This window comes from Ischnura elegans, chromosome X (genome assembly GCF_921293095.1).
Source record: "Ischnura elegans chromosome X, ioIscEleg1.1, whole genome shotgun sequence".
NCBI lineage: Eukaryota > Metazoa > Arthropoda > Insecta > Odonata > Coenagrionidae > Ischnura > Ischnura elegans.
The window spans coordinates 110,221,541-110,509,898 of NC_060259.1; the positions used below are offsets into that span (position 1 = coordinate 110,221,541).

The 288,358-nt window shown below is 40.8% G+C and overlaps 2 protein-coding genes across 2 annotated transcripts; both read left to right on the forward strand.

Annotated features, from left to right (window-relative positions):
- The first annotated feature begins 19,878 nt into the window (after positions 1 to 19,878).
- Positions 19,879 to 241,355, forward strand: LOC124171257 (histone-lysine N-methyltransferase PRDM16-like). Its single transcript, XM_046550399.1, has 6 exons — positions 19,879 to 19,964; positions 55,151 to 55,503; positions 70,993 to 71,105; positions 130,024 to 130,252; positions 183,896 to 184,091; positions 236,941 to 241,355. The coding sequence occupies exons 1-6, from the start codon at positions 19,879 to 19,881 to the stop codon at positions 238,961 to 238,963; spliced, it is 3,000 nt and encodes a 999-aa protein (XP_046406355.1). The 3' UTR covers positions 238,964 to 241,355.
- Positions 241,356 to 275,691: 34,336 nt separating this feature from the next.
- On the forward strand, positions 275,692 to 279,339 carry LOC124171259 (uncharacterized protein K02A2.6-like). The gene has a single exon (XM_046550401.1). The coding sequence runs from the start codon at positions 275,692 to 275,694 to the stop codon at positions 279,337 to 279,339; it is 3,648 nt and encodes a 1,215-aa protein (XP_046406357.1).
- The last annotated feature ends 9,019 nt before the right edge of the window (positions 279,340 to 288,358 follow it).

Consider the following 288,358-nt stretch of genomic DNA (forward strand, 5'->3'; position numbering starts at 1 on the left):
CGAATGATTTTTTCTCTGTGGATTTTTCGCACACGAGTTTTCATATTGAAAATTCTGTCAAAAATGAATGAGAGTAAATAAAATAACAATGATATAACTAGCAAAATATAAACCATTGGAGAGAGGAAAATATTCAATTAGTTGATGGGACGAGTTTTCGACCGTGGCCAATCTTCGGATCCAAAGTCCGACGCATTATCCATTAGGCCACACGGTCTTATAGTCGCTTAGGTCGGATGATGATACTCTCTACTGCATTGCAAAGCTATAAGCTATTGCCCTTTCTAAGGTGACGCTTATTTTCTGCTCTCATGGCTATCCTAAGATCGGCTCGCAGCAATTTTCCAGCTTGCCCTCACCAACTTTAGACTATTCGCAACTCTTTGTCATTCTTATTTGATTTTCTTCTCCTGTCCAAGGCAGCTCAGTTTTTGTTTCGGTAGCTCATCTGATGTTAACTGGGGTATTAGAGACGGTGGACTAGTTTTTTTTTGTTGTGAGACAGAATAACATGTGACGGAATACGTTTTAAAAGTAGAGTGCAACACTGATTCGGCCCAAAAAACAGTCCCACCTTAATTTCTGGTTCCCACCTTCCATTGATCCCTATATCATTTTTACCTTTACTTAGTTTTTGTGCCTTAGTGCATGGAAATCGTTATTTCCTTTCTCTTATTTACGCTTTGGAGTAGAATTTCTGTATCTGCATTCGTTCCTTTCTGTTGCAAGAATGATAACACAGATTCATCTCTGGTTACGCTGTTCGAGAAAAAATACACTTCTCTCTAAGACAAATAATATACAATTATTCATGTGTATTTTTGTCGGTTAATCCATAAAAGATCATGAAAAAACAGTACCACGCTCATTTTTTCAGTAACAGAAACTCCCTCATTGTGATAGCTATTACAAATATTGGCATATTTAAGCGTCATTTGAGGATTCAAGCACCCTAGGTATCAAGAGTCAATCAATTTTATTTTTTGATGAAATCTTTCGCTCTGTCAATCGCTTACTGAACCAAGATTTTCAGGAAAAATGTCTTTTTGCGAAAGCCAGAGTTCATGTTGACGGCGCTTAGCGGCTTTTTGTGTGAGCAATCGACAATAAGATTTTGCATCGCCATTCTTTTTGTTTCCTTAAAGCACTTTCACTACCGTCACCAAAGCAGTCGTTTTTTTAAATTTTGAGTCGTTTAAAACCTGGACGACATTACCGTTAAAAGATTTTATCGTCAAACAAAATGTGGCTTTCCCCGCCCTCTAGATGTACGTTTTTCATCTAAAGAAGAAGTGTTTAGAGTCACACGCAGCAAGCTAAAACTGCTCTCCCATGTAATAATCTCTGCTGATCGAACTGCATTGCAACGTAACGCTCTCACATTGGCTGTTGATACTGTCTAACAACACCACAATTCTCGTATATCTGATAAAATTAAAATTAAATATATCTAAGGTTTACTGATAGATATTTTGGAAAGCGAACCTCAGCAGTCCCAATAAAAATACGATAATAAAGTTCTGGATTAACTGTTTACATCCATAATGTAAATTCTCACCTAAAAAACCTCTCTGAAGTAAAGTCCAAGCTACATCAACTACAAACTATACCAAAGTTGAAAATCACGACTGAAACCAGGATGAAAGCACACAATTCTTCAGCCGTACTTGGACTAACAGATTATATTATTTATCGGAAAGATAGAATAATTGGGGATCACAGAAGGTTTCCGCAGCGATTCGCAAGGATAACCAAACTCAATGCTTTGACGACAAACATGAATCTCTCTTTATCTGTCATACTGTTTCTAAAAGTTGGTGCTTGATGGCCGTACTCCACTCTCTCAATAACCAATTTTTAATGAATTTGCTGACCTTCTTTTTAAACATGCTGAAAAGTATTATCGCAATAATATTATCCTCTGTGGTGACTTCGATCTTCCAAATATTACTTGAGATAATGAAGTGTGTTACATGCATACCAATGATTATTTATCACCGCTGCATCGGATAAATGCTGCTATACTGCTCAATTGTGCCTTATTCCTTGGTTTTAAACAGTTCTGTCCAAATCATAGCAAAAAATCTTTCTCTTTGGACTTATTGTTTCCATCGCCCACACTATTTGATTATATGGACCTCCGTGAACAATTGATGTGTTGACCTACAAGTGCGCTCAGCGCCACCTAGCACCCATTCCCCACCCTCTGCTTGCTCTCTCACCTTCCTATGACATCCTCGTTCACTCAACCACGTTTGTATATCTTTGTGCGTGCTCTGTACGTGGTAAAGTTCGATTTGGCGACTTATAGTAACGATACTGCCTTTTCTCGCAATTTCACCGTTCACAGGTTGACGAATAATCTTGACGTCCTTTTAACCGTACATTCCAACAAATTGTGTTTCTTCTTGCATCCTTTCACATTTTACCATTGACCGAACAGTATGACCATTGTTTCCAGGTTTTACGCTTCCCGTTCTCTGGGTACAATCCTTCCCGAGCAACGTCGGGAGGCCGGCTAGCATATACACACCGGCTCTCTTCAGCTTTCAAACTCTATGCCATCCAACATGTTCATGAGACTGCTGACAATGGATAATCTGTTGTGAATCTATCTTCTAAGTACTTAACGTCTATCTTCAGTCCATCAGATTCATACTCATCTCATACATCAGAAATTACTTTTTGCTACGCCTTTTATAATATCTCTAGAAATAGTGCGCTTGGCTTTTGATGAAAATATAAAACCAGGCTCTGACTCCAGCCTGCACTGGAGCAACCTGAGCTATTCTCAATAATTCTTTAAGCTCCGGTGTTTTTCCTGAACTACGAAAATCTGCGAACGCATTACTCATGTAAAAAGATGAGGATAAGCAGGACGTAAAAAATTATGGTCCAATATTTATAATTAGCTCGATTTCGAAAATGATAGATGCAATTGTTGCTAAACATTTGACTGATAGATATATAATGCTAATTGTTAAGGCCGCTATTCACAGTGAATGATCATACGAATGAACATGCTGAATGATCATGCAAATGAAATAATTCGCCGTGTATAGCTGAAAAATTAGCGAATGAACCGTCATGCGCATGATCATTCAGTGAAAATTACATCATGTTCTATTTTGCTCACACGATCCTGTGATGATCACGTGATCATTCAGCATGATCATTCACATGATCCTTCACCGTGAGCCTTCATAGCGCAACACGGATTTTTGTCTGGTCGTTCTACTGTCACAAACCTACTCCTTTATAATAACTTTCTATCAAATGCATTAAAAAAAGCAAAAATAAATAGATGCAATTCATAATGATTTTCAGAGGCTTTTGATAAGGCCCACAATGAAATTCTCTTGAATAATCCCTGTTTGTTAGGAGTGGATGAATCCTTTTTAAAATGGCTATCGTCGTATTTATGTAATCGAAAGCAAGCAGTGAGATTTGGTGGGTTTAAATCTGATTTCGTTAATGTTACCTCTCATGTTCCATAGGGCTCCCACCCAACGGACCCCTTCTCGTCTTATTATTTATAAATAGCCTCACTGCCTGATTCAAGTTGTCAAGTGTCTTATATATGCCGATGATGTAAATTGTTTGAAACCGTATCTAGGCTGAAGGAGGCGATTAATTTAAAATCTGACCTCGATTTGATTTCAGCAAGGTCTCTAAGTAATGACGTTGTCATTTATCTACAAAAAAGCCACGTTATACCATTCAAACTGTATTCAAACAGTGTCTGTACTGAATTCACATATTCAGTCCTTAATAACAGACCATGTAGAGTAAATCAGGTTAAAGACGTTGGAATGAAGTACAGCTGAGGTCTGTCGTTTACTGCCCATATTAATTATAACTTCAATAAAACAATTCGGATGCTTGGTTTTATGTATAGAACCACCTCTGATTTTCGGGACCCTTTGTCTATAAAGCTCTTATATGTATCTCTTGTAACACATATTTGAAATTATGGTTCAGTGATTTGGTAACCGTACACTGTCCTTTACTTACTTGAAAAGGTACACCGTAGATTTATAAGGCTGCTATATTATAGAATTGGTAATGCTCTATCTTACCTTGACTATGACTATAAGCATGATTTAAATAAATTCCATTTGTTAACTTTAGAGAATTTAAGGGTGTACCATGAATTACTCTTTGTATGTAAAGTGATAAAAGGTCCAGTCAATTCCAAAGAAATAATAAACGAATTTCAAATATCAGATGTAATCTGTGGGAGCGGAGGGAATTGGTCGCGTTCCCTGCCACTTCCGCCACTCCTAAAGCAGCGTGTTGTGTGCGACTGTCTGTTTTTCTCACTCTTCCACGCCTTTTGAGAGCCTGGTACTCACTTCCCTTTGAGATGAGGAACTTTGAATCTATAGGACAATTTAAACAGAAAGTGAAGAAATACTTGCATTAAGATAAATTATAAAACTACTATTGTATTTGTACTCATTGAAAATTGTTTGAATTTTAAATGATCATATATGCATGAATATTCGTTCATTTAAAATTTAAACGCATATTTATATACACCTATTCATTACGCCAACTCCATATTGTACAAAAGCTATTGTGTTGAGCTAATAGCTCGTTGAAGTTTCAAAATAAAAATTAAAAAATAAAATAATTTCGCGTTCTAAAGAATAATTAAAAATTTTGAGGATATAAATTTTAATTTTAGTTTTAATTATAGAACGATGCTGTACTTATGAAAATATTATTCCCTAAATAAACTCTGAAGATAAAATTACCCCTTTTTCGATACACAAGGATTCATTTCTTAATAACAGTTTGCTCAAAATATTTCATTTGAATAAAATAGAGTAACCATACCTATTAATTACTGTGGTAGTACTTGGAAAATTAAAGAAAAAGAAATCGCTTCATATAGGGATATTGCGTACTCACAGGCATACGGCGGAATTATGTAACGAATTTGGACATTAATGTGGCGTGGTGGCAACAAATTGATTTGAAATTCGCATCTAGAACGCTAAGTGCAATGTAAAAATGATATGTTTATGCATTCTAAAGGAAACGATGTTGGCCAATGCCACGCCATATTTCAACCGCTGCTTGTCGCAGAATTGATGAGGGCATGTGGTAGGCGTTCTATTGTGAAAATCAATGCTATACGGAAAGATGGTAGAACGTTTAGTGACGTTTCACATATTGAGAACAGCCGATTCAGCTTCAAGGTTTAATAATAGCCCAATGAATAGAATAATAATGAACAGTTGAAACGTGGATCATTTTGTGAAAATCTATGATACTTACGTCACTAAGTTTTTTCCATTCGGTTACCTTTACTCTAAATCTTCCGCAGTGTCTTCGCCTTACGCATCATTGATAGGTCCTCATAAATTGTGACCTCTATTCTTGATTTATGATATCGGAGGTGATGAAGATATTATCCTCATTAAAGGCAAACTTGATCTAGTGAGTGGGGCTCTTCATTTTTTACTCGTTTCGTTAAATGCCATTCTGTCTCACAAACAAAAAAATACGTGTCCGCAGTCTCTAATGTCCCTGCTATGGCCAGATGAACTTACGAAGCATACTTGCTGATAACCATAACTTTAATTAACTCCTCATTAATTTTTCCATAATCTACCATTCAGTGATTTTTACCTGAAGGTTGGTTTGGTTAGGTGCGGGTAGGGCTCCCGCCGCACTGGTCCACAGGCGCACAGAACTTTCATGGTGGGGGGGACCAGCTCCTTTTTTTGGGCCCCCTCGCACTTCAAGAATTTTTGTTTGGGGTGTCCGAAGGCTTCGAATTGAACCTGGGACCCCTCGATCGTGTTCCACCCACAAGGATACCACGCTCCCTTTTCTAGAATAGGTTTCATCTATTGGTTCCATCATCTCTATGAGGGCTGACTTTGTTGGGACGATGGGACTGGCCTCTCGGCGGCGGCAAATCTTCCATTGCAGCACGGTGCCTTCCCCAGCCGCTCGCGTCCTTCCCTTCCATTCCTCGCTGATCGTGTGCGGACAAAGAGCGCTCTTATCGCACTCCTGGTCGTGTACTTCCCGCTGATGTTCCTTGCATCTTACTTCCTTCTTCGCAAAGATCCGACGCAAGCCTTTCTATCTCCGCGCCCGCTCCTCCACGGCTCCCCTCTGCACTTTTCCTCGGCAATTCGATCTCCTCCTTCAGAAATCATTGTGTCCCTCCCATCGAACCTGCATTTCAAATGCCAACGAGATTTCCCGGCCACCCCTTTGTCCGATAGCCCTCCGAGTCACATCCGGCCTTCGCGAGCCGCCCCTCGACGCAATGCCTCGATTCCCAGCGGATGGACTTGGAGTGGTGTCAATGATGACACGATCCGGCCAATCCCCAGCGAGACGGAAGGATAAAAGGGTTCGTGGAAGTGAATGGGCTCCGTCCATCGGCGGGGAAATCCCAGGGGGGGCAGCCAGGGGTGGCCGGCCGCCCCCCGTCGGAATGCCAACCGTGGAATGCTGGAAACCGTTCGGGGGGTTGATTTAAAACAAGCCGCGGGCACAAAGGCCGCGCTTCACAATGGGGGCTTATCTCCCCTCCGGCCGATCCATCCATCTTGCCTTCGGACCAAACGGGTGCCCCCCCCCCACACCACACCACACCACACGCTCCACAATAGTTTTTTTGAGTTTCGGGTGCGGGAGGAGGCGCGGCCGGGAGCGCCATCCGAAAGCAGGTGCCTCAACAACGCACCAACTTAGCCACGGGCCGATAGCAGCACTTCCGCCCGGAATGCAACTGGACTTATATTCTGGGTCCACTGGAGTGACCTGACGTGAGAAAGGCAACGAGAACGTTGGCGAAATATCGTCCAGAAAAAAAGGGTAAACGTGGAAAGAAACCGGGAAGAATCACTGCTCACTGACACAATCTCCGCTGAAGCCTACGCGTGTATCAATATGTGGCACTGCACCTCGCCACTGAATTTTTTTATTTATTTATTTCATCACCAAAAACGGCACAAAGGCCTTTACATTGGCTGTTCCTAAATAAATAATATATAAAAGATAACAAACAATAGCACAGTAAATGAAAAGTAACAGTAAACAAAATTTTTAAACGTGAGAAGGGGCACTATTGATTAGACAATGGTGAATTATTGAGATGGCATTTTAAGGTGGCTTTGTAACTAGTAGCAGAGGAAAATAGGTCCAGGGAAGGGATTTTCGAAGCGATGGAGTTAAACAAGGAGGGGATTCGGAAGAACAGAGAGCGTTGAGAGATGGAGAGACGGAATCGCGGAATGTGAAGCAGAGAGTTGTTTCGTAAGGGGCGAGGAGGAATATGAAATCGGAAAAGAGGGAGAATTTCGTTTGTCCGTAGAGAACCACTAAAGACTTTATGTAGAAACATGAGATCTGATAAGAAACGGCGGCTTGTTATGTTAGGTATCCTGAGGGAGGAAAGGATAGCGTCACGGGCGTAATATCTGAGTGTGGGGATTCGATGGCGGACTACTGCAAGAAATAAGTTTAAAGGACGGTTGAGCAAGCTTAGAGTAGTGGGGCAGGCGGTAGACCAGACTGGTGAGCAGTATTCAAGTATGGGGAGAATACAACCGAAAAAAACTGTTCTTAATGCGGTAGGGTCGTGAAGGTCTGTTAGTCTATAAAGCATACCAACAATGGCCATTGCTCTCCTCACGATCAGCGAAATATGATCATGAAATTTTAATTTATCGTCAAAAATCACACCTAGGTCGCAGTGGGAGGTTACAAGGGGGATAGGCTTATTTAAAAGGCAGTAGGAGTGCTTCAGGGGATTGTTTTTCAACGTGAATGTCATCATCACCGATTTCGAGGGGTTGACCCGCATCAGCCAAGTCGAGCACCAATCGGTGATAAAATTGAGTGCCGATTGAAGGGAATGTGAGTCGGTGGGGCGATCCACTCTTTTAAAAATCTTGCAATCGTCCGCGTACAACAGAACATTGCAGCCAAAAGGGCTGATACCATCCGTAATATCGAACCAACCTCCTCCGAACCAACGGAAATATCATACTCTCGTGCCATGAACGTGCCGTTTACAACTGGTGCTATCACTTCGGAATTTTCTGGTTAAACAGAAAAAAATCGGCCTTTGCCTGTATCACAAATATAAAAAATTAACATTTGAGAAATTGCCGAGATGATGCTTTCAAATTTTAGACGATGGAATATCTTACGTCAAATCTTTATGCTTCGAAGATTTCAAGATGGCAGCCGATGTGGTGAGCCAGTCATGCATGACGAAAAAGGACCGGTCGAGTGGAAGTGATTTGTCCTCTAATTTGAATGGCGACCAAGGCGGCAAAGGAGAAGAGGACATTGTACTTCAGAGAAGGCATGCATATACCGCTCGATAAGTTTTTCTGTATTTAGTGACGGCTAACTCGATTACACCATCTTGTTGAAATTTTCAAAGGGCTTAAAAATAAAAACTGGCCACTATTTACCTTTATCTTGACTCTAAAACTTCAATATTTTCTTTAAATTTCCATAAAACTGTACTCAGAAAATTTTAAGACGAAAGCCTTAGGTTTTGAATGAGTATAACGTCAGCAAAGGAAGATTAAGTGCGACCGTTGGAGATGGAGGTGTTAAGAACCCAATTGAGAGCAGTGAGTCCGAATGGGGAGGGGAGCCAACACGCATTTGGAGGCGGAGGGTAGCGAGTTGGGGGGCGTGGGGGCGGCAGGCTGCGGTGCTTACATTTGGAGCTGAATGGGGGGAAGGGGGTGAATTGAAAGGGGGGGAGCGCATGGGAGGGGGGTTTCTCCTTTGCAAGTCTTTGGATTCATCGCGGCGAGGAGTTTTGATTTTTTCTCGTATTCTAACACAGTTTGGTCTCTCTTTGGTCTCTCCCCGGCACGCTTGGCGGCCATGTTGGAGGAGGGGTAGGGTATCGGAGAGCGAGCTTAAGTGACCCACTTGGCCTTCCTTGTGTTAGAGCCCTACACTAGAGCACTAGTGGCGCCGCGGGACCGGAGAGCCACTAGTGAAGGGGCACCTCTTAACCCTCGAGCGAGCGCGCTGGCGTCTAAAGTACGCCAATCCTCGAAAACCAAGGATTTCTACATTGTACGTACAATCTTGTCTAGAATGGCCTCGTGTATTCATAAAATGTACTTTGACTGTCTATAGTGCGAGTTTTCAAAGATCGAAGAACTGTAGTTAATTCATTTTTAGATCGGCAAGTGGACCCAACACCCTTGGCGTACGAAGTGCGCCGCGCGACTGGCCGTGTAGCTCGTGCCTTGCTTTTCTTGAGTGGCCTCGTGTATTCTTACAATGTCATTTTGACTGTCCATAGCGTGAGTTTTCAAAGCACAAATTATTGTAGCAACTTTTTTTTAGATCAGAACCTGACACCAGTGGTGTGTAAATTACACCGCGCGACCGGTCGTGTACCAACTCTACCACCAGTGAATCTTTATATCTGTATCACCTATAAATGTACAAGTTTGAAATGATTTCTACAAATAAAGATAAATTTTCACAAAAATCGAGTGTTATCATAAAAATGCATGTATCGTGGACAAAGTACGCGACGCGCCTGGTCGTGTAAAAATATCATGCCGCCCGCTAGGGGGTTGAAGGTGAACTCCCACCCACTGCCCGCGCGGGTCTTTTTGAGTGACTTATTGCCCGTTTGAAACTTAGGATATCATCTTCAAACTTTCAAGATAAGCACAGTGAACTGAATAATGTTTTCTCGGGTTTGTATCCGAGTGAGAGTGTCCTTTCCTCAATCGTTTCGAGCTACGGCACGTCGTAGACAGTAGGTACTCTCACCTGGCCAGAAGCCTCATTCAGTCTATTTGCTGAGAAAGCACCAGGTCTTCCTTAAGCAGAGTAAACCTTTGCCAATATTTCCCCGAATCTCAAATAGGCAAAAATTAAATATCTGAGAAAATAATGAGTGAATATGTTCAAAATTGAGCGACAGGAAAATGTTATCCGGGGTCTCTTTTCTATGGCCTGGTAATTTCCAAAAGATAGCGCGAGTTTTGAGGGGAGTGGAAAAGAAGTGTCCCCTTAATTCCCTCCACAGTCACTTACAGTGGCGTAACTTGAATTAGTATTATCTAGTTGACGAATTGGGAGCTTGGTAGTTCTTAGCAGCTGATGGAGTGGTGTCGGGTGTAGCCGTCGGACATCTCCTACCAAATAACTCCAAGTGTGAGGTGATCCAGAGAACGGAACTACTCTGAATGTGTGAAATTCACACGCCCGCGGTTAGGTTCGAGGTGAGCTTTACCTTCATACATGCAAACCAACCTTTTGAGTAGGACCACTAATGGAGTGAGTCAACAAATAAAAAAATCCTCCTATCACTGTTAAGGCCGTGCATTAGTTATGAAATCGGTGGAAGAAGGCTTTGGTGATATTTAAATGAGTTTTGATAGACGAGAATATCTTTCTTGTTGCTGTCCACTTTTAAGAGAAAAACGTTCTTTACTCAACCAATGATTTTTTCCAAGGCGAATTTCGCCAGTTTCAGTCATTTTGAACCTTCAGTCTCTCTTCTTAGCTGATCAAGTTAAGTCGGGTGAAGTAGCTGTGAATGGAACTTTAGCGGCTGCAATTATCAAAATTAAAGTATCTCAGAGTTGCGATGCATGCGAAAAGTTGTGTAAATTGTAAACTTATAGCTTATTCACTTTTATTTTGCAAGAAAAAGTTTATTCTTATGGAATGAAAATAATGTGGTGCATGTGTTTTGAAATTACCTCGTACTTTACTTCTTACCCAATCATAGTATTGGACGTTGGGAGCACTTTATCTGAAATAAAGCAAAGCTGCAATGTATAATAAGTTAATTCTGTATTTTTTATTTAACTTTCCTTGGGTCTGTTATTCCCACAAGATATTGAATGTTGGGATCAGTTAGGCCAGTTAAGAGGAACATGTGTCAACCGCTGGCAATTATCTTTTCTTTGCCATACGTATAGCGATATCATGGGACGACAAGCAATACTTTCTCGAACTGCTAAGCCAAATTAAGTGTAGCTGTGGATGTCGTTAGATAAAATTGGTCGTTCTAATGTAATGAATATTTACCAACTTGACTATGAGGAACTTTCCCAAGACGATAAAAATGATAGTCTTAATTTAGTCCACTGGAATTTCCAGACGCACTCTGTAGAATGCGTGTCCAATGTGTGGAAGTATCGAGGTTAGTATTTCCTCTTTTAGATTATACTTTGCAGTCGTATTTTACAATTATTTTGTCATCCAGAGTATTTTTATGAAAAAAAGCTGATTTAATTCGCGGTTATTATTTACTCAATCAATTGTATAATTGATATGGAATTAAAATGAGTCAATATTTGATGCTAAAAATGTACTCACTTCCCCATCTCAGGCAGCAAGTGCCTTATCCCTGGACGAATGAGTTCCGCGGAGCGCGCGTTTTTCGACGCTGCATTTTTCCTTTTTCGTGAAAAAGGCTGATAACTCGAGTATTGCGCTGCCAATAATTTAGGAAAGGAACTTCGAAGGGGCGGATAGGGCGGGAAACGAGGCATTCCTCTGGAGAAAAGGAAAAGAAAGAGAAGTGTGGAAAACCATACGCCAGCGATGGTCCCGCTGTATTGATGAACGCATTATAGGATGGCATATACATGTTATACAGCAAATGCGCGAGAAGTAGATTTTGGAGTGAGAAATACGTCAGCAGAATAGAAGTGTCGAGGTGGAAGGATTCGTCCTCTTTATTCCCCTTCACAATGACTTAACTTGGCGTGACTTCAACTCATATAGCCTAGTCAACAAATGAAAAAATCCACCAATCACTGCATATGCTGTTCTTTAATTGCTATTTGAAGGTTTTGACGTACCTCGCCGCTATCCTTTGAAAATTTTTGAGCTCAGTTTGGTTTCTCTCCGAGGATTTGTCCGTCTTTAACGTTAGCACACGAAAGCACTGTTTGCATGCAGATTTAATGCTATCACCAAATTGATAGCTGTAACCGGCAACCTGACGTTAAACCTATTAAAATGCATTAAAGTTGGCACAATTTATTTATTTGTTTAAATACTGGTATGCACGCCCTGGCCTTTAAAATCTGTGTTAGGATAATCGAAGGAGGAGCCACCCGAGGAACACCAGGAGATAAGTACTTGGGGTGATGTGGAAATACATGAGGACGAAGCACATCAGAGAACTGGGGAAAAAAGCTTGTGAAGGGGAAACATTGGAGCCAATCTCTTGATTTTAGTTCTATTAATTCATTTGCGAAAGATAGCATGGGACAATTAAGGTCTTTGTACTCAGAGAAGGCGTAGTATTGGCATTGGGGGTTGAATGCAGGTCGGTGAACCCAGCTTCATAGTTTGGAGAAGCCTTTAATGAATCCCATGCAAAGCTCCTCGCAACACTAGGTGGTCCATGGCAAGAAATTGGCCCCAATACCCTGTACAGCTCATACGCATGTGTTGATAGATGGATGAGATCTATTCTTGCCAACTCAATCCAGCACTCGCGTTGCGTCGAGACGAGGCCTTCATGTGTGTTGGTATCTGCATATCAATATCATTTGGGTATCTTTATTTAGTACATAAGTACGGAGTATTAGGTTGTATACATTTTTTCGCTATATAATTTCGAAGAATGTATAATATACGTTGTATATCTTTACAGGTCAGAATCTTAAGATTCTAGTCAAGTGGCAAGCTGAAAAATCTCTATTTAGGCCAAGAAATAAATGTGCCAACTTTAATGTCCTTCTAAAAGGTTTGACATGAGATTTTCAGCTACAGCTATCAATGTTGTGTTAGAATTTTACATTCATGCAAGTCGTGCTTTAATCTGCTAACTTTAAAGAGTAACGCGATGTGAGCTCAATAAAATACAAAGGAAAAACGGTGAGCGAGATACGTCATAACCTGCAGCTAGCAAACAAAGGACGTTACTCATTTTTGGGCGAATTAGAGCAACATAAACGATAAATCAGAAGAGATCAGTCGCCGAACCGATAGATGTAGGGAGTAATTTAAAAAAATAATAATCGAAAAACCTGCTTCTCGTCTATAAAAAAATTAGCCTAATAAAATAGAATATTTTTTCGTAATTTTCCATTTTATAATTTTCAGCCTCGCTCATTTATACGGATTTGTGATATCTTCATATGCTTGGCGACGTGCGTCATACTGACGCACTTTCAGCGCAGCTAAGGACTGCGGTAAAAATATGCTACTGTCAGAAAAATTGAAGATCTTGACCTACAAGTCTACTAATCCTCTTTTCTTCGTGATCAACTAGAGTCATATCCATACGCCTATTTAGACGGCTGGGGGTTGGTACTTAAGTGGACGTTAACGCCAAAGTACCTAGAACTTATACTCTGCGTACTGGCGCGGTGTGCCCATTGCGAAAGGCCATGTTTGTACCAGGGGTAGGCGGATTATATTCCTATATGGTACCACTAGACTTAAGTATTCAAATTTTTCCAAGCAAAAAAATCACACTTGGAAGTCTTTGGGTCTCTGTTTTGTGCACTTCACTCTATTTAACTAGGATTTCGTTGCAGTGAGTAAGGGTCCGCGGACTTGCCTACATTGACTCATTAATTGTAGCTCCTGAAGGCATTGCAGTCCACGTATATATAATTGATGCCAAGATGGCGTCACGAAATGAGCACGCCTCGTGAGCGTGTTGGGCTGAGCACACAAATAGAGGGAGGCGAGACTCGTTTGGGCTGCGTTCTCACGCCTCGCCAAATCAAAGTCGCCAAAGCGAGGAGGATTCGCGCTCGGCGAGGACAAATGAGGGCGGGTGGGCGAGCGGCGTCCCTCCCCCTCCCCTTGCTCATCCTCTGGGCTCATCCGAGGGCTGGACAGTGGTCGTGGGAAGACGCGTCCTCGTTTGTGCCCACCTGGCCACGACCCCCTCCCTTCGCATTCCACTCGGCGGGATCACGGCGGGCGGTCACCACTCCAAAACACCACCACGCATCCACCTCAGATGACGCCGACGCGGAAAACAAAGCTCATGCCATTCCCATGAAAACTATTCCAATAATCTTATTGCTGTAATTCATCAGCTGACGGTCACTGCAAAATCCATTATCACTATTATTTCTGCTGATAGTATTTGAAAATCCGTTTTTTATACAGGCTCTTGCGGCAGAGCATGAGGAAGAATGGTGGTTAATTTTAGAATATAGACGTCATTTTGACAATAAAATTGATATCAAGCTCGTTGAAACATGTGTATCACGATAAAATTAAATTTTGTCATCTGTCCATACTACTTGATGAGTAATGAACAAATGAATGCTGTTATAGAAGTCAAATCCTGTCAGTTACATGAATATGGCACTAAAGTCGCCTCAAATAGCTTGAAAAAGTACTGTCTTAATATGTAAGGACGCATTTTGCGTCGTCTTATTCATTCCTTGTAACCTGAATGGATGATTCCTACTATAGCGATATATTTTCTAATACTATACCCAATTATTTGGTGTTTTGGGTCGCGCTGCCCTGCCTGAGAATCTACGCTTTGAAATACGCTCTATTAATTGGTGTAAAATATTTTGTGACCATGATTCAATTTAGGTCTCAGAATATATTTAAATTATGCAATTAAAAGAATGTAATCATAAGTCGAATATATTTAAAAAAAATTCATGAAATAATATTTTACAGGCACCTGATGATGCAATGAATATTAATTGGACTACTCTTTTACAACAAAAAATTTACTTTGTAAAATTGCTAACGTTTTACTAATTATGATGATATTCCACTCCAACAGGCCTAGAAGCACTGTCTTCGATCATTTTGAAATGATAACCTGAATCCAATGCATCATTGAGAGCTAAGTACAGGCATTGAATTTATAGGACAACTAGTTATAACTTTTGCTTTATACCGTTATAAATTATTCTTTCCCTGTATAGCGTAATGATTGTCAGCATGGCATTTTATACTGGCGCTCAGTGTTGGAATCAATGTTCTCAATAATATTTCTTACGCATGAGTGCTCGCGGCGTGAGTGGTGGGCGAGGAAACGAAGGTGGTGTCGTCGTCAATCTCACGTGATGTTAACGTGTTATGCTTGGTGATTAGGGAATGAGGGGCACGTTTTGGTAAATCATATAAAATTAAGCAATTGTTCATGCTATGCAAAATAAGAAGCTTGAATGTATCATAAACTTTATTAATTTGTTTAACTTTAGTAAAATAATGCATAAATTATCTTTCTCAATTAAAAGACTTTAACGTGAGTCATTGCAGATAGTTTTATCATCCCTAATCGTGGAAATAATGCGTCTAATGTGAGCAGCTGGACGCCGCTGCGGAGGGAGGCTAGGGATAGCTTTCCACTCAATTTTTTTATTCCTTAAAAGAAATAATCCCCCAACCAAACTCATTTAGCTTGAGAATGAGGGATGTCTACAACATACAAAAAATAAGGACAATCGAAAGATGCATCATCGAAATCGAATTGAATATTTGAATTCGTTATAAGCAATATAAATTATAATAAATAAAAGCTCTTATGAAATAATACTTTTAAAATGAAATACTAGATGCTTTTTTATTTTTCTTATTTAGGAACTGTAACCTCTAATTGGAGGACGCTTTCGTGAAATTGCAGTTTTATAAAATTGTAATATCTTGTAAAACGTTGCATCCATTATAAAAAGACTTTGGGGCTTTCGTTTTGTAATCAAATGAAGACGATTCGCTAAATGTGGGTCAAAATGGTGACTCCAAGGGTACGGTAACTTTATCAAGGCTTTGGAAGAATGTTGATCACTGCTTGGATTCACATGCCAGGTTAGGTAGTCAAATCTATCAAAGAGCGTACATAAAGTTTTGCATTTTGGCAAACGCGAACACTTGGTGTCCTGACAACGTCCGCCACACGCCTTTCGAGGCAGCTTTCGGAGTAGTGTGTAGATGAAATGTGTCCTCTATTTCCACTTTTCGGTAATAATAGACCAACTAGCGTAATATGGCCGACATATTCGGACCTGGAAACGTCGTTAGCCGTGGGCTCACTTTAACTATTTCCCGAGAGAAATGTATTTAAATGTCTGTCTCGTTTGTATTTTTATAATTCCCTTTATTAAAGAATTGTGTTCGGGCCCACGATTAAAATGCGAGAAAAAGACGTTCCGGTAATCGTACTTAAAGTACTTAAAGTTTCCTGTGGACTGGACTTTTAACGTGATTTTTTTATTTATGTGACCATAGTTGAAATGATATCTTATTGCAAAGGCAATATTTTCGACACGAAGAAGTGGTGATTTTATGTTCTAAGTAGTAATTTTTAGTAGTCATAGCTCATGGCCTTAGCTCATGGCTTTAGTAGCCTTAGCGTATGGACTTCATGCAAATCAGTGCTTTCTTAACTTTTCTTAGGTAATCATAGTCCAATTCTCATATCATCGATATTCGCCTCAATGACGAGGTAAAATGTGGACCTCGAAACGTCGCTAACCTAGGTATAACCCACCCATTTGGAATCCCGAGAAATATGCCTGCGTCCATAGTTGAAGCCATGCAGCTGATCAGGGTGTAGCAGTGAGATTTGAGAATGAGCAGTCCATCCACCTAACTTTTCGCAGCTCTCACACCCGAAAATAATTTTACTAGTGGATCGGTCGAACTCAGGCATATCTCTCAAATCGCGCACCTACTTTTTTTCGGACTGTCTCAAAGATCATAGTTTGTTTATGTTTGTATTTTTTTGAAGGAAATGATTTTGAGACCAGTGATTAACCCATTAATGCCCAGAATTATTTTTTGTTCTGATTTCAATGAAACTTACCAGTTACAGTCGTAATGACTTCAAATACATACCTGCCAAAAATTACTGTCATCGGAAATGTGTAACACTGTTTTTTACACTGGCAGGATTTCCTGCCACTGGGATATAAAGTTATCAAATATTTGATACGGGGGATTCTCATATTGCTTTATTGAACACTATGGCTTTCACACAATGATGTTTATTATCAAGCAGTATCACTCGAACTAGGAATATGGTACAGTTTGTGGCACTCTGGATGTAAAGCAACATTACATTTTTCACATATAAATGTTGTTCGACGACCACAATATTTACATCGTGCATTTGGCTGATTACCCTTTACAATCCAATGCTCTACTTTATCATGGCGTATGCCTTCGTGGGCAGCTCCTCTTATTTGAAGTTTAGGTCCTGACACTTACCTTCCTTCTCCATACTGCCCTAGCAGCTGCAAACAACACTGCTGTTGAAAGTTGATCAGAGGGATATCATGTCCCAAGTCTTGGTAAAGGCGCCAGGCATTTACAATTGAAGCGTTCAAACCCCAGGCGAATAATGGCCACCATCATTTTTTGGAGCGAACCCTAACTCTATAAGTTGCAACAAACTGGTCATGGGAATCTACGCCGCCCATGTGTTTGTTGTAAATAGTTATCAGCTGAGGCTGAGGAACTTGAATCGTCTTTTTTTCTTTTCGACTCCATCGCTTCGCTTTCGCAATAGGGTGTACTTTTACAGCATTGCATGCAACTGAAACGACTTGGTTGTCATTCCATCGAACAACAACTATGTTGACTGCAACTGCTTTCTCCATGGCACCTCTTTCTCTTTTCTCCATGTCTGACTTTGGTGTCAGAGGAGATTTGTGCAAACGGTTGTCTCGAATTGTGCCAGTTCCTGCTATACCTCTCTTGGCTAACTCAGAGAGCAGATTAATTGACGTAAAAAGTTATCAAACACAACGTGACTGCCCTTTCTGACATCAGCCTTCTGAAGGAGACCAGTAATAACATTAAAACCTTGCCCGTTTCCTGAAACGGGAAGTTTCGTACTGCTTCCACAGTATGGCTCGGCATGCAGCAAGTATCCATCTGATCGGCAAAGGGACCACAGTTTGAAGCCAAACCTTATTGGTTTCCCACGAATGAATTGCTTCGTTCCATGCCTACCATAATAGGGCACAATAGTCTCATCTGTGCTTAAATACTTAGCACTATCTACAACATTGAATGCCTTATTCAAAATGTCAAAAAATGGTCATACTTTATAATACCGATCGTCATTCATGCCGATGTTGTCTGCAAAGTGAAGACGCCTCATTATCTCATCAAATGTGTTCCGCCGCATAGACTTGGACACCTGATCATTGTGCACATCCGGTGATATATCCAATATAATCTCCGATGAGGAAGTTTATTATATCCGGAAATCATTAATATTCCTAAAAAACTAGAATGTTTTCCTTACTTAACATTTCAGTCGAAAGACCTTTTTGCACAGCATATAGTTGGCTTTGGCGAACAATCAAATCCACTAATTCCACTGGCAACATCACTTCCAGTGCATCTAGAGGCCTTTTAATATTTTCCTTCATTAAGTCCATTTGATTGGGATGGTAAAGCTCTTTATAGTCCGGAATACCAGTTCCAACCCTACAAAGTATTATTCGTAAATTTTAACCTTATTAAACAGTGCAAAATAAATATAAAACCTTAAATTTAATTTTTTACACTTGACACACTTATTTCGAAACGTTTTTTTTAATAGTAAAACAACTTATTTTTTAATTTTAATAGTAAATAACTTATGGTTATAATCTTACCTGTTTTCACTACGTGTCCATTTTATGTCATGTCGTCTGCGCTTACTGGCTGGTGGAACTGCACTTCTTGAGGTAGAAGGCGTATCTTCAGGTATGGTGGATTCATCTTCTCTCTCTGGATCGCTATTCTTTGAATAAATCTGAGCTTCGCTTTGCAGCACACGACGAGGTAAATGTACCGGATTAAATTCGACTTCTTCATCACTCCTATCAGAATCTACGTCTGTATCAGCATCCGGATTTTCAATAGGAGGCATAAGGGTTATACTTTGAGGAGGCTCATTTCCTCCAAAATCGGACTCCAATAATAGGTCGCAAATTTCATTTACGCTCAAGCTGAAAAAATGACTGAAATGTAATTTTAGAAAATTTGACCTCGCTATATCCCAGTGGCAGGACCTCCTGCCACTGGGATATAATGAGTTAAAGATAAACCGTTCGGAATCGCCGTTCCGAACTCGCTTCATGATAAACTTGACTTATACAAAATTTGAATACTCATTTTCATATCTAAATGAAATTAGATTAAACTCTAATAAAATGCTGTCTAATTGCAATGGCAATGTAGAGGGTATGGAGAAGAGTAAAGTTCATGTACTAAAGTGACTATTAATAGATAATTGTTCAATTATTTACCTTTCGGAAAGGCTCAAAGAAAAGAGACATTGTGGGATAAAGACATTTTTAAATTATGACATGAATATTTGGACTCCTTCAAATCCCTAAAAACCGGCGTGGTATTATGTAAATGACGATTATCTCAGTGCTTTATGACTTACGTTTCATTAATTTTAGACCAACTCCCAACCGATCATCACAGTCGTGTTTAGCCCACGGTCGAGGAATGATTCGGACCTCGACCCGTCGGCAACCATGGACCAACTCAACTGGTCGAAGTCCTGAGAGAGGAATACATTCATGCGGACGCAATGAGATTCGGGAATAATGAGTGGCCAATCCGGCAGTGTCTTCGCAGGCCCACTTCCAGCCGGGCGGCGGAATGCGAGGCCGGCCGGGGTCATCAGCGCCCTTTCAGCCTCCGCCAATGGCCGCGCTAAAACAATGCGGTCACAATGCAGCCGCGCTGACAGCCCCCTTTCATGTCTCAGGCCGGTCATTCATATGCGAGCGACAATGGCGACGCCGGATGCGCGCGCCGAGCTCATCGGCCGGACCCGATGACAAAGGGGCGGCCAGGTGGCGGGACCGCATTCCAGGGCACAAAGCGACGGGATGAGCCGCGATCGAATGCTCCGACCCATTTGCGCGCACTCACCATCGAGAAGAAATGAGCGATGCTGGTGCTCCTGCTGCTGGCACGGACACGCTATCACAATCTGCTCAGTTCCTGGGGCCTAGGGGTGGTCAGGTCGGGTGAGGACACGATCAGAGTCCGTGTGCCTATGAGGAATTCGCATTTCCGATGCGTTTGCTGTGGGCTCGTCCCACAATTTCCCTCTTCTGCCGGATGTGATGGCGTTGGGAAGATAAGGAGTCCCGTATATTCCAGTTTGGCGGTCCGTCACGTATTTCTCGAGCCATTCGCGGTCCACTGCCTTAACCCTTTCGTAGACATGATTACGTCACGCAATCCTGCTGAGCGGGTCTTCGTTTTTTTTCGGCTCCTCCTCGCTCTCCTCGTGGTTGCTCACACTGCCCTGGGCGATTCCCTCCGTTCACAAGCGATCAATGAGTGAATGGGCTGCAATTTTAATCAACTGGACGGCCACTTGAACGTTTTCTCATTTTAAGTATTCGAGAGCATGGCCCAATGAGAAAGGTTTCTGTTCGATGTAACACTATTTCCTCTCCATGCAACGCTCTCTATTCAAGGATTAAGTTTTCGAGTGTGAGAGAACGTCCACAATTGTATTTTTATCAGAAAAAGATTTCTGGAAGTATTCTGTATTTTTTAACTTAAATGCAACAAAAATTATCAATCATTTTCAAAATTCATGGTTTGGATTTGATTAGATTACACCACCGTTGAATGTTTGATAGTAAGATTTCAGTTCATCGACACCTTGATGATAGCTACAAAACTTATCTTCGCCGTCGTCCCAGCGGAACGAATTATTTGCTTTGCGGATTTTTTTTACAAAATCCAAAAGAAGTAATTTGATTGATTCAATGTTTGTAACGTCAGTGCTTTTTAGGAAAATGCAGAATTCTTTATAGCGCTGTATGGATTTCTTTTCTCTAGTGTTTTCTGAAATTTTATAATTTGTCCATGGAGTTAAACAGCATTAAAAAAACAAATTTCAATCCAACTATCTAATTTTAATTAAATTATTCACCATAAATGCAGGAAAACATGAGCAGTAAAATATTTGAGTCTGCCAATTTAAAGGATTACAATATTTATTGAGTTTTATTTGCAGTATTTTTAATCCAATGTCACTCTGCAAGGGTATTTTTTTATTCTAAATAAGTGTGTTGAATTTACAAGTGTAATAATCAGAAAACAAAATTTTCTGTAGTGATTTGATATTTTAAAAAAGTACAATTCGAACGTAGTTTTCCCATCCCCGGAGACAGCACGGCCCAAACTTAGTCACGGGCGTTTGAGTATGTGATATTCAGGGTAAGCCGATCAGTTGCCTTTCCTGAGCACCAATCTAGACATTTTTAAGCCAAGCTTCGTCTGAATTTTAACTGTGTAGCTAGTGCTTTGTAGTGAGTGACTGCGTTATTGGACAACTTGAAACTCATTTTTATTTGTTTCATAATTTTAATATTAGATCATAGAATTTAGATTTACTTGTTATTTCTTGGAATCGGATTATCTTTCTTTAAATACGTTTTTTTCATTCGAAAATCGTACAAAACGTAGCTGCGTAGCTTGTAGGTTTTCCAGGAACCTGTCCGCGGGCAGTTTGGCTTGAATATTGGAGGGCTTGGATGCCGCGCTGAGGGATTGATGAAAACAGTGTGCGTGTGGTGGAAGGATGATAGCGCAGCGGGGGTGTTGGAAGAGAAGACGATTCACGGGTCAACTCGTACATAAAATACATCCTACATATTACGTGCGTTGTTAAATTTAAATCTTTGTTTACTTGTTATTTCATTATTATTTGTGTACCATACTGCTTTGTCGTTATTACTTGATTTTTTCATGTACCTACTTTGAGCTTTTTGATGAGCCAATTATTGTAAATATCATTGTGATTTGCTCCAAGGGTATGCCCAGTGCATAAATAAATATATATTCTATTCTATGCTCTGATATTTTAATTTTATAGTGGAAGTAAAGGAGTCACGGGCAGAGACGAAATACATTCGGGATCGGGCGCATTCATTGAGTGCGTCCTCTTCAATCTTCGGTCATGCGTATTTTTGTTTTATTCCAATAGGCCGCTGCTTTGTGTGGTTAAGATGGTGTATTATTCTAGCAGAATATGTCTTCTTACCTTCCTTCTTAGCGAAAAAATCGAATGTTAACAAATGGTGTGAAGCTCGCTGAGCCAGGAGAAATCTGCCCGGGGCGGAATCAGTCGCACGTCCCACCTCCGATGAAGCTCAAGCACGTGCAATCTCATTCCGATTTCGGGAACTGCGGAATATGTGTGAATTACACAGCAATAGAATGCTTTTTTGTTTTTGTAACTTCGCGGTTTTAAATGTATATTCTCATCCTTTAAAAAGGTTGTAATCGACGAAGGAAGTTTTTACCCTGTTTTGCAAATATATTTCTTCTTCACCTCTGTCTCTCGACTTCTCAGTTATAAATTTAGCGTCGTGTGTAATTTTAAGTAAAATACGAAATGGAATTAAGGCATCTGTATCAAAGCTTCCAGATATTTTGTTTTTTAAAACCTTTTGATCCATAATAGTCTCATTTTTCGATTCTTATTTCCGAAAAGGTAGAGCAAAAATATATATTATAATCTTGCCTTAGAGTAATAACACCAAATAAAAAAATGAAAGTAATCAATAAAAAAAACGTGTATAAATTTGGTTCTTATTTTGCTACTCTTATTGGTTACGCGTTCACGTACGGGTCCATTTTAGTCCATGCAAGGTCAACTCCGTGGTCAGCAGCAGACTCACTTCAAAGGCTACGCGCGTTTCAGCCTTCATCCATGCGGCTTCGCTCGATCCGTTGGTGCTTGCGCTTCGGACGGAGCAATGCTCGCAAATCGCCATCACCGACCAAACACTGCAATGATGAGTTTTCCATCAATTCCGGTGGCGCTGAAACATTTCTTCTCGGGAGGGTGGGGGAGGGAGCAATGGGTCTGGAGAGGGGAGGGGTGTGGGGGGGGGGGAATGGATTCGGCAATTCGGGAAACGCTCCCAAAGGCATCGCTCGGAGTCAATTAGCGCAATTGAAATGGGAAATCCTACAGTGAAAGTAATGATGAGGAAGCCGCTTGAAAGACGACGGGAGAGACCCCTGGTTGACACACACGCTCATCATCCAACGCGACCAACAAGTATACATTCATATTTAACTGTGAAGCGAAAGAAAACGAACGATCTCAAAAATTTTATTGATTTGAAGGATATCGGGGACGGCGGCAGATCGAAATATTCCCCCGTGACAAATGCAAATTTGTGCTCATTTTAGAATATAATTAGTGGTCTTCTGCAATATTTTAATAATTTATCCAGCGCGTTTCACCGCCTCATGGGATCTGAGCATTCAGTTCACATGAAAAGCAGGTAAATACCGGTGATCTGCAGGTACTGTAGCACAAAATATTGATAAGTAAAAGATTTATAGGAAAAAGGAAACAAAATTGCATTGAAATGAGAATGAATTTTATAATTCGAGGAAAAATATTATCTTGCACACTTTTAAAATCCATACAAAACATGAAAGAAGATGATAACTAATGTTATTTGGAGGGGAGGTTGCACATGAAGTTTCAACATCTGTCACCATTGACGTATTTGGCAAAAGTGTACACATGATAATGTATATCTGATCAAAACAAAGGAATTTTGAGTGACACCTGGAGAAAATAGATATATTAGTCATAAATTTTCATTTTAAAACAAATAATTTTATCTTATTCTTGGAACAGTAAAGAGGAATAGTATGGAATATAAAGGATCAAACCAACAGATAAGCTTCATAGTTAGCACGTGATAAGGAGTATCAGAGTTGTTACAAAATGCTGGATCGTCTGAATCATGAGAAAACCTGTGTGATATTTGCAATTCGTATAATTTTTCACTCCATTTCATTTCCAAGAAGTCGAAATATATAGGATCCGAAGAGGAGAACATCAAAAAGAGATAATAAAAAAATCGATATCCGGTCAATGCAAATTGGGTATATCGATGTTTATTTCCGCATTGACCTTCCTGTGAGAGGCTAAAACAACGCTTTAGTGATGAAATATTTTTTTTCATTTCTATTTCCCTCCCTCCAACTTTTTTCGCACCATATATGTCGCCTCCAGAATATTTTAAACATTATGTGTGCCGATGCTTATCGTGTCAAATAGAATGGTCTATGTCTTTGGAAACATGGGCACAAGAAATTATGTCCAGAGATATTGATACATTCGAAGGATGACCCAGAAAGCGGAAGCCTCGAATGCGACGCAAAATAATAGGTCTCGGTGGCGGCTGGCTATAGTCCTCGCCGGCCAAACAAGAGGTCTCGGGTTCGAGTCCCGCCTGAGTAGGTTTTCCCTACCCAGGACATGGTTGTCGGTGCACGTTTAATTGTTAAAGTTGTTGAAAACCCCGATAGAAATGGCCGGTATGAGCTGTATTCGGTGGTTTGGGAATAATAAAATCCCTCGTTTCAATGGAGGGGGACAGTTGTGCTACAGCAAAAAAAGCATCATCTTCAGGAGATCATGGGCCCTTCATCCACCTCTATATCCGTGAGAAATTTTTTGCGCCGATAATCCGATTGGGAGTGAAAAAGTTCCTCTGAAGACACCAGTGACCTTTACTCTTTACGGAAGAAGATCTGAAGTGGCCAATTAAAATTTATGCAGAATTAAACGACGCGAAACGGGTGGAGGCGGAGGAATAACCGAAAATACAGCCACGTCCACCCTTATGCTTTCATAACCGGTACCCACAAGTCTATCAATTTATCTATGGAGTATTTCCCCGACATTCCAAGTAGCATGCTCTCTGAATGAACGGGTGAACATCGGTGGCTATTGAAGAAGACTGGCCCCGGAGAAGCCAATCGGGTCGGTGGCGAATTAATGTCCGGGGATATGCATGGACTCGGGATGAAACATCAGTCTATAAGAATCCCTGAACACTCGCAAGCGTCATGCAAACGAGAAGGTCGTTTACTATTGATTATTCATCAAGTGAGACTCGCATGCTGGTGAGCCTTCATTTACGAGGGGACAATTGCCACTCCGCGTGTAGCCTGCGGATGTTGCTTTTGGGGGAATTTGAAATATTCCTCGGCAGGAGAGACGCGTAAATTAAATATGGAGCAGTCAAAGTGTCGGGGCGGGGGATTGTAGCACTTGTGTCGCCGAGAGACGCCGTTTGCAGCGGGCGAGATCATCCGACGGCCATTAATAAGCTGCCAAGGCGCGCGTGCGGCAGACAGTCGAGTAATTGGAAAGCGTGATATCGGGGTGGGAGCGGGAGTGGGGGAGGAGTTGATAGACTAGGCAAGACGCGGGGAGCGTGCCGTCGCGAGATGGGAGTGGGGGGAGCCGTGTCGGAGGGGCGCGTCGGGGGTCCGGAACGCATCACTCAGCCCGGGGAGAGCGGTCGGGTGCGAAGTGCGGCGAGGGAGCAGTTGGGTGCTGTGGGGTAGGGGGCGGGGCACATCTTCAGCCTCACCCCAGGGGTGCCGGAGAAAGTGTCAACCACGCCTCTTCGAAGCAGAGCGACACGAGACGACGGCCCCTGCACTCAGTCACGCGCACGAATCCAAAGGTGTTCACACCGAGGGTGACTGGCATTCGCCTTGAAGAAATCATATGGCTTTGCCGGGAATCGAACCCAATTCTCGTAAGCACAGTCCAAAATTCACCATTATGGAATATAGCCTAGTGCAGAGGTGGGCAAGTTGTGGCAGAATTAAATTAAGTGAGGGTATACTTGTCTCATTAAAGCGATTATATAATAAAATGTGCTAACAGCTAGAAATATAACTAATATAAAATTAATCAAATAAATAAGTAGAATAGAACTACCACTATTGTTTAATTTTTATTATACAATTAACATTTATTTCTGAAATTAAATATAAGACTAACTAATGAATACAATCATTGTAAACGGTGCGGCACTGCGATAGCCTCCGCTCATTCAAAGTGGCCCTCGAGCGCAAACAATTGCCCGCCCCTGGCCTCTGGTAATATGGCCAGCAGCGTACCTGCAGGGAATTTCTAGATCCGGCCACGGCTAAGCCAAATGAACTTTAATACCGACTTGTACCCTTAGAGTTAATTACTAGGCCTATGCACATCTACGATACTTCCACTGACACTGACAGTGGTAATGGGGCGATTACAGAGGAATTAAACTCCAAACAGGAATTGAGGAATTGAGCATGAAAGTTTTCGAAATGTGTGGCTGCCCAAGAATGATTCAGGCTATAAGGACAGGAATTGTGAGGAGTTTGGAAGAGTACGAGGGAAGTCTTTTGAAAAACTTATGAAGAAGAGGGTTCGCCAAATGAAGAAGAAAAATGGTTGAAGAGCAAGGGGAAGTGAAGAAGGAAGACATGCAATGAGGTAAATGGAGTAGGTGATGAGGCATGGGAAATAGAATAATTACGTAATCATTAAAAGATTAGATTACATGACAACGGAGCGGAGAGCGGTGTCCAGCTTATCTTCGGATTGCTGATTGTTATTGATGATAATGACTATGAATTTGTTCCACACAAATATAGCCAAGGTTTCGGCACCTAAACACACACTATCATGAGAGCTTATCCAAATTTAATTCCACTCTTAGTGCTCCTGGAGGAGGGGTGCTGCCAAAGATATGCGTGGGTGGATGAAATGGGCATGAGGGATTTTCCCTTGATTTCAGCATTCTGCTTCTCCAACCCCTCCCTCAACACCCATCCTAAATCTGCATGTGCATGAAGTGGACACACCAAGATTGTCCCCTTAAACTCCACTGCGTTTCTGTGTCGGACAGGAGAGAGAAAATGATAGAGATGTTTTGTCCAATGGATAGACTTGAGAATTGGCATATCCGCCGAGCAACGCGGCTCTTTAATAAACGCCAGGCGGGACTAAGTAGTCGAGCATCTCCAACAGCCACCTTCTTTGACTTTTGTCAACGGCTGGTGTCCTAAAACCTCCCGCTACGCTCCTATGGAGGTGGCTTGCGGGTTTGTGTGTCGCTGACGTTAAGCCTGATACGCTTTCATATGTTTGCCCAGCATGGTTTTTTCGCTGTGTACTACATTGAAGAACTGGCGAATTTCGGGCTTGTGAGTAAGGGGTATAAAATAATTTAAATGGAAAATGTTATTAAGGTTTTAATCAAATTTTTAGCTCAAGTTTTAATAATGCTAAAGACATTACTTAGTTTTCGGTTAGTTTCATTTAAAGTCTCAACTTAAATTAACACATTTATGTGCTTACTTTGATCAATGTACTCGCGAGATACTACAGAAAACAATGCATATGAATATTCTTTGTCAGAGCCAACTCAGAAGAAAATTCCACCGCGCGGTGATTTTGTTACTGCTGCAGTAAAAAGAGAATTTAAACAAAATTTCTAAAACAAACAAAGCGCAAATCCCTTTGAAACACAATAAAAAAACGAAAATATAACTAAAATTATTCACAGCATTGACTGTTGATGTACTCCTGTTATAAAAATATGAATACACATGTTATGCGTAGTGCGCGTCACATTATCGTCTGGGTGTATATGTAAATGCTTTGTAGGTTGTAACTCCGGGGTAAGCATGAAAGGAAAGATTGATTTTAGGTTCCTGTACACTGTCAGAGATCGTAACCTCTAAATCGCATGATCGAGTCCATGATTGCGTTTGTTTTCCTATTGATTAATTCGATTTGGAGTTTAATTTCCATTAAAGTTAGTGCCAATAAATAGAAGAGTTAGAATTTTAATTTACCAAATCTTATAATTTGTGTATATCATTCACTAACTTTTTTCCAGTCCCCATTTTAACGCTGAAATTGGGAGCAATCAAAGTAAATCGCTTACGCGGAAAATTTATACCTTGGTTATCGCTTCGCCACCAGAATGCTGGCTATAGCACTGAAACGTCGAGTATTTTTATTTTCTCAGGGAACAGAAATGAAGTTATGGACCGCTGGTGTTGGCCTCGGCATTTGGTTATTGGTCTCTTTAAGACCTCTTGTGTACAATAAGTCTGAGTCTAACTCTGCGTAGAAATCTTCATCTACACACTACCCTATAAGCCACCTCAAGAGGCGTGTCGCAGTGTGTGTTAGGATGACCGCTGTTTTGAAAATGAGAAAAGGCAAGCGTTGGAGATATTGGATGAATGAACCCCAGGAAGTATTTATTGTTCGGGAGATATATGAATGTTTTTACCTATCCGTTCGGCAAAATATCTTCGTTATTTTACCGTTTCTGTCGGACATACAAGCATAGTGAGTTTCTAGGATGATGATTTTCGTGTCGCTCTGTAAGATGTTAGGCAAGGGGAGAAGGGTCCGATAGGATCGCTGGGGATGTTATGGCATCCCGCAACTTCCTGGAATACCTTTCTCGGCCTTGGCCTCGAGTGCAGGAGACACCAATCTCACCCGCCTGGCATCCGTGCCTACAGCCACGCGCCCCAGCGCCACCGACTGCCCACGGGCTGCACCGCGGAAGCTTTGAGCAAGCGTCGATCGATCGATTCGCGATCGAATCGATTTGCGATCGAATCGATTCGCTTCGGCCCATCATCGACCACCGTCCACGGCGACCTTCTCTTTGGCGTGCCCTTCCTCGATCACACAAACAGTGGATGCATTGCTTTGGCACAATATTGGTCTGCATCAATACTTTTTGCTCTGGACCACTAGCGTCATTCGCCTCATGAGGTACTCTGCTAATGCACCATGGAAACATCTAGCTGAAAGCCACATTGGCTTGGTTGGTTTCCTCCGACGAAAATATTAACAGTGATGATGGGTTGATGTTAAGACTAACTGCCTCAATGGTAAATTGTGTAAAGCGGCATATTTGTTTGCGTATATGATGGAAGGTGCTTTTCGCAGCCTCCCTACAATGCATCGGGCAAGGCCTACAGATACTATAGTTACACACCTAAAAACCCCACTACACCTCCGTCTTGATGACTAAACACTACACTGCCCGGCTACGCGAATACCTTTTTTTCAGGTTATCGATTAAAATGCTTATAAATATATTAATTTTAGGTATTTCATTTACTAAAGGAAATTATCGCGCTATTGATCCTTTTTCCAGAGAATATTAATTCATTCAGTGTCGCAACCGGATGGTTGGTTTGGATATGTGAGGGTAGAGCTCACCGCAGAGGAAGGCTCAGGCGTGCGATATTTCACATACAGGTTATAGGCGTCAGTTTGGGGAGAGAGACTCTTGGCCATTGCCCTCACCTTGTCCTCCTCCTCCGATGGCCTGGGACAATCGAAACACCGGTGTCGGAGTCTTTTCATTGGCATTCGTATTTCCTGTCTCCGGAATTAATCGCTTCGCCCAATTAATCTCTCAACTTAATTATTCCCAGAGAACTAGACTTTCCAATCGAAATGAACGCCACGTCGTAAACAAACGCTAGTGTTCGAATCAAACAATCACACCCTCCAAGGATCACGGAATCTGAGATTTCTCCAATCTCTTTGGTGCGAGCAGAAGCCGATAATCTTGTTTGCGTTCACCCCGAGTTCACCCTCACAATCAATCAACCCAGTTTCCAATCACCCTCTCACGCATCGAGCCGTCCTCGCGACACTTGGGCGACAGCGCCTCCGGGCTGAAACCTTGGAGAGGTCATCTGGACCCCTCTCAGCAGTGCAGCGTCTTCAAACTGCTCGTCTCAGCCACTCGGAGCACCTCCAAGTGGCCAGATAGCAGCGCTCGCCTCTCTTTCCCGTGGGACCGCTGCCCTCGCCTTTGAAGTCGCCCGGGTAATTGAAAGGGGGGAGGCGTCAAACCCCAAAAGTGCTTCCCCGCCAGCTGATTGATCGACGGCGTAAACAGGCGTCCATTGTCGCTCGGGCGCTCGGCGACGCCGCTCCGCCGTGAATCACTCAGCCCGTGTCATTAGAGCTTCCTCCTCCCAGGATGTCCTCGCCCCCGGAGTCGTTCCGCAAAAGTTACTGCCGAGTGATGTTTCAATCGCAGATATCGTGATGGGAGTGAATGACGTGCTCCTGAGAATGGACCACATAGTAAGGGCCGTTTTACGGGAGCCACTTAAGGGCCAGCCGAGACGATGCTGAGAATTCAGGAACGGTATGCGATAATTTTTTAATATCGATGTTTGGAAATAACGATATTTAGGAATGGATCGATCAAAATATTACGATGTATATTTTATCGGATCATGCGTCACGATATGTTTTCGTGATATTTATCGATTGCGATATTGTGACTTCTCCTATCGGGTTTTTCATCACGACTACTATTGGACAACCATGCATCGTCAGCGATCAAAACTCAGTATCGCATTGCTGATATATTTTACTATCATAATGTTTTCTGAGATTTCCGTGTATCGCGCGGGCCTACGTAAGGAGACTCACCACCTTGACAGAAAGCGTCAAGCTCGAAAAGTTGTAGCAGTGATTAGTTCTGCAGCATAAAGAGTGTATGAAATTCTCTTGGAGATTGTATTTCATGGATGTGATACGAGTTATTTCGCAAGTGCTTACGGATGGACGCCTAGACTAACATCCTCAACGTGACCATTCACGTTAATGCCTTTTTATTATTCAATGGAATTTATTATTATTACGGTAAGTCTTTCGAATTTCATATGGAGTTTCTTATACAATCAGTTCACCTTCTAAAACGTGATATGTGAAACGGTGAAGTCAGAAGAGGCAGTTTGTTCTGGCGACACTTTTGAGCCCCAACTGCAGCAATACATGCCCTGAGGAAACATGGGCAAGCTAGTGGAAAGACTCAAGGTATTCGGTCGACATACTGTGGCTTTATACCTGCAATGGTAGATGTGCATAACTTTTACCCGCCAACATGAAGGACCAATCTTCACTGTTTTTTCGAGATATCTTTTCATGGGGCCCAAAGATACATAATGGTCAAGTAGGTTGACACATTATTTAAATTTAGCATTAATCAAATATTAACGCGTCCTAATAGCCAAATTTGCAGTCATCAATGATCCGCAGATGATGAATTGATTACATAACTCTTGTGAGGGAAAAAACTCCATTGAGAGGGTTGAGCGGCGAGACGATAGGTGGATAGACTCGAGGCGATAGGTGGATAGACTCGAGGCGATAGGTGGATAGACTCGAGGCGATAGGTGGATAGACTCGAAACAATAGGTGGATAGACTCGAGGCGATAGGTGGGCGAATAATCAACAGAGAAAACGCCTGGTCAGTGACGGAGCCTTTGAGAGGGTCAGTCACATTTAACCTATGATAGTACTTGAGACACAGGACTTTTGGCATAAGTCCACACGTGATACATAAAATTCCCATTTAAATGAAGCATTTCCTTCGCTTAATAACACACTACGCCAGCAAATTTGCGATAAAAAGTGGACCGAAGGTGGTCAGACCACAATTGGATTCAGGATGAGCACCTAATAAATATCCTACCTGATGACGAGTCGAGCTTCGAAGCGTCGACCGTGGATAATTTGACGCTTTGCAGAACTTGGGAAGATTACTTTCCGCTGTTTCGCCGGGAGATCCTAAACGCAATTGGCTAAAATAGAGTCCCAAAAGCCATAATTTTTGTTCTAGTAGGCAGGGTACTGCCTCGGGGAATTAAGTTTATTAGGCTACTGGATGGCATAACATGATTAAAATCATAATATATAATATGATTAAAAATTTTTCATCAAAGTAAGTGTAGCAGGCCGGGAGGATCCACAATGACATATTCAAGAGGTAAGAAATTTGAAAATCAGCCACCCTCTTTGGACGAAAATTCTGTAGGTAGGTATGATAAACATTCGTTTTCAAAGCACTGAATAAACAAGAAGCTTTATGCAAAGTCACCCAACAGGGCCCAAAAACATTAAACAATGAAGAGAGAAGAAGCTGGTGGCTTCCTTGACCATGTGGCAGGATATCCGAGTTTGAACCTACGATCGAGTAAGCCGTTGATGCGTTGCTATGGAAACATATTGATTCAAGCATCATAATATTAATCTGAGGAGTTAAGCCCTGGACCACTGGCATCATGCGCCTCATGAACTTCGTTGTGCACGCGCAGCCCGAAACAACAAGCTGAAAACCATGCTGTGGGTGGGCTCCTCAGGTAAAAGTATGAATCAATATGACATTAGTGGTCCGGGCTGATGCTGGGTCCAACTGCCTCAATTGTAATGTGTATGAAGGGGCGTATCTACTGACCTATATGATCGAAGTGGCTGGCATTTGTCTGCTTTAAGAGGGCTCACTAGCTCGACGGAAAGCTTCGCTGCTGACCATCGCGATTCCCCATTTTGTTAATTAACCTTGGTCAACGCGCCCTTAAAAATGTCTGCATATTCTAAGGCAAGGTATGGTAAATGTTTCTCGGCACTGCGAGATGTGCTCATTGAAGAATCGAAATCGAGGAAAAGTGGCTGAAAAGAAACTTTTTATCGTCATTTTCAACATATTTTTATACGGACGGCATTGTCCCCAACTTTAAAGATACCACGATATAGCGGAAAATATTGGACCTTTACCATCGAATGCAAACAGCATACGTGGCTTCAAATCTGAGTCAAATGCGACACTGTTGAAAGTACTAACGGAAATGAGTTTCAAGATTTTTTCTCTTATTTTTCATCTTTAGCAAAAAAAAATAAAAAATTACGTTCGAGCGGATATTTTTCTTCGATTAATGCATTCTTATTATGAAAAAGTGAACGATGGAAACCGATAATTTAATGAATTCCATCATAAAAATAGGAAAATAATATTTTGAACTTAATTCCATGATATAAAATTTATTTTCTAGTCAAATATTTCCAGTGCACCGCTGCATCATCTCGATTATCTTACCAGAATATATAATCACATATTTTAAATATTAGTTAACTTGTAAGAAAACTGTGCCTGTGAAAATTAGTGTTATATTTTTATAATTGTTTGCATTCTCGTTCCAAATCGGTTGTCTTCGACTGCTGTCCCTGATTCTGAATGCTGAATCCACGGTAGCAGGCCAGCAAGCCTTCTCCGGTGTTTCCATCACTGTCGACGTCCGCTGTCCGCGCGTCCGACCGGAGGATCCAACGCCGGAAGTGGCATAGGATGGGGAAGGCACTTCGCTCCCCCCTTCCTCGACCCACTCCCCGGGAGCTTCATAAAAGTTAACATCCGTAAAAATCGTCCCGGGTCACAATGGGGCCCATTAAGGATTTGGCGCGAGGGAGGTTATCTTAACAGCAATCTGCTGTCGCCGGGGAGAAGGGTTGCGGCGGGGGGCCGTCATCTGCCGGCGGCCCAAATGATGCCGAAAACTCACCCCCCACCCTCCGTACCATCTCAGCCACCCCTCCTCGGCCCCCCCTCTCCCGCTTCATTCATGGAGATGCATTCGTGACACGCCTTCCGCAAATCCAACGCTTCATTCCCACTTCCAATCCAACGAGCGCACTAAATGCAAACGAATCCTGTTTAACACGTAATTTCCACGGCTGTGATTGCGCGATGGATATTGAGGCTGCCCTTACAGCGATGCTAATCGTCAAAGAAGTAAACAAACACTGGGTTTTCTTAGCCCCTAATGTTTTTTACGAATATCAGTTACCACTTCAGGCGTGCCTCATTTGAAAGTTTTGCACGCTTCTGGTGGAAAGGGATTTAAATGCTCACTTTAATTTCAAGCCGACTCGGGTTTTACCACGGTGATGCCATCATATGGGTGATTCCTGGCGATGCAGATACTGGGATCGATTTAAAATAAAACGTGTAGCTTTAAAGATAGTTCCATTATGAAAATTCTTCAAATGATTCGTGGCCATGGCTGCGCTGCCAACGTGATTATGATTCGGCGCATCTCGTGTATTTATGTTTCCTTATAAAGCAATAATTAATTTCAGAACCGATAAGATTATTTAATTTTATTCATATCTGGTTTATATTTTCCTTTCCTCATACTAAACGAAGCCCATGATAGCAAATGATATGCCATTACATAAGGTCTGGGGTAGGTAGTATGAATGCGAAAATAAATACAAGATTTGGTAAGGTAGGAAACATATGAATATAGAGTATTTATAATTTTCCATTTTTTTGGGTTGCAAAGTCCTGTCGTTGACAACAGTTTCGCTAGCAATCATCATGGAATGTTCAGGTGGAAGTTGCAGCTCTGCGTTTCTCTTGGTCTCATATAGTCCTTCGACGCGTTACTCGCCTCGTAGATCGCTGCCTGGCTCCCCCTCTGAGCGCCCTCTTCCATGATTGGATGAGAGGACTCTCGTTTTATGTTTATTTGTGTTTTGGCGATCTCCTTAACTTCTTTTATCAGCCTGGAGTAAAAGAGTTTCTCTCTATATAAGATTTCCTCTACCTAAGACAATTTTGTCACCGGGTCCACTCCAAGCATACTCCGCGATCGCGGAGAGATTGAACTGCTTTTTCTCAGCGGTGCTTATGTGCCGGAGCGTTGTCAATGTTTTCTCTCCAACTTACTTGACCCCACACGAAAATGGCGCTCAGTACGTGAAGGTCAAAAGGTATTTCATTTTTCGGTCCAGGAAGAAAATCTGCTGTCTTCGTTTCGCTAATGAATCGAGTGACGACGTCATGTATCCTAAGAATTCGGGAGATTTTTTTTCCGAAGTTCCGGCGACGAAAGGTATCACGGCGTGTGCTTCATCCTTGTGGTCGCAGTGATTAGCGGTCGTTTCCCGTGCCGTGCGCCGCCTTTCCACAGTCGCCCGTTTTTGCAACAGTCTGTCACCATAGCCCTCGCGGTGTAGGGTTTAGGTGAAATGGCCCTTTTCTGCTGTTGAGGACTCCAGTTTCTGAGATTTCGTGGGCGCGGCGAACAAGAGTGCGATGTGGTAGGATACTTGGAGCATTTGGAACGGGTCGCGAGAGCGGACTTGCGGGGATACACCTCAAAAGTCCGAGACTTTTACGTCCATGTGCCTGGAGAGGGGGTGACGAGGGGAAGGGGAGAGGAGGCGCCGCCGCCTCAATGGGAGCCCGGTGACCCCTCCAGGGGTGAGGGTGGGGCAGGAAGGGTGAATGGGATGGAAGAATCTCAACGCCGTCATGAAAGAGGCGTGAGCTACCAACAGCCTGCCCTTAGGACAGGCGCGCACTAGCGCGACCACGGCCACGACCACGATAGATCTCTGTCGCACACCAGAGAACGACCACGACCATGATATCAAAACACATTAACCACTTGCTCAGTCGGTATGGTCGGGTGGGAGTGAAGTCGGAGTCAGTGCGCGGCGCGCCATAAGAATGTGTGTAATTTCTGGCCGCAACGACCGCTGAGTCGGGGACGACCAAATTCAAAAATTTTGGTCGGACGACTCGGGTCCGACCAACGAGTCGCACTTGGACTAGTGCGCGTCGCTCCATTTGTTGCAATGCTAAAACTGGTCGTGTGCCACAGGTCGTGGTCGTGGTCGCACTAGTGCGCGCCTCCCCTAAATGTTTCTTCTTTACTGTCGAGGATACTGCATCCGGAATGTCGAGGACACGACCAACCAGAGGAATAGTGAAGCATTCTGAGCAGGCTAGTGACGCGAGGCGGCATTCAGGAACATAAAGAGTTGACAAGTAAGGATAAGAGGCCCTTCAGTTTACCAACTTAAACCATGAAATGGGAATGAATTTGAGTTTTTTTTGGCAGTCAACCGTTTAAGATGGCTCCTTCTCTTCCCTCCCATATCTGCCGCTAAAAAGAGCTCTCTGAGATAAGCCCGAATGCGCCGAGAGTAAATGTAAACATGAGCGCTTATGGAGGCTGCGCAACAGCCAAGACCCGTGGAAATTTTTAAAAATTGCACCTGAGAAAAAACTGAAGAAATTTTTCCATCTTTTAGATGCAGGGAAATATAATCGAGGCTCTAATCAATCTCCTCTGAACATGTAAAGTTGTTTCAGGCTTAATTTTGTGGAATAATGCTATATCCATGATTAAGGCATAAATGGTAATATCCACACCATTTTATTTATCACTAAACCGACCATGGTTTCGACACTTGGTGTCATTTTCAAGGTAATCCAACAAAAAACTCTCTCGGTATTTATACCCAGGCCAAGGTAGGAGGTGGGGGGCGTATGGAATTGGAGTGAGGGGAGTGGGAGGGGGAAACAGTGTAGGTGAACAAATGAGTGAAGGCCGAAACCAGAAGACACACAGCTAGAGGATCGTGAAGGTCAGGGTTTTGACGTCATCGGGAAGCTTAACTTTAACAAAGGTGAGTCAGTACAAAATTAAACATCATTACATAGTCCATCCGGCCTGTTGGCAATTTCAAAATTTTCCATAAAATCTTATTTAAGCCCTTTGTCAATACAATGTAAACTATCTATGTCTAAATTGCTAAAATGGTTGTTCAGGCATAAATGATTTGCAACATAAGATTTTCCGTCATTATATATAAAACTTCTTCTGTGTTCATTCACTCTGTCTTTAAACCGTCTACCGGTCTGGCCAACACAACACAAACCACAGTCCTCACGCTTTAATTTGTACATTCCTTTTTTGTCCACACAGTCATGATTGTCCTTAGAATTGAATAAATTCTTGTCAAGCGTCAATGGGTTATAAAATGAAATATTGTGATTATTTTTATTTTTAAAGAAGACATTCTGGAGTTTATACGAAATGTTTCTAATGAAAGGTAGTTTGACCCAGCGGGTAATTTCAGTCGGGACCATACACAGAGATGTCAGTAACTTCGTGGTTCTTTTGGATCGATAGCGTTTAAGCATCTTGTCTAAGCACAGGGGATTGAAGCCATTTCTTACAGCTGTGGTTTTTATAATTTTGAGTTCTTTATCGAAGTTGTGGACAGTCATAGGAATATTCATTAACCGGTGCATCATATACCTCAATGCAGCTAGCTTATGCGTGTGGTGATGAGATGAATCTAACGGAATAATAACATCAGTGAACGTTTCTTTTCTGTATATTGATAGATCATGTTTACCACCTTTAATTGAAACATTTAAGTCTAAGATATTGATATTGTCCCCACCATATTCAATCGTAAATTTAATATTGTCGTGTATTGAATTTAAAACATTGTTAAAATTACGGAACAGGCTGATATGCTGTTCTTCAGGTTATTTTGCAGCAGAATACAATAGATAACATATGAAATTACCTCATTTTTTGGTGATAATTACATTAATATCTACATTTTAATGCTGAAACTGTCCAGGTGATAGAATTGGTATTAAAAAGAGTTTTTTCTCTTTACTACTAAATCATTCTGATTTCATGGATTCAGGGTGAAAATAAAACGAGGTAAGATGAATTCACAGAGTCCTCGCCTTAAGTGTTGTGAGGCTTGCAAAGTTGGGGGGTTTATGTTAAGGAATCAAATGTTGCCGTAAGAACCTTAGTAGAAGATTTCCGAAGTTGTACTGAAACGAGTTTGGTAGTATTTCACACTTTGGCAATTTTTGACCATATCAAACGGTCGATTACTGCGCAAATTTACCTCTATAGTCGATGGTGATATAGATAATTTTTACGTCTTTACGATGGCACGGAAGAAACCATAAAATTACAGCGAACAAATAGGCATTAATTTTCCAATACACTGCTTCGCTAGAATATCTTAGGTTGAGAACGGTCTTTTGTGGAAACTCTTTTAATTCCTATGGGAAGGATAAATTTTTAAGTAAGTTATTCGACGCTTAGAATGACAAAGATGACCGGTCGTGGGGGTTCGAAGCGTCCCCTTACTGTTTACACGGTAGAAAGGGAGCAGACGATATATGTATAAGTGGGGGTTTGGTGGATTCTACGGAGACGACTACTTCGGTTGAGGCAATGAGCGTGCTGAAAAATGAAAGGATTGACAGATTTCAGTCGGGCAGTTGCTTACATGTCAAAGGGCGAAGGCGACTTCAAAATCAATATTATTCAAAAGTTGCATCTCCTTCTTTCCTTTGATAATGCATCATCCATCATTATACACCAGTTCTCCAAAGCGTCAAATTATCCGCGGTCGACGCTTCGAAGCTCGACTCGTCATCAGGTAGGATATTTATTAGGTGCTCATCCTGAATCCAATTGTGGTCTGACCACCTTCGGTCCACTTTTTATCGCAAATTTGCTGGCGTAGTGTGTTATTAAGCAAAGGAAATGCTTCATTTAAATGGGAATTGTATGTATCACATATGGACTTATGCCAAAAGTCCTGTGTCTAAAGTATTATCAAAGGTTAAATGTGACTGACTAACTATATAATAGGTCTTTTGTAAGTGAACCGACCTGTTTGTCCTGATCGTGAGGTTAATGCGTTGAAATGCGACGCATTATAAAAAACTGCCGATAGTGAAACACTTTCATTCTTTACATCAGAGCTCGATTATCTAGAGGTCCCTCACGAACTGATTACAGACGGTAATATCTTTTCTTACAGAGAGATCTTTTGATATTAATATTTGGATTGACTTGTGTCCAAGAGGAGGTAACTCAAATGGCGGGAATTAATTTAAAAGATTGCACAAAGATTCTTTGGAGTAGTCAACTCTCCTTCTCGCATAGCAAAGTTTCAGCGGTGTGTCAGTTCCTTTAAGTGATTGTGAAATCCCTCCAAATCAGCCTTTGTTTGTGAGAAAAGACCTTAAATGTATCCCAATACACTCCCTGAAACCCCCTAATTACTGTAATGGGCTTTCCTCAAGTCACCTTATAGCTACGATACATTTTAAGGTCCAAAATTTACTGCTGTTAATAATGTGTAAAATAACTTCGCGGGCCTTTATTCAGTTCTGGCCTCATGCGAGGAGGATCCAGTACGTCATATTGTTGGCGCCACAACAAGGCGGCTCGGGTGCCCACGAGGAGGAGACGAATGCGATGAACGCGCGTGTGGACCAATGGGTGCGCCGTCATCAGCCTCGTCATGCTCGGACGCTCCAAGTTGGCCGCCTATTCGGGTGCCGTCGAAGACAGGTCTCGGAAGGGGTTTCCCGCCACAAAAGCGGCTGCAAGCGTGTTTGACGCGCTCCCCGCGGGGGGTAGAGGGCGGGGAGTGCCATTCTGAAAAATAGAATTTCGACCCGTCAAAAGTCAATGCGGTCAGGCGTCCTCTGCTCCTGACACGAGCCGGGATTTTTTCACTGGGGACGTTTCTCTAAATGTGGCTTTGTCCTGGCCGCGTCACAAAGGCAGGCCCAATCTCACGCCCACCTTTGAGGCGGGGGTGGGCGGACCCGCGGACCCAGGCCACCACCACGACAAATTCCGGTGCAAATCCATGTGAAGAGGACCGCTTCTCCGCCCGTCATCTTTCCTCTTCTCTCGCGACTCGCTGATCTTGCACTATCACATTTGTATTCTGTCGCCGTTTTCCTGCACCCAGCTTCCATTTCTCTCTATCATGACACTTCTCTCATTCCTCTTGTTCTCCTGCTGCCCTCTGCATTCGATTACCTCTTGCTCTTCCTCTTTTCAGTTTCTCTGAAGATCACCAATCAAATATTTGCTTGATCCATCTGGTGTCAGCCACCCTATTAACACGGTCATTAGGGTGGGCCGAAAAAAGTTTTTTTTTCCTGATCAAATTTGCTCTGTGCGGGAAAGTTGCGAAATGATATAAGAATCTCGCACACAAAATTTTTTTCAAATCAGATAATATTAACCACTGCCGCCCGAGCTCTAAAGTTTAAAATTGTGCGAAAAATCAGGCTGATTTCAGAATCAAACGGCTAAGAAGACGAATTTTATGAAAATATGGGATAATGGATAATATCAAAGAGTGGATACATATTTATTGTTTATAAAATTGAAATTTAAAGTTTATTTGACGAAATCTTTTGTTCAAACTATGTCTATGAATTAACAACAAAAGTTTAGTATAGACCACCCGCACAACACAACTCATTTTTGTCTACGTTTGTAAAATTCCATTTTCAGGGCTAAATTGCAGGTCAAATAATATTTATTTCGATCGAATTTAATTTTTTTAGCAAATAAGTCATCATATGGTAGTAAATAATCCCACAAAAGTAATAATAAGGTAAATTATTTTAAATTAACATCAATCATCATGAAGAATAACGTACTTGTGGAGCTATTTTCACCAAGAAATTCAGTCAAGGCTGAGAAAGAACAGAACCTGAACACCAAGCATTTCACTAAGTAGATCACTGCTAGTTTCGTGAAGTAACTACCCAGAACTCACCACGAGGAAGAGGCTGCCATCGAGTTTTCCTCACGTGTCCCCCAGCCAACCTTTCAAAGGACACGATTGTGTAACCAAATCAATTACTCTGACAACATTATATTGTTATCTTTTTTCGAATTTCGGCTGAATTTCTCTGTCTCTTATGCACGATAATGCCCATCCATTCCTGCGTTATGCACTGCACACGGATTTCTTGCCAACGTCATCATTTGTACCTACTATCCTTTCACCTACTTGTGTGTGGCAGGGAAAAGGTACTTCTGATACAGATCTTTCCGTAACTAGGTCTTCCAAGTCTTTGTTTGTCATCCCAGCTACTATTGGTGATTGATTTACCTCAATTGCTTCCCAGTCAATCAAGTCGATATAATTTGAGCATCGAAGTTTAGCTTTGGAAAATTCGAATTTCCTCAATTCCTCCCGCTGAGTTTCTCTCGATTTCAATGTATTTGTGATGGCCTTTGCACAAATTTTTCTGCGTTCATCGGCTAACATTGCAACCAGAATATTCTCTGGGTAAGAAAAATTAAATTTCCCTGAATTATAGAGTAGAGGCGTAATTTTGATGTCTCTATCTATATATTTCAAATTGAAGAATCATGTTCATAATATGCTTCGGGCCTTCCGTGCAATGTTGTCTCAATTTTATTGAAAACCGCATTGGAGCGTAAACTTCAATAACAAATTTTGCCAGGGTCATCAGTTCTTTTGACGGTGCTGAACGGAAGTTCATTGCAATGAAGCAGGCAAACAAACCAATTCAAAGGTCTTCTTAAGGCCATTTCCATTCTCCTGATTACTCCGACATGGTTTCCGGTGTTAACCGTAGTTCCATCGCACACAATTGCTTGTTGTCCATCGATGATGACCATTTCCTCCGCTATAAAATTCATGATGGAATCCTAGAGGCCAATAGATTTGCTGAGACATGCCCTAAGTATCGTGAACCGGGCCCTTGAACGAGAGTTACATGCTCCTCCACTATTGTTTTTCGCTTTTATTGACTATAAACGAAAGCAGAGTCTTTCCTCTCGTCGAAGTAAAGCGCTTGCAGTTTAACAGTTCCCACATTCCTCCGAAGAGACGTGCGCAATTTTTCCCTTTCCCTTCTAACTTAGTTCTTGTCAACAACAAGTACATCGACTCCTTGAGTTACCAACCCGATATCTATTAGGTGCGCAGATGCAAGTGCTGCAGAGGCACGGGTTGATATGCAGAATCATTCACAGGCTGAGGCAAATCTCGGCTCAAATTACTTACACTAACCTTTTTCCATGAAATCCTCTCCTTCACTTGCATCACATAACTCTTCGTTCAATGTCATTTCATCACCTGAGTCTTCCAAACAGAAGTGTTATGACAAAATAGGGTGGAGCATTCGGGTGTTCCTTTTTTCCTTCTAACCTGCAAAGCCTCCTCTTCCTATTTTTGGTCTCCGGCACATCGATGGCGCCTATAATCATTTTCCTGCCTCTTCTCTGTCCTTAGGGAATTCCCATTCTACACTAGGCACTTCCTAAGTAAAATCACAAACACAATCAGTCCCACTAAAGCAATTTACATGCCGCAACATCAAAAAGCTGACGTGCGTGACGAAGAAAGTTTCACTTCAATGAAAGCATACTTGTCGACAGATCGAAGAATATTTCTACAGTTTTCATGATATTGAATGATTCGTCTAACAATTTGCCTATATCCAACAACTGGGATAGATGTCTTCAATGGCATAAGCCACTGTCTCCGCGGTTCCCGGCACAGAAATAATGGTATTTTAACTTTCTTCTTCAATGTTCCGAGAGTACAAAAATATTGTCATCATTTCTTCATAAGTGGGCAAATCATTACCCCTGAATTTTTTGGGTGCAGCAAATATCACACATTCCACTCCACACCTGGTACGCTTATCCTCTATTTTAACCATTGCTTCAATCCTCCCGCAATCCTTTGGAAGGTTGGTTGGGGGACACGGGTGGAACTCGATGGTAGCCTCTTCCTCGTGGTGAGTTCTGGGTAGTTCCTTCACGAAACTAGCAGAGAGCTACTTAGTGAAATGCTTGGTGTTCAGATTCTGTTCTTTCTCAGCCTTGGCTGAATTTATTGTTGAAAATAGCTCCACAAGTACGTCATTCGTCATTATGATTGATGTTTATTTAAAATAATTTACCTTATTAAAACCATAGCCGTTTGATTCTGAAATCAGCCTGATTTTTCGTACAATTTTAAACTTTAGAGCTCGGGCGGCAGTGGTTAATATTATCCGATTTGAAAAAAAATTTGTATGTGAGATCCTTATATCATTTCGCAACTTTCCCGCACAGGGCAAATTTGATCAGGAAAAAAACCTTTTTTTGGCCCACCCTAACGGTCATCCCCTGATAATGGTTGCTTCCCTTCAACCTAGTCGACTATATCTTTTTCCTAACCCATCATATTCATTGTTGTATAATTTATAAGTTTATCAATTCATCTCTTTCTCCAATTCCTTCTTGTGTAATCTCGGTCTATTTAATCTTCTAAGGGCCAGTTTCACCAACGAGGATAATTGAATTAACTCGGATAATATTCTCCAAAAACGGAGATATTACAACAATCGCGTTTCACCAGATGCATTAACTCGGTTTTGGGCTATTATCTCGGTTTATGCTTTTACTGGCGATATTCCTCCGTTAAAAGCTTATTATCCGAGTTAATCTAAGGGCAGTAACGTGGCATGGCGCGCATGCAGCTTCATCAGCTCTCGGAGAATACGAATGACAGCGATGAAGAATATCGACATTATATTCGGAGACCACATTCATTATGGATAAATGAGCGTGCAGATTATTTTAATATGCATGGTTACATACATTTATTTACTCATCCCAAAATGGCGAAGGATTTCTCGCTCACATTGAAGAAGACGAATTGTACTCACAAGGGGAGGTGGAGGTTTCCAATGCCGTATATTTTATGGCATTCGGAATGGCGAACACATCTCTAAACTGGTAGTAGTTCCATGAATGGACCTTAGTTTGGCTGTAATTAATTAATTTTCATGCGGTACTTTTAACAAGCCTAATATAATTTCAAAATAGCGTGGAATCCCATACATGGGGCAGTTGGTATAGTGGTTCCATCGTCGACTGTCACCCAAGCCTTCGAGCCTTTCTCATAGAAGTACATTTTGTCGTCTTTATTTTGATCATACGGCCACAAGTGTATGAATAATTTTAATTGAAGCAAGCATAGGCATGAGGGAAATCATTTATCATATTTTCATCATCATGGGGTACGTGATCTCCCCTTGTCTAAGCAATTCACGTTTCTCTCGCTTTAACTTGGGCTTTTCCATGCCTATGCTCCTCTTGAGCCAATGATTCCGATAAATCTTACCAATATGTACGTATTCATAAATGTTACTTGCCCTCTTTTGAACTTTCTTACATATATATGCAAAACCTTTAATCTCTGTCCTTTTCCTGGATTAATGCCTATTTAACAGCATCGTTATCTTCGAAATCGCAATTTTACCAGTGTGAGACGTAATTAAGTATTGTATCAGAAAATAACCAAGAACTGTGTTTATTTAAATCTGGGAGTCTCGTTAAATTAAAAATTTTCATTTTTAAATAACGTGCATAAAACAAAGGTGCTTACAAGTTTTTTACCGCAATATTCTCGCATTCCCTGCTCTTGCCAAACGCGGTTCCCCTATTTGTTTTTCATTTATATTTTGAATTGGATGGATGAGGCAGATACTTTGTGGAGATCCATTATGAAATATGAAGTGAAACACTTTGCACTTTCCACATAAAATATTTTTATTACACACGAGTCAACATGTTTCACTTGAAAATGCTGAAAATGCTGAAAATACTTGAAAATGCTGCAGTGCAGTGAAACATGTTGACTCGTGTGTAATAAAAATATTTTATGTGGAAAGTGCAAAGTGTTTCACTTCATATTTCATTTATATTTTATTACCCGTGCGTGGTATTCGGCTAGGTAAATTAATAAACCATTCCACGAATACGTCTTATTTGAACTTTTCTCACTCTCATTGTCATTATGAACACTGATGCAGTTCAATTTCTCACTCTGTACTTGATTGTACACTTACCGGATGATTAAAGCTGATTGCATGTCATGCGATTGCTTTCCGTTATTTATTTTTCCCACGTCATAAATATGAAAAATATACGTGCCAAATCATTTATTCTAATTATCTCGGTTTTTGAAAACTAAGATAAAACGTCGATGGTGAAACACGATCCTCACATTTCTGAGATAATAATTTTAACCGAATTTTTTAAAACTGGTATTATAGAGAATATTATCCGTGTTGGTGAAACTGGCCCTAATTCTCTATCAGTAATCAATAACCTGATTTTGTTTTTTTACATTATGTCTCATTCCTCTGCTCCATGTGTTAGCACACTAACTATCATATTCATTATGTTTCGGCCATATGGAGTAGCAACTTGTCAACATTTCCCTGCATCCCAAACAAAAAGAGAACCTGAGAAAATAAAGTGCACTGCACACTCGTCTTCAACTTCTCCATGACTTGCAATCCAATAGTTCGCCTGATCCCCTTCGCTTGTTGCTCTCCTGGCTGCTTCCAGCGCAATCATCTTCTAATCGTGCAGCGACTTCAACTTTGGACCGCAACGCCAATGCAGCGATAATGCGGTGTTCGGTACGCAGAAATTTAAGGAATATTTTGTGCCGGTCTATTTAATCTTACCTGAAATTATTAGGATAATAGATTAGGTAAAACACAAGTAATCTTTAACAAGTACCCGCCATAAATGTAGGAATATATTCTCATAGACAGCAGACATCTTTCAGCGTGACACAGACGGCATAATGTTATATCTGACCAAGTTTCCAGGGACGAAAGAAACTTTAAAATAAGGGAGATACTTAGGTAATTCGAAAGATCGAATCCTATTAGGAATTCGATTTTACCCGCGGACATTAAAGGACTAAACCGTGGCCTAAATGAAAATAATTCTCAATGATCCCTACACGCTAAACGCCGTCCTACACGCTAAAACGTGGCATTTTAATGCGGCCCTATGCCTGTCGCGCCCCTTTTGAACCGATGTATGTGTATTTTCTTCATCCGGTTGATTCTACGATGAGGAAAACATTTCTCTGCTTGCTGCAAAGTCTTCTTTCCCTTTGCCAAAAATACCCCACAATTTTTAACTACTGGTGTACAAAATTTTCACCCAAAACCTTGAGATATTTCTTCCCAAAATTTAATCAGCCAGCTCTCAATGTCATTCTTTAAAAATGCCCTTCTATATTTTTACGTACTTCTTTTGTGTACATTCATATAAAATGACGCTGTGTACCTTACGCAATATTTCACTATTCCATAAAGTCAATGAGGAGAATTCACCTCCTTGGCTCTATTAGCGTGGCCCTATTAACCATTATTATTATGTCTGTCATCCTCCCGATAGATGTTTGCCAACTCAACCTTATTAAGAAATTTTTATATTTTATAACTTTAATTGAACATAGGATTTTTTGCTTTCAAACGCTTTCTATTAAACCAATTATTAGGTCAATTCAATTTTTCCAATGAGGTGATAGTTTCCTGATGTTTCACAGAAATTTAATCGATTGCGTAATGAAAGGTTGCATCAGAGCTCCACCTTGGTAAAAACTTGCAACTTTGCAAATGTGATAGGCTAAGAGCTCTTTTTCAGGCTAAATAGAAAGTGATATGATCTATGCACGTTAAAATTTAATAAATGTTATCTTTTCGCCCAAGTATTTTCATAAAAAAGTGACCATAGTCTCTGAACCATTCACCATTACAATTTCAAACGAAGTAGGCTAAGCCTGCTCCGTAATAGCGGGAAGGGCGGTGGTCAGTGAGGGAGAGGACGGGGGAGAAGCGAGGCAGGAGCAGATGGGGTGGGGATGATCAAGAAGATCATTGACTTTTGACACGGGCATGAAGAAGTTTTATGATGCTGAGCCTAGTATGCTTAACTTTTTAGTATCAACCCATTTCAATGCACAAATGCGTCGGAAACTACGGTTTAGCTACTACAGTGACATCATTATATGGATATCCGGGAAAATCTCTCCAGCTGAACAAAATATATTCATAGGAGATCCTGACTGATGAGCTGTGATAGCACGTATAAACTTTATAAAACCCCTTGCAATCTTGTCTTTAGCCTAAGCTTAAGCTATGCACGAGAATTTTCTGTTTACGACAGCTTAAAAACCGGTCAAGACTCACATATTCTTCAACGAACGTACCTTCAGGATCCCCATTTACTGGAGAGAACGTATTTTTCCTCGTCGCAACTTCGCAATACCACCTACATAGTCGTATTTTTTTCCTGGACCACCGGTCGCTGAAGATCGCTCGTCTATAAAAACAGTGTCTGAAACGGAAGATGATTTCCCCCTACCCGGAACCACTTTCATCGAGTCACATCCCTTCTCTATTCGCTGTTCATCCTCACACATTTCCCTCCTCTCGACTGAGAGCAGCTCCTCCCCCTCTCCATTGCTACAACTCCTCAAGGACACCTATCCTTTACTACGGTCAGGGCCCGAGTGGCAGGAGGTTTGACATCTTGCAAGGAATGGCTTCGGGAGAGGAACTGGGGCTCGATTTTGACGAGCAACATGTCCCTAAAGAGCACAGCAACTGCATTTGCCTCCTCAAAAGAAGCGAAACACCACCAATAGGAAGCCAACCCTGCCAGTAAGGACCAGGAAATAAAATTATTCACGGAAATATTCGCGAAATAGCCGCAAGCATACGGAAGTACGGATTGGCCCGAGATTTAACTAGAGGTGGGAAAATTCCATCGCGAAAAAACAGATGACGTTGACCGGCAATCGGGATCCCGATGAGATCAAATGGTTTTTCCGCCGCAGAATTGTGCGCATGTCATGGGGTTTTCGCAAGTTTCCCACTGGGTGGAGGTGTACTGGCATTTCTGAATAAGAGGATGACTTCGCCATTGAATCGTCGTCCATCGCCAATCGTCACCCTCCACTTGGTTGGGAACCTCTAAAAACTTTGTCCGTATCATTCCGGAAAAACGTGCGAATTTTCATGCCTGTATCCATGTATTCGCCTAAGAGGAATTAATCAACTGCGTTTTTGCTGTCACCATAACGAACTGTCACCGCTCGCATTATTGTCGAGAATTCATGCTCAAACATGGCAATACAGTCAAGCTATTCGATTTTCATATTGATATTTATCATTTCAGAAAGTAATCAAAGTATTTGGACAACTTCTCCTTGGTTGGAATTTAAACTTGAAGCTGTTGTATCCACCAAACTGTGGCCTCAAGGAGGAAACATCGCCCTCAAACTTTAAATTGTGGCTTAGGAAATGGTGGGCTTTACCCTCACCTATCCAAACTAACCTATAGCTTCAACCACTGGTGTGAGTGAGTTGGTTATGTAAGATTTCAAGAGTAAATTTTACAAGTGAACATTTTTCCTCGACAATGAAAATAAAATTAAGTTAAAAATGCACGCTCTTTCCAAGAACGTTATAAAATATGTAATGTAAATAGTAAAAATGAGAATTTCACCACTCGAATAAAAAAGCGTGGGTTTTGAATAGGTTTATTATAAATGAGAGTGGAGCAGCATGGGTGGGTCAAGATTTAGCGTGGCCACTAGGGTTATGACTTTTTTGTAACCCCATGTTCCTGTGCTATAAATTGATGAACTTTTGTTCAAAAGTAAAGAAAAAGGCATTATTTATATTTTCTTTTTAAAAAAGGTCACCCCCAAACCAAAAAATTACTTTTACCATATATCAGTATTCGGTGAAAAAATCATTTTGTACCAGTTTTTTAAATTTAGATTATAAATTAAATTATAATGATACAATTTTATAACACTTATGCATTAACACACATCTGTTCAATGGCGTAGCGAGGGGGGATGGTCCGGGGGGTCCAGACCAACCCCCACCATCGAAATATGTAACACAATTACTTATCTTCGTAAAAGATTGAAACTGAGGCAGTTGGCAAACAAAATATTGAAAATTCATGAATTTACAAAATATTTCTTTCACAAATGAAGTTATTTCGATTATAAAAAGTGTTAAAAGTAGTTTAAAATAGAACTTAGAACCCCGTTTTTCAAATATTCCACCCCCCTGAACGTAATTCATGGCTACCCCACTGGATCTGCCCAACTGTCGGGGATTAACCTAAAAGTTTTGAGTAGGTCTTTTTTCTGGTAAAAGAATAAATGACAAAAGAGCTAGTATTGCTCGGGAATTCCACCTGACATTACTTAGATTAGGTATTTTCTGAAACTGTACTTTAGAAAATCTTCCAGTTTCTTAAAAAAAAAAAAACGGAAAACCCGAGTTAAATGAAATAGAAATTTCATATCATCATGTCATCCTGCTGATTCAGTAATCTACCCTTTACGATTGTTGAATTTCATTTTTAGTTATATTCATAATTATTTACAAGTTCCGGAATAAATGTATATTCAATGTTGGGAGATGTCTCTTTTCCTTCAATTTCACTATCCATTTCTAAGTGAAGAACTCAATCAAGAACATGGTGCTGACAGGCAATGGTGGCTTTCCTAGTCTATTTTCAGCAAACTCTGAATAACTGATGACAACGCCATTCTTTCTTCCAGTATTCACATTTGTAATGTTAGCAACAATCATCTTTACACATTTCCATAAATTTTTCCATTTGTCTCGATTCTAATTTCCATTATGTATTTTTTTAATAACATTTTTTTCTAATTGTAGCATTTTCTTGATTTCTTCTTTTATTGTGACGCCTTCGTTAATAGTGGATCTGTAAGTACCCAATTGTGAAGGCATATCCACATTAATCCCATCTTGAAATAGCTTTTTACAAACTGCTGATGCTTTGCTGCTTGATAAATTTAAAATTGTGGTTTTGCTGTACTCGTTACATGTGCTTGTGGTCTCCTCTTCTTCGGACTCTTGATATTCACTCTCAGTCTCTGATACACAAGCTGACATTATTGTTTCAGTTGCTATTGAGGGAGTATATGCTAAAGGCATTTTTCTTCTTTTGGATGGATGGATAGATTCATTACTGGCTGAATTGTCAGCAGAATAACCTACTTTTCCTTTACTCTCAATTTGTGGATGATATAACTTTCTAACCTCAATGCACAGCCATTCACCATTATCTTTTGTTATGTCAAATACTTCAATCAAAGAATATTATTTTCCTCGCTTTACACATTTATCATAGGTCTTAGCAAATGTTCTAGTTTTGATTGTACTACTTGATTTGATAAAGTTAGGAACTTTAATTTCTAACTTATAACTTCTTTCATAATCTTTTTCACTCGTTCCTTCCTTCCTTTGATAGATGTTCCAAGGGTTAGATAGCAGCCAAAAACTTGGATTGTCAGTGGTATCCGGCTGTTCTTTTCCAGTGACTGTTATTCTAGTGGAGCAGTTCTTCTTTTTTTCTATTTGAGTCTTGATATTGGGTAGGATTATTCTCCCAGTTCTTCTTGTTCTCTTCGATGGTAGTTGCACTTACCTTATGAGACATTACGATTTCAAATTGCAGTTGGACACTTGGAACAAAATAATAAGAAATTAAGAACAAGAATTAATAAGAAAATCACAAACGTATACAGTTATATACTAAAAAATTGGAGAATGTTCTAGAACTTTCTGGACACTTCTATTGAGTAATATAAAATTCAATACTGCCATAGAAGACTTCAGAGAGTTACAAACATCCAGACTACTCTATAGAGCTCCATCATACAGATTGAGATATTTGAAGAACGTTTGACAAGACTCTAGAAAGAACTTGTATAGGGCTGAAATTCTAATTAGTAATTTCTAGTTGGGGGTGACCTTTTTAAAAAATAGAACAAAACTAAGACTTCGTACTTTATTTTTGGGCAAAAGTTCATCCTTTTGTGGCACAGGAAATCAAATTTTGTACTAAAAGTCAAAAAGTCATAACCCTAATGGCCACGCTTTCTCATCTGAGTGATGGTTTTCTTCTTTTTAGTGCATTTTATACTGTTTTTGGAAAAAGCGTGCTCTTTCATCATTCTTTGTCTTATTTTTACCCTCCACTTTTCAGTGGTGATTCATGTAATCGGCTAAACCACAGGTGTTCAAAATATTTATGGCAAAATAACTCTACCTACCACCATCCTTTAAACAATTGAGAAAATTAAAAACTGTTTTTTCATATGGAAATGTAATTATTTACTTACATAATGGAACAAAATTTCAAATGTATGATTGTTGAATATTGTATTGTAATCAGGAGCAAGCGAGTGTGCACAGTTTTAAGCCTATCCGGCAATGGGAAGTGGATTAGAAATCAATTACAGTATTCCATCGATCGAACAAACAGACGAATTATGTTAAGAAAAAGCGTGTCAAAAGAAGGCGTCAAGGGTGAGCTGGGTAGGCCCTCGACTGAAGAGGAAGATCATGTCTGGCAATGTGCACTTGGAATGCATGGCGAGTATATGGGATCCGGCGGAGAACGACTTCATCTGTGCGCTTATTCAAATATTTAGGTAATCTTCGCGTCTCACTAAGGATTGCTGCAAGCGGACAATGAGCGTTACGGAAATTTTACATAAATTAGATTGGTGCCGATGTAGACGCAGAAGCTACGCAATCAACTTGGATTTCTTGAGAAAAAATTAGAATAGAAAGGAAGAACAAGTCATCTCGAAACTGCGCTTTGTTTCCATGCACGATGGAAACGTTAGAATATGTTCCACGTGAGGCCAATCTCCGCAATCGTTTCATCCACACTTGAGGCCGCATGTAGGTAAGCTTCGCGGCCATCATCTCCAATCAGGACCGTCATCTCTCATCATTGAAATTTAACAGTCCCCTTAGCTATTGGTATTAGATTGTGTAATGATTCGCCTGCTTCCCTCAATTCATTAAATGAACATGATGCAATTAAACGCTATCTCAAGGACTATTTGAAGAATATGGGTTTTTTCCCGGTGAATGACTTGAATTAATTCTTCTCGGATTTCCAGCCGGGTTAGAATTTGTAAGATAAAGGCCGTTGTTTCCTTGGGAGACTTTCCCAACATCTTCAGAGCTGATGATGCCGATGTCAGTACTGCTCCGGTATATACACCATCCTCCTTCACTTAGGTTATCCCTCATTGGTTCGTGTTGTCGTTGGCTCTCCCGCCTTTTTTATGGTCGGGTTCTAAGCGCTGATTAGATACAGTCCTTGATCTTTATCCATATTATTTGGATGAAGCCGGATCTCTATTGTTTCTTTGGTTATTCTGTCCCGACCCAGTTACTCGTGATGGAAAGACAAGAGAGAAGTGTTTTGCGTTGTAGTTGCACGCATTTGAAGTCGCCTGCGACCACCCACGAGTGATTTCCTTAAGACGGCTCATTTAAGGTTGCGATTACGTTCTCCAGCAAAATTGGCCTTATTATTATTTGAGCATGGTACTTTTGCACAGACTGAATGGCAGCCATGAGGGCATGTAAAAAACAACAGCGTAGCAGGTGCATTTCGAAACAAAGGTAAATTTTGCAAATCTGGAGTATCATTCAGATATCCAGAATAGAGAAAATCCTGAGGGGAGGAAACTCAAGAGCAATAAAATACGTAACCGTGAAATCAAAAACAGAAGAAGAGCATTAAGAAAAGATTTGAGAAAAACCTCTCTAAATCTTCAAAGCTGAAAAAGCCATCTCGTCAAATTTCCCCCTGTAAATAGATATGAGCGTATCATATTCCTACGAAGTAGACTTGTCGTTTTACAGTTTATGACTTAATCTGTTGCCGCTGTTGCTCCTCGACCTGTATTCTAAAATATAGTCTAAGAAACGCTGAGAATTAGGTGCACTGAAATGAATAACCCAATGACTAATTTACTTTGAGTTCGCTGAATTTTCCCTACGTTTTACCGTTTCCTATGTTTAAACAGATTTACATTAATTTTCGTCCTTATTCTTACAATTTCTCAATGCAGCTGTCAATTTCTCATTTACCGATCTGGGTGGATCATATTTCGCTGATATTTCGTTTCTCACTAAATTTTAACTCACATTAACGTTCATTGCGTGTAAAGTTTTATAATCCTAGCATGTCTGTTTTGTTAATGGTCTTATTCATTTTTCATGTCTTTTCTGGGATACATATATTAGAAATAAAAATCATGTATATTTACGATTTCATACCAAGTGAAATTTTTTCTCGTAAAAAAATCGTAAAATTTCATTAAATTAACCATAAAAAACAGCACCATGGACAAGATAAATGCTGCAAATTTGGGTGTAAATCGGTCATTGTCATAGCTAGTCTTTTTCAAAACTGACCCTAACTGATTCGAATCCAGTCTGCATTACTCCATTTATGAATAAAAAGCTATGTTTTTGAAAATGCTTACGGAGATTTCGTGATATTTGCTAATGTGTCCAAGGTATTGTCGACTTAACACAAGATATGAGTTAATTTTATATTGTACACTTATACTATAATTGCAGTGTTGCATTGATTTTTCATGTAAAAAAAAGGGCCAACAGCGGTTTTTAATTTTCAAGCGGTTACACTTTCAGCCGAGGTAGTGAGCTCCCTTAAATTACGGTGCGAAGAGCAATTTTATATAATTTATATCAGGAAGAGAATTTCTGTATCAAATGAGGCGTCCAGGGAACGAAAAGAGCTGATGAGGCGATTGTCATATACGAATTTAAAGAAAAGGTTAGTGAAGAGCTTGATCTGGAGTGTAGCTCTCTACGGCGCGGAAACGTGGACATTGAGGAAAGGAGACGAGAGAAGATTGGAGGTATTGGAAATGTGGGTATGGAGAAAAATGGAAAGAATGAAGCGGATAGAGAAGGAACGATGAAGTGCTCGATATGATGGGTGAGGAGAGGCAGCTTCTAGATGAGATACGGAGGAGACAGAAGGTTTGGATGGGGAGGGGATGTTGAAAACGGTGTTTGAGGGTGGAATGTTAGGTAAAGCGAGGGAGGGAAAGAAATTGATTGGGATTTAAGAATAGAATTACAGAGATAGGAATAATCAAAGTACTCTTTACGCAATAAAATAGCGTAATTGGAAATGGAGCGAGTTCCACTGCTGGCATGTGGGTAGCTAACTGTTTACGAGAAGCGCAAATATACGAATTCATAGGTGGGCGTGTACGAGATGTGGAATGTCTTTTGTGTGACGTTTGAGTGGAGTGTCCTTTTCCACGATCAGGAGAGTCCGATGACGTTCACCAAAAATGGTCAAATTTTAAAGTTTCTGTTTTCTTTTCGCCCCGCGATGCGTCTGCACGTGGCTTTTGAGGTTCCATGGAAGAAGTAAGGTTAATTAGAAAAGCTATTTTACAAATTACACTTATCGAAGGAAATCATCGATACACCTACCCTCTTTAACCCTCTTATCAGGTGAGTGTTCAACCTTCAAACGAACCCTGTTTATTCCTATTTTTTCTTTAAGTCAAAAAAGTAAAAAAGGAAGAAACAGGAACGAAATGTATTTACGCACATATAAAGAGCAATGTCTCCAGTACGTTTTCATAAAATTAAATCTTGCCCTCGCTCCACAGTGGATGACATTTGTCCAACGAAGCGGAGCAACTGCCCAGATATCAAACTAGCGTTTCGTACAAGTCTCTTGTTTCCGCGTGCAGATGCTGAAATTCTATTAATCCGTTCTATATGCTTTAAGTTGAACGGTATAATTGACGTTTACGTACAAAACTTGGCCCACTTAATCGCTATAATTGGTATTCTATTATACCTGACCAATCCTCCGCCACTTTCACGGCTTGAATAAATAGAGTAGCCTCTATCCTCACCCAGCACCTAATGCATACATTTTCTGAGGTTTGCGATCGAGCCGCAATAAAAGCTAAATAATAGTAGCTATTCCTCCGAAGCGTTCAATAAAAACTGTGCTCTATCCTTCATTTTGACGCGTTTTCAAATGGATAATTCGCTTTCGTTGCCACGGATGAACATTTCTCCCCACGCACACTTCCTGAGGTGCTTTTGCGTAGGGCTGCAATTGATATATTGCCGTAATATTCCCGATTGGGCAAGCATCTCAAGAAGCCCTGCAGTCATTAACGGCACAAAGGAATTCGGAAGTACAGCGGAATTACTCAAAATGCATTTCAAGGGAAGCTCGAATAGAGGATAGACATCTGTCGCAGGTTGCTGCTTACATCCGATTCACGGACTTCTGCGAGAGAATTACGGGATGGCAGAGCAATATTACTGCGAGATGTTAGGAATCTGGAAGTAATTAAAGCGTTATTATGAGGAAAATGACTTCATTGGCACGGATATAGATAGTGATAATATGTCGTATCCTAGTGTTTCTGCATAGAAAAGCAGTTGAAACAATTTTTACGTGAAGTTTAAAATGTTATTTCCTCTGAACTCATGGATTTCTTTGAAATCCTTTCCTTCGTTTTAAGTATTTAATAATTATAATTTATATGTACTCTTAAATCGATATTATCCAAGTGAATCGATACAAATGGGAAAATATTACATTCAACTGTTAATTCGGCTTAAGGTCTTCTAAATATTTTTACTGTGATATTATAAATTTTAGCAACACGCTTTTGTGACGATTTACGACGGTCATTGTCGCAATATTGTTCTAAAGTTGTCTGTGATTGGTCCACGAGTTTGCGATTTTGAATTTAAATTTTAGATATCGGGAGTATAACAATGCGAAATTTTCGTTGCTCCGGACCGAGAAACAGAACATATGAATTTTGTGGAGCTTTTTTTCGATTTCAGACCACTTCGCGTTGCTACGAAATGCTCCGTTTTCTGGAGGTGGATTGAGAGGCAGAATGTCATTGGTAGGCCTGCGAAAGCCTAAGTATGAACGGTACGCATTCACACTGCACGGGCGAAGGGTAACTCGGATCCTCTAGACTGAGTAAGCAGCCTAAAAGGAGTAGTGCTTTTCGTAAATTGAAAAGGAAAGTTGAAGTCAGAAGGAGGGGCAGGTCGGAGTAATCTACGAAATGCTCCTTCTTAACCGATGGAATGATAAACGAAAGGATTTCGGTGGCTCTTGATTTTGATGCTGGCCGTCGTCCTCCTGCAGACAGGCACACACCCCCGTGCTCGTTTGCTCCTCCGGGAAGGCCCTCCCTCCCTCCCCCCCTCACGTTGCTTGGCCCCTCCCCTCCGCCGCCCCTCCGACGACCCTCACACGTGCTCGCGACTCCCCGGCGGGCGGACCAAAGCCCTCGCGGCCGACCCTGAGTGAGACCCCCGATCAGCCGGGTGACGCGGTGGACCCTGCTGTCCTTCCCGCCGTCCCTCGGGACCGGCCGTGTGCAGTGATTGAGTGCATCGCCAAAATGCGGAGTCGGAGCGGACGGTCCACGCGGAGACATTCCGAGCAGCCCACGAGCTTACCCAATGGCCGTAATGCCAAGATCAGAGCGGTGTGCGGTGAGTTGGATCATTGTTTACGGAGCGAATGCACGCGGATGAGTCTTCGGCGGAAGAGCGACCCACAGTGTTGTGATTGAAGTGGGATAACTCCGAGTGAGGAAGCAATCTCTAGGAGCACTATCACGCGTCGTTCAAAGAGCTTTCATATTTCCAACGCCACAGCCGATCGAGTTTTTCTTGCTCACCATTACCTCGAACGGTTCTTCCAAGGGATGGCTACGGTTGACAGTGAATTTCAATTGGTTGTCATTACTAGTGGTTTATTGCGATGGGTGTCAATGCAATCGGTATTTGTTGTATTCGAAATTCTCATTCCGACGACCACTTGAACCCTTTTAGGAATGAAATATTGCAAACGAGACTTTCGGATCGCGTTGCCAACCACTCGGAATCAGCTCCTTGTCATGACAACCGATTGGATTCATTCTGATCGGCGTTAAACACCCCTTGGGCCCCAATGTGTTTCTTCAATACACCAAAACTATGTCCTTCAAGGAGATCCCCTCGGACAAGCACATGGTTTACTTGTACGGGCCAAGTGCACGTAAAATGCGAATATTCCACGGAGGGAAAAATCCTTTGACATCCGGGATACAAACCAAGGTCTCCCGAATTAGTAACAGGTGATTTACCGCTTCGAATCATGTTTCTGTAACTTACGCTTTGATCTTGAAAGTTTAAGGGCATAGGATAGACCTGGATTACATTTTTCTGTTCCTCAAACATGATAACTTTACACTTCGAAATTTTTTCCGTGACTGACCTGTATCAGATATTGGCTGAACTTCCGAAATTTCCGGTGATATAAAGTATTTAAATATTTCCATTTCCTGGCGTCGAATTTGCGTAAGTTTTGTTGCTGAAAATGTTCGAGTGAGTATGAGCAGCCGATTGCCAACTCTCTCTCTCGTTGATGTCTCCGAGACTTATCGCGTTCCTTCCGTCCACTGCCTGCTTCACTGCATTTCGAAAAGAAAACAATATGTATTTGGTTGCTGGAAAGAGAAAAAAAAAGGGTCGTCGATTTAATTTGAAGTGACTTGCTCCTGGAGTTAATGAGTATAAGGAAGCACAAAAACCTGCGAGAAAAATCATCAGCACCGCATTGACCCCAGTAGTACAGGAGGAACAATGTAAAATATTTTCCACTTTTATTAAGAGTGGGAAAGATGCAAACTTGCAAATGATCGAGTATATCGAAACCGGTCGCCTCCTTGCATACTTTAAATAATGGAGAAAATTGTATTATACTCACCAGTAGGTGATCGAGTAATTTTACCATGTCTGCCCTAGAACTTTAGCATTGATGATTAATTTACTGATTACAATTTTTTATAGAAGTAGCACGCGCTTCTACACTAGCCTGTAATTATCAGCAATAGTTTCAGTGCCTATAATATTTTACTTCCTTGTTTAATATTATCAATATTACTTGTTTAAGATGCTAACTCCCTCCTTGCATGCGTTGAATTTCTTACTGGCGTCAATTTTGAGCTCATTCTTCAGCTAATCAGCCGTCCCTCGAATGCTCTACTGTCATTTGTTCCTAGAAACATTTTTCACTGTTTTGCCATGGCATAGCAGTTATGCTCATTCATTGGAGGGGATGTGCTCGGGGACGTTTCGGGTGTTCGTGCTTTGGGTTGAGGAGAGGTTCGTACTTCCGCCAATCAGTGAAAGATATTCTTGTCGTTTATTTAAAGTAATTTTGAGAAGGTATTTAGCTATAATCTGGAAATTTCATGCTATAGTTTTAATGTAAGACTCCTCCTGGTGATATCATCATTCTTTTTGAAGATATCATGTGGTCTAGCCTTAAATTGAATTTTCCATAACAATATGTCAATGAGATAGGAATTTTTGGTATGATTTATCGGCCAGGGCCATTGGACATGGCGTCTTCATTCGCGCTCCTCAATGCCGAAGGTCACTCCGCCGCTCGCCCGAGAGCCAATCGCGAGTGGAGAGCTCAACGGCCCGCGGCACACGGCGCCCGCCAACGCGTGCTAATCGACGCAAAGCTTAAATTGGGAACAACATGGTTTGAATGAACTGCAACGAGGGCCATTCCTCACGAGTTTTTTTATGGTTACAGTTTTTACTGTTTCTTTATAGTGTAGCATTATCAAGGTGGTATAGAAAATAACAGGCCATTTTCAAGACCAGACATGGGTAATTCGCGGAAGCTAAATGCCGAAGCGAAACGAAATACATTGGAACGTAAGGATTTGATTGACACTGAACTAAGGCCCCGTAATTTATATTAACACGATTTACAAATGTCACTGTTGAGACCTGTGCTTTATCTGCCAAAGGTATTGTTTTAGCCTACACGCTCAGGGACGATGTTTGACTGTTGATTCCGGTATTCTCATCTCCATGCAATAATCTTGCTTTTCATTGACTTATTGTTGGTTCAATAGCATATGAGGGTATCAATAGTCATTTTTTAATATCCAACATGACCATTGTTTATTTCTATAACATCACTGATTAATTAAATAATTGATCTTTATTTATTATGAGCTAAAAAAAGTTCTTCATGGCATATTAGGGTAAGTTTGTCGTAAATTATTCTGCAATGGTTGGATTAAGACTCGTAAGTTGCTCAATATATTGCATAATCTTCTTTACTAAATTCAGCAATAATGTGTCAACTTATTGCCCACATCTCTTTTAACCCTTCTCTTTCGTGATGGCCCCCCAATCTTGAATCTGATAATTTCTCGCGCTACTGGTTTAATCATGGTCGAAACATGGCCTCTCCTTACTAAACCCAATATTCGGGCTGAAGCACACAATTAAGTAAGATCTTATGCTCAAAATTTCTCTTGTCTCATGTGCGAGTGTAATTTATCTGTAACCACGCAAATTGGGTCACAATGACTCGTGAAGATATAAATTCTTTTTAATAACGTTATCTTCATGCTCAGGGAACTATCACTTTTTTCGGCATACATGAAAATGCTCTAACGCAACTAATAACGCCGGGTAAAATTTACTGCTTCAGTCATAACAAGAATGAAACAGTTGTTGACATATGATTGAAAGAATTAAAATTCTAAATGAGGATTTTAAATGAGGTTTGATTGTGATTGTCTCGGTAAAATAGTAAATATTACGCCTTCTAGAAACTACACGGGTCATGAGGACTTGGTTGACATTGCAATTGTTAAAGCGCCCCGCTTCCAAGTGTGCTGGGGCAGGGGTCAACATTGGTGAATCACCAAGCGCCCGGTAACCATGATCTCCTCTGGCGGTGACCGGCGATGGTGCTCCTGTGTCCCTGAAGCTGCCTTTCGATGCAATCCAACGATCGTGTAAGTGAGCCCACACGTCTCTTAAGGAAAGATGAGCTAACAACTGACACTGAGTCACGAGAATCCTGGATTACTCTATTCTATGGATTCGCAGATTCTATGGTGTTACGACGAAATAGGATATGTTATGAAAGAAATAGTCTTCGGGCGGGCATGGTGGAAATTTTCTCATAGAAATGAAACACTAGTATTATTTCACCGTTACGACCAATGATTTCGAATGTGGGAGGAGAATAGAACATTTATATCAAAATCAGTCTCTATATGTTTTCATTATCTTCAAGCAATTCTTTTTTTGCTCGGGCATTATGCAAAGATATCCGGACCAGTCATGGAAATAAAAGGGTATCGTTAGTGAAAATAGAGTGGTATATTGTCTGTGTTTTCTATTGGTATGGAAAAAACTCAGCCATATCCACCTTGAGACTACGCTTGTAATGACAAATTATGTTTATCATGCCATAGAATTTATCAGGGTAATTCAGTGGATTATCTGAACCTAGTGCAAATGTTTTCTCATTTTTCTATTGTTGAATTTTGATATGAGAAGCCATGATTTTCTGATTTTTAAGGATACACTTTAGCAGGCGTGTCGCCACAGGAGTTTTGCTGACCCTACAATCCCTAAATATTGCACATTTTAAATTACTTTAGAACTTACAGAGAGGAATCGAATATCGTAAAAAACTCTGATCAAAAAAAGAGACACGTGTTTAAAAATATTTGCCCAGGTTACATTAATTAAGTGTGTCTAAAATAGAATCCCTCGAAAATGCTGCCACACGATGACATGTGCGTGCGAATGCGATTGCTCGGCGAGGTTCTTCTTTTCAGCGTCATTTCCATTCAACGAGCAGGATGTGAAGACGCATCTGCGGCCCATTCTTCAGGATAGGAGATGATGCATCTCCACGTTCTATCAGAGAAAAAAACTCGATCAGATAGAATTCGGCGGAACACGATAGGATTTTTCGTGCTTTTTTTAGGTGCTTAGGGGGATTTCCGATCGACCAATTGTATTTTGCCTTGTTTTTTCTAACGCAGTACTTGTTAAACACTTACTCTAATAGCTGAAAATTACCAGAATTAATAGTTATGAAGGAAAATTCTTATATTTTAGTGATGGAAAATTTTTGATGCGGGACTAACAGGCTTACTATGTAACAATCAACATAATAGTTTTTAACAAGTACTATGCCAGGAAATCAATCCGGTCGACAGGCCTAATTTTGTTTTTACGCAGCGAATTACTCGTTTTTAGTTACTTTATAATATTTTAGTTTTCAGGGTTTATAAAGTGGACCATTGTCTATACTTGCCTGTATCTCAAATGTGAACATTTCACCTTAGTAATTTCTCATACGTAAAATGTTTATATTTTAGAGACAGCCAAATATCGACAAAGGTCCACTCGATATACCCTCGCTATTTCAAATTGATGGGAAACGATGAAAACGAGAAATTCGTGTTCGAAAATGATCGACCGAGCGGGAACGGTACGTCCTCTTAAGGTCTGAAACCTGCATCGTGACCATTTCATATGCTTCTGTGGTTTGTGAACATTTCCCCCTGACATTAAGCTTGATGGTATACAACAGAGTTATTGACGAACGTTTTTCATTATGATGAATTCTTCCCGATTTCAAATGAATACATTTTGGTTTTTACTTTTTCTGGGCCTTGAAATTACTTAAGAAGGACTTAGAGATGATGTCTCATCTTACTTTAGAATTCATTTGGTTGAAATTCCCCTCGTTTGTCAATATGTGACCGTTATCGTCAATGCAATGAAAGAGTGCGCGAGCAGCGAATGTCGTGGGAGGGGAGAGAGGCCAAGCCGCGCCGCCGGGTGCGGCTGGATGACACACACCCCTCCGGCGGCAGCGCCTCGACGCCAAGAACCGCAAACAGCCCGGAGAAATGATCCATGTGAACAAATGAACAGCGCATTTGTTCAATCCGACTCAAATTTGCACATTTCGTGATGCTGAAATTCGGATGATGAGCGGGAATAGAGCTCGGCACTGAATAGCCCAGTGCGTGTGCATTCAGCCATTCAATCACATTTCATAGATAAATGCAACGCAAGTTGCCCCCCCCCCCCCCTTGGTAAGTTGTTGACATCATCAATCTCTGGCACGGTACCCGAAACCCTTGCTGGACAGAGAGGGTATGGGAATGCCGTGTAGCGCCCGAAAGCAGTGGACTGAGTGGCCATTGACGTAAACAACTTCCCAAGACACTTTTCGTGGGAATAGAAGAAATAAAGCAAGGTTATTTCTTCTATTCCTACGATACGAAGGATTTCCACAAAGTTACGCCCGCTACTATTAATTACCAGAGACTTTAATTGAAAGGATTGAGAACCTCGATGTTTCGTCGCGAATTACTAAGATAAAGTAGCAACAAGAATGGAAAACAGTAAGGATCGAACTCCATCAGATGAAACAGTAAAATGTTTACAAAGAGATCCTTTGCTTTCGTTTGAAAGAGCTACGATAAATCCCACCGAAATAGGTGACAATCAGTTTATTAACCCGTCGGAACATTTTTGTAAGTATACCACTAGATTTTTGTGGCAATTATTTGAAATAATTAAAAATTTTCCCACCGAGAGGGGTTAAAAAAAAGAGTAGAGGTCTGGCGCGTTTGGGTACTAGCTGAAGGGCTGTTGGGTGTACCTTTCCCGTATGAAGCCTTTGGACATGCCGAACAAAAATCCTCGTGGTGCGAGGTGGCTCAGGCCAATGGAATCGGACCCCATAAATGGGTAGAATTCGCGCGCCGGTGACTTAATCCAGAGTAAGCTGTACCACCACTTATTGAAACCAACCTTGGAGCGCGTAAGAAGTGAGTAAACAGCAATTAAACAACCTAAAACGTGTAGTTTTATGTTCGCAATCACCGAATTTACAAGGATGGTTGTGGATAATCGGGAGAATTTTATCATTTACTTTCGAATGCAATTGTAATTGGTATGGGACTCGCAGTAATCAAGTGTGGAGTGAACAAGGATGATTACATTTACGTATGAGTCCCCATAGTATACCTTCTACTTTCCGTGTCACGCCTTTCCATTCCTGGGTTCAACTGAAACAAAATATTATCCGTGAAGTGCTCTCGTCTCCCAATGTTCATTCCAATTCTTTCTTACCACAGTTTTCGCCGGATTCATTTTTATCTTCGGCTCTTTCATTGCATCTCCCGTTTCCTCCTTTGCTTTAATTTTTTTTTAACCAGTGATTTAAGAGGGCGCATCATCCCTGGTAGACGGATTTTTTCGCGTGACGTATTAATCATTGAAAATGTAGGCTATCAGCTTGAAATTTTCACATTAAATAGCGCAAGTCCGTATCAAAATGTGTCTGTATCACAAATTTGAAAAATTTTCCTTAGTTCTAACTCTGATGTTAAATTAATTGCAATGTGTCATAAAATCTGACATGAAATGAATATTGAAAGTTGTTTAGTCTGTATACCTCCTAAATTTCAATAGACCTATATAGCTTAATTTATAACCAAAAGATGCTACGCGAGAAATACAAAATACGATCGTCAAGTAGTGCTCAAGGCTGCTCTAGGTGTCAATGAGATTCCTAGAGTTCATCGAGGGCTTTCCACGTTTATTTCCATCACTCTCGGACATAATAATGATCCTAATGTGCGTTTACTAATTACTACAATGAAGCGGCCGTCAACATATTATTTGACGATCCAAAAAGAATGGGAATGCGTTGGGAAATAGCGATTACATAGAAAATTGTGATCAATTAACGGGAGAATGTGCATGAATGTTTACTTACTGTTTTACTATCATCTATGAAGAAAAAATTTTACTGCCTTTAATTAGTCAATTCAATTAGCGTTCATGTATATTATTCTCTCAAAAATTTTCCGTTCACGACGATGCTAAGTTATTGAGTAACGTTAATAAATACGCTGAGTACCTAAGCTTTTTATCAGAAGTATTTTGCTAACTTCGGCTCAAATTTTATAAAATCAGTTTTCATTGTTAAAAATGTCTATCTTTAAGGTATTCCTTATCGAAAATTTTCATTTTTTGAATTGGGAGAATTGAAAATGATAATGTATCACTAAACGTTTGGTTATTTTCGGTCGCGCCTGAGTTACATTTTTATTTTTAGAAAACTGAGGAACATTTCTTGGGGCCTAGCTAGTTGAACCTGAGAGAATCAATGTGATCGTGGCTTTGGGAACAGACAGCCGATGATTTTCTAGCTAGGTAAACACATTTTGAGATGGCTCCCGCAGTCACCAGAAAAAATATTTTCGAGGACTTCATTTGATAATGAAAATGTTACATGAATGTCCCTTTTATCAGGGCATATTATCTGTTCGAACCAACCAATCAGTCAAGTCTTTGATGCCGTTCGGTCGTGGTGGGTTGTGGTACCGTGCGATGCCAATATGGCAGATTTTGTTTACATCAGGTGATAGTGTCAACGTTGAAGTTTTTCTCCCTTATTTATAAATATGTTAAAAAATGTAGCACTTTATATTCATAAATGGCTTGACTAGCAACATTACATTCTTATGTCGCTTTTGTATGGATGCTAACACGTAGTTATGTAACTTTGTAACACTAAAAAAAACAATTACATTAATTTTCTCTTGCAACGATAACGCGTAGGTCATGCAGACGACTGCATTTCTGCTTGTAGCTGTAAATATGAGCCTCCCTTATTTGCCGCTGATAGCACGTCAATTGATAATTATAATTTATGCTGGAAATTGCATGAATTTCCTTTACGCCCGTCCTTTTCCTTTTCGCAGAAATAACTGCTAAGAGAACATGCAAATTCTTATGATTAAACTTATATAAATATATTGTTACATAGTATGTTCATAACTACCAAAGACACTTTGATGAACCGACACTTATAAGTTGATTTCGTCTTATTCGAGGGGTTTGTATTCGAAATGTTCCTTTTGCAGGAAATTACCTCTCATAAAAGTATCTTGTATGATGCGAGGCACGATGTGGTGGAAGTTCTTAATATTAGTAAAATTGGACGTAGCAATATTTTCACTGACTTTTATTTTGACAGTACGCGTTTCGTTGTTACAAACAACTTTATTATTACACTTGATAATGTTGTTTGTAGCAACGAAACGTTTAGTGTCAAAATAAAACTCAGTGGAAATATTGCAATGTCCAAGTTTACTAATACTCTCACAAAATTTTAATTAAGTTTCAACGGCAACTTATTTTCCGCTTTTTGAAGACGGTAAAATCGCATGTCTCTTCCAATCTTCATACATCGTTGTGTAATTTCAATGTCTTTCTAGATTATTATACCGGGTGTTGCTATGCTGCCCGTCGTATTGTATCCGTCAAAATATTGCTGAGTTGGACCGCGAATGACATTCATTTGAGATTTTGACGAGGAATATTATACGTCTAATTCTTTAAATATTTCATAAATTATTCATTAAACTATAATTGAACGATAAACTTCCTTAGGAAACTCCCGGCTTTAATTTGTGGTAAGGTCTTTGCAATCCAATCCGGTTGAAGATGATCGTGAAGAACCATCAAACTTTGTTTTAGACGCGTTTGAATCCCAGGGATGATTCGCGAAACGTGCACTATTTCGCGTAAATAGAATTTGGAATCGAATTGTATAGATGGTGGAATAACATTTAGATTATCTTGCAAATTATTTGTCCGTTTCAAACGGCACCAACCTTGTTATGCATCGTATTCCGTGCGTCATTTTCTTACGCTTTGAATGCAGCAGAAGATGAGCTTTTTAGGTTGAGCTTCAAACCTATATTCGCTTGACTCGAATACGTATACGTAGAAGTGTCTCCTTCGCACCCCTCCGGTTCTCGAATTAAGAGGACGCATCACTCCCACTCTACTGGTCGCTCTCTGTCTTTTTAATAATAAAGTATTTATGAATATTTTGTAACAGAACCACCAAAGGAAAACACTTTAATTTACAGCAATTTTAACTGCCTTTACAGAAACAGAGAATTTTACAAACATGTATCAAAAACCGAAGCATGAAGACCTCAGAAACCAAGACGAGAAAATATTTCAAAAACACCCCAAAAATGAAGAGGTGGCGCTTTTGACGAATACAAATTATAATACTCTAGATCAATATACTGTTATGCATATTACCCGCATGTCACATTGCAGTCCGTTTATGGAAACTTTTTTCTGAGAAATAAAATTTGTAATGCGATCAGGTGGTTGGGTGATGGCCACACGCATGCATCCACACGCCACTCAACAAACCTCCTCAATGGACGCGAGACGTTAGGATTCCGGCTGTTAACCTGCTCAATAATGTTCACAAATATTAAGTGCGTGTTTAGAGAGATTTGGCGGGCTGAGTTCGAATCCCGAGAGATGTCCGTGAGTCATCTCTTCTACCCGGTGTCTATCTTCCTTTTCTCATGGTACGGTAAATCTGAGGTTGAACAAGTGGTAGTCCCTATGTTGGCGCCAGATAATCGTGTTTATCACAGAGAGAACCCTTTCCTCCAAGCCTTGTGAAAAAAGTCCTTTGAATTGTAGACCCAGCCACTGACGAGTAACCCTGCGAGGTCGTACGATCTTGATCCATTGCCTGAGTTCGATTTAGATTTGATTTAAATGGGGAAACATTGTTTACTCGCATTAAGTAAAAGTGAAGAAAATGATTGGGAGCATGAGAATTTTTGCGGGTCATGATCATGCGTACGGGTATTCTTGCGTCAATTATAAAACTAGCCACCGTTTCTGATGTGCGAATGTGCACTGACGAGGTGTCTGCCGAGGGAGAAGAAGCGATGGGCAGCGTGATGATTGACTCGGGGAACCCCGGTAATAACTCTTTTACGTATTGATTTAAGTACTTTGTTCAACAAAAAGCCCATCTCATCCATCCTCACCCTCCATCCCCTGTAGCTGCCAGGTGAAGTTATGAAACACCTTTATGAGGCATTTCCCTAGACAAAGCATCGGTCGGAAAACGGTGGGATCAACTTAACATCAACGCGGCGACGAAGCCCAAAAGTTTTTTCATTGCCATAAAGTCCCTAATGCTTGGGGGGGAAAGTATTTCTACACGTATCCTTTCGGTAAAATATCTCTCGGTTATTTCGTTTCTGTCGCTCCGAGAAATACAATGCGGTTCCATGATGATGTTCTCCTTGTCACTCTGAATGGGATCTGTTCTCAAACGGCGCCCTCCGTGGCACCCTCTTCCGGCGAATATGCAGCATCGGGAGGAGCGTGTGGGTGCGGCACGCGTCCTCCGTAAGCCCCGCGACAGCGCACACAGAGAGGCGTGCGCGGTGGCCACTCCGCGCACTCATAAAGCCCGCACGCCGGAAGGGAGGCCTTTGGCTCCGTTTGCCGAGGCAATCCACAGCGTCGTAAATTATGCTTCCCGACGCGACGACCGGGAAGCAACTCACCTGCGCACCATCTACAGGCCGTCGCGTGGCAGGGGTTTTAGGCCCCCAGAATATAACAAAAAAACTTAAGGACCATATGTATATATTCCCTGGTTTGCGACTTTCTGGAATATTAGTTTACTAAACAGATTAAAACTTTTTACACTCCAAATAACTTTTTAGCTGGTAAACCCCGATTGGTTTCAGCACCCTCACGTTAAAAAATTTCCCTTTCAGAATGACATAAAATTCAATAATAGTTAAGAATTCCAAGGGAAAAAAAACAAACTTAACACGAACTGAGGGCCCACTTCACCGCTTATAAATCTCAAAAACTCCCAAAATCAAGCAATCGAACCAAAAAAGGAAAGAAGAAAATCAAGTGATCCCCTGGCGTCGCGTGAAAGAAGTTGCGTCGAAAGTATCGCACGCAATTCGACCGAAAATTCCCAACCGCCACTTTACCCGAGCAAGCTATTTGGAATAACATAAATACCAACTCGGAATAAATTTCGACGCCAGTAAACCCCGATGCAATGTAGATAAGTAATATTAAAATTTTAGGCTAAGATCTTCAATAGACATGACTGTTAATGTGTACCTTTATTACGCCTCATTTCAATTTATTTAGTTCCACACACGCATTGGTGGTTCTAGTTTTACGATAAATAATAAAATGGACGAATATGAGATAATCTCCCATTATTTTTCTATTATGATTCTTGACAGACCCTAGGAGCGTAGGTCTATGTCTGTCTTTCGATTATTTCTTAGGTAACCAATTTCAATAAATATTTTGTTTCCGCCAGTATCAGCCTTTTGCATCGCTTATACTAGTCATGGGCTCAGTACGGTACGAAGGGATATGATACCCTCAGTGTCACATGGGAACATGTGCTTTCGATTGCTCAAGCAATGTAAGCGTAGCGCGCTGGGAGCGTATTGTGGTGGTTCGGGCCGTTGAAACAATGAGGAACGCGTTGGGATTCATTTGACTACCTCAGTTCGACATTACATTTCTTTAAATCGTTTCTTATTAGGGGAAATACGAATTCTCGTTCCTGTATCTTTTGGTAACATACCTATCCTGCACTGTTTGTATTTTGCACATAAATAAATAGAAATTCTACACGCTGTAAAAATGCCGCTTTGAAAGATATTTTCCCATGATTTCTCACGCAATCTAAGCCTAGCACACGGCCTCCAAGTCTCAAGCGGCTCCAAGCCAAATGAAGGGGGATGAGGAAGTGAAATTTTAAGTGCCAAAATGATGTAAAATATATTTCCAGGCATGTAATTTTTCAAAAATGTTCCCGGACCCCCTCCCTGTTGCTCCCCCTGCTGGCTGGCTGTTGCTGGGCGTCACCCCCGTACATCCCCCCAGAGCATATTCCCAGTTACGCCACTGCTTCTGTTCATTTGTGGCAGTTCTAATAAATCACACCACTTTAATTTGAATTTTATGTGTTTCACTGATTAAATCTTTCCACGCCGGCTTCTTGTTTTCTGTGCTCGCCGCGTATTCGAGGTGCTGCCGGACGAGTGCGAAGTGTATTTCACTTTTTCATGCGAAAATCTTCCCAACACACGTTTACACGCTTGAAGAATCCCTTCAAGCTTCTTCAGGGCTATTCCATAAATGTGTTATTCATGAGTTACCCACGAAATGTTTGAAGCTATCGTAACTCCAAGCTATTTCTTCATCTAACACCTTCACTCCATCCACTGCATATGCATTGGAATTGACGTCCTGCGCAAGAAATGTACCTCTGTGAATTTTCTGATATTTAGTTCTAGTCGCCACTCTTGGTTCCATGCATGAAAGATGTTTAGGTCCAATGAGAGAATTTCATTATGCCTCCGTTCAGCCATACGGTAGCGACGCCGTCGGCGGTGCAGGCGCGGGAAAGCATGATGGGTGAGGCAAGGCTCCTTTTTATATTCTGCCCTTACAGGTTTCACGCATACGCTATATGGGTACTAATTTTTCTGTGCTGATTCTCTAAAATATCCAAGTAAATAGAGGAATTGTGTACTTCACTCTAGATGAAAAGGAGTAAATGTTATCCGTACCCACTAAGGACGAGTGGAATCCGTTGTGGCAATGTGTGGAATGGGGCGGGAACTGGTGGCTGAAAGAGCAGCGAAGACCTTTAATGTCGGGGGAGTTACCCACGGCGAGTTCTATCCTCACCTATGCAAACTAACCTTCAGGGTGAAGCAAAGAGTACGTATTTTTTGTCCACCTACAATGTGACTTGTGACATGAAAATATGCCATTCAAAGTGACGATTATATCGTTCTCATTATTTATACACTGACACTTTAATTAATGATATAGTTCGTTCATATTTAGCACTATCACCATTATTACCTCTCTCATTTCCGAATGAGGATGAAGCTGTTAATTGAACCGAAAATATGGACGGCTGCTTCGGCGGACGGCTTCATTTCCTAAGTGTCTCGGGCGAAGAGCTCCACTCCGCGCCCACTTGGCAGAGACTATGAGGGTTCTAGGTGAACCCTCTTAGGGATACAACACACCGGGGCCGGGACCCAGGCCCGTGGCTTATACGCCCGATCACCCGGGGAGGGGCTGGAGAGGAAGGGAAAAGGAAAGAGGCGCCGCCGCGATGGGAGCCCGCCGACGCCTCTGGGAAAGGATAGGAGCGGAAGGGACGGGACGAGGGGAAAACACCCCAACGCTATAGAAGCGAAGGAGGCCCTACTAATTAGCGAAACCAAGCGTGAGCTATTAATGTTCTACCGATCCTAGTGGATTTTCCTGAGGAAGAAAAATCCATCGATCGAATCGGTAGATGAAAGCCCTCGCCCACTTGGCAATGCATGAGGGCTTAGGGGAGCCCTTCGAGGATACAACACACCGGGGCCGGGACCCAAGCCCGTGGCTTATACGCCCGATCACCCGGGGAGGGGCTGGGGAGGAAGGGAAAAGGAAAGAGGCGCCGCCGCGATGGGAGCCCGCCGACGCCTCTGGGAGGGGATAGGAGCGGAAGGGAGGGGACGGGGAAAAACACCTCAACGCTATAGAAGCGAAAAGGGCCCACTAAATAGCGATACCAAGCATACGCAATTAATTTTCTACCAATTCTAGTGGATTTTCCTATGAGGAAGAAAAATCCATCGATCGAATAGGTAGATTAAGCCCACTTGGCACTAGTGTTGGGGGCAAAGCCCCCATAGACCCACCTCCACCCCCCCGGGTTTCAAGTCAGTGACTTATTTCCCGGGGGCTGCTTTTCTTAGCCGTTTTAATTGGCTTGCCGATTTTTAGTGCGTGTATAGTTTGCCCCGGCTTTCGCCGGGCTAGTGTCCCCCTCACCTCCCGCAAACTGCGGCAGGATCATTGGGAATCGGCTTTCGTGAATTGTCAGCTTTGGTTAATAGATTCATATTCATATTTCATTTTTAGGATTTTGCTCATCAAATGTCTCGTGGTGCTTATGATAGATTCATGTACAACGTTCCTTCTATTAACCATTAGATTATTCTCTCCCAGTATTTTTATTAATTCACTTCTTTCACTAGCCAAGGATTCACACTCAGCTAGGAGGTGCCAAGAGGATTCATCATTTTTGTCACAGAAAGTACAATTTCTTGTTTCACTTAGTTTAAAATCATTTAATTTAGCTATAAAATTTCCGTGTCCTGTGAGACATTGGACAGAGTCATGGTCAAGATCTTTGGCCTTTTTGCGAATTCGCTCATGCACGTCTGGGTAAAACTGGTGAGTTTCTCTGCCTTTTTCAGAATCGTCCCATTCTCTCTGCCATTTAGCGATCGTCATTTTTCGGAGAGCTCTTCTACGTAGTTCACTATCGGTGTTTGTCAATTTGTAGTTAAAAATTTCCATTCTTTCCTCTATCATCAAGTGAACTGGGATGCATCCCGCTAAGACGCACAGTGCCTCGCTGGACACTGTGCGATAGGCCTTTGTCACTTTGAGTAGTGCCATTCTTTGAGCTCTTAGTACTTTTTGCCGGCTTTTACCTCGGGTTTGGATCTCTTTGCCCCACGCTTCACACCCATAAAGTATTATTGGTTCAGCTATTACAACTGCGTATGACTACTCGAGGAATCACATGGATACAGGAGCACCTGAGTGAATACTTGAGTACCCAGAAAATAACGTGTGTGCTCATATGACTAAATGCGATGCCATAGTAACCAGATCCCAGACTCGTACATTTATCGAGGTAACCGGGCAACGGTGAGAGTATTAATTTTAAATTTTCCTGTGCAGTGGTATTCACTCAAGGCCGTTTTACACGGGGCACGGAATTGCGCAGGTTAGAACTACATTAATTTCTAAAATGGCTTGGATTTGCGCGAATGCATGAAGGAAATTAGAACAGGGGCTATTTTGCCATCTCACGTCCACGCATTCTCGCATGTGTTCTAGCAATTCGCCGCTTTACACGACGCAATTTTGACTCCGCCTTCGTTTCTTGCGCAAGATTGCGCAACTAAGTTCCCCGTGTAAAACGGCCTTTAGAAACCGTCAACTTGGTTACTGTGGTATTTCCTATTGTATTTATCCGAGTCCCGTAGTTATGATGCGGATACTCTCGTTTTCCGGTGGTTCGTCCAGTCACCATTTGAGTATCAGCGCAATCTCTCCGACACTCGAGCGTCAATGGGTGATTACTTTTGAGCCGCCCTAGCCCATCGGAGGCGCGGCGCGGCGGCGGGCGCCACCCACGCACACACGGCCCGTGTCTCTGCTTTGCAGGAGGCTCGCGGGAGCGCGTGGCGGCGCAGCGGTCGGAGAGGCGGAGCCACGTGGACGCGACCCCCGCGCCGCATAGCGGCCAGCCGCGGCGGCTGCAGTCCCAGGCCCTGGAAGTGAGTAAGCCACTGGTCGCCTCGCGCCGCCCGATCCGCTCCACTCGATCTAACATCACCCTAGATAGTGAAGGGAAGTGGTGTGCTATGCCTTTGTCAATTCCAGCACCCAATGACTGTTTTCTTATAGTGATAAGAGCTGCACTCATGACATTGCCTTTCGCATTTGGACTATCGAGGGTGGCTTCAGGAATGAAATGTGCCAAAGCCAATTACAATTGGGGCTGGGTGAGGGTTGAGTGTAGTGCTAATAATCGAGGGGCCCCGAGTTCACAGCCGGGATGAATCCTTCGAACGAATCCAAAAAAAATCATAGTGCCTGGTGGCCCAGGGAATGGAACTGGTTCCCTGACCCTGATTGTGTAATAATACATCCTTGTGGCTTAGAGTAGGTTGAGTCCTAATCTCACCTGTCCAAACTAACCTTCAGATTGAAATACTGGGTGAATTAGTAAATTACTTTAGGGAATAAAATGTCTGAATCAGGTTTACGTTGACTTCAGCAACCAACAACAAGAAGGAGAGTTTCTGTGAGCCTTAGTCAACCGATAAACCGATTTCGGAGATTATATTTCCTGATTTAATTGGCATTCGGCCATTCACTAATTACTTCGCTTGGAGCCAGCTAGCAGCTCCTATTAATTCCACGAAGGGTGGGCAGAAACGCCTCTCTACTTTGATAATGTCTTTGGAACAAGAAACCCTCTTCAGTCGGTGAAGCATGGAGAATCTCCAATGCCCGATTAATTGGCCAACAATCAATGGCCGATCTCATTCATTCTCAACCGTCCTCCGTCTCCGGCACTCAGCATTGCTCTTCCACACCCTCTCTCGCACAGCGTCTTCCCATCCCCACCTCCCCTCTTCTACGTATCTGTGTCCACACTTCTTTTTCAATCTGCTTGTCCATGTCTCCCACTGTTCAAGCGCCATTTTCTGTGTTCCGAAGGATAAGGATAGGGGTTTAAGATAGACTGAAAGAGAGTAGTCATCATTGTGAATTGAAGAAGTAAGTCCTTGAAGGGAATAACAGCTTTCGGGTATCCCTGGTGTTAGTTTTTAACACTTACTTCCGGATGATTGCCATTTTAAAGTTTTTTCATCCACATTCCAGGCGTAGTGACATTTGGTACTTCAATATCGTCACTGTGAGCTGCGGCTCGCGGTATTGATTTGGCTATGTTGCCGCTACAAATAGAGTAGTTCACTCACTGCCCTAATCACAATTCATTGAAAGAAGTCGCTCGATTTTTCGTCGTTACTGGCTTGAAAAGCAGATGACGGAAACAGAGAAAACGGAACTCTTTATTGTCCAAACTTTTTCTATGTTGACAGTTTCCAAAAATGGTGAACGAACCCATGGTAACAATCCACGCGTATTGTGTGATATAATATCCATTCTCCAGCATAAGAATGTATCTTGTCTAGCATATCAGTGTGTTCCGCGGCGTTGTGAGAAATATAGAGTGCTTTGTGCCTCTATTATTCTCCACTTGCAGCTATAGATGGCACTCAAGCTGGGAAAAGTACTTTCATCTTTAATTGACGCTAAGAGTTGGGTTTTCTGCTTTAGCGTTTCCCATTCTTGTTATATCTCTCAGCAAATTTGTTTTCCATACTCCTAATGCGCGTTTTATAATTTTTATTACGGTTTTTCTCCACATATTACGTTTCTATACGTCGATTTTAAGATTTTTTCCTCGTTCATTTTTATTATATTGAATTTTTTATCTGAATTATCCGATTTTCTATCTGTATCCCCCACAAAAAATTAACACACTTTTATTCATTCAACATAAAATTTGAGAAACGTAGGTTACCAAAAGCTCGAACATGAGGAAAATTTTTATGAAATTGGGAGCAAACGATTGGAAAACGAAATCGCTAGTTGAAATATATCTGAGGAAGTAGCCTCAGGATAGTCGTCCTTTATGGGAATCGGGAGGAGAATCTTGGGGTTGAGACAATGCTAGCGTAGGGCCTTACTATGGAGCGTCGTGGTGGAGCCTTCGTGGACGTCGAAAAGCAGGATTGGAATAGGCTAGCGGCGTTTGAGATGTCGCTATGGAGGAGAGTGGAGAATGCGCTGAGGACGGAGAGGAAAAGGAACGAGGAAGTTGTGGACACAGTGGTGAGGGGGGGGGGGGGGGGAAGTGCTAGCGGAGATAACGAGGAGAAGAGAGGGAGCTCCAGTGTGTGTCTATTATAGGCAGGGGGGATTGTGATGAGGTCGGCATTTAGAGCGGAGAAAATATTTCATTTCATGATTTATAGTTTCAATTGTAAAAACTGGATATATACTCTGAGGCTGCACAGCCTCATATGAGCATTGGATGAGCCAACATAAGCATAATCTTTCGCACAATGTACACTTTTACAATCTGAAGCGGGCATTTACTCTCTAGTGAAAATAATATTTTTAATATAATACAAATATAAAAAATATGCACTGGCAACTCATCATGAAAACAAGACGACACTTACACCAATAAAATAAAGGCGAAGATGTGAACTTTGGCGGCCGAGCGAGAGGTAGGGAATGAGTTCAGTGATAACATCAAATATATATATATATCATAAAATGAAATTTCCATATTTGCTTGGACGTATTGCAGGCCCAAAATGGTGGTATACCTTAATAAAACTAGGCGTTAGTTATTCAGCCAATTTTGAGTCTCTCTTTCGTAGCTGCCATGGAGAATGTAGGAGTCGGAGAAGGCTGCTGCGCCAACGCATCACCCACAAATAAAAGCTCTGGATCAAGGATCCTACAGCTTAAGTGCCATGGTAACAGATTTTTAAGCTTGGTTTTGCTTGGTCTGTAAATTTTGCCTTTGTGATACTGTTTTGTTTCGTTCAACGACACACGACTCCTCGATGTGTGAGTGCTTCGCATGATACAATGTATTGATATTGATCGTATCATTGATACAGCTTGTTGAGTGATTTAGCCGCTACCAGGCCGTGAGCGGCAGTTCAATTCACCTTAACTCTGACTAAAATGGAGCACGGCCGTTTTCCGCCTTGACATCTCGTAACGATTAACTTGTGTAAGAAATGTATGCATAATTACATGTACATTTTCATTAATCTGATAATATTGCCTAAAATTCCTATTTTTACTAGGAAATTCAATTTATAATCGTCATAGAGCAGTAACCTTCATTTATGGTGAAATTAAGGCCATTTGTTGCTGCCTAAAAATGCCTATTTTACCTGCTTATGCCTATTTATGCGGATAACGCCTGTGAAAGGGCCTAAATCCCATTTATTTTCTCGGTTATATCACTAAAATTCTCTTTTTTGAGGTGCTGGTATGTTTTTCAATTCCTTTTTCAATGTGTCACGTTGAAATAATGTCAATATAATATAGAGACTATACTACACGTTATATTCAAAAGGAAAATCAGTGCAGTGATACAGAGTGAGGGTGGTATTGTGGTGTAGTCATCCATGAAAAATTGGCGGACAGTTTACCTGAAATAGTAAAAATTCCTCTCTGTGTTACGATAGATTTCCTTTAGAAGTGCGTCTTAAGTTAGAAATCGGTCTGTTTATTTATTTATATCTTATCAACGCAGCCATTTTAAATTTCCATCACTTCCTTCACTTTGATTCATGATCGGTCCTCTTCAAGTCTGATATTATTTTTCTCAACCACGCCAGCAATTGCATTATTTTGGGCTTGATGTTTTTATGCAAAATAATCAAGCAAGGGAAGAGAACTTCATTTTATTCTATGTTCTATTTTATATTCCTCCTGCAATTACTTTTCTCATACTAGGTTTCTTTTCCACGACGAAGTTTTTCACCTGAATCCTTTCATGATTTGTCTCTCGATGTACTAACTCCGCTTGCATTACTGAATTACGCAGAGCAGAAAGTCTTCAAGGTAGAAAGTTATTTACCAATAGTAAGTATAACAAAAATCATTAAAACGTTTTTTTCTATCTCTTTGACTTGGAGAACATAGTGGAGGAAAAAGTTGTAGGGGAAGGGCCCGTGGATTACAAGTACAAGGGGAAGGCAATGAAGAGTACGTAGAATGAAACACGAAATAAAAGATTTGACCTAGGTTAGCGAGAAGTGGAGGGCTGCAGTGTACCCAAACCCTCGATATCTTTATACGCACGTTCTATGCACTGTAAAAAGCTATGATTTCCGAGTCATCATTTTGTTTAGGGGGTTTCGCTCGAAAAGATAACGGTGAAGAACATTCCGCCGAGGAAAAAAGTGTACGAAGAAAATGGGCTGCTAATGACGTAACAAATTGTACGGATAGCCTGGTGGTGCGCCATTTTTTTACAGATTAATGTTAATGAGTACGTTTTCCACCAACAATATACTTTCTAATCCATCGGTCGGGTTAAAGAATTAAATTTTGATTTCCGGTAATCGAGCCCTAAATAAAAGCTTTTATTCATTGCTAGGCTTGATAATATTTCAAGAACCATCCAAAATTCTAAATGTCTGAAAGGGAGTGTCATGATTTCCCATCGAGATGAAAAACAGTCTAAGTTATATAATTTCGATATTTTTAAAAATAAATTTGGCAAAAAATCATATCTTTAATACGTTCTTAGCAACAAATCCAGTAGATAAATTGCGACTTGAGGGTGAAGTAAGAATACTAGATCGTGAAGCACTAAGTAATTCATTACTGATTACCTGGAAACATAATTTTATAATTTCATTACGGCGATTTTTTAATAATCAATGACCTTTAAGTCATTCAATATAGTCTTAAAGGATCCAACTACTGCCCGATGGCTCAGAGGGACAATTTGCCGTCTTGACTCTTTGGTATTTTAGCCACAAGTCGATTGTTTTGCGTATTTGTGAGGGAGAGAAGGTTCTAAACTGCATGTGTGTTTGTGCCTGCTATCTCGATGAAACAGATGATTATAATTGTAACAGTAATGTACCTCTTCTGCAAGATGTCACTCTTCTTTGCCGGGTACTGTGCAATTCATCAGTCATTTTGCAAGTTAGACACATTAACTTTACTTCTAAAGAAAGGCTGTACTTTCTCTTAAAAATGTATTCAAATGTGGCCACATCTGCAACCCCTTCAACAGGGATCACGAGTACAATCATCGGGACATACACAAGCTTCCTGGACGTACTCCCTATTAGTATACAATTTCCATCATGGCCAGGTGCACTGTGAGCCATGTGCCATTCATGCCATGGGAGGAGCACCTCAGATGCATGAATGCATAGCACCCGGTTGTTGTGTTCTTGAGAAATATGCCGAACATCAAATGATTCAAATTCATTCACGTGCTTAGTATTTTTACAGAGACGGGAAACAGTTGAAGATAAAAAAGTGGTTGAAGGACTGTAATGGCTGCAACCAGTGAGGTCCAAAGTTTCCATTTTATTGAGATTCATACAGTTCCGCTGATGAGATTCCAAATATAATGGTAAAATTTTCCGTTGTCATTCAATACGTTCTCTGCAACGTTTATAGAATCACTTATGTCTGCTACGTCGCAGCAGCATCTTTGATCTGTGCCGATGGGATACCGCCTCACTCCCCGATGCTTCACTTGGCTCAAGTTATTCACACCAAGGCTTAATTTCTCCTAGAAATAATCATTTTTCTTTCCCGAGATTCGAACCCGGATCTGTATGCTGCCACTCGGCTGTTATACTACTTACGCGACCAAGCCATCCTCCTCCAGTGATGCAGCTGGGAGTATACCTGAGTGGCAATCGGGAGATCCTGGTTCGAATCCCGACACGGCTAATGATTTTTGAGGTTAATTACTTGCTTGGTGTAAACACCTTTGCATCCGTGGGTATGATTGCGTACAAAGTTACCTGTTACATGACTTCGTACTTTCGCACTTCAGGAGCGTTCGCTTGCAGTTCAATGGCTCGATAATCGTCCTCTCCCTCTGGTTGTGATCATCCCCAAAGCACAATAGGTTTACCGCCTTCACCCCCCTTCCCCCTTATACGCTCCCCTTTTACCCCAAAGCCACCATTAACAAGTGAGCAAACGCCAGGGTGCCTTCCGACCCCTAAACCCCCTGTGATCCTTCCGAAGATTGCGCGCGCCACGCCATGTTTTTTTTAAAGAGATCGTAGCTCGTCATACCATAGGAAAGGCTTGCGGAATAGCTTTTTCGGCGTTCCTTTGTCCCGCGTACGTTGAAATGCTCCGAAAATAATTTTTCGCCTGGAAATGATTTTAAACTCAAGTCCCCCTCATTGGAATACTCAGCGTGTTATCATGAGAATTATATCCATGAGGGATAATTGGCTTCTTTGCTTGGTACCAAGACTGACATGGCCCAATCCGAGATCACGTGATGATCACGCTCGAAATGAAATGAAGCTGTTCTTAGTGTCCACTCCTTTCAAATTTACTTACAAGGCGTTACGAAATATAGTTCCATCATCAGGTGAAATTCATTCGTTAATTTAAAAGGGGAGGAAAAAGTCTGTGGTTTGTCTATATTTTGCTATAAAAATAATATTATGCTCGTTATAGATTAAGAATATTCACAAAAATAAAATGTTGGATTGTCTCCGGATTAAAATTGATTGAAGTCAAATCACATTAGTCAAATGAAAATGGCTCGATGGTTGTCTCGTACACCAAGAAAATGTGTTCAATAAAAATATCAGAATTGGTTAATCCACATTTTGTGCACTAATTTTTTGTTTTTTCTCAATGTATGTATTCTATGACGAAAAAACATTTTCATTTCGAATACAAAAATTACTTGTTTTGAATCTCGCCGTCATGAACCTACCTCCTTGAAGTGCTCAATTTTTCGCTGGGCAACGAATTTTTCTCGTTGATTTGTGGAGAGGAATACCTATGTTCATTATTATCTCTGCGTTGAGTCGAATTTGTCTTCCAAAAGATGGTCATTGAGCGTCCAGTAAGCACTTATTAAAGTATCAAAGATCGGTCAAGAAGGTCGCATAAATAACGTTCAAAATATACTCTCTGATAGGGTAAAGTATCTTCAGAGGAATATTTCATAAAATTTTCAATAAGCGTTCAACAAAGAAGAATCACTTTTGGCTGCACTTGAATGATTATCATATGAACCATTAGGAAATGTGATATTTCTACTTTTAAGTGTCAAAAGCCTTTAAAAAAAAGTCACAATATTTTGCCCGAAGAACACACTCTCGCTGCATAGATACTCTAGATGGCTATGCTCTAATTGTGGACTACTTTGAATTACTTGGTTCACGGATATCTTCCGCGTGGTCTCTCCCCCTGGGTGTTTACTCCCACCTCTCCCCCACCACCACCCCCCCCCCCCTACCCCCCTCCCCGAAGCGACCATTCGCGATCAAACGACTCCAGCGCCACTTCTCACTCTTCCGGAGATGGCACGCGCCATCCAATGCTCTTCCTTTCTGCCTCCTGTCGCTGCTAATCCTGCATCCATTGTTTCAATTGGCTTTGGGCCATCCAACCGCCACGCCCCGCCACTTGGCCACGCATGCAAATGAGACTGTTGCGCTTCCTTGGTCGACCGCGATCGCTGAGGGGGGAGGGATGGCGTGATTTTGAGCAGCGAGTATGGCCGCCCGTGAGCGATAAATTACGTCCCTTGGTGAGCAGTTGCTATTATCCGGGAGGGGGATTGTGGAGTGGGCCATGTAAGAAGTGGCGATGCCACGAGTGTTGCAACAGGAGATAATGCAGTCGGACACTTAATGTGCTCCCCCTCCCCCAGCGCATTTCAATGGATTTAAAAAAATCAATGCGTCGCTGGCGGCAAGGCGATCCGAATTTCACGAGGTTTTTTTTTCACTGCTAAACGAAATTAAAATTCCTGATGATTTAATCTGCCAATTACTCGAGAAAGAACCGAGTGGCTCACCTTCACGGAGTCAACTGCAGTCAACTTAAAAGTGCGGAAATTTAATGGAGGAAAAACCATTTGCATCGACCGGGATTCGAATCAGGATCTTCCTAATCGTATATTCAGGCATTCAGGCAAAAAAATCCGCGAAGGAAAAAAATGTTTTTAAAGCTCAAATGGCCGAACATATGACGCATGGAGATCCGAATGCGAATGCGAATGGTGACGGGAAATGATATTTCCTCCGCGTAATTTTCGTTTTCGTACAATTTAGTGCTGTTCCTCGCGAGTGAAAATGCTCTGTTGCATTGTTGGGAATAAATGGATCACTCTATACTCTTCGCGGCGTTACGTTTCCTTTTGTGAACAGATGGAAAGTCGCGGCAAGTGGCAACGTGAATCCACGGGACGGCCTCGTTCACGTTGGGCGATGCCACAAGCATTATTGCGTCTGTGGAGGGAGATAAACATTAGAGGACCTCTTGCATTCGGTGAGGCACGATGTGGTGGAAATTCTTACCATTAGGAAATTGGACATTGCAATATTTCCACTGAGTTTTACCTTGACACTACGCGTTTCGTTGTTGCAAACAACATTATCAAGTGTAACATAAGTTGTAAGAGTTCTTCCTTATGTAGGTATTGGTGCTTGAAGGGAGACAGTTAAGTCGTGTGTCGTACCCTCAGCCACCCTAGAACCCCCCCCCCCATCCTGCTCCTCTTCCGAAACCTTTCTCCCACACCCTTTCTCCCACAACCTTTCTCCCACAACCCTCAATATCCCCACTTCTCGTCACCCAAACCCCATCCCTCACCTTACCCCCTCCCTTCAAGCACCAATACAACGGGAGGGAGGTTTTTTCCTCCCTTTCCTCCTTATTAGACAACGAAACGTATAGTGTCAAAATGAAACTGAGTGGAAGTACTGCAATGCTCAATTATACTAAAACTAGAGGACCTGGAGTTGGCACTGCCACCGGGAACGAGGCGTGGTTCCAAGTACCCGTGAGCCATTTTTGCATTATGTTTTGAATAATGGCATATATTTTACTTCTCTTAGGTGTGCTCATATTAAATTGGAGAAAGATACATTGGCATTTCCATTTGAAAATTGATATGCATTCCCTATGCCCTTCAACCTCCCGAGCCCTCAATGACGAAATAGAGAACGCATATGGACATCTACAAAACTTAATAATTGTTGTAATAGTTCCCAGAATGTGATATAAAATGCATATAATTTCAATTCGTAACAAAAAAAACCGGTGGAGCGAGAACATATGGTTTCTGTTGAGGTGTGTAAGCAGACTTTGGGGGAGCGCGGTAGCCTAGTGGGTAGAGCACGTGGCTGTTGGGCTCTGGGTTTAAAGGGCGAGGTGGCTAATGGAAAGGAACTGACCTGCCCAACCATGAATGTGTGAAGTTCACTCACCCGTGGTCTATTCCGGGGTGAGCTCTACCTTCACTTATAAAACCAAACTTTGGGTTGAATCTGACAGTGAGTGAAGCTGAGTTTACGAAATTAACACAAGAAACGATTTGAAAAAATCTTTTTATTGTTTTGCTTCATGTGAAATTTAAGTCATCCCCGAGGTATTCCTTACCGTTCGGATGACTTAAGGGCGGGTGTCAACAGTTCAGTGCGTGTGTGTGCAATGCGTGTCTCGATTGCGTGCCTTTGACGAGCAGCACTTCCGGCGATCGGGCGCTTAGACACGAGTCGAGGAAATGGTCGGTGGGGCACGCGCCCCTGAGGTGGACCGATTGGCACCCTTAGTCGGCGACCACGGGGTCGTTAGCTACGGGGGGGGGGGGGGGGGGGGGTAGGGCAGGCCCATGTCAGAACGCGCAACTGGACGTCTGGATGCACTTAAGATGACGCATCACTCACTCTCCAACCGTCGCATTTTCTCTCCACTCTTTTCAAACGTGCGTTGGGGTATACGGGGTATATATTTGTCAAAACTTGACTACCTTATGGTTTCGGTTTAATATCAATTTTTATCGCAAGTTTTACATTTTTCCTTTTATATGTACCCATTATGTATGTGTACAATGTATTTAACTGCATATATTTCATGTTTGACAAGGGGTAAGATGGAAGATGGGACTTTATAGTCCAAATCTCGCCCAATAAAGGCGTTTATTATTATTATTATTATGCGGGGTTGTATGCAGATGCGGATATTTCTGACGAAAGTAACAAGTTACAATAATGATGATTATTTTCGATAGTGTGAAACATGCATTGACAACCACCTCTAATCAGCGAAAACTTCCTGGAGTTGCCACTTTTCTCCGTCACCGAGCATACTTCCCGTCGCTTGCTCCTCTTCTCAGCGGCCAGCGATCCTCCTTCTCACGGCCAATCCCTGAACGACCGTCGTTCGCGGTCACAAAATACATTGGAATAGTGTTCGGGAATTGATATGCTTTATAGTAGAAACTCTCCATTTTAAAAAATCTTTAGAGTGAACTAAAGATCTTGATATTAATAAAAGTAGGCACTGCTACATTTCCACTGAGTTTTATTTATGGCACTACGCGTTTCGTCGTTACGAACAACATTATCAAGTGCAACGACGAAACGCGTAGTGTCATAAAAAAAAACTCAGTGGAAATATTGCAATGTCTAATTTTAGCAATATTAAGAACTTCCACCATATCGTGCCTCACATCATACAAGATAATGACCTAGAATTAATAAAATACTCAATCGCCTGTCTGTTGCTTGCAAAGGGTATGCTTTAATTCGTAACTCTGGATATGGCATTTATGCGTGAAATTTACTAATGTGTCACTTAATTAGTGCTCATTGACTAAAACAGTAGATGAGCCCTCACCTCTGCTCTACGGTGACTTCCTCGAGCGGTCATTTCTTTTCCCCTTTCGTTCGGTGGCCGCCGTGGAGAGTTCATTCCCCCTGCTCCACCGCGACGATGACGTCTCTTGCCGCGCCTCATCATCCATTTAAAATTTGCTCCAACAGCATTGAATTTCCAGCTTATGTTGAATAGGCCTTTCTACATTTTCCCGTACCTCAAACATCAAAAATACATGTCAGAGTAAATATTGCAGTAAAATTGCCAAATTTGAGATGTAGGCGTGAAAATTTAAACATGATTGCGTAATGAAGGATTTCTTCTGGGGTTGTCACGGCAGATGCGGGGGTCGAAACGTCGAGCATTCAAACGTCGGACGTGGGTCGGTCGGTCAGAGAATCTCAACCGATGGACAAGCCGAGAAGAATTCTTTCAACTTGTTCGCCGGGAAAGTTCGCGATTTTTTTAATGGAAGCATAAGGTTTAAGTGAGGAATACGTAATAGGGAAAGACCGGTGAAGTAGGATGAAGCGGAAATTCGGGAAAACAGTGAAACTTAAGACAGGTTTCACTGTTTTCCCGAGTTTTCGCGCGAAATTTCTAAAAGAATATATAAACCGATTTGGAAAAAAATCTGTCCTCTCTCGGATGTCGATATAAGAATCGATGCGGCTTCTCCGAGCACTATAATGCGCCCCGAGGAAAGGAAGTGTCAGATAGAGGCAGGGCTGTGGGCACGACGCGGTTAGGCACGCGCGTGCCGCATGGACGCCTTGGACTGGGGAGCGGGGGGGAGGGCAGACTTCAGAGAAGAAGACGGGGGGAGGGAAAGGGGGAGGAAGTTGGGGGACGGTGGCCGTGATACCCTCGGAGTAAATATTGGCAAGGTGGGTGCGGAGTAACCAAAATCAGAGACCAACATTGAATCCCTGAAGCCCCATATCAGCTATTACTATCACTCAGCGATTCAAACCAGAGTTTGGTTTGATCTGATGTGGGTAGAGGTCACCCCGGACTAAGGCAGAGGCGAGTGAAATTTGCACATTGAGGGTGAAGGGGCACTTCCCCGGATAGCCTTGCACTGCGAGTCGCGATTGTCACGAGGCGTCCGTGAGCATTCTCCGCTGTCAAGTCAACGCTCCAACCGCCAGGATCAGCGCTTCCCAGCATTATGATGGAAAATGAAAAAAATTGGAAAGTTAGTGTATGCATAGTGAAAATGAGATATCCAATCGAAATGAACAGCACCAGAAGTAGTAGTGCTGCCGTAGTGAGCCAATCAAGTTGATAGCGTGATCTCGGATTTTGCTCTCGCAATCTCGGTGCTGTGCGCAGAAGCTTTGCTTCAATTTGGACCGAAAACAAGCGCTCAATCGCAGGCTGCTCCTGAGAATTAGCTCGTTTGGTATTTTTCATTTTTATCTGAATCTAATTATTTCGTTATTATGATTTTGGAACTGGATAGTCTTTGAAAAAAAACACTTATGCCACGACCACTGCATAATTATCATAGGTAAAAAGGAGACTTTTGAATTGAAAGATACAGAATGGCAAACACAGAATCGCTAAATGGTAATGCTGGAGTAGAGATAATGGTTAGAAAGTGCACCGGAATGCGTGTTAAAAACTACCTGCAGTTTAGTGAAAGGATAGTAATGTTGAAGATAGAAACTAAACCCGTAGCCACTGTAGTGGTGTAGGTACATGCCTACATCAGATTATGAAGATGAAGAAGTAAAAGATGTCTACCATGATATACCGAAAGTTATCAAGCAGGTAAGAAGGGAGGAAAATCTTATTAATTTAGATGACTGGAACGCCGTCGTCGATGAAGGTGAAGACGGAATGATAACTGGGAAATATAGATTAGGAAACCGAAATAAAAGAGGAGAAAAGCTATTTGAATTATCCACTGAACAAAGGATAGGTTGCCAACACTCTATTCAAGAATCCACTGCGAAGAAGATACACGTGGATGATGCTAGGAGACATTAGAAGATACTAAATTGACTACTTTCTGGTGAAACAAAGATTCAGAACCTAGGTGAAAGACATCAAAAGCTACCCAGGCAGAGATATCGACAGTGACCATAACTTAGTTATGATGACATACCACCCAAAATAAAGAAAAATGAAGAAATCCGTGAAAAACATATGGCAAGTTGAGAAATTGAAGGAGGTTCAGCATCAACTGGCTTTTAAAGAAGCTGTAGAATAGAGAATAGGGAAGGATACGACAAGTAAATCAGTGGAAGATAGTTCGAAAACCATTACAAGTGCTCTAAAGGCAGCAGCAGAGGAAGTTCTCGGTAAAAGAAAAGTCGTTATTAAAACACATGGATCACGCAGGAAGTATTTGATTTCATTGAAGAAAGAAGAAAATACAATTTCTTGATTGAAGCTGTCGCGGCTCATGACGATTACAAATAAGTGACATACGGGTGTATGCCGCGTGCCGTACTGGAGATTGCCCCGACGTTTCGCGACCGACTGCTGGTCACTTCTTCAAGGGAATAATGTTGGGATTGGTTTTTGCTGCCTTTTTATATATTTCAGGTGGGAGGGGTGGGCGGAGGGTGTGAGGAGTTAGGACTGGAGGGGGAAGATAACGATAACCCGTCCAAAAGGAGGCGGGTGGAGGGTAAAGACCTCATCTATTAACACGTGAAGCTTCAATTGCAGGTCAGACCGCCCCTAGGAAAGCAATAAACTTAAGTTGGGTGGTGCACCAAGTTAAGATAACAAAAGGTCCCGACTAAGGACCACTTCCCACGTCCCTAAGGTCCGGCATGTGTTCGGGAAACGGGTCTCTTGCCACTTCGGATTGAAAGAAAGGGAAGCCGGTAGTGGATTTTCCCATTAGCAGAGCATGCAGCCTATCGTATTTACTTCAATAGATTACCAAAACGCGATTGAAGTCGTTCTGAGAAGCGATCGAATACAATACAATTAACGCCAAAGACCTGAAAAGAAGGAAACCGGTTGGGTTTTTAATGCACACTGTGTGGAATACAACAAAGTTTATTTTTGTGTCCATAATATATATTTTATTAATTAAAATGCTCATTTGCAAGCTTTGTTGTATTCCACACAGTATGCATTAAAAGCCAACCGGTTTTCTTCTTTTCAGGTCATTAGCGTTATCGTAAACCTCTAGATAAATACCTGAAAATATCGAAACCGGTTGAGTTTTTTCATTAGTACTGTATTGAATACTAAATGGTTTAGTTTTGAATTTATAATGTCACCATACCGCGAAGTGAATTCACAAAACATATTCCGAATATATATATACGTTCGTGATCGTCTATTTCATCGCCTGGTGTGGTCCTAAAAGTAAAAATGAGCAAAAATTGGTCTTTAGCAACTGCTAGATTAGGAGAGGAAAAATTTGATTTAAATGCACGTTTACAGCACTATTCATAACATCTTCTCAACCACGATATCCATCTAATTATTAATAATATTTTCACCGCGGGAATAAACTGCCTCACGTTTGTATCCTGCCGTTTTATTCTGCCCTCAGCCTTGCAAGGGACATGCAAATATCCTCACTTATCGTCAATTATTATCGATAATATACGGGAACATCGGCGACCAACTCCTTCTCCATCATGTTTAGCATGCTTATTCCAACGCTTTCATACCCCCTTTCCAGCCAAGGCCAAGTTCAGCATTCCTTCTGTTTTCTTTTTTTCGCCTCTTTAATGTTCAAGAGGCCTGTTCAGACAATTTCGCCTGCTAAAAAAGACAGAATCCTTCACTTCCATAAGCTTCCAAATTTGTTTACATAAATATTGTCTTTTTCCTTTTCCTTTTCGTCCAAATGATATGCATCGTGGGACACCCCCGTCCAGTTGCATCAAACTATTTGCAATTTGCATCAAAATTTTTGGACAAATATTTTGATGCAAATTTGACCGTGGGACACCGGCTTCGCCTATGTGGCCTCTGTGTCAGCGCTTGGCGATGATTTTTTGTCAAGGGCCCAGTGAATGGTTGGTTTCATCCTATTGGATGAAAATTTAGAACCTGCCCTATCCATTTGGACAAAACGGTGTTTTGTACAAATGATAGTACCAAAAGCCAGTTGGATGAAATTTTGACCGTGGGATAGGGTGCGCGTTAGTTGCATCAAATTTTTATGCAAATATTTTGATTCAAATTTGACCGTTGGATATCGCACAGTGGGCGGAAATCGGAAAAAGCCGGACAAAATTACAAAATGACTTTTTTTGAGTTATAAACTTGAAACTTCGCAGGTATACTCAAAACTAATTGAAATTTAAGGATATGCACTTAATTTTACAAAGATCCTACCCGATTCTGAGATACACAGGCTTAAACGTGAGCAACGTTCCATAAAAACGCCCGTCTTCAATTTTCTCTGAAAATCTTCCAAAGTAAGTAGAAGGTGAAGTTGTAGGTGGATTCATGCAGAATAAAAAACCACATAATCTGTTGGCATGGTTTTCTTTCTTTAAATTTCCGTAATCTTTAAGAATATCATCGATCAATTCTTACCGTGCAGTTACAAAATGGCGGATACTGTTTTGCGACAAAGTTCTACATTGAGGTAGAGTTTCAAATGATTTTTCGGCAAAGTCACGCAAAGTAACTTATATGAGAGCATTCTTTGAAGATTTTTTGAGGTGTTTATGCAGTTATCTTGGAAATAAGTTTGCGACGCCGAAAATTACATTGATTTATCAATCGTGCGGCAGGGTTCGTCTGCGCGCGTCGGGAGTTGTATTAGCCGCGACGCGGTAATGTTATTGAAACTGTATGGGTTTTAACGCTCAGCATTCACCGTTTTTATGTTTTTATTCAAGACACCGATTCTCAAATGGTCTGTGGTGAAGACAGTGGAAGTATTTTAGCCGAGGTGAGTGCACGTTTCATTGAAGTTCATTTCGTTTTCTTTGGATACGATCGAAGACCATGCTTCTATTAAAAGCGTTCACACTTCGAAAAAGTGACTTGTTTTCCCGGGAATCATACAAAAGACCTACCAGAAAGATACCATCTGAGACTAATACCTTCTTTACTCTCCGATCCCTCACCCTAAGGATTTTACTGCGAAAACGGACGTTTTATGACACCGCGTAGCGGAGCCTTAGACCGTCTTAACGGGGTATGTCCACGGGAACATCTAATATATAATAAGAATATTTGTATAAATTTGTACTATTTGAAGGGGTGGAGAAAATTCTGGTTGAAAATGACAAGAATGAAAAGTCTGTACCAAATGTTTGGCGATAAGTGACGTTTCATCCCAGTTTCCTGCACCTTCTATGTTCTTTCATTTTCATAATAAAACTTCTTCCTGTTCGACCAATGAAACTCAAGTGGCATGATTCACAATTAACTTTGTAAATGCCGGATTGATGGATGGGTTCTATTTTGTCTTTGTTACGACACAGAACTTCACCGAGAGTGCAAGGGTTGTAAAAAGAAACATTGAATTTATTTTTGGGGAATTTGTTTGCAAGCCTATTGGAAAGGTCTCTCACAAAAAATGACCGGCACCAATTTTTAGAATTCTCTGTGATGGGGGAAGGGAGCAAAGCTGTGAAATAGCTCGCGTTTTCAACTTTCTCTGAAGGATTTTAGTTTAAGTATTAAAGCTGTAGCCATTTGAAATTGCAATTGATTTCATTTTGGAAAGTTCACAATTGAAGTTGACTGCATTTAAAGGTATATTGACCAATCTATGTAACATAGAATGGAAGGAGGATAACTTTTGGGAGGTCGGATGGCATCAGTAACTCGGAATGATTGAGTCACCACAACAAGGGTTTCTGTATAAACCAAATTCATGTTTGCCATCAACTATGGATATGGAGAGATCGAGAAAGTTTAGGTGCTTTTTGGATTCTATTTCTGCTACGAAGGTAATATTAGGATGTCGAGGATTTAAAAGATTCAGAAAATTATCTAATTGTCTGACAATTCCGGTCCAGCGGCAAATGATGTAGTCAACATACTTAGCGGTACCAGAAGATGCTAGATGAGATAGAATGCCCGAATCAAATAATTGGCGTTTTGAATTGTCCGTAAATATTTCGGCTATTACAGGTGAAAGGGAATACCACATCGCAAGGCCGTCTGTTTGGTGATAAATATTCTTATTGTACAAAAAATAATTTTGGCTGGCACTCTGTTCCATTAGACAATGAAGTTCACAAGACACATTGATTTTAATATTGTGGTCTCTCAATAAGTAACAAAGTTTTTTGTACAGGTACAGAAGTAAATAGATTTTTTAGGTCAAATGAAACTAGCTTGGAGTTGGATGGTGACGTATGAGGTGTTGAAGATTCTGTGGCAAAATGATGGGGCTATTAATATTATATTTTGGTGAAAAACCAGGCAATTGCCTAAAGATAATATTTAATTTAGGGGCTAATTTATAAAATTACAGCAGGAAGATAAAGCTTTTTTAACACTTTTTTGGAATCTATCCGTTGGATCACGGGGGAGAATCACGAATGAGGTATCCTCCAACACATCATCACATTTGGCGATGCATGAGACCTTATTACGGATTAGCACACTGTTCCTTTTTTCTGCTTTGGAAATAATAAAATCTTCTTCGTTTACCTTCTAATTGATCGATCAAAATCAACTTGGTTGTGATTAACTTTCATACGGTGAGATGTACTTGGATTAGCAAAGGTAATATAATTATATATATTGCACAATTTTATTTTCCTACATTCTCGCGCCGGAGGGCTACTTGTACGTCCACTCCGTCGAAATGTTTTTCCATCAGATGGAAGTTTTTTAACCTTCTATAAACACATCACTAGTTTTTACTCGTCGGGACATAAGTCCCCAACAATGGAGGAAAATGAGGGTTACACCTCGGGAAAATCATTGATAGATGACATTTCAGCCACTCAGAGGAAGTACCTCCGGAAAGGCTCGTCAACAGGTCGGTTGCAGTTCGAAGTTTGGACTTAAAACTTTATGTTGCATGATCTCTGCCTTCTCTTCGGGTTTCCACCGCGTCCGTTGCCTTTTGGCGAGAACAGTTTCGACGTTGAAAATCTGTATTTAAATGAATAACTTGTTATCAAAGACAAAAAATAGGTTTTGGACTGTTAAAATGTGTACGAAAAGCAATCAATATCTAATATACATAGAATCAAATGTTTTATAACAATTAATGAATGGATAACTCAAGATTCTAACGCGATAACATATTTTAGCCTACGAATTAGGATTCCCCATGAGGCCTACGAAGCAAATTTTACTTGCAGTTTCGATACGCAAAACTGCATAATAGGAGGTTTAATTCCGAAGAAGGGGAGGGCGGATAGTTTTGAATCGCCATATTTTTCTAGTGCCGCAGCAACTTACAATTAGAATATGCCAAAAATACTCCATTCGATATTGCTATATAAATGCTCACCGCGTAAAATGTATCTTTGGATATTTAGTTTTTTGGCCCCTGGGAGAAGGGATTCATTCATATAATGAGGCAAGAATTTAAGCAATGAGTGAACCCGGGCCCAATTCCAGCCGCTATTTGTTTTACTTTTAAGAACCTCAACTAAATACTAACGCTTAAAACAAAACTTTCCTCAAACGACAATGCGTCTTGTTCTTGACGAGACGACGATTATCACAACTATGATCAGAATAAGGTCTCAAGGAAAGACAAGAACATGCATTAGATGATCCCCGGCCCCATACGTAAGACCTGAAGTAGAAAACTGGTACAGCCGAAAGAAACCTTTCCATTTTCGACGTGGTAACAGAATGGGCCATTACTCATCCCGCTATCGAGCAAACAAATCAAGGTCAACGACCACCCCTATTCCCAAAAATGCTACTGCTGATCCATACCTCTTTGTGTTCGTTTGAAGCTGCGCGCTTAAGAATTCATTACCAAATACTTTTAAGCTTTAGTTACCAACTGTGGTGAAGAGGCTATGACCGTTAGCGAAAGGCAAACAGTGCATTGTTGTTCAGTGTAGAGATCCAATCTCGCATTCCCTTTTTATTGTAATATTCCGGCACTTGGTGTTGTAAATAGCATTTACACTTCACCAAAGTGAGGTATTTCCTATCTGAAGTTCTGAAGCACACTACGCGAAATGTATTTCATTCGATATGTTGATCGTTCAACGATGCGATGACCATCAATAAGATTTATATTGTCTCTTGAAGCGAAAAGATCTTCCCTCACGGAAAATCTCTTCCTCGTCAAAACAAAACCCTCGCCTCGCCAACCTATCTGATGGCAAAACGAACTCCTTAGGAGGCGGGAGCTTTCTGCGTAGACCCAGGCCAGTAAGGAAAGCCTGACGAGGTGCGGCCATTAAAAAGGCATAACTCCCTTTGTAATTGAGATAAAGTTACAAATCTTTCACCAAAAATAAATTTATAGTTTTGTCCAAATTTCATACGCAGCATATATGGACCTGTATCGTAAGATACGAAAGTTAGCACGCAATTGATTTTTACCCTGCAAAATTCCCAATCTTTCGTCCAAAAGATTTATAAACACACATAACAACGTTGAAACTGAGTTATGAACAAATTAAAGTTTACTAGTATGGAAAAAAATGTGCTATGAACATTTCCTGCAAGTTTCAACTTTATACTAAGAACAGTCTGCCGGAAAATGGATTAGGAATATAAACTCGGAAAAGTCAAGTAACTAGCCGAAATTCGAGAAAATATTTTTTATAACAATTGTTATAAACAAAATCGAATAATTAACGTCTCCACTTAATGTAGCAACTCTTTCTGCTTCAGAATATATTTTTAGACTTGTGGAACGAGCAAATTAAAAAAATTGCCAAAATTCTTCTAGTGACATCTGGTTAATCGCTCTAGAACTACACCAAAAACGTATACGATTTTTGTACGTGTGGTGAGCTCTCTATATATACTTACTCTATGATTTTATACAAAAACCAAGTAGCGATGATGGAATAAGGGTCGAGATATGGAAAAGCAAGAATTAGGAAAGGAGTGATACAGGGCTGTGCCTGGTCAACCGTATTTTTCAACGTTTACATCGAGAAAGCGATTAATGAAATCAAAGAAAAGGCTTCGGGAGTGAGAATATCCATGGAGAAAATAATAGCATGCTAATATTTGCCGATGAAATAGCCGTCATATGAGAAACAGAGAAGGATTTAAAAAATATACTAGTTAATATGGGTAGGGTAATGGTTAAATATCAACTGAAAATAAACACTAATAAAACCAAGATATTAGTATGCAGCATAAGAGAAGAAGCCAAGACAAACATTAAAACAGGGAAGCAAACACTGGTGGATGTGGATGAATTCTTTTATTTGGGAAGCAGGATCACTAGCAAAGGGATAAGCAAGAAATAAATTAGCGGCAAAATAGCTCTAGCGAAGAGATCATTCGACCAAAAAAGACATCTGCTAACAGCGGGAAATTTAAACATGGAAGTAAGGAAACAATTATAAGGACCTACATTTGGAGTATGCTCCTATACGGAAGTGAGGCATGGACAATGACAGCAGAGGAGAAAGCAAGGATAGAGGCCTTCGAAATGTGGTGCTAAAGGAGATCAAATGGATCGACCGAGTTAGTAACGAGGAAGTCCTAAGAAGAGTAGGAGAGAAGAGAAGCCTCATGAAAACCTTAATTAGAAGACGGAACAACCTCATAGGCCACATCTTGAGACATGATTGGTGGTCTGATGAAGACGATCGTCGAGGGAAAAGTGGGTGGCAAGAACGGAAAAGGAAGACCTCGAATGAAATATATGGAACAAGTAAAGAGAGATGTGAAAGAGAAGAAATGCATTGGTGTGAAAAGATTGGATGATAGGAGAATTGAATGGAGAGCAGCGTCAAACCAATAATAGGATTGTTGACATGTGATGATGAAAAATTTAATGTATGTAAATGAAACGAAAAAGTTTTGTGTGGAAATACCCAAACATTCTTAATAGATTTTATAAAAACAAATTAAGGAGGAGAAATTTTAGTGGTCGAAAGGATGGCCGTGTTGCATGGGAAGGTAGGACAAATGAAGACGAGAGTCCTGAGGCTGCACTTGAAGGGAGTTGGACGCTGTAGATGGAGACGAATAGGAAATGCAGATTTGCGGTGTTTCCGAACTATTTTCTAGTTCCAAATCGAAGCACTTTACGGAAACTGCATGCTCTATTTCTTCCGCTAAATAATGCCTCTGCTACGATATACACCGAAAGAAAACTCCTTATGTCAAGTAACTCCTGAGAGTTTCTACTGAGAAACTTACGTCAAGTAACTTCTCAAACATTTAAAATATTTATTTGATTCAATTTATTTCGCTGTAGCCATAATGCAGCCAAATATTTGAGGGAGAGAGAAATGCTTGAAAATTTCAAATTCACATAAGTGTAATCAAGTCTTCAATTTGCGTGGAAAATTATGAGTGTATTTAGAATAATTCTTTGTTAACTTGGTGAAAAGTAGTCGAGGTGAATGGGATTCCGAGGTTAAACGGCTGCTCTTGATTGATGGGAAGTCCGGATAGATGGAGGAGGGGCTGAACTGGAAGGGAAACGGGCGCTACAAATCGCTTCTTTATCTTTGGATGAGTTTTACACCATTGATAGGGAATGAAATCCTGTTCGCATATTCCAGAATATTTCTTTATTGTCGGCTATATCTTTGACAAAACTCGGTCGTTATGAAAATATTTTCGAAACAAGAGTGTTGTGGAAATCGTTGCCGGGAAATAAGTATTCGTGTGGAGAGTGTAAAGTGAATTTCCATCTTTCACTTGGTGATTCCTCAAAGCAAAACCGCAAAAGGTTAAACAGCACTCCTAGGATATCATGAGTAAGTTGACGGCTAGAGAAGGATGAGTGCCTAGCCTAGAGTCAAAACGCGTTGAAAGGCTTCGTTTCACAGCGACTCAATGTCATGTTCCGCAGGAGAATGGCTGGACGGCCGGCCCTGAGGGTTGGGGTGCGTCCCTTGCACGCGCCCCCCATGATCAATGGCCCGACGCCCCTGGCAGGACATCCGAAGCGATGGTAGAGGGAGAGACCGCATGTCAATGGCCACGCCTTCGGCACCCAGCCGACACCGAAAGCCGAAAGCTTTCCTACATATTTATTGCTCCTCCAATGAACACATCGGCGAACAAGGCAGTGAGGTCGGCGAATGGGGGAGGAAGGGGATTTGTTTAATGCGGTACTTCCCGAGATAACAAGGAAAAAAGCGTCATCTCTTTTTTTTTGCTGCGATCCTTTTCAATGGGCGCGCACTTAAATTTTTGAGAAAGCGTGTCTTTTTGCCTTCAGAGTGTTCACCGAGTTGGTTGCATTCGAACGATGGTAGTGTCGTAGGCAATCACGCCAGCATCTTCAGGTATGAAGCAGCTAGACCGATTCAGTGGTTGCCGGAAAAACCGTCGTCTCTGAACAAAAACTTACGCGGTGAAAACCCGGAACAAATGAGGACATCATTCATATACCACGGAGGTTTTTGTCATTAGGAGTTGTTATATTCTAAAAATATCAATTTGCTGAAAACCACTCTTTCATCTTCATGTGTGGAGCAAGGTGATATTAATATTCCCTGGAGGTTCGCTGTTTCAAACTTTCAGCCTACGCGGTGAAAACCGGGAAAACATGAAGATATCTTTCATATAGCTCAGAATTCTCCACCGTAAGATAGCGTAATTTTGATGCAATAAATGTAGGAGCTTTGATGAGTTGATATATTGTCTGTAGTTGAAGATTTACTGCAAAAATGCTTTATAACACATGCATGAGCACACGTAATGTGACCTGCCATAAGTAAACTGTTGGGAACTGTGATTGGCTGCTTGTTTCTGGCCTCGAAGCTCAATCTCATTCCTCTCCAATGTCGGCTTCCAGAAGCTTCCACGCTCGGCGAGGGCAGCGCTGCGGTTGGCGCTGGAAAAGAGCTTGGTGAGCGGTTGTTGATGAAGAGCAAGCAAGCACATTGACGCGCCATCAGGTCTCTGCTAGTGTTCTTCCTGCCTCGATTGAGCCGCTCTGGGGTCGAGGTCTATTTGAAGAAGAAGCAGAGTTTTCATATCAACTTTCATATGTAGCTGATCCAAAACATTGTACGCTACTAACTTACCATTGCACAAATGGTAAACTACGTTGTGGCTATTCATAGCGAGAAAATACCAAAACAAGGCTTCGGACTGTTGTTTTATTTCAGACGACGGGTTTTCATTCGAGAGTGGAAATTGCATAGTGCTGCTTAGCTTCATCTTACTTCATCTATTGAGAGTTCAGAAGTCATTGTACCGTTATTAATCGTTATTCTGGCATTTGAAATTGTCATTAAACATTTAACAAATCATTCCCAGTTTTCCCTTTTCTACATGGATTTCCATCTTAATTTTAGTGCTTAACGTCCTTCAAACTTCTATCATCTTCCCCTCCACGCTGTCTCCTCCCCACCCTTCATTCATACCCCCCCCCATTTCTTACCTTATCTTTAAGCCACCACTCCTCACCCACCATGTCTAACACTTCGTTTTTTACTTTTCATCTCCGTCCTTCTCCAATATCCTATGAAAACACACCTAAAACGCCTCCAGACTTGCCAACGACTCCATGAAACCACCTACAGAATGTGTTGGCCGGGGGTGACCAATCACCAGAATGTATAAATGCATGCAGCTTGAAATGCACACTACATGGTCACGAAAAAAATTAAAATAATGCATACACATTCACGCAAGCGTTTTGAGCCCCCACCAAGCGTACATCACTCCGTGATACAACACACTCCATACTCATATAAATATAAATACATATAAATACACAAAGGACCCTAAAATTTGCTCACGGTGACTGATTAATGTAAGTAGTATATCCATTTACCAAAGCAATGCATCAAGCAAGTAACTTCGTCCGCAGTCTCGCGCACGGGTGCAACACCGTGGATGAAATTCACCTCGAAAACTGGGCTAAAGCGTGGGCTTACGTTAAAGGACTGGGTTAACCGAGGCAGGAGTGATCCCGGCTGAGCCAAATGATTTTCAAAGGGGAATTTCATCCTTGCTGTATCGATGCATTCATGGGTAAAACTATGCTACGGGTTTACAATAAAAAAATGAAGGTAACTCAATAATGATAATATACATGAGTTCCTATGCATGGGTGTTCATTTTTATAAGTTCTTGGAGACTTGTAGAATTTTATGACCTGCCGGGACTTAGTCTGAAAAGAAAAGTTTTATAGAAAAAAGCCTAGGAAAATTATACTGAATTTCAAATGAAGAAATTTAGGGTGTGATAAATACCGATAATAAAGTAAATTTATCAACTTGTAGGTACATTCTTCTAGTCTGCTCAAAATTCTTGGAGCATTTGAAGGTGATAGTGTGATCAGTGTCAAAGGACAAAAGACGGTTCGAACGAAAGGGAAGCGTCCTCTTCATTCGAAACGACAAATCCATCCAAACTACCCGAAAGTAAACCGAGGCATAAAGAAATAAAGTACAATATAAGTTTCTCAAGCAAAGGGACGTCCCCCCTTAAAAGAACCTTTGATGGAAGTATTGAAATGTTTTATTTACCTCAGAACGTTTATGTTTTGACTCGCACGATGAGGGTTGATTTTTGCTTCGATGCCGACGATATTCACTTAGATGTGTCCAGATATTGATTGCTTCAGGGAAAATTCTCTCGCCTCCGTTTACCCATTCATTCTAATTGAGGGTTGAACTTTTCTATCCCCAGAGGATTTTAAAATAATTAATTAAACTGTGGAAGGCAAGCTGTGATAGAATATGTTTCCAATAATCACAGAATATTTTGTAGTTACCCTTTTTGTTAGATACCCACTTTGTTTTTGTCGTTTAAAAATGGTTTCGACGCTTTTGCGTCATATGTCGGTACATAGCCTTTAAACTTGATTGAATCATTTCTCTATTAGAACACAATTAGCGACGCTGCTTTAATGACATGCGTGGACAATGTAGAAGATACTACCGCTACCGTTTGGAGCATTACAAATAATGTAACTTGCTATTCATAAATGAAGTAATTCCTGCTGTTTATATTATACCGTGAAGCATTCGTGTTACAGATACTGTGTGGTTTGTTTAGTTTTTGGGTAAAAACGGCATAAATCTATTTTTTTAAACTAGGGGAAAACGGTAGCATCATGTCTATTCTTCCTTAAACGCAACACTGAAATGAGAAATATCTCGTAGAGGTAGTACCAATTACCATGGAGTATACTGAAAAGCGTGAGTGCTCGTGGTATATGAAAATACATATATGTTGTGAACTGGCGAATAAAATTGGTTTTCAGTTTATTTTTCCTCAACTTTAACGTATTTCATAATGACTGCAAAATTTCATCCTTTCCTTCCAACGGATTATCGGGACATTTAAGTGCACCATGGCTGAGGTAAAGCAAAGAAACGGGAAACGGTGATGTCGTGCAGGGATGTTTTTTGCCGTGGTGGTGAGTGCTCTTGAGAATGCTGCGTCTCTTCGCTTCGGCCTCGCACGGCTGTAGCTCCATCAAACGCAACTGCCTTGGAGGTCGGATGCGGACGGCGTTCACATGCTCGTCCCACGGCGCATGACAACATAGTGCGATCCTTCATCTTCCCATCAAGAGCATATAGGATGGAGAGCGGAACGGATTGGCCGGGGACCCCCTAGCAACCGTGGGCCATCCATCACCACGCCGGGCCGCACCCGGGATGCGGCGGAAAAAGCAGCAAGTCATAATTGTGCTTGGCGTGCGCATGGGCGGCCGAGATATACGCTGACAGGCCAATTGAGTCGTTAAGAGGGGTTGTCCGACATGTTGAGCTGAGTGCAGCCGTCCCCCTCCAATGTTTCACCTCGATTAATGCTCTTCCGATGGCTTCCGCCGAAGAGGCCGTCCATTTTTTTTATTAGAAGAGATAAATCCATACGTTCTGCCAATCCTCGGGAGATTATCGCATCAGTGACCAATTTACACCCCTCAGGACTCCACCGTCAATGTTGTTGGCTTCAAAACTGTCAACTGACCACGCCTCTGCAATTCAAAGGGGACCAAAATTTTATGAAATTACTTGTTTTCAGACGAAACTTTGTGAAAGGAATGGATTATTATGGCAGTTAATAGCGACTTTTTGGCATCCTCAGCATTTTTAATTGTTAGCTCTCTACCGGTGTCGTCATTTTTGACATCATCAGGCTCACTCCCAGACGTAGAGCTGATACTGTGGAAGTCACAATATTACCATTATTGTTTTTATACACCAAAGCTTTTTGATAAAAACGTTTTTCTGCGACGTCTTGATATTCTATTTAATTCAATCACTGTGTAACTTAAAATATCACAAAAAACGTAAAAGCGTTCACAAAACACTGGTTTCAATGCATGGATATCATCTTTTAAACGCGAAAAAGGTGTTTTGAAAGGTGCTGTGAAAGAGTCTTTAGTGGTTTAGTGGTCAAAGGAGCAAACAAATTTTCATCAACTTCGTTGAAATAGGCGTATTTGAGACTTTGTTATAGACTTTCTGAGACATTTTTTATCATGCCGGGAATCATTCCAAAAATAGACTTTCCTGGGACTTTATATCGAATTCACAAAAACTGACATTTATTTGCGACCGCTCATTAATTATGTCTAGTAGAGGCTTTTTCGACTGTGTTATCATAGAACAGAGGATATTCTGTAAGATTTTACGATCGCATGAACCTGACGATTGGTGGCCAAAAACACAGTCCTCATTTACTAATAATTCTGTTGAAATCAATAAATTTCTTCCGATGATCCTCTATTCGTTCATCTAATACATTAAGATCAACAATTAATGTGGTATATTTCTATTCTTTACCGTGGACGGAGGTGAAATTTATATTGATTGCCCACGGGAAAGATTGAATTGGTCCGGGACAGAATTCACGGGCCACGAGGCTTTCTGGTCCACTGTGCTTTTCTCAACTCCCTGGACAATTTGGCCAACGCACGTGGTGCCATCATAGTGCCAAGTGTTCATCCGAGCAAGAATAATTAAACTTCCCTGAGAAGACTCGAAAAGTGTGGATATTCCTTTCGCTTCCGTGACAGAGGGAAATCACTGATTCATAGCGGTGAGTTTATTTCGAGTGAAAATTTTGTTGCCATTAAACGCGGATCTCAAGACGGGGAAGGAGCATCGGAATTGTGTTGAAAACTTCCTTAGCTTAGTTTTAATAACTTTTCCTTTTTTCTAATATGATCTCGGCATTTCTCCCGTTCACGTTATTCCAATTCTTGTCTCATCCTCCTGCTGCCTCGTTGATTATCCTCTTTGTTTCATTGAGTGAACGCTAGTATTGGCATTAAGACTCAACAAGCGAGCCAAAATTTAATTTATTTGACTTTTTGTTACATTTATCATCTGGAAGGCTCTGGTTAGTGACACAGAGCATCAACATAAATCACTGCGTGCATAACATTATTTTAGTTTTCATTTCGAAGGCTTAATTAATATCCCTCTATTATAATAAGCCAGAGAATTTTCATAATTCTAAATGTATTGTAGGCATGGTAGGATAAAAATAAATATTGAGACGTTGCCAATGATTATTGATTTGTCTTTTGCCCACCAACCTCAATCCAAACGTTAATCCGTAATGGAATTATCAGTGTCCGAGAACTACTCAGAAGCTCTGTTTTTACTTACTCCCGAGTCTTCCGGTCTATGCTCGAGTCGTTGCTGCCTTTCACCGCGAGAGGCGCCACGTGAGGGCTATCCCCTAGCGGTTAGGAGACACGCCGCTTTAACCTTTGCCCGTCGACACAATCATAGCGGGGCGAGGGCCAAGGATCGAATGACCCCCAGGGCCATGTGTCAAGCGAGCCATCAGGGCCAGCTGCCGCCTGAAATACAGCCTAATAACCGCTGTCTGACAGGGCCAATAAAGAGGGGGAGGGCCAATGGCTGCAATGCGCTCTTTCGCCCGCGACTGACATCGCGTTGCGATTTATACCGAAAACGTCACCGTGCGTGGAGATCCACGGCTGGGTGGAAGTCACACCCGGATGCAATGCACGGGGATGCGAGGATGGGCGCTCTCAAGGCAGCGGACTATCGAGAGGGAAATCAATGGTCTCGTCGTACATGAGAGGCAGGCTGGCGGAAAGGTGTTGTCCTGCCGGTGCAAATTGCTATTCCACCGTAAATTTGCAAATGGACGAGTATACAGAGGAATAGTTATTCTTATAAGCGACCAGCAATCATAAAAATTTGAATTTAACTGATGTTACATTTCAAATTCACTCTCCAATTAGTACCTCAGCCACTATGTATCATTATACTGGTTTTCATTGGAATCATCAATAGTGGAGAAAAATGTAAGATTTTTCATCGTTAACACGATTTTCAGATCAATACAAAGCGTTGGAGAACATTAATTGAAAGGATTAAAACTTCATTTATTCATCTATATGATAAAAAAAGCCTGACTTCTACTTCTAGAGAAATTACATTAAGAATAAAAAAATGAAACCATTGCACTGAACTCAAAACCTAAACAAGTGCAACAACAGAGGAGTGCTTAGGTAGAACGGAGGATTTATTAAAACCAAGTGCTGGTATAAAAACGTTTTAGAATCGATAGATTCGGCTTCCACTTGGTGAATATTCCTACTGAATGAAGAAAAAACAACCTTTGTAACTTTTCACAGAATTCTTTATTCGAGTAGTTAATCAAGAATGACGCCTTAGCGTCAAAATTCGTCGCACCAATGACAAATTCTGTGAACATTTACACCACCTGAACACCTACTTTTACAACAACTCGAATTTCAATGTAATTTTTCCGCTTGCCTTTTTTTGGCTTATATCAAGTCCAAGTGCCGTTGACTCTGGTCATTTCACAATGACATCGAGAGTTTACCCTTCAGTCAGTTTCATGTGTTTTTCAATCTCCGATGAACTGTCTAGAGCATTCTTTAAATTCCGATACCGGAGCTACCATTGAACCAATCCATTGTTGAAATAAAAAAGTATGATTGTAGACTTCTAAACAAAATATTCGCGAGATGTAAAACAGATGTAATTCAAAAATATTTTTCTCTTAATCTTTTTATTTAATTCTTTGCGAAATTAATGGCCCTTCAATTAATTTTTGCACTTACATGGGTTTAATCAAATAACTACAGCTAAGTCACAAACCCAAATTTTTAATGTACACAATTATCAACGCATTCAAGGTTGAAAAATCTGGGTTCTAACATCTTTATGTGACGAAAGTTGAGGTTATCCTCAAAGGTCTTGGACGCGAACTGTTTTTTTCCTTGCTATTTTTATCGAATTTGAAGCCCACACATATCTACCGCTAGAATTCTATGAAATTGGATTCATTATTTCTTTTTTATCGAGGCAACGTATAATTTTAGGGACTTACCATAAATTCTGACCATTGATAGGTTTGACATTAATGTTATGTTTTCGATCTTTCTACTCCCAACCTTACTGGAAATTTATATAACAAAAGAATAATGGAAATTAATTGTATTGTATTCGCTCCGTTACTTTCACATTTTTTTCTCTTTATATTTCATCAAATGTTCGTATGATTTTGTTATTCTCATGGTAGGTAATCTGCTTTCTGATCGGTCCTAAGTAACCTTTCCTCTGAATAACTCTCTCTTATGTTTTTACCATCATCTCCGCGCAGTCTGTCCCCTCAAAAAAATCATTCGCCATAATTTTTCGTCGTTCATCCCAATTTCCCTTACTTCCACCATTACTTCCCTTCTCACCTCTAAGCTAGCAGATTCCTACCATTTTCTTTCGTCATATGCTCTTTGATCAGACGATTTTAAATTCATGCCCAGATATGCAGACGGTAATCACTCTTTTCTTGTAAATGCCAGCACACAGTGAAATATATTTAAGAAATTGTGAAACATTCGACTGAACCTATCCTGTATCGACGAGATCTATACCTTACCAGCTTCTTGATATCACTTATATATTTCGTGGAAGACAATCATGCACGTAGACACTGATGAAATTGGCTGAGAACAGTAACAATCAGTAGGTTCATTGCGGTGTGTCTTTTTTCACAGCTTAATGTTTGCCTCTCAGCACTATCGATATTTTTATCTTTTGCCGAACCAACAATTTCACATTGCCATTTTCTAAGGCAATCGACGAGCCTGTACCGTTTTGACGAATGCGTATTCACTCTGTTACATCGACCTCACGTTTCCAATTCGGGCTGAATACTGTGCCTGGGCTGGTGATAATTTTTCTATATTTCCTACGACTCTACGACGTAGTGGCTGCTGCTAAGAGGTGATATGATATGATGCGTCAAATAGTGTATTTTGCGTTTTTTCTGTAATCAAAATTAATATAATTTTACTACAGTAAAATCAATTTCAAATAGTACCAAATTTCCAACTACGGAAATCTAACACAGCCTTCTTCCTCGTATGGCATTGAATCAAGAATCCACGGTGGAGTCAGTACGACTGAAGAAAGCGCATAGCTGTAAAGACCTCGGACTATTACATGTTACTCCTGAGGTATTGTAATGCCATTACTGTGTAGCGTCGTAGTGCAATAGCGAGGTGAATCGCGACTCATTGTCATTGAAAGACGATTGAACCGTTTCCTAATGTTATGGACATGCACGATCACATCACAAGGCTCCTCAAGTGCATAGATTTTTTTAAATTTTAGAATATAGTCCGATGAAAGAACATCACGGATTTTGTGCTGTTCACAATTTATAAATGTTTTCACTACATGCGTTTCGAAACTTTCGCTTCGTTATCAGGACTTGTGTTTACAATTTTAAATTGAAATAAGGTCAAAAAGTTTTACTTCATTATATTTGGCATGCTGTTCCACCGGGTATAGTTAAAGTCGACCATTATGATGTTTAGCATCTTCTCTTCATTCTTTTAATTCATGTTTACACGCGCAATGCCCCTTATCTGCCCCCAAAATCTCTGTTTTCCTCATGTGCTTGTTGTACAAAAGGTGACAGTAGGCCTTACGTTAAAGACCCGATTTTTTGGCAGCTTATCATCATCTTCCCGGATGAGCTGATATCTTCACTGTGGTCAGTTTGCATTCCGCCCCTCATTCATTGAACGAAAGAAGCGATATTGCGAACCGGAGATGAAGATCTCTTTCTCTCATCCCGTCATCGCCCAAAGCGCTTTCACCACGAATCTGCCTAAGTGTTTCCCAATGGACATTACTTTCTTTCGACTGTCTCGTGGGGAGGCTCAAGCCTTACACGCGTCCACAGAGGACTTCCCTCACGTATATGCCTCGATTGTATGCAGAATTTTTATGGGATACGACTTCGATTCGATGCATCATGAGGTTGATTTGGCGCTGTATCAAACAAAACTTAAATCATAAGATCGCTTCCAATGGCTGAAACGTTAAGGAAAAATATCATTTGTTTTGCAATTTTTTAAAAAGCGGAAGGCTTCGCCGATTAAGGAGGTTTTACTATTAAGGTGAGTGAATTTGTTTTGCTTAAACGACTGGAAATCCATAAAGATAGAACATATAAGGTGAGCTCTATGGCTTAAGCCCTCTGCGCTTACCTTACCAATTTTTCTTCATTCACATATATTAGAATATAATACTTACGTCCAGCCTCCTTGGTGGCCATTCAGTCTCAATGCGTGTCAGGCCGAATCAAGCCGTCCATGGTTTCAAGAAACACTGCCAAATTTAAGTGCGAGAAGTGCGGACACTTAGTTGGGAGACCCTTACTTGGCTACTCATCGAAGAGTCTCTGTTTCAATACCGGGTAAAGTCTTCGGACATAATCAGTGGGGTGAGATTCAGGGAAAGGAGATGACGCCTGTTAAGTCAAATTCGCACGTCGTTGGTTTAGTCTGGGGTGGTCTACGTTAACACCTCCAACGAGAAAGCAGGCAAGCAAAAGCAAATTAGGTGGAGCTGGTAATTGGTTGAAATGAAATTTTGAAGTGTGTCTCTTAAAGCCAATTAAAATAGGAAGTAATTTACTCTCTTACCTCTAACCGCACTCTTACCATGACCTAGAACAGGCCAAGACACATTCTCCTCCCCGGTGATGGTTGCTTAGCCAACCGAAAAACCGGCAAGACAGCTCGATTTATCTGGGCAAAGTTATTTACATCGGTCGTAACTGTACGTAAGAAGTCACTGGCGGTATAATTACTTAATTTCCCTGATGGAAGTATTTTGGTGGATGTCGAGTGTTTTTGTGTTCTGTAATCGGTGAACAAATCAGAATTAGGTGAAGACAAATCGTGTGCGCTAAAATTGGCGGTACCAGAAAATGTCTTTGGTTTGAAGTTGGTGAAAGAAAGTGTTGCTGGGTGCCGTGGGGAGATATGATTCCATGAATATTTTAAGTAATGCCCATGGAATACTGCGTGCCCCTATGCAAATATATCTACCATTCGAAACCCATAGCATCGGCTATTTCTTTTCCTATCGATGACGAATAAAGAAGAAATATGTAGCGCAAATTCTTTGGAAGTTCTTATGATAACTAGTTGCATCATTTCCAGTAAGTACCGCGAGGATTCATATTGCCTTTACATTTTTCCTTACAATATCAAAAGTATATGAAGAATGATAAACATAAAATGGATCGACTGCGTAAGTGATGAGGAAGTACTGCGAAGACCGGAAGAAAAGAGGAAATCTTTTAAAAAGGTTGAGCAGAGGATGGGACAACTTAGTTGGTCACATTATAAGACATGATGGCCTGATGAAAACAATCGCAGTATGATAAGTGGATGGGAAGAAGGGTGAGGGACGGCACCGAATGAGTTACATCGGACAAAGGGTTATAAAGGATGTGAAAGAGAAGGAATACGTCGCTATGAAAAGACTAGCGGATGGGAGAGAGGAATGGAGAGCTGCGTCGAACCAATCTTAGGAATGTCGACTAACTATGGTCGAAGAATTAAAATTACATTTTTTCAAGAAATGCCTCTCTCTCCATAAGAAAGTAAAGAACTGTGGTTTAAAATTCGCCCGGGAGGTTTTCTCGCATTCGTCATTAAAGATCATTTAACAGTTGGCGTGACAGAGCAGTAAAATTTATCAACCAATGATATAGTAATTATATTTAATTTAGCACCATTTGTAGCCACAACCACGAAAGCTGTATTTATAATTTATACTAGAATTAAATTAAGATAATGTTATTACACATGAGTAAAATCGTATTTATATTCAAATATGTTTACACTGTATTGACTCTTTGTATTTTATAAAGATCTGAATTTTATAATTCTGAGATCAGATTTACCCGTAAAATTTTGATTCCATTGCGTCACTTACTTGCTCGGGGTATTTTTAATCACCCAAAAAATCCGGCTTGAAACCAAGATATCGGTCTATTTTCTAAAAATTTCAAAGGCTTATGATAAGGCCGTATTAGTGGGTCAAAACTTGCAGAGTTCGCTTTATGCCTTTATTTGATGAAGAAGATTATCCCTTCGAGAGTGCCCCTGCATGAGATTCAATCAATTTCATGGTATAGCATCCTGGATGATAAGGCTTTTCATTGATTTAACTGCTGTATAATATCAGTGGAAAAATATTTTTGTGACTTTGGTAGATTCTTGTTGGCAGATATTCGTATGGAATAATTGTTTATGTATGTGTAATATCAAAGGGTAAACCTTAGAATTTTGTTGTTGTGCATCAGAAAACTACATTGATAGACAATCGCAATGGCATTTCTGTTATACCTACAGAGCCAAATTATGTCGCATTTCCCATGCTTAGCCGGGGCTGACTCCATTTTATGACTAAGATGATTCTATTGTTTTTCTTTCAGGCTTTCTTGCAGTCTATCATATAAATGGTGTTCACCGCACCCTCAACGATTCAAAATTCTAATTGAAATACAGACGGAGAGTCCGAGCCGAATTTGAAACCACAGTGGAGTGAGCATGACCTTAGTAACTTCGCCGTAACCCCTTCCCTACAATTCTGTCGCCATAATCGACACATATGACTGCTATAGTCATCAAGTGTCCTCGTCCTTCAAAAATGCGTTTTTCAATGGATTGGCTAAAAAATCGATTTCATAGTCAAAGTATCACCCAAGCCGGCTGGACACACAAAGGCTAGCAGGGCAGGTTGGTTTGAGAGCGGAAGCATTGCCGCGCCGTTATTTATTGCGGTGCGCGTGGCGGGAGGCAATCCATTGGCGACGCGAAAGGTGCATGACAAACGGCCCTTTGGCGCGAAAGAGTCACGGTGGCCCGTCAAATGCGCCTTGCGATCAAACGCTCGTCCTCGGAATGCCTGCCCCATTCACCGCTCGTCTACCGCACGTGTTCCCAGCGAGAGTAATCGCCATCCTCGGTCGCGCTCGACTCATAACAATATTTCGACTGAGCGCCGTCGCACACTCTCACCGCCCATTCCGTGAAATGATGAGATGTCTGCATTGAAATTCACTCTGTGACAATTTTTACCCATTTCGTGAATACAATGCGCTCTCCGATTCGTGGCTACCAATAAATTGCCCAGTTGGTATTGTGATCCTTTGTGATACGACGCAGATCATAACTCTACACTATCAGGAAAGATAGTATATTCTTCTGTGGGATACGTGTATCAAAATGAATGTCAATTCAGATAATTGATGACAAATATTTGGTAAAGGAACGCAAATTTTTTTCAACTTTATTTCATCCTTTTTAATTCCTCACGTGAGGTGTGGGTTAAATTATAATTATTTGGGTAAATATCTTAAGGCGTAGGAGTTTCATCTGATTTCTGACGCCCACTGGAGTCATATTGTTAGAGGAGAACTGCTTATTACCAAAAGGCAGGGCAATGCAATTATACATCTACATGCCTACTGCTCCGCAAGCCGCCTCCGTTGGCGTGTGGCACCAACCGTCAACAAACGAAAAGGAAATTCGCCTACATAGTTCCGCGTAGCATATATTTAAGTCGTTAATTATTCGGGGGAAAATCAATTCCTATTCCTAACCGTTCGGCAAAATATCTCTCGTAATTTAGATATAAAATTATTGTAGAAAGACAGGCGGATCTAGGGGGGGGGGCACGGGGGCACGTCTCCCCCCCCCCAGACCCTTAAAAATTATACAAGATTGTTAATGAGGTCCCATTATTATTGTGTTTGTTTTGTATTACGAGGTATCCTTGAGCGCCCCCAGAACAAAATTCCGGATACGGCCTTGCTTGTGCCCCCCCAGAAAGAAATCCTGGATCCGCCCCTGTCGAAAGACAAAATGTCATAGGCATGAATCATTGCTCAATGAGTTTTCTACTGTATGTTGAATTTTTCTGTCGCTCACTCTTATCTTTTTTCGAGCCACCATTTCGATGGACGAAGAGGAGAGTGAATCAACATCCATGAAATGATTCTATACTTAGCCACCAGTTTCTCCTCCATGGATGATTATTTCGCCAATACCTTTTGATGTAATTCATTTTCATTTTATTGAAAACGTTTTAAACATCTAAAGTTATTAAAATTTTACTTCAAATATAATTCAACTCCTGAACAAGACAGAAATTAAATGACGACTATTACATACTATTTTACATTCCTATTATATTGGAAAATGGTCACCAGGGCGGGCCTACGACAATACACTCTCAGGGAAAGGAACTATTTCTGAGACTTAAACAACTGTGATGTATTTGCTTTACAAATAGGCCCCGGGGTTTAGTTGCCACTTGCAAGGAATTCACCCGTTGAGAGGCGATTAATCTGCGACTTACATTTAGTTGATGTTTCAGGTGCTATAATGGCCGTTAAGGGCTGCTGATCGAGGGGTCCCGGGTTCAAAACGCGGGCAAAGCTTTCGGACAGCCCAAATGAAGATTCTCGGAGTGCGAGACGGCCCAGGGGAAGGCACCGGCCTCGCTACCGCGCATGTGGAAAGTTCACACGCCCGTGGTCTTGTTCGACGGGAGCTCTACCGTCACCTATTCAAACCAACCTTCGGGTCGAAGAGGCAATTTCGCAAGTGGCTTGTCTCTTGACTTCTCTGCTGCTTTCAACGCCCTAGCCTCGCTCCCATAGAGAAACATGCTCCATATGTAGTACCATCTGATGAATTATTTACTCACTTCTCTACTTATCTTTTCACCTAAAGTATACATCGACAAGCACCTAAAATCACGTAAAATCGTTCAATAGTGAAATATTGACCAAATTTTCCAATTGATTATCGGTGTAGCAGTAAGAAATCACATTCTGTTTGAAGAAAAAGTGATACAATCTAAGTCACCCCCTCTCTGCGGGAATAAATTGCAAATGATTGCTGTGATGGTAGTTTACCGCCCAAATGCAATTCCCGCCTCCATTCCTCACCTGCGGCGCGCCCCGCTCTGATTGGCGGCCAACGAGATTAAACGTGCATAATTAAGCAGCTGATCAAACAGGGCCCGGAGGCAAAGCGATTGGCGCGCACAAGACGAGGGCCCTGCGGCCGAGGCGTCAATTATGGAGGAGAGCCACCCGAGGCACTCCCAAGGAGCAACGCTCCCGCACCTCCAGAAATCATGGCAATTCAACCAGAGCCAAACCTCGGCGATGACTCAAATATTGAGCGAAGAGTCATGCATGTAGCCGTAGGCGGAGACATGGGGGACGAGGGGGGTTTCATGACCCCCCTCTCATCGAAACAAGAAGCCCTCCATCAAAAGGGTTTGCAGAAAATAGTTTTTCTCGCGCATTGGAAAGGGGATAGGGAGCTTTAAACCCAATTGCGCTGGAGTAAAGCAAATGATACTATATAATGAGTAGCATATGCTCAAAAGGTGTCATAAAATATGCATTGACGCGGTATTCTCTCTTGTGGAGGGATGGAATTTACGATGCATAGCTCTCCAGAGACTGGTGCCTGCTTAAGTGCTTGTAACAGCTTTTCAGTAACAGCTTATTAGTAACAGCTTTTCATGAAATTCGTTTATTTTTTCTTCACATTGATTTCACAAGGCAAGCTGTAAAATCAATGTATATAAACATTTCACTTGTTTTAAACGTTAGTGCAATCATGGTTTTACAACGTGGGTGAATAAAAAGCACCGCCACTATCTAGCAACTTGCGAAACGCCTCAATTCGAATTTTGGGGATTCAGAGGGCCAGGCGACCTAATATTAAGCAACTCTTATTAAATTCCTTTATTGTTCGTGGTAAAAACGAGCTCTTTTACCAACGTATCCGTTTCGACAAAATATCTCTCTTAATTTATCGTTTCTGTCGTGCTTGGAAATATGGTGGGCTTCTAATATGATGTTCTCCGTGTCTCTCTGAAGGATATCTATTGTCAGTTACGCAAGCAATCTAAGATTATCGCGCAGCTTCCAAGTCTCTAGCACCTACTTGCCAAATTCGCTTCACATCTGTGCAACGCTTTCTGTCCGCCCGTAGCACTTTTTGACCAATCGCGCGACTTTCCTTCGCCGTTGCTCACACTCGTTTGCGATTCGCTCCCTCCTTGAATAGTCCTCCCGAAATGAATCAATGATCAACAAATCGGAGTAACTCTTGTGCGTTCTTATTTTAAACAAACGAGAGAATGGCTGTATAGTTATCGTCGTCTTTTCGTTGAAACTTGAGGTTCTCTCCCCTAAGTCGAATGTTTTTAAGGAGAAGCAATATCGGGTGCGAGTCTATGGCACACGAAAGAGCAACGCGGACCAAAATCTGCCGCACCCTCTGCTCTTGATAATGCGATGCGTCCCCGCGATTGAAGAGATGCCACCGCGCCCGGTGGTGCGGTCACTCTTGCTGCGGCTGTTTGCGCTTGGCCCTGGGCGGTGGTGGGTGCCGTGTGCCACGCGCCCCTACCATTGTGCGCATTCATAAGCGGCCGCGCCACGGCCTGTTTGGCTTGGGCCGCGTTCCGGAGCCATTCCGAGGACGGGAGGGAAGGGGGGGCTGTCCCACTGTGTTGAGGGGGGGCCCGTGCCCCCGGGGAGGCGAGCCGAGCGCCACGAATTATTAACGGCCTTGTTTGAGCGCCGCGAGGAAGAACCTGCCCCCCACGCGCCCCCAAAGCCCAACGGGCCACCGCGAATATCAGTGCTCCCGTGGAAGAGGGCGATTCCAACGATTCCCCATCTTCCCTCCCCCCTCATGCATAGATGCCCCAAAGCGGGGGTGTGCTCTGCAGTAGAGGCATGCGAGTACCCAAAAGGTACTCTAACATCCATATATCAATCTGCATATCACACCCGACAGTTGCCTCAATAGTCTTGTAGCGGGGACACCAGATGTTAACCAAAGACAGAAAAAAGAAGGTGCGCATTTCGGTGATTTGGCTGGTGACTCTCACCTAGCACTTACTATAATCCTTTATTGCTCGAGGGAAATAAGAATTCCTATACCAACCCGTTGGTAAAACATTTTTCTTATTTTGTCGCTTCTGTCGGAGCTAGGTATATAACTAGATACTAAGACATTCTCTACCTCGCACAGTGGGCTGAAATCGAAAAAAGCTGGACAAAACCTCAAAAACGCCTGTATTCATGGGCGTACCCAGCGAGGGGCAGGAGGGGGCAGCTGCCCCCCTCCATAGAAGCAAAAATCACAAATGTCTTTAAGGAAAATAATATTTTTTCAAGCAAATAATTATAAAAATTAATAAAGAGCTGTAACAGTTTCCTTAAAATGTTGGTTTCATTCAGCTTTTCCATGCATAAATGTCACCTATAACTTGAACAACCATGGGTTGCCCCCCTAGTTTTGATCCTGGGTACGCCCTTGCTTGTATTTAGTCTGGAAGTTGAAACTTGGCATATTTGTTGCCAAGACATTAGTGCATGCTTTGACGTATAGCGTTTTTCATAGGTAACTTCTTTTAACGAAATACATGGCTGTTGAACAAATTTCGCAAATATTGCTCGTATTGAACTTTTTTCAAAATTGAGTTTACAGAAACCAATGGTACACCTTGTGTAGCTATGCAATGAAACCAAATCTTCTCACTGTTATGAACAGGTTGTAATGGTATTCTCAAATAGCGGAAGTAATATTTTGACCACTTAGATATTAATCCTAGAAAAACTTCTTTGACCGAAAATCGATCTTGGAAGTCCATTTTTTCTTCCATTGTCATCTAGTGGGAGGCCCTCGACCTAGAACCCGGAACCTTGTGAAAATAGCCATGGCATTGAAAGAAACCGGAGAGCGTTATGGTCTGCGCAGTGGTCCAGAGAGAAAAATGCTCGCAAGTTGTTTCCCGGCTCAGGGAAATCCATGCCCATTGCAATGGATGCGAATTTCACCACCGTCTAGGGGGTAGGTTTGAAATATAGATATCACTATGACGCGTAGGAAAAGCTGAGGCATTAATGGAAAATCTATGACCATTTGTCACGCCGTGGGCGGCTACATTCAGCTTAGCAACTCGCCAAAAATGTATTAGTTCGTAATCCTTCAAATATCTCTCGGAGTAGGCTTGATTAGTGTTTTGAAGCAACAAAGACTCATCAGGGAACTTTTTCGTCCTCTGCCTGGAGAACCGCAGCAAAAGGTGTCAGGCTCATCAAATCCGTGGATCAGTCACTCCGTCCGAAACAATTCAATGCAATGACGTAATGGATCGATACGAGAGGAAGATATTTCGAGACAACAGTTTTGTGTCAGCTCAATAGCTTATCCTATCAAATTCAATGTTTAAAAGTAACGAATGGCGGGCATGTTTATCCCATTCATTTCTATAGATTTCGAAGTCGCAAACGGCTTTTTACGATGCGGGATTTTCAAAATTAAGAAGCCGTATCACTCTCTCTCTACCGGTATTTTTTCCACATAATGCTTGATTACAGCTTAGGATATCATTTTGAAATGTTCAGGGTACACAGAAATAGACCCTTGCTAGAATTGCTAGCATTTGCCTGTATCTTAACAATCTTAATTCCGTATTTTCTCTTAAGTAAAAATATTCGCATTTGATATGCAATTACATGTTGAAAAAGGTCAAAATTGTGAACCTTCAATATTTCATGATGAACTCCAATAAATTATTTACGATTAATACGTACTTATAAAGGAAATCATACCGCGGGTTAAACTGGAGTTATGTATCCTTTTAGCAATAGAAAGTCGTAAACGTCCAGTCTGGGTATGGGAAACATTCACAGGCGGGACTCGACCCCTATATTTCAGGTTGATTAGCGAAGACCATACCGTGCCGCCACCCAAGCCATGTATATCTTTTTTTGATGGAAATATTTTAAAATTAATAAAAATCTTTCTCAAGCATTGACGCATTTCATTTCCGTGAAACCACGTTTCCAGTTAATTACAATCATAGAAATTCTCATTCATAACCGTGGGATAAGAGAAAGTAAAATCTTTGAGAATCAATGATTGGATATTTATGACGACATTTTGCCATATTCGTAAAATGCGTATAGAGAAAGAGAATAATATCTGAAAAACACTCCTTGAAAAAGGGATGCGAACCATAAGCTCTACTTATATCAACTCCATTATTTTCCTTTTCCTATGAAAACAATTTGGTACAATAATTTATGTAACCTTTTACGAGCTGGAGTGTGAAAAAATTAAATTAATTACGTGCTATATATAACTATTGCCTGGCAGTTATTACTTTTGGGGAAAAGTAATAAACCTATCTGTTCGTCAATATATATGTCGCTTATGTCATCATTTCTATAGAACCTGAGTCCGCTTAGCGGAAAATCACCCGGAAACAGTGCGGACGCAACTACCTTGCCCTCACTTTGAACTTGTGCATTTTCCATCCCCCTGGTTGAAGTGGGAAGGCTGGACGTCTCACGTGAAATTCTCCCATCTAGTGAATCGATTAATTAGGGCGTGAGTATCATCTTAAGCAGAGCATGTGACATAAATGGCGGTGAACATCCTCTGCCGTTCACATTTAAATCACCTTGATTGAAATCATAACTTGAATCGCGATGAAATCAATCTATTTTGATAAATAGAAATCAGATTATTCAAATCAGTATTGGAGCTACTTGGTTAATTTATATTTGGATGACCAAATTAAAGAGAAAATGAAAACATATTTTTAATGGATGAATTCCTTCTCTAAATATTTTGTTTTTCACGCATGAATGAGAACATTTTAATCATATGCTATTAAGTCCATTGAGCTATCATCATCAGTATTTTTATCCTTTTCTCATAGCCTTCAAATCACACCGTTATTTTTTAAACGGAGCCTATAATTTATAAACCAACTTAATCACGTGATGAATCCCTTAGGACAAGTAATTCAGACTGGCCAACTTCTTTTGATATAATCAGAATAACAATCGAAACACGAGAGACTTTAGACCAATAATTCATACTGAGCTTAAAACTTGGTTCATATCAGATTCTATGCATTTCTTTTCCCGTCATTAAAAATGTGCATCAAAATAACGATTATTTAGCTGGCAATTATGATATGGGCTCATAACTAGGTCATGGTTTACCAAAAAGTCTTCACGAATGGTGATATTTCTCTTGTTTGAGAGATATGCAGCCACGTGAGCCTTTTCCTCATGGGGCCTAATCAACTTGAAATGATACTCATTAAAGTTACGCAACAAAGTCAGTGAAAGAATGCCGGAAAGAAATAGTAGCTTTCTAGAATTTTAGACATAATGCTCACAAGAATGACATGGTTCAATCACACACATTTGTGGCTTAATACCATCCCTGTTTCCCTCTGTCGTGGGTCGTTCGGGCGGCTTATTTCTTTATAATTGGCAATATATTCCTTTTATATTTGCTGATGAGTCGCATGGAATTCTACCGTAAACTGATATACCCTCAGACCTCTTAAAATTTTGACAGGGCAGTACGATAGAATAATGAAAAAGGATTTTTATCTGTTTAACAAAGGATTAGCAGATACAGCTGCTTTCATCGGCGACATTGCAACTGCGTGCACGAAAACGCTTTAGCGGTTAGATACCTTCTGATAAATGGACGGTAGAGCGTCGACTAACTGTTCGTTGGATTATTGGCCTATGATCTCCTTACCCAATCCCTGCAAACACTTCCCCCCTCTTCTTTTACAAATTACCTTTATTCTCCTATTCCAGCCTCTCTCCACCTAAAAACTACTTTTTCAATGGAAAGGGCAGAAAAGTTTTAAAGATAGCAATGCATCAAATTGAAAATTTCTAAGGAAAGTACTTGAATGACATTTTCTTCTCTCTAGATTGGTTGTGTGAGCTTTACCGTTCATTGGGTAGTTGCAAATCTACTGTGCAATATATCCCTTGCTTACTTTAAATTTTAACTGGATAGTGATTTCATCCGAGGATTACCTCTGCATCAATCTTTGAAGTTTATATACCTCAGCCTCCGCCGTATTACCTGGGAAGAGATATTGTTTTTTATATTTTTTTTTCAATGACTTTGGTATTGGCCATGATAAGTAGTTTATTCGAGAAAATTTATGTTTGCTAGCATCTTAGCCGCAACATTGCATGATAAAAGGTATCCGAAAATTTACATGAATTTTAATTATGTTCAGCTAAATTAATATGAAGTAAACGCGAAAAAAATCCCTGTCGTGATAAATAATCACTATAAAAAAAGAGTGAAAGAAATTATTTTACGAGGCAATAGTATCCATTTGAGGAGTACATTTGAAAATCCGAAATTTTAATAAAATCACGATTACGGACAATGTAAATTTTCAAGAATACGGCTTCACTATGGAAACATATATCTCATATTCCTTATATTGACTCAGTACTAAGAGCAATTTTTTATTGAATTGAATTTTTATTTATTTAAAGGTGAGGCTCCCTCCGTGTAAGTATATAGATACCACAACGCTTAGATTTGCTATGATTTTGGTTGGGGTTTATACAAAATAAAGCCCCTTTGGCACACCATAATGACCAATAGATGGCAATGGGCAGCTCACCACTCACTAATATATGAGAAGAACAAGACGAGGACGCAGAAACGGAAGCAAAGTATTATACACTCACAATACCTACCGTTTTGAAAAAACTGATACCTATGGAATGTAGGTAAAAAAACACTTAGACTTATCATCATACTGTTTATATATTTGTTGGCAAGTGGACGCTGCATCGAAGTCAATCGGTGTTCATTATTTGAGAATAGCACTGCTGCTAGGTTAAACAGCTAGAAATGGGTGTTAACTTGTGGATTCAGTCATTTATTATTTAAATCAATTTCTTTTTCATGACCTATATAATATAATAATTAATAACGTCTTGGAGTATAGGCCTGGGAATGAAATGTAAAATTGAATGCCGACATTTCGATATATTTCCTATATCTTTATTCTCACATCATTAACACACATTAATTGACTTCAATACAGCGTTCACTTGCCAGCAACACAATAAACAGTCTGATGATGAGTCTAAGTTTTATTTTTATCCTTATTTCTTCGGCATCTGTACCTCCAGGGCTATGAATCATGGTAAATAAATATTAAATTCAAATTGATGGTAACTATGATATTTTATAAGCTCAGTTAAAATCAGTAGACAAAGCGCAAATAAGTTAGGTCAAAAATTTTGTCTCTTCTATTTCATTAATGAACAATTTAATTCTTTATAAATTTTTATTTTATTGCTATGCAAAAGTATACTAAAAATCTTTCATGCCTTTATGCATTAATTTATTGTAACCATTATGATTCGTATCCCTGATGAAAATCTAAGAATTATATCAAAACGTCGGAAAACAATTTTCATTTCATTCCCAGACCTTTGCTCGAAGACGTTATTAACTATTGTACTATTTAATTTTGTGTTATTTAATTATGTATTCATTGATTTATCCAAATTGCCTCTACTCTATAACGGCTTTTTCATCATGAATGACGTCGGGGGGCTGGAAGAGTTGGCCTCCGTCCGCTGAACACTTGCTCATTACTCGCTGATTTGAGCGAAGGTTTGTTCAGAGGGGCGGGGGGGGGGGGGGGAGGGCGTTGGCAGGGGGTGTGTCGCAAATGGACTGTTGCACTATTCTGCGCGTGTCTCTCTCTCTCGGGGGTCGGTGCGCAATTTCAAAACAATGCTAATCGCGAATATTGTTCGATAGAAGTTGTGCCACCATACACAACGTCCTTCGGTGATAAAAATAAATTAGGGCTCACAGAATGTGGGTAAGTCCATCCCTGATTTCTAAGCTCCAGATATTTTAGCCGACATTTTAGCCATTTTCATGTTACCGTGTTCGACCAAGATTTTAGGTCATCTGAGCTTTTATGCTTTCGATCAATGGGAAGCTCTTTTTCATGAACTCCTTCGGCCGAGGAAGAACAGGGCGGGTGAGGCCAAAGAGATTTTCACTTTAAAAATAATCTATCATTTTTCATATTTTCATGAAAAAATGTATTAAAATGAAACAATGACACGTGTCAATATTTTTTATTTCAGCGGTATAGTGATAATTTCGTTTTTGGGCCGTACTGAAAAGAAATGACGTACTATGGACGATTATGGACATCGTTTAGGGTAATTTTTACATATACCCGCATTTTTTACCACGATATTTAATTTTCTTAGATGATTCACTTTAAGGGCCAGTATGATGCCGTGGATTTTCAAACGTAATTTCCAGAATTTTCATTTTTCATTTTCAAATTTCAATTTCATGGATATCCCAATTTTTTGCCATCTGTCGATGAAGTATAAATGTAATAGCATATTTGAAACTTGTGAAAATGATATGCTCGTTGACTCGTAGTTTTCAGCGGCTTAGAATTGAAAATTGTTGCCGCGAGTCAAGACGAGACTTGCGCCAGTCTCGTCTCAGTCTCGTTTTCTGACCTCGGATATCGTCTCGAGTCTCGCCTCGTGAACCCCAGTCTCGTCTCGTTACCCCCAAAATAAATTTAGCACCATAAAAGCCGTTTTCTTTGCGTACTTATTCGCTGAATCGCTACCTCGAGATAAGAAAGCCATTAATATAAATTTTAAATATATATTGATCTGGACACCAATTATATCAATGCTTGTAAAATTATTGATTTTATTGATATTCAATGAATAAACTCGTAGCTTAAAACCAGGGGCGGTCTGGGGTGATTGGGGGCCCTCGGCTGGAGCTCATGATGGGACCCCCCTAACCGGAGGATTCGATCGCCTCCACTCTCCCCTCCCACTCTCCCTCGGGAAATTTAAGATTTCGCATGCCCGCATAAATGTGATTTTGATGCTATTCTGGCTATGAAATTCAAGATAACATTTTAAAAAAAATAAAATATTTCGAGAAAAAATAATATGACAAGTAGGAACTTTACAGCCAATAAAAATTAATTATGTATTGTGGTTCTATTTTCTACATATTTAGTAAATTTGTTCCTTGAAAATTCCCTGAAATTAAATAACCTCTAAAATAACCTTATCGAATAATCTTTTCAAACAGCAGAAGTAAAAATGTAAAATATTACAAAGGAAATTTTGGGGCCAGATAAAGACTTTTGGTTGTTATGTATTAATTATGTTTAATAAATTTTTGCATAGCATATAGATGTAGTCACAAGTACGTAGCTTTTATCCGTACTCGATGGCTATAATTGTTTTAAAGTGTAGATGAAAACTTGTGCAAAAATTGAGGCACTGATTTCGTAGAAACATTTAAGCCTGAATTAACAAACGTATCTCAAACTATTTTCTTTAAGGATAATGTGTAATAATTTCTTTCGTCCATATAAATCAGCTAGCCAATTAAAACTGTTGGGTGGAGAAGAAAATAACAGGAAAAATATTATGATGCATTTTTAACATTTTCATTTATTTTGATCTTTATATTAGAGAAGCTGTATTTAAAAAATATATTTTGTCAGTAACTGTCAAATATTAATGGACCCAATCAATAATTCGATTATTTTTTGTCCTCTCCTTTCTAAGTGATTATGTGTTCAGAGACTCACAAAAAATACTCACAATATAAATAATCATAACTGTAGTAATACAACCAACTTCTACACACTTAAGGTAAGAAATAAAACAATAGCAATTAAGGTCAATTCTACACCATTGACATTCTTTAAATATTGCTGATATTTGACTCGATGCCGAACTTAAATTCAGAAGTCTATCCGAGAACTCCCTTCAAGTGGCAGATGAGTTAGGGTTTGGAATATCAACACGTAGAACATGCATACGTCAAAAAAAAAAAACGGAAAGCAACGCGCCCGCAGAAAATCCAGATGAATAGTTCAGGAGATCAATTTCGTAACTTTTTCGGATCATTTTATTTCAAAGATAGATTTAAAATAGACGGCAGAGGTTTCCGTGGAGTCCGTCCTCTTGGAGGCCTCATTCCCTCCAAACTATCAAGATTCGGGACGCGTCAAAAACTGCTGCTGGCGTACAGAAAGCGTTACACGGATGTTAAACGAATTGAGTGGGGAGCCGCTAGAGACTCGGAGGCCACGCGCTAGGCTTAAATTGCTTGAGAAATTGAGAATGGATATCTTTAATTGTAAGAGGGACACGAAGATCATCATATTAGAACCCCACTACATTTCCAGGAACGACCAAAACGATTAAATAAGAGAGATATTTAGGCGAGCGGATGGTTGCGGGAATTCCTTTTCTCCCCCGCACGACAAAGGACTTAAATACATGCTAGGTGCAATTTCGTTACAACATTTCCTTTATAAATGGTTACGGCGGGTGTCCTGACTTCCCCCGCCACACGCCTATTGAGGCAGCTTGCGGGGTAGTATGCAGATGTAGACGACCACCATAAAACTTTTACTAATGTATCGGCTAACTACGTGTGCATAGTAGTCTTTATTTATCAAAGAATTAGCCACAACCCGCCGTTTTTGAGTCTTGTAATTCCCAAATATCCTATATCTTCAAACCCCTTCGGCAGACCCCCGGATTCCCCCCTTTGGTCCAAACTTAGATCCGCCTGCAGTATCAGGTGTATAACGGCAGATTTTGCTGTAGTAGATCGCTTCTTTCCTTTGTTTGCGTTACGTATACTTATTGAAAATAGAAACTAAGCGCGAAAATAATTAAAATACATACATGTACAAAACGAACTAAAACATAAATGCAATTGTTAACACGTTCCCTGCCACGCGCCGCCATAGGGCGTCTCACATAACTTCAAATTCGAGTTAGTGAGACGCCATATGGCGTCTCGCATAGCTGCTGGACGCTACTAGTGAGACGCCAATGGGCGTCAAATTAGCGTTTTCCTTGAATCATCAAGCGATGTATAGAACTTGAAATTTAAGCTACATATCCTTATGCACTGACGAGACAATGTTATCTTCTGTGAAGGGAGGGTATTGGTAACACATTTCAGCTCGAATTTCATTTTTTTTTCGTCTTCGGTTTCTCATGTTTTTTTCGAGAGTGCCATTTTTCAATGGCTATGCTTCAATTTCTATGCTTAAAGTGGAAGCTCGAGGTATTATATCTCCACACAATGTTTCAAATTACATTTGCAGAGCTTTTTTCGTTTTTTTTCCTTCCCTCACTTGTCCCTCGTACCTAACCGAGTTTGGAGCGTATCAGTATACCAAATGTATTCTCTGTGTCTGTGCCTTCGATACGGAAGTGATAACCAGTTTAGTGAATATATCATGTGTACTCCGTCACGCATTATTGGGGGAAAAAGACGTTTTAACGAAGAAGAAATCGAGCATATGTTTCATTCTGACAATTCGGCTTCCACCAACGACCTTGAAGGATTTTCTGAAGGAGACACCGCTAATTCAGGGTGTCTGAGGAGTCGTATGAATCCTCAGAGTCAGGTAATCTTTCTTCTTCTAATACAGGTATGATTCCTTATTCCATTTTTTATTCACAATCTAATAACTCCTGCTCAGTGGCGCCGACTCCATGGGGCCTGAGGGGGACCGAGCCCCCCCAAAAATTCGTTACAGATGTGAGGAAAAAATGTTCATGCTTGTCAATTTTCCCCGGAGTGTCCAGATATAGCGATTCGAGTGATCAGGGTTCTAATGTCGATCATATGACTATTCTAAAATGCTTAAAAAACATAAAATTCACTACTTATAAAATTTACAGAGACAGGGTCCCCGGTTTGGGCCCCCCCAATATTTTTTGTAAGTCGGCACCCCTACTCCTGCTGTAATGTTTAGATACTTCTAGTGATTTGATTCATCCCACGCTTATGGAAAGAAATGTTGTGAGATAAGTCTCATTTTGTGGGTACCATTAGGAAAAATAGGAAAGGGCTGTTAAGAGAAATAACGACTGCTAACTTAAAGAAAGGCATTTCAGTGCTATGAAAAACTTGTGGAGCAACGGTAAAGAAATGAAAAGATCAGCGTGACGTATTCATAATCTCCACCACCATCAGATAGGAAATAATCCCAACGGGGAAAGAAATCGAAGAGGGCCATGGTTACTAAGCCAAAGATGATGTTTGAGTACAATAAAATAAAGGGAGGAATTGACATTGCTGAGACCCTTTCGTTGTATCACTGCACCCATCGAAAAAAAGTAAGGTGGTATCACAAGGTGGCCGATGATGCTCTTTTTGGGACTTGCATTGTTAATGCTTTTATACTGTGGAATGAAACACGGAATCCAGGTGCCCACATGATCTCTCTCCAGTAGTTAAGACGATAAATTATAGAAGAATGGCTGCATATTCTTCGGGATTCCGTTGATAGGGTCTAAAAAAATTGACGCACTACCTGGTAAATACAAATAACACTGAAGGAAGCCTTCGAAGTCTGGTAATTTAGAGGATAAAATTATCATAATATAAAATCAAGAATTAGTATTTTTCGCACTATTAGATATTAGCGCTGTTTCTTCATTTTAGAAAAGCCCGTGTTGGCTGTCGTGGATGTTACAAATAATTCTTGCAGACGATGAGTCGCAAAGTTGCCCTCAGTAAAGCCAAACGTGTTTCTACAAAATTTATGATCTCTCCGGATCAGCCGTACCCAAGCCTCCCAAGTATAAATCATTGCACTAATCATCTCCGGATACGATAGCAAATATTATTAAAAGCATAATCAACAATTAAAATTTGTTTTAACAGTATTTTCAACCATAGCTTTTGAGTGTACACTAAAACGTTGGAACGAAGATCCAATGACCTGAGCCGCCAAATGGCGTCTCATCAAATTTTAGGCATTGTCAAAAGTGGGGAGACGCCCTATGGCGTCGCACGTGACTAAAGTTACAATCGATAGCGCATCACATAATGAGTCCAAATATACCGAGAAATATTAGTAACACCCGGAGATAGGCTCAATATCGTTATTGCCGTTTGGCAATAGGTTCGAAAATATTCGCCTGGCACACGCGGAATGACAGTAGAATTCGGGCCCGGCAGCGAACGTGTTAAGAGAAAAAAAGAACCGCACGGGAAGTTGATTCGAAGCGCGTCGCAAGACGGTATTTTTCAAACTATTAAAATGAAAATACGAATATTCCAACGTACCTGAATCTGTATCTAAACTCTCATTGTGTAGTAAACTGATACAGTAACCTCTGTTCTTGTTCAGCCAAGCACTGACGTTTTTGAGATATTATTAACATAAAAGAGTTTTTTCTTCCTCTCATTTCTTTTCTGCGCACCGCTTTTGTGAACACGTTTCATATTAACACTTTAATTGAGCATGAAACCCTCTCACTAGTCAAACCAGCATTCACCATTGGCATTCACTGAACTACTAAGGATTCATAAGGATTTCGCGATCTATGTGAGGGAAAAAAGAGAACATTTGTGCTGTGCGCGCGCAACTTTCCCCTTCCAATAACGCTTCCATCCCCACTTCCAGTCCTGGGAGAACTACTTGGCGCTGATTCCCACGGTAATAGATACCCCTTAGACAAGTAAGATGTGTAACTATACCCAGACAAATATCTGATATTTTTCTGGATGAATGAATTACGGTATCCACTACCTGCGGGGATATCGGGTTTCGCTACGGAACTGAGATTTTGGGAAGAGCGGACGAGGGGAAAAATGGCATGTTAAATGATCCGTAGTTGTCCCCAATATATACTGAAATATACAATGTCACACTTGCGGTTACCACCGCGGTATCATCTCACAAGGGATATTTACACGAACTCGTCGTCGAATTTGACCTAAGGACAGGAAAGAGAGAAAGAAGAGCCGGGAGAGAGAGAGAAGAGCTGGGACGCCATCAGCGCCCCAGAGCATTCCAGCCGCTTCATGATATTCGTGAGCGTTGTGGGGGCCCCTTAAGTCCTCTGAATGGCAGTTCTCTACACAACTCCCTCATAGCGTTATGAATTTTATGCGCTATGTAGTGTATTATCGGCAATCCAGAGGACTCTGGGGGCCCTCGGCGATCGCCGACCAGCCGACCTAGCCAGACCCTGCTTAGAAGGAAATATTCTAAAAAAGGAACGTAGACACAAATTTAGTACAGAGAAATCCACAGAAGGCTTCAGAAAATAAACGTAAAAAAATGTTAACCCCTCAAGCGCAGCGGGCATTTAATTAAATCCTATCCCAGCGGCCGGATGAGATTTAGATGACTTTGCCTTTTTGGCATGCTATCATTCAATTGTTTATAATTTTCGTGGCACATGATCAGTATCGTTGAAATTTTTGTAAACTTGCTTAATGCGCTTATTAAAATAGTACTCTACCAATTAGGGTAGGTTTCCATGGAGTACTCGAGAAGAATTCTGGGATCCTCCCTCCCCATCAACCACTTCCCTCTTCAATTCACAATAAGGCCTACTCCCTTTCATTGTATTTAAAAATCCTATTTTTTTCCTTCCTATCCCTCGTTTACCTACTCCGACTCCATAGGGCCGACTCCATGGGGCCTGAGGGGGCCCGAGCCCCCTCAAAAATTCGTTATGGGCGTGAGGAAAAATGTGTCAGGCTTGTCGATTTTCCTCGGAGTGTCCAGGTATCGAGATTCGAGTTATCAGGGTTCTAATGTTGATCATATGACTCTTCTAAAGTGCTTTAAAAAAATTTAAACTCACTACTTATAAAATTTCCCGGGGCAAGATCCCTGGCTTGGGCCCCCCCAATATTTTTTGTAAGTCGCCATCCCTGATTCTACCCTCTAACATTGTTTTCAACATCCCCTCCCCGCTCAGCACTCGCCCCATCCATACCTTTTGCCTCCTCCGTATCTCATCTACAATCTGCCTCTCCGCACCCTCCATGTCCAGCACCTCTTCGTTCTTCCTCCTCTCCGTCCATTTTACCTTCTCCATTATTCGCCACATCCACATCTCCAATGCCTCCAGTCTTTTTTCGTCCTCCTTCCTAAGTTTCCATAATATTTATAATGCGCTACTCTATGATAATTTTTCAAGCAATTTTAATAAATATTTATTGTTTTGTGTATCTCGTTCCCTAAAGCTTAAGTAGCTGACCCATCTTGACGTCGCAAAAGCAGAATGGGCACCAGTTTTTAAGATAGTACAGTTGAAGAAATAAGTTTATTTTTAGGACTAAATTCATCAACTCGCTGGCTTGAAACGGAATATCATGGAAACATTTTTAAAAAATCTGAAGGTATAAAATCACTATGAATATTTTATTGGAAAGAAATAAATATTTCTTCAAAAAGCAGAGTAATTAGTAATTTGGCCGCAAATCAAGGGATCTGGGTTCAAATCCCGGTTAGGGCAAATTATTTTTCCTCTCAGAAATTTCGCACAAATCTACAAATAGATTTTTTCTATAGGTTTCTGGCCCCTTTTAGAGTGGACTGCATGAATAAATGCCGATCAGATGATCCGATATGGACTTTTTGATTAAATGGACTTTTGGCTAGCAAAATACGTCAAAGGAAAGCCAATTGTAGTTATCTTTTTAATGGTAACATCCTCAACACAATTTAGTGACATTATGCTAAATATTTTCACAAATCTCGGAAGATATATCATACAGGAAGAGGTACGTAGTTATTTCAATTATCATCCGTCTTTCTGCCGAGGTAAAGTGCTCTGCGCAATTCGAAATGGGCCATCATTTTCTCCTAGCAAGCAAACTATAAGGATTGCAAGTGATTCTGAGCGATACTTTACACACATGCAAGTAGTATCCAAGATATTTCTGTGGTAGGAGTAAGCACTAAAATTTCCTTTTTAGAAAATAATTCAGTTTTTGCAGGATAAATTTTCCAAGGTTATTATGGCAGGAAACAAGGAAAAGTAGTCAGCCATTAACACTTCCTAAGATGGCTCAGAAGTCACGCTCTTTTATTCAGATATTGACTTTTCGGCAAAAATTCTTTTTTTATAGTTAGATAACTTATCTAGAAGTTATTATTGAATCAAAATTGAAATGAAATAAATAAGAAAGAAGTAATATTTACTTCATCTCAACAGAAGGACATAGTTTTAGGGATAAAGCTTTATAAAATACTAATGCAAAACATACATCTGTATTTCGAGACTTTCGAGAGTCTCGTGGAAGTTGTATCGTCTTGTCTCGTCATGAAGTGGTCTCGTCTCGAGTCTCGCGGCAACACTAGATTTGTATATGTCTCCATGGGTTCAGGGTTTCATGGAGGGCACAGAAAGTATGAAGACTCCGAACAGCATGAATAAAGAGGATGAGCGTGATGCGCCCGCTTCCAGCGGGCTTCCCCCGCTTTTTTCAATGCATCTCCACAGAGGGATTGGCGCGTTTCTAATTTTAAAATGTAGAAAAAAAGGCAAGGTCTTATGTACAAATTTAATTGGAATGTTCATGTACAAATTGAGGCCAGAGTACCTTTCAACATTGGAAGTAATTATACTATCCTCTGTTAATACTTGTTTAGCGTTTTCCTGAATATTTACAAAAATATTTTGAAAAGATCTTACCCTAGAGAATGCTACATAAAGTTGGCCATGATAGAATACAGGGTCAGGCAGGAATAAGCCAGCTCTTTACAAAGTCTGACCCTAAGCCTTGTTTATAGTCATCGCATAGGAAACCTTAGTGGGAAATTGTCTGCGAGTCAAATTAAAGGCATGGTGGGATCCGACGGCGTTAACTGTATTCTTGGGATGAGGACAATCTTACCGGAATCGATAATTTTTTTATGGTTTTTTTTTAATTTTTAAAAACCAATTTTAGGAAACAATAGCAACGTTTAGGAAGTAAGATATGCCGTCGCATGTTCTCTGATAAATTCTGTGCATTTTGGTACCTCATTTGTAGAGTTTGGTAGCGTATAAGTTGAGAAAAAGGTATCTATACAGTAGAAATAATATAGAGGATGGTTACTAGGGTGCCTCGTTTTGCCACTTTTTTTTTGGGGCGAATCGTAATACCCGGCAAAAGTTGCGTATCCGGGTGGGTATTACAGATATGATTTTTTTTCAAAATCGGTTAATATCTTCTGTTCACCATTTTGTCTTGAAATTTAGAAATTTTTAACGAAAAAAGTTAAAAATAATTTAAATTAAGTTTGAGCAAGCACTCATTTTTCCCAATACAGTACAGCATTGGTCTTTCCTTGATATTTTAGACCAAAAATGTCAGCTCTATTGCTTTTAATTATCGAGAAAATGACCTTTTATCTTGTCCCCGAAAGCAGTTTTGTGGGGTAGGCAACCCGCAACACGTAGCCTCATTCTACGCTATGCATGCGATAAATGACGCGAAATAGAGATTTTTTCAGTCCAAAACGTGGAAATCATGTCTGAAGTGTTCAAGGGTATTCACTAGGATGAGATTATACTCTTTTATGCCATCACCGGCTGTAATGACCATTTTTTCGAGCAAAAAGATATCACTGAAGTTACCAACTAATTCCACTCGGGGACAAGCAGAAGCCATGGAGACATCATTATGCGTGTACTTAGCTTCTCAGACTAACCTCATTGAACTCTTGGATACGATACGTGCTTCGGCATGCCGAGGGAGCGCTCTCTCTCTCTCTCCTTCCAATGATTATCTCTTTTGGCTTGACGGGAACAATGAACGAAATTCCTTGATGGCTTGTTTCATGCCCTCCCTTTTAACAGAGGCACTGGATCCCCACGCGGGGCCTACCCCCCCGAGTCCGAGCAGAAGTCTGATGCTTTTTTCGCCCGTGACTCTCTCCAGGGGATGACGTGTGGGGAGCAGGAGAGGGGGAAGGGGAAGAGTTAGCCGCCCGACGACACCGTTTCTTTGAATGCACAGATGCCATTGCAAATCCCAATGTGGACACATAAATTGTTGTTATCAAGTGGTGGCTAAATGGGGGCGGGGCTTATCAGCAACGCCACACCAGGACTTCACAAGAGTCAGCACTGGAACAGACGTAGAAATGTTGTTCTGATCTAAAAATAAGTGAGTACGGGAACGAACTGGTATACTTTATACAGCAACGTACCGTTAGCAAAAATGGTGTCTAAATTTTTTCTACCTTCACCCACACAAAAATATTCCAGTTTCTCATGCAAGTAGTTCTTCCAATGCCATTTTAAAGTGTCATACTGCTTCTTACTTAAACGCTGCTAAATGAATTTGATATGACATGCCAGTTCCGTTTACCACTTATCAGCTATTCAAAAATCGTCGTCGTGAATTCGCACTACGCGGCACCATTCCCTCCATGACGGACGATCTCTTTTTGTCGGACCTTCAGTCCAAAGGCTTCCCTGCTCTCTCCGTAAAAAGAGTTTTGTCCACTCGGCCCTCCGCCGCTCAACGAGATAGTGGCATTCAGTCAGTGTCCCAATATCCAACCAATGTATGCCACGTCACTACAGATATTCCTTCAATTGATATTCCTTCATTTATAAAACATTAAATCTGTCCGTGGGTTAAAAGTAACGATTTCAAATTTCAAAAAACCTGCGGTCCCTGTCCAGTGTCATATTGAGATACGATAGTACGATGAGAGAAAATTTTGATTCCAAGGATTCAGTAATGAAATGACCCTTGATTAAGTTTTTAGTTCTGCTCATATTGAGTCAGTTATGAATAAAAATTCAATAAACGTTAATTATATATAGTCTAGAAATATATCTGTAACTAATTATAAAACGCGTGTGGTTGCCTCATGGATTATCACGATGGTAAACACACGCATTTGCTGCTATTTTGGAAACAGACCCAGCATTTTTGACAAATTTTCGTGAAATTTGTTAACGATAAATCACAATATTGTTCCAGCATTTTTTATGGAATACACGGCAATTTTGGTTTGAAGTTCCTTCAATGGCTGCCACCGCTGATTTGGCCTTCAAGCGTTGGGTCTATTGCTGAATTTCATTCATGATATCCTCACAAACAGTTTTTCCTACCATCTTCCTGCTATTGACGTTAATGCACGGATGTCTGAGCTCTTGCGTCCCTTAAATTCAGTCACGGGTGAGGCAGACCTGACGATATGAAAGTATTTGCTTTCTTGCTTTCATCTTCATACTTTACTGAACTCATTCTCATTTTATACTCACAATTTTTGAGAAACAATTTTTTCTACTATCGTGAGGAATATGAGTTTGTCACGCAATATTGATGGCTATTTTCCGAAATTTTATTCATGAGATTTTGATGTGATGATTATTGATCGGTGAAGCGATGGCCCATATTTAAATTTAAGTGTAAATCACACTCATAACCTCAAGTACTGTACAATTAAATCTTTCAGATTTCGCCATAGCGTTACAGAATGGGGAGAGTTGCCTAAATTGCACCGCTTCCCAAATCGCACCACTATCCTTTAAAACTATATATATTAGATATATATGCATTTTAATGGTTACATTTGGAACTTCCTGCATCACTAAGCAAAACACACTTCAATTGTGGCTACCAGTGTAGTGACAAGTCAGGTGCGGAGGAACTAAGACATTTAGTCTCTCTTCTGCCATTTCTTTCGTACTTTTACACGAGCATTGAAAACAAATAAGTTGTATTTACATAGTTTTAGCCACTTGGAGAAATTGTTGTTTACACGGGTAATTACTAATTAGATTACCTACGTTCGTGATATGGAGCGGGCAGAGAGGATGTTTGGCAAGGTTAGAAGGCAGGAAAAGATAAAGTGTTAATGGGCAAAACATGTGCTTTGCAGGCAATAAGTGAGAACCATTTCATGAACCATTCATGGCGTCGCGAAATTTTACGACTGCGCGTCGTCTAAGTCATCTTGCGCCCCTTGTGGGACGATATTGAATCTCTTGGGCTGCTGCGCTGTTGCCAACTGAGGGTTTGATTGTTGGCAGGTTATTGCCATCACACTGAGGAGGGAATGGTTCAGGTATGCTACAAGGTATGCACATCTATATAGAGTATTCTTTTTTTCATTTCATTTTGCAATTATCCTTCCTTAGTCATCTTTCAGTTCTTCACATATAGAAGCAAAAGAAAAGCATCGATAAATGCCATACTTGCTCACAGCACTGCTCACACTAGCTTGATCCTAATAAAGCGGCAAAAGTTGTGCTTACTCTAGATTATATGTATCGAAAGATAAAGAACAAATATAAAGAAGAAATGTTAGGCATATAGTTAAATACATCGTATTTAAGGTACATCTAAGGAAAAGGAACTGAAAATTCAAATATTACCGTGAAAATACTCCTATAACCTCAATTTAAATGGTCTCTTTTTAATGATAGTAACTCGAAGATTAATCTTGTTGTTTTTTCCAAGCATTTTTTATTGCTAACTTTATTGATTCTCAACATCAACGCCAGCAACCTGTATATTTTAACGTGTTTTTTTTACAATGTTTCACCTATAATTTACTTTTAAATTGTTCCATGAAATTGAATTAGAAAAGAAAGCAAAAAAGCACGGGAAAAATATTTTTGTAAACCATACGAAAACCATGTGCTAGTTCAGACTTTGCTGAAGGAACAAAGCAATTACTAAACATAGCAAATAATTTGCTATCCCGGCTGAATCTCATTGGTAACCGGTGGAAACGTTTTCCGTACTCTTGAATCTGTGACCCTAGCAAATGTGTTTGTAAACTGAGCTATCGAAGCTTATTTTTGCTATTTATAGTTGTTAGCAGCAATCGTCATTATTTATATTCATATGCAGTACACCGCTTGGACAGGATAAGTAAGTTTATTTAATTTATTATCGATTTTAATTACCCGGAGAGAGGCATTATGAAACATTTTTTCATACAAAATATGGGCATCGTGTTATGCGTTAATAATTAATATACACAGTACTATTGATTACTTGTTTATTTCAAGTAGGTATCTGGAGTGTATAAAGACTTGCGAAAGTCTCGCGGAGAATATGAGATGGGGACTTAGTGCATTGAGTGTGAGAGAACAATTTACAAACTAGGTGTGGTTGTTTTAACTGGTGTTGAAGAATTATGCCCGACGTTAACTGACTGATGAAACCTTCTCGGGCTTTCCATCGGGTTAGTTGCTTGTAGATCGACGTTTCGATAGCTGCCTCTGCCATCGTGCTCAGGGCATATGTTCACCGTGATGAGGGCATCACGCCCTGAGGACGATGGCAGAGGCAGCTATCGAAACGTCGACCCACAAGCAACTCACCCGGCGGAAAACCCGAGAAGATTTGACCAGTATCATACGCTGGGAAAGAACAAAATCATATGTTGACTTTTACTGAGCTTAGATTTACTTTGTTAGATAGCGATTTGCCATGTTTCATTTGTGTTGAGCTGAGAAACTTGTGAGTGAATGAGCATGTAGTTAGTAGCTTATGAGGTTATCAACTCAAATGGGTTGGTTTACTGGAGTATTGACCAATTATTGAATCCTCTACTACTGTGTCATACACCAGGGCAATTGGAGAAAAATATGCATTGCTAGTGTAAACCGTTTAAATGTAAATGTTTTTAGTTGAAATGCAATAAATAAATAAATATTGAATGGTAGTGATACTTTATATTTTTTCTCTTGATAATTTCCGCATTTTGCAACCACTTTTGGTTAAGGTCTATTTGTTTACATCATATTTGCAATGGCACTTGTGCATGCATTGACCTTACCCAGAGAGGAACGGCACTGTTATTCATGTGTTGCGAAGTATTTCAAGTTTCTGTCATAAAATACTAGGTATTCCGTGATTTTTGTTCCAAATAAATGCTAGACTACCAGAAATACCAGAAAGTGTATTATTTAAAGCGGAAATACCATAACGCATTCACTAGAAACTTCGTCATTTGCTTCAATAATTAATACCAGCGCAACAACATCGCTTGTTACGATTGCAAGCCACTTATCTTAACTAGCAAATGAACGCCCAAATAACGAACGAATTTGCTGGCTCAGCAAGTCTGATAGCTGACGGAGCAAATTGGAATTGTTGCAGAGGCCAATGTGGTTGCGCTGCGAGCAAATTTCTTTTGCTCGCGTAGTGGATTCAAGGTAGCAGACGCCATTTGTTAACGCTTCAATGAGTTCTGCTGACACTATGCTGGCAAACAAATTTTGCTGCGACAGCTTAGGGAAGATATCTACAACAAAATGTTTTCTCCGTTTGGATGACAGTGGAAGGGTTTCTATAAACCGATACCGTTAGTTGCAGTCAAAATAATGCACTTTGTGTATCAATAGTTTTCACGAGACAGAAATAAATATGAAACATTCTGACGCCCAGTAGCGACTACCTCTTTCGTAGAGATTCCTTTAATGCACAACGAAAAACAATGGAAAAAGATGGCGATTACCAAGAAATTCGGCGCTGGTGACATCAGGCTTTACCAGTTATCAACATCGTCTGCTTCGGCATCGACTTTAGGATATCTATTCTCGATATCTACGTTATAACATTGTAGAAATAGATATAAATTAATGCTCTTAATATTGAGAATCAATAAATTTAGTCATAGAAAAGTGTATAGTTTTAAATTGAGATAATACTCGGAAAAATTAGCCATACTAATCTATAAGTTACTTTCATTAAAAATTGGTTTACACGTCGAAGTTGACTGCTATAGTTCTTGGCCGTTATACTCGGATTTCACGTGACTGTGGTATACTGCGAAGAAAGGAGAGACCCGACAGTGCGTCATAGTCACTGACCACACGTGCAATCCGAGGATAACAGCCAACAACTATGGCAGTCAACATCGACGAGTCAAACAGGTTTCATAAGTAGACACGATGATACCGAGAGTTTCAAAGCACTTCATGTAACAAGTGACTTTGCGTGCAGTCACGCACGAGGGTGCAAATTTGCAAACAACTGGGATAAAGTTCGCAATGAAAAAATACTTGGCTCAGCCAGAATTCCGGCTTTTATTCGTGGTGAACTTCATGCTAGGTGTTTCCGTATCGAGAATTGCAATCGCTTTTGAGGACATCTCTCTATGGGAGTGTTTTGGACGGACTGTGACTTCCCATTTACGTTCAGTCACTGATTGTCTCTCTGTCTGCTCGCAGGTTCTGACACAGCGTCGCGTTGACGCAGCCCCAGGGGTGGACTCGACGCCGCCCGATTCGCCGCCGCACCCCGGCGCCGCACCCGCTGCGCCCACCTGCGGCGCGGCTGCAGCCCCGGAGCAGCAGCCGGCCGCCGAGGAGGCCACCCCGCGCCCAGTGGCCGTGGTGCAAGGCCGGGTCAAGGGGTATCGCATGCCGATCCCGTCAACCTGCCGCCCCGACGAATCAAGTGAGTGTTCATGCAGAGCAGGGTGAAAACTGTGTTTGTGTGCGCATTATAATGCATCAGCCCTTTTTTATGGGCAAAAATGTTTGTAGATGATATGAAAACGCTACTATGGTAAGTTATCATGGAGGAGATGAAGTGAGTGATGTTGAAGTTATCCAAAAAAGTGAAATTTTCATCATTTTTAAGTGTTTGGAACCGAAAAGGTTTTTAATGCAATTATAATTAACTAAGGGTAATCGAAATCGGACTATAATTAGATATGATTTAATTTTTCTATTCGTCGGTCGTCGTATTTTTCACCATTTTTATTCCTTTTCTGAAATGCTGCCTTTTGACATTAACTATGACCTCGAGAATTGGTACATACCAACCAAGATATGCAGCGCCTTAGCTAATTTGGCCATTTATGCAACGCACTACCAAGGCAGGAGGGTGCAAACCACCCGACCATCCGATGTTCGAGTAAACAGAAAGCAGAGCGCCATAATCTAAATCCTGGATGCCATCGTGGTCAAACTACCGACATGTGAGTAGAGGGATGAGCGACATCCATAATGGAATAATCATTAACATTGTGGGCATACATGCGATCCCACGGAAACTCAGGGGAGAATGTCAAACGACCTACGACCATTTAATCATAAGATTGGTATTACACGACTCTCCACTCCGCTCTCCTATCTGCTAACCTTTTCAAATATGCGTTTATTTTATCTTTTACATCTTTAACAACCCGCCCTTTGTAACTCATTTGGAGTCGCCCTTTTTCCCTTCCTCTTTTTCTTCTTCGATACTATTAATCACGCCATCATGTCTCACAATGTAGCCAACTAAGTTGCCTCGTCTTCCGCTTAGGGTTTTTTCTCTTTTCTGCCGCTCTTCTGAGCACCCCCTCATTATTTACTTGGTCTATCCATTTTATCTTCGTCATTATTCGGCATCACCACATTCCGAATGCCCCCGCCCTTGCTTTCTCTGTCGCGCCTAGCCTAACCACGCCCATCACATCCACATCGGATTTGGTCATTCCAATCTTGGTGGCGTGCGCAGAAGCTACTGATGTAAATTATTATATAGGTATTTATTGATATGTATCGTTTGTTCCCATATTGTTTGAGCAGCTTGTAAATTATATGTCTGTTAAATGCATTTCTCGCTAAAAAAGATAAGTATGAAGATTTTGATATTGTTTATTTACAACTATTTCATTTGCTAACATTTTTCATTACCCACAATGGTGATGAAGTTTCAAATTCAACTTTGGCCTCGGCTTTTGGTAAATGCGCAGCCTCCGTGAGCATTTCGATTTTATTATTAACTCGGAGGATCGAATCCCTCGACTATGGAACCGTGAATTTGAGCCCACGAGTCCTTTGAGTTTTGGCGGAGGAAGCTGGAGCTACCCGGGCAGGCAGGCCCATCATCATCTTGGCTGACACGTTGCATCAAATTTAAATCTTACCCTTTACCCTTCCACAGAAAGAAACTACCGATCGAAATTCATCGGCGCGCATAACGAAGTGGCATCGAGATCTTTTGTGAACGATAGGGTTGTTTCCTATTACTTTTTATTGCCTAAATCGAAAGATCATTACTTCTGGAGTACATATTTCACGCTCTTAGATTTTTAAATGACGATATCTATTTTTCGCGTTTAAATGAAAAGTGAAAATTTTCAAGCGCGCGAAAACGCGACGGCTAAGTATGAATGCTGGGAAAAGCCCGTGTGACGTCTGGCAGCTGCTGCGTGAAGCCACGTGGGTGCGAGGCTATGAACGACGCTACGATGCAGGCTGCTTGCTGCCGAGCATGGCGGTAGCGAAGAGTACCCTGCTAGCAGGTAGCGCTTGGCTCAAATAAGGATTATTTATACCCTGACAAACGAAGGAAACTTTCCGACCCTAGACAATTTTAATAGGTGATTATTAAGACATGTTTCCCTGAGCTCTCTGTGCCTCATGCATGCATTGATAATCTCAGACGATGTAAAACTCCTATCTCGGGAATCTAGGTCCCTGTGACGTCACGTGGAGTGGCATCGCATGGGCGCCAATCTAGCCCTTTTCAAATGAGGTTAAAATTGACTATTAATATTCGTATAACACTGTGCTTTCTAAAACCAAATAAATTGTATACTATGAATACATTAATGTTGGGTTACGATTTGCAATCAATGCCTTTCGTTTTCTTTGATGAAGGAAACGACCCTAATAAGGAATGTGGCGTCTGATTTCCTTCCAATGCGTGCGATGCACAGCAATGGTTAAATAAGAAGCCGGGACAGTTTTCTTGTCATTGAATTTTTGGAGAACCACATGAATATAGAGTGATCTCTAGCATGTTTGGTCTTATGCTGTGTCAATGATCGTACGGAATAGTTTGGAGCTCTTGAAAGGCGTCAAGTATCATTGCGACCATATCGGAGCGGCACCCGTCCAAATCTGCTTTTTCCACTCCAACGGTGGACTGGTGCATCCAATATCACTCACCGGGCCCGTTATACGGAGAGCAGCGTCGGCTCGTCTGTCACAATACACTGATAAGAGCTTTTGTGAGAACGATTAAGGAATTTAGAGTCTGATTTCCTCTCCAATTCGCAGAATATATAGAAGTCTTAATTAAGAATCCACGCCCATTTTCTCGCCATTTACCTCTCCTGATAAAGAAATGATTTGTCATGGCTGAATATCAAGCAAAATAGCTTTAATACTTGCGTAATTGATGTGGTAAAATTTTGCTACTGCCTCCCATAGTGAACCATTAGTAAACGTCGACCAGTCATGTTAAATATAAAAAAAATTATGGATATTTTTTCAATTCTTCTTGCAGCTCAATTCAAGGAAAGTGCTTATGATTCTGCTATTTACTCACCAGTGAAAATTAATGACTGCGAAAAGCCTTCCATAACAAATACCGGTCGTGCTGGATATCGTCCTAAATATAGTTGATAGCATGCTGGAAATTATGCTGTATTAAGTTTCTATCGCGGAACTATCCTGAGCTACATAGCATTTTGAAAAGGCGCCCGGTATCATTGGGTGCATTTAGGAACCACATCTTTCAAAACCTACTCTTTCCGTTCCAACAGGGAAATGGTCCTACTTTGATTGTACTCATTAACACAGAGAGCAGCTACTAATAGACAGCCTAGGGCCGACTTCACACTGCACAATAAGAAGCGATATCTTGAGCTTTTGTCGGAGCAATTAAGGAATGTCGCGTCTGATTGCCTCTCCAATTCGCGCGACGCATAGAAGTCTTAATTATGAAGCCAAGACGATTTTCTCGTCATTTAACTTCCCGGAGATCCACATGAATTGTCATAGCTCCGTTCCCTCGCATAAAATACTTCCCATCGGCCCTACACGTTTATTAGTTTTTTTCCCCCGCTCGGCTGTGGGGGGCACTGGCAGCGTCGGTAGCGTGGGCGCCACGAGCGATTACCGGGCGCGCAGAAGGCGCGTCTTCACGCGAGCGCCGTCTAACGGCGGCCATTAGCACACATCGGCCCGGAGTGGAATTCATAAAGCGAGGGGGCGCATCTAAATTGGGCACTTCCCTCCCCGCATCAGGAAGCCCCCTTTTAATTGTTCCTCGGCAAAGGGCTTGATTAAAATCTCGGCCCCGTTTGCCGTCGGGGAGGTCGTTAATTGCTGGGGTGGCGAGCCCCCCGGGCGGCCTCGCTTGAAGGCGGGCTTTGCTGTCGTCATGACGACTCCGTGCACGGTGCACGCGTGAAGACGGAACGCCCTCAAAGGTCTAATGGAACCAAACAAGAGAGAGAGAGAACCATGTCGTGCGTTTATGAGCAAGGTTGAAATGGCAAAAAGCGAGGTAGGGCGATTGGCAGGTTGCGTCGATTGCGGTCGTCTTGCGTTTGTTTCCATTGGAAATTGCATTACCATCGAAATCAATGGTTGTATATTCGGAAATCTCTCGAGTGATTCAGAAATTTTATTCATTAACATTAATAGCTAACTGCTTCAGTCTACGTTTTGTTTTTTTTTGGAACCATCATCAGTGCTTCGAAAATGCTCATCTCATACAGTCGATGAATTATAGCCACTTTCATCAGTTCACGTTATCTATTTATTATAATACTCATCAATATTAAGTGTAAGTATTTCTATAAAATCTATTCAAGGTATGTCATAATATTATTTCCTATCTATTATTAATTTTAATACATTTCCTTTGCAAATTATTGGTATTCCCTATTATAATAGGTTGGCTGTCAGCATTGCTCTCAGTTAGTGGTTACTGCGTCGCCACCTTGAGCGCTCGGGCATACATTTCCTCTTTTTTTCTTGAGCATGATCTAAGAGTAAAACATCGACAACTGAGAATAAATCATTTGAACGTGTCCTGGTGAAAATATTTTGCTTTCCTAAACGAAATCCAGTTACGTCTAAATTAAAAGTAAAGGCGCACAGATTTTGGAGAAATCAATATTATTTACCTCGACCAGCATACCTGTCCTTCACAAGAAGCACAAGAAATGCAAGAGTGGAAATTTACTTGGTTTTTGCCATTTAATTCAAAACTCATTCTGTGTAGATTTTTCGCCCAATTTGTGCATTGCGGGTGACTCCGCAAAGTTATCACCGTGGCTTGTCCCGGTATTCTTAAATCAATACTAATGGTATGCTTAATGCATTTGGTAACAACTCAAAAGTGTAATGGTAAACAATGCTTTTTCAAGGTCAATGAGTAGCAGTAGCGAGGTTTTCATGGAAATAGAGTAATTTAACTTCGATTTCAGAACTCATTTGTTAACAACTCAAAAGTGTAATGATGAAGTTTCTGCGTTATATTTTTATCTTGATTGTAATTCATTAGTTATGTTATATCGGATCTTTTTCAAAACAAAATCATATTCTAGTTTACACTTTAAAGTATTGCATTAATCTAATGCATCGTAATGTTGATCTAATAACATTCCGATGCGGATACTTAGGCTTATTTTAAATGCGTTTCCTCCAATATAATATCCATTTTTCGTCTGCAATCGATGAATTTCAAATAGGAAAGGAACTTCAGATATTTTAATAAAACTGATATTTTTCGTATCTCCGTGGAACTTCCTTAGCAAAAGCGGTACCATTCTTAAAACATGTGATAGACTATGAAATTTTACCCACTAGCTCGTAACTAGTTGCGTGGCATGATTTACAATCGAATGCATTGCAAATAAACATTTGCCAGGTTCTGTTTGCTCTTGAATTGGAATTTCGTGGATATAATAATAATAATAATAATAATAATAATAATAAACTTCTTTATTGGGCGAGATTGGAACTAGAGAGTCCCATCTTCCATCTAACCCCTCGTCAAACATGAAATATATGCAGTTAAATGCATTGTCAAGTTGCTCATGAAATTACATGCAGATAAATTACATAACAATAAATAGAAGTTCCATTATCAATAAACAAATAAAATTATAAGTTAACAAAGTTACTATTGACCAAGTGTAAAAAGATGTTAGTGAACGTGTGAGAAATCTAAGGATATTGACTGTCATCCTTATTGGAAAAAAACTCACTGCAGGAAAACGCCCACACAAGAAGGGGGCGTAAAAAACCTGCGAAAACCTACTGAGAGAGCTAATGTAAACCTAAGTATCTACAAATACAATGAATTACATGGAAAATATCACCCAGTACCTGCAAAGAAAAATAAAATTAGATGAAGCCGGAGGAGATAAGTGATGAATATTTCCTACTGTTCCCATGATGTTTCATATCTCGTTGTTGTTCTTGAAGAAGTTTTACGTGTAGTGCCTTTTTGAAGGAGGTGAGTGATGGTGATTTACGTAGTGGTAGGTTAATGTTGTTCCATTCGCGGCATGCAGTAACAATGAATGATTTATTGAATCTGACTGTCCGGTGGTGAGGTATAACGAGCTTTTCATTTCCCCTCGTTTTTGGGTCGTGTACCCTACTAAGTGTTTGAAATTCGTTTCTGAGGTACGCTGGTGTAGTTGTCTGTAAGATTTGATAGAGAATTCAAAGGATATGCAGCCGGCGCACAGTGGGCTGAAATCGAAAAAAGCTGGACAAAACCTCGAAAATGGTTTTTTTAAGTATGGAAGTTGAAAATTTGCACAGTTGTTGCCAACACATTATTGCATTTTTTGACGCAAAATGTTTTTCATAGGTTGATTTTTTGTATAAAATACATAGCCTCAAAGTTGAACAAATTTGGCGCAAATTGCCCGCTTTGAATTTATTTCGAAATTCAGCATGTTTAAACTAATGTCACACCTTTAGTAGTAATTCAATAGCAACAAAAATTTATAAAATTGTTAAACGGTTTGTTAGCATTGATTACCATCAACTTTCACGACTTAGTTGTTGTATTTGTGACCAATACGATACAAAATGGCGGACCCTGTTTTTCGTCGAATTTTTGCGTTTATGTAGGATTTTAAAAAAAGGATCACCGAGTTACCTCGAGATATATGAACCTAATGCAGGCGTTGAAGGAGCGGTGAAGTTTATTCGACAGCACTTGAGATATGTCTTGCAATGCAACATCGGCATAGTCAAAATGGGGAAGTATTAAAGTCGAAATTAATTGCTTCTTTAAGGAGAGAGGGATAATTTTTCTGAAACGAATTAATGGAAATAATGACTTATTCACTGCTTTACATATCTTAGTTATGTGAGAGGACCAAGACAAACTTTCATCAATGATCAATCCTAGATTAATAACTTCGTCGCAGTACTTTATAGGAGAATCAGCGATGCGCACTTGCGGTAATTGATCCCTGTCAATTGAATTGAAATAGGAGAATTTAGGAGGCAATATCATTTATTCCACGGCATTTATCTACGCGGAAAATGTGAGAAAAAGTGAAAAATATGTTAGGAGATAGGAGCGCGACGCATTTTCCATGTCTGTGGTCTTCGTGTCGCGAGCATTTTTCAAAGGTGAAAAAGGGAGAGAGCCCTCCCAAATAATCCACGGATGTTTCTGCATGTTTCCATTCCGACCAGCCGAACACTGCATGCATTGAAGACAGATTGAAAACTGTCAGGAGGACATGAAGTGACGCTCAACCTTGGCCTCCAAATGGCTCGAGAGGCTTAACTTGCATATGAGACCAAACACTTCGAAATTGGTCCACCAATGGATCGCCATTCGTCGCCGGAATTGCATTTCTTTGAAAAACCCTCCAGCCTAATACATACAACTCCACAATTCTAAGCACTCACTCTCTGCCTCTCGCAGGCAAAGGAATGAAATAGACATTGAAATTGAAATAATTTGCTTTTCCTTGTATTAAACAAGTTGTCTCGTTTCCTTGCATCCCTCAAATCAAATTGCCATTATTGAGGTCGATTTCAGATTTTTTTAAAATCAAACTTTAATCAAATTTGTGAATTAATTACAGCCAGTGTCTAATCTGAAGCGAACCAGCACTCCACCTTTCCACCACTCCTAACACTGATGAAACATTTATTCTAAGGCAAGATACGCATAAAAGAAAATCACTCGTTCAAATATGGTTTCCACAATTGTGCTCCAATGACTCAAGGGAATCTGGAATTAATTTTCAAAATTTCTATCGATAGTTTGGCCTGTTGCAAAATTCTTCCAATTGAAAAAACTTCCGAGAAAATCATTATTTTACCCTCGGAAAAGTGTGTTACCTCACTATTCAAATTTAAAGGTGCCTCGATTTTAAAATGGTGTACCTTTGGCTACAATAACCGAAGGCTCTATATGGTTATCGCTTGTCTTCCATTTTTACAAATATTCAAAATACTCAGCTCATTGAGTTTTTTTAATTTAATTTTTAAATTTAATAGTATTACCGGTTTCGCTTTACAGCATCATCAGGTACTTGATATTTTTGTACCTGATGATGCTGTAAAGCGAAAACTGTAGTCGCTTTACAGCATTATCAGGTACAAAAATATCAAGTACCTGATAATGCTGTAAAGCGAAACCGGTAGTACTATTAAATTTAAAAATTGTGGAAATTGCTCCTGCTTTTTCATTTTTCAATAGTAGTAGTCATCAACTTCTTTACCTTTGATAGCGTTGCAGGGTCCCATTATGGAGTTTTTCCAGTGGATGATCGGACCATTTAACTTATTCTTTATGTCTATACATGGGTGCTACTTTATAATATTTACTACCTATTATTTTGCTCAACGATGCTTACAATTGTTATTAACAATCGTATGGCAGCTCCACTAATGCTATCGCAGCAGAAGAGCTTGTGGAGTGAACGCTCGCGTCTCGAGCACGTATAAGAAATGCCTGGCTTTATTTTCAGATGCTAATATTACTTTACTAAAATTCTAATGACTTTATTCGAAGTTGAATGGATAGTTGGCTTGATCGTTTTTAGTTTATGAAAAAAAATCCCAAACTATTTTTCCATTACCAGTTTGACTTTCTTGTACTAAATACGAACCCTTGTAGTGGAGGAAGTATTACTGCGGTGCATATGGATTTTATGATAGAAAAAGGTAAGTTGTCTTGAGTTAAGGTGCATAGGTAACATAAAGATTAGATTAAAAGGTGTATTTACTACTGTAAAATGAGGCTCACTCTATTTCAATGAAATTAAGGAACTAAGTAAGGAAGGCCTAACATGAACTATACGGGAAACGATAACTTGCTCGTTGATGAAATAGAGACAATAGGCCTATGCGCATGAATTAAAATGCGTAGAAATTGTACGCATTAATCTTGATAGCCTCGAACAGCTATGAAAAGTAATCGAAACCGCAAGGAAATAATTAAATAGCTATGTTGATGACTTTTTTATTCCTTACGCTCTATTAATTACGGCCTCGAACAGGTTCAACACTCCCGTATCATTTTCACGGGCTAATATAACCTTTTATCTCATAGCGAGTCATTAATATACCGATTTTTAAAAGGTGGGGAAGAAAAAGAGAGGACGGAGAGTTGTAGAGGAGTATGACAATAGTCAGAGCCATCATCATATTTATTTTACCACTAGTAAATTATACAATGATAGCTTGCACACTATGGAACAGTCACGGAAGAATTGCCGAAATGTCTTGCAATAGTTGTATTCGATCATTTTGGACAAGTCCTCTGGAGCGAAAATTATAAATATCCTATTACTACCGCATTTAAATCTGCCCAATGAATTGGATGAAATTCAAATTTTCGGGAAAAAGGAGCAAAATATTTGAAAATAGACGTAGCATATGCATTTCAGCTATGTTGGTCGAAGAGCAAGCCTCGGAGGCGGGGACATGAAATCATGCCAGTAAATCGCTCCTCTGTTTTTCAAGAATATGTATAGGAGTATGAGTGCAGTCATAATAGTGCTAGCCCAACTATGCAATATAGAAATGCAATATTTTCTCCGTAATGGATATAATCAGCGTTGGCACTTATTACATTTGACGGCATAAAGAGCTCAATCTCATCGACGGAAGGTGCGACATTCATGGCGAAGGTTTAGAGATCGTTAGCACAAAAAGCAATAAAATCGAAGGGTACTCATGAAATGTGAAGCTGAAGTCTTTATAAAAACACTGTAATGACTGTAAAGCATTTTGAATGAGGTACTAATGAAGCAGCTCGTATCCACGATATGCCTAAAAAAGCTAAGGATGAGCAGTTCGAATACATCGGTTCCGCTAGAACTCTGCAGGCCACTCAATGCGTTTGCGATTCGATTGTGTGTAAGACCTTCTCTGCTGTCTTCTTTCCTTGTGGTTGACGAATTACGAGTATGATTTAACCAATAAAATAATATTTAACTATAAAATAATTATTTATAATTATGAGCCGTACCACGGTAAGGCTTGAAATATTCTAAGCCGAACAAAGAAAATCTGTTAAAGGAACTGAATTTCCTTTGCTAATAACGCAACCGGTAGCACAGTTCCACAAAATAGCGCCATTCACTCTTGAGTTGCTTCATATACATCTATATAGCTCATGGCGTGTATGGCAATGGGTGGTTAATATCATTTACGCTTGATTAATTATTTTAGACAAAAAAAGAGAATTGAAATAGTACCAAGTATCAGGCCTGTGTCTCTTTCAAATTTCTCATCTAATTCATCAGGCTTTTTTTATTTCATTTTGCCTATTTATAATATTTTTTATCTTGTCTGAACAATAAATTTTACTGCAAAGTATAATGAAGAGGTGGGAATTCCTGCAAATCTTACCTCGTAGCGTCATATTGTGTGTGCGTATTTATGTAGTAAAAAGAAATATTTAACATATTTCCATGATATGCATACAATATTTCTATGAATAATGATATTTATTTAGTATTTAAATGATCTTACATCCTGAGTGAGAAACAAAATAAATAACCATCCCTTGTAACTATCATCATCACTGGTCAGCAATCCTAGGATTGGTTTGACGCAGCTCTCCACTCAGTTCTCCTATCAGCTAATCTTTTCACACCTACGTATTTCTTCTCTTTCACATCCTTCTTTACTTGTTCCATATATTTCGTTCGAGGTCTTCCTTCTCCGTTCTTGCCTTCCACTTTTCCCTCGACGATTGTCTTCATCAGGCCAGTTGTAACTATATGTTACATAATTTATGACGCATGCATCTACAATATATGCATCACGTTACCTAACGTGCATTAAATTGAATTAATTATATTTCGTTCATCGAATTACAATGCGATTCTTCGTGCCAGTCTTCATCATCTACCACTCCATGGGTGCACCACTCCTCTCTTTTTTGCACGCGGCGATTGGATCAAAATGTTCATTCCTCCCATGTGTCAAGAAAACTCGTTCACGAGATAAATCACCGCACGTAGAAGGGAGATAAGTGCGTTTGATGGCTTCGTCTCACACTCGCCTATTACGGGATCACTCGTTCGGTGGATCAGGTGGATGTGGACGGCAATAGTTCTCATCAGCCTCCGCGTCCCAGCGAGATTTCTGCCGTTGACGCTGCCGCCCCCCCACCCGCCCTCCCCGCCTTTCCCCCCCGTTCGCACAAAAGACCGTTGAGGCTCATCCCGGAAGCGGCAGATGGCCCACGCCTTCGCTCGCCCCAGATAAGGCTCTGTCGAGTGCGGCGGCGGTTGGGTCGATCCATGCATTGCCTCCGCAGCTGCCCTATGGCAGCGAGAGCCGCCTCACACGCCAACAGAATCGGATCGCTTCCATTGGCGTCTGCGATGGAATTCAGTTGGACAGATTGAAGCACGCACCGCCAAGGCGAGCCTGTGCACTCAACATGAAGCATTTCCCGGACGATTTTGGGGTAGTCTACATCCCTTTCTTGATTTTTTGGCGCTGATTCTGAGTGTGAGGTTTTCCAACAAAATGGCACAATTTTCGTGACGCAGCTTCGCAAAAAACGGCAAAAAATTTACATTTTTTTAATTTGTTCATAATTTGATAATTAATTAGCCTTTAGAATTTTAATTCTTGGTTCGCAATTCAAATATAAATTGCATACATTTCCCTACCATTTATATCCCATAGGTTTGAAAGTGGCCTTATCAAAAATCTTTCAATTGGAAAATTAATAGAAGTGTATCGAAACGATCGGACGCCATGGCTTTCATTTCATTGCTCGTTTTAAAATTTAGGATTTGAAGAAAGTTTTCTAAAATACACTCCGTATCCTCAGAATTATTTTCATCGAGCATTGAACTCTCCGCACTGAAATGACGGAACTTTGTAATGTTACTGATAAATAACAAAAGGCACGGTTTTAATAAGGAAACTGACGTTGGTTTAAGCCATCTGTGCCAAAATTGCAAATATAGTATTTGAAAATATTTTTTTCATAATCATAATAATAATAATAACGTAACTTCCTCCATGGCTGACAGCACGGATCCCGAAAAGGTAGATCATGCGAAACACCGCTCGCGCTCTTTCTTCACGACGTTATAAAATCTGGTGAATCGAAAAGACAAGTTGACGCACTATTTCTAGATTTTAAGAAAGCTTTCGACACTGTACCTCACAACAAAATTTTATACAAATTACAGGCATGCGGATTAAACGAAACAGTTGTAAACTGGACACGCGACTTTCTCAGAGATCGTAAACAAAAAGTAGTTCTTGGCGGAATTAGCTCTGATGTTCTAAAAGTCACATTAGGTGTTCCACAAGGAAGCGTAATCGGCCCCCTGTTGTTCATTATATACATTAATGATCTCTGCTCCTGCATTAGCAGTAAAATACGTTTATTTGCTGACGACGCTATCATCTATCGCGAAATTAGTGATCACTCTGACTATGAAATTCTATCTTCTGACTTGAACAACGTTCATTTTTGGAGCCAAGAGTGGGGACTCGATCTCAATCTGAGAAAATGCATGGCGGTACATTTCTTGCGGAATTCGTCCAACTCTAACCATGTTTATGCAGTGGATGATATTAACATAAAGGCAACAGACGAAGTGAAGTACCTGGGAGTTACGATAACCTCGAACCTCACGTGGGGAACACATGTAAAGAATATTTGCGGCATAGCCCGGAAGAAATTAGGATTCGTCTATTGTGGGAAGATTTTCGGATGAGAAAATAAGAGAAAGGTGCTATTTCGCTCTCGTCCGACCGCACCTTGAATATGCAGCGAGCGTATGGGATCCGGTGCAGAAAGGCTTAATCCGCGAACTGAATAAAATTCAAAGGAAGGCTGCGCGTTTCGTCAAAAACTGCTGCGGGCGTACAGACAGTGTTACCCAGATGTTAAGCGAATTAGGCTGGGAGCCGCTGGAGACTCGGAGGCTTAGATTGCTTGAACAATTGAGGACGGATATCTTTAAGAGCGACTCAGATAACCTAATATTAGAGCCACACTATATTTCCAGGTCCGATAGAAGCGATTAATTAAGAGAGATGTTTTGCCGAACGGATAGATATGGGAATTCGTTTTTCCCCCGAACCATAAAGGACTTTAATAAACGGTAGTCCCAACTTCGTTAGAGCACTTCATTTTTTTTAGCTGTAAACGGCTGGTGTCCTAACACCCCCTGCCACACGCCTTTTAGGCGGCTTGCAGGGTATTATATAGATGTAGATGTAAGAAAATTTATTTTCTTTCATTAATTATTTCCCTGAATGCATTATGAACTCGCGACTTCATTTTCTGTGTATTTACCTTATTGCTTAAAAATATATGAGTGAGAGGTTTTGCAGTACATTGAAATGAGTACTTTTAGCAGCTGAATTTTCCCTCCTGACCTTCAAGGCCATTGTTAAAAAATCGTTAGGGTCATTTCCCCTAGGGTTGCAGTTCACGCAAGGGATGCCCCTCCCAACTGCGCTACCGGTTGAGCTGCCGTGTCCGCAAAACGCTCAAGGATAGGGCAGAAGCTTAGTCTGCTTACTCCATTGCTAATGCCTTACTCTTTTGTAGACTCATATCCAGAGAAAATGGGATCCAACCTGCAATCTGGAATTTCATCTTCGAAAATGATCCGCTCAGGTGGCAATATTATTTCTATCCCATGAACATTTCCCTTCTTTATTATGTACTACTTTATGAGAAAAAATTACGCTTCAAGGTTCCCATAGCCATTTTCTGATGGGAATAATCATCTGCATTCGCTTCGCCAGCCGTCTGAATTATCGGTCTCATGAGTTTGGACACCAGTCAGTTAATCTGTAAGAGATAAGAGAACAAGTTGGTATATCTTGTGAGAGCTTTAACTGCCTAAGTTCGTAAGAGCATTAATTTTTCCTTTCTTTCTCGTCGGAAAACAAACTGCAATGTACATCCGCTCGTAATATAGTCAATAGTTTGAGGTGTCACTTTGTGAATTTTTTTATTTTAAATAAAAAGATTTGTTAATTCAAATGTATGTTTAATTTTAGACCACCGGTTTCGTCTCGGTGCGACATCATGTGATGAAATTAACGAAATTTGTTACTTAAAAAAATCTTTCCGTTCGGCATCCCATCTCTCTTAATTGATCGTTTCTGGTGAATCGGGATTTGTAGTGAGGTACTGATATAATCTTCCCCGAGTCGTTCCAAAAAAATCTCTTATTTAGGGCTCAAGCAATCTTAGTTTTAAGTGTTACCTCTGAGGCCCAATTCCTGTCAAAGTTGGGTAGCGCTTTGTGTACCCTCGTGGTAGTTTTTGAAGAATCGCGACGTTTTCCTTTGTATTTCATGTAGTTCGTAGATAAGATCTTTCTACACAGAATCCCACAAGTATGCCGCGCATCCGAAGTGCGGCCTGACCAGTGCAAAGTAGCACTTTTCTGTCGCTTTTTCGTCCTAGGACCTTCCTTGACTAATCCTAAATTATTTATGGCTATGCAATAAGTATTTTACGAGTTTGTTCCCTTTGGTTTGAAATGTGATTTGGCACTAGTGAGCTTAAAGTTTCAAATTTTAAGGCCTGGTTACACGATTCAGTAACCCGTACGAGTTTATGTCTAAATGTATGAACGCAAAAATGCACCGCGAAACCACCCAATGTGTGGGAATGCAAGGACAGAAAATAGAACCTGTGCGAATTTGGTTCATGTATTCGCTTATGTTCCGTTCCGGTCCACCAAAATCGTTGATGCTTTCACACATAAACTTGTACGTGTTAATGCACCGTGTAACAAGCCTTGGGTGCTCCTGAACTCCAGGGAATGGATGTACTCTCAAAATTTCACGTTTGTTTCGTCAGTAATACAATGGGCTATACAATGAGGAACCAGTTTAAACACAGCATCGCGGTTTTTCCTGCGAACTCCCTCCACTCACCTCATACATTATGGTCGTGTGGTTTTCACTTCGAAAACTTGCTAGTAAATGGAAATCTGGAGCAACGCTGTAGATTTGAGTCGTTTAACAAATCTCTGTGTGTTTTAAAATACGGATCTCTCATTCACCTTTGCATTTGTGCCTAGCAAGGTTGAGGGTCTTAGGAAGTTTAATGACTGATGTATTATGTCAAGGGGTGAGGTTGGACTAATCATTTATACGAGGCCGTTAAGAAATTATCGGGGAAAATGGTAGCCTATACGGTAAAGCGATTGGCTGTTGGTCGAAGTGACCCTAGTTAAAGTCCTGAGTGAAGGTGCCTAAACACGAGCATCCCCAGACGAAATCATCGAAGCGCAAGGTGGGTCCAGGAAAGGGAACGGCCCTCTATGCGGTGGATTTGTCAACTCCCATCGAAAGAGACAATTCTTTCTCATATCCCTTATGTCCACTCATCCCTTCTCCCGCTCTACCTCTCCTCTCTCTCTCTCTCTCTCTTTTGCTCTCCACCGGTCAATCAGGCTCCGGGAAATGCCGCATTCCCCCTTGACTTTCAATTTGAACCATGTTCACACGCCTTGGGGTTAGGCTGGGGTGAGCTCTGCCGTCGCCTGTTAGAGAGAGTCAGAATATATTAATTGAGCCGTTACCGCTTTGGTGATCGCCGCACTCGTCCCTTGCGTCACGTGACCTCAATGTTTGTGATCGATGCAGGCCCATGCGCATCACCTTTCGTCGCCCCACGCTACACTTTGTCACAAATGTAGTCGGCAATGCGGAGAGAACTACAATGGATGAGACATTTTAAGAGATGAAGAAGTCAACTTGCGGCGACGCGAGCTCAAAAAGAAGGCCTGAATCCGTGGGCCCGAGCGATCAATGCGAGCGGAGCCCATTTGGGGGGCGTGAGTGATGTGGAGGCGTGGCCGCGGGCCATAAATTTGGTGCCTCACGGCTAGGGCTGCCAACGGTGCGGCCCCAAAAGGCCCCACGGTGTGAATGGGAGCATCGTGGGACACACATCACACGGCCTCACGTCTTCCTCCCATACAAATCCTTTTGTCGAGCTCGACAATATTCCCCCGCCCCCAGCGGACGGCATGCAACCATTGAAACTCTGCGATAGCCGAGTGGGTGACGCTAGGCTCGGCGGCAAGCTGTAAACATGGGATTGCATTGTTACGGCATCGTTCCCCGTGATTAATAGTGTCTCCATTGCACCGTTATGAGGTGCTGAAGGGAAAACTGCGCAGTGGATGGGGCAAGCAGATACTGATCCGCAGCGAGCTCGAAAAAGCATCAGGTTTACAGAAGGCCCCACACTTTCACGGGCTCAGCGTCATGACCTCAGCAAAGAATGGGTTTAAAAAGAGCCGAAAAAATTATACTGTAGGAGAACGCAGTATCGCCGCTCGACCGGTCTTTTTCCGCCATGAATTTCACTATGTTGCTGTTTCTAGCCCGCAACTTACATTTCCTGTACATACAAAAAGGGTTTCACAACATCTACCAATTTCTTACCTCCTTATTAAATTTACCTTCAACCTCATTAAATACAGATTTAACTGCCTGGCACCCATTTCTAGTGTTGTTCGACACTTTATCAAAGTCATTGGTGGTCAAGGCGTACTTTGATTGGCTTGTCGCAAAACACAAGCCGCAAGAATGGCACATGAGCATTGGCCATCCATCTTCCGCCTTTCCTTCCAACTTTCGTCCTTTGAATGCCAGGCATAGTAATTATTTAACAAAGGAACTGATTATGAAAGTGAATCCGACGCGCAAGAGTGGCATAATAGACGACACCAGCGATACCGCCAATCGGTGCCGACGTCACGGTAGCTGTAGCGTTCAATGCAGTCGTCTGTGCTTCAATCAATAGTGCCACTATCAAATTACGTTAAGAGGACGCATTTCTTTCTCTCGGATAGTACTTTCCCATGAAATCTTACCCGTTTCATACTTAAGAAATTTAAAAACTGTATCGGAAACCAAGGAAATGTAGAATATGGTGTACCTAAAGGTTCTATTTTAGGACCAATCTTGTTTACTGTGTATATTAATAGTATATTTAAATGTATTTTAAACTGTAATATTTTACTTTATGCTGATGATGTTGTATTGATATCTGCTCATAGAGATTTAAATACTGCCATTGCCTACATGCAAAATGATGTCAATAATTTAACAAAATGGTTAACATGACCATGACCTCTCAATCAACATGAAGAAGTCCAAAGCTATGTCCATAGCCAATAATGCAGCTAACGTTCAACAGATTCACATAACAATACATGATTATAAATGCCTGCATACTGAAATAACCAAGTCTGTGTGTAAATGCAACTATATAGAACAAGTAACACAATATACGTATCTCGGTATCATAATAGATCAGACATTCAAATTTAGGGAACACTGTGAGAAGATATGTAGTAAATTACGAAAGGTTAGTTATCAAATGTATCATATTAGAGATTTATTGCATATTAAAGTTAAAAATATGTTGTATTTCGCAACAGCTGAATCAATATTAAGATATGGTGTTACTATTTGGGGTAAAACCAGTAGGGTACATAAAATAAAACTATACAGTACACAAAACCGGATCATCAAAGCGATTGCTTACAACAAAAAAATGATAATAACTTGTCAGCGAACTCAGACTCTCACGATACAAATAATTTCTGTAAAACACTAAGAATACTACCACTCGAAAAACTTCTAACCTATATTTTAGTAATAGATAATTATTTTTCCAATAAATATAAAACACTGAAAGACAATTTTCATAAAATGGAAAAGAGGAATCTATACCAATATAAAATCCCCAAATGCTTCAATCAATACAGTGAAAAAAATGGTGGTTACCGTTCCTAAATTGTTTAACAAATTACCTAAAGAAATGCATGGTTTAACCACATATTCGGAATTTAAAAGTAAACTTTTAAATTATCTACTTGAGGACTTTAATTTTTAATTTTAAGGCAATATAAGTTTTTTTATCGTTTCTTTTATTGTTTTTAGATGTTTTTAACTTCTTGCAAATGAATTATGGAGAACCTGCTGATGAGCCTGTTTTGGCTCAGAAGGTCTCCTAATTGTAAAAATATTTTTTATTCTTAAATATTGTAATATCAGGGTTTTTCTCTTTTATCTTTTCTTGCCCAATAAGTCAAAATATGTGTTGGTTATATAGTGAAAAGCGTGTTAAGAATTTTTAAAGGGAATGTTTTTAATGTATTATATGTATTTTAATATTTGAGATATGTATTTTTAATGTATTGTAATGTGTTTATAAACAATAATAAAAATTATTAATAAATCAATACGTTATCATTTTGAAATTTGATGGGTATGTTAAGTAAATGGGGATCGTGTTGGTATGGTGACTTGAGGGTTGGCTTTCCACCCAGTCGGTCCGGGTTAAAATCCCATCAGCGAGATATTTTTGACTGTCCGATCCCTGCATGAGTTCTTTTTAAAAGACACTTATTTTTAAAGAGTGCAACACTCGGTTATAGCGTGGAGTCTGTCATTTGTATGCCTATCCTTACGCGCTAGAATCGCGCATCGTGAACCTGACATATTACAATGATAAGTCCTTTTGTCGAAGTGCAGCGAGTGAGACATTAAACTTCGTGCGAGGATAAGTATGGGTCATGCCACGTGAGTTCAAAGCATCACTCAACCTAGCCATCTTCGATTCCTCTTTAATTTGTCGTAGTTATTGATACTTACTAACAGTTGAAAATGTAGAGTTTTAGGACAATCAGCATTAAAGCTACAGATCACTAAAGTTGGGAAACTTTACGAAATTTGATTGTATCTACCACTATATAAACCATTACGACTATTTTCAAAATAGCCTTAGCATTTACACGTTCGTCGTAGAAAATAAATTACATTGTATTCAGCCTGTAATTCAACGTGACTTTTTGTATGAATTATGAACCCAATTGTTAATGACTATATAAACTTTGAATATACAATCATCTCAATGCAACCATCATCAAGTTTTTGAAAGGAAAATTAATGTATTTTATTGCCCTTGTATATCACTATATCCACCAAAAATATCGTAAGGACAAAGTAACGGTAAGATTATCAAAAAAATATGTCTCTTTACCATCAAAAACATATAGGCTGCGTCACGGTTTGCTGACGTGCAGAGTATGAATTACTTTTTGATTACTTCAAGTGTCTTTTTAATTGGATCTCTTGAGCAAAATACTTTTAATATTGAAAGACAATTATGACTGCAGCCAGAACCCTAAGGTTTTAAAACGAGCCTTTAAGGCTGAAATGAGCCGAAAACGCCCGAGGAAAGCGAGGAGATATTAACAATATCCGTGGTTGATATTACTTGCACGCTGACTCACTTACCTTTCCATCAAACTTTTCTAACTTCAAATTTATTTTTCAATATTCAAAGAGTGCACACCTTTTCCCTCCATGAAAGATGCGTTCAAGTTGACCACCAACCGTTTACCACCATTGTTTTCTGTGCACACCACATAAAGGGGGCGCAGCTCAGAGATTATTTTTGGTGTCATGACATGGTTGTCAGTTTTTTTTGGGATATTACCACCAATTTTCATTTTGATCTTTTTTCAGGATATAGCAATACTAAGGGGCAATCAAATATATTTTTTCAAAAAAAATTGAAAAGGACAGTTTTTGAATATTGAAGATAAAATTTAAAGTTATTAACCTTATTCCATTTTCACTGATTTCTACGTATTTGCGACGGGAATATCGCAAATAGAGTTATATTCGTTCACTTATTGGTAGACACGCTCAGGTTTTGCAAAATTTCTGTTTTTTAGCCCTATTACTTTGTAGCTGATTGATTTAAAATTCTATGCTGTTGATTTTTCATTGATCGTAAAGGACCGTATATTTCTCTCATTTGAAAGGAATCGAAGAGGGCCGAGTTCAAAATTTTTTCATTAAGTCGACAGGGAATAACCCAAATGGAGAAGTGAAGGAACTAAGTTATTCCCATTGATGGAGAAACCAGAAAATGGAAAATTAATATCGCTTATTACATTACTCCACCGATTAGGGGAGGTTTGCATGGAGCATTTTCAAATTATTCTGGCGTCTCCCCTCCCATCATATACTTCCCTCTCCAACTGACAATAAGGCCTCCTTCCTTTAATTCTGTCTGTAAATCCCATTCTCTTCCTCCCCCTTCCCCGCCTACCAAACATTCTTCCCTCCAACGCTGCCTTTAACATTCCCTCCCCGCTAAGTACCCCCTCCATCCATCCATACCTTCTGTCTCCTCCGTATCTCATCTGGAAGCTTTCTCTCCTCGCCCACCGCGTGCACTCCGTCCTTCCACTTCGTCCAATTCACTCCATTCTCCACTCATCGGCCACTTCTCCTCTCCTCACGCCACGCCCTCCCCTCCGCACCGCACTCCAGCTCCTGCTCAGACTCACACCAGCCTTTACTTTCAACTCATCTCATCACAACGAACCTATCATCAATGAAATAAATTAGATTAATTTCGATTCAATCCCTAGCGTTAAACTGGGAAATTTTAATGTTCCTTTTTCAAGCACGATAAAAAATCTAGTAGTGACAATGTCTAATAATCCCTCATGGCTAAATAATGTCCATTATGTTTCTAACAAAGTCAGTAAAATTTTGTATCAATTAAAACTAAGCAAAGAACTGTTACCTGTTGAAATCAGGAAACTGTGAATATCCTCCATTGTTTTTTCCGCATTTCGATTACTGCTGTTTAGTTTATAATGATTTTTACTACTTTGTGGAATTTGAAATCTTATTTCATGGAGCAGATTTCCAATTATTTTCAAGAACTTTGAGGGGGACAAAAAGATATGGCGTCGATTTGAAAATTTCTAGTGCATGTTTTTATAAAATATGTTTGAGAGGGACAAAAAGAAAAAACGTTTTCTGGAGGTATTTTTTAATACCTTTCGGCTGGCGTATTGAAAATATAACTTTTAGGTGGTGAAACATCGCGAAAAATGCGATTTAAAATATGCGATTTTGGCCATTTGGCTCTATGCTCTGGCCCTCCATAACACCCCTTTTTATTTATTATAGTATTCTACCGATTAAGGCGCCCACCACAGGAACAGAATTGTATGGATACTGGTGCCGAAAATGGCTTCTCGGCCCTTGAAAACGCCCGAGTAAGCTGAAAAGAATTTCCCCGCCACCAACCCCCTCCGTCATTCCTTTCAAACGCTAGAATAGGTTTGATTTTACCGTAATAAACGCACCATGAGGATTTATTGAACTTCCTCAATGCCCTTATCAGACATAAATTCTTTGAAATTACCTCACCTATGCTAAACCATTGGGATTTCATCATAAGTTAATGATAGCTGAAACGAAAAAAAAAGGGTTTCAATTTTTTCCCAATTTGCATACAAATGAAAAAATCTGGTTTACAGTAACTAGCCGAACAGATTAATTTTCGGTGAATTTTCTCCATACAATTTTATATTGACTCCAGGATTTCAATGAAAATCGATCTTGAAAGGTTATTCGTCATCCTCTGAATATTCCTTGATGCATATTATTATGTTGTCCGTCAAAACAATTCTAGTTAAAATCACGGCCGGTCTTGCGATTTTATCTTGGTACTGCCCATTGGATAAATAATAAATTGTTACTGCTATATGAGCGCAACACTATACTTCTATTTCCATTACCACAGTCAAAGCAATATCTCAATATGCTGCCTCATACGATGCCATTCGCTGTAAGTATATTCTAAATAAAAATTATAGTTCGTTATATTTTAATGATATTTTTCCTTAATATTACCATTACCTACCCGTCTTAATTTAGCCACGAATCACAATTCATTCAATTCTTCAGTCGCTAATTGAGCTCGCTTGCCTTTCAACGTCGGCATCAGCACACTGAACTCTAAATCATCTTCTAAATATGACAAAACATCCCGAAATCCTCTAACCAGAATCAAAATGTCACCCTTTTTCATGAAATGTTTCATTGGATATGTCGATTGCAAGATTGATTATAGAGAATCGGCATCATTTAGATTGGCCGAAAAAGGTCCGGGCATATCAACCACAACCCATCAAGGGTAAAACTAGGGAATGGTTTACAAAGGGGAACTAGTACTGTTCATGTTTCCGATTTGGAGCTTGAAAAGAAAACTATCAGCCCTTGAGTGACTGACCTAATATCCGAGTTTCTCGTAGATATTAAAACACAACGTTACTCTGTTACTTGGTCCCATGAAAAACCAGTAAAAGTTCGCGGACAATCAGTTCTCTAGAAAATGGAATTCACTAAGTTTCGCCGCCAAACTGCGGTTAGATAAATATGCGACTTTGTAAACAAATAGACGAATTTTAGAAACATGCAAGGAAATTCTTATGCATTAGATACGGAAAGTGGGAATTTCATGTGTAAAAACCGCTTATCATGTAGATAACCTTTACAGACCACATTTTTGAAAGGAATGAATAACCTCCTCTCACCTGCAATCTAGCTTCTACGGGAACAGGATGGAGATAATTTGTAGCGGTATATCCACAAATGAAACAACACTTGTGCGTAGATACAACGCGGGGAAAACTCAAATCGAGCTCATTTTCTTAATCTATATTCTTACATTCCGGCAGTTTTCGGAGGCCCTGAAGCCATTTTCGGCACCAGTATCCATACAATTCTGTCACTGTGGTGGGCACCTTAATCGGTAGAATACTATAATAAATAAAAAGGGGTGTTATGGAGGGCCAGAGCATAGAGCCAAATGGCCAAAATCGCATATTTTAAATCGCATTTTTCGCGATGTTTCACCACCTAAAAGTTATATTTTCAATACGCCAGCCGAAAGGTATTAAAAAATACCTCCAGAAAACGTTTTTTCTTTTTGTCCCTCTCAAACATATTTTATAAAAACATGCACTAGAAATTTTTTAAATCGACGCCATATCTTCTTGTCCCGCAAAGTTCTTGAAAATAATTGGAAATCTGCTCCATGAAATAAGATTTCAAATTCCACAAAGAGCATTAAAAAATATGCATTCTTGACCGAGATATTTAAAAAAGAGTGAAAATCGTATTTTCGATCTAGCCGGCCCTGGTGGGCATCTAGCGGGCTGGAAATGTGGGTAGGTTTGTCCTATTTCATCCCAAATCGCATACCCTAAGTACGGGAAAAATCCCGGAGGGGGGATTTTCACCTTCTTATCCGGCTATGCCCTTTATTCCTTCTAATCATGCCGAACACTTCGCCATGTCTTCTAACCCCCTTCAACGGCATCTCCAACACGCTCACACTTGGTATAACCTAAGTGCAACTGCTATTTTATATAGAGTCTCTGCTAAATCTGGTGAATAATTATATATTTATATAAAAACTGGCAATTTTCCGAAAAAATAGGCTCCCCTCTTCTATTTAGGTCGTCATTTATTCGATGTCGGACGATCGATGGTGTGAACTGTGTCGTTTGTAGTTAGTAAAACTCAATTTGTGGTAAATTGCCAGTTTTTCGTATTATTACTGATTTTATCTTTCTTATTCGCATGGATACATGCCATCAGCTTACACCATCGTTGTTCTAACAACATAGCATTGTTGCTCCGAATTCCCTCAAGCTCACTGCGGTGATTACCTCACAGTTGCATTTACTCATCCAGGAGAACCTATTCAGAAATCTCGACTCACATAAATAGTGCTCACAGCAGGTTATCATGTCCACCACTAAGTCCATCGTTCACGTAATCACTCAAATTTCGATAGCATGAATGCTTCATTTCGACGGCATTATTGCCCGAATTTTCCCAAGGCCTGATGGGAACCATCCCTTCTGATGGGTTTTTAAGAATTTCCCGCTAATCTCGAGACGGAATTGCCGGATTTAGATCTAGTACCTAGGTTTAGATATAGTGGGGCCCTCTTCGCTTCTATAGCGTTGAGGTGTTTTCCCCTCGTCCCGTCCCTTCCGCTCCTATCCTTTCCCAGAGGCGTCGTCGGGCTCCCATCGCGGCGGTGCCTCTTTCCTTTTCCCTTCCTCTCCAGCCCCTCCCCGGGTGATCGGGCGTATAAGCCACGGGCTTGGGTCCCGGCCCTGGTGTGTTGTATCCCTAAGAGGGTTCACCCTGAATCCTCATACTCTCTGTCCGCTTCAGATCGTTCTTAGACGAAGCGAAGCGCGTATTCTTACCGTCGGCGAACCCACAAATTTTGAATTTAAGTTCCAGAAACTTACCGCAGTCACGGAAGCGGAATTGCTTCATAGAATTATAGGTAAAAATATTCAATTTTCCATATAAATGGTATATTTATGGAAAACCAAATCATTACATGTCACTTGCAAGCCTGTGAGAAAGTTTGCATATCGTGCCGAAAATGAACCTATCGCTTTCACGGACTTGAAAATAGCTCAGAACTGTCGGACTTCGCTATTAATAACAGAACACATCTAAATAATTATAATTATCCTTCAATTTCTCCTTCACTTGGGTTTTAATTTTCTCTGGGTATTTGAAAGTGCAGGAAATCAATTCCTTGAGTAAATTCCTCACTTAAGCCTTCTCCGCAACCAACAAAAGGTCTCTTAGAGACACCATCCCGACATCCATCCATTGAAAGATGATTTCAGTACGGAAGACGCTTTTTTGGCAGTAAAACATTTCGTTGGAGAGCATAACTGTAGTTTTCTTTCCAAAAATATCATTCACTCCAATTTTATTCCAATGTTTTATGCCTCTTCTTTTCTAATACGGCTAGACGTTCTTCTTTCGAATTTTCTATGGATTTCCATGGTGTTTTGATAAATTCCCTCTGCTAGCCTCATTAGTGTCTGGATATATCAGAGTTTTTACGTCTTCAGCTTTGTGTCCTGTGGCAGCGAAATTGATTTGAAAAGAGGCTCATTTGCAGAATATATTTGGCTTTTTACCTCCAAATATATTTTTTCAAACATTGCCATGATTTCATATGGATCCCAGGTAAGTAAACACATAGATCTCATTCATCTCCTGAACTTACCATTCTTATGTTTTGTAGGTCTTGGGTGACCTGTTAAGATGACATTTTAGTATTTTCCAATTTCAGGCTAAATAATTAAAGAAAATTTAAGGAAATCTGAAAAAAACGGCGTGTAATAAGGAGGGATCAGAGGACTGTCGAGGGGATGCCAGGAATGATGAGAATGCAAGTGCACCAAATGACTCATGTGCGTGTAACCAATTCGGAGAGCAAATTTAAGTATACCGGGACTAGCCACGGTGATAACTTTTACGGGAGTCACCCGCAATGCACAATTGTGCGAAAAATCCACAGAGAAAAAATCATTCGCCTTGACCGGGATTCGAACCCGGATCCCTCGATTTCCGGCCGAGTGCTTTAGCCAGTTAAGCTACCGAGGCGTCATTCTTCCCTGTGGAAATTTGTGGACTATACCGGACAAGGTGGTATGGATTGCCGAGCATACTATGCGACGAGCAGTCCAAATCGTGCGCATGGCGCCACAGCCGGAGAGTAAAGCCCGAACTTTGAACACAAGGGGTGTTCTCTCTTGACGAATTTAAGTATACCGGGACTAGCCACGGTGATAACTTTTACGGGAGTCACCCGCAATGCACAATTGTGCGAAAAAACCATAACCATAACCATAAAACCATTTGTGGACCATACCACCTTGTCCGGTATAGTCCACAAATTTCCACAGGGAAGAATGACGCCTCGGTAGCTTAACTGGCTAAAGCACTCGGCCGGAAATCGAGGGATCCGGGTTCGAATCCCGGTCAAGGCGAATGATTTTTTCTCTGTGGATTTTTCGCACAATTGTGCATTGCGGGTGACTCCCGTAAAAGTTATCACCGTGGCTAGTCCCGGTATACTTAAATTCGTCAAGAGAGAACACCCCTTGTGTTCAAAGTTCGGGCTTTACTCTCCGGCTGTGGCGCCATGCGCACGATTTGGACTGCTCGTCGCATAGTATGCTCGGCAATCCATACCACCTTGTCCGGTACAGTCCACAAATTTCCACAGGGAAGAATGACGCCTCGGTAGCTTAACTGGCTAAAGCACTCGGCCGGAAATCGAGGGATCCGGGTTCGAATCCCGGTCAAGGCGAATGATTTTTTCTCTGTGGATTTTTCGCACAATTCGGAGAGCCTCCATGGACTTGGAGCAAAAATTCGATACGTTCGAGTGGAAGAAAATTTTCAATGTATGTGACCATTCTCTGTAGATGCTCAGCTGAGATTCCCATGGAGGAAGTATCTGGCAGCCCTGAAGGTGGCCTTGCGCGCGAAGAGGAACAAATGCAGACGGAATTGTTCATTACTAGGTCCGAAGAGGATGTAACGTGACAACAAATCTCCTCAAATATGTTACAACTAATGCAGGTTAACTATTTATGAGCATGAGGACTTTTTGGCGCGCCTCTGGTGGCTGGGGTCGTTCTCAACGGCAAAGCAAAGTTACATTCCGGTGGCAACATGGATTGAAGACTAAAAAGTATGGAGAAGCGCAGAATACTGTTTAATCACTACGAAGGGGCTCGACCTGGTGGCACAAAAACTGAGGACAGTGGATAGAAATGGCTTAGGGAGGGAGTAACTAGCATCTTCCATTTGAAATATTGTTTTGAAGTTTTAGCTTGAAATCAGTCTTTGTTAAATGATATGTTTTCTATTTCTTACAAATTCTATTTATACGAATTTGACTTAATTTCATTCTCATAAAAAGTTTTAATTCACGAGATCATCTGATGGATTAAAATTAGATGAGGTTTTTCAGTTTCTTTGCTCCCTGTTATGTCCTCAAAGCCTACGGTACCAAAAACTTCCGTGTGTCCCCCCAAGGATTCTCGATGCCTGCTCGACAAGCCTCGCGCCGATTTTAAGACAAACGGCGAGCTCAGGGAAGACGCAAAAATATGTAATTTAACAATTTAACGTGGTTTTCTATTCTTTCAAAGATTAAAATAAGCCCTCGTATGAATTTATGACTAAATAAGATCGTGGGATATTGCCCAAAAACTTAGGTAAATTACAAAAAGAATGAAAGTTGAGGCATTACTTTGAAAGTCATCATTTTTTCATTAACGATTTTGCATAAGTACCTACAAATTTTCTAACGAAAAAGTGCCATGCGTACCAGTTTTTGCAATAATTGGAGAGGGTCGTGGCAAAAAAGAGCATTTTCCCTATGATAGCGCGAAATGGCCCGTCTCGATATCACGGCATGTTACATCTCCGCAATTATATAGATTGATGTCGAAGAACGGTGGTGGCCGGGTCACGTCCTCACCTGCTGCGGTTGAGAGCTTCAGTTCCGCCTTCGAAGGCTTTCACTGTCTCCCTCGCCAGTGATCACGCAACATCTTCTTTCTCTGCGTCTTAAATCCCATTGGGGGACGCTGTTCTTATCTAATCGCCTCCAAGTCATTCAACCCTGGGCATCCATCGCTTTCAGTCCAACCCTTCTATCAGTAGCGTGGCCAGGAATTTTGTTCGGGGTGGGTCCAAAACCAGGGGGAAATGAAAGACAGGGTACTAAGTAGAGAGTTTGAACTAATTTTAGCACAATTCATAATCGAAAAGACAGATATGGGCGGTATCGAAAATACTTGTATTTGAAATACGTATTTTCGATGCATTTGTAGTTTGTAATTTGTACCGGAAATACATTTTCTGAGAGTATTTCGTATTTTTTAACGAAAGTACATCTAAAGAGTGGTTTGTATTTTTAACATACATTCAAAATCATAATTCTTATAATGTTTTTGTGTGTAATTAGAAAGAGCGGCAATTAGATGGTAGGGATACCGAATCGGTATTAGCCTGCGATCTATGGGACAATAAATTGCCCTTTAATTTACTTCTGTAAAACCCGTAGGCGCTTGTATACTTGCAAAACGTGGTCACGTGTGGAGTAGTTTGCGAAACGTAGTTGTGCATTGAGTAATTTGTTGAGTGGGCTTGTTGAAACTGACGCTGTTCCAAAAGGTGCCGGAGACTGATGTCTGTCGACGTGGAATCAAAATGTGCAATATCAATGTTTGATGGGAAATACTTCAGTGTTATTAATGAATCGGAATCAAAAAGTTAAAGCACAGTGTGAGCTGTGTAAACCAGGAACAGTAACGGTCATAAGTGGATCATACGCAGCCACCACGAATTTCAAGACCCATTTAAAAGTAAGTAAAGGACCTTAGAAATTTTTAGTGCATATATTTAAGAATTTTATCCAAGTATCGGCAATGTGTGTTGTTTACTGCTCGTCCTTTCACTGATTTTAGAAGAAGCTAACGTGGTATTATGGGCACCTTTAATATCTGAATAAGAAGCATAGGTATTCCAGTGGAAATAGCCGGAACTTGTAATAATCTATATAATAAAGCAGAATGTAAGTTATCAACAACATGATATATCCGCAGCTTTTTTCAGAGAAAACACCTAGGAGATGTCGATGCCTTCGAGTTGTATAAAGTGGAATGGACAAGGAATGTGACGCGTAAAAGAAGCCTCAAGAGGAAAGCTCCGGATGGGAATCCTAGTGATGGCACTACAGCTACAAGGCAACTCCAATTGCAATTTCTGAAGCCAAAGAAAGGATGTTCGCAGGCCAAATTCGACGAATTAATTACAAAATTTGTAGTTAGTGGAATGAGGCCCCTTTCAATTGTGGATGATCCCTCTTTTACAAATATATTTGAAGGTAATGCACTTTCAGTTTGTTATGTACTTTAAAATGAATGAAAAATAGCAGAAAAACGTGCAAGGTGACTGGTTTTGAGAATCCACCTGAGTGACAGAGTAGTGCATTATTTGCATTTACAGTCCTTTCGTTTCTCCTTTGGAATGGACTTTGGAATGGACGTTGGGGTGAAGGTAATAGACAGAAGAAGTTTGGGTCGGAGAGTTAAGGATCAGAAGGCAAGGGTGATTGCCCAAATAAATGAAAGGCTAAAGGCAGCTTCATACGTTTCGACCACGGCAGACATATGGTCCACAAAGACCAGGAGTTTTTTGGGGGTCACAGCTCATTGGGTAAGTGGTCAAACCTTAGGATATTTGAGTGAAATGAGCTGGTCAATGTATCTTTCTGAACTTTCATCAGTGCTTAACCCCTCAACTGTTTCAATTCAATTTGCTTTTCTACCGCCCTCTGCTTTCATTCTGGTAGAATTTAAATGGCTGAAAGTCAAGTTTCAAGAAAAGTTCTATAACTCTTCTGATGATGTGGAGGAGTCCATGATTCGTTTACCTCATCATGTTAGATGTGCTTCTCACACATTAAATTTGTTAGCTAATACCGATACAGCCAAAATAATTGAAAAATCACCATCATTATCACGGGTGCATCATATGTCCATGGGTAAATGTACATTTTTATGGAATGCTTCTGGGCGACCACCCTCCGCTGAGAAAATATTCTCTGTTCTAGGACAAAAACTGAGTTACCTTGGTGTTACCAGGTGGAATTCTTTGTACGATGCTCTATGCCAGATATTGAAACACAGAGAGAAGTTGCAGGCTCTTTTTAGTGCCCTTGGAAACAAAACCCAAATTAAGAAAATAGAACTGGATTATATAAAAGAATACTGTGAGGTTATGAGGCCAATTGCCTTGGGTATTGATCGGCTTCAAGGAGATGGGTGTTTCTTTGGATTGTTGTTACCAACACTATTTTCTATAAAAGGAAAGCTAGAGGAGATGCAGTCAATGGTCTTCCATTATTGGGCCCCTCTCATTACAGGTCTGAAGATGAGCTTGCAGAATAGGTTCAAAACCTACATCTGTCTTTCAACGGAAGTCAATAATGCTATTTTGGCGTCTGGTACCCACCCCTTCTTCAGGATGAGGTGGCTTCCAAGCGACCGAGAGGAATTAAGAGCGCATCTACAGCAAATGCTAATAAATGCAGCCAAAAAATTCAATCCTGAAGTTCTCTGCTCCAGAAATGATGGAAATTCTTCAGATGAGAACTTCTTTGCCTTTTCAGATGACCCGAGACATTCCTCATTCCATGTTGTAAATACGAATGAAATTGAAGTATTGCAATTTCTTGGTTATTTGTACGTTATAACACTAGCCTCACATCCAGTGCTCCTCTGGAAAAGTTATTTTCTTTTGCAGGATTTATTCAAAATTGCAAAGGAAGTAATTTAGCAGACTCTATATTTGAAACATTATTGATTTTGAAGGGAAATTAGCATTTTTTGTAAGTGAGATTTGTGAAATAAACAAATGATTACCATATATTCTTTTTATTTATTAATTTATTTCTCACTTCCCCGCAAACGGCAAAAAATGGCCTTTACAGCGGGGGTTGCAAAATTAACAATAGAGCATCACAAGTATCCATGCCCTGGATGGGGATAACTCACCCCGGCGAGAACCCGCGACCTACGGATTGGCAGGCGAGGGCTTTACCCCACCGCCACCGAGGCCGACAATTTTCTATATTATTTAAGACATTTTGCCCTGGATAATGGTCTGATTGCCAGTTACCTGCAAATACGTTGTAAGAATGTTTGAGCCTCTCATTCTAAAAATAGTTCATATTTGAATTGATTTTAATTTTTTATTAGATAAGAACTTCGGTGAAGTATGTATTTTGTATTTTAAGAATTTATTTTGATACTAAATACATTTGTATTTAGTATCGAAAATACAATTTTTGGAAGTAATTTGTATTTTGTATTTGAAATACAGATTTAAAAAGTAATTTGTATTTTGTATCTAAAATACAAATTACTTTGACATGTGTTTTGCCCATTTCTGCGAAAAGACTTCATTTTTCAAAGACATCTCTTGTAAATTCATGATTTTTCAATATTTAGTTTTCTTTTGTGATGCAAAGTAAGTGTGCTTATATATTTGGGGGGGGGGGGGCGGTCCGGATCCCTCCGACCCACCTCTTGCTACTCCACTGCCTTCTCCCTCAAATCATTCTCGACACAGCCTTCCATTTTATCTTTGGCTCTTTCTCTTCCCTTCCACCGGCCAATTTCGAATTCAATTCCCCACATTCTCCTCATCCCTTCTTAAAATATGACCGAACCATCCTTCCTTCTTGCAGCTTCCTTCATATCTCAACCATTCCTGTCATCTCATTGTCAGCGATCACAGAACGACGCGATATTTAATTAGCCGCCTAAATAAAAGCCATTGATAAAAATTAACATTTAGGGATGAGAATAACAATGGAAGCCGAAAATTCCCCGACATACCCTACGTGCCGCGAGTGTTCGGCTGGGCATTGGGATTGCTCTCCCGCCTGGCCACGCCTTCGAGGTGGACTCGGCGCGGGAAGAGCGGCGTGGATGCCCTGATTCAAACGGCCGCGCTCGCGCCCAGCTGCGCTGCGGAAGTATCGGCGCAGGTGGCGTCGGCCCCACCTGGCCGCGGTCACACTTGACGGACCCCCTCTACGCTGCCCCCCCTTCACCCAGGAAACCCCGCCTGAGCTCGCTTACCGGTCAGATTTCAATGACCAGACACGAGACGAGAGCATTTCTCTGTTTGTTTACCTATATTCCATTCCAGAGATCGCGAGTTTGCCCCGCTTTTAATGTTTGTAAAATCTCCTCGGGTTCGGCATAGGCTGTTGAAGACTAATTCTCTCTCTCAGCCCTCATGGCGATGAGGAAGTTATTCGTCGAAACGTTGGTCCTCAACAATCTTTCTCGGTGCCAAAAATCGGGAGGATGTTGTTTCTTTGCTTTGTTCCATTTAATCCTCGTTAAACTCACTACAGTGCGATAATTAGGTATCTATAACTTCTCTTGTTTCATATATTTGTTTACTCTTTTGCTATTTATGCCATTTAAAGGTTCATTTGTTTATTTATGCGATGGTGTCAGAGTTATTGTGTCCTCTGTGTATAACGCATTGATTCGTTGTGCATCTATTAGAGATGATTAAGTCAGAATTGATAGTGAATAAAAACTGCTTGCAACCCTTAAATCATCTAAAGCCTTGAAGTATCATACAATCTCTTTCGATCACTAAATCCAACAATCCTCCCTCTTTGTGACCGAAAACCTCTTCACAACCGAAATCATTCCTACCAACAACTTTCAAACATTCAAACTAAGTTCAATCATAAATACCGTAATTTAAAACAAAATCACAACCAGAAAGTTAATATAAAAAATAATCAGGCGCTACGAGTGTTTCTTCAAACTCGAGAAATTTGTGACTATTTAGGTTGCTATTTCATCCAACGAGGGATAAATAGTGGCATGCCAGAAAAGTGGGAGGAGTGCTTGTCTTCCGTTCCAAGGATTCCGATTTCAAATCCGGGTGAAGCCTTCGAGCACCCCGAAAACTAAAATGCTGGAAATACAAGGCGGCACAGGGAAAGAAACGAGATCTTTGCCCTGGATGTGTGGTCTCTCACGCCAGTGGATTAGTATGTTGTGAGCTCCACCCTTACCTCTACATAGGAGCCTTCGAGTAGAAGCACTGAGTGATGAAGATGAGGTACTGAGTACATGAGATACTGAGTTAGTATTTTAACTGTTGTTTTTCAGCCTCGGGGGGCGAAAAACTCACTCAAGCGGAGTTCGATCCCGAAACCTTCGCTAGGGAGGATAAATCCGTTCACATCGAGACCCTTCGTTGACGAGTCTCATTATCAGTCGGCAGTCCAAAGATTGGTTTGCGTCGCTCTCTGCTCCCTCTCTCTTTCTCTCTCTCTCTCTCTCTCTTTGCGCACCTCTCTCTTCCTTCGCTCGATCTCTTCGCTAGTTTTGTCATACCTGTCATTATTCTCTACTTTCCATGAAATCGCAATCCCATCCGAGGACCTCCTATACCGCTATTCCCTCCCGCCTCCATCGATGATTTTCATTGGGTCATCGCGTCTCTTGATGAGGCCAATTAAATTGTCCAATCGTCTACGCAAAAGACTTCTCATCGCGTCTCGAAAGCTTCCAACCTTCCCAATTCTCCAAACGCCTCACAGCCCTGAGCAAACATGCTCCAAATTTAAGTCCGAACGAATTGCTTCATCACTTCAACGCTTGCGCTCCCAGCTGTTAGCACGTTCCTTACGGATGGCGAAAATTCTCGTCTTTTTTCCCGAGCGTTCCGGACGGATGTCGTCGATTCTCTTCATTTAGGCGCGTCTACTTATACAATTTTAGAGCGTAATATAGATTTTTGGGTGTACGTTTTCAGTTGTTGTGCGTTACTCATAATGAATGGAAATATCGTTATGTTTGATAAGGTAAAGTTATATTTTAAACATTAGCTTTTCAACCATGTTTAAACCAAAGCAGTTCGCCCAAAAGGGCACATATTTTCAATCTCAACTCCTCTACCCAGGTACGTCGTCCCTCTATATTTAAGTACCCCGCTACGCAACGTGTGAGATACCCCTTTCGCTATTCATTTCTTCCTCCTTGGTTCTTCCATCCATGGTCACTAAAGTAGTACAACTCATTCGCCTCCTCAAGTTTATGCTTTCCTGTTTTCAGATTAATCTTTGCCTCTTCTACTGCATACCAATATATTTGGTGCAAATTAAGGTTGGGAAACAGTGATTTTTGGCCTTGGCACAATCGGCAAAAATGGCAAATGAAATTAACGCAAATGAGCGTAATCCATTCCCCCATGCAACTTGGAAGACAGCCGTCTCTGCCCATGCAGTAAATTTTTAAGATAAGCTGTGGATTCAATTATGCGTGGCAAAAATAATTTTACCATCAAATTTAATTTATCATACAGGAATTTCTGGAAACCGATTTCTACCTCATTTATATCGCTACTCACACATCAATGTCCTTGCAATTTTTTCAGCTTTTACTTGATTCCTTCGTAAACTAGTTTCCCATGTGGCTTCTATTTAACGTGGAACTTCTCCAACTAGTTTATATATTGAAACTTAATATTCAATAATTATTAATATTATTCGATAATTTATCCATGCTTAAATGTCGGATGGAAAGAAACGTACAATGTAAAAGCATAATTGATTAATATTAAATTGATGTACCGCATGTTTTTGAACAATTAAAATGATTGAAAACGCTTTCACGGATTCGAAAAAAAAACAAAGCGCAACTATGCAATAAGCGCTTATTGCCCATTACATATCTCCCAATCTTGGCGATAGAGCGTCCGTTCCATATATTAATTTTTTTCCAATGAAGAATGGAAAATGGTAATTAAAAATACGGTGGGAGAAGAAACTGCAAACTGCGTGTGCTAATGTGTATGCGCAATATTTTTTTGAAGCTTTTAAGACGGCTGGAGCATTTTTGCATGGAATGTACAGATTCATGTGAGACTTAGAATGCCTTCCTTATTTTTGCAATAATCCACAACAGAAGTCCGAAAATACAAGACGATAAAATACTCTTTCCGATGGAAATTTAAATTGCATGAAACATAAGCCCTGAAATATCGTGAAAACATGTTCAATGATAATTTTATGACGTTGAATAGGGAGAGGGGAGTGAGTCGCATTGAATTCCAATCGTGTGGGTCTCAAGATCACACGCAAGTGAATGATTCGAGCACCACGAGACGAAATTTCGGTCTGGTCGCCCAAAGAAAGGCACTGGCCCCTAAAGTATGATGTTCACACACCTGTGGCTTAGTCCGGGTCGAATTTCACTTTCGCCCTTATCCAACGAACGTTAGGAATGAAGAAATGAGGGATTGAGGGCTAATATGCTAGTGAACATACAAGCAGTGCGCCATATATCAGCTTAAATAAAGAGTTCACTTTTGAACTGATTTGATACGCAATGGAAAATATAGTTTTTGCAGTGAATTTTGGTATATTTTCTGGTTTTGGGCATAATTCCGAATTTTCTGAATAAAAGGTGAGAAAATGGTATCAACATTCACCGCAGTTGTGTTTTAAGTATCAAAATTCATTCTACGTCGAGTTCCAGTGTAATAATTTTTATCGTAGATTGTCACTCTGCGGTTGTCATTTTATTGGACTATATAGCGTGAATCCTTCAGGTTCCAAGTTCTGGAATTTTATTTGAAATTAAAATAAGATTTATATTTCAGCGTATCTCCTGTTCTCTAGATAAAATATTGTTTATTAAGGCTGTGCACACTGTTGGTTAATTTTATAGTTACGGAATTCTGCTACATTATTGTGACTATGATTAATTCAGAATCACGTGTTTTCGAGAATTTTTGCTCTGTCGTTTATTTTGTAGCCGTCTGGTGTGTTAGGGCCAGGCTTTCAATGAAACAATTTAATGTTTCAACGAAAGATATGAGAGCTGTGCTAGGGATTTGAAGAGTTATGAGAAATTCGACTTTCGACGTACACTTCGGACGCTTCGATTTTAAAGTCCAACTAGTCTGAGTTAGATTAAGGTCAACTTTTGCGGCGAATTTTCCTACTTTAAACCAAAAGATGAAAATTTAATCAAAACGCTTTTATTGGGCAAAAGGAAAAGCTGCTACGTTTCTATTTTCATATTAAATAAAAGCAAAAAAACTGTAAGATTATATTTTACTTTAACGGTGAGCTTAAACGGCTCAAATCGTTTCCATAAAAAGGAACTATTCCAATCTACATGAAACGATATACTGGCTATACTCAAGTACATGCAACGTAAGCACAGAGTTGTTTCAAATAGAAAATTGAGATCAATCAATATCACAGCAGTAGGGGTAGAGAGAGCCCTTCTCAATACCCTGGTAAGAAGACCAGAGAGGCTCGACAGGTTGATGGAAGACAGTCGTCAGGGACAAGTGTAGGGAAAGGCTTGCAAGAGAAGGCCTTTGGTGAGATACGTGGAACTGGTGACGGCGGGTGTCAAAAGAAAGCAAGAGTGCGGGTGGAGAGGCGGGAATGAGTGGAAACTCTGCGAAAAATCATTGCGAGCATCGCTGCCTCTTGACGACCAATAATATTGAATACTTCAGAAATTATATTTCTCGAGGGTACTAATATCTCCCTCTCCTATTTTTTATTTTTAGGGCGATTACTTGCTCAAAACGTACATTTTTCTCCGGAAATTTTCAGGATGTATAGAGTAGACCTTTGATCAAATTTTCTTGCGTGCACTATAAAAATTTAAATATCATGTTGATATGATCCTGATACGTGTACTCTTAAAACTTTAAATGATGGCGTAAGTTTTGAAGGGGTGATAGTTAACCAGAGAGAGAACCTCAGAGCCGTAGTGATGCTTCCTCTTAAACATAGACACGACCTCTCCTTCCGCCATTGTACAGGGGGTGAAATTCAAGTGGAAAGCATCGGGCGATGCTGTGTGGCATTTAATATGAGTGAACATATTCTGATCGTTTCCGCACCACTTGTTCCTTTGGACGTCTACGACACCATTTCCAACATATATATGTGATGTTCCTGACCATATTATGTACGCCATATAATTAGTGTTTGGAAAGTGGGGAGGGGGGTTGGGTCTGCGGATGTTTTCGATGGATGCCATTGCCGTGATTGCGGTCGTGGGGAAAGGGGAACATTTGAACTCCGTCATGTCGTCTCACAAAGTAAAATCAGGGAAGCGTATTTGATGATTTCAAGCTTTTAAATACGTTTGGTTCAAAAACTTTGGCATTGAAATGTAATTTTTTAATTATAAGTAGTCCTTTGCCGCGTTTCATTGAGATTCTTGGTAAATGACGACCTGAATTCTCGATATTTAGGTCTTCCACAACATTCTTCCACTCAAATTTGGCATTGTCTGCAAGGCAATTTTAAATTGCCCAAAAGCCTTTACATAGTGAAAATACTTAGCAGAGATTTCTTTTGCCATGGTCAAAGGTATCGGCCCCAAGTTTCTAATTTCTGCATTCGGGTATTAATGGTTGTTTCTGACTCAGGGTATTAATGATTATCCGCTCTCCTATTGTTATCATATCAATGTGTGGAGCATTTCTTGAAAAAGTTATCCTTCAAAGGGAACCTACCGTTTTTTGAGCGTGGAAATCTGAGATTGTTTCTTACAAAGCCGCATAAAACAATTATCAATGGCATGTTAGTTCTTAGCCATGATTTCCAAACTGGCGCGGTGCAATTGCATTTGGCAGAAATTCGGAATTTAAAATTTTTTCCCATCTTTGGTGTACTTTATTTATTTATTTCTATCACACCAAAAACAGCACTAAGGCCTTTACATTGGGTTCATAAACAAAATAATACTTATGCTGTTACTTCTTTTTTTATTTCTATGAATGGATATTTAATAGCGTAACTTATCCCTTCAACGTGGAAACTTTAATTAGTGGAATTCGTGCCTTCGTATGTGGAGAAATGGTTTGTTTCACAGATTTTCTGAAAATACTGTTGCGTTTTGAAATGCACAACTTCAATGGCTGATGATATAATGAAAACTTATAAAAATCCTTTCACTTCCAGCCTAGCGAGCCATTCATTAGTTACCGAGGTTAAACATTTAAAAATAGGTGAGGTTATAATCCTCTATGATTTGAGAGCTAACTTTGTGGAACATTGAATCCATGGCTAAATAAACAGATTGAAACTTTCCAAATTCCAAATCATTTTTTACGGCGACCAGAATCAACACTGAAGGGTAGCTCTCGAGGGGAATACAAGCCATTTATCGGTCGGTGTTTGCCAAATAAAAAGTTGTATGGAATTTACAAAAATTTTAGTGAATTTATTTACCCATTGCTTTATGGACTCTTTGCTCGGGCAGTGGGCGCGTTAAGTCAGGCGGCTCGGAGCAGAACTCGTCCGCTAGAGCATCCCATGGATGAGAGAAGATGCATCGGAAGATCCGTGGCAGTCGTATATCGGGTTCGTGGGGTAGCCTGAGTGTTGGCTTAAGCCTAGGGTCTCCTCTTCAAATCCCGTTGGTGGCAGAGACATTTGCCCGAGTAACTTCATATCCTACAGTTACCTCCACAAAACAACCATTGACGCATTGTGTGCATCAATGCTATCACGAGGTCAAAAGCCGGCATATAAATTTGCAGTGCATCTAACGGAATTGGTATCAACTAAATGTTTGGGATTTTATTATAATTGTAACTGCTTAACCGATAATCCTCACAATGTATTTCTCTATAGTATAAATATATAATATAAAAAATTAATTTATGACGTAATCTTTTGAAATATCGGCTATTATTGACTTTATCACAATTCCCAGTATAAATACTAGCAGGGAACGGATTGTCTTGCAAATGTTTTGCATTTTAATCCCTCGAAAAAAATTATTGAAAACAGATTTCGTAACCTTCTCGGTAAGTTATATTGAAACATCCGTAGAAGGAATTGGAATTTTATTACAGGACGACAAAGCGTTGATATAAGTTTTGCAGGCAACAACAAAATCCTTGCTGTAAAAGTGAAAATTTTCAACTGGCGAATTTAAATGCATGATATATATAGAAATTTTACGTAGCATGAATTTTGAATAATTTTTAAATTACCTAGCCTAACAAAAATCACGAGGACCAATTAACAATTTAACATAATCCATGAGTCGAAAAGAAGTATCCTATGAATCTCCAACTATATAGTTATAAAAATTATTCTGATCATAATCATGATCAACATGCTTCATGCAGGTAGGTAATTTTTTCTTCGGTGAAATTCTTTGATATGTAAGTCTAGTCAAACTCTGCCTCTTCATCCGACGAAATGTAACAAACGACGTTGATGACTCTTTTTCCTGAGAAGACACTTCCTCCTTCGGAATAAGATAGGTCTCCGCTTGGTTGTTGTGCTTCAGAGGGCCAAGGTTCGAAGCCTGACTGTGGCGTATGCTGATCCCTGAACATGAATGCTTCATGCAGGGAACTTGAAGTATAGCAAATTTTTCCTTCGGATGGGACGTTAAGCCATGGCCCCCTTGGCGCTTTTCGTTAAGATGCCGACCCCAGGTTTCTCTCCACCCCCTCTTCCATGACGGCAGTCTCCGCCAAAGACGTACATGATCTTCCTTCAGAGGAAAGCGTGGTAGCCTAATGTGTGGAGCGTTCGGCTTAATCGGTTAGGGTCCTGGGTTCACATCCCGGCTTTACCGTTCGGGCACTCCCACAGAAACTCTACAAGGTCGCCAAGGGAAATGAGTAGGTCTCCTTACACTGATTGCGTGAATTTATGAGGCTTAGTCTCGGGTGAGCTCTACCCTCAACTATTCATCTAACTTTCGGATGTAAACACTGAGTGATTGAAAATGCCTGTAATTTTTTTTAAAGACCATATTTACGATTGAATTTTAATCCAGAGGACACGTGCTCAACTCGCGGTGGTGGAGGATGTCTGTTGGTGGAAGAACCAGCAATGCATGTATCGGAAGAGGCGTTATAAGGCGCTGCGTCGCTTACATAGACGTCATTCGTCGAAATCACGTTGATGTCTTCACCAGGGTGCTTGGCCCTGATCGGAATCATTCCGATAGGATTTCGTTACGAATGGTTGATTACGAGCTGTTTGCCGCGCGATTAGAATTTTTTACGCTTGAAAATTTTTATTCTGACAACGAGAAGAGCCTTCGGAGCGAGTCACCGAAATGAAAACAATGTATTCTTTTTCTTCCTCCTCTTCTCTAATAATGGATGGTTCCCGTTTCCTCCATTACATTTCCTTCTGTCCACACTGAACTTATCCTTCTACCTTTTCCTCGGTCTATCTACCCTTCTTTTCCCCATTGTAACATATTCCCTCACCACTTTCATCTTTGCTGTTCATCCATCATGCCGACGGGGTCATCCATTCCACTTTCTTCCCCACTGATTCCTATTTTCTACACTCTCTTCATAGCGCCCCACTCCTTTCTCTGTCCAATTGCGTTCTGTCAGCAAAGCTCCGCAAAAACATTTATGCACGGGTTCTCGAGCAATCTTTCGGTCTTGTCTCCCCAACGAATGATAGGACTGGTCTCGCAACAGCCTCGAATATCATTCCCATTGTTTCTTTTCTAATGTGTTTGTTTCGCCGGACTTGGGCGTTCAGACAGTCGAATATTTTGTTGACTTTTTTCACTTGCTTCCTTCTCGATATCAGTAGAGTTTGACAGCTAAACTCTAGATATTTCAGTGGCATTTCTTGTTCGATTACTTTGCCAAAATCTCTATAGTCTCCGGCTCAACTTTGTGGAAGTTAATTTGTTAGACTTTATCAAACATCTCAAGATTACAGGGGAGGGGTTCTTTTTATGTAAGTACAGTCATGCATTTTTTCGTAGGAGAATACTATATTGTTTAATTTGCCAAGGTATTAAAATATGTGCAGAAATCTCTGCATAGAGTACTCGAAATACGCCAATAGAACTGCATCTTTTGCTAATATTTCAAATGCTTTAATGTGCTCGTTCACCGTTTTTTTATTGCTGTCGATTTCTATAGTTTGAAGAAGGAGGAGACCCTTATTTTCCCGTTTTCCGATCTGTCACCTACTTCTCGAGCTATGCGCCACGACAAATCGACGGCCTTAACATTTTCGCTGTTAATTTGATGACGTCACGAGCTCATACGAAGCGTGCCACCCTATTAGTGACTCCTAGGTCTTGCTACAGCTGCTCCCAGGTCTTTCTATTGCTACTCCTAGATTTTGCTTACTGTTGCTTACACTTTTGCTGGCGGTTCCTTCCCCTAGTGACAGGTTCTCCTTTAGCGAGTAAACGAGCCACACTCCAGCGGCGTCACCAACTCATCAAACGTGGGGGGCAACTTGCTCGTTTTCTTATTTTTAACTTACGAGAAAATAGATGTGGGAGGATGATATTTTACTTTCTTGCTAACTTATCCTTCCTTATCCGAATTCTCTCAATGAATTGCGATCACGGAGCCGAGAGCACCATCGCATTTCACTAGCGTGGCCAAGCACGGCAAATGAACCGTTTATAATGGCAACCGTTCGGTAAAGTTGCGCTCAGTGTCCAGCACCGCCCACCGGGTTTCTCTCCTTCCGTGCACTTGGCTCGTGGCGCAAACGTCCTCAACTGGCCGTCCAAATGCCATACGACACCAAGGGTGGCCACTCACGGGAGGGTGCATCCAGGGCCGGGTGTCGATGCAATCTCCGCGACAGGTGGTGCTCATCGAATCAAACCGTCAGGGGCAGCTGCGATTCACGCCCGCCACTACTCGACCGGCCCCTGGCGGAGCGCCACGCTGCGTGCGGGTGGCGGTGCTACTGGAAGCGACGGATCGCCAAAGGGTCGCAACCCCGCCGGTCAGTTGCCGCGCTGAAGTCTTAGCGGCGAGGACGACCCCACATTGCGAGGTTTTACTAAGCGGCGAGTATCGGCGTCCCTCCGCAGTTGCCACGCTAAGGTAAAGTGTATCTTTCAATCCTTCCCCCAGCTCGTCAATCTGAGCACTGGTGAAAATATATTCATTACCATTCGTCGAATTGATTCTGGACAGGGTTACTTGGTAGGGAATTACCATGTAATAAGGAAATAGAAATTCATGTAGTTATTAATATTAACTTAGCATTTCACATTGACTTATAGTATTGCTAATTAATTAGTCTTTATTCCGTGAAATCTTTCTTTTATAGAAAACATTATTACGCTTCCTAAATTTCACCATTCAAATGTAATGGGCACGATCAGGGTATCATAATATATAAGCAATCGTCACCGGCAATGATTTGTGGAAGTTGCTGATGTTCATGATAAAGTGTACTCGTCATCTCCACGCTTATTTTAAAGTTAACCGATTCGGATTTCGGCAGTTCAGTGTCATTTTCTACTGCTATTTTTATTTCTGCGCACTTTATGTATTCTGTTTAATCATGAATTTCGTGGCATAGTTATATATTCAGGAGACTGATCATGATTGCATCCGTATTGAGAGAAAAATCGAGGGGTGGGAGGGCAAGAGTGGGAAGAAGGTGGAAGGGGGGGGGGCAGTCAGATGAGTGCACAAGGAGAAACGCCCACCCCGATGCTTTTATTTCTCTCCACGTTTGCTCGAATGGAAACGTCAGCAACTTTCATCGTCTCCAGTGTGTCGCTCTTCGAGCAAAGAAGCAACCCATTATCCATGCATCAAACCACAACCGGGACTATTCGGCGCTTTTCCACTTAAGAGGGCGCAACACCCCCGCTCCATTAGTCTTTATTCGTGTCGCGCCTTTAAAATTAATGCTTTTCCCTTGAAATTTTCAGTGTTTTACGTAGGCTCTTATCAAAATTTTTCCCGTGTCTAAAATTTGAAAATTTTGTTTTGGTACCATCTCAGGTGTTAACTTCTGATGTGAATACATCAGATTCTAGTGCATGCATAGTGATTCTAGTGAATTTCAAAGTGTTAACGAAATTTAAACGAGTCATTCGTCACGAAGAATGAAAAATATCCGTTCCATTCTTCGTTCGTTGCTATTCACACGCAATAGCTGTCCAATGGAATAGACTACGAGTGTAGTTCTCCTTTGGATTACATTTGGTGTGCCACATTTCATTTCTTCACTTTTGCTCTTCTCTTCCCCTTTTTTTAACCCTCCGTTAGTCGCGTCACATTTTGGAACGCCATTCGTCGCCCGGCGTCTCACAGACGTTTCTCATTTTGGAATGGTTAAACAAATTGCATGAGAGTATTAATAACTTTTTTAACTACAATAAATCATTCATTGAATACGCAATTTCATGAATGGACAACAAATGTATGCATAATAATGATGGAGATATCTGTGTTAATCAAAGACTGAATACTACTTATTTTGACTTTTCTTACAGTTTTTCTCTCATTGAAATTATATCAAATTGATAAAATTAATTTATATCAAACTGAAAACCAAAGTAAATTATTCGCAATAATATTTCTATTCAGTGTTCAATTGATTATAATGAAAAAATCTTAGCAATAAAACGCATATACAAAATTTAATGGTTTAATTACTTGTTAGTTTAAATTATAAGTGTATTTCAGTACTTATCGATGAATATCACGAAGCTATTACCATGTAACGTATTGTAAGTCATTTTTCGCGTGGCGTCTACCAGACTCCAAAAACAACAAAATATCAAAATTTATTCCATAAGTTTGATAAAACAAATCATATTGGTGACTATTTCAGAATCATAAAATAATAAGATACAAGGAATATGAGTTTTCTAAGCATTGAAAGCCGATGTGGGCAAAGAAAATAAAATGCCCTGGCGTCTGGTAGACGCTGACCAATCCACGCTACAAGGTTAATCGCAACCTATCCGTCCCTTTGACCTTCCGTATCTTCCAACAGAATCGGGTTCGCCTTTGAAATTATCAAAGTTTGGGCTTCTTATCATTAATGCTCGTCGGTTGAAGAGTGAATAAATGTTTTGCCACTGTTGACCGACTAAGGGAAATCCACAAATGAACCCTTCGCTCATGTGAGCCTTCTCTGGATTACCTCCAACTTATGTTCACCCTCTCTGATACGCTCGCCCCCTCCTCCCCGCGATATATCATTCGCGAGATAGATTCCCTGCCCTCGATTCCTGGTGCGCAAGTGACGGAAGCCGCAAAACTAATGCAATCGGGCGAAATACGTGATCAATTCCTCACGACGAGCTATCTCCAATGGGAGACCCAAGCCGGAAGACAAATCAAGGAGCCGGCCGGAATCAGTTGAATCCCGATATCATTCCAATGCCTCGTAAATTGGCCTATATCGTGGTTTCTCACTCCACAGTAAACTCTACCTTATTATGGCTATAACATTCCTTTTCTGAATTCTCAACAACTTTTTGTGACATCGCCCATATCTCTACAATAATTTGTTCAATGTTTTTAGCCAAATCGAGAAAATTAAGTCATACCTTTGCTTTCCTTTCAAGATTATGATCATGTATCATTTGTGAAATTTTCTCCATTCTGATTGCACCCTATACATACTAACCGAGCGATAAGGCAAACGAGAATTGCTTTTGTTAACTAATTGTACATTTATATAATATCTTTACCATTTATTTCTACTAATTTCAAGTTTTTACATTCGATATAATTTCATGTGATATTTCATTTATATAGCCGTCTCTAAATTTTCACTTGCCTACTTATTTATTTTTCCTGTGCTATTGGCTCATTTAAATTCTTTATGCACAGACTGGTTTACTTTGCCCACTAATTATGGACCGCCTAATTAAACTTACGTTAAACCTAATTAAATCCAGATTCTTAAAACTTTCTCTTACCCATTTCAAGTGTTGAGGGATACATCAGTCGTGGCCAAGATGTGCTTTGATTGCCTTGGCGTACTACACAAGTCGCAAGGAAGGGCTATGACCATCTTACAACTGACATCCATTGCAGACCAGGCATAGCAACTATTGAACGAAGAAACTGATTTTGAGAGCGACTTTAGCGTGCAAGGGCGGTATACTAGGCGAGACCAGCCATCCCGCTAAGCGGTACAGGCATCAGGGCGTGAGTGTTATTCATGGCAGTCAGTGTCCGAGGGGATTGAGCTGTGCTTCAAACAATAGTGCCACTATAAAATTCCGTTTAGAGAACGCATCCTCAATGGGCCTTTTTCACACCCAATTGCTCCTTTTCATCTTACGCTGTCTTGAAATTTTCAGTGCAAAGAGAAGACGCATGTCAACTTTTGCCTGTGTCTCAAATGTAAAAAAATGTTCGCCATTTTTTTAAATATAAATTGTGTACAACAGTAATACAAGCATACGCTCACAGTGGTCTACTTCCTGTCCCCTGGAAATATCAACTTGATAACGTAAGTTTGAGACGAGAATTATTTCGCGAAAAAAGACCAAATCCGTGGTGGAGTGGGACTGGTGTAGAGGAATGAAAGACAGAATTTTGTCTCGATGTGCTCATTTCACAGCCTTGAGTGACCATGGTCCGGAAAATTTGTAGCACTGGAAAATGATCTTATCGACGCGGCATATCTCCGATGTCTCATTCTTACGACCAGAATTCTGTAGAGTTGGTAATTTGCAACCAGCCCAACGCTAGCAGTTGTAACTCTCCAAAAGACCAATCATGGTGGTATTGCCATCGATGGTAGACCTCCGCTTCTGACGAACGCTCTTTGGGTAAAAATGCCTGAGCTCTCAATCGTGCCTTGACATCATTCAGTGGGCCATTAAAAGCCGACTCGAGCGATGGAAAACGCGTCGCGCTCGAGTTTTAAAATGTATTGTCCAACTAATTAAAAGAGTAATTCCGGTTTAGTGGAAATATATCCTGTAGTAATCAGCCCGCAATTTATTCGAATGAATTTTTCATGCGTCCTATGAGCTAAAAACAGTTTCTGTTGCTCAAGAACAAGGCATATCTTCGGCGATGAACGGTCAAAACTGAGATACATCTGCATGTATGTATGTACATACTACCCTGCAAGCCGTCTCAATAGGTGTGTAGCGGGGGGAAAATTTTCCCATTCCGGGAGTCGAATCCGGGCCTTCCGGGTGAATGCCAGATATCCTAGCCCCCAGACCATATGGGATATGACGAAGTTAAAACAATTAGTTTTTAAAGGATTTTACCCCATTTGAGCTTTTGCAAAAAATTGGTAATGTGAGTGAATTCTCGTATATAATGAAAGATGCCCCTAAAATGCTTCAAGGAAAGATGTTGAATCATATGATACCTGCTAAAGGTATTTTAGGTCATTTATTTTCCGTCAAAATCACAATCACAGCTTCAGGTGAGCGCTTTGATGAAGTCGGACTTTTATTTACCGCTTAAGTGAAAAGCTTCTTCATAGGAGGAGTGCGTTTGGGTATGGTGAGTGACACGGGAAGTGTAGCCTCCGATGGACTCATGCGGCCCACAAATCTCCGAAAAATGGCTCGCGTTCCCTTGCAATGACGGAGGACATTTTGATGGATGGAAAGTGTAATTGGCGGCGTTGCGTGAGCGGGGAGACTGAGCGTTGAAGAAGTGGTGCGACTCCGGGAGCGGATGACGGCGTCAATGAGATAGCTTCGCGTTTACAAGGAGTAGGCTTCTTGCATTTCCATATCCGACACTTCTGCATTTCCCACACAATGCTATAGAAACGTTAAAATATACTTATATTAAGATATAAACTGGGTTGACATTTTGATTTGTAACAGTCACTTCAGTTACGGTTGCAATGGGTAATGTAGGTATGCCATGCATTTCACTGCATTCAAAATAGACTGACTCGAATAGGTATCATTCTTTTGCTATTTGTGACACTAAATAAATTTAAGACATAATTTTAAGATTACAGAGTATATTATAACAATAGGAATGACACTAAAAGTTTGAAACTTTTGGAATATTTAGTGGGAGTAAAACCTTCCTCGGAATAGCTCTCGTTCAATTCCATCTCCTCTTTTCTGTCACAGGGAAGCTAAGCAAGTGAAGTATTAGTCAATTTTTATTATTTTCGCGGCTATGAAGCACGCAAAGTTTGTACACCATGTTGAAACCAGTAGAAAACTCCTCACTTTTCACGATAGATTTAGTTGGGTGAGGTTAACCCTTAATTATAGATCCAATGGATTGTCGTTGAACCTTGAATATATTAAAATAGAGGATCAAGTAATGATACGTTCCTTCAGATACACTTAAACTAATGCACATACGTAGCTGCTATATTCATCCAGCAGCGCACAATGTGGTAGACTCGGGATGTGGAGGAACATTTTTCATTGATTACTTTAGACTTTTTTATTAATTGAATGTTCAGAAGTAGAATTGACTTTTTCGAGCCTTCCTCTCAAATTAATCTATCAGTTGAGGGGGTTTTATCCTTCTTTGCGGCTGAATTCTTTCTTGCAGCATTTTTAATTATTGCGATTGCGACGAAAATGAAAACAGCCTGAGCTACTCTTTATAACGGTCACGCTTAACACGCTCAACCACCCTTCCAAAATACCACGGAAATATCTTGAAGAATCTCATAGCCAATGCGTCTATCGTACGTGGTGAACACCAGGACGGCTGCGACGCCGAGTGAGAAACTATGTTTGCCTTACATAGCCGAAATTGCTGACGCGAAGTTCATTTCTTAATTAAAAGAGAAATTTTGTCGACAGAAATTGAAAAATTCCATGAGAGAATAGTGAGGAGTCGTGACAAGTATTTGACACATCCTTTGTTTATAATTTGCTTTTTCTGGCCATTTATAAAGGGCGAAATATGGTATAATTTATTTTACTTCATTTTCTATCTGTTATCATGCACGGATTTAGAATATGAACCTGGAGACTACGATAGAATTAGATTGATACCACCTTGATGTAAAATGGAGATCATTTTATGATCTGCGAAAAAATAGCTCATTCAGAATTTTTTAAACGGCTCCACTTTCCATCGTATTTACGCTGAAATCGAGGCTTTCAGAATGAGTGGTCGTTTTTATTTTGTTCTTCAATTTTTTAGTCAAATGTCTCTTGCAAAATTTGGAAAGCAAAAACATTCGCTAAATCGAGTTCCGTCCTCCTAGTATCGCAGATAACCTAAAATATAATACATCATCTGCGTCTAGATATCTTACGTTAGGACGGTCACCCAGAGTTTTTCATATGCGTTCAGATTCTCATCGAATCTAAGGAACCGGGCTTTTACCACGTAAAAGAGTTAAATTTACATGCTCTATACTTATTTTTTAAATACTCTATGGTCTAGTTCTGTAGCAGTTTTGATAAATATTTTTATTTTTATGTAAGCCACAGTTGCAGACTCTACATTTGTTATAAAATTCTGGCCTATATGTGGCAAAAGAAACACTTCGCATTGAAAACAATTGAATGGAAACGGGAATTCAAACTAAGATCACCGCGAACTAACCTTATTTCATACGTAATCACTTCCAGTTCGTTGAATGTGAAGCAGTCAGTTTTTATCAACATCCGTGAAACAGAGGGATTCTGTACAGAGTCAATAATGGCATTACTAGAATTCCGGAGTGTCATTGCAACATCCGTCACCGAAATTATTTTACATGGCTGCCCTGGATGAAAAATTCTTCATTACTCTTTCTCATTTCAATGGCTTAGCAATATCATTGTGTAGATAGATACTCTCTCTGCATTTTCCATCTTAAAAATTCATATTTACCTAAAATACCGAAGGGTGGCTTTTTTACATCCGGTAATTACTTCATTCGCCTTTGGTGTTTATTATCAGTTATTTGAAAATTAATTATCTAACAACTGTTGTACAGTCATATTTCACGTTTACATTTGTTAAATTATCTACATTCCTAATGAAAATAGACTTTATTTCTCGTGCATGAAGTAGCGCGCGATTTGATTCAATTTTCCATGACATTTTGGTATATGATCTGACTTAAAAACCGCCGTAGTATGGCACATCACCCGAAAGGAAGCCCGGAGACAAATATCTATTGTTAAACGCCAGGAATGTATTCAAACCTTCTTGAAAAATAATCACGCAAATAATGAGGTGAAGGATGGAAGCAAATTTAGTGCCTCGGGAAACCAATTTGGATTTCGGAAGAAGAGAGGAAGTAGTGTATTCTTTTCATTCTCAATGGTCTCACCTAGCCTTGTCTAGCATTCCTCACCATTCCAGCAACATCTACTTTAACGCCGGCCTCAGTAGCGGCGGGGTCAAGTCCTCGCCTTCCAAAGAAGAAGTCGCGCGTTCGGGTCCCCACTGGGTAGGTGGTCCCTATCAATGGCATGGTTGGTCCCTATCAAGGCACATGTAATTGTTGAAATTTTTAATAAGCCCCGGTGTAAACGACCAATATGTGCAGTTTTTTGTGGTAGGGTAATAAAGAAATAAACTTTCGCCTCTTAAGTAAAATATATTTTTCCATAACGAGAAAAAATTTACATGGATAATATGCAAACATCTGTGAAATGATTATTAGGTAAGTTGAAACTTGAATACAAGTGAATAAGAGGCAGTGTTACCAATCACCATCGTTGCTCCCCTTGTGGAAACTATTAACCAAGCTGGGCAATATGAAAATTTCTGTGTTGAAAAAGACATCAAGAGATATTTTCATCAACCACAAGATACCTTCTGGTGAATTTTCATCGTACACAGAGATTCATTGAAGAGGAATATCATAGACACCAGCGAGATAGCCTATGCCTAGAAATAACGAAAATCGTCGTAGGTTTATATTGAGTAGTACCTGACGCTTAAATTTTGCTCTGTGCAGCCAATTTGTGGGCCTTGATCTTTAAAATATCACTATAGTCAACGTCAGCTTTGATTCCAAATGGTTTTTCTCTGACTGAGCGTATTTGTTGTCGTAACACTATGGAAATTTATCCATATAATTCGTCCAATATCCGTTGACCATAGGGAATTTCCAATCAAAAAGTACTAAGACCAAATGAATAGTCTTAGGTTTTCTGGGAGAAAAAAGTATTTTTATTGACCGTTTGAAGAAATAACTTATTGCTAGCTTAGACTCATGTCCCAGGAAATAGAAATTTTACGCGTATACTCAGCAATTCAATCCGAAGTTGCAGTTTCTTTCCATGTTGCATTTTCTTTTATTTTGGCGAGTCCGAAGGCTTCAGCTGGGATTTGAACTCGCCAATCTTCCGTGAGCAGCTGAGCGCTCTTCCTAGCAGGCTACCAAGCTCCGCATAGTTTAATAATTTATCATGTACAAATCGTCTCTTTTGTATAATTTTAGTATGTAATTAAATACAAATATCTTTTTCATGCTAAAAAGCCTTTGACTATTCTAGTTATGTTAATTATTTTCCTCACTATAATTGAAATCTATATGAGTAGTGTATTGCTTAAACTTTTTAAAATCATTTCGGATTTTTTCCCACTACGCGGGAGTAAAGTTGGAATTCCATCAAAAGACGATGCTCGTCTCCGAAATACGCAGCAATGCTAGCATTTTTTTTTCTTTAATTTGGAGGAAATTTTTGTTTTTGGGATTTCCTTTCAGCACTCCGTGGAGAGAAGAGAATGAGTGGAGGAATGTGCGGAAAGGCAAAGCGGAATGAAAATCGGTTACATTCCGCTGAAATCAAAGCATCGGAATGACGATAAAAATGCGCATTCGGCCATATTCGCAAAGACTTATGACTTCGATCACGTACGAAGCTTCATTGGATAAACATTGCGAAAATTAATTGAAAACGTAAAAAAAATTATCTCCACAGCTATAGGGCTTATGTAAAATATTAACGCGTGTTAGACGTAATGTACTACTCGTCTTGGTACAGACCACAAATTTACCCATTATTCGCACTGCTCACCCACTATTTGCGCTAATTCTTTTTATGAACGCCACCATTGACTTGTGTGAACTATTACCTTATGCTCAGCGCTCTCTTCGCTTTCTATCACTTTTTCGATATAACTGGCCTTCAAGCTCTTCATCATCGAGGCAAGTGATCCCAACATCTAGTTGGACCAGTGATATCACACTGACCGTTTACTTCCTCGCTTGAGGAGCCCATTCTCGGCATCGTTTTACTTCGGATTGCATATGCAGAGCACTCCTCATGAGACATGTGACGTTTGTGGTCCAAGCCAAGTTCCTCATCAAAATGTTTTGATGTTGGGACCAATATTTTTCCCTACCGGAGAATATACTGTTTATATAATCGGATATTTATTAGCATATAATTTAAATGTGTGCAAAATATATGCAACTTTGAATATATTTTTGCGATTATATAACTTGGATTGCATTCCGATTTGCATGATAAATCCCTCTAATCATCGGAGAATGTTTAAGGCATGCAAGAACACTCCATTTATTTTTAAAAAATTTCAATGTTATACTGCTTACCTACTTACTTGGACCGAAGGCCTTCCGAGTATGACCGATCTGGCGATCTTCAAGACAGTTTGTGAAACATACGAAGAGAAGCTGAAATAAGAATTTGTGCGATAATGACGCAGGAAATGGTTTTCTTTGTAATATTTGCCCGGGGACAGAGAGTTGTAGGCTGATTGGGGAAATATATGTAATTTTTTGGATTTGGACGGGAGAACCATTTCAGAACATTTTCTTTTCCGTCCATCTCCTGGCCTTAGAGCTGACTTCAGAGCCTTGAATTGTCTCATGATGGCCGAATTGTAGCGATAATGTCTCGGGTTTCGAATTTCAGTATGTCCGCTGCTTTGGTATTCAGCGGATTCATAAAATGCATTGGATGTGCATTCATGGGTATAGTATAATTTAAAACCTGTATAAAGTAACACCACATTTATATGACACTAGCATCCATATCCTGCTGTTCCTTCTGTCACGCAGATGTTAACAGTTGATGACTGTAGGAAGATTGAATTAAGAGGAGGAAAGTGAGCGGAAGAGGGGAATATTGGGGTGGGGATCTTTGACGCGGAAATCGAGAGAAACCTTCGAGACATGGAGGTTAGGGAAGAGATGGGTGTGGACAATAGTCCGCGTGAGCTTCGGAAGAATCTACGGAGGGATAGTAAGGGAGGGATTTTCGAACTAGTACGCAGGATCTATTAGGACGGATGCTGGCCGGAGGATTTCGTGATCATGGTTCTAATTCCACTACCGAAGAAGAAGAAAGCTTTGGAATGCGGAAACTATAGGACCGTTAGCTTCATATCGCACGCGGCGTAAGGGATACGGATTTTAGGGAAAACGAGTATTTGGGCGATGATCGGTTTGGCTTTAGAAAGAAAAGTCAACTGAACACCCAAGTGAAGAGCAACCTAAAATAGGACCACGACATGTATATGCTTGCTTCGTGGAATTTGAAAAAGCATTGAATAAAGTGGACTGGGTAAAGTTGAGGACGTTCTCAAGAAAACAAGCGTAGATTGGTGGGATAGGCGATTAATTTGCTGTCTGTATATTACCCAGACTGCGCCGGTGAGGGTAGCGGACGCAAAATCTGGGTTGGCGAGCATTGGTCGAGGGGTGAAACGAGGTGGTCGAGTATCGCCGTTTCCTCTTAACCTTTACTCTGAAGAGATGGTGAGGTAAGCTTGGGATGAGTTGGATGATGAAGTAAATGTGGGAGGAATGATGTTTAAATCAGTGAGTAATGCGGATGATCAGGCGTTGATTAGCAGTCAGCGAGGGGGCTGCAGGCTCTAGTGGATGCGTTATAAAATTGTTGTGAGGAATATGTCATAAGGATTTATCATGAGATGACCAAAGTTACGCGATTTTGTAAAGAATCGCGAGCGAGGAATGTGAGACTCAAGATAAAGGTGGATGGGAAAAACTTGAGCAGTTTGAGTAACTCAACTATTTAGGCAGCGCATTAGAGGAAATTAGATAGAAAGTTAAGGGAATGAGGAGGAGAATTGTGTTAGCAGAGGAGGTGCTCATGAAGAGGAATGAGCTTTTGAGAGGATCGTGATGTAAGAGTTTTAAGAAGAGATTAGTGAAGAGCCTGATCTGGAGTGTAGCGCTTTACGGGGCGGAAACATGGACACTTAGGAAGGAGGACGAGAGAAGACTAGAGGCGTTTGAGATGTGGGTGTGGAGAAGAATGGAGAAGGTGAAGTGGACAAAGAGGAGGGGAAACGACGAAGTGCTGGACATGGTGGGCGAGGAGAGGCAGCTTCTTGATGAGATACGGAGGAGACAGAGGGCTTGGATGGAGGGAGTACTTAGCGGGGAGGGGATATTGGAAACAGTGTTAGAGGGAAGAATGGAGGGTGAGCGAAGAAGAGGAAGGAAGAGAACAGGATTTTTTTGGTGGAATGAAATGGAGTAAGCCTTATTGTGAATTGAAGAGGAAAGTCCATGGGGAGACTGCCAGAATACTTCGCAAATTCTCTTTGCAAACCTACCTGAATCGGTAGAGTACCTTACTAATATGTAGTTTCCATATCTTTATACGCGTGGTAACATTCACTGGCCATTTTTATCCCTGGAGAATAGCACTAGCTATTAAAAGAGAGCATGGAAAATATTAAATTTTATGAGTGTTACCTATTGGCTTTTGTAGAATAGGCTTCTTTGTGTGTTGACGCCATGTTGTATTTTACTTGGAGAATTACTTACACGCTATTATAGCGTAGTCTTCATAACCGGAGAAAATTTTCGAGTGGAACGTTTTTTGAACAGAATTGTATTTTGGGCATTATGTGTATTGGGTTATTGGTATTGGGTATGCAGTGATACTACGTCATTTATGTGTTATCGCTTCTAAAAATTTAAGTACTAAATATCAGTTGATTTCCATATTTTAAATGCGCTAGCCTAACCACTTGCAATGATCTTGGCCCACCCTTTTGTTATCGATCCACCATCATTAGTTATTGTTAAGCATAAGCATTAGTTCGATCACTCACGAGAGATTTAGTGAGGCAAACCCAAATGGCCCATATCTCCTGATTGAATTTGACGAATATTCCTGAAGTCAGGCGCTTTCGGATCTGCCTACGCTCTGCATTCATATGTTAGTCCATATTTTAAGTTGCCGCTGGTAGTCCTCTCAGGGGCGAAATTAAAAGGGGGGAGCTTGCCCCCCCCCCCTGAAATGAGCATCTACGTGCGCCACTCGCTCCTCTACTTCTTTCAATTTTTTCTTGCTTCCACATTTTGTCCCCGGAAACGAAATTACTGACACTCTCCTGGTTTTGACAATGAGCTTACTCAGCGTTTTTTAATTATCGGTAGTCATGGAATGTGGAATGGAATACAGAAACCCGCATTTTTTCCGTTTTTCGATTCTTGTCCCACCTCACGAGATATTCGCGGCGAACATCGTCGGCTTGAACCCTTTCTCAGGTAAGCTGATGGCGTCACGAACTGATGCCGAGCGGGTCGCTGCTTTCCCGCCAATCCTCGGCTATCGATCTCACGTGATTCGTTGTTGCTCACAGTGAACGATTCCTCCCCTCAATGAGTGGTTCTCCCAGCACAACTCAATGACTCACGACTCGAATGACCTCACCAACTCATGATTATTGGGCTAATACACTCTGGATTGTTTCTTTCCAATTGATGATGGAATGACTGAGTGAGTGAGAGTTTTTATTTCGTCTTAACTTATTTCGTCGTAATTTTGCGGACTCTTTTCATGGATTTCGGGTCCGAATGAGTCGCCCCCTTAAGATACCTTACTTAATCCCCTCTTGGCTTGGTCCACAGGGCGCACGTGGGATTCGAGCGACGGCCCCTGGCCCCAAGGGCCGCTCCCCGAGGACGCGGCGCGCAGCCCCAGCGCCATCAGCACCACCAGCACCACCAGCACCAAGAGCACCGCATCCGGCGCGGCAGCCCCGCACTGCTCCTCACCCACCGAGTCGTGCTTCATCTGCGCGCTGCCCTTCGACAACGCCGACTTGTAAGTGTAGCCGATCGCCATTGGCATTGCCATTGTCACTCCCATTGTCACTCCTCCCTCACACCAATCGGTTGCCTTGACGATGCACGCGCTCCAGACCATCCTTGGCAATGGAAGTTTGAAGCCGGTCAGAGACTTATCCAAACCCCAAGTTATTATTTCATTTGCGAAATTCTACTCCCGCATACACACCAGTGTAAAAAACGAGCAACGTGACATACAAGCATTGCTTTTGTTAGCTCACTGGATATTTTTCTAATATCTATATTATTTAATTCTTCTCGTATCAAGATTTTACATTCAATATGATTGCATGTGATATTTCACTTATCGAAGTCTTCTCAAAATTTTCACTCGCGTACTTATTTATTCTCACTGTATGTTATTGATTAAGGTGAAGAATGTTGCTGACTGCTGCCCATATCGCATACGAATCTGTATAACCAATTTCATTCAGCTAAAAATCGCATTCTCACGCCAGCGGACGGTGGAGCAATGGCAGGGCTAAATGAGCGGGTCCCGCTTCGACCCCGATTAGAGTAATTCTCCACTGTCATGTTTTTAGATCAGTCACATGGATAGCAGTTACTTATGGATAAAAGCGATTCTAATTGATAATCGTTGACTTTTTATTTTTTCAATTATGTGGGAATAAGTTTTTGGGGGCAATAAATAGTTTAAGGCAGTCACAACAGCCATGGAAATGAAAACGTGAATACCTATGAGAGTCTGACGGTACTATGACTATATCTTTGTCTGGGTACATCTCTGACAAATTTTCCGTAATTGTATGATTTGGAAGTTGGCATTTTTCCATCTTCATTGAAATGATTTGGTCTGACAGTGCACTTCTACCTTCTGCGAACGAAATAAATATGTACCAATGTACCATAAGACCCGAGAGAGAATTTTTCTTCCCTCTTAATGTTCTACACCGTTAATGGAAAATTTACAATTACTCATAGAATCGCGTTGTCACCGCACACTTATATATTTACCGTATAAACCTAAGAAAGATCGAGCGGATTGAGCGGGTTTCAACACCGGCCGCCCAGGCAAGCGAGGACTCGGGACGGGGTTCCAGAGGTTGTGATTCGCCCGTCCCCAGCTGAGCGCATTAATATTGCCGAGTGAGCGGCGAGGCTGAAATGTATGCTAAAAAAATATGCACTTTACTCTGTGATGTAAATTTCCTGAGTTAAATATTTCGTAAACGAAAGATAATGTTTGATTGATGCCAAATTTCACGTGAAAAACGAATACGCTATTTTTCCTCGAAAAAGCTGACAGATGTGAGCCAAAATCTTGAAAACGTCATGGATAATATAGGAAAAGGACCAAGTCAAAGAAATATTGTGTTTTTTGATTCCACAACATTAATCATACCACGGGTCGCATTCATCTGCGTCTACAAACTACACCGCAAGACGCCCAAAAAATCGTTTATAGAAGGGGATGTTAGGACACTAGCCGTTTACTATTAAAATTCAAACGCTCAAACAAAATTACGACTACCATTTAATAAAGTCCGTAGTGGTTTGGGGGTAAAAATGAATTCGCGTATCTATCTTTTCGGGAAAATATGTGCCTAAATTTATCGCTTTTGTTGGACCTAGATATGCACTGGGGCTCTAAAATGATATTCTTCGTGTCGCTCCTAAAGGTAAATTCTCAATTTTTCAAGTAATTCAAGCCAAGCGCGCAGCTTCCGAATCTCCAGTGGCCCCTAGCCCAATTCGCTTCACATCTGGGCAGCGCTGTGTGTACGCCCGTAGCAGTTTTTGACGAATCGCGCGGCTTTCCTTTCTATTTTATTCAGTTCACGGATTAAGTCTTTCTGCACCGGATCCCTAATGCACGCTGCACATTCAAGGTGTGGTCGAATGAGTGCGAAATAGTACCTTTCTTTTACTTTCTCATCCGCAAAATCTGCTCACAATACGCTTGACGAATTCTAACTTCTTCAGGTCTCTGCCACAAATATTCTTCATATGCGATCCCCTCGATAGGTTCGAAGTTATCGTAACTCCCTGGTACTTCACTTCGCCTGTTTCCTTAATGTTAATACCATCCGATGATAGAATTTCATAGTCATGGTTATCACTAATTTCGCGATAGATGACAGCGTCGTCAGCAAATAAAGTTATTTTATTGCTAATTCGGGAGAATAGCTCATTAATGTCTGTAACGAACCAAAGTGAGCTAATTGCGGTCTCTTGTGGGACACCTGATGTCACGTTAACTACATCAGAGCTAATTACGTCAAAAATTACTTTTTCCTTACGATAACTAAGATACTCGCGTATCCAGTTTATCACTGTTTTGTTTAATCCAGTTTATCACTGTTTTGTTTAATCCAAGTTTGTTGTGAGGTACAGTGTCGAAAGATTTCTTATAATCTAGAAATAATGCGTCAACTGGTCTTTTCGACTCACCAGATTTGAGACCGTCGTGAAGAAAGAGAGCGAGCTGTGTTTCGCATGATCTACCTTTTCGGAAGCCGTGCTGACAGCCATGGAGGAAGTTACGACTGTACAAGAAATTTATGACATTTCTATCAACGATATGTTCGAGTATCTTGCCTCCAATCGATGCCGATAATATTGGACGAAATTTGCCTGGGTCATGTATCTTTACCTTTCCGAATATAGGTGTAACGCTTGCAATTTTCTAGCCTAGTGGTAACTTTTCTTCAGATAATGGCTTCTTGAATATTATCTCTAAGAACGGTGCTATCTGTGCCGCTAACTCCTTGAGGGCACGCGCGGGTATTCCCTCTGGACTTGGAGATTTACTTTTCTTTATCAATTTTAATCGTTTAGTTATTCCATCACGGTGTATAGAGATTTCTTCCATCGGATCCTCAGTACATGGGATTTCTACATTAAATTCAGTATCGTCTGTAGTGTATACAATTCCGAAGTAAGAATTGAATGTGTTAGCTTTGCCAATGTTTTCGGTGACAAGTTTGTGACATTACGTCGATAAATCTAGTTGATTTTTCACGTAGGCCCAGACAAGGGAAATACTCCAACCGTCGGTCACAAGCTGGATCAGGGAAAGACTCCACAAACAAGAAAAACAGCTCACAAGAAAAAGGTAGCAAAAAATAATTTACGAGTTATTACCGTTCGATATCTATTCAAAATAGAGTAATCAAAAATCAGAAGTATTACAGAAAGCAATGATAGTAATTCATGATCCCAAAGGAAACATTACCAGCTAAATACCAGCAGAATAATTGCTCTAAATTTGCCATGTCTCACTAGACATGTGTCGCCGACCAGGCCACGAGCAGAAGAGGGCTTGCCTGTTCAGGACAAGACAGGATTTGAGGGGAGGGATTCTTCCAGGGAGTGGAGGGGTAGCCAGGCGAATTCAACTACTGCGCTACTGCGCCTGTAGAACGGCCGCTCCGCAAAACATCATTCCCTGGTTTTGAGACAACAGCATACCAGCCAGAATTTTCCCCTCAACTTCTGGGTTTGAGACATCAGTCGAATCAGCGGGATAATTCATTGGAACACATGGAGGGGAAGGAGATACTGGGGTGAGGTGTTGTAGGGAGAGAGAGTTGTGATAGGACAATGGTAAAACTTCTCACTCCAATTGCAATACTAAGGCCTTAGCACCGATTTCCCCTTGCTTGCCAAGGAGAAGTATTTCTCCGCAGTAGTCCTATATAAGTCTTGCATTGCAGGTAGGTTGGTTCGGGGTTGGTTCGGGGTAGTTTCGGGGCTGTTTCAGAGGCTGATTCCAGAGGCAGGGTTTCCAGAGACAGGATTTTCCAGAGACAGGATTTTCCAGAGACAGGATTTTGCAGAGACAGGATTTTGCGAGACAGGCCATTTTGCTACAGGCCTTTTGCGCGAAAAATCCTTTGCGCGAAAAAACCTTAGCGCGAAAAGTTCTTGGCGGGAGAAGTTCTGCGGATAAGTTCGGAGGAAATTCGAGGAAGTTCGAGGAATTTCTGGGGGGGAGGGGTACCAGAAATTTTTTGGGGGGGGGGAACACTAAAAAATGCCACAAGTTAACCACCTTTATCAAATAATGAATCTACGGTTGAAGGTTTTCCCTTTAGCTCTCTCGCTTATGACTAAGATGATTTCGGATTTTCTTTGCGTAATTCGCCGATTATTTTTTTCTAGAAAATTTTCTGTGCGGTTCGCATTGATTTCTTGGTCATTCAACGTTGTGCAGCGTAACTTTCTTTCGCTTAAAGTTCCTTCGATTTTTTACCTAAGGTAACGGACTTCTTCTATAAGTTATACAGTTGCTAGTATAAGTCTAGGAAACAGACTTATAGTTACTACTTACTACTATAAGTCTGTTTCCTAACCTACCTCCTAACATCGCTGTTGTACCAACGAGATTCTTTATTATCACATTTCAATTTTTGCGTATTATATTCGTTTTTCCTTGGCGCATGATTTCCAAGAAGTTTTTCCATGATCCTCTGTATTAGATATGAATTTTGTGTAGGAATCATTGAGCATCTAGCCCAATTTAATGAAATTGCATTTATCAAAGAAGTAAATATTGCGTTTTCGTTTTACATTTGATTCTATATCAATTTTTAGCGTTGCAAAAATTACTTTGACATCACTTATACCGTCAATGATATCGATTTGATGTATCAACTTAGGATGGTTTACTGCTAAAGGTGTAATATCTTATTTCCTATCGGACGCTTGTCAACTACTTGAGCAAGAGAGTGATTTGCATGTGCGTCGTGTAAGATCTCGCTGATTTCTCTATTACTTGAATTCGGTTTTACAGTGTAAGTACCTCGATTTATAGATGGAAGATTAAAATCTCCCCCAATAATTATTACACTCTATATCTCCCAGTAAATGCAGATATTTAATTTTATAGTTGGTAAATAATATCAACTTCGGAGTCCGGAGATCTATAAAAAGAGCAAACATGAATACTCCTTTTGTTTCGTCGTTTAATTGTACACCACTCGCTTTCTTTTTAACTGTCAATTATTTTATGGGCGGTGCTTTGTAAATGTGATTTAACTGCTCCGCCCGCTGTTCTACCGCGTCGATAGCATCTGTTGATTTTATATCCTGGTGGAAAAACTTCGCAGTTGCTTGTATATTTTGTAAGCCAACTCTCTGTCCCCATGATCACGTCTGCATTCTGAAACATATATTCGATATTGGGGCGCTAGTTTTTAACGCTACGGCAATTAACAGCAACAGCAAAGGTAATGTCGTATTTCGCGGTTTGAGTGTCGGTTGGTTATTTTCTAAGCTTTTGTGTACTGGTTGGGTGAATTTTACCTGAAGTCAAAATATAATTATGCAATGCATGAATATAAATTAACACATTAATCCATTATTTGTAACCATTTATGAGTATTTAAGCCAATTTTCAGGTTTCTATCTTAAATGAAGCCATTTGGACCATTTTTCCAGCTTTTCCCGATTTTGTACCGGGTCTATGAGGCCTTGTGCTCATCGTGAAAACGTCATCATCGTGTAAACGCAATATTTGGGGAATATTGCTCATCTGTTTTATACGCTTGAATCCTATACCTAAGGGTTGGTTGACTACTAGATTTGATGGCGGCAGGCGTAGCGGACTAGAACTCGAACCGGTAATATATATTTAATCTAGTTAAGTTTCAGGTTTTCACAGTGTAATGATTTCACGAAGGTACAACTAAAAAAGGCATATATGCAACGCAACGCATTTAGTATCACTTGTATTGCTGCGTGGTAGCCTAGTGGGCTGTACCACTTGGGAGCCAAGCCAGGAGTCCCAGGTTCAAATCCCGGGTGAAGCCTTCGCGCATTCCTCAAAAAAATCCCCGAGCCATGAAATAGACCTGGCCTCCCTACCCTTAATGTGCGAAACTCACATACTTGTGGTTTACTAAGGTCGAGGTGAGTTCTACCCTCACCGACGCAAGCCAACCTTCTGGTTGAATTCCTGAGTGTGAGTGTTTTTTTGCATCACTGCTAATTTGCCAGCATGGTGTCATACATCCACTCCCGTTAATTTGGAAGATTAAAAATAAAGTGGAGTTCTTGCTTCGCTTATCCGTAGTTGATGCATTAAAGCATTGTTAAGAAAAGCGGTTACTGCAAAGTACCTTGCGCCAATCGAAATGTAGTTAAAGCGGGAAAGCAAGAACTATATAGAAAAATGTGAATAATGAGATAGGTTTTGAAATAGGTACCGCTGCCCCTTCTAATCCACCACGTGTAATGTGACTGAACAAAATTCATAGAAATCAGTAAAATAGAAATTGAACCGATGCAATGCCTTTTATTGGAAGAACGCTGTTGAGTATAGAGTTCCACCGAAAATATCATAAATTGCTTTAGCCGCGGGGCAAACTGTACTTTCGGATAGGCAAATTTTTTAAGGAAGCAATCTGAGCTGGTTTCGAAAGAAACTGAAAGAAATGAAGGATTGTGATTTTAGTCCAGAAATTAAAACCATAAATAAGTAAATCGATCTGTGGATGAGAATTTATTGCCATTCGCCGAAATACAAACGCGTTAATAAAATCCCTCTTGATTATGAGCTATCATCATAAGTCAACAACCATCAGATTGGTTTGACGCAGCTCTCTACTCCACTCTCCCATCGGCTAGACTTTTCTTAGTGACGTTTTTATTCTCTTTTACATCCTTTATAACCCTTTGTCCTTTGTAACTTATTCGGGGCCGTCCCTTGCCCTTCTTCCCTGCCACCTGTCCTTCTACGATTGTTTTCGTCAGGCCATCATGCCTCATAATATGGCCGACTAAGTTACTCCATCTTCTCCTTAGGGTTTTCAAAATACTTCTATTTTCTCCCACTCTTCTTAGCACCCTCTCATTACTTACTCGGACGATCCATTTTATATTCACTGTCACTCGGTAATTGCACATTTCCAATGCTTCCTGTCTTTAAAAATGTCAATGAAGTAAAATTTACAGTAAGTGGGACAACATCCTAGCATCAAATATTCTCGCGGAGTATCTAAAACGAAGCATTACCCTTACCATGATAATCGATTCACAAATTTCTGGCTAATTATGTAATATTAAAAACTGCCCCCCCCCCTCAACCGTCCCGTGGAATATAATTGAACAGAATGCGTAGAAAATCGCAAAAACAATTGGGCTGATCTTATGGCTTTTATGGGGAGAACGTTGCTGAATGTTGAGTTTCAACGAAAATATCATGTTGTGATCTAGTCGTGAAGCAAACTGAACTTTTGGTCTGTATTTCTTGGGAGAGGAAATGATTGCAAATACGTAACGATGCCACTTAAAAATTTGCCGCCGGGATGTGCTCGACATCGTTTCGGGAGGACGCTTGGAAATTTTACGATAAGATACGGTCATCTTGCGCAAAAACGGCCGAAGAACGCTCGGACAAAGTGAGCGGGGTGATGATACTCTTCTTCTTTTCCAATCGTATTCTCGAATTTAGTGCAGAATACAAAATTGTGGTCACAAATCGTTCCCAATCGACGCTAAGAAATAGGCATTTCTGCGACGGTGTTAGATAATTGACTAAAATGCATGGAACCAAGTCTTTGACTCGCGTATGGTGGTGTAGTTTCATTATTTGCTCCGTGCCCAAAGGAAATAATTACGAGATAAATATTCTAAAACTGTGTTGCCGAACACTGAGATATTTTCAGATGCAATAACGAAAATTCATCACGCTAATTCCCTTGCAAAAAGACTAATATAATTCTAATCTAGGCAAGTTCGTTTGTCTAGTGCTAATCTAGTTCTAGGTCTTATATGCAGGTAACTATGCCACGATGAGAAAATTCATTTGTACCGATTATGAAGAAGCGTTAACGTCGTTTAAGAGGACGCATCACTCCCGTTCAACGGAGTGTGTTTTGTTTTATTCCGTGACTCATTAAAACTTTTCGACTCCTTACTTATCCAGCGTAGAGTACCATTGGCAACATTTACCTGCACCTGAAATATAAGAAAATTACCATAAAAATTACTGATGCTTTAACATGGTGGCAAATTTTAAAAGTTTCTCCTTAAATGCCCTAAAATTTGAAGAAGGAAGCTAATTTTTAAAAGGAGCCCGTGGGGTGGGAGCGACCTCGAAAGGCGATCCATAATAAATATTTTTTAACTGCACAGAAGAAATTAAAAAGGGCTTTTTGACATCATAGACGTCATTCATCAAGATTAATGCAAAATATAATGGTGCCGAGTATATCAAAAATTCAATCCTTATATTTTTACGTTAACAGTTCTTCCAGATATTTTAAATTACGGTTGCGCCATAACTGACTTCATTTTACTACAATTATGCATGCAAATCGTCATGATCCTAAAATTAGTCGGGTGACTATGTATTGTGCCGCTCTGAAATTCTATTTTGTTGCCTTCAGTCGATGAAGTACACTTAGAGGAGAATATTTTGAAATTTTCGCGAAATGGACACATTTCGTTTCCCGCCTACTCCAGCCTCCTCCCGACGCATTATCATCGAAGCTTCCAATGGTAGGGCAAACAATGCGACGAGGAAGTTTTTCAAAGCTGGACTTTTCACTTCGGCCTCCCTAAAAGTACGGAACCCAAAAAATGAAAGCGGATCGGAGGCAAAATCTCAGGAGGGAGAAGCATATGACAGCGAATGGATCGAAGGGGGGTCGGGAGTCGCATTTAGCCCCTACATTGTGCTCTCTCTCGAAGTGACATTTCCCCTAACGCCCCCTCGTCTTCATCCGTCTCTGGACTGCTCTCGATAAACGAGTCCTAAATATTATTGCTCTTAACTTGAGGATTTACTCTGTCAAACATTTCCGTTGTGATAAATGAAAGTATAACCTTCGTGGTACACTGTGAATTCGTGGGCCTTACGAAGTGTAATACTTTTATTTTCTATCCTAAAAATTATTTTAGTTCCCGATAATCGTTATTCTTAACAATCATACCGTAGCAACTGTCTATTCAAGGGCGAGAAGGATGGGCACGAGAAGCAGTTCCAATCATATTTTTTGCCCTAGCGTGACCCGCGAAGACTTTGCCTCGTTAATTCGACAGGAAAGAATCCTCCAGCGCACGTATTAGCGGACCGGAGAATCCTCTCTCGTGATGTATTCGTGCTCTTGATGATCCTCGGTGGGAGTCGTGTCACCCGACCCTCCGACACCTTTTCAAAGGGAACATGACTCGCGACCAATTCTTATCTGTTGTGGGAAATGCCATCCCCGTGTGACTTCTCCCCAGGGGGGCGTCTCATATTCACACAGTATTGTGGCCATTCGTTCTCGTTTGACGCCAGCGGGGATCGCCATTCCTTATTCATGCCCTCCTCGGAAGAGCCGGCCATTAAATATTCGGATGACACGTGTCCCCCCTGGCACCGCTGGCACCGGCCTCATGCCAACGGCGCCGCGGCACGCGAGGCCCATTGCAGCCACCCCTGGGGGAGGCGATGGTGACTCCCGAGGGCGGACGCTGGAGAGCCGCCATTGGTCCTTTCACCTCCATATGCACACGGTTTTGAATGATGCGCTCACTTTGATACACCTGCAGCGTGAAAGATGCGAGCCTCCCCCTCAACTCAAATTCCAAATGATTTTGAGGGCGCCTTCGTGCTCACTCGCTCAGCAATTGTTGTCTCGAATTTTTCTTTCTTGAGTCTCATCAAGTTAGACAAAAATGGTCCGCTAATACGTGTGCTGGAGGATTCTTCCTGGCGAATGAAAAAAAATATGATTGGAATATATTTCAATGTTATATCTCAGCAGTGCTCGTAAATGTTACCGTATCGAAACCGGAACAATACTTAATAGGTGGAAAGAGACCAGCGGGTTTCTACAACAAGGCTCCGTACTTCTCGTTTTTTGTCAAAATTTGCTTGCATGTCCAATGGTTTACCTCAGTATTTTATTCGATGCAAATATGTAATATTTTAGTTGCAGGAAGATTATGATACAGGTCTACTCCATACACTGAATATTCGCGATCACATTTAAGTTTTAAATGGCGTCAACAAAAATTCAAAATGCCGATAAAATATTTTCAGGCGCATCCTTCGGGAGATCGCTGTCTAATGATGATCAAAGCAACTATGTTTTAATCAGCCGAGTGTAATTTGGTGCAACAACTAGCGTCAATACTGAGCACTGCAACACTATATAATGAAGCAGTGGCGTCGATACAATTAGGACCGAATTAAAATCATCCGTCGCATCACTGTGGATCAAAAATCCTTGCTTTCGTCATAATTTCAAAATACCACCGTTCGAGTGAGAGACCGAGAAGGGTGCGATGCATATATCGATTAGCTATATTCACTCATTCGCACAGTGATTCAATCCAATGGCAGGTTCGTGTAGGTGAAATTAGAGGTCACCCCGGACTAAGCCTTAGGAGTGTGAATTTCGTACTTACAGATTTGGAGGGCGGCAACTCCTTTTCCTCGGCCCCCACGCAAGTTGAGGGTTATTTTCTGTTTTGAGATGTCCGTAGACTTCACCCGAAAATTGCGCCAGTTGCTCCACCCCTTCAATAATATACCATGTTCTCCTTAATCAGTAATAATTTACTATTTAATTAAAAATCACGAGTACAAGTTGAAGGAAACGAATTACACACTTCTTACTCACATCTGCAACTACTATCTCAGTTCGAACAACTCGCACAATGCCTAGTGAAATCGCTCTTTTAGGAGTCTTTCCTATGCTTACGTCCCTCCATCTACTGTAAGATTTTCAGCATCCAAACAAATAATTGGTTGAAGTAGTAAAATGACAATTACAGTATTATAAATTATTCAAATTTTAAAACAATTTAAAACTTGCGTGGCCGGGTATGTTAAACGATATTGCAAAACACATTTTAAAAGAGTGGTTTCCGCTTCAGAAAAAATTGTCCACCGTTCTGAACTGAAATTGCATCCAAATGACATTAATTCTTATTTTCTCTCTGCCAATGTAAATATTTTTAACTTTTCATTTTGCTGTTCATCGTAAATATTTTATTCAATGCTTATGGTTTAACTTTTTCACGGCAATTTTTATGGCACTAGACAACTTGAAACTTAAGTCGTACTTGCCGATTTTCAACACAAATTTTCCGTTGATATCTCACATGGGTTTCACTAACAGTTTGAATATTTAAATAAATAACAATAATAGTGGCGTTTGCAGTTTATCATTGAAGATGTAAGTCATGGTCAGTAGTAATTATTAAATTAGTGGGGCATCATAAGTGAATATGATCATGTATTTGTTTCTAATGAAAATCCGAATCACTGATTGAGAGAAAAATGCAAATGTTGACATATATTTGAAAGCGTTTTCTTACTTTACTTCGAGTTTACTCATGGAATAGTGAGATTGATGATTTTTATCACACAATGGAAGCTTCGGCCGATTCTAAAATGGAGTATTTTGAGAAAAGCTGTAGAAATTTATTGAAATATTAAAAATTAACAATGATACCAAATGGAATTAACACATTTTATACTAAATAAATCTCTCAAGCATGGCAATAGCTTCAAGATGAGTAAAAATACATGGCTATACGACGGTTGAGTCAAGACATATTAGGAACTATCGAGAGGTGTCCATTGAAATTCATAGGGTGGTGGAGACAAACTCTTGTAAAATCATTAAGGCAGTGATTTCGTGTTTTCAGCGGTTTAGGTAAGCTCAGAATTATTTCATCGCGCCCTATTTCATCAAGTAAAATTTTCTCCCTTTCTTGCTTCAATGTATCAATCGTCTTTTCCTCAGCCTCTCTCATGTAACCAGTAGGTTTTCGCAGGTTATTCACGCCCCCCTTCTTGTGTGGGCGTTTTCCTGCAGTGGGTTTTTTCGCTGAAGGATTTTGCACCCTTATCCTCAAGTTTTTTCCCACAAACAGAAATCTTTTTTACACAAAATTTTCGCACATACTTGTTTATCTTTTTTGACATTTCACTAATAGTGTATATTGTATAACTTTTGTATTGTAAAGGTTTATAAACCATTTTTTAATATGTTTGCATTGACGCTATCGAGGGGTTAGGTGGAAGAGGGGACTTCTTAGTCTCAACCTCGCCCGAATAAAGGCATATTATTATTATTATTGTTATTTAAAATATATTTTCACAGCATTTTTGCTGGTTTTAGGCGAGGTACGGGTATCACCAAGTACTCTCGTCTTTTTACTCTGTGTTGAAAAATTTTATGACAATCCGGCAAGTATTTAAAATTGCTGCTTTTTGTATTGTAATAAACAAGTTTATCGGCGGTCCAATAGTTTGAAGACCTTGATGGATTGAATGAGGCACTACTCCTGTGGCAGAGATAATGATTGGTATTATGTGTACTTTATCTGATTTCCACAATCTCTTAGTTTCATTTTTAAGTTCTTCATACTTTTCCATTTTGTTGGTGTAGGCTGTAGTGATATTGTGCGAATTAGGTACGGCAATGTCTATCAAGTACGTTTCATTGTGAGTTCATCTTGCACTACTAGATCCGGTCTATTGCTGTGGACTGTTTTATCGGTAATAATAGAACGGTCATAATAAATCTTACAGTGGTCGTTTTCAAGGATGGTTTTAGGTGTGTACTTATAATAAGGAACTCCATTTTCTATGAGACTATACTTTAGAGCTAATTTCTGGTGGTTGATGTTGCACATTTGATTGTGACGGTGCAGATAGTCTTTTTGGGATAAGTTAGTGCATCCACTTGAGATGTGCTGTATCGTCTCAGAGGCATTATCACATTTTCTGCATCTGTCATCAAATAAATTTGGGTTTTTAATTATGTATTTTTCATAATTTTTTTGTTTTCACCTCCTGGTCTTGTATTGCGATCATAAATCCTTCTGTTTCTGGGAAGAGTTGCCCATGCCTAAGCCATGCGTGCGATGCATTTTTATCGATTTCAGGGGCCTCCAGGGCATGAGGGTGTCGTCCGTGAAGGGATTTAGCTTTCCTTATTGACATTTTACTGTCTACAGTAACAGTCGTTTCACTAATTTGCATACTTTCGTCAGATAGGTTTGACGGTGTGTATTTATTGTCTACGTCACAGATAGTTCTCAGGAGATTCGAGGTAGATTTCTTGCTGAAAAAATATTTACGTAACTGAGAAAGTTGTGAGTTAATCTGATTCTTGACGTCTACGATACCTCTTCCACCAAATTTTCTGGGCAACGTGCTCCTCTCTATATTCGAGTTTTTATGGAGTATATTTTTCTCTGTCATTTGGGACCGAATTTTTCTTTGTTGGTCGTCTAGCCCTTTCGAGACGGCGGAGTTTTCGTCTTAGCATGACTGCTGTACTGAGCACCAAGAGACTCTTCTTTCTCGTGGTACGGAGCATTTTTGGAGGGCATTCGTTAAGAAGGGTCTCGCTGAACCTTTTTCTACCCCTCCACGCAGGGACTTCGCATTATCTCGGACTCCGAGAGTAGTTGTGCTCCCTCCTTTCCGGGTGTACGGCCATACCTGCGGCATTGGTTCGCGGTCAACTTATGTATTGCTTATATGTATTTAGCGAATGGATAATTGTTGCTGTCACGTAAATTGCAGACGTTGAATTGAATTCCTCATTTTTATTTGAGCATTGTCAAATTTTAAACGAAGTTCTAAGGCCAATATTAACGCATTTAATGTTGCAACAATTTCCATGTTGATATTTATACATAACTCGAGATATAAGTTAATATTTATCGTAGAATTTCGTTTAAAAATTGTTAACGCTGCTCATAAAACAAATAATTCAATTCTTAGTTTATTTTTCTTGAGAAATGAACAAATATTTATTTAAAAACCTGACTGGATAAACAATAGGGTGGTTTCCTATTATTTTTTTATTGCCTAAATCGAAAGATTATTACTCCTGGAGTACGTATTTCACGCTTTTAGATTTTTAAATGACGATGTCTATTTTTCGCGATTAAATGAAAAGTGAAAATTTTCAAGCGCGCGAAAACGCGACGCGTAAGTATGAATGCCGGGAAATCTCTCCGCGTGACGTATTTCTGGTTCCCGTTGCCGCCCTCCGAGGTGACCTTGAGGCGAGGCTTAGCGCTGATACGACGCAGGCTGCTAGCGGGTAGCCTAGTACTCTGCTGGCTGGTAGCGCTTGGCTTAAATAAGGATTATTAATAACTTATCAAACGAGGAAAACTTTCCGACCTTAGCCCGTTTTAATAAGTGATTGTTAAGACATGTTTCCCTGAGCTCTGCGCCTCATGCATGCATTGGTAACCTCAGACGATGCATAACTCTTATCTTCTCCTATAGAAACTAGGTCCCTGTGACGTCACGTGTAGTGGTATCGCATGGGCGCCAATCTGGCCCTTTTCAAATGAGGATAAAATGGACCATTGCCATTCGTCTAACTCGGTATTTCTAAAACAAAATAATTTGTAAATTATGAATATATTAATGGTGGGTAACGATTCGCAATCAATGCCTTTCGTTTTCTTTGATGAAGGAAGGTCACCCAATTGAATGACCGCTGTCCCTTAACGCTAAGAGGGGTTATAAAGGACGAGGGGTCCGGGTACCTGCTCCCGGATTCCGAGGGTAAATCCTAAACCGCCAAGGGTTGGGTTCCGAAACAAAGACGTCGTGAACCCGCGACCATCCTAAAAGGGGGAGAGCTAGAAAACGTATATATACGGCTTTCGTTCTCCTGGCTAGCAAACTCTCACACGTAAATACACGGCCGTCGTCTCCCGGGTCAGGAAACGTCCACAGGTGTATATATATATATATATATATACGTGTATATACACGTGATATATATATATATATATATATATCACGTGTATAGTAGGGAAAAGGCTAGATCTGTTAATGACAATTTGATTATACCAAAGGAGTATGTCAGGAGAGGGATGGCAAAGGTATTAATTGAATTAGTGAGGTTTTTGCTGTTTAATTCCGTGCGAACAAGTTTCTTGATTCTATTTTGGAATTCAGTCGAAAATTTTTGCTTTATCGTAGAGTGGTCTAGTCGTCTTGCTTGTTGGAATCCTAGGTATTTATAGGTATCTCCCTCATCCATGGCCTTTATTATTTGCCCATCCTGTGGTGGAATACCATTTCTTTGTACTTTACCTCGGATTATTGTGATAGTTTTACATTTATCTAAGTATTCCAAATTCCATGTTTATATCCTTAGAAAATATTTCAGTCAAACGGACTAATTGATTTAGATTATTATTAGATCCTGCATACAGCTTGAGATCGTCCATATAGAAAAGATGTGATATAGTATGGCATCTTGGTTCTTTTCCTTTTATTTTGACTCCATATTGAGGATTATTCAGGAGGTTTGATAAAGGGTTTAGCGCAAGGCAGAACCATAACGCACTCAAAGAGTCACCTTGAAATATTCCTCGTTTGATTTTGCTATTATTTGTCTGCAAAAGACCCTCGTCAGTTTTTATGTGCAAGATAGTGCTCCATTTTTTCATCACGGTATGGAGACATTTGATAACTTTTGGGCGAATTTTATAGATGTTTAGTACTTCAATAAGCCAGGAATGGGGAACAGAGTCAAAAGCTTTTTTGTAATCTAAGTAGCAACTGTGTAGGTTCCGGTTCTTTTCTTGTATTTGTTTAAGAATGATTGAATCAATTATCAACTACTCCTTGCAACCTTTGCTTCCTCTGCGACACCCCTTTTGTTCTTCCGTTAAAATGTGGTTCTCATCTATATGGTTGTTGATTACTTCCGTTATGCAAGAGGTGAAAATTTTATAAAATATTTGTAGACAAGTTATCGGCTATATGTTGATGGACCGTTAGATGCGACTTCTTTTGGCAGTAAATGTGTTTTACCTTCCATTAAAAAAGCTGGAATATTTTCTGGAAACTTCAAAAATTCGTTTATATATTTTAGTAGATGCTTATGGCAGCTGGTAAATATTTGTACCAAAAGTTGTGTACATTATCACTTCCTGGGCTTTTCCAGTCATTGGTTCGGCTAAGAATTTTTTCCAGAATTTCAATTGTAATAATGGGAGGAAGCATAGTTTCCATGTTTTCCGCTGCTGCTCTTTCATTTCTCATCCAGGTCGCATTTCCACTATGGGATGTATCATTCGACCATATATTTGACCAAAATTTCTCCACTTCCCGAGAGTTAGAACTACTCAGGTTTTTATTTTCACAAGAAATGGATTTCTTCTGTTTGTCCAATGTTCTGTAAAAAGTTCGTTGATTATTTTCAAATTGGGAATTCTTTTGTTTTCTTCTTGTGCATTTATTATATCTGTTGAGTCTCATTTTTGTGGCTGCAAGTTTTTGCTTGAGGGTGTCAATAATTTCTTTTATACTTTCATTTGGTTTGTCGTATTGAGTGTGGGAACGGTATTTTATGAATGCCTTCTCAACTTTTTTTTAATGATGTACTGGGATACCCAGTCGAAAACTGGATTAAACGTTCAAGGTCTTGTCTTAATGCATCCACTTTCCGTTCTAACCGGACTTTCCATTTTGGTTTGCGCCAAATGCGTTCTCCCGCGACCATCGGTGGTCGTGGTTCTTCCCTATTGTTGTTATTATTGTTATTCGGGATAATCTTGCCACCATTGTATAGAACAGCTGTGGCTGCTCCGCAGTATATATTATCGTGTACATCTTGAAATGTTTTTTCATCATTTAAATATACTATACTATAATAAAGAAACTAGCATATAATATATTATAAATAGTATTATTAGTATTTTATCATTATTATTATCCTTTAAGTTTCTTCAGTTTTCACTGAGTTGTTTAGTCTAAAGAGCATGGGTTCTCACCAAGGTAACTCTTCACTGTTGAATTGCGTTGAGAAATTTTCTCGTGATATGACAGGTTTAAATTATTATAGCCTTTTGCAATTTGATGTATGTATTTGGATGAAGGTTGAGTATTTTGAAACTGTTATCTATATGTTTCGGTATGATACCGGTCGCTGAGATGACAATTGGAGCTATATAAACCTTTTCTATATTCCGTATTCTTTTTATTTCTATTGCCAATTCTTGGTACTTATTTATTTTTCCGGCTATTATCTTTTCGATGTTATGCGAAAGAAGCACAGCAGTGTCGACTATGTAACAAGCTCTATATTTCTTGTCAATCAACATTATATCTGGTCTATTATTAACTATATTTTTATCTGTTTGGATAGGCAAATCGAAGTAAATTTTAAATGCGCTGTTTTCAATCACTGTTTCGCGGTGGTATTTATAGTATGGGGTCTTGGTATCTATTAGCTTGTGTTGGTAGACCAGTTTTTGGTGGATAATTTTTACAACTTGATTATGTCTACTTATATATTCTGTATTAGCTAACATCTTACAGCCGGATATAATGTGTTGGATTGTTTCAGGCACTTGAAAACACCTTCTACATTTGTCATCTGTTATGCTTTTATCACCCAGGATGTACTTTGCATAATTTTTAGTGCGGATAACCTGGTCTTGTATTGCAAGCATGTACCCTTCGCTTTCTCCATAAAGTTCACCCAATGACAACCATTTGTTTGATGAGATTTTGTCAACATATGGTTGATTGAGGTCATTGATGTGTCGTCCATGTAATTCCTTCTGGGCCCATTTTCTTTTTAATAACTTAAATAACCTTTCTATTTAATAGAACGGCTCTTGTGTTGGTTGTTCCATCGGTCGTGCCATTTTTAGATTTAATGGTGTTAATTTATTGTCGGCATATACTATTGATTTGTGCAGCATCGAACTGTTTGATTTTTCGTAAAAGAAATGTTTTGGTCCATGCATTTGATTTTTGAGGAGCTGCTGTATATCAATTAACCCCCTACCTCCCATATAGCGGGGTAGCGTTAGTACCCTATTGCAGCCTTTTGGTGATGTAAATTAAATTTTTTTAATGGTGTACGTATTGATCTTTCTATGCCTGCTATTTCGGTTTTGGTCCAGTTAATCACTCCAAATGTATTCGTCAACACAGGTACCGCGAAAGTATTGATGGCTTTGATTGTATTTCGTGCATTTAATGCTGTTTTAAGAATGGATGTTAATTTTTTATTGAATTCAGTCGTTAATTCCTTCTTGATCTGTTTATGTTATATTGATTTTGCTTGCAGGAATCCAAGGTATTTGTAGTTCTCATTTGCTTCCGTAGATATTATTGACTCATCGTCCGTAATATTGAAGTTACCATGATTGATTTTCCCTTTTTCTGTGTGAAGCAATCTGCATTTATCCAATCCGAATCGCATGTTTATATCAGTGGAGAACCTACTTGTGACATCCAAAAGGTACTTGAGCTGTATTTCATTTGAGGCATAGACTTTAATATCGTCCATATATATAAGGTGAGACAAATTAAAACTGTTGTTAGTACTATTTTTTATTTTGTATCCATATTTAGCGAATTCCTGGATGAGGACCAACTGGTCTTTAGTAAAAGCAAGGGTACAAGAGAGGCAATATTGGCCCTAATTATTAATATTATTATCATCATCATCATCTCTCCATTTACATGGATTTTTTATTCCTTCGCCCTTTTGTGCTGCATCAATAATTATCTCTAATACGTAGTTTCTTGTATCTCTTTTAAGCATTCTTTCCTTGCAAGCTATTATGTGTACTTCATCGTTCGCTTTCTTCTCGTGCATTACAAATTCCTTCCTTGTCCTTGGTCGCCTGTAGCCTTTCTCGGGGTTCACGTTGCTCTACTACAATTTACACAGCCAGCCATTTTTGGGCGATATTTTGCCAAATTCCGCCGTCCTGTCAATGAGGATGCCATTGTTGCCCTTGTCAGTTGCATTTTACCCTCCAATAAACTATGCTTACGTTTTTCTCTAAGTGATCATCATTCGTCATCCCTTTTCAGGTTATCATCCTTTACTTTATCATCATATTTTTGAAGGATCTAAGGTTTTCCCGGCAAATAGACTGGAGAAAGAGTTCTCGGGTTTCCAGCCGGGTCCAAGGGTTTTTCTGCACCGACGTTTCGAAGGCTAAGTGTGCCATCGTCTTCATTCACCCTGAAGACGATGGCACACTTAGCCTTCGACGCGTCAGTGCAGAAAAACCCTTTGACCCGGCTGGAAACCCGAGAACTCTTCCTCCATCATATTTTTGGTCTTTACGAAAGTTCCTAAGTCGGCGAAGAATCATATTGCCGGTTGATTCTCCTCTAACCAGTCCTAATGACGGTTTTATATCATTCGGACATATATTTCTAGAGGGCTGATGAGTGAGCGGATCCATTAGCCAATCAGTCAGTTAGGACACCTTTATACGAGAGATATTACATACTTCAAGTCAATTTTTAACAAAAACTTGAAAAATAATTGAGTATAACTCGCACTATTTTTTTTCAAAAAGATTATAGAGTAATTATTTTGAGGTGTAGATAAGGGTTTATCTTTCTCACCCACACCCAAAGCCGATCCTGTGATGCTCGTAAGCGACACTATCAAGTTTTGCCGACGTTTGAAATGGAAATTCTTCTGGGACGCTCAGTCCTCTCCAACGGCTCCGGCCACCGTTCAGACCCCTAGTGCTCATCCCTCTCTAGATAAATTCAAACCTCCTTCGCCTCACGAACCGAAACCTCTTCCCGCCAATCACCCTGTTGAAATATTCACCAATCTTCTTCTTCCTAAAGTATCGGACCCCGCTTTTCTTAACTCTCTCCATCCTTCAACAAACCTTTCCACTGCCGAAAAGAGAGCACTGAGCAATCTGAGAAAAAATTCTGATATTTTCGTTACTCCCTCAGACAAAGGATCTACTATCGTTGTGCTCGACTCCACCGACTATCTAACCGAAGCTCAAAGACAACTCTCTGACACCTCTTCCTACACACCTACCTCGTATGATCTCAACCCTGCTTTTCACCGAAACATCCAATCCTTTTTAAAAAGGAAAGCACCAAAAGAGGGCCTTTCCAGTGGTGACATTTCCTTATTGTCTCCACCCTATCCACGAACCCCTCACTTCTACATTCTTCCGAAAATTCACAAGACCAACAATCCTGGCCGCCTAATCGTCTCCTCTTTCAATTCCCCCACTGAACGCATCTCATCCTTTGTTGACCATTACCTTCAGCCTCTTGTACACTCCCTTCCATACTACATTACAGATACTTACGAATTCCTCAATCGCCTCCATTCTAAAACTCTCCCTATTGATAAAGACATCATTATGGCCACCATCGACGTGACTTCATTGTATACTTCTATACCTCATGTAGAAGGCCTAGCCTCCCTTCGACACTTTCTTGACAATCGACCTGCACCTCAGATACCCAGTACTGTCTTTTTAGTCGATCTCTCTCGCCTAATCTTCACTAAAAACGCCTTCTCCTTCAACGATAAATATTATCTGCAGATCAAAGGTTGCGTCATGGGAAGCAGGTTTAGCCCTTCATACGCAAATTTATTTCTTGGTGCCCTTGAAGAATCCTTCTTATCTTCCCACCCACTTCAACCCTTACTATGGCTTCGCTATATACATGATATTTTCCTTCTCTGGCCTCATGGAAAAGACTCACTGAGCTCTTTCATTTCGGCACTCAATGAATTCTCCGAACTATCCTTTACTTCTCACCACTCCCCCTCCCGAATAACATTTCTCGACGTTACCATTTCCCTAGAAAATAAAAATTTCATCACTTCAGTCCACATTAAACATACTAACAAACAACAATACCTTCACTTCAACAGCTGTCACCCCTTTCATACTAAACAATCCCTCCCCTACTCTCTCTCAGTAAGAGGCCACAGAATTTGCAATAACCCCGAATCCTTGGACATTTTTCTTAATAATCTTCACCACTCCCTTCTTCGTAGAGGATATCCTGATAACCTTCTACGTAAGAAAATCCTGCACAATACTTACAAACCAAAAATTCATACTAAGAAACAAGCCGCATATCTCTCCCTTTCCACCACATACTTCCCTGGCGTGGCTTTGAACAGAATCATCAAAAGCCTTTTTCCGATTCTTTCTAACAATGTCACTAAAGGAAAAATCTTCTCTAGCTGTCCATCCTTATTCTTCCGTCGGCCGCCAAATCTATCTTCTATTCTCAAAACGACTAAACCACTCTCAAGGTTCACCACCCAAACTAGCTCTTTACCTATCCCTTGCCAACGACCCTGGTGCAAAACGTGTGCGATCCTCATTACCCAGTCACTTCCTAACAAATTTCTTACTTTTCCGCTTCCTTCCACTCCGTCCCCTACATGTACAACTAGTAATGTAATTTACATCCTTTTATGCAATTCCTGCCCCGCCTTCTACATTGGTTTAACCACCACCTCACTCAACCTCCGGATTAACAACCATCGAGCATCTTGTAAACCCACTTCCCAATCTGCTTCGCTTCCTGTCCCTACCCACGCCTTTTCCCACAATTTAGAATTTGATGATTGCTTTCACATGGGAATACTTGCCTCTCTCCCACCCTCCGCCTCACCGCTAGAATTGAAAACTCTTGAGTAGTCTTCCATATGGCTATACCAAGCTTTCAACCCGCCTGGTCTTAACAGGGCCCACTAATCTTTATAGCCCGCTCCTCTTTCCCTTCCCCCATTCCCCACCCTCTCCCTACCACCTTCTTATCCTAATCTCCTCAGCTTCTTATATATACAATCATAATAACATATAATAGAAATTGAAACAAAGAGACAGAAACATTAATGCAGGACGATGACACACAGTGGCGTGGAGATGGAATGAAGGCCGAAAACACATGGAAAAAATTTCACCTGAATATATATATATATATATCCTTTCCCTTGGTCTACAACCTTGTCGCGGTGGAAAGGCTTGCGCGTTTCTATTACCCCTAGAGCTGCACTGGCGGGATTAATTCTAAATTATTCGCGGTAGGGCCACCCATGCCAGATAGGTCGAAGGGTAGGAGCCAGACGAAATGTAGTCCACGTGCTGGTGTCACGTGAAAATCACTGTTGGAATGGAAGTGGGAAACCCTACCAACTATCTCGCCCCTGAACACATGGAGTACAACCAAATGAGCCTCGGAATCTCATCGCCCGGGACCCGTCCGCAAAGGGCGGGTGTCGGGCACGGCAGCGAGGTCGGCAAGGTTCTCGGGGTCGTCAACATGCGAAATCCTTGCAGAGACTTATCATCATCATCATTATCATCAGCAGCAGCAATGAGAAAGAAGAAATGAAGACCAAGAGGATGGAGAAGAAGAAGTCGGCTGTAAATGTATGGACGTGGAATGTGAGGACAATGATGAGGGCGGGGAAATTAGAAAATATCAAAAGGGAAATGGATAAAGGGAGGATAGATATCTTAGGATTATGCGAGGTGAGGTGGAGGGATGGGGGGACTATTGGAGTGATGGGTTATAGGGTTATAGGGTGGGATGGGTTATAGGGTTATATATAGTGGAGGGGAAGAAAGCCAGCGAGGGGTAGCATTAGTATTAAACGGGAAGATGGGTAAGCGTGTGGTAGGTATAGACCAGGTAAGCGATAGGATTCTGGTGGTAGAAATTGAGGCGCGGCCCGCCAACCTTGTGGTGGTCCAAGTTTACATGCCAAGTAGCAATCATAGGGAGGAAGAAGTAGATGAGGTGTATGAACAGCTCGAGGAAATAATTAGAGACACACCGGGTAAGAAAAATCTGGTAGTGATGGGGGACTGGAACGCTTCAGTCGGGGAAGGTAGGGATGGAAACGAAATATGAGAATTTGGATTAGGAATTCGAAACGACAGGGGCGAGAAAGTAGAAGAATTTTGCAAGAGAAACAAGTTATTCATCACAAACACGTGGTTCAAACATCATAAAGGGCGAAGGTACACATGGAAAAGTCCAGGGGATGTGGGGAGATATCAAATAGACTACATTATGGTAAGACGGAGGTTTAGGAATAGTGTGAAAAACTCGCGCAGCTTCCCCGCAGCGGATGCGGATTCGGACCACAATCTAGTGCTCATGAAATGCAAAGTAAGATTCAAAAGACTTATGAGAGTTAGGAAGGCGAAGAAATGGAACGTAGAAGCCCTGAAGGGGAGTATGAGGAGAGAATATCAGGAACTAGTGGACATTAGTATACGGGAGATTGAAAGTACCAAGACGGTAGAGGAAAGATGGGATAATATAAAAACGGGAATAGTCAAAGCGGCGGAGAAGTCAATTGGTTACGTTGACAGTAGAAGGATAAATAAGCCGTGGATAACGGAGGCAATGGTAAATGAAATGGAGGAGAGGAGGAAGTGGAAGAACGTGGACACAGAACAGGGCAAAAGAATGTATAGGGAATTGAATAATCGATTACGACGTGAAACTAAGAGGGCAAGGGAGGCTTGGTGGAAAAGACAGTGCGAGGAAATGGAAAAGTTCCAGAAGGATAGAGAAGTAGGCGCGTTGTACGCCAAAGTTAAGTCGCTATCGGGCGGCAAAAGAGGACAAGCCATGTCTACAATTAAGGCTAAAGATGGGAGGATGCTAACCGAGCGAGAAGAGGTACAGGGTAGGTGGAAGGAATACGTGGAGGACCTGTATGACGGAACGAACAGACCAGAGAGATTGACTCTAGAGGAGGAGAGTGCAGTGGAGGAGGATAATCTTGGGCCGGAGATATTAGATTCATAAATAGAGAGATCACTCCGTGATATGAAGGCTAGGAAAGCAGTAGGCGTGGACAACATCCCGTGTGAGCTTCTGAAGAATCTAGGGAAGGAAGGTAAGAAAAGGTTTTTCGAACTAGTGCGCAAGATCTATGAGGAGGGATGTTGGCCGGAGGATTTCGTGAAGACGGTTTTAATTCCGCTTCCGAAAAAGAAGACAGCTGTGGAATGCGGAGATTATAGGACTATCAGCCTAATATCGCATGCGGCGAAAGTGGTGCTGAGGATATTGAACAGACGAATGGAGGCGAGGGCAAACGAGTATTTGGGCGAAGATCAGTTTGGTTTCAGAAAAGGGAAGTCAACTCGTGATGCAATAGCAATAATGAGGTCCCTCGTCGAGAGGAACCTAGAATATGACCAGGACGTATATGCGTGTTTCGTGGATTTTGAGAAAGCGTTTGATAGGGTGAACTGGGTAAAGTTAATGGATATTCTGAAGAGAATAGGTGTAGATTGGAGGGATAGACGACTGATTCGTAATCTGTACATGGCCCAGACTGCGCAAGTGAGGGTAGCGGACGGAGAATCTGGGTGGGCAAGCATTGGCCGAGGTGTGAGGCAAGGCTGTCCTCTATCGCCGCTGCTCTTTAACGTGTACGCTGAAGAGATGGTAAGGGAAGCGTGGGATGAGTTAGAAGCTGGAATAAAAGTGGGAGGAATGATGTTCAAATCAGTGAGATTCGCGGATGATCTGGCGCTGATTAGCCAGTCAGCGAGGGGGCTTCAGGCTCTAGTGGATAAGTTATACGAGCGTTGCGAGGAGTATGGGATGAGGATTAATCACAAGAAAACTAAGGTTATGCGGTTTTGTAAAGCATCACGAGCGAGGAAGTGAGACTCAAGATAAAGGTGGGTGGTGAAAAACTTAAGGCTGAGCAATTCCACTATTTAGGCAGTACGTAAGAGGAAAACGGATACAGTAGTAAGGACATCAGGAAGAGAATTGCATTAGCGAAGGAGGCGTTCATGAACAGGAAAGAGCTTCTAAGAGGATCGTTATGCAAGAGTTTAAAGAAAAGGTTAGTGAAGAGTTTGATCTGGAGTGTAGCTCTCTACGGAGCGGAAACGTGGAAACTGAGGAAAGAAGACGAGAGAAGATTGGAGGCATTCGAGATGTGGGTATGGAGAAGAATGGAGAGGGTGAAATGGACGGAGAGGAAAAGGAATGACGAAGTGCTGGATATGGTTGGCGAGGAGAGACAGCTTTTAGATGAGATACGGAGGAGACATAAGGTATGGATGGAGTTAGTGCTTAGCGGTGAGGGGATGTTGAAAATGGTGTTAGAGGGTAGAATGTTAGGGAAACGAGGGAGGGGAAGGAAAAGAATAGGATTTTTAGATAGATTGAAAGAGAGTAGGCCTTATTGTGAGTTAAAGAAGGCAGTGCTGGAAGGAAAGGGAAGCTCCCAGATCACTTCTTGCGTACTCCATGGAAACATACCTTAATCGGTAGAATACTATAATAATTATATATATATATATATACACATATATACAATATATATATATACACAATGTTTTGGAAAATATGATATGCACGTGGCACGTAATATAAATAGTTCAAGTTAATATCGATAAACACAGAGACACAAAAAAGAAACACTCACATTGAATAAATAAACTCGAAGCTATCGAAGCACTTCAGGCTCCTTCGTCAGCTGAAGTATGAATGGTGAGGAAAGGAGAGGGTTGGAAGAGGGAGAAGAGGGGTAAGGGGAGAGGTGTATGGGGAGGGGGAGTTAGGAATAGGGGTTAAGATGCGACGTTCAGTCCTGGAAAGCTATTGGCTTGAAAGTGCCAAATGCAAGCCAATTCGAGGGTGTGGAGGTTGAGGGCGGAGTCGGTGGGAGGGAGGGAGGCAATAATGGATACTTTGTAGCATTGATTGAAAATGGAATCATGTGAAAGACAATGTGTAGAAACTGGTAGAGAGGAGTGGGGGGAAGATGGACAACAGGAGGCGCGATGATTGTTAATTCTGAGATTGAGAGGGGTAGTACATTGGCCAATATAGAAAGCAGGGCAGAAATTACAGTGAAGAAGGTAAATGATGTTGGTGGAAGTACAAGTGGTGGAGGGGAAAATCGGTAGGAATTTAAGCTTGGGGAGAAAAGAGGCAGGGGGTGGAGAGAATATCTTGCAGGTTTTACACCTGGGACGATTGCAAGGTGAGGGTGTGGAAATAGTGACTGACTGCGACTTTTGGAGAGGGCGGGTGGCTTTAAATATGGTGTTTAAATTCGGCGGTCTCTTAAATGTTATCCGAGGAGTGGAAGGGAAAATCTGAGAGGTGGACTTGTGTTTGGAAAGGATGGGGTACAGGTCCTTCAATATATTTTGTACAAAATACCCCTGCTTGCAATCTTCGCTCCCTCGCATTTCCAATATCACTCATGTCCAATGTCCAACCAATGTCCGCCATTAAGAAGCGCCGCTCCTCGACGAAGCAGCGGCAGATTCTCGAGCCCTTCACCTCTGAACGCGATCACATTCCATTTTCTGTTTTGTCTGCAATCCCCGCCCTTAGAATAAGGTACAGTAGAGTGGTTGCACGCTCAGTCCTAAGGGAGACATAAAGGCACAGCAATGAGTCCGGATTCAAGGTATAATGAGGAATGGACGCAATAGTCCACAACCATGGTGAATGGAAAGGTGAGGCGGTTTGGGGAAAGGGGACAGAAACGAATGAAAAAAGAGGCATAAATAAGGTAATAAATTAACAAAAAGGTAAAATAAATAAATAAGTTAGCAAGGATAGGTGAAGACAGTTGAGAAAGACTGATTCAGTGTGTGCGTGTGTGTTTTCATTAAAATATTAGATAAAAACTAAATTACCGTCTTCACTATCACAGATTACTCATTTGTAGCACCAGAACTTCCTAAATTTATCGACTGAATTGTGAATGGTGTGATATTTTCTCGAACTCGTTATAATCGATTTCAGTCTTTTTTTGAATTTGTCGGCATATTGGACATCTGCAATTTTATTTAAAAAAAACAGCGTTAATTCATCATAAATTGTGCTCTTAGCTGTTGTAAGTAAGAAGTTGGACAGACGAAGACCAACATTGTCATGACGCTTGAGAGGAAGGGCACTGTATATCTCGTACAGATACAGTTTGTCTCTGTCCAACAGTTTTTTAATTGCTGATGTTACGGTTCTCCAAACACCTTTCTCTCTCCTACATGTAATGCAGAGATGCCATGCGTCTCCTTCATCATCGGTGCACCAGGGACACATCTTATTTGGGCGCAAGCCGGCATTACACAAGAAACGACAATCTGCCCACCTATCGTGGGCAAGGCGCCAGGCGTTGTCAACGTCTTTTCCCCGACTTGGGGAGAGCCGAATAGCAGGCCAGTTCACCTCATCGTGGTAGGGACCCTTAAGCGGCCAGCCTTTGCCATGTAAGAGGTACATTGCTTCATGATGCATCTCTCTCTTAGCTATGGGGAGGCATATCTGGCGAGTCTTCCTTGTGCTGTAAAAACAAAGAGCGGTCGGTAAACATGAGACGGATGGTGATAAACTTGCGGGCGAAGCGGGAAGCAGCTTGAGGATTGACGCAGATTTTATCAGGGTTTTGTAGAAGTTGTCGAGCGAGGTGCAGTTCTTAAAACCTTCAGGATTCGTTAGTATGTCGACGAGGTTGCGTCCATTTTTTGCAGGTTTTGAGTCTTTCTTGGGCAACTATTCTCCATGGGGTGTCGAGTGGTGCTTGTAACAGCCTCTGCAAAAACAGCATCCTGAACGATAATATTCTCGCCCATACATCAATCAGTCCCAGGCCGCCCTCGACAATGGGAGCTTTTAGGGCATCTGATTTTACCCAGTGCCTTCCTTCACCCCAAACAAAATCCACGAAGAGAACCTGTATGCGCTTTGCAAGAGAAAGATGTGGCGAGTGGCACTGTAGGACATGCCACAGTTTGGGGGCGATGAATTTGTTCACTGCCAGAACGCGGCTCCTTAGGCATAGTGGGGCGACTTTCGGCTTCCAGTTACGAATGGCATCTTCTGCTCTTTTCATAAGCTGCTGTGAGGTATGCCGGGACTCTGAGTCCTCGTCAATACCCAGCCAGATGCCCAGAAATTTTCCTCCCTCACTGGTCCACTGGAAGTTCAGAGGTTGGTCAGTTCTACCCTTCCACCTGCCAACCCATAAACCATTGCTCTTCTCGGTATTTAATAAGGCCCCTGATGCTCTCGAATAGTCTTGAAAGCAGTTATCTAATTTTTGGAAATCAGAGTCGTCCGTGATGAAGACGTTCACGTCGTCTGCATAAGCACTAACTACCAGCCTTTTGCCAACAGTTCCAGGCAGAGATATTCCTTTAAGAGAAACCATCAGTAGGGAGAGGAACGGTTCCAGTGATATAGAGTAAAGCTGCCCAGAAAGAGGGCAGCCTTGCCTGATTCCCTTCTGAAATGGAAATGGGGCAGTAAGTGTTTCTTCTACTCTCACCATGCATTTGGCCTTGCTATATAGTGTTTTTATGCAGTTTATAAAGGTATCACTGAATCCCATATCCGTCATCACACTGAAGAGGAAAGAGTGATTCACGCGATCAAAGGCTTTGCTCTGGTCGAGTGCGAGGATAGCTAGATTTCCTTTCTCGTTATTCTTCCACCGTATCACATCTCGCAAAAGGGAGAAAGAGTCAAAAATGGACCGCCCTAGTACGCAGTAGGTCTGTTCAGGGGATATTATGGTAGTTAACACCGTAGATAACTTCATGGATATGGCTTTGGAGATGATTTTGTAGTCGACATTTAATAGGGAGATAGGTCTTCAGTTTTTAATGTCAAGGTTGTCTCCTTCTTTACTAAGCAAAGAAATAACTGAAGTGGCGGTTGTCCTGGGTAAATTTCCATCGACGAAAGCTTTAGTTGTCATATTGAAGAAGGCTTGCTTCAGTTCGGGCCAGAATTTAAGGTAGAACTCGGTTGTTAAACCATCCAGGCCGGGAGCTTTCCTTCTGCTAAGGCTTGCGAGTGCAGTGGTAAAATCATTTACGTGGAAGGGGGTGTCCAGATATTCGATTTCATCTTCTTTTAGGGTCTTTAGATTTCGGAATCGCATTCCAGATGAAAGGTTTTGGTCGAATTGATGAATTTCGGAGAAATATGTTTTAAGGAAATTTCTTAGAGTATCCGTGTCAGCGATTTCCTTACCGTTGACCTTAAGCCTCTTCAAAGTTTTGTGCCGAGACTTTAACGCCCATCTGCCAAGATGGTTGGTGGCACTGCCATCGGAGTCAGTCAAAACGTCCCATCCTAGTTTTTCCATTAATTTTTCCGCCAGGAAATCTCTATTTTCAGTGATGGAAGGCGTTTTATTTACTTCCCTCTGCCATTTCTTGTATCCAATGGAGAATTCTTTGGCTTCCCGTTTTAAAGCCTCCCACTTGGCGGACGCGCCGTTATTTTCCGCAGTTACGGTTTCCATTAGAGCTTTCATTGATTCCACGAATTGCTCATCTTCCAGCATAGAGTTGTCAAAACGCCAATATGGACACGCTGGGACTTTTCCTTGCACTTCGATCTGCATCATAAGCCCCTTGTGATCAGAGAAGCTGTCACAAATAGCCATGCAATTTATGGTAGAGGTATGGTCAGCAGATACGTAGAAACGATCGAGGCGAGCTGACGATCTAGGTGTAAAGAAGGTGTGTCCTCGTTCGTTGGGGTTCAGTAGGCGCCACGCATCCACGAGGGCGCTGCTGTCCACTACACTACTGAGCGCCCGCGCATACTGTGGATGCCTCTCAACATGACCGAATCTGTCTTCTTCGGGGTGCAGGGTGGTGTTGTTGTCTCCGCCCAACACAATTATAGGAGAAATAGCGGACGGAAGGCTCTCCAAATAGTCCTGTAACGAGTCTACTACTTGGAGGGCTACATTGGCATTTCTAGGCCCGTAAAAGCAGATCATTTTTAAAACAGCAGCGGTGTTGTTGTTGAGAGAGATGTCAATTGCATTTGCATGTCCTGGGAAAATTATGTCATGTCTTGAAACGTAATCCGCCAGGATGTCTCTGACTGCGATGGCCGTTCCTGTTTGCGGTGTGGCGGGTGGGCAAAGGTATATTTGGTAGCCAGGGAGACCAGGTATAGGAATTGAATCAGTATTCATCTCTTGAAGCAGTAATATGTCTGGCTTTGCCTTAGTGACATAGGCCATTAGTCGTGCCCACTTGGGAAGGCTCCGTACTGATTTAACATTAAGAGTGATAATTGTAATTTTTTTCATCTTGAGAATAAGAGAGAGAGAGATAGTTTCTAGGAGCTGCAATCAGGTCAATAAGGCGATGAAGGAACGAAGAGAATAACTAAAGTATCAATACAAGAAAAGTAAGAAGAAAGAAGTCAGAGATAGGTGACCGACTATTTTTCCAGGTGCAAAATTAGACGTTGTATTCGAGCTCGTAGTTCCTCGGTCACATGCGGTTTTATGCCTCCGAGCGTTTCACACAGAGCATCTAAGTCTTTTGTATATCTCTTTGCTATCGTCACTTGCTTCGCCACGTTTCGGTTATGTGTCTCTTCAAGAAGAGAAATAAGCGTGTTTGCCTCAAATGCAGGATTTTCGCGTGCGATAATTTCAATTGTGGCTTTGTCTAGATCATCAAGATGGTAATTGCTTAATTTTCTCTCGCCTCCTCCTTCCTTGGAAGTTTTCTTCTTCTGGGCTGGAGTCGATGGAGACGTTTCATCAGACTGCGGCCTTTTTGGTGGCCGGAAGGGTATTGATTGATCGTCTGATGTGTCGTCGAAAAAGAGAGAGTCCGTATCGAGTTGATGAAAGGAACTCGATGTTGATGCTATGTCGTCATTCCGTTTAAACGGTGAGGCGCTTGCGTAGAGAGTCATGGGGTGTGGGGAAGTAGGAGGTGGAGGCGGGTCCGAAGCGGAATTTGACGGACCGGGATCGACTGCGGTCAGTTGAGGATCAGCACGACTTAAAGTCGAGTCATCGGTATCGATGGATTGAGAAGGAAGAGGTAGGGTGGGGGCAGGTTGAGCGGTCGATTCACCTTCTGCTGAAGGGGCTGTGGAGTAGGGGCCAAATCATTCAAATCCTTACTTGGCTCAGAGGCAATATTATTTTCAGTGACGTTGGAGCAATCAACAAGGCCTTCATCAGAGGCATTTTTTAGTTGAGCCTCTTTACAATGCTCTTGCGGGCAAAATCTTGCAACATGTCCTTCCTCCTTGCATTTGTAGCATTTTGGTTCTTCAAAGGAAAGATAAATTCTCTGAAATGAGCCATTTATGTCCAAAAGAACTGAGTCTGGTAGTATTGCATTTTGTCTTCTCATTACTGGTACCGCTCTAAGTACTGGTACCCTAGAAAGAAGACGAGACAACTTCATGGAAGAACAGGTGGATGGAAAGTAGGGCAAGGGACGGTCCCGAATGTGTTATATAGAAGGATGGGTGTTAAGTTAGATGGAAGGATTTAAAGATCTAAAAGAGAAGGGATACGACACTATAAAAAATAGCATGTAGGAGAGCGGAATTGGAAGCTGCGTCAAACCAATCTTAGGCCTGTATCCAGAAACCTCACTACTGCTAGATACGTCATCAGATGATGACGTAGCCCCTGTAGCGGCCGAGCACCGCTACGATCACCCGCTGCAGAAGTCTAGTGAGGTCCATGGCATGCTACTCGCTACAAGTAATATGGCCGCCGGGTTTCGTCTGCTTATCGACTCGCAATTATTTTTAATGGTATGGTATGGTATTTGGAGGAGGCGACCGACAGCTGAGGTCATTTGCGCCATGAGGGAAGGGTAGGTTAGGAAGGGTGGAGAGAAACCCGGCGTCGGCATTAGCCTGCTCTTAACGAAAGGCGCCAAGAGGACCACGACTTAACGTCCCATCCGACGGACGGAGTGTTGCACTTGAAGTATCCTCCACACAACATTCAAGCAGGGATCGGGCAGTCTCTGAAAATTCTCTGCCGCTGCCGGGATTTGATCCCGGGCCCACCGGGTGGGAAGCCAACACTCTAGCCACCACACCAACCCGATCCCCATTATTATTAATAATTATTAATATTATTAATAATTATTAATATTATTAATAATTATTGATGTTTAAAGGGCTATAAGCTCATGATAACCATTTATTATTACTTAAAAATATAGTAGGAATGCTTCAATAACCAGCTTTTATCCTAATGAGTAAATATTTTACCTAATTTAACTACCGATAAATACTGTCAACAATACCGTGATGAAACCTCTTAGGCTTCACCGTTTTAATTGCAATTAACTTCTAAACGGGCCCTGTCATGCCTTGAAAACCATTTATAATTAAAGAAAAACAAATTAGGGACATAGTAATGCCTCGCCTTGATGCTTGTAAAATACTTTTTTACGAAAAATAACTGCTGTCAACGCAACTATGCTGAAACTTCTTCGGCTTTGCCATTCTAATAGCTATTAACTTTGGTATAGACCGTGGCTTTCCTTGAAAACCATTAAAATTATATATGTAAGTGTCCAAATAAAGTTGCAATCACCAGCTTTGTGCCTCTGACATCCAAAATTTGCGTAAAATACTCAAAGCAACAAAGCCGTCTTCTAGTCAGCTACATCCATACTCAGTCACAGCTAGTTTAAGTATTGTCAGTTCCGAGCCATTGAAAACCATGTTCAATTACGTGAAAACTTACGTATAATGATTTATGCCGTCGCAAAAATGATGAGTTAAAGTTTAAGGGAAGGGTCGATGGAAATGGCATATTGCTTCTCAGTCCGTTTACAATAGCACATGATATTCATCTCATAATGAATGCCTCATATATCTTTTGACGCTAAAATACAATACATATATCTATTATATTACCGCAATGTCTAATATATCCAACTACATCAATACGATCGACAGTTGTACGAGTATATTTGTCAACCACAATGACGAATTGCGCTAGTGACGCCAAGGATTATTCAGCAATAAATACCATCACAAGAAATACTGAGTACACAAACTTTTCTTTATTAACGTCGTAAAACTCACTTTCAATTCAACAAATAAAATGATCACACTTTACATGAACACTTGTCCAAGAAAAGTACTCACGAAGAAAATCGAGATCAACACGACACGTATACTGTTACTTCACAAGTCTAATTAACACTAATTGCAAATAAAATTGCCCAGGAAATGTTCACACGAAGAAAATCGGGAGCGAATACACTAACTGTAACTTCACAAATCAAATTACACACACATTTCGAATAAAAGAAGTAAGTAATTAGAGCGAAACATCGGCAGCGACGACCCGTACAACTTAATAACGGCACTATTTTTTTTAAAGGCTCCCTTTCCGTTCATTTCGTGTAGTCAACAATAATTGTAACAGATGAAAACATTTTATTTAAAAAATCATCAATCAAGTCAGCACCGAAACTTGGGTGTCCTGAACAAAACTTGATGAGTTTACTCTTTTCCGCCCAGCTTGGTGCATTTTCGGCTTGCGGGGCCTGTGGCATCGGCCGGCTTTCCCCGGCGGCAGAGCCGGGGCCAGCCGGCAATCGACACTAGTCGAGACACTTGGCACACGTCGCGGGATTTCTGGGCACGCAGATTCATCAGCATGTACCGGCAGGTTCTCAATGATAACTTTGCCGATTTAGAGGAACACTTTTCACACAATGAACGGAACCAGATTCACAGAAGAAACTTGAAAGACCAAATCCCATGGAACGGTGAATAAATTCCGTGTGAGATACCGCATCACCAAAGACACCATATTTCCATGAACACCACTAAAAAAGAGAAATTTTTATAAATAATTTCCGTTCAGATTTTAAGAACAAGACAAAAGATTTTCTGCAGAAATTTTACAAATCATGGCCTACTAATGTGCTTACCTTCGTTACGCCATCGTGCCGATTAAATTCAACCTCCACCTTCTTCCATGACATAACCTTTAAAGAAAGACCCACAGCATCGGTTTTCTTGCACTCCATTACAACTTTCCTATCAATAATTACTTTTAAAATCAAATTCTTCTCCTACGCCGAAATTCTACTTCCATCCCGTTTCCATTTTGCTTACAAACAAAGTCACGTTGAGACATTCGTTATTGAATTATTGCCCTTAGTTCCTCTCGATGTCCGCATCTAGGGGCATATAATGTCGCTACATTCGTCGACGTCATGAATCCAGCCCAAAATAAATGTGGCAACACTGCCCCCCACCAATTTGGAGCGATTTGGAGTGGTGAGGTTTCTGGATATAGCATTCAGCGGAGCGCGCCGCTACAAGTTGAAGTATGGTTTCTGGATACGGCCCCTAGGATTGTTAATTTGTAATGATGACTTTTGATAATGCATAGTAATTATAACTTTGAATCTTAATGTTATTTTTTTTAATTTCAATGTTTCTCTCGATAAGCTCCCAATTAAATCAGATCTATAACAAAAGCTATTTGGAGGTGGGGACTCTAGAACCCCCATCCTCCGGCTACGACACTGGTTTTGCTATAACGTCAGGGCTCAGGCCATAATCACGAAAGAGCCCGCTAACTCTTCAACTCTTCTCAGATATAGTCTTCTTCTAAACGGGGAAAGTGCAAAATATCTTTGTGCTCTAAGATTTTTTTGATCAATAAGCTTCCTTTATCATCCTCGTAGTCATGCAAGCAATCCATCCTGGACGGACGCAACCCTCCTGGCTCTTTGAATTATCCTGATGAGTTTGCAACCATTTATTATTGTGATATTCAAACTACAAGTATTCGAAGAAACCTCCGAGGTCCAAATTGCAACACCCCTAGCTCTGTCTTCACTACATCCAGCTATAGGCGTATCTAGCAGAGGGGATGTATGGGAGTATGGAATATGAAACGGGGGAAGGGGTTGAAGAACTTCCCATAAAATGCATCTTAAAATGACATTTTGAGGTGTTCTGGGTCGGAATTCTATTGGTTAATGAATGTTTTGAGTCAGTATTTTTTTACGTTTTATATCAATATTTTTGGTCTATTTACACCAAAATTCAACGTTGAAGTTGGTAGAGATAGGTGTGGCTAAAACTTGACCCAGACTAAGCCTCGGGCGAGTGAATTTACACATACTCAGAGTAGAGGAGCAAGTGCCTTTTCTGGACCTCGACGCATTTTGAGGCTTTCGTTTGGGGGTGCTCGATGACTTCACCAGGGATTCGAACACGAGACCCATAGGAAAACCTTTTGGTAGTCGTTTAAATCGGAGCGAGCAAGGAATTCTTGCTTTTCGTGAGGGTTTAGGGATCCTTCCAAGATCTCTGAATTCACGCACTTATTTCACATTCATTTCGCTGAAGTGTTTTAGACCTTATCACCAGGAGTAATAAGGTGATTACTTTGATTAGTAATTTTACTTCTAATTAATCTTATAACCTCATAAATCCATTCCATTCAGAATTATTTGTGAGATGTCACATTATATCGATGCCTAATGCAGCTCTTTCCCTTATTATTGCCGGAGGGATATCTTCATATCCTTCGGAAAAGACACCAAAAGTGAAATTTTCTGCTTACTCCGCTCGCATAACGCACTATGGTTTGTATAGCGTAGGTTGGCGCACGAGCAACCTGAGTGGGTCCGCGAGCGCCAGGGAGAGGAGAGGACTCAGGTAGCTGGCGATCCCGTGCGCCAACCTACGCTATACAGACCATAGTGCTTTGTCACGCATAAGACTTTGCCTCTACCACACCCGCTGATCACTTAGGGATTTGTCCAGGATATCTTCTACATTATTTCTACTGTATAGATACCTTTTTCTCAACTTATACTCAACCAAACTCTATAAATGAGGTATCAAAATGCACAGAATTTTTCAGAGAACATGCGACGGCATATCTTACTTCCTAATATTGCTATTGTTTCTTAAAATTGGTTTTTAAATAATAATAAAAAACGGTGAATATACCTGACGTTAACGGCGAACAAACTGATACATTTGTTAATTTGCAACAATATCTCGCATTCTTTAAATAACATTTATCAAAATGCGACTGATTCCACATTCAAGTCTCCTGTTGATACGTGATTATGAGTCGTCATGTGCGTTTAACAGAGGATAGTGTAATTACGTCCAATTTTGTGTTTAAAGAGGTCCTCTGACCTCAATTTTCACATGAGCATTCCAATTAAATTTGAAGATAGTACCCTGCCTTTTTTCTACATTTTAAAATTAGAAACGCGCCTATCCCTCTGTGGACCTGCATTGAAAAGAGCTGGGGAAGCCCGCTGCGAGCGGGCGCATCACGCTCGTGAACATGAAATGAGACGCATACATGAACTAATTCCCCGTCAATTGAAATCATCTTTTGAATACCTATTGCATGGTCTCCGCTACGGAGAGGTAACAAAGGAACCGTTGCGTACTTGACTACTCATCATCATACGTCAAGAGTCATAAGATTGGTTTGACATAGCTCTGTATCCCGGTCTTCTATCTGCTAGCCTTTTCATCTTTTCATATTCACGTTTTCTTCTCTCTTACATCCTTTATAACCCTTTGTCCTATGTAACTTATTCGGGGCCGTCCCTTGCCCTTCTTCCCTTCCGCCTGTCCTTCGACGATTGTTTTCATCAGGCCACCATGCCTCATGATGTGTGGCCATCTAAGTTTCCCTTTGTCTTCTCCTTAATTTTTTTAGAAGATGTATTCAACGGTGTTTGGCGAGATGTTGTGGAACATATTGCAGTTATAAATGAAAGTGAAAAAACTTTGTGAATGTCCACAGTATTTATTCAAGTACGACGTGTTTCAGCGATTCATCGCTATCATCAGGTACAAATGCATTGTTTACGTCAACAAGTCTTATATATGTACATGCGGAAAGGAGGGGGTATGGTTATGAGTTCCAATGACTCACTTGTAAAAAACGTATTTTACTGGTTTCGATATGTTGACGATATTTTATGTCGTTGGACCGGAAGCTATCGGCAAGCCAATAATTTTTTAAAGCTTTTAAACTCAAGTCATAAAAATATTAATTTTACTATGGAGAAAGCTACGGCCGGAAGATTAAGTTTTTTAGATTGACAACTATCTTTATGTAGAGAAAAACACATATTTGATATCTTCAGAAAACCGACATCTACGGGTACGGTCATTCCGTCTGATTCGTGCCATGCCTTCAGTCACAAAATGGCAGCATTCCACTCGATGATTAATAGACTTGTGAACATTCCTCTTTCACGAGAGTCCTTTGTTAAAGAGCTGAACCTCATCCACCACATTGCCTCGGTTAACGGTTACGATGGGTATCTGGTTGAGAGGATATTACGGAATTCACGTATGAAGAAGGCCATCAAAGAAATCACAGACCTTAAGCCGACCGTGAATATCAAGAAGTGGGTGAAAATACCATATGTTGGCAAAGAGTCTTACAAAGTCTCTAAGTGCTTCCCGAGTGACCGATTCAAATTGTTTTTATTCCCCAGTGACACTAAAAACATTGTTCGACAAATCGTTAGATAAATTGGACCCTCTTTCAAGATCCGGCATTTATGAAATCAGCTGTGACTCGTGTGACGCAAAATATATAGGTCAAACAGGCCGCATTTTCAAAGTACGGGCAGCAGAACATAGAAGATGTTATGAAAAGAAAGACACTAAGGGTGCGATTCATAGACGGCACTTTAGGCTAAAGTATACTTTAGCCGGGCTAAAGTCTGCTTTTTCCGTTTCATAAACGCCACTTTAGAAGAAAAATGGCTGAATCGTCACTTTACCGTAAAGTGCCCAACCGGAGCTCACTTTAGGGCTAAAGTGTCCTTACGGACGAATAAATATGGCTGCACTGGCTGTTATTGAAGTTGAAATATGAAGATATTTGGGTTACGGAAATGAATAGGAACTAATTTTTTGGTGAGAACACAGCAGCAAACTGGCGCGTTTCAAGAAATAACCAGACACGTAATATATGTCTTTTCCCTGAATATATATCGAGTCGGTATTGATGGAGATGACCCATTACTTATATTTTGAAGTTTAACTCTATCGGTCGTGTGATAATTACAACACAGTAAGTGGTTGAACAGCCTGGCATAATTTATGTTGATTATATATACAAGTTAATTGTTAACTTCTTAGGTTATTAATGCGTTTATTTTCTAGAATTTTCCTTAAAGATACTTGAATATGATAGCAAAATTCTGTTTACATTGGCGTCAATAGCCTTCGTATGCAAAGACTTGATTTTCATGTCGTTTGGCCAGCTAAAGGCTAGTTTCCGTACCTTGCATTGCATTTTAATGGTTTTCATTCAATATTCGCTTTATGTACTCTTTCCGTATGCCTCCATATCACGTTTAACATGTTTCTGTGAGTTTGAAACTAGAGTCGAGTTTCTGTTTCATTTTTCGACTATGCATTGGAATGTTTACAATGATGATATAAGATCTCGTCATGAAAGGCAGCAATAAAAAGTAAAACTTACTTTCCTTCATGGTCATATTATCAGCAGAAAACAATGTTTTCTCGAGGGTGTATGATTGGTATGAAATTTTATTTACACAGCATCACAGACTTCACTGACATTTTTTACTGCAAAATTCGTGAATGGAAACTCGGGTTAGGTATTCACATATGTCGAGGCATCTTTTAAAGTAGACAAAGAGATATTTATTGATATAAGTCCATTCTCACATTCAACATGTTTCATTGCGTGGCCATTCATTCATTGCTTTTGATGGTATAGATATTCTTGAATGTACATTCTCGTCCATTTCTCTAGAATATATATAACCCCTTACGTCAACATTCCAAGAATTAAAATATTGGTAAGCACAAAAGAATTCAACAAACACCCATCTCATTCAAAATAAGCGTCCAACTGAGACAACCACTGATCGGTAAATCTTCAATTTAATTGGTACAGTTTCAAGTTAACGCGAGAGAATTTCACTATTTCACCCACCTTCAATGAACGCACACCATCAAACTTCGACTAACATGTAGTCCAAACAACCGTTTGCAGTTAATCACACAAAATGATCATAAAATGACGTGAAAATATCAGCATTTGAATGTTTACTTCGCTGGAAACATCGAAGGGCATTCCCAATTCACGAAGCTAATTAAAAGTGAGCTTTTATTCAGCCAACTCAGTCATTAACGTACAAAAAAGATGGTGAGGAAAAGCTTTCAATGACGCAGTATTCATTTAAATTTGCACATAATATGAGAAAACGAGAAAATTCAGCTTAATAAATCATAGCTAAATACAACACGAAAACCCAGTCGCCAGAAATATGTAAACAAGTACGCATTTAATATCGTGTGTCATCTTTTTCGTCACTTTTTCGCAGCGTTCATTGCCAACACTCGAAAATTTCAATGCATGATCGAGACTTTAGGAGCTAAAGTGCCACTTTATAAAGTGAGATCCTTGGGACGACTCTGAAACGAACTTTAGCTAAAGTCTCACTTTACCGTAAAGAGAGACTTTGTAAAGTGAGCAATTTCAGTGTCGTCTATGAATCGCACCCTAAATCCCAGGTAGCCGCTCATCTCATCAACGAGGGCCATTCGTGCTATTTCACCCCAAAAATATTGGTCTTCGAGAATAAAGGACGTCAGCTCGACGCACTTGAGCAGTGGGAGATCACCAGAAGGAGGAAACGCAAAGTAAATCTCATGAACGACATTGAGTTCCTTAGTCATTCCCCGCTGTTAGCCCTGCCCCCGCTAAAACCTTCAACCGAACCCCAATTCCTTACGTATCCCAACCGCCTCCCCACTCCATTCCCCCATCCTTTACCCCCCAACCCCTCTCCCACTTCCACCAACTCATAAATATATATATATATATATATATATTTATGAGTTGGTGGTGGTGGTGAGAATATATATATAACGTGTGTATATATATATATATATATATATATATATACACACGTTTGAAATAAACTCACACGAGCATTATAAATAATGTAAAGGAACTTCTTCTTGCCCTAGGGTGGGCACACAAAAAAAAAACTTAGAAATTGACAGAAAAACGAAAAATAAAATAAAAGTGAGGAACTTACGGGGAAAGGTTGTTTTTACAAATTTTCGATGGGACGCAGCCCATCTTTCTCAAGTGAGAAGAGGAGGGAAAGTGAGGAAAGGGCATAAGGAAGGGTGCAAGGGAGAGGGCTAAGATGGAGGGAGGAAAAACGGTGGACGGGGATTGGTTGTTCTTTCTAATGGGCGCGGTTGATTCCTGGACCAGAAAACGCACGGAAAGCCCATATGCATGCCTGTTCCAAGTCCTTCAGCTCTAGGGGGGTGGTAGATGGGGGGAGGGAGGCTAATATTCCCACTTTATAGCATTGGTCAAACATAGCTTTGTGGGAGGAAGCATGAACGGCGACTGGAAGGGAAGCAGAAACAGAAGAAACGCTATTGCATGAAGAGCGATGCCCGTTCATTCGGATGCAAAGGGGAGTGGTGGATAAGCCGATATAAAAAGCGGGGCATTTCTGGCACAACAGTATATAGGAATTGATCGGGAAGGGGTTCCTTCCCGATCAATTCCTTGCCTTCCCTCTCCCCTCTGTGTCGGACATTTCTTGCACAACAAAAAACATTGTGTATATACTGTTGTGCCAGAAATGCCCCGCTTTTTATATCAGGTGGGGGAAGAGGGGAGGATATCGATAAACACAGAGACACAAAAAAGAAACACTCACATTGAATAAATAAACTCGAAGCTATCGAAGCACTTCAGGCTTCTTCGTCAGCTGAAGTATGAATGGTGAGGAAAGGAGAGGGTTGGAAGAGGGAGAAGAGGGGTAAGGGGAGAGGTGTATGGGGAGGGGGAGTTAGGAATAGGGGTTAGAATGCGACGTTCAGACCTGGAAAGCTATTGGCTTGAAAGTGCCAAATGCAAGCCAATTCGAGGGTGTGGAGGTTGAGGGCGGAGTCGGTTGGAGGGAGGGAGGCAATAATGGATACTTTGTAGCATTGATTGAAAATGGAATCATGTGAAAGACAATGTGTAGGAACTGGTAGAGAGGAGTGGGGGGAAGATGGACAACATCAAAGATTCTCATGACTTCCTTTCTAAACTCAACTCCATTTCCCTCCCCCCCAATCAGCCCATTATCATGGCCACTATTGATGTAACCTCACTTTACACTTCAATCCCTCATTCTGAGGGACTCGCTGCTCTCCGCCACTATCTTTCATTACGACCCACTCCTCAAAACCCTAGCACTGACTTCTTTCTTGATCTTCCCCATTTCATTCTCACCCACAATGCCTTCTCTTTTAACAATAACTACTATCTGCAAATATCTGGCTGCGCCATGGGAAGTAGGTTTAGCCCTTCTTATGCAAATCTTTTCCTTGGCCTGTTTGAAGAAAATTTCCTCACTGATTACCCTCTAAAACCTCTTCTTTGGCTCAGATACATAGATGACATTTTCATTCTCTGGCCTCATGACATCGTCTCTCTCAATACCTTTGTTTCTTCACTTAACGCTTCTGCCTCAGTCTCTTTCACCTATTCCATCTCCAAAACCAATATCACCTTCTTAGATGTGGACATACACCTTTCAGATAATAACAAATTCAAAACATCGGTTCACATCAAAGCTACCAACAAACAACAATACCTTCACTACAGCAGTTGCCATCCACCACACACCAAACGTTCCATCCCTTACTCCCTCTCTGTCCGGGGACACAGAATCTGTAATAACCCCGAAGACCTTCAAAAATTCCTCTCCAAACTCCACACCTCTCTTCTTCACCGCGGCTACCCCGAAAATCTCTTGTTGAACAAAATAAGAAAAAAAACCGGCTATTCACAATAAACCCCGCGCAGACAAACATTGCTCTCCTTCTCTGCTCACAACCTACTTTCCTGGTGCTCATTTGCTACAAAATATATTGAAGGACCTGTACCCCATCCTTTCCAAACACAAGTCCACCTCTCAGATTTTCCCTTCCACTCCTCGGATAACATTTAAGAGACCGCCGAATTTAAACACCATATTTAAAGCCACCCGCCCTCTCCAAAAGTCGCAGTCAGTCACTATCTCCACACCCTCACCTTGCAATCGTCCCAGGTGTAAAACCTGCAAGATATTCTCTCCACCCCCTGCCTCTTTTCTCCCCAAGCTTAAATTCCTACCGATTTTCCCCTCCACCACTTGTACTTCCACCAACATCATTTACCTTCTTCACTGTAATTTCTGCCCTGCTTTCTATATTGGCCAATGCACTACCCCTCTCAATCTCAGAATTAACAATCATCGCGCCTCCTGTTGTCCATCTTCCCCCCACTCCTCTCTACCAGTTCCTACACATTGTCTTTCACGTGATTCCATTTTCAATCAATGCGACAAAGTATCCATTATTGCCTCCCTCCCTCCAACCGACTCCGCCCTCAACCTCCACACCCTCGAATTGGCTTGCATTTGGCACTTTCAAGCCAATAGCTTTCCAGGTCTGAACGTCGCATTCTAACCCCTATTCCTAACTCCCCCTCAGCTTCGACGAGTTTATTTATTCAATGTGAGTGTTTCTTTTTTGTTTCTCTGTGTTTATCGATATTAACTTGAACTATTTATATTACGTGCCACGTGCATATCATATTTTCCAAAACATTGTATATATATATATATATATATATATATATATATATATATATATATATATATATATATATATAAATAATGTAAAACTTCTTCTTGCCCTGGGGTGGGCACACAAAAAAAACTTAGAAATTGACAGAAAAACGAAAAATAAAATAAAAGAGAGGAACTTACGGGGAAAGGTTGTTTTTACAAATTTTCGATGGGACGCAGCCCATCTTTCTCAAGTGAGAAGAGGAGGGAAAGTGAGGAAAGGGCATAAGGAAGGGTGCAAGGGAGAGGGCTAAGATGGAGGGAGGAAAAACGGTGGACGGGGATTGGTTGTTCTTTCTAATGGGCGCGGTTGATTCCTGGACCAGAAAACGCACGGAAAGCCCATATGCATGCCTTTTCCGGGCGTGGACGTACTGCGTAGGACCCTAAAAGACCTTTTCCCCATCCTCTCAGATAACACGACCACTTCCAGATTTTTCCCGCGATGCCCTTCACTCGTTTTTAAAAGACCACCAAATCTGGCCAGCATCTTAAAAACAACCAAACCACTGCCCAAACAAAGTATCTATATTAAACCACAGCCCTCGCCCTGCAACCGTGCAAGATGCAAAACTTGTCACATCCTCATCACCGAACCCCTTCCCGATCAATTCCTTGCCTTCCCTCTCCCCTCTGTGTCGGACATTTCTTGCACAACAAAAAACATTGTGTATATACTGTTGTGCCAGAAATGCCCCGCTTTTTATATCGGCTTATCCACCACTCCCCTTTGCATCCGAATGAACGGGCATCGCTCTTCATGCAATAGCGTTTCTTCTGTTTCTGCTTCCCTTCCAGTCGCCGTTCATGCTTCCTCCCACAAAGCTCTGTTTGACCAATGCTACAAAGTGGGAATATTAGCCTCCCTCCCCCCGTCTACCACCCCCCTAGAGCTGAAGGACTTGGAACAGGCATGCATATGGGCTTTCCGTGCGTTTTCTGGTCCAGGAATCAACCGCGCCCATTAGAAAGAACAACCAATCCCCGTCCACCGTTTTTCCTCCCTCCATCTTAGCCCTCTCCCTTGCACCCTTCCTTATGCCCTTTCCTCACTTTCCCTCCTCTTCTCACTTGAGAAAGATGGGCTGCGTCCCATCGAAAATTTGTAAAAACAACCTTTCCCCGTAAGTTCCTCTCTTTTATTTTATTTTTCGTTTTTCTGTCAATTTCTAAGTTTTTTTTGTGTGCCCACCCCAGGGCAAGAAGAAGTTTTACATTATTTAAATTGCTCGTGTGAGTTTTTTTCAAACGTGTGTATATATATATATATATATATATATATATATATATATAAATAGTTCAAGTTAATATCGATAAACACAAAGACACAAAAAAGAAACACTCACATTGAATAAATAAACTCGTCGAAGCTATCGAAGCACTTCAGGCTTCTTCGTCAGCTGAAGTATGAATGGTGAGGAAAGGAGAGGGTTGTGACTACGTAGATTTCCGCGGTGTTCAGGTTCCAATTTCTCCATATTTCCGGTGCAACCGCGTCGGTTTGTTGGTGATGACAACAGTTTCGCTGGCACGAAAAGAATGGCTACCCGGATTCGGCCCTGAAAAGGACCATTAAAAGAAAACCACTTTCAAGTGAAAAAACGGAAGACGAAAGAGCTTGGGCCGTCATTCCCTACGTCGCAGGGACCACCGAAAGGATTGCCAGGGCCCTGAAAAAGCACGGCATCACCACCAGGTTTAACTGTACGACAAAAATTGGTGACTTGCTGCCCACAGCCAAAGACAGACTACAGCACGACCTTCATGAAGGTGTTTACAAGGTCCCTTGCTCGTGTGGAAAAGCATACATCGGTGAGACTTGCCGTTCACTCAAGATACGGATGCAAGAGCACCGAAGGGCAACGAAAAACAGGCAATTCCAGCTGTCTGCCATATCGGAGCACGCCTGGACCCCGGGACATGACATTAAGTTTGACGACGCCAAGATAATAGTGAAAGAAGGCAGATATTTTCCCAGACTCATCCGCGAATCCATTGAGATAGCCCGGACGGACAATTTTAACAGAGACGACGGCTACCATCTGGATGCCCATTGGAGGAGGCTCATTAGGCGGACCAATAGGAGAGCGGCAGCCACAACTGGCGGGACTGACCCCCTATATAAGGAGGACGAAAATCGTGGACCGGCATCATCTTCGACCTGAAGACGCTGGCAGCAGTGCCAGCGAAACTGTTGTCATCACCAACAAACCGACGCGGTTGCACCGGAAATATGGAGAAATTGGAAGGAGAGGGTTGGAAGAGGGAGAAGAGGGGTGAGGGGAGAGGTGTATGGGGAGGGGGAGTTAGGAATAGGGGTTAGGATGTGACGTTCAGACCTGGAAAGCTATTGGCTTGAAAGTGCCAAATGCAAGCCAATTCGAGGGTGTGGAGGTTGAGGGCGGAGTCGGTGGGAGGGAGGGAGGCAATAATGGATACTTTGTAGCATTGATTGAAAATGGAATCATGTGAAAGACAATGTGTAGGAACTGGTAGATTGAACTATTTATATTACGTGCCACGTGCATATCATATTTTCCAAAACATTGTGTATATATATATATATATATATATATATATATATATATATATATATAAGACTTCTTGACGTAAACCATGCATCTGTACCTGATGATAGCGATGAATCGCTGAAACGCGTCGTACTTGAATAAATACTGTGGACATTCACAAAGTTTTTTCACTTTCATTTATAACTTTTTAGAAGACTTTTCTCTCCAACCTGTCCACTACATCATGAAATTTAATACTCTGCCCTTAATTGACAAACGCCATAATGCCACTGAGCCGTCTACTAGGGCTCCGACCCATGGGAAGCTTCTATTACATCGAGAACAGCCCATTGTAAGCAGTGGAAGTTCGACCTCACTGCGGCAAGGGGGCGACATACCCATAAGGATAACGCGTATAGGTTTTGATACATCAGTGCCATCTATGCCAGTGGTCCAAGGCTGCCGCGAAGTTTGAATGCACATCTCGGCGCGTGTTTAGCACTTTATTACGCGTCACGATAGGGCGTGCTATTCAGGCTTAACAATGCTACTGCAATTGCGAGAAACTTAAAAGCAATTAATTTAGGAAAATCTTCCTGATGAACTTCCCCAGGTTTCTAAACTAGTAACCATAATACAAGATTAATGTACGAAGTCAACTGGCGATCTGGTGGTTGGTAAGAATAATGACCTCGAAAACTTACTTCAGTGGACATTGGTATTTATTGATACAATAACTGGTAAAAGAAATACAACAATAACAATTTAAATATGACATACTATAGATGAAATCTGTGGATGTTAACAATTCTACAAGCACATGAGATGCACAAGCAACAAATATCAATGACAATAACAACATGAGAGATATCAATGACAACATGAGAGATGAGCAGCCTTTGGGTAATAAAAGAATATAAAGAATAAAGATATTTATTCCACTGCCCCAAAATATTACTACATGTACATACATAACCAGTGAAATAGACACCCCTTAAGACATGTCTTGAATAGGGGTTGCCATTACATAAAATATGGCAATGCTCGGCAGTACATTCTTGTAACCTTTAAACAAAACAAAAGAGGCTCTTCTATGAGTCTTTCATAGACACATTTGTCCATGTGTGCATAAACAATCTTTAGAGCATACAAAATACAATTAGAATAAAGTAATAAGAAAATTAACATGAAATAAATTTATAATAAATTTGGTAACAAAATAGGTTGAAGCAACTAAACGAACAGATTATTTAATTGTCTGAAATAAAAATTCAATATTTTTATTACTAAACAACCAGTCTCTCAGTTTTTTTACAAATTCATATTTGCTATTACAACCTTGTAATCTTTGCCAAAGATTCACATACAATTTTGGTGCTAAATAATTAAAGAAATTTTTATAAGTTTCAAGTTTTGGTGTAGGAATATAAGTAATTTCGTGGAATCTTAAAGTTTTTGTGCAGGGACAAGGTTTATTTTTATGTCCACCACGATTGTAAAAAATTCTTAATGTTTTATATACAAACAAATGTCGAACTGGGAGGATTTTTAACCTTACATACAGTGGGAAGGATGATTCATTCCTGGAGGTTCTTAAGATCACCCTTAGGATTTTATTTTGAATAATTTTAATTGGTTTAACATTAGAGTGATAAGTGCCTCCCCAACAAGATATTCCATATTGAATTCTTGAATTTACCAGAGCAAAATACACCGTCCTCAAAATGGAAACTGGGCATTTATATGTGAGAAGATAAAATTTTCTCAAGGAAATAATCAGCTCAGATTTCAATTTGTTAATGTGCATTTTCCAGTTACAATGGTTATCTAATATTAAACCGAGGTACTTTATATGATTTACATGATCAATTTTTATGCAATTGTTACAAGCTCTACCAGCTCTACCTTTTGAAGTCAAGCAATGAGAACATCTATAGAAAACGTCATCCGATGGCACCAGTGTACTTTTCAAGCCAAACAACATAAACTTTGACTTTACACTCAGAACAAAATTATTACACAAGAACCAATAATTAATTCTATTCAAATCATTTTGCATTTGTAATATAACATCGGAAACATTAAATGACGAATAACATAATGCCGTATCATCGGCAAAAGAAGTAAGTTTTCCATGAAATGCCCCGTTGCAAAAATTATTGACATATATTAAAAACAAAATTGGTCCCAAGACGGAACCTTGAGGGACACCACATGTGAGGGACACCTCCTCACTAGTACAATCGTTAATTATTACCCTTTGTGACCTTCCCAACAGGTAACTCCTGAACCAATCGTTTGCAACGCCTCTAATTCCAGCCTCCGACAGTCTTGATAGCAATATCTCGTGATTAACAGAGTCAAAGGCTTTTGTTATATCAATGAATAAACCACCAGTCTTATTATTTCTGTTTAAGCTCTCATATAGATCAGAGCAGAATTCCAATAGGGCGTCCTCAGTAGATTTGCTTTTCAGAAAACCGAATTGCGCTTCACTGAAATAATTATTTTTTTGTAAAAAACTTAATAATCTAGATTTAATTATTTTTTCCAGAATTTTAGAAAAAACCGGAAGAAGAGAAATAGGACGATACTGCTTAATATCCTTTCGATCTCCATTTTTAAAAATTGGTACAATAAGTGCGCATTTTAGTTTCTCAGGAAACACGCCCTGCTGCAGGCTTAAATTAACAATATAAGTTAAGATGGGTGCCACGTTTTCGTTAATAGCCTTAACAGTATTGGTGGAAATGTTATCTAACCCCTTAGACTTATTGGAATTTAAATTTTTGATTATATTCTGCACCTCTTCAATAGAAGTCGGAGCAAAGAAGATAGAGTGCTGAGAGCAGTTTTTAGGAAACCAACTATTATAATCAGGAGGAAGAGTATAATTTACTGCATTGATACGGGCCGTATTTTGCTCTATGATCTGATTGAAAAATTTGCTAAACTCATTAGCAATACCTTGCGAATCCGTTATTAGTTCACCTTTTTCCAAGGATTTGATATTTTCAACATTATTTCTCAACGATTTTGCACCTATAATATCATCCACGACTCTCCATTGCTTGGCTATATTGTTACGATTGGCTTCAAAAGATCGCAAGAAATAATTTTCTTTCCTTTTGCGAATATCAGCATCTAATCTCTTTTTATAGGATTTGTAGTAATGGACCAATTTATCATTATACTGTTGTTTCTTCATTTTTTTATATAAGAAATTTCTTTTCGAAATACGTGCACAAAGATCATTAGTTATCCACGGTTTGATTTCTTTATGATTCTTTTTTAGTTTAAATTTTACAGTGGAAGTATTAATATGAAAAGTGAGTTGATGAAGAAATATCTCGTAAGCTAATGAAGCATCGTTTTGACGGTATACGGCCGACCAATCTGTGTCTTGCAGTAGACTATTGAGAGTGTTAAAGTCGATTTTAGATGAGATTGTTTCGTGTTTACTCGAAAAAAGTTTAAGGTTTATTTCCATGGAACAAATTGTTAAGTGATGGTCAGTAAGTCCCAGATCAAACGCGTCGCAGTGCATAGGGAAATTATCTCTTGATCGAGCAAAAATATGATCAATACAAGATTCACTAGCAGAAGTTATTCTAGTTGGAGTATTTATCATTTGTTCCATCCCATGACTAGCCATTAAAATTAAATAATCATATGCCAATCCTGCCTGCTGTAAAATACATAAGTTCATGTCACCGATGATTAATAAATTCTTTTCCGTCGACCTGTCTAATAAGATCTTCAGCTCTTCTAAAAATATTGTGACACGCTGGGCAAGCAGTCTATAAACGGCAACTAAGGTCAATTTCATTTTTGGATCAATATCAATAGTAAGAGAAGCAACATCAGCACTCGTGAAATGAGTCCATTTATTAGAACAATGAGAAATATTTTCCATGATATAGATTATCACTCCACCAGCTCTGTAGGAATTATTGCAAGAAGCAACAGATATATATCCCGGGAGGTGGAAGGCATTTACTTCACTGTCACCTACCCAAATTTCGGAGAGTATTATCACGTGTGGTTTGACATCCAAATTTTGAAGTTCGATTGTAAAACTATCGAAATTAGCCCGAAGACTTCTTATATTTTGATGCACTACAATGAATTCATTATCATGTTTTACTAAAAAATCATTGAATGCATAGCCAACGCTGGAATCAAGCATATTTAACATAAAAAGAGGATTTACTACTGAATGTAACATGTGTGCCCTTGAACATCCTGTGCTTTAAGATTAAATCAAAGAATAACAGACGGCGGGCAAGAAGCGGGCATACAAAATTATAACCCATCAAAGTATAAATCAAACCTTGACAATAGTAAGACAATGAGCATAAAAAACAGAAATCTGAGTTCTGGCTAACGAAAATTGATTTCGCAACAATATAATTACAATAAATCATCAGAAGAATTAATACGTAACACAGGATCATTATCATTTTTGCGCAGTAAAATTTTTCCATTGCGTATCCATAGGTATTTATAGCCATTTGTCTTTTTGTACTCACGCGCTGTCGCAAAGAGCTTCTTCCTTCCTGGAGATAAGCTGTCATTAATGTAAACAGGTGCGTCGAGCTTCAAACCCATATGGCGGGTTGAAAAATTCCTCTTCAACCTTCTCTTCCTCATTAGTTCTTCTTTGTCAAATTTGCGAACAAATTTGACCACAATGCCCGGCACTCTATTTGGGTCACCTCTATTCCCCATCCGATGACATGAGTCAATAAACTCACTTGATATAGGGAAGTCAAGGGCAACCCCAACTTTTTGTACTACGTCAAGGACATTTTCATTTGTCTCTTGAGGTATTCCAAAAATTTCAATGACGTTAGCACGAGCACTTTGTTCATTGTCCTCCAAACGACTTTCTAGTAAGGAAACACGATTTTTCAGCATCGTATTTTCTGCACTTAACCTGTCAATAATTTCCAGGTATTGATTAATTCTCGCATACTGATCCTCTAGTAATTTTTTGTTATCGTCAAATTTTTTGTTATCGTAATAGGAGACAGATTCCATTACTTCAGTAAACACTCCACACTTATAGACAAAGAGGGTGACCCAATTTTCCTTGAGGAAGATGTATCTTGCAACAGCTCTGGGACAGGGAAAATAATGCTAATCCTGAAACCATAGACCATAACAACACTTCACTAGAAATAAGCATGCAAGTTTGGAAATCATTTCATGGAAGATAATAATTTAATTATGAAAGGAGAAGGACATTATTTCGTAGGAAGTAGTTCATGATGAGTACCCATTAACATAAGATATCTTGGCAGAGGAGTCTTAAAATGAAAGGTTATTAGAAGTTAATATCCATCACTTATGCGAAAGAAAGTATTCCAAAAGTAGACATCGATAAAAGTGATGAATATTTTATACCAATGTGTAGAAATTAAGTTCTTACTTCAAAATGAAAGAGAAATTTTTAAGAAATGTAAACATTGTAGAACACCTAATGAATTATGCTCAATTGATGACAATTAAACAGTTGAAATAGCAAATTAAATACATAACCAACAAAATGATTAGCATTAAACAAACCAAAGCGCAGCAGTAGTGATTCATGAGTAGTTTGAACACTAGAAAAACTGCAAATACAATGAAAAACATTGAAATATAAGGAATACAAGACACCATGAAATGTTGAAAACATGAGAAAACGTCAGCTAATCACAGGTTGAAATCAAAATGGAATAATGAAGGAAACAAATTACTCACATTTTCATCACCAAATACATTTCATACCCATGCAATTTAGCAATAACGAAGATCATTGACACTCATATCCTTCATCGAGCACATTCCAAAATCGTAAGGGACGCTGTAAGCAATAAAAAAGTCAGCAGTTAACACTAATAACTATCATTAAGCCTTAATATCACCTTTGTTTACAGCGAAATTCAGTATGGCAGCCCCCAGTTCATTACTGCCCAGAAAAACAGGCTACGCCAGTGCCTCTGCCTCTATGTTGGGTAGGCCGTTGGACCACTGGGGCTCCGGAAAAATCAAAACAAAGGAGGTTTTCTATACGATATATCGCAGTTATGTCGCCCCCTTGACTGCGGGGCGCAGCCCGAGTTTTCGGACTAGCCCTAGCCGGTTGACTGTCCCAGTCCGTCGCTGCGGAAGGGATCAAATTGCGGGCTCCCTATATATTTGGGAGAGCAAGAAGATTCGGGGCTTTTTTTGGGATTCGCCCGTTGTGGCATGCTGTGCCCTCTCACCTCAAAGCCGCTCCGGGGCTGCCTCGCCGCCAGATTCGCCAAACTAAGTAAGCTTGGGAGCCCTTTCTTTTCCACTTTCCAAATTATTCCCTTCACCCCTTCTCCTTTTTTCCGTGTGCCGTGGTCGTTTTTTTTTGGCAGGGTTTTTTGTTTGTCTTAAGTTCATTTTATGGGAATAAATTGCATTTTTTAAACGTATTACTGCCTGCTTACTGCCACCACCTTCACCCAAAGTTCACCACTTCCATTTGCCATTTGATATTTTCACATGTTGCTTTTTCATTATTATTTGATTTTGTCTTGATGACATTTTGCTGAACATGAAAACCGTAGTTCTTCCATTTGGTCACGTTTTTCACTAAACGATAATCCTGACTACTTTACTTTACTGTAACTTTCAGATATTCTAAAGTTACGGTTACTGATGCATCTAGTTGCGGTAAACGATAACCAAACATTGGAAAACCGGCCTTAAACCAATGCTCCTTGAAGATATTGCAGATTGAAGATATCTTAGGTGAAAAGTTGATTCTCTAATAAATACCACAGTCAATAAGTTACAAATAATAACTGACCTGAGGCAAAAGCGTTATTGTCTCAGTGAGCGCTCTATTATTTCTACAACAGGTACAACAGGTTGTTTGGTTGAGTACAGCTGCGCCTTTTCCTCACTTGAGTACTGAAACACACAATGAAAGCAATGGGTTCGGCTTTCACTTGGAGAAAATTCATGCTGAATAAAGATAAACAACCTTTGTAAATTTCCACAGAATATTTTATTGGTACGATGCGTTTTGACGTAAAGGCTTCATTCTCGAGTAATTTGTTGGAATTTAGCAAAGATTTTTTATCTTTAGACCAATATCTTGCTTATCCCTGACCAATGCCTGTGCAATAGGGCGGATCGGAAAAATCGATTTTTTTCAAATCCATCTGGCCCAACGAAAAAAAGTTGTGGGACCGATCAAAAATAAGGCCTGAAAATTTTGAGACCTCTAGGTGAACCCCTGACCCTCGCTCAAATGCGATTTAGGGGAGAGGGTCAAAATTCTAAAAATGTAATACATATTTATGTTCATTCCCTATAGATTTTGCCGAGTTACTGCCCTTATAGGGCAACTATTTCGTGCATTTTGACGTATCTGCCACCGTTTAGCCACAAAATGCCTAATTTGAGTCCGCGTCCGCGAAGAAAATATTACAACGCCCACGCAGCGTCGCGGATTTTTGATGCTATTTTCCCATACAAGAATTGAGGATGTTAACTCAACGCTCTCTGGCGATTCTCTTTGAAACCATCCTCTACTTGATATTAAAAACTAGTTGCAACAATTACTGTACAAAATATTCTATTTATTTTAACATGAAAGTTATTGATATGAAATAAAATTACTGAGGATCCGCAATAAACAAAAACAAAACGAATGTAATGGTAACCTTTAAAAAAAATTGCCTAATTTTTAAGCGCATGGGAGGAGCACGTGCCCCCCTCTAAATCTGCCTATGAATGGTACCATGGTAAATGAATTGTGGATTGAAACTGGCTTAAGGTGCAATTGCACTCTATAACGCTGATAAACATGCGCAAGTTGGTGCTCAATGCTCGAGCAAGTTTTCTGCGATCCTAGTATCATCTAGTATGCAAGGTCTTATGCTAGATCTTGTGTTGAGTAAACCTGGATTTAGTTGTAATGGTACTCAAATGACACAGATCAGACGCAGAGTGCTTGCGACTATCTAGATTTTGTACTATACCAAGTTCCTTGTGACACTGGGTTAAGGTGCTATGGCACTTCAATGACTCAGATAAACATCAAGAAGCATTTACGAGTATCTTTTCCCTTCTCCTCAGGTTGGACCACCACCTCATCAGCGTGCACAAGTACGTGGCCAACAAGTTCCCGTGCGGTTTCTGCGAGCACGGCTACTGCTGGCGACCGAACCGCGACCGGCACCGTTCCTCCGCGCACGGCATCTTCCCCGAGGGTGACGACCTGCTCGCGTACGCCGCCGCACCCGCACTCCGCCGCTACGTCTGCGAGAACTGCGGCAAGGTGTTCAGTGACGCCTCCAACTTGCAACGCCACATTCGCACGCACCACGCGGGCGCCCGCTCCCACGCCTGCGCTGAGTGCGGCAAGACGTTCGCCACGGCATCCGGCCTCAAGCAACACGCCCACATCCACTCGAGCGTGAAGCCGTTCCGCTGCGAGGTGTGCCTCAAAGCGTACACGCAGTTCTCCAACCTATGCCGCCACAAGCGGATGCACGCCAACTGCCGCACCCGGGTGCAGTGCCAGAGCTGCCGCCAGGGCTTCAGCTCGCTTAACTCGCTCGCCAAGCACAAGCGCTTCTGCGAGGTCAGCGCCGAGGAGCCGGAGCCGGAGCGCGGCGCCGCGCCGCCAGACGCAGCCGCCGCGCCGCCCGCCACCACCGCCGCTGAGCCGCCCGCGGCCATGAACAACCCAGCGCCCAACGCGTCCCTGCTGCTCTACCCTCCGCGCCCCTTCCCCGCCTTCCCTATGTTCCCCGCGCCCCCCCACTACGCCAACCCCTTTCTCGCCTCTACACTACTCTTCGCCAAGGCGCGCGACGCCGCCGCCGAGCCCGACGCTGCCGCCGCCATGGCGTCGTACCCGCTTCTGCCGCCCGCGCCGCCGCCGCCACGCCGCGCCAACGGCGACCCCGCCGATGAGGAATGGGAGCGCAAGGACGGCGGGCCGCCCTCGCCGCCCGAAGACGAAGGGCCGCGTGACCTATCGGCGCGGGCCTCGCCGTGCGGCCCGCCGGCCGAATTGCCGCTGGACCTGCGTGTGGCCAAGCGGCGGTGGTCAGCCGGCGAAAAGGGCGGCGCCGCGCCGCCGCCAAAGGAGGACGCCGCGCCGCCCAGCGCCGCCGCGCCCGGAGACAAGCTCAAGGAGGCGCCGCCGATGGCGTACCCGCGCCCCATCCACCCCATTTTCCTCGAGGCCATGTACCGCCTGGAGCGGCCCGCGCAGGCCGTCTATTCCTCCTATAGTGTTGACGAAAGACTCCTGCCCCAGTCGTATGGGCCGCACCGCGGCGTGGCCTTCCCATTCCTCGGGCCCCGGCCCTACGACCTCCTCCGCCCCCCCGCCCTACCCAACTTCGGTAAGCCGTACCACGAGGTACTAGGCGGCGCAGCGGCGGCGGCGGGCGGCGCGCCTGGAGGAGGGGGCGGCGGAGGCGGCGGCGGAGGCAAGAGCCGCGGCGACCGCTACTCGTGCCGGTTCTGCGGCAAAGTGTTTCCGCGCTCGGCCAACCTCACGCGGCACCTCCGCACCCACACGGGCGAGCAGCCTTATAAGTGCAAGTACTGCGAGCGCTCTTTCTCAATCTCATCGAATCTGCAGCGGCACGTGCGCAACATCCACAACAAGGAGAAGCCGTTCAAGTGCCCGCTGTGCGACCGCTGTTTCGGACAGCAGACCAACTTGGACCGCCACCTCAAGAAGCACGAGTCGGGCGAGGAAGAGGGGGGGCCGAGTGCGGACGGGCCGCACCCGCCTCCCTCGCCCGACAGCCCCGACAGCAACGAGGACGCCTACTTCGACGAGATTCGCTCGTTTATGGGCAAGGTGACGTACGGCGGCGACTCGCCGCTCATGCCCTCACCACTACCCACGCCCAATCACCTCAGCGTGACGGCGGCCGCCTCTGCGCCGCCCCCGCCGCCTCCCCCGCCGCCTCCCGCCGTCATGTACGCGCAGCCGCCCTACCCGGAGGACCCGGAGTCGGAGCTGAGCGGTGACGAGGCTGCATACGAGGTGCAGGCGAGTCCGGGCAAAGCGAGGCCCGAGGACGTGTCGTCTCCACCGCCAGCGCCCGCCGAGCCCATCCATGTGGGCAGTTAGGAATGGCCACGTGGTGGCTACGCGGCGACAGTGATGCCACCTGCGCCACGATGACTTCGAGAGGAAGGCTCAAACTTTCACCCAGTTGCACTAGTTTTAAACCAATTGGTTATTGATTTTAGGCAATTTTGATGGATATTCAGACATTTTAATAGAAGTCCTTAGCACACGTTATACAAAATATTAAAATCAGTATTAAAAAAACTCAAAATATCGGCCAATCGAACAACAGCTGGATAAGAGGGATCATTTTTTTCGTGATAAGATCTTCATTACTGAGTGCTCTTAAATCATGAAATATTTTTGTGCATTATTCTGGAAATTTATCACCATATCGAGTGCTAATGTATTGTGGAGACTGAAGGACCATAGTGTGAGCGTGTAAAGGGATCGTAAGCCAGTCAAGTTCTGAGATTGTTTTCAAAGTGGCCAACTGAGGTTAGCATCATATAGTGACTAATTTGGTTGAAATTGACGAGACTAGATCTACTTCATGAAATCAAATAAGAGAGAGCAACCATTAGTGCTGGAAAATACTCAAATTATGATGTAGGCATTCTCAAATTAAATGAATTCCTACTGGAAGTAGTAAGTTGACTAAAAGTGGCCATGGTGCTTCGGGGTTGAATAACGTTCAAATGATCTCATCCAGGTGCACTTCGCTCTCATAAGGATTGATAACTTTCTATGTATTTAAAAACTGAAAATGAAAGGTAACCTGTCTAACTATTGGCACCTTTTGTTGAATGTGTTTTCTCAACAAGGAAGTGGTCTTGTATTTGTCACATACTATATACACCAGAGTAAGTTGAAGGTCATTACATTGTCACCAACCTTCACTTTGGATGTACCAACCTAGTGAGTGGTGAGCAGAACAATAGTGCAGCTCTCTTACTTATCAACCATTTAGTTTTGAACTGTCTTCCGCGTTTTCTTCTGAGTGAAAAGTCAATACTGCCTCAAATGAAAAGAAATTACTTCAGGTAAAATTCTCTCATCAATATTTATGCAGTCCAAAGGCAGTAGTTTGTTTCAATATCATTTTAAACTACCTATTAATAGCTTTTCTTGGTTCAAAATCATGCACAATTTTGTACTCAACTCCAACAATATAATACTGCAAGACACAATTTAACCATACTTATGATGGGATCCAGACACCCAGTGTAATCATATATGGCTCTCCTATCTCAGAACTGCATTTAAAGCAGTTATTCCAATTAACTTTTACTGCATTATAGAATATTGTTTTCAGAGAAAGTTCACCACTTGCTTAGAATGCATCCACTATCAAATGTAATTGAGCCCTGCATATTGATTCTAATATGTGTTAGCAATGGAATGTTCATTGAGTGCTCTAAGAGCCTTAATTGGCCAAGTGCAATGCAATTACAACTTATTATATTTTTAAAATTATTAAAATTAAGAGTACATAAATTCAAAAAGACCAACCCTTATAAATTGTAAGATGCACCATTTAAAATCATTTTCCTGCTTTTCAACTCTACACACAGTGAAGAAATCTCTTGGAAGAAAATTTTGGAGTTATTTTTTAGGGAAGCTATGTTACAAAAGACAAAATGTTTTTGAATCAATGTAATGGGGGCAAAGCAAAAAATTTTTTTCTTATGTACATATTTGCTGCGGATCTCTCAACTGTACTTTTCACCTGCAACATGATTTTTTTCAGCTATTCATGCAAATACTTCAAAGTCAAACACCTTGAAATTCACGTTTGATCATTTTATAATCATTCACAAGAGCTCCATGAATCAAATAATTTACTGAATAGTTTTATGGAGTGACAAGACTTAATTCAGTATATGCTGAACTGAACCGGGAAAGTCGCAATTGAGTCAAACTTTTCTACAAGTGATTTATTAGGGAAATACTTATTTTTGCAAGTGAAATACATTACGAAATGCATGGGATGACAATGCATCTTATGACATCTTGCATGTTTTCATTCCAAGCATAGCAATGCATTAAGTTCTAAATAAAGTCCTCTTGTGTCTTTATTCCTAAATGATTCTTGTATAAATTCTAAGGGAATGTTAAAAGAATCCTAATATTAACCTCACAAACTTGCAATTTTGAACATTTCCATCCATTTTTATAAAAGATTGTGCATTGTAAAGGTGTAAATATTTTCCCTCTCATGCGTGCTCCCACCGCTATGTTGTTTCATAATTAGCAGCACCAAAGGAGGGCACGGATTATTTCCTTTTAATATGTATAAATTGGATTGTAAACTAAGTACTAGGATGTTATTGCTTATAAAATAGCTACGCTATGACATTTTCCAATGTGCATGACGCAGTTTGTTCGTGAATTTCAAATATGTGTTTGTTCCTTGCTTAAAAACGTGAATATTAAAGACAATACCAAAATATTTCAACTTTCTCCCATTTTCCTAACCTCTTCAGCATTTAAGTTTCACTCAGAAGCATGCTGTTTGATAGTATCGGTATTAGTATCGGTATCAATAGTATTGATAGAGGTGAATATGGTCGGAATAAGAGCTGTGATGGGAAAGCCTTCATTTTTTGTAAAAAAAACAGGAATCATGTTTATCATTTGAAAATATTTAGGTGAAAATTTCATAATTGGACAAATATCTTGGATTATGAAAAATGCCATTTTCCCATAAGCATTGTAATCATTTTGTCTTTCTCTGTCAGGTCAGCATGTCAGGTATGAGAAAGAATTGCTGGGATTACATGCCAAAGAGCCATGATATCTACCCTGTTAGCTAATCAGGATATCCGACTCCCTTAGTCCAGGCTTCACAATCTTGGTAAAATGGACCAGAGTGTATGTTGTAGCCACTACATCTCACTGGGATGCCTATATAATGGTGGCCAAAGCACAGAATGAAGTATACTATGATCAAGGCCTGATCCAGGATTTATTCCTGAGGGAGGACACAAGGGCCTATCAGGCAAACCCTCCACTCATATTTGAGATTAAAAACAGCATACAACAATTATTGTACGGAATATTCTCTTTATTTTAATATGAAGGTTATTAATATGAAGTTAAATGATTGAGACTCCATAATGCACAGAACAAAATGAGTGTAATGATAACTGTATTAAAAATTTTGTATATTTTGGTAGCTTCTAGGGGGGGATGCACGTGCCCCCATGTGCATCCCCCCATCCAATCCTATGACTTAAATCCACCTATGACTATGACATTTAGGTGCCTGTTGGAATGATTGAGTAATTATCGTCTTTTGCATGATTGCGATAATGCGCTCAGCCAAAAAGCCACAGCAGACTGGAGGTTCAACTTTGTGTGAGTAATTGGAAATGTTTCTTGTCATTGGACAATGGCTCAGGAGTGCCGACAGGGGATTTTCTTGGGGCAGAGTTCAACATTAAAAAAGTTTTTTTAGGGGCTCATAAAATATATTTTGGTGGGAGAGACATGAATGATCAAAGGGAAGATATTTTGATAGATTACAAGGTAGAGCACCTGGAAAAAATTGGGAGATCCTGTTTTGAATCCTAGTCAAGGGACCTCTTAGGCCCCACTTTCTCAATAGATCCAAATTATCAGCATATTGTTTTAACAAGATCCTTAAAATAATTTTTGCTACCAGTTTCAAATGAAATACTCGCTATCGAGTACATATTTTCCCATGAACTATAGATAGATAGATAGATTGGATGATGCGGTGGGGGATCAGCTCCCAGGGCAGTTAGACCTGTAGGTCCATTGTGCTAACCACCGATAATGGATCACCCATGGAGGCCTATGTCCTTAGCGAAGGACAAAAGGTCCCTAATGGGAAGATCTTTTACCTCCTTAGGCTCTATAAAAGGTGAGCCCAGGTGTCTATATCGAGTCCTCATGATTTCGGGGCACTCGCATGTTAGAAGGGTGGTTGTTTCTTCTCCTGTCTCACACCATCTACACCTATCTGAGTCTGTTACCCCCAGCAGGCGTTTATGTCTCATTACATGATAGTGGCCCGTAAGCAGGCCTACTACCGTTCGCAATTGACTTCTGTTCATAAGGAGAAGTCTTCCCTCGAGCCTAGGAGAGAGATCTTCTATAAGTGTTTTTGCCTGACGTAACCCCGGTGTTTCTCGCCAGATCTTTGAGTATTAGGTTGATCACTACTCTCTGATTGCAGCCATCCCCATTGAGAAGGCAACTGGCACCATTGGTTCTGGGCCAATTGGGTTCTGTTCAGCGCCGGCCTTAGCCAGTTCTGTAGCATTCAGCCAATAGCTTGGACCTGCACCAAGGTGAGTTCAGGGCTTTTAGAGCAGCCTGACTATCAGTGCATATATGGATCGGTCACTTGTAGAGACCTGTCTCCTCAATAACGTACACACAGGTTAGGATAGCAAAAATTTCTGCCTGAAACACTGTGGCATATCTTCCTAGGGGGACATATATGCTCCTAGGGGGGGAATGGCTGTAAACACCTGCCCCTGTTTTCCCTTCTTTCATGGAGCCATCCGTGAACCACACTTGGGCTCCACTGTGAAGGGTTATCCCCACTTCTTTTGCCCAACATTCCCTGTTTGGAAATGGGATTTTAAAAAGAGGCGGTGAAGAATTGAACGTAGCCATCATGGAATCCGACCCCATCTCAAAAATGATGCCAGACTCCCTCAGTCTTGTCCACAGTTGTCTGTGTCCTGAGAAATTCCCTCTGTCATACCACATACCTAGATATCTCAATCTGTATAACGTGGCTCTTGCATGAACCTCCACTTCCACATAGAGTGGGGTTAGGTTCAGCAGAGTTTCCATCGCCAAGGTTGGAGTCGTCCTCATTGCTCCTGTGATGCCCATGCAGGCCATTCTTTGTAGGTGGTTTAGCTTATTTCTAACAGTAGTTTGTTTGGTCTTCTTCCACCATACAATTGAGCAGTGGAGGAAACTAGGTTTCACCACTGCATTATATAACCAGCTAATGGCTCTCGGTTGAAGGCCTCATGATTTGCCAAGGGCTCTTCTACATGTCCCTAGTGAGGCACATGCTTTCTTGAGTTTGCTATCCATGTGCTCTCTCCAGTTGAGCTTGGAATCTAAAATGACTCCAAGATATTTGACCGACGAGGACGGTTTTAGCCTCTTTCCCAGGAGGTAAGGGGAAATAAATCCCTCTCTTTTCCTCTTCTTATTGAAGAGGACAAAATTGGTCTTCTCTGGATTAACAGAGAGTCCTGTTTTGGGAACAGTTTGACAGTAAACTGTCAACTACCATGTTCCATAGTAATGGGGACAACACCCCACCCTGTGGACACCCTCTTGTCACGGTCACTGTCAGCGAGCTCCCTTCAAGGCTAGCGGTAACAGTTCTCCGCTCAAGCATGTATCTAATCCATCTCACAATGTGTGTATGGATTTCATGCCTGTCTGCTGCCAGACAGATTTGTTCAAAGGATGTATTATTGAAGGCTCCTTCTCTATCTAGAAAGGCTCCAAATCCATACAAACCATGTTCCAGTACGTTCTCTAACCTGCAGACTATGTTGTGGAGTGCAGTTTGCAAGGACCTGCCCATCTGGTATGCGTGCTGATGTGGATGCAGAGGATGGTCCCGAAGGGGGCCATCTCTGATATATCTATCGACTATCTTCTCCAGTGTTTTCAGCAGGAAAGACATTAAGCTAATGCCCCTAAATGAGCTGGCCAAAGTGTAGTCCGTGTTCCCTGGTTTTGGGATAAAGACAACTTTGGTGGCTCTCCACTTCTTTGGGATATACCCATATGCAAGGCAGGTGCAGAATAACCTCACCATGGGGAGTAATACCAGCTCCTGTCCCTCTTGAAGAAGTGCCTGGAAAATTCCATCTTCACCGGCCGATTTGTAATGGCTAAAACTCATTTTAGCCCATATTGTAATGTTATATTTAACGATGCTGGATGCCAATCTCCAGTCCGTCCAAGCCGGCCGGGTGGGAGGCTTCCTTTGTTGCATCTCCTCCGACTCTTTGGAGCCAGGAAAGTGAGTCTCTAACAGAGTTTTAATGCTTCCTTCTCAGAAAACGCATATTCTCCTTAGGGAAGCAAAAGAGACCCTACTCTGGCATCTAGGTCTTTTGCAATGATTTTGTGAAATCTTGAGAGTTGTGGAACTGACTCCACATTCTCGCAAAAGCGCCTCCAAGATTTCTTTTTAGAGCTTTTAATTGCTGATTTGTACCTGCGTTGGGTGTCCTTAAAGGTTTCCCAATCTTGAGACAATCTACATAGTTCTCTTTGCTTTATTAAAGAGTTTTCTTGTCTCCTTTCGGAGACTTTCTAACTCTGCTCCCCACCAGGGTGGAATGGCACTCTCTTTCCTGGTTTTTAGTGTACAGCTGGCTTCATAAGAGGTTATGATGCACTTCTGCAGATGTTCTTCTGCAGCATCAATCTCATCCACTTTGTTAAATTTATTGGGAATTGTCTTTGACAGGCTATCCCTTAGATAGTCTCGGTACATCTCCCAGTTCGTGCTCCTGGGATTCCGGTATGTGATTCGCCTTTCAGTGGCTTACAAAAGAGTGAAGAGAATATGTCTGTGGTCTGACAATGAGACCTTGTTGGACACTCTCCATTCACCCACTGAGCTCACTAGTGTATTGGTGCAAAAGGTAATATCTAATACCTCCTCCCTCAAACTGTTGGAGAATGTGGGTAAGGAGCCCCTGTTGAGTACCTGCAGGTTTGTTGACATGAGATACTCCACTAGAGCTCTACCTCTATCATTGTAGTCACTGCTCCCCCACACAAAATGATGCGAGTTAGCGTCACACCCCACTAATAATTCCAGAACATTATATCTGCAATAACTTACCAACCTCTCCAGCTCCGCAGACGGTGGCAGCTCCGGAGAGTCGTATGGTAGGTAGGGGGAACAGGCCACAGTCCTCATGCTGGCACCAGTCCCCAGAGTCAGCAGGACTGCCATCTGGTCCCTGGAGGTAAATTGAGGTAAGAGCATAGCTCTCAGCCCTTTAACAATGACACATGTCCTAGGTCTATCAACATTGGTGGAATGAAACACTTAACCAAATGCTGTACTCAAGCCTCTGATCCCACCTTGGAAAGCCCATGGTTCTTGGATCAGAGCAATGTTGATCTTACCTTCATAAAGGATCCTTTGCAGGACCCCTGAGGCAGCCTTGGAATGCTGGAGGTTGGCCTGGAGCATAGAGATGCCTCCTTGCTGAGGCCGATGTGCTTCTGGAAGTTGGGCCCAGATATGATGTTGGCAGATGGCTCATAGACACCCAAATTAAATTGGGTGCCCTTTGCCAACACCTGCCTGTCGTAGGTCCTCCATAGGCTGATGTTAAGCCCAGGGTTGACCCGTTTAAGCCTCTCTTGAAGAGGCTTGACCTCTGGCTTGCTGTGTCCTGGGACCCAGACCATCAGTCTCCTCCTCTTTATGAGGGTGTCCGCCTCAACACATTTGCAGATAGTCCCTTCTACAGGTCCCATCTGTTCAGTGGCGATCACCAGCCACGACACTGAGTGGTCATTGCAGCAGGCAACCTCCATGGCCCCGTTTATGAGTCTGGTGTCCATAAAGATTGGGAGCTCCTGGCCCTCTGGGGCAGCGTCCCAGAGTTTTTCCAGCTGCCCCTAATCACCGTGATCCATTCCTCCGTCACCACCCCTGCCGGGTAGTTGTGAGGAACGATGGCCATCCTCTTGAGGTCCTTGGTTACCTCGGCATATAAGGGTTTAACTCTCTTATTTTCTCGCACCTCGCCAGAAGGAGTGTCGCCAGGGGTTCGGCTCCGTTTTGCCACGGCCTTCAGGGCCTCCGTACCAACGGCACCCCTGCTCGGGGCCCCTGCTGGGTACATTGTTCCCAGCAGTACACCCTTTCACAGTGGGGGCACAGATCCTCCGGCAGCCTTAGCAGCCCTTCGCCTCTCCCTCTTCCGCAACCTCTTATCCCTCTTAGCGGTGCTCTTATTTTCCGAGAAGAGCCTCCTCATATCAGAGGCCACACTCCCTGACTCCACTGCCATGGGAGTATGGGGTGCCTCTTTAAGTGTTGACTCCGAGGAGTCTGATAATAACCCCTCCTCCTCCCCCAAGGGGTTGGAAGTAGGGCCAGCTTTGGTTGGGATCCCCGAAGGGCCCCCCGTTTTCAGGGCGGTTGAATTGCTCCCATCTCGATCCCCACAGAGGCTCATCAACAGGGCCTGCTCCTCCTGCCCAGATAAAGGCAGAGACCGCCTATCAGCAGCCTCCGATGAAGTTTTTGGTTTCATTTTATACATAATTGATCCCACGAACAGCTAGGGAAAATGGGTCCACCCACACAGAGCCCCACTTGCATGAGTAAGGCTAAATAAAACCGGAGGTTGCCTGGTTTCCAGAGTCACCCCTGCTAGAGACTTCTAACCCTCCGCCCCACAGACGTGGTCAAATTGGCGCAGGGTTCCACCGTAGTGAAGGGAGGAGTTTATCAACCAGCCAGGTCTAGATCCGTCATGTTCTGCGAAAACCAGGGGCACCTCGTGGAGGATGTGGCTCTACACCATGCATGACGGTCTTGGCAGGCAGCAAGCCTGAAGGCCCACTAGCCTGCCCTAGGATCACTTATCCTTCGCCCCCCCCTATGAACTATGAGTTGACTTATATAGCTCTGAATTATTAGTTATGTATCCCTATTATATTAGTAGTATTCTACCCATTAAGGTAGGTTTCCATTGAGTGCTAAAGAAGCATTCCGGGAGCCTCCCTTTCTTTCCAGCACTGCCTTCTTCAATTCACTGTAAGGCCTTCTCCCTCAATCTATCTAAAAATCCTATTCTCTTACTTCCCCTCCCTTGTTTACCTAATTTTCTACCCTAAAACACCATTTTCAACATCCCCTCCCTGCTAATTAATCCTCCTGTTATCCATACCTTCTGTCTCTTCCGTATCTCATCTAAAAGCTGCCTCTCCTCACCCACCATGTCCAGCACTTCGTTATTTCTCCTCCTCTCTGTCCATTTCACCTTCTCCATTCTTCTCCATACCCACATCTCCAATGTATCCAATCTTGTCTCGTCTTCCTTCCTTAGTGTCCACGTTTCTGCACTGTAGAGAACTACACTCCAGCTACACTCTTCACTAACCTTTTCTTTAAACTCTAACAAAACAATCCTCTCAGAAGCTCCTTCCTGTTCATGAACGCCTCCTATGCTAATGCAATTCGCTTCCTGATGTCCTTGCTACTGTATCCGATTTCCTCTAAAGTGCTGCCTAAATAGTTGAATTTCTCTACCTGCTCAAGTTTTTCCCCACCTACTTTTATCTAGAGTCTCACATTCCTTGCTCGCAATGCTTTACAAAACCGCATTACCTTGGTCTTCTTGTGATTAATCCTCATCCCATACTCCTCGCACCACTCGTCTAACGCATCCACTAGAGCCTGAAGTCCCCTCGCTGACTGGCTGATGAACACCTGATCATCCGCGAACCTTACTGATTTAAACAAAATTCCTCCCACTTTCACTCCAGCTTCCAACTCGTCCCATGCTTCTCTTACCATCTCCTCAGCATATAGGTTAAAAAGCAGCGGCGATAAAAGACAGCCATGTCTCACTCCTCGGCCAATGCTTGCCCACCCAGATTCTCCATCTGCTACTCTCACTTGCTCAGTCTGGGCCATATACAGATTACAAATGAGTCTCCTATCCCTCCAATCTACACCTATTCTCTGGAGAATATCCATTAACTTTACTCAATTCACCCAATCAAATGTTTTTTCAAAATCCATGAAACAGGCAAACACGTCCTGGTCATATTCTAGGTTCCTCTCAACCAGGGACCTCATTATTGAAATTGAATCACGAGTTGACTTCTCTTTTCTAAAACCAAACTGATCTTTGCCCAAATACTCGTTTACCCTCGCCTGCATTTGTCTGTTCAATATCCTCCTTCGTTATCCTTTCTCAGCATTCCATATTAGGCTAATAGTCCTATAATCTCTGCATACCACAGCTTTCTTCTTTTTTGGTAGCGGAATTAGAACCATATTCAGGAAATCCTCCGGCCAACAGCCCTCCTCATAGATCCTAAGTACTAGTTCAAAAAAACCTTTTCTTACTATCCCTCCATAGATTCTTCAGGAGTTCACATGGGATATTATCCATGCCCACTGTTTTCCTAGTCTTCATATTACAAAGTGCACTATCAATTTCCGAATGTAAGATCCCCAACCCAAGATTGTCCTCCTCCACTGCACTTTCCTCCTCTAAAGTCAATCTCTCCGGCCTGTTCCTTCCATCATACAGGTCCTCCATGTATTCCTTCCCTCTACTCTGTACCTCTTCTTGCTTGGTTATCATCCTTCCATCTTTAGCCTTGATATTAGACATGGTTTGTCCTCTTTTGCCGCCTGATAGTGACTTAACTTTGGCGTACAACTTGCCTACTTCTCTATCCTTCTAAAACATTTCCATTCCTCACACTGCTTTTTCCACCAAACCTTCCTTACCCTCTTAGTTTCACGTCGTAATCGATTATTAAGTTCCCTGTACTTTCTTTTGCCCTGCTATGTGACAATGTTCTTCCACTTCCTTCTCTCTTCCATTTCAGTTACCATTGCTGCCGTAACCCAAGGCTTCTTCATCCCTCTGCTGTCAACGTATCCAATTGACTTCTCCACCCCTTTTGCTATTCCCATTTTAATATTATCCCACCCTTCCTCTACAGTCTTTGTACTTTCAATCTCCCGGGTGCTATTTTCAACAAGTTCCTGATATTCTCTCCTCATAGTCCTTCAGCACTTCTACATTCCATTTCCTCTCCTTCCTAACTTTCATAAGTCTTTTGAATCTTACCGTATATATCTAAATATAGTCCCCCCTTTTTTTCCAAAAATGCCTGCGGTAAAAGTAAAGGGGGGGACTACAGTATATTCAAATGCATTTTTTTAACTTTTCCCGAAACTGAAGCCTCAAAATTAGGCGGGGGGACTATATTCGGAAAAATACGGTACGTTGCATTTCATGAGGACTAGGTTTTGGTCTGAATCTGCTGCAGGGAAGCTATGCGAGTTTTTCACACTATTCCTAAACCTCTATCTTACCGTAATGTAGTCTATCTGATATCTCCCCACATCCCCTGGATTTTTCCATGTGTTCCTCCACCCATTATGATGATTCAACCACGTGTTCGTGATGAATGACTTGTTTTTTCTGCAAAATTCTGCTGCTTCGTCTTCCCTGTCGTTCCGCATTCCTTGTCCAAATGTCTTATTTCATGTCCATCCCCCCTCCCCGACTGAGGCGTTCCAGTCCCCCATCACTACTAGATTTTTTAACCCGATGTTTCTCTAATTATTTCCTCGAGCTGTTCATACACCTCATCTACTTCTTCCTCCCTATCATTACTAGTGGGCATGTAAATTTGAACCACACGAGGCTGGTGGTTAGCGCCTCAACTCCTACCACGATAATCCTATCGCTTACCAGGTCTATGCCTACCAAATGCTTACCCATCCCCCCATTTAATACTAAAGCTACGCCTCGCTGGCTTTCCTCCCCACCACCATGTATAGCCCTATACCCATCACTCCAATAGTCCCCACCATCCTTCCATCTCACTTTGCATAATCCTAAGAAATCAAGCCTCCCTTTATCCATTTCCTTTTTGATATTTTCTTACTTCCCCACCCTAATCATTGTCCTCACATTCCACGTACCCACATTTATAGCCTACTTCTTCTTCTCCATCTTCTTGGTCTTCTTTTCTTCTTTCTTCATTGCTGCTACTGATGATGATGATGATAAGTCTCTGCAAGCATTATGCATGTAGATGACCCCGAGGACCTTGCTTATCTCACTGCCGTGAACGACACCCTCCCTTTGCAGACGGGTCCTGCTCGATGAGATTCAGAGGATCATTAGGTTGCACTCCATGTTTTTAGGGAAGAAATAGTTGGTAGGGTTTCCCACTTCCATTCCAACAGTGTTTTTCACGTGACACCATCACGGCGACTACCTTTTGTTTGGCTCCTACCCTTCGGAATATCTTGCATGGGTGGCCCTATCGGAAATAATTTAGAATTAATCCCGCCAGTGCAGCTCTAGGGGTCATACGAACTCGCAAGCCTTTCCACCATAACAAGGTTGCAACCCAAAGGAAAATTATGTATCCCTACTCTCAAAATAGTTAAAATGAAGATCATTTATACATCTTAAAATTAAGTCGCTCATAACTATTTCACCTTGCTCAATTGTTTATGAAAATATCTGCAGAAAAAAATATGTACATCATTAGTGAGCCAGTCCAGCTCACCTCAGAAGCCTTTTGAAGGAAAAAACCCTCATGACAGTGAAGACCCCACTCTTCCATTCCCACTGGGCAGGACTCCCTTCCCTTTCCTGAGCAAAATGTCATGAACCTCTGGCCCACCAACAGAAAGTAGTTGCTGTCAATTTGTTCTATTCATAGTTATTTTTTAACAATCATTTGTTGCAAACCTAATGGAATGAATTTCTGCAGTAAATTAATTATATTATTTTGGTCATTTTGAAGTTTAGAAAGAATCAATTGTGGTGATATTAATGAATCTAGAATTGTAATTCATGCAGTCACGAAATCTACTCGCACAAAAAAAGAGACTTAAGCAGAAGACAATTTCATTTGGACAAGAAATAGAAATTCATTCGATATTTGCCAATTCTCAGCAAATGCAAAGCAGTCATCTGAATATTTAATATTTTCCAGAATTTCATGAATAAAGGCTGTTTTGCACGTGACACGTCAGTGTGCAATCTGATGCATGTACAAAGGCATAATCAAAATTGCATCGTGTAAAGCTGTGAATTGCTTGAACCCATACATGAGTGAGGGGATGCAAGATGGCACAATAGGCCCAGCTCTGATTCCAAGCTCGCAATCTTGCAATTTCAACAAATATTTTCTGTATTAATCTGCGCAATGGTGTGCCCTGTGTAAAATGGTCTTAAGAAAAACTGCTGCAGTAAAACTTAGTGAGAGCAGACAAATACCGAGAAAATTGCTGCAGTTGGTTTTGAAGGAAAGGTACAGTTAACCTCATAGATACCTTACTTCCCATGGAGTTGGGACCTGAAGAATGACTGAGCACCTGTACCTGATATTCTGGCAGCAGACACTATCCCACCCATTGTGAGTACTCTTGCTGATACTTGGTCTTTCTTTTAAGAAAATTTTTAAATGCTGTAGCTCGGTGATGAGCTCATAAAAGTTAAATGACTGGAACTCTTACACCAGCATCCCCATCAGGGCCATAGCCAGGATTATTGGCCAGGGGGGGGGGGCAGACAGGTTGGGCAACAAGTATACGTTACTGGGGGGAGGGAGGGTATAATGAATTAAATGGTGAATTCCTTGCAGTTCAAGTTGTCCAAGTCCGGTGGCACCCGACCTGACCCCCCTGGCTACTGCCCTGATCCCGAAGTGCAGCAGATATAAATGTGGACTTTTTGGGGTATGCTTGAGTACTATTCCTTGGAAAAATGTAGAAGTGTGGGTCTTATGAGCAGATTTTTTGTTTCATTTCACATAAGCTCTATGCTATTGGGAGATATGGTCTCTTGTCATGTGATGAACTTTAATCTGTGATAGCTAAGACCTACACCATTCTCACCCATGCTAGAATCTTTTCCTACAAACTCTAATTCCCTCAGGCTTAGAGTCAATGGTGTTGGAGGAAATATTTACATGTAAATTTTTTGCCCCAGAGCCCTGTCAAAGAAATAACTTTCCCAGGTACGAGCACCTTTGGAGCATTTTTATTTTTCTGACAAAGCTCTTTGGAGGAGTAGCATTGCATGGGTGAACCAACTTCTCATCCTACAGGCCCAACTCAGGGGAATGCCCTCCTCTACCATTAGCCTCGGCCCTTCAAAGGATTAGCAGCTGCTTTCCCAGCATGGATTGGCAGCAAACTTACTGCATTAATTGTTGTCATCATCATCATTAGTCAACAATCCTAAGATTGGTTTGACGCAGCTCTCCATTTCTCTCTCCTATCCGCTAATCTTTTCATAGCTACATATTTCTTCTCTTTTACATCCTTTATAACCTGTCCTATGTAACTCATTCGGGGCCGTCCCTTGCCCTTTTTCCCTTCCACTTGTCCTTCAACGATTGTCTTCATCAGACCATCGTGCCTCAAAATGTGTCCAACTAAGTTGTCCCTTCTTCTGCATAAGGTTTTTAGGAGGTTTCTCTTTTCTCCCACTCTTCTTAGCACTTCCTCGTTATTCACACGGTCAATCCATTTTATCTTCATCATTCTTCGGTAGCACCACATTTCGAATGCTTCCACTCTTGACTTCTCTGCTGCTGTCAACGTCCAAGCCTCGCTTCCATAGAGAAATATACTCCATATGTAGCATCTGATGAATTGTTTCCTTAGTTCTATGCTGGTATTTTCAGCTGTAAGAAGATTCTTCTTGTTGTAGAAAGCCCTCTTCGCCTGCGCTATTCTACTGGGTATTTCTTTCTTGCTCCGTCCATCGCTGGTAATTCGGCTTCCCAGGTAAGAAAACTCGTTCACCTCTTCAAGCTTATGCTTTCCTAGGTTGATGTTTGTTTTAGCCTCCTCTCTTTTGCTGCACACTAATATCTTAGTCTTCTTTTTGTTGATTTTCAGCTGATATCTGGCCATAGACCTTTCCATCTTTGTCAACGTCTTCTTTAAATCCTTCTCTGTGTCGGCTATGACTGCTATGTTGTCATCAAATCGCAGCATGCTAATTTTTTCTCCGTGGATATTGACACCCGAAGCTTTCTCCTTGATTTCATTGATGACTTTCTCTATGTAAACATTAAAAATTAAAGGGAAAAGTGCACAACCTTGTCTCACCCCTTTTCTTATTCTTGCTTCTGCACCGTTTGGTCCACATTTGATCACAGCTACTTGGTTTTTATGCAAACTATGAATAATTCTACGATCATTGTAGAGTACGCCGATTTCTTTCAGAATTCTAAGCATAGAATTCCATTCCACGTTATCAAATGCCTTCTCTAAATCGACAAATGCTATGAAAGTCGGTTTGTTTTTCCCCAATCTCTTCTCTATGAGCATCCTAAGAGCCAAAATTGCTTCCCTTGTGCCCCTGCTTTTCCTAAATCCGAATTGGTCCTCATCCAGGAATTCTTCTGCTCTTCGTTCTATTCTCCTGTAAATGATTCTTGTCAGAATCTTCGACACATGTGTCGTCAGGCTTATGGTCCTAAATTCTTCGCGCTTCTAAGCTCTCTTCTTTTTGGGTATGGGAATGATGATGTTCTTCTCGAAGTCACTAGGTAAATCTCCTGTTGAGTACATATCGCAGATAGTTTTATACAGTTGAGTTAAGATCTTAATTTCTCCTGCATTTTTTATTAGCTCTGCTGGAATGATCATCTATTCCTGGGGCCTTATTCTTTCGCAGGTCTCTTATTGCAGCGTCAAATTCCGATCTTAATATGCTTGCTCCAATGTCATCCTTTTCAACTTCACTTTCCTCTTTAATAACTTTTGATTTAAGCTTGCTTCCGTTGTATAATTCCTCCAGGTATTCCTTCCATCTCTCGGCTTTGTCTTCGTTTCCAATTAGAATGTTTCCATTCTTGTCCTTTATGGTATTACATTTTGTGTTTCGTTCCTTGAAATGGTTCCTCACTATTCTATAGGCCGCATCCACTTTCCCTTGTACGAGGTTATTTTGTACGTCCTCACATATGTTCCTCATCCACGCTTCTCTGGCTTTCCTCGCTTTGCGGCAAATCTCGTTCTTTATTCTCTTGTAGCAAGCTTTTCCTTCCTCAGTATTCGTATTCTTATACTTTCTCCGTTCTTCAATGAGGTCTAGGACTTCATCCGTGATCCATGGCTTTTTCTTAACACATTTTCTTCTCCCTAGAACTTCTCTAGCGGCCTCCTGAAACCCACTTTTATGTTAGTCCAGTTATTCTCAACTGATTTTTCAGACTGATCTAATCCTATCTTGCACTCCATTACTTTTTGAAAGGCCTGTAGATTTTTTGGCTCCTTTAGTTTCTCTAATTGCCAGATGTTCTTTGCTGATTTCTTCAATTTCTTGAATTTCAGATGGTATTTCATCATCACTAGATTATGATCACTGTCGATATCTGCCCCCAGGTAGCTTTTACAGCCCTTTATCTGGTTCCTAAACCTCTGCTTCACTAAAATATAGTCTAGTTGAAATCGTCTTTTGTCTCCTGGCATTTTCCATGTGAAGGTTTTCCAAGATGGCCGCCGAACTGAATTCGCATTCGTGTGGCTCCTGTAAAAAACAGTTTGAAAATTGCGAAAAAGTTATTGCATGTGACCTCTGTCCATTAATTTTTCACTTTAAATGCTCAAAGCTCAATGAGTTATCGTTAAAAGCTTTGATGGAAAACCGTAGTATCTTTTGGAAGTGCTTTTCTTGTCAGAGTGCCAAACTATTCCTATCTAACATGGCGGCTGAAATTGAAACTTTAAAGCGAGAATTTCAAGACTTTAAATCAAATCGCGGAGTGAGCATCATAAAACATCAAAGAAACGTCACTTTCGCAAATAGCGAAGAAAGTGATTGTGTTTCAAAGAGTGATCTTAGTGCTAACACTCCTACCCATATCGGTGAAATTCCGAGTAAAACGCGATCGACCACGTTGGCAAGTTCTACACCTACCGTAACAACAACTAAAATCATCGAAGAATGTGGCTCTGAAGATCCTCAGCGTAACAAACAAACAGCACCAACTGAAGAAAATGGTTTTGTCGAAGTAAAATCTCGGAGGAAAAGGAGAAACCAAGCTACCATCGGTACGGGTGAAAATCTGAAAAATCTCCAAGGTCTACGGGCAGCAAAACGCTCAACTTTCCTTTACATCGGTCGTTTAGATCCGGATACCACGACGGATGAGGTAACGGACCATATTTTAACTAACTTTGATATAACCTGTGAATCATGTGAAAAGATTGATGGAAAGAGTAAATATGGTGCTTTTAAAGTGGGTGTGCCGCACTTCAGCTTGGATAAGTTGAAAGATAGATCTTGGTGGCCGCCCGGTACTATCATCAATCGCTTCACGTTCCCTAAAACTGTTGTAAATGATGTCAATTCTAATGCCAACACAACTCAAATGCCCCCGGAAAGCGTTAACAAAGGGGTCAGTCGTTCCTCAAACAGGACGGTGGCTCACTCACAAACATGACTAGGTAGCTCTCTAAGTCTCTACTACCACAACGTGCAATCTTTGAGAAATAAATTGCATGATCTAGAAATTTTAGTTACTAAAGAATATGCTCAAATTAATGTCTTATGTATTACTGAACACTGGCTAAATGTTAATGAAGTCGACTTTGTCCGCATTCCTGGTTTTTCTGTTGGCAGCATTTCTTGCAGGAAAATTTATAAAAATGGTGGAACATGTATTTTTGTAAAAAGTGGTATTGATCACAAGCCTATCTTTTTAAAAAGTGTTTCTAGCATTGATAAACACATTGAATTCTCAATTGTAAATATTACTCCTCTCAATACCATCATTGTTTGTGTGTATAGATCACCTGTTGGTGACATAAACATTTTCTTAAAATCACTTACAGAGTTATTGGATAAATTGTTGAAAAATTGTAGTGCAAACTTCATTTTATGTGGTGACTTTAATATTTACTTCTCAAAGGATGACTGTGATATTGTCTCGAAACTTGTTAATTTTATGAACTGTTATTTAACCTTCATATGTGTATCAAAACCCCAACTAGAATTGCAAGATATAAAAAATCCACCCTGGACCAAGTCATGACTAATATCCCTCAAAATAATATTAAAATTGACATGCTTGAACCTGGCTTCTCCGACCACAAAGCTATTTTACTGGAAGTAACCTTTGATACAAAGCTTCTTGAAAATCCCAGTGTATGGTCTTACAAACGTTGCTACCATGATAACCTCATCCATCTCTTTGGGCTTGCACTGCAAAATGAAAAATGGAGTGAAGTATACGAGGCAAACTCCTTTGATGCTAAAATGGTTGCTTTCCTATCTAGATTTCAGTTCATATTTGACACATCTTTTCAATCTAAAAAGTGTAGGGTTTGCATCTCTGACACAAGACTAAAGAGTTGGATAACACCTGAAATTGTCCACTTGAGCAAAGTAAAGCGAGAGCTATACAATAAATATAAGCAGTGTTGCAGTGATCAAAACAAGACTGCTTACAAACATTTCGTCAAGCAATACAAGAAAATAATCCATCGTGCAAAATCTTCTTACAACGATAAACGGATAGAAAATTCAGGAAATGCTTCAAGGGCAGCCTGGTCAATTATTAAAAAGGAGAGCAATAACAATCCAGCCTCTTTGCCAGAAGCTTTAAGGGTGCGATTCATAGACGGCACTTTAGGCTAAAGTATACTTTAGCCGGGCTAAAGTCTACTTTTTCCGTTTCATAAACGCCACTTTAGAGGAAAAATGGCCGAATCGTCACTTTACCGTAAAGTGCCCAACCGGAGCTCACTTTAGGGCTAAAGTGTCCTTTACGGATGAATAAATATGGCTGCTCCAGCTGTTATTGAGGTTGAAATATGAAGATATTTGGGTTACGGAAATGAATATGAACTAATTTTTCGGTGAGAACACAGCGGCAAACTGGCGCGTTTCAAGAAATAACCAGACACGTAATATATGTCTTTTCCCTGAATATATATCGAGTCGGTATTGATGGAGATGACCCATTACTTATATTTTGAAGGTTAACTATCGGTCGTGTGATAATTACAACACAGTAAGTGGTTGAACAGGTTGGCATAATTTATGTTGATTTTATATAAAAGTTAATTGTTAAGTTCTTAGGTTATTTATGCGTTTATATTCTAGAATTTTCATTAAAGATACTTGAATATGATAGCAAAATTCTGTTTGCATTGGCGTCAATAGCCTTCGTAAACAAAGACTTGATTTTTATATTGTTTGGCCAGCCAAATGCTAATTTCTATACCTTGCATTGCATTTTAAGCGTTTTCATTCAATATTTGCTTAATGTACTCTTTCCGTATGCCTCCATATCACGTTTAACATGTTTCTGTGATTTTGAAACTAGAGTCGAGTTTCTGTTTCGTTTTTCGACTATGCATTTGAATGTTTATAATGATGACATAAGATCTCGTCATTAAAGGCAGCAATAAAAAGTAAAACGTACTTTCCTTCATACTCATATTATCAGCAGCAAAGCAATGTTTTCTCGAGGATGTAGGATTCCCAGACGGCACAGGAAGTTTTCGTACCTAAATACGAGGGTGGACAATCAAGATACAAAAATCGCGCTTAGGAAGTTACTTAGAAGGTTTTGTTTCTTTATTTCCTTTAATGACGAAAAAAGATGCAAGAGGACTGGCAAATTCATATGCATCGATAAAATTGTATCTCATCGATAAAACTGTATTCGGTCTGGGACTATTTTCTTTCGCGGGTGGTGCCATCTGGTGCCATCGTGCCCTATCCTCCTAGAAAGATCACATGCCTTCACAAGCCGTTGGAGATCGCGTCGTTTACGTCACGTCTCACTACATTTCAGGGATTTTTGTGGTTAAGTTAGTGAAGAATAGAGTGTCTGGTAATGGTGAAGTTTCCCTTATTCTTTAATTTCATTCACTGGGCTTCAGAAACGTGTTTGTGAGATATTTTTGTTAGAAATGCCTTTCGTGTGTTGTATTGTCGGGATGTAATGGAAACTCCGGGACATATGGTTCAAGTTTTTAGCTCTCCAAAAGATCCTGAGTTGAAGAAGAAGTGCATTTGGGCGATAAGAAGAAAACATTTCACCCCTACGAAAAACTGTGAGGTATGTACTCTTTCTCGCTGTAATTATTTGGATGTAATTTTAAGTCAGAAGTGGCTATTCAGTACTAAAAATGGTGATTCAAAATATTGTAGCAGCAATTCTTTTGAAAATTCTTGCATTTTAGTTGTCTTTTTTGTATTAATTCATTCGGTAAACGTGTGGTTAAAGGAGAAACTAGGAATAAGCTGCCAAGTTTATAGGATCGAATATTGCTTCTTAGCTTGCCCTATGGTGTATTACACGTCGGCTTTCATCATTTCAAATTATCTTATGCTATAGTTTAAAACAATAAAAATATCAGGCATACAAATATTTACTATATTTACGAGCCTAGTAATTTGATTTCTCATGCAGAAATACCAAAAATTGGAAATGATTTGACCTAATAAGTTACATGGTATTTTATTATTTATTAATTTTAGGTGTGTGAGCTTCACATTGCACCATTGTGATATCAGAAAGTAATCTGTGGCCTTGGACGAGAAGACGAGGAGAAAATTCTTGCTGAATGGAAGGTGCCCAGATTGGAGGAAGGTACCATTGCTTCACTGTTACCTGTCGCCAAGAAGACAGACATTGTGGCAGAAGTGACATATTTGTGGATGTGGATTTGATTTGTGCAAGTTGGTGCAGTGATAGTGGACGTTCATCGGAGAAAGTATTGACGATAGTTTGTATGTATCGACCAGTCCTCTTTTAAATAATTTTCTATTCGAAAGAGAATAAGAGTAATTGTTTCGCTAAATTAGATGTGGGATAGAAGAGAAAATTGGAAATATTATTGTGGTTGACAATAGAAAATACATAATATATGTATTGTATTTCTGTGGGTTTTTTCTTTCCTGCCTCTTTAAAATTTCTTGCGGTGGTGACTTCATGCAAAGTAAGTATAAAATCGGAGGTGTGATCTAAGAGATAACATGTTTTATTTTACAAGTGTTTATGCTGGTGATTTGGCAGGACTTTCATATTTTTAATAGGTTGATACATTTACTGCAGTTACCTAGGGACTTTTACTCATACCAAATAATTTTTCAAATACTTTAGCGCCTGATATGGGTAAGTTTTAGTAGCTGAGACTGAACTATACGTTAATTTTTGCTTGCATTTTGATGAATTCGATCATACTAATAGCAGATGTGTCAGCAATCCTGTTTCATCGGCAATTTTTATTTAAAAATTTTATTTCGTCAGGCTTTAGGGTAAGCTTTTTAATGCTCGTGGGCTATGTGATGTCTTATTTTGTGTCAAAATTAATAAGAATTTACTCTCATTAACATCTCAAGGTTTCCAAGTAAGTACGAGCCACTTAACAATGCTGGATGCTGGTGGTGCGTGAATTAGCCGTGAGAATCTCATTTTTCGCAGAGTTATTTAAGTGGCCGAGTAAGTTTTGTAAGTTCTCAATGGGTAAATAATACTATATCATGAATTCTAATTACCATGAAAAACTCACAACCGACAAAAACTTTGTCGGTCGTGAGTCTCTCATGGTAATTAGAATTCATGATATGGTGTTATTTACCTATTGAGAACTTACAATTCATTCGTATCAAGGTTCTCGCTACGGTCGGTAGTTATCGATTGTGTTGCGTTCGATACATTTTTCGATCGTGCGAGTTACGATATAACTAATTTCGACCTAATCGATTGAGATTAGCCTGAGTGCCGTGTTCCTGCGCGCTATGTATCCAATTGTACGTGCTTAGTAGCGGACATTCACATGCTGCGTACGCGCTTCGTCGACAGGCCGCGAATGGTATGTATCCATTGACGAAAAGCGACGGAGCGGCACAGTATCCCCTTAGTCAATGGGTACTATGTACATACGAATTAGATACGGAGGGTTCTGTGCCGTCTGGGTTGTTATGAAATGTTATTTACACAGCATCACTGACATTTTTTAATTCGTGAATGGATACTCGGGTTACGTATTCACATATATCGAGGCATCTTTTAACGTAGACAAAGAGATATTTATTGATATAAGTCCATTCTCACATTCAACATGTTTCATTGCGTGGCCATTCATTCATTGGTTTTGATGGTATTCGTGAATGTACATTCTCGTCCATTTCTCTACAATATATAACCCCTTAGGTCAACATTCCAAGAATTAAAATATTGGTAAGCACAAAAGAATTCAACAAACACCCATACCTCATTCAAAATATGCGTCCAAATGAGACAACCACTGATCGGTAAATCTTCAAATTAATTGGTACAGTTTCAAGTTGACGCGAGAGAATTTCACTATTTCACCCACCTTCAATGAACGTACACCATCAAACTTCGACTAAAATGTAGTCCAAACAACCGTATGCAGTTAATAATACAACATGATCATAAAATGACGTGAAAATATCAGCATTTGAATATTTACTTCGCTGGAAACATCGAAGGGCATTACCAATACATGAAGCTAATTAAGTGAGCTTTTATTCAGCCAACTCAGTCATTAATGTACAAAAAAGCTAGTGGGGAAAAGCTTTCAATGACGCAGTATTCATTTACATTTGCACATCATATGAGAAAACGAGAAAATGCAGCTTAATAAATCTTAGCAAAATACAACACGAAAACCCAGTCGCCAGAAACATGTAAACAAGTACGCATTTAATATCGTGTGTCATCTTTTTCGTCACTTTTTCGCAGCGTTCATTGCCAACACTCGAAAATTTCAATGCATGATCGAGACTTTAGGAGCTAAAGTGCCACTTTATAAAGTGAGATCCTTGGGACGACTCTGAAACGAACTTTAGCTAAAGTCTCACTTTACCGTAAAGAGAGACTTTGTAAAGTGAGCAATTTCAGTGTCGTCTATGAATCGCACCCTAAGTGTTATACAATCTGGTACATTAGTGACAAACCCATTAACTGTAGCTAATGTTTTTAATGATTACTTTATTGAAGCTCCAGAGAAAATACTCAAGGTATTCAGCAACACTCATTCTACCAAAGATCCTCAATACAAGTTATCTATACAAGCTAATTTAAAGAGTACACCCTTTATTTACCCAGCCACCCCAAGGGAAATTTTAAAAATCGGCCTCTCCCTCCAAAACAAAATGTCATCAGGCTTTGATGGCATTCCAGATAAGATTATTAAATACTCTATTCCTTTCATTGTCAACCTACTTACCTATCTGTGTAATTTATCAATATCAGAAGGTACCTTCCCTCAGCAATTAAAAATTTGCAAAGTCTACCCTCTCTTCAAAAAAGGAGATAAAAAGGATTGTAATAACTATAGGCCTATAAGCTTACTTTCAGGTTTTTCAAAGATAATTGAAAAGGTCATGTACAATCGCCTTATAGGTTTCTTGAATAAAAACAATAGTTTATCCAAATACCAATTTGGCTTCCGCCACAATAAATCAACAGCCGATGCTTTTTTTGAATTTGTGAATGAGGCAACTAATGCTCTCGACAAAAATAATCTTGCTGTGGGGTTGTTTATCGATCTCAAAAAAGCTTTTGATACTGTTAGCCATGACATAATGTTACGGTGCCTTTCAAATTATGGTATTACTGGAGTAGCTTAAGCTAGAATTAAGCTTAGTAAGCTTAGTAGCTTAAGCTAACCAAGAATAATATTATTCTTGGTTAAAATCTTATCTGACAAACAGGTACCAATTTGTCCAAATATCTTACCTGGATTCAGATACAAAATATATAAATAATTTCTCTTCAACCATGAAACAAGTTAAATTTGGAGTACCCCAAGGCTTAATATTAGGGCCATTACTGTTCACATTATACATAAATGACCTTCCTGCATACTTACAGGAAGTAAAAACAATATTATTTGCTGATGATACTAGTATATTGGTGCAAGCCCCTAACTCACAAGAACTGCAAGAAAAGATAAACTCCACAGTTCAACGTATACAGCTATGGCTGAGAAGTAGTATGCTAGTTCTCAACCTGGAAAAAACTGTCTGTGTGAACTTCAACTGTAAACAGCCACCAAAAATTGAACTATTCAATACTGAAATCTCTTATGTAAATAACACTTCCTTCCTTGGAATTACTTTAGAAAAATCCTTTAAGTGGTGTACACATATCGAAACCTTAACCTCCAAATTGTCACGTACTATTTATCAACTGCGTCACTTACGTTCAAGTGTCTCTTTGAGTGTCTTAAAACATGTGTACTATGCTAACTTTCAATCCTTAATTTCTCACGGTATTATTTTCTGGGGTGACAGTTGCAATAGCAACGAGATATTTATTCTACAAAAGAAAGCCTTGAGAATTATGTTAAATTTACAATATAAAGAATCTTGTCGGCCTCACTTTGAAACACATAAAATATTGACTGTAACATCCCTCTACATTCTGAATTTAATGGTATTCATAAAAAAGCGTGTACATTTTCTCCCAAAAAATGCTGACTACCATTCGCATATGACAAGAACAAAAGACTACCTGCATGTTCTTCCTAGAAAGACAAAAAGGAGTAGTGATGGTCCTCTCCATAAGGGAACAAAACTTTATAACCTTCTACCTGAACAGTTAAGAAATTTATCATCAATTGAACTCTTTAAAGTGAATCTCAAAAGATACCTAATTAAAAATACCTTGTATAGTGTTGATGAATATATGAACTATTGTAAAGAAAACATTTGTAAACGTATTCTATGAGCAGTGCTTGTACTTAAAATTTTATGCTGTGACAAATGTAACTTTCTAAATGTATACTTTTTTATGTGAATGTTACCTGATATATCATCCCATGTTATTCATCAGTGTATTGTATTGACGAAGCCTATACCATTTACTAATCTGTATTGGTTCTCTTGGCTAATAAAACTATTATTATTATTATTATTATCTTCTTCGCATGTGATTCTTAAATAGGGTGTTGGCAACCACTAATTTGTGTTCTGTGCACTCAGGGAAAAATTTCTGCTGTGTAAGTCATTTGGAACTGTCACCTATCTGCTTTGTACCACTGATTTGTATGTGCTTTTGAACTACTGTGGAATTGAAACACGGTACACAGCAGTTCATGACGTCATACCATCCTACCATGTCATCAACTCATTTGTAACATATTTTGAACTGCCTTGGATTTCCATTGGAAACTGCTATGGGACTCATTTGCATTTAAATTTGGAACTAGTTTGTACCACTCGTTCATCCGTTTTGAAACTGATTTTTACCACTTGGACACCCATTTGGAACTCATTTGTACACCATGCCACCTGCTTTGTAGCAGTTCAAGATGGCGTACTCAATTTTCTTGAAGTTTATTTTAGTCTGATTCGTATATTTAGGCAAGATGAATATTACGAATTGAAGTGCGGCAGTGCCGCCATTTCGCAATAGCTCCATTGCTTTGCAAAGCATTAGTCATGAACGAAAGACCTTCAAGCTCGTCAAGCTTAACACAAGTGTCATGTTTTAATATTGCGGAGTGAGGGGTAAGTCACTTTGGTGGTCAAGAAAGTCCTTATCGAGAGCTTAATTCCGATCTTACGTGGTTGATGTGGATCATTCAGTGTCCATTTTTGAGTGAAATGCCTTCGTTTCTGGAATTTTTTTCTTGAAAACCGTCATGTTAAATATCTGAAAATGCAATGGGAAATGCGAAAAAAGGCCTTTCCGGGTAATCGAACTTGTCAACCTCGACATTGAAATATATTTTCGAAGGAGGGATTCATGGCGAAAAAATTTAGCCCTAAAATACGAATCCAAATATGGACATAAACCATTTCCTAGGGATCGCGAAGACAATACATCAGTATGTTTTATCGTAGAGTAAGTATATTATGTATATGGTTTTATGTATATTAATCTATGCAAAATACTACTTTTCCGGTAATATCAAAGAACGAAAGCAATGAAAGAAAAGGTTGCAAAAATGCCGTAAAATTCGCAATATTTATAATTGCGAAGTATACTTTGAAAGTATAGACATTGAATTTTTACGATAATAATATACTTGGAAACGCAAAAAAACGCGAGCGCTATGAATTTGTTATTGAATACCTTTATTATACGCAACCAAAATTCTTGGTACGTAGTGAAGATAATCTTGTCGCATTTCAAATCGGACCCAAAAATACGATTTAAGCCACAAGGAAAATAAAATAATTTTTAAACTAATTCGAGTGATTATTTGGGAGTTCCGTTTCTATTAACTGACTTGCAATTATTTCTTATACCTCTTATGCATTTTATTGCATATATTTAAGAATTTTCGTTTTCTCGACCAAACGTATCAGACTGAACCTGGCCATGGTATGTTAATGGCGCGTAGAAGACAGTTCCAAAACAAATGATGACGTATATAAATCGCATGTATTTGTTCACAAAGAATTACAAACGCATGGAAAGCCGTTATACATGAATCTTCTCAGTACACAGCAGTTACAATACGAATGATGACGTCTGGAAATCCTGCCGAATCGTTCAAAAGTAGTTCCAAATGAGTAGAAAGCAGTTCCAAACGAACACACTCTGTACAAAGGAGTTCCAAAGGGGATCACAAATGACCCAGACAGCACACATGCTACTGTATACATTAAATATACGTATACGTAGTGTATAACATGCGTATACAGTAGAAGATACACGTATACTGTATACGTATAAAAACCTTCTACCCACCATCTACCAAATGTATATAACGCAGCAAATGTCCTCCTACCACGCATATACAGTATACGTATACAGTATACAAGACATATATATATATACAGTATACATGACGTATATATGTATGAAAGCAGAAAATTACTGCAGAATTCCAGGTTTTCTAGGGAAATTTTACTAAATTCCAGGTCAATCTTACGAGATAAAAGCTATGTATACGAATTTTACAACACTACATTTACTTAATACTTTTAATTAATTCTATAATTATGTATTGTCCTTATTAAAATTCTTACATTTTTAAAAGAAATTATTCACTTATTTTATGAATGCAACACTTGGAATATCAACAAATTTGTCAAAATTGTTAAAGTTATCTAAACAGTGTTTGCACTCATAAAGTGCAATTTAAAATGCAATCAATGCATTTTGAAGCATGCATGTAAGTATATAAAATACGCCTGAAAATTGGCCTTGCACTGACAAATTTCATGTGAAACGAGTTTGAAATAAAAGATTTTAAATGCAAAGCAGGAGCAAAAATTCATGGATATTTTTAGTGACAAAAAATCATGCATATTTCCAGATTCCCAATCACTAAACACCCTGAGTATATTTTTCTTCATTGAGCAAAATCCTGAATGCAGCTGTTGACATACACTGCCGTATTAAAACTGAAATTAAAGTAGCAAAACGAAAACTAAATCTCTGTTCTGGTGCCAGTGTGAATTTAGTGCAAGCGTGGAAGTACTAGTACATTCATTTTGTCATTTAGTGTGAGTGACATCTCCAGCATTTCAGAGTGTTTACGTACATTTGAGAACATCCTGTCTAAGCAGCAGAGACCGCTCATAAACATAATGTAACATGCTAGTGTGTTTTGCATTGTTCTGTGGGAACACTTACCAGTTTGTTTGAGACTTCTTGCTGACAATAAAGTGAATAGAGAAAAAAATCTGTGAGATTAAGGTCTTACAGGGTCTACAGAGGAAATGGAAAACACATGTGTGCTGTTAAAACAAAATAATTATATTTAACTAAATATTACACATTTTTACTAATATACCACACAATCTCAGAAATACATAAGATATTGAATTCATTAGACACAATAAAGGGGCCAAGCCCGGATGGTAAACCACATTTTGTGCTTAATTATCGTCAAGAGGTTTTAGTGGATCCTCTCACAGTATTATTTAATCAGTCTATTCATCCAATGTAAAAAAACATCTTATCGTATGAGTAAATTCACTAAGCATAGTAAGTTAAAAGTCAATTTAAGAAGTAGTAAGAATTTAGATGTCAAATATAACTAGACAAATATTTTCTGAATATTTTGATGAGTGTTGATAAATAACAAATACAGTTAGAAATGCCTTTATTCAATGTAAACGAAAATAAAGGCCAATAGGATCAATATCAATGTTTTTGCCTGATTATCCTTCCTTAAGGTCACAAGAATCCATGAAGAACAAGCTCACTTTTCCTCGAATTTCTTCATCATTGGCAATTTGGAAAATTCTTCCTTACTACACCTGTAAATAATATTACATAAACTTTATTAGAATCTATTAGTGATACATCTAATTTGTCTAGTTAAAGTAAGTCATTTTGTTAAAAAGTAATCTCTATTGATGTGATTTTCCCTTAAGCTATATAAATACCAACTAAGGATATTTCGAAAAAATTCCCCATCAGTTCTATAAGTAAAAAACGATAAGTTATTCACCTTGAATAACCGAAGTACTAAATTGATTTGAGAATTTAATTCTTAATAATTTAAAACCAATTTGTCTAAACCTAAAGAGTGAAATACCCTCTGATCTCCAACAAATATGATTACATTTTAAAGGAAGCAACACTAATGGCACAACAGCCAATTAAAAAAAATGTAAATAACTTTAAATGACTTAATAAATAGTAAAGTCGAGAAATGTTTGTTCACATTCCTCCCACACTACGGTGATTAAATGCGTCAAGCAAATAAATAAATTAAAGTTTACGCAAATGCAAAGTTTTTCTATCAATAAAAGATGGATCCCTCAGTCTCAGAAAGTGTGAGAAGGTTGAAAATATTAAGAATTTGCGTCATTTAAGAAAGAAAAATGTGGCAATGGCAACACTTCTACTTACCCAGATTGTGATGAAGGAAGCAAAAGTAGCACTTGAGCGGTTGATAAACTTTCATTGGACAAGTTTCGCAAACAGCAAACACAACACTACAAAGTTAAGTTATAACGGTAATTGATTGCCTAGGTGCAGGTGAAACAAGTAAATGAAGAACTTAAGAGGCTGATAAACTTCGGCAGGATCAATTTCGCAAACGACGAACACAACACAGTGAACGCAACATTATTCGCGTGGTCTTTGATTGTGAAAGCGGTTATGGACGCATTTACGTTTGCATATGTTTGTATCTGTGGAAATCGACAACTGGTGGAATCGACTATCGAAGGAATCCACTATCGATAGGTCGAAATCACGGGCGGGAGTCCAAATCTTGGCATTCAAAAAAATTAAGTTTCGCGTTATGACTCGAGGAATTAATTCCACTGAAAAATATCTTTTTTGTTTCATCGCCTCAGTAGATAAAAAAGCACGATTGAAATCACATTTCGAAGAGCATTTTTCTTTATGAAAAGAGGGACTTTTCATGGCAGGATTTTTTTACATCTTAAGGCAGTTCATTGATTTTTTAAATTAATCTGGATTTCTTAATAACCCAGGCGGACGGCGTTCTTGGGTGTTCCGAACAGAAATGATAAAACACTCTCCAGTACCGTTATCAGCCTCCTTCATTTTTGCCAGGGCTGCCTGAAGCCAACCGGGGAAAATAAATTCACTGATGAATCAGTTTAAAGATATTAAATGAGACGACGTCTTTATCCAATGAAACCAGAAGGAGAATTAGAAGAGAGTAGCGGCTCGAGCCGATACCTTTACAAAGAATGAAGATACATGTACAAACGTAATTATTTGCTTTGCCAACCTCGCTGCCGTGAATGACACCTGCCCTTTGCGAACAGGTCCCACTCCATGTTTTCAGGGAAGAGTTAGCTGGTAAGGTTTTCCAACTAAATTCCAACAGTGTTTTTCACGTGACACCATCACGTGGACTACCATTCGTCTGGCTCCTACCCTTCCACATAGTTGGCGTGAGTGGCCCTTCCTGAGGTAATTTAGATTTATTCCTGTCAGTGTAGCTCTTGGGGTCATAGGAGCACGCAAGTAACGGAAAGGTTTTAGCCCATTGGAAAGGACGCTGTGTATACTGAAGGCTACATATGGAAATAGTATACGGACAGAGTAACCTTTAAAGGACACTAATTGTTTACTAATGGCTACACAGTAGCGGATACAGAAAAAAACTCTAGAGGGGGGCGTAAAAGATATCTTGACCAACCTTTACTTTTATCCTAAAAAAATAATCAAGTCACATGCAAAGTTTAAGAAAGTGTTATTTGAACTGATTATACGCACATGAAACACAAAGCCATCTTATGACATAAAAAAGTTAAAATTGTAGTCCTGCAATGTTTGGTTATGCGGGCGGCCAGGAAAGGGTTGGGGGGCGCGCCTCCCATATGCATCCGCCACTGAGATTACATATGGAAACAGTATATGAAAGGTATACATATACCTCTCAGATACTGTTTCCATATGTAGCACATACGTATACAGTATATGAAAGGTATACAGATACCTTTCGTATACTGTATACGTATACGCTTCAGGATACTGTTTATGTATACCTAGAATCTAAAACATGTATACAGATTCTCAAGGAAACAGTATACACCTGGTATACTTACGGTATACGTATACCGTTACCAGTGTGCTGTCTGGGGAGTTACAAACGTCTTCATATTTCTAATTTTTGGTACAAATGAGTGAAAATGAGTTTCACAGCAGTTCCAATGCAGATTTTGGTGTTCCAAAGCAGTTTCAAAAGGGTTCCAAAGCAGATGCAAAGTAAAAATTTTTCCCTGAGCAGAACTCTAACAGCCTTTCTCCTCTTTCATTTCTATTTCCTAATCCATATTTTCCGGTTATTCTTCCATCCTGACCTTTGCCGACGACAGCATTCCAATCAACTAAAACAATAAGGTTTTCTTCACCCCTTACCTGTTTGATTACTTCCTTGATATCATTGTAGACGTCTTCAACTTCTTCATCCTCGTAGTCTGTTGTAGGCATGTAGACCTGTACCACTACGGTATCTATCGGCTTAGTCTCTATCTTTACCATAACTATCCTTTCATTGCACTGTAGGAAGCTTTTCGCACGCATTCCGGCACTCTTTCTGAGCATTATCCCAACCCCAGCATTACCGTTCAGGGATCCTGTGTGTATAATCCTATAGCTTCCACTTCAAAAGTCTCCCTCCTCAGGCCATTTCATTTCGCTGATTCCTAGCACATCGATATTCAATCTTTCCATTTCCACTTTAAGGTTTTCTAGCTTACCGCAAGTCCTGAGTGATCTCACATTCCATGTACCTATCCTCATAACTTTATCACAATTGACTGATGTACCCTCTCGGGTAGTCCCCGCCCGGAGATCCAAATGGGGGACTAGTTTACCTCCAGAATTTTTTACCTGAGAGAATTCCATCATGTCAGATAGTTTAAAGTTGGAGTAGCTGCGACTCCTCGGGATAATAATGTGGTGGTTTCCCCTTGCCTTCCACATCGCAGTACTACAGCCGTTAAAGTAAATGTTACCACACCCGTAATGGAATGTGTGTCGCTGTACTGACCACCGTGGTCTCCACCTTCACTCATATGAAGAAGAGCTGCTGCCCTCTCCTTCGGGTGAAGTGAGGCATAATTTTTGGCGGCCTCTCATCGCCAAGTCATGGTATCTTCACAGGTTTAATGTATCATTTATATGGCCTATCTCACCCAGGGATAGACCCATACCACCTCGGATCACCGCCGCTTTTTGTCCACGACTGCTTATTTGACGAGAGAACTCGCTTATCTCGCAGCTAACCTCTATATCTAGAGGTTGACCCACCATCCGCAACCCAGTGGACGCACTCGGTGGCTTGAAGCTCAGCCGCGAGATTTAATTGTTGTATTCAAACAAAAATTTGTAGCAATTATCATTGACTTTAGTTAGTATGTGGTATAATTCTTTTCTTTCATATAATACAAATTTTTAACCCTTTCACTGCTGTGAACGTACCTGGTACATTTGCATGGCAGGCTGCTGAGAATGTACTTTTTCTTCCTCCCAGCCATGCGCTCAGCACTTTCGCCAATGCACTCCGAAGGGTCGCTAATCCGGTACCCTTTCCTCGTCGAGCTCACCCTTGCTGGCCCCTCTCTTCAACCCTCCGAGTCCCTCCCCAAAAGTGACCGCTTTGACTGCATTTTGAAAATTTATCAATCAATCCGGTTGTCAAAAAATTATTGTTTGCATCGCACTCCTGCCAATCTAGCAATCAAGTACATCTTTGAACCATGTTTCTGCAATGAAAAATAACGATTTTGTTAACTTTGCTAAAATGGCCATTTTCCGGTGGTCCAAAGCCATATTTTTTTACTTTTGGGGAGGGAGGCCGCCCGCTTGGAGGGGTAGAAGAGAGGGACCAACAAGGGTGAGCTCATCCAGGAAAGGGTCTCGGATTAGCGACCCTTCAGAGGGTGTACCACGCCCATCCTGGACGTACCTGCTCCATGGCCCCAAAAAACGCATTTTAACCTTTTCGCCGCATGTGAGGAGGTTTTCAGAGATTAAACTGCAGTGAAAGGGTTAAACAAATTTCTAGCATTTATATTAACAGATATAAGAATTATTTAATGTTTTAGTGAATTATATTCCTCCATGTATAAATCCATTATTTTTAATGCTAGACTTTTGATTAAAAATTATAAGCACAAAGCATAAACCAAATCGGTATCTTCCATGTGGAGGGGTCTAGCATAGATCCCAATGAGAGGTCCTAATCCCTTGTGACGCTGGGTCACAAGAGGTTCCCGAGTTTATTGCTTGGGATCCAGTGCTTCCCTGTTCCTCAGCCAAATATTGCTGGCTTTTGTTCATTTGTGTGGAAAAAAAACCTTGTTGGCTATAGCCAACATCAGTTTCTTTGTGTAGGAAAATCTGTCAGCAATTGCCAATGATAGGTGTGTAAGGGTTAAGTACAGCTGAATCGCTCCACCATGAACTTCCTTAGAATCATGGTTTCATTATAATTAAAGGTATTCTATCCATGAAGAAAGATTTAAATGGAACATTCTCTGAATTATTCCAGCCTGTGCCACTTCCAAATTGAGCTTCCTCTTCATTTCACAAGGAGGCCAAATAAAGTTCACTTGAATTATCCATTTTATTCTATTCCTCCCCCTTCCCTGCATAGCTGATTCTACTCCCTATACCATGGTTTCCAGCATCTCATCTCCACTCAGCACTCTTTCAATCCAGACCCAAAGGTAACAGATCTCCTCTAGAAGTTCCTTTCCCACATTTTCTATAACTCCCTCTTTCCTTTCCTCTCCATTCATTTCACTTTCTCCATTATTCTCTGTTATGTATGTTCTGCTGTCTGCTAATATTGTGTGTCAGTTGTTTGTGACCGTGGCGCCACTTGCGTGGCGTGGTAGGAACTGGGGGACTTCAACAGCCTCTCGGATTGCAGCCATGGTCGAGTACGGACGTGTATTGTGCACTAGTGTATCATTCGCTTACTAAATAAAAGCGTGTTGTTAATTCAACCGGAGTTCTTATTACATATCAAGAATGGCGACGAGGATGGGATTCAAGACTAATCCACGAAATTTTGGACTGCAACCGAGTGCAATTGAGGACTTCTACATTTTTACCCCACGTGGTGCGTAAGTCTTGCCAGATAAGCGAGAAAGTTCTAAGGAGGTATGCTGTTTATTTTTTAACTGACTTTTAATTAATATATACTGCCTGTTTGGCGATATTCCTGCCGGAAAATACATCCCAGACGGCACAGGAAGTTTTCGTACCTAAATACGAGGGTGGACAATCAAGATACAAAAATCGCGCTTAGGAAGTTGCTTAGAAGGTTTTGTTTCTTTATTTCCTTTAATGACGAAAAAAGATGCCAGAGGACTGGCAAATTCATATGCATCGATAAAATTGTATCTCATCGATAAAACTGTATTCGGTCTGGGACTATTTTCTTTCGCGGGTGGTGCCATCTGGTGCCATCGTGCCATATCCTACTAGAAAGATCACATGTCTTCTCAAGCTAGCACAAGGCGTTGGAGATCGCGTCGTTTACGTAACGTCTTACCACATTTCAGGGATTTTTGTGGTTAAGTTTGTGAAAAATAGAGTGTCTGGTAATAGTGAAGTTTCCCTTATTCTTTAATTTCATTCACTGGGCTTCAGAAACGTGTTTGTGAGATATTTTTGTTAAAAATGCCTTTCGTGTGTTTATTGTCGGGATGACGTAATGGAAACTCCGGGACATGGTTCAAGGTTTTAGCTTTCCAAAAGGTCCTGAGTTGAAGAAGAAGTGCATTTGGGCGAAAAGAAGAAAACATTTCACCCCTACGAAAAGCTGTGAGGTATGTACTCTTTCTCGCTGTAATTATTTGGATGTAATTTTAAGTTATAGAAGTGGCTTCGGGATGTTGATGCATCAACATCCCGAACTATTCAGTACTGAAGTACTATAGTACTATTCAGTACTAAAAATGGTGATTCAAAATATTGTAGCAGCAATTCTTTTGAAAATTCTTGCATTTTAGTTGTCTTTTTTGTATTAATTCATTCGGTAAACGTGTGGTTAAAGGAGAAACTAGGAATAAGCTACCAAGTTTATAGGTTCGAATATTGCTTCTTAGCTTGCCCTTTGGTGTATTACACGTCGGCTTTCATCATTTCAAATTATCTTATGCTATAGTTTAAAACAATAAAAATATCAGGCATAAAAATATTTACTATATTTACGAGCCTAGTAATTTGATTTCTCATGCAGAAATACCAAAAATTGGAAATGATTTGACCTAATAAGTTACATGGTATTTTATTATTTATTAATTTTAGGTGTGTGAGCTTCACATCGCACCTTGTGATATCAGAAAATAATCTGTGGCCTTGGACGAGAAGACGAGGAGAAAATTCTTGCTGAATTGGAGGTGCCCAGATTGGAGGAAGGTACCATTGCTTCACTGTTACCTGTCGCCAAGAAGACAGACATTGTGGCAGAAGTGACATATTTGTGGATGTGGATTTGATTTGTGCAAGTTGGTGCAGTGATAGTGGACGTTCATCGGAGAAAGTATTGACGATAGTTTGTATGTATCGACCAGTCCTCTTTTAAATAATTTTCTATTCGAAAGAGAATAAGAGTAATTGTTTCGCTAAATTAGATGTGGGATAGAAGAGAAAATTGGAAATATTATTGTGGTTGACAATAGAAAATACATAATATATGTATTGTATTTCTGTGGGTTTTTTCTTTCCTGCCTCTTTAAAATTTCTTGCGGTGGTGACTTCATGCAAAGTAGGTATAAAATCGGAGGTGTGATCTAAGAGATAACATGTTTTATTTTACAAGTGTTTATGCTGGTGATTTGGCAGGACTTTCATATATTTAATAGGGTGATACATTTACTGCAGTGACCTAGGGACTTTTACTCATCCCAAATAATTTTTCAAATACTTTAGCGCCTGATATGGGTAAGTTTTAGTAGCTGAGACTGAACTATACGTTAATTTTTGCTTGCATTTTGATGAATTCGATCATACTAATAGCAGATGTGTCAGCAATCCTGTTTCATCGGCAATTTTTATTTAAAAATTTTATTTCGTCAGGCTTTAGGGTAAGCTTTTTAATGCTCGTGGGCTATGTGATGTCTTATTTAGTGTCAAAATTAACAAGAATTTACTCTCATTAACATCTCAAGGTTTCCAAGTAAGTACGAGCCACTTAACAATGCTGGATGCTGGGGGTGCGTGAATTAGCCAAAAGAATCTCATTTTTCGCAGAGTTATTTAAGTGGCCGAGTAAGTTTTGTAAGTTCTCAATGGGTAAATAATACTATATCATGAATTCTAATTACCATGAAAAACTCACAACCGACAAAACTTTGTCGGTCGTGAGTCTTTCATGGTTATTAGAATTCATGATATGGTGTTATTTACCTATTGAGAACTTACAATTCATAATGATTCGTATCAAGGTTCTCGCTACGGTCGGTAGCTATCGATTGTGTTGCGTTCGATACATTTTTCGATCGTGCGAGTTACGATATATCTAATGTCGACCTAATCGATTGAGATTAGCCTGAGTGCCGTGTTCCTGCGCGCTTCGTATCCAATCGTACGTGCTTAGTAGCGGACATTCACATGCTGCGTACGCGCTTCGTCGACAGGCCGCGAACGGAAATTATCCATTGACGAAAAGCGACGAAGCGGCATAGTATCCCCTTAGTCAATGGGTACTATGTACATACGAATTAGATACGGAGGGTTCTGTGCCGTCTGGGATTTGAGATAAATCTTATGTTGGCGCTAATAAGTTAACCACGTGTTTCATAAATTCTTACCACGGACTGTCTGTCTACGAACTTTAAACAAAATTGCTCATATTATTGCGTATTTGTGTATAAAAAGTGTTTTAGCAGTGATTATTGTTGTGATTTTATTGCCTGTTTGTGCTAAACCTTGTATTGACGAACTCTTGGCCACGTGGTGTGAACTGTATACCGTGAAGTAATCGCCTAAGTGTTTAAAGTGAAAAATATTTGTGTGTGCGGCTGATAGTTCCATGATTTACTTGAATTAATTATTAAAGTGTGTTTAAAATCATTTCCTGGCCACGATGTCGGAGGATTCGGTAAATGGTTCTCCGGCGTTGGGTGCCGTGGGAGGCATGCACCTGGGTATGGTTCCTCAATTTTCAGGCAATCCTTCAGATTTTGAGGACTTTAAGGAACAATTGCAATTTTATTTTGAGGCCAACCAAATCATGTCGTCCACGCAAAAAAGAGCCGTTTTCCTGTCGTGCACAGGCTTATGCCTTTGTTAAGAAACTTTGTGCCCCGGAAAAACCGTCTGCGAAATCTTTTGAAGAAATACTAGGGCTGTTATCACGGCATTTCATTCCAACTACGTGTGTGTGGGTGGAACGGGAAAAGTTCGATTTGAGAATGCAGAATCCGGGTGAACCGTTCAAGGACTTTGTTGCCGACTTGCGACAATTGGCTGACAATTGCAAATTCGCAGACCTCGATCAAGCACTCTTACGTCAAGTCCTTAGAGGTATGAAAAACCTCTCGCTTAAAGAGCAGTTATTCTCTTTGAACTTCGAGGATCTCACGCTTAAAATCGCTGTAGACAGAGCCATGGCTGCAGAACAGGCTAAAGTTCACGTGTCGCAGCTACAGGCGCAACAAAGTGCAAGTCGTGCGCAATATCAGAACGTGTTAGTGGTTAATAACAGAGATTCCCCAGATGCAAGTGTTTTCCGCACAGACAGATCCCACAACCCTCAGGCTCCACGGTCTACCCATCAACCCTCAAACAGGCGTCAGCATGAAGTTGGGCGTACGACCTGTTACCGCTGTGGCGCCGAGACGCCGCACAGAGACTGCCCTGCGAGGAATGCTACCTGCCACTACTGCCACAAGGTTGGGCATCTGGCCAAGATGTGCTTTGCCAAGCGTCGCCGGGCCCAGAACCAGGGAGCACCGCAGCCGTCCCAGAGCACCAACAGAGAGCATCGCCGTGCCACCCCAGCCGCAGCCCATGCGATCATCGAGCCGCACCTGGTTTCAGACGACCAAATTCATGGAGGTAAACTTAATTCTTTGTTATTTTTCACCCCTTCCTTGGGAGCACCACCTCCAATACAAATAACAGTAAACATTGAAGGAGTGCCTTTGCTTATGGAGGTGGATAGCGGTGCAGGCCACACCATTATTGGGAGTCAAGTATTTCAATCAAAGTTTAGTTCTTTAAAATTGAAACCCTGTGCCATTAATTTAACGACGTGGTCGAATGAAAAACTAAATGTGTTGGGACAAACCCAAGTGAAAGCAGAATTTCGAGGTTTTGTGGCTGAACTGACTCTATTAGTTGCTGCTGGCCCGGGGCCTTCCTTACTGGGTCGCTCCTGGTTTCATGCGTTGAACATTGGTGTGGATGGAGTGCATTTGTGCTCATCAAGTGTTCCCCTGCCCCCTGAAATATTAGATTTCAGTCATGTGTTTGCCCCTGGGTTGGGAAAATATAGTGGCCCTCCAACGCACATTCATCTAAAGGACGGTGCCTCCCCAGTGTTCCGTAAGGCTCGCCCAGTTCCCTATGCCCTATTGAACAGAGTGTCTTCGGAAATTGATCGGCTTGTGCATGAAGGTATTTTGGTGCCTGTCAAAGTGTCTGAGTGGGCCACACCTACAGTAAATGTGGAGAAAAGGGATGGGACTATCCGCATGTGTGGGGATTACTCCTCCACTGTTAACCCAAACTGTTTGAGGGATGTTTACCCCCTTCCCACAATTGACGAAGTGCTTGGGAAATTAGCGGGAGGGAAATACTTTGCGAGGCTGGACATGTCCCTTGCCTTCCTACAACTGCCAGTCGATGCTGAGACTGCCAAGGTATTGACGCTAAACACCCACAAGGGTCTTTTTCAGGTGACCAGGCTTAGTCAGGGTCTCAGTGCAGCCCCTGGAATTTTTCAACGGACTATGGAGTCGCTCCTTGTGGGATTGGAGGGGACATTAGTTTATCTGGATGACATCCTCATTCAGGCTCCCACTAAGTCGGGTCTATGGCAGAGAGTGAGGGCAGTGCTTCGCAAGCTGAGTGATGCAGGATTACATCTTCGGTTGGACAAGTGCCTATTTGCGGTTCCCAAAATTGAGTTTGTTGGCTACCAACTGAGTGCGGAGGGAATACATCCCACGGACAAGAAAGTAAGTGCTATTTTATCCGCACCTAAACCTGAAAATGTTGACAGCTTGCGAGTTTACTTGGGGTTAGTGAATTACTATGACCGATTTTTCCCAAATAAAGCTTCCCAGTTTCATGTACTGTATGACCTTTTAAAGCAAGGTGCTAAGTGGGAGTGGGGAAGTGAGCATGAAAAGTGTTTATCTTATGTAAAAGATGTGGTGACAAAAGCGGCACTAATTCATTTTAACCCTGATCTCCCCATTGTGCTTGCTGGGGATGCATCTCCCCATGGTATTGGGGCAGTGATAAGCCACGTTATGCCGGATGGCACAGAGAGGCCCATTGCTTTTGGCTCTCGCACATTAAAGCCCGCTGAGAGAAACTATTCCCAAGTGGACAAAGAGGCTTTGGCTATTATATTTGGTGTGACTAAATTTTATATGTATCTATGGGGTAGAAGATTCACCGTATACAGTGACAGCAAGCCAGTGGTGGGAATTTTCAACCCTCAAAGGAAGCAGTTGCCAGATATTATGTCCCCACGAGTGCTCCGCTGGTGTCTTTTCTTGGCAAATTTTGATTGCAATGTCTTGTATAGACCTGGCTCCCACAATGGGAATGCAGATTTTCTCAGCAGGTTGCCCCTGGAGGAGGAAGGAGAGGATTTATCTCCTGACCCAGCAGGTGTCCTTTTCCTTGAGGAATCTGCTGCACAGCATTCCCCACTGTCAGCTGGTGCCATCGCAGAAGCCACGAGGAAGGATCCCGTGGTGTCGAAGGTCCTGTGCGGAGTCCTACATGGATGGGATTTCTCTGAAAATTCTCCGGAGGTGCAGCGGTACCTGAGGGGTCCTCCTGGATCCTTGTCGATGATGAAGGGTTGTCTGTTAAGAGGCAACAGAGTGATAATCCCTCCGATTTATCGCTCTCAAGTGTTAGCCATGCTACACCAGGTGCACCAAGGTATCGTACGCACAAAAGGGCTGGCCAGGAGTTATGTATGGTGGCCTGGGATCGATGAGGACATTGAATCCTTAATTAAATCTTGCCCTCAATGTTCTTCAGTGCAAAACAATCCCCCTAAGGTACCCACCATTCCATGGAGCATACCTACAAAGCCATGGTCTAGGGTTCATGTAGATTTTGCTGGCCCAATAGTGGGTCATACGTTCTTGATTCTTGTGGATGCAATGTCCAAATGGGTGGAGGTAGCTTCCACTCGGGGTTCCCTGTCATCTAAAACCACAATAGCAAATTTGCGCAGCTGGTTTGCCACTCATGGCTTACCAGATGAAATTGTCACGGATAATGGACCTGCTTTCAGGTCTGAGGAGATGTCTGATTTTGTTCATAAGAATGGCATTTCGCATTATAAAACTCCCCCTTATAACCCTGCCTCTAATGGGTTGGCCGAAAGGATGGTGCAGACTGTCAAAAGATTGCTGCTTAAATTGCCCGCCAATGAATGGGAAAAGGAATTAGCTAACATCCTCCTCACGTTAAGAACCACTCCTAATTCCACAGGGTCAGCTCCCTCAGAGCTGTTGATGGGGAGAAGGTTGAAAACTGTTTTGGATAACCTACATCCAGCTCATGTAAATTTGAATGAGCAAAAGAGGAACTCCATCTTGCTGGGGAGAAGGGATGCGTCTGCAAATTACTTCACTGTTGGGGACACAGTTTTTTACAGGAATTATGGACGGGGAGGGCCATGGTTGAAGGGTGTAATTTCTGAAGTTGAGGGTCCTCATAATTTTAAAATTATATCAAACTCTGGTCATGTTGAGCGCAGGAATGTCAACCAACTCCGTCGCAGATGGATTGGTAATAAAAATCCCAATATTATTGTAAATACTAATCCTTGTTCTGATTTTCCAAAGGTTCAAGCTGCAACTGAGGACTATCCTCATTCGCCTGAAAACACCACCTGGCTGGGTTGGCCTGATGAGTGGGTGGCCATACAAAATCCTCCGCCCGAAGGGTCTCCACCCTGTGATAACCCCGGAGCAAGACCAGCTACAGAGCCAAATTCATCTCGGCCTCGGCGGACAGTCAAACCTCCATCTCACCTAGATGACTTTGTACTCACCTAGATGACTTTGACCTAAAAGACTTTGTTTTTGAGATGTGATTACTATCAGATGTTGTGTCTCTGCTTTGTTTAATGTGTGTACATTTTATGCTATTGTATTGTAAAAATAGGGGGGGGGGAGAGTTGTTATGTATGTTCTGCTGTCTGCTAATATTGTGTGTCAGTTGTTTGTGACCGTGGCGCCACTTGCGTGGCGTGGTAGGAACTGGGGGACTTCAACAGCCTCTCGGATTGCAGCCATGGTCGAGAGTTCTTATTACATATCATTCTCATCACTCACAGTCCACACATTCACATTGGCGATTGAGAAGAATAAAATGTCGCATTGCCATGCTTAAGTTGTGAACTCAATGGATGGTGCAAGTCAGTGGATTGAGATTTTCGAGGCTGTTGAGTTGAAGATGTGGTTGTCCTACCTGCTACTGCAACATCTCAGCATGCTCTTCATTTGCACTGGGTAAGTAGAACCAAGAAGGTTTTGAATATTATGGTTTATTAGTATGTAGTTCATTTTTATAATAGTTTATTTCAAACTCCTTGATTGGAATCTCTTTTCCCTTCCCATGGAGAGGTTCGAAGTAGCAGGCATTCCCTGATTCCCTTCCCACATTGGTTTTCCACTCTGCCACACTCCGTTTCCCTCTCTATTCTGCAGCTCAGAATTGGGAGTAAAACTACCCGTGAAGGTGATGGGTGCTAATAACTTATTGGTTTCATACAAAAACTCTGAGAAATCCATTGAAAATTATGTTAACAGTTATAGAATGAAAAGAGCTCAAAAAATCATTTAAAAAGTCATTCGTTTTGCTAAGTAGAATATTCCTTGGGAGACTGAACATTCCCTCAAGAGAACATTGTGATGACAGCTCTACTTTTTCAAAAGTCCCTAAAAGTTTTAAATTACGATAATTTTAAAGACTGATGGTATTTCAAGCCCAAGCGTATAAAGAATTAAATCTTACTGCCCTTTGCACTTCTGGTAAAAGAGACCTATTTCTTAGTAAAACTGTACAGAATGAATTAATGGAATGCTGCGGCGAAGAAATTGTTTCAGAAATATTATGCTGAATTCAACAAAATGGATTATACAATACCTATAGGGTTTTATGAAACCTCTGATATTAGCCTCAAAACCCAGATGACCATTTTTAAGGAAGTTTTATCAAGATATGATCAGAGATCAGAGAGGAAAAAATTTTTAGTCTTTATAAACCCTCAAGAGCCTGAGAAAAACCTTTTGAAAAAACAAACCTTCACTTGACCTTTAATATGATAAAAACAAAGTTTTTTCTCCCCCTTCTGATAAGGTAAAAAAGAACATAATTTCATTGCAAATGCTATGTGTAACAGTGATAAAGTAGAGGAGTACAATCAAGATCCCTGAATGATTAGAGAAAAATTAAGTAAAACTGCATTTAGTATTATGAAAAGTCTTGGTCTCGATCTTGATGATTGTATTGGTGTTGCAACATATGGATGCTCTGTGATGATTCCAGAGATGAAAGTGATGGAGATAGGAAGCAGTCACTAATATAAACAAGAGTGTATTAATGCTGAATAACATGAAAGTGTGTGTATAAACTTCTTCATCGAAAGGAAATGCAGTACAGTTGAGGACCTCAAACCTGGACAGCTTGGGACCAAAGGGTTTCTGGTATTTCTGAATTTCTGATCTTCAGCACACGGAAAAAATGGTACACTTTCTTTTAGAATTTTAATGCAATAAAACCATAACTCAGAAATTAAACATGAAAGGGATTTTAACATTAATTAGCAAAAACCATAGCAAAAAGTACTCTACATTGAAGGAGGCAAAAAACTTACCGTATAAGTCGACAAATCACCGTAGCTTTGGTAGCATAAACTATGCGTGCTTAGTACTGGATGAGATCGAACAATAAATACATCTTTTTTTTCATGCTCAATAGCTCTTGTTGAAGGCATTTGCTAGCACACGTGGATCTATGGATACCTTAGTCAGACAGTAAATGTGTAAAAATGCTCCTATATTTTGTTAATTAACTAATTTATAAATGCGTTCAGGCTCTTGTTCTTGATATTTGGGATCCCTACGTGTCCCTGCCTAGGTTGTTAGCATTTGTTCATAGTATGTGCTAACTTCCTACTCGTTCCAAAACAAGGCTTGGAAAGTGGTGCCACAAGGTGGCAAGTCGAAACACTACGCAGAGGAATTTTCAAATCTTTCCGGATTTCTGGTTTTCCGGGTTTCTGGATTCCGGATTTGAGGTCCTCAACTGTACTCATTAAGCAAGAGCCTGAGAAAAACCTTTTGAAAAAACAGACCTTCACTTGACCTTCAATGTGATAAAAACAGACTACTTCTATTTGCAAAACAAGGTGGGTAGAAAGGAATCTTTCAGTACCATCTTTATTTAAAAAACACTGAAAAAAATCATTTTTCAAGTGACTACTCTGGTGCTAAATGCAAAACGTTTTATGCACAGCCACTACTGGAGAGATCATTTTAACCGAAGTGTTTCTTGCTGAGGTACGTACTTAGTCAAACATTTCCTCTGAATAGATTTTTTGAAAAAGAGACTCTTGATATTACCAAATAATCATCACAATCTTGAGCGATAACTACTGTGTTTTTAAAGAGAAGTATAAAACTATGAAAATTCAATTAACTGTATGACCTAGCCAAAAAATTATCCAAGAGCATAGGAAGTATTCAAATGTGGCATCGGCCTGCCACACTTATCAATGGTCAGATGTACCATCGGAACCAGGTTTCAGTCTTGGGCTATGATTGAGGTACTTGCACCCAGATGGGGAGTTGCAACTTGTGTCATGGAAAAAATTTTGTTGGGAGATAGAAAAACTGAAAGGAATTTTCCCTCTGACACGAAACAAAAGTTTTTAAAGCCACCATTCATAACATCCATCACCTGCTTGCCAAGGTGGCTATGGGAAAGCAAAAGGATGGAGCTTGTCCAACATGGCACGGATTTTGTCCCATCATCATGTCTAATGGGGTCCTCTCATTGACAGTGCCAGGAGAGGTATGCAAAGTCAGATATGCTTGCAAAGTCGTCTCTCCAGTCCACTGGCGGGAGTTTCTTCAGACTTTTTTACTGTCTGGACTGTCCTCTCAGCCCTGCCATTGGATCAGTGGCGGATACAGATGGGGGGTGCAGGGGGCGCGCGGATGCATTGCTGAACATTGCAAAACCACAATTATAACTATTTTATATCATAAGATGGCATTGTCTTTCACATGTTTATAATCACTTTAAATAAAATTTTCATATACTTTGCCTGTGACTTGATCATCTTTTATTACGATAAAATTAAAGACAATTCAAGATATGTTGCGCCCCCCCCTTGAGTTTTTTCTGTATCCGCCACTGCATTGGATGCAGGACGGTCGGGAGCAGTCCTGATGTGAGCTATACCATTCGCCACATCAAAGTGGCAAAACTCCTCTGAAGTGTAGGCTGGTCCAATATCAGTGACTTTATGATCAGGAATCCCATGCATTAAGAACCACTACCTCAGGCAATTCACCGTTATTTGGGTAGGTAGTCATAGATCCTTGTGTCCCCTCCACCTCCACTTACTTGGAAAAGGCATGTGCATAAATTAGAAAAGTAAAGCCATGAATAGGGCCAGCACTATGCAGATGTGACCGTGAATTTTCCAGAAAATTCTGGGGATGATAGGAGCCTGCTTTGGATTTGGCCTTGTCTCCAGCAGCTAGGACAGAAGAGCACCCATTCTCCAATCTCCTTGTGTAACTTGGGCCACCAGACATAGCGCCACCCTAATGCCTTCGAACAGACCACACCTTGGTGTACCTTGTGCAGAAGCTGTAGCACTGATAGTCTTAACTTTGAAGGTATCATTACTCTGCTTTCTCTCAGAATACATCCTTGGAGCACTGTGAAGGTGTCCTCAGGTTCACTGAAAGAGACCTTGGCCTCAGGGGAGCTATTCAAAAACTTCCATCCATGAAGCAGTCCCTCTTTCACTTCTCAGAGGATCGTGTCATCACTCGTAGCCTGCATTCTGAAAAAATCTGCACTGGCATAACTTTTGCCAGGTCAATATTTGATATGGAAGTTATACCCTCTTAATACAAGTGCCCATCACAGCATCCTAGGGGATAACACATTGGACACAGCCTAATTTGGTTGAAAAATTACTGCCAGGGGCTTATGACCTGTGATTAATTGGACGGAACATCCTGTTGAGTGACGTCTAAGTTTGGTAGAGCCAAAAATTATTGTGACCCCCTCCTTGTCAATTTGAAAGTACATAGTTTCTTTCAGTCCCTTTCAGAGTCCTCAAAGCATAAGTAATTAACTGGTCTTTTTTGACCATTTGGCAAGATGTGGGACAACACTTCCCTCACACTGAATGGGGATGCATCACAAGACATATTAATAGGAGTATTTGGTGAATAGTGGGCCAGCACAACACTATAGATGACATCACCTTTTTGGCATAAATGATGCAAACTTCCTCTTGGTTAGTCTGCTGCCTTGGCACTTTTTCACCTGGCAATTTGTACAATGGTGCAAATGCACTGGCCTTATGAGGAAAAAATCCATCACAATAGTTAATGCACCCCAAGCAGTGGCGCCGACTCCATGGGGCCTGAGGGGGCCAGAGCCCCCTCAAAAATTCGTCGTGGGTGTGAGGAAAAAATGTGTCAGGCTTGTCGATTTTCCCCGAGTGTCCAGATATCAAGATTTGAGGTATCAGGGTTTTAATGTTGATCATGTGACTCTTCTAAAATGCTTAAAAAACTTAAAACTCACTATGTACTCATAAAATTTCCCAGGGCAAGATCCCCGGTTTGGGCCACCCCAATATTTTTTGTAAGTTGGCATCCCTAACCCCAAGTAGGCCTGCAACTCACTCACATTCTTTGTGGATGGGGCCTTCAGCAGGGCCTGCATTTTAGACTCTGTTGATTTGATATCCTCCCCTGTAATGAGATAGCCCAGGACGTTGAGGCTTCTTGAAGCAAACAGGCACTTGTTTGGATGCTCCTATAGTCCTGAATTCCTAAATGTTATCAAAATACCTCTGATTCTTGTCCACAGCTCATTCAATGTCAAAGAACATCATCCATTTACACCATCCCAGCAAGTAATAATAATAATAATAAATTTATTGGTGTCAAAAGATATGCAAAAACATATATAGGACCCGTCAAAAAAGATAAACACTTACACAAGAGATTCTGAATGAACAATACATAAAAGAATGTTACACAGTTACAACAAAACAATTAAGAATTGAGGAATTCCTCAATAGAATAAAAGGTATTGTTTAAAAGGTACATCTTTAATTTAGAGGAGAAATTTCCTTTCACCTTTTCATCTTTTAATGAGGCAGGTAGGTTATTATAAATCCTGCAACTCATGGTGACAGGACCAGTATTAAAAATACAAAGGTTATGTTGTCTCACAGCATAATTGTCTCTGCTTCTTGTGTTATGATTATGAATATCAAGATTCTTTAGAAGTGTCAAGTGAGAGTGGTGATTTCTTATAAGCATCGCAGCACAATAAATATAAATACAAGGTAGGGGAAGGATTTGTAACTTTTTAAAAAGATTGCAACAGCTGTCTCGTTTCCTAGCTTTGCAGATGATTCTGACTGCCCATTTCTGTAATTTAAAAATACGAACAGCCTTAGGGGATAGACCCCAGGCTAAAATACCATATCTTAGCCTGCTATAGATATGAGCAAAATAAATAGTGATAGCTGTTCGTGAGTCGGTTAATGCGTCTAATGAGATAGCATCCAGATGCAATAGAGGATGAAATATGATTAATATGAGAGTCCCAGGACAGATTTTCATTAATGACGAGCCCAAGAAATTTGGTGTCATTGACACGTTGAAGACTATGACGTCTTCAAATTTTAAATAAAGGCTGTAATCAATTATTTTTTGAGCAGGGTGGAAAAAGACATGCACACTTGGCTTTATTTAAGTTTACTTTGTTGGAGAGGCACCACTTTTCCATGTCGAAGACAGCATTTTGAGCAGTGATGACAGGATTATCATCATTTTTGATTAGATGATTTGTATCATCAGCGTACATGAAAATATTTCCATTCAATGATGAAGGCAGATCATTTATGTATAGTAAAAAAAGGAGGGGCCCAAGGATGGAGCCTTGAGGAACACCCCCTGCCACCTTGCGATATGATGAAGTATGTTTGGACATCTTGTCATGTGTAACAGTTACTGATTGAGTCCTATTTGAAAGAAAAGATCTAATGAGGTTGTTAGGGATGCCCCTTATTCCATAGAAGTGAATTCTCTTAAGAAGAATCTCAAAGTCAACAGAGTCAAAAGCTTTAGTGAGATCATAAAAAATCCCAATGGTATGTAAATGATGATCGAGACCATCAATGACAGCATCAATAAATTTGTAAATGGCAAATTCAGCAGAGAGGCCACCTATGAAACCAAATTGGCTTTTTGATAGAACATTGTTCTTGATTAATAAAGACATAATCCTCCTTGAAATGATACTTTCAAGTATTTTTGAAAAGACTGATAGTTTAGAGATAGGTCGATAGTTATCCATAACATGAGGATCACCCTTTTTGAGTAAGGGAACCACAGTAGCCATCTTTAGTTTATCAGGAAAGATGCCAGAGGAAAGAGAGGAATTGACCAGATGCGTGACAGGAGTGAGAAGTAAGTTCATGCAATTTCCTTTAAGAAGGGAGCATGGAATCTCATCCCATCCAGCTGAGTGTTTTAAATTAATTTTTTTAATTACAGATTCAATTTCCTTTTCACATGTAGGGTAAAAGTATATATTATTCATAACTGAATGTATATGTGAGTCTATGTTGTGTTGATGTTAGGTTGACTATTATATCCGTAGCGATAAATAATGAATAAAACGAGACAGCAACACGTCACTAGTACATTAACTGCATTATCAATATGCCTAAAATTTCTACAGCAGAACCACTTTCCAAGCTTAAAATTTGTATGCATGCAGAGTAGACCGGGGGAATTGCGCCACCTTAAGGGAAATTGAAATTTCATGCATAATTGTGTTAGAATTAATGTAAATTGTAATAAATATAGCATACTACAGTTCATTTCCTATCTTGTAGTGATTTTTTAAAATTTAAATCTTTAATAGAAACTGAAAAAAAAAAATTTTTCTAAAAGCTTGCACAGTGGCGGAATTACCCCGGTGGCTGGGGTAATTCCGCCACACCACTGGGGTTATGCCACCACACCATCAAAACACAGCAAATCATCTATAATAATGGAAAAAGACGTAATAAAGCACAACATATAGCACTAAATTAGATTTAATTAAATTAAGAAATTAATTAAGAAGTTTAACAAAAATCATACATGTAGTTAATGGCTATTATTTAGCCTCTGCCATAGTCTTACTATTCTTAAAAAAGTAAAATGTGTAGTAAATGACTATTAGTTAGTCTATGCCATACTATTCTTATAAAAACATATGTAGGCCTAGTAACTGGCTATGAGGCCTAGTCTGTCATTCTAATCTGAGCAAAAATCACATGTATAGTTTTCTGGGGAATCGTAACCACTGCACTCTGAGTGTGCCCATTTTCCACATACATATTACACACCGATACCACATTTCAGAAGTAGGACCATACTCCCCACACACTAAACAGTTTTCAACGTCATCGTGAAACAAATCAAAAGTATCGTCGTCTTCATTGTCGTCACATATTTTGTTTAATGGCACATCTTCCTCTGAAGAAGAGTCAAAGTCTATTTGACGTCTACAGGTGCCACGTTTTGTGTTCGTTTTCCTCCCAGGTTTTCTTGTTTCTTCTTTCTTAATTCGTAGTTTCTTTTTAGGCTGAAGGCCTATGTCGAACTTGCTTGTAGAAATTTTCAATAGTTTTGCTGCTGCCCTTTTGGCAGCATTTGATTTTTTCAAGTCTTTTTGTTTCCTTTTTTCTAAAGCTTCTTCAAGAGTTGCTTTCATTGGAGTTGATGTCAGAATTGATGACTGCCCTTTCCTCCTATCATTTCCCTTTAGCTGTTCAGCTGCCAAAGCTGGGAGTGGAGAAAACTTATTTATAACTGATGTAATATTTCCACTGCTGTCAGAGGCTGTTTCTGAAGGGATTTTCTTTGACATTCCCGATGGACCTGGCAGGCCTAAGTAACCATCCTGCTTATTGATAGCAACTGTTGGTTCTCCAGCGACTTCATTTTGCTCTATCGTAGGTTCGTTGTTCACAGGTGTCTGAGATAGGTTGTTGTTAGACTTGGTTGGAGATTCTTCTTGAGGATTTTCCTCGCCATCTGGTTCCTCAATGACAGGTGCTCTTAAAAGGCGTTCAGACACGAAATCTTCTTCTTTAAACTTGTCTCGATATACTGGATGAATGCCTGTGCTTTCAAAGCCTGATATGGCTTTTTCTATGGTTGCCACATTCATATAAGCTTGGTTGAAAATGTGAGCAATGTCGTAGGGTGTAATTTTCTGATAAGCATTAGCCCTCATAAACTTGTCGCACTCCTTATTGAAAGCGCTTTTCAGTGGAGCATAAAAGGACACATCTAGTGGCTGGATCTTGTGTGATGTGTGAGGAGGTATCGACAGAATGTGAATGTGATTCTTGCGGCAGAATGTGTAGCTGTCCAAGGAAATGTGGCTCCCATGGTTGTCCAGAATTAGGAGAACCGGTTCGTCTTCAGTTGGTTTGCAAAACCGCTTAAAATGTTGTAACCAGTCCAAAAAAAGATGCTCATTAGACCAGCCGTTGTGAGAGCAACCATAAATCGAACCGGGTGGTCCACCGTGTTCAAGAAGTGGCGTCATTCTTTTGCGAGGAAAAATAAACATCGGGGGTACATACTGGCCGGATGCACTGAAGGCACAGACTACGGTGATGTTTCGTCCTCTTTCCCAACTAGTTACCCCACCAACTTGTTTCTGGCCCTTTGGCGCTAGAATGTGGCCAGGCTTCTGAACTGATGAAATCCCCGTTTCATCCATGTTGAAGACTCGACTGGC

Bases quoted from the DNA above. Each gene is read 5' to 3' on its own strand.
- LOC124171259 (XM_046550401.1), top strand. From the start codon at position 275,692: ATGGCTGCAGAACAGGCTAAAGTTCACGTGTCGCAGCTACAGGCGCAA.
- LOC124171257 (XM_046550399.1), top strand. From the start codon at position 19,879: ATGAGCGATGCTGGTGCTCCTGCTGCTGGCACGGACACGCTATCACAA. The intron at 55,504-70,992 runs GTGAGTTGGATC...TCTGCTTTGCAG, and splicing joins CAAGATCAGAGCGGTGTGCG to GAGGCTCGCGGGAGCGCGTG. The intron at 184,092-236,940 runs GTAAGTGTAGCC...CCTTCTCCTCAG, and splicing joins CCCTTCGACAACGCCGACTT to GTTGGACCACCACCTCATCA.